The 288,358-nt window shown below is 36.8% G+C and overlaps 3 protein-coding genes and 1 non-coding gene across 16 annotated transcripts; 2 read left to right on the plus strand and 2 right to left on the minus strand.

Moving 5' to 3' along the window:
• Positions 1-32,663: 32,663 nt before the first annotated feature.
• Positions 32,664-234,063, minus strand: CHL1 (cell adhesion molecule L1 like). 12 transcript variants are annotated; one of them, XM_055343983.1, is made up of 29 exons: positions 232,797-233,065; positions 181,526-181,605; positions 145,337-145,365; positions 110,303-110,488; positions 106,080-106,185; positions 100,276-100,463; positions 87,729-87,851; positions 86,494-86,664; positions 85,494-85,541; positions 83,635-83,755; positions 78,158-78,342; positions 71,957-72,088; positions 66,882-67,022; positions 66,196-66,307; positions 64,272-64,438; positions 61,630-61,795; positions 58,865-58,989; positions 54,393-54,494; positions 54,002-54,199; positions 52,460-52,530; positions 48,566-48,788; positions 47,092-47,207; positions 46,751-46,955; positions 46,446-46,568; positions 42,552-42,731; positions 39,090-39,251; positions 38,318-38,449; positions 35,886-35,958; positions 32,664-33,069 (listed from the first exon to the last, which is right to left on the minus strand). In XM_055343983.1, the coding sequence occupies exons 4-29, from the start codon at positions 110,391-110,393 to the stop codon at positions 32,853-32,855; spliced, it is 3,678 nt and encodes a 1,225-aa protein (XP_055199958.1). In that variant the 5' UTR covers positions 110,394-110,488; positions 145,337-145,365; positions 181,526-181,605; positions 232,797-233,065; the 3' UTR covers positions 32,664-32,852. The 12 variants fall into 12 exon arrangements, with proteins under 12 accessions (XP_055199958.1, XP_055199956.1, XP_055199951.1 ...); XM_055343981.1 differs by lacking the exon at positions 145,337-145,365 and adding an exon at positions 168,245-168,334; XM_055343976.1 differs by lacking the exon at positions 145,337-145,365 and adding an exon at positions 218,807-218,894.
• On the plus strand, positions 140,464-140,570 carry LOC129522642 (U6 spliceosomal RNA). Its single transcript, XR_008666942.1, has one exon. It is a non-coding gene; the product is annotated as a U6 spliceosomal RNA (small nuclear RNA).
• On the plus strand, positions 188,257-188,937 carry LOC129521990 (V-type proton ATPase subunit E 1-like). Of its 2 annotated transcripts, XM_055343987.1 has the most exons (2): positions 188,257-188,527; positions 188,618-188,937. In XM_055343987.1, exons 1-2 carry the CDS (start codon positions 188,257-188,259, stop codon positions 188,935-188,937), a joined length of 591 nt encoding a protein of 196 aa, XP_055199962.1. The 2 variants fall into 2 exon arrangements, with proteins under 2 accessions (XP_055199962.1, XP_055199961.1); XM_055343986.1 differs by having other exon boundaries at positions 188,257-188,937.
• A 25,576-nt stretch (positions 234,064-259,639) lies between the features above and the next one.
• On the minus strand, positions 259,640-259,990 carry LOC129521991 (transmembrane protein 230-like). Its single transcript, XM_055343989.1, has one exon. The coding sequence runs from the start codon at positions 259,988-259,990 to the stop codon at positions 259,640-259,642; it is 351 nt and encodes a 116-aa protein (XP_055199964.1).
• Between the last annotated feature and the right edge of the window lie 28,368 nt (positions 259,991-288,358).

A 288,358-nucleotide genomic window follows, 5' to 3' on the forward strand; every position in this document is an offset into this window, starting at 1 on the left:
ACAGAGACATAGGCAGAGGGAGAAGCAGGATCCCTGCAGGGAACCTGATGTGGGACTCGATCCCAAGATCCCAAGATTATGACCTGAGCCAAAGGCAGATGCTCAACCACTGAGCCACCTAGGAGCCCCATTAGACGATATTTTCGTGAGTGATCAAATATCAATGCCTATTAGGTCAGATTGGGTTTCTGCTCTATACTAAGTAAATGGTAAGAACCACAACAACTACAAAAAAAAGTACTTGTTGAATTATTCTTTGTTAACAAAGAAAGAACACATTCACATTGTTGCCATTGTCCCATTTAAAATGTTCAAATCCTGATTTTCTAATTTTCCTCCCATATCCCTGAATTTCAGTTTCCTCCTTTGTAAAGCAGATGTCTGGGTACCAACCTCAGAAATGTGTTGTGAGATTAAATGAGATAATGTGATAAAACATTAACTTGTCTGGGACTTAAAAGCACAATACATTTCATAAGATCTATTGACACAGTATTTTTCAGAACTTATCAACAAGACCTAAAATTTACAGTCCCAGGTCACCACTGGGAACAGTAACATTCAGCCCAGAAATTGGATGGAATAAGGATAACAGCTGGGCCAATGGCCAGCCATCTGGTTAGAGGGCCTGGCCAGACCTCTTTTATTTTTTCTGCAAGCTGGCACAACTCCCTGTGTGAGGTGCTCAGCTGCTATCAGCACCGTGCTTGGCGCTCCTGGCCCACATCCACACAGAGCCTGATCAGGGGACATTGACAGTGTGGTCACTGTCAAGCAGACTGTCCCACCTGGGCTTGGGAAGCACTGTCTGCCTACTGCTGACAACCCAGGGTAAGGGTTAGGAGCAGGGGGGAAATGAGGCTGCTCTGCCACTGTTAAGTCCATGTGCAGTATTACAAGATGTGTAACTTTGTCGTTCATTTTTCTCTTCCATTTGGAGTCTTGATCTAACTCCTAAGCCAAGTCAAGAGTCGTTACTCACAAAATGTTGATTAGATATTAACTTTGGTTGTTAGGTGTCCTTTCTTGGTCTAAAACATTGGAACCCTATGGTGTAGAAGTGAAATCTATCCATTAAGGTAGATCTCTGGCAGCAGGAGAGATTCAAAATTATTTGCCCCTAAACAATGGAATTGGCAATGCTGCAGTATAAATAATGGGAAAATATATAAGTGATAGAAAACATTTATTGCATGCTTACTTTGTGGCAGGAAACTTTCATGCATTATTTTGCTAGTCTTCACAATAACTCTATGAGTTATATACCGTGATTTCTGTTTTATTTGGAAGTTTATGGAAAAGCAGGGGAAAACTATCCTAAAGTCTTAGAACTTGGATTCACTTTCACATCTATCTCATTTCAAAGAAACAGTTAAATCAGTACCTTCTTAAGGACAATAAGAATGGAGTAGAGGGGTCCCTGCCAGGCTGGCTCAGTTCAGCATCTTTGCCTTCAGCTCAGGTCATCATCCCAGGGTCCTGGGATCAAGCTCCACATCGGGCTCCCTGTTCAGTGGGGAGTCTTTTTCTCCTTCTTCCTCTGCCTCTTCCCCAGCTTGTGCGGTCTCTCTCTCAAATAAATAAAATCTTAAAAAAAAAAAAAATGGGGTAGAAGGTGGCCAGCTGAAAAATAAAGGAACGTAGGCCATGTGTGGCTCTTTTAAAATATGACTGCAGTGCTTTGTTGTTCGATGTTCCTCCCATGAGAAGTGGGGTCTATGGCCCCTTCCTTTGAACCTCGGCAGTGCTATGGCTGTTTAAAACAGTATTATGTACCCGGAGTGACTCTATATATCTTCCAGTGTTGTCATAAAAGGCTGTGCTGCTCCTCCTTGTTCACTGCAGCACACTCCCTGAGCTACCATGTAAGAATTCATGGTAGCAGAGACCATCAGTCTGGAAAGGTGCTCAGACAGTCCAGACATCCCCTCAAGCCACCAGTAATGTTTACAAAGCTATCTTAGACAGTCGAGACCAACCCGTCCACCTGCTGAATACCAGAACATCACATCTGTGACAGCCATGAAAATGCACTGTTGAGGGGCGCCTAGGTGGCTCAGTCAGTTAAGGGTCTGCCTTCAGCTCAGGTTATGATCCCGAGGTTCTGGGATAGAGCCCTGCATCATGCTCCCTGCTTCTCTTCTCTCTGCCTGCTGCTCCCCCTATTTGTGCTCTCTCTCTGTCAAATAAATAAACAAAATCAAAAAAAAAAAAAGAAAGAAAGAAAGAAAAGAAAAAAAGAAAAGAAAAGAAAAGAAAAGAAAAGAAAAGAAAAGAAGAAAGAAAAGAAAATGCACTTCTCAGATCTTCAACAAACTATTGTGGGGCAGGGGTATATATGACTGACAGCCACCCCTTTTGATCCCCCCACCACACTTGTTCCTAGGCCACCTGGACTCTTCCCATCCAGTGACCCCGAGTACGATGGGGCTGCTAGTAGAATTCCATTCCTGTAGGACATATAATTCTTCTAATAGGTGATTTGCTGCCTGCCTGAACCTTTCTTAAACCAATACTGCAAGTTTGAGCATGTTCCTACCCAATCCTCACTCCTTCCTCTCCTCTATAGGTGTGGGACCTGCATGACAGTGAGGCTTTTCCTGCCCACCCTCACTCCCTCTCTTTGTCCTTCACAGGCACTTCCCCAGTAATCCCATGCATGTCTAAACCCTATTTTACATCTGCTTGCATGTTTCTTCTAAGCCATTTTACATCCGTTTCTTAAAAGGCATGAGCTAAGGCAGGTTGGAAGAGAACAATCACCCAGGTAAGCCTTATCCAATTCCTGACCCACAAAAATTATGAAACAATATGAAATTACTAGTTTTCAGCCAAAGAGTTTTTGGGCTACTTTGTAATGGAGGGACAGGTAACTGGATCAGCAATGTTTTAACACAAGCAGCATGAGAGTTGAAACAGTTGTATATGAAGTTGTGATGTGTTTCTGAAGCAAATACTCTTAAAATGACATGACTTTACAAAAAATGACAAGCTCAGAAAATGAAGCCTGAACTAGAGTAACTGCTTCGACCAGGTCTTCCCAGGACTTTCTGGTTTTAGTATTTAAAGTTCAAGGTCCCAGAAAATCCCTAACTCCAAGGTAAACAGTGGCAATTAGTCACCCTACTTGGAATCGTTCAAGTGTGCAAATTAAACAGGACCTTTTCCTTTGATGAGAAGAGTGTTTTTCTTCCTCAGAGAAGTCTATTATCTTAACCAAGAGTCACACTACTTAATGTAATTGCTTAGTTAAGAGCTGAAGGTCATTCCTACAAAATTAAAATATGAAGATAAGCTACTTTTACTTCCATCTCCTCTCTCAGTGAATTCCTCTGGTGAAAATCCCCAAAATGCATTCAACTTAGCTTCTAGAAGCTTAGAGAGAAACTATATACCACATGCCAGCCACCAATTTAGTGCAGGCTAACATTTCCCAGAAAAGGTTACTGTTCTGAATTTTTTCACCTTAAGAGGCTTTAAGAAATGTTTTAAAAAAAGGGTCCCACAATTAGTTTGGGAAACATTGCATCTTGTGCATCCTTTCTGGAGAATCTCAATGCATATTACATATTAAGAATCTAAGTAGACTTGCAGAAAGGTAATCTTTTTGTAGTGAAATACAGATCACAAGGAGATCTATTTCACTCATCAGATTGGTAAAACCAAAAATGATTTGTAATATCCACTTTTGGCAAAAGAAATATAGAAACAGTTTCTAGAATAAACTGTGAACAAACCATAAAATGGTAAAAACAAAACAAACAAACAAACAAAAAAAAAACCCCACAACTTCTGGAAGGCAATTTGGCAGTTATATTTAATAAATGTATATAGTCTTTTTTCCAACAATCCTACCTCTTGGTATCCCTTTTACGGTAACTACTCATCAGTGCACGAAGATGTGTATATAAGGGTTTTTATTTCCACACCTTTGTAGTAACAAAAGCCTCAAATCAGCCTAAACGGCCATCCATATCATATATTTCACAAGTGTTTACTGAGTGTCTGTTACATAGTTCTAGTCACGGGAGACAGACCAATGACCAATGGAGATAAGATGCTGATTGTCCATCATGGAGTTTATACAGATGGAGTTTATATAACAGGGAGGATAAGCAAAATAATAAGCAGCATAAGCAAACGTAATAAGCAAAATAATAAGCTAACAAAACCTAGTAAGTATATACCACTTAGATTTAGATCTGGCTTAGTAACAGATACCCCCAAATAACAACAGAGGCTCGAACAAGGGAGTTTGTTTCTTTCTTATGTCAAAGTCTAGCTAGGAGGTAGGTGCAGGGCAGGTTTGCTGACTGTAGTCATAGAAGCTCAGTTACTTCCAGCTGTCTACTTTACTATCCCAAGGAACCTTCATCCTTAGGGTCCCGCAGAGAACTGGAGCCATCACATCCACATTCAGGAAAGTGGTAAAGGGTGGGAAGAAGCATGTATGTTGAAATTTGTACATACGATGTTTTCTTAATCACACTGGCCAGAACCTCATCGTACGGTTGAGGTTTACTGCAAGGAAAGATGGAAATCAGTGTTTTTCTTTTCTTCTGAATATTCACATGACCAGAACTTCTAGTAATGAGGAAGCAAGAGTGAAGAGATACTTGGAGATAACTAGCAATTTTGCTATAAGATAGCAATAAAATATAAAGAAAGCAAACTGAGTGATTTATTACTAAGGGTTGGACAGTAATTTTAGATTGGGCTGTCTAGGACAGCATTTTTGATGATTTATAAGTACTTTAATACCTGAGAAGAATAAACCAATTATATTAGTTATCTATTCTGAGTAATAAATTACCCCAAAACTTAGTGGCTTAAAATAGCACACATTTATTATATCACAGTTACTGTGGATCAGGAACTCGAGCATGACCTAGCCAGGTCCTCTGCTTCTCAGTCTGTGACAAGGCTAGAATCAAGGTTTTGGCCAGGGCTACAGTCTCGTCTCAAGGCTCAACTGGGGAAGGATCCATTTGCAAGCTCAAGGGGTTACTAGCAGAATTCAGTTTGTCACACATTGTTGGACCAGGAGCCTCACTTACTCACTGGCAATCAGCTGGAGACTGTGCTCAAGTATAGCTCCAACATGGCTGCTGGCTTCATCAAAATATAAAAGCCAGAAATTAATAAAGAAAGTCTGCTATCAAAATGGAAATCACAGGCTTTTGTAGCCTAATCTCAGAGTGTCTTCCCATCACTTTTTGCTATATTCTGTTTATTAGCGCTAGGTCATTAATTCCAATCTATACCCAGGGGGAGAGGATAATAGAAAGACATGCAAGTAGCAGAAGGTAGAGCCTTCTTAAAAGACTGCGTACTGCACCATCCATGAAAATATATGCGGTAAAATCATTCCAGGTGGAGGCACCAACAGGCACAAAGATCCTAATTATATCACAACCTCAGCATGCTCACAAAAAGGAAGGAATGGGTGTATATTGGTGATATACAGAGGAAATTCATTCAAATTGAAGGAATACTCTCAATTTAATATTTAATCTATTGTAAATATTGTAACAAAAGGGAATGCAGAAAGCTTTGAGAGATTGATATAGTATTTGATGAGAATATTTAAATTACAACAGCACATCATTAAATGTATATTTCAGAAATGCCAATTGATATATTTATCATCAAGTAGTTGAATCTATTACTGCAGAGATTTATGCATTGACAAAGCGATATTGTTTTATAGAAGAGATGATACAAGATGATACAATATACCGATGTACAATTGGTATATTTTGGGATAGGAAGAGAAAATTATGATGAAACTTGACCTACACAAATAGGTTATTTTCCCACATGACAAGAAGGCTACACAGCAGTATTTGCTGGGTTGGTTCAGCAGTTCCAAAGTGACAGTGGCTGGCATGTCCGTAATTATTTCTACTTCCCCTTGTTTATCACAAGATGGCTGCAGCACTGCCAAGCATCACAGTCTCCATCTCATTTGAAGGCTTGAGGAGAGAGATGGTACTGAGCATTTCTCCTTAAACTCCCCTTTGAATAAGAGAAGGATTTCCTCCCCAGATTTCATCCAATGTATATTGCCTTACATATCATTGGGTACAACTAGGCAACATTCTCAGTATCAGAAAAGGGGTTTACCTTAATTCCACCCCCACCCCACAACATCAGTATGTCCCCATACATCAACACAGAAAAGAGGCCCAGTGACTTCAGGAAAACTAATGACCAGTCTGCATCACTGACTTTAAGACTAAGTCCTAGTAGTTATAAGCACTTACACGTGACCAGGAATTTTTTGAAGCCTTTTAGAAATACTAGCTAAATTACTCCTTAAGGGACACCTGGGTGGCTCAGAGGTTAAGTGTCTGTCTTCCACTCAGGTCATGATCCTGGAATCCTGGGATCAAGTCCCATGTCAGGCTCCCTGCATGGAACCTGCTTCTCCCTCTGCCTATGTCTCTGCCTCTCCCTCTGTGTGTGTCTCTCATGAATAAATAAATAAATAATCTTTAAAAAATACAAAAATAAATTACTCCTTAAAATAGCTATACAAGATAGGTCTTGTAATTATTCCCACCTCACCGATATGGGTATTGAGGAATGGAGAAAGTAAATAAACACACAGTATGTAAGTGATCTTAGCCAGGATTTGAACCCTCCTTGAGAGTCAGAGTTCTTAATCATTTTGCTAACCCGTCTCGCAGGATGTAAGGGGAATGATGCCCACAAAATAATGCATATTGAAGGTTCTCCTACACTGTTGAACAGTCTGTGTAAACCTGGGAGGGAAATCTTGCACATATGTTCTAAACTCACTCAAAAAGGGATCACTCAGTTATAAATGAAAGCTGAAATATAATGAAATATGAACACAATGAATTAGGCAGGTTTACGTGTAGCCACAAAATTTGTTTTAAATGACACTCAAAATGCCAAAAGAGGTAAGAAAGTGGGCAGGAATCAACTTAAAAGAAAACCAAGAAACCAACAAGTAAAGAACCAGTATAATCTGGGGACACAGCGACTCCTGGTTGGAGTAACTTTATTTTCCTCCTCATAGAACCATAGACAGAAAGGCAAGCTTGAGATAGAGACTCATCAGAGTGAAGGATCAGGGAGCAAGGAGAAAATGACTCACATTCTTTCTCCTTTAGTATCTGACAAGGAAGGCATTGTGATTCTGTCCTCATGTGGAGAAATCAAACATAATATCCCAATCAAATTTCCCCGCTGAGGGCCCTGACTGAAGTTCGCTAACACAAGGGGCCATTAGACCATAAATGATGTCTTAGCAGATATCTCATCATTTTAAGGACCACCTCTAACCTTCTGACCTAGGTCACAAATAAGAATTGTTAAAAAAGCAACATTAAGCACACCTTCTAGCCTGAGTTAACGTAAGAAAACATTTACCAGATGATGTAGACTAAGAACTGGCTTTTAAAATTTCTTTACTATTAAAATAATTTTTCACTTCTAAGAATCACTTTAAAATAATGATTTTGATTTAGAACATTGTTTTAATTTATGGGCTTTGATTTCCTTCATTTATAGAAATAGACGAAAAATTGTTTACTCTGTTCTCATCAACTCACAGCCAAATATGTAAGTGCTTAAAAAGTAGCAAATTCTTCATGTACATTAAATACTACACACACAGTATTTGTGGGCAAAAATAGTTACTTTGGCTTAAAAAAAAAAAAGACCTCCTTGCTTACGTAAAATTTTCCCTATATTCATAGTTTTTAATTTCCATCAGTGTGTTCATTGTTTTAACACCGTGACCATTTTTCATTCATTTAAGACAAATTTTTATTTCCTCTTGGGGGTCATTCTAACATTTCAGAGCTACAAAAAGCTGATGGTATTTTATTGATGCTGATAATATCGAGTCAGGAGAGGATCAGCATACTTTCTGTAAAGGGCCAGAAAATAAACATTTAGGGTTTTGTGGGCCATGTTCTCTGTCATAACAACTCAACTTTGCAATTGTATCATGAAAATAGTCAAAGGCAATATGTAAATGGGTATAACTGTGTTTCAATAAAACTCTGCAAAACAGGAGGGGCCTGACTTGGCTCAGGAGCAGTGGTTTGCTGACCTGTGATAGGGAACTCTGGCTCTTAAATGACTGAAAGATTTAATTATGCATCTATGTAAATGTCATTTCATAGCAGCTTAAATAGAATAATAAATTTATAGTAATAAGTATGATGTGCAACTGATGTCCTGTAATGCGTATCTTTTTGTAATTTTACATTCAGTTTCTAATTTGCCTTTTTTTTTTTAGCACATTATTGATGACTGATGGGAAATATAGAGAAATTCATAACTGCAGGGATCCCTGGGTGGCTCAGTGGTTTAGCACCTGCCTTTCGCCCAGGGCGTGATCTTGGAGTCCTGGGATCAAGTCCCACATCAGGCTCCCTGCGTGGAGCCTGCTTCTCCCTCTGCTTGTGTCTCTGCCTCTCTCTCTCTCTCTGTGTCTCTCATGAATAAATAAATAAAATATATTTTTAAAAAAGAAATTCATAGCTGCATGTTTTAACTAGGAAATTATGTGGACAGTGGAATTTCAAATCCTGATGGTGGTGCAGTAAAAGTTATATATTTTGTACTATCTCCTCTTCATAGTCATTCCTTCAAAACTGTAACCAGCTTTCTTATGTGACTTGAACTGTCCTTGCAATTATATAGAATAGATTTGATTTCCATTATTACTGACATTTTATGTGTGAAGATACAATGCTCATAAAGGTTGAATGACTTGCCCAAGATTCACAAGCCTATGTAGTAGCAATGCTAGGACTGGAATTCAGATGCTCTGTCCAGTGCTGTTTCCACACCACATCACTCTGCTCTCTTGGTAGGAAGAATTCCCCATAGGTCCTATAGTGTAAGTGACCTTTCAGTTTTCCCATAGAATTTCCAGGAAAATACCTAGATTTGGGGAAGTGAGAGAGACAAGGCTTCAGATAGTCAGCCAATGCTGAGCCAGACATTGGGACAGCACCACGTGGTGCAAAAGGTTGAGTTAGCAGCCCCAGTCTTCAGCACAGCCTTCCATCCATGTCTTGGTGGTTAATCGCTAGAAATGGATCTCCAAGTATTTGTTAGGCAGTTACCCAGGACTTCAGCAAATATCCCAGTCTTTATGCATTAAGGTCTACTTAACGCTCAAGTCAGGGATGCTCAATATGTGGCATGAGTCATTAATTAAAATGATGTATGTACATAGAAAGCCTATCCATACCATGGTTGACATCACTTACCAATCATAGGAGGCTTAACATCAGTGCTATCTCTGCACCTTGAAGAGAATATCCCAAATAGACTCCCATTTGTCAATCTAAATTTTCACAACTGAAATCTATTTGCCTTCCTAACCCTGTATGACCATATTATTAGTTATAGCTCAGCTCTGAGGGAGGCATTAGTGCTAGTCTCCCACCATCATATAGGCACTTTTTGATAAGCATCACCTTTAGTCCAAGATATAGTTGACTCGTAATGTTTTAGGTTAGGAGCAAGATCATCAGTGCATTCGGGAATAACTTCATGTAGCAGTAGTTCTGGGTCTCAGAAAGGGGCAAAAGTTTAGGAAGGTATTTATGTCTTGAGCATCAAATTATAGAAAATGAAAGATAATAAGCAAAGTCAAATGAAAAGAAGGAGAATAGGAGATGCAACCATTATTCGTTGTTGCAAATGGAAATTTCTGGATAATGGTGGAAACAAAACAAAGGGAGATTTTCCACTATTCCTACTGAAGCTTGTTGGACTTATTCTTAAGGATAATAAGGACATTCTTCAGTGTTGCATTGGTAGGTCAGTTGTCTTTTATTCTCTGAATAATCACTAGTGTTCAGTATTCTACATCTTTCTCTTAAACCTGTTTATATATCTATGACTTGTGTGGCTTCCTACAAACCTTTTTTGTAACATAATTATATAATTAATATATGTATATTTTATATAAATTTGATTTATCTATATTCAAAATAGTGTGAGATAAACCATAAAAAAAATCTTAATTTGTGCAATACTTTTCTTTCCCCCAAAATTATGTTCAAATTTAACTTGATTTCATATCTGCCTATGTAAATTGTAAATTTAAATTGCTTTTGTTAACTGGTATTACCTTCTTTAGCTGACAAATATAAAACCCAGTTTATCAGGATCAGTCTTGATTTATGCAAGTTGTGAATTACAGTAGGCCTTTAAGAATACCCTCTGGCATAAAGCGGAGCCCCCTGAAAATCAGAGTGCATTAGATGGAGTTCCAGAATGTGAGTAACTAAAGATAGGGGAGATATCTCAAGAAGTCTGAAAAACTATTAGCTCTGTAAAAACTCCTGAGCCCAAAGGAACTCAGGTCATTATGAACACAGGCTCCATAGCAGTGAGCAATCTTGTACCTTCTTTAAGTACCTGGAAGAACTAAAATATCACGGAAGGGAAGAAACTATGCTTTCTTGTTAATTGAACCAATAACCAAGTTTGTGTCTGTAGTTCTAGGACCGTGCACTCACTTAAAATTCATTTGACAGCTGATACAGGATAATTGTGGGCAATTTCTGACAATAAAGACTCAATTATTATGGCAAAAATTAGTCTGTATTTTCCATTGCAGAGAAACCTATCAAATAATTTTGCTGGTTATTATCTTGATAATGAGAATAGAAGAGACCTGTATAGTCATGTCAAACTGTCCAGAATGTGGAAATAGAGATTATGGGTGGAGAAGAGATAGACAGAGTGAACATCAGCCAATCCTTTGTCTGATCAAGGATTTTATAGTCGCATGCAATTTACATTATGTTTATTCACGTTTGAAGCTAAATTCTGTCTCCTTCTCACACTTGCCTGTTTATTTCACAGCATTTGGATATTGCTTTTATGTTGATTTCCCTCTCTGCCCTTATGATTTGAGACTCTTTTAACCATTATTTCTTTTGCCATTTCTGTCTTTTTTAAGGCAAGTATTTCCCTTTAGCCAAACAATGTACAACAAATAATTGTCTAAGAGCTTTTTTTTTTTTTTAACTGCCTTTGTGTTTGGGAATCCTGATTATAAGCCTAGAGACCTGTGCCTCAACAGTGTCTCTTAAATCATACAAAGAAATAGAAAATTTTTAATTAGAAAGCCGAAGTATCTATTAGAGAGGTCTCTCAATTTTAATCACTCCCTACGATTTTCATCAAATATGAATAAAACTTTTTTTTTTCCCCTAAGAAGGTACATACAGTGGAAAGATTGTTATAAGGCACAGATACACGATGTTGACGCTGTGTGTTTTGGACTACTGGATTTGGGTGGGCCAATTTTGTGGGTGCTAGGATCTGAAAAGAGAGAGGTTTTCATAATGTGTTCTAGCTGGTAGTTTTAGTCAAAGACATTTTGTGGATGTAAGATTAAAATTTTGTACACTAGGGATACCTGAGTGGCTCAGTGGTTGAGTGTCTGCCTTCGGCTCAGGGCATGATCCTGGGGTTCCAGGATCGAGTCCCACAACACGCTCCCTGCAGGGAGCCTGTTTCTCCATCCGCCTGTGTCTTTACCTCTGTGTGTGTGTGTCTCTCGTGAATAAATAAATGAAATCTTAAAAAAAAAAATGTGCACTAAATTTACCATAAATAATTTAGCCTTTTCAGTGACTCTGAGAAAAGCAAAACCAGTCCTTATTGGTCTGTTGTCCTCCACAGTTTGCAACCTGTATGAACTGAATGTGTATGTCTCCTGAAAATTCCTATGTTGAAATTCTAACCTCCATGTGATTGTATGAGAGAGAGAGCCTACAAGAAGGTGGTCAAGGTTAAACAAGGTCATAAGGGTGTGTCCCTGATTCTGAAAGATTAGTGTGTCTGAAAAGAGACATCAAGGAGCTTGTTGTCTCTCTGTCCACTTTGTGTGGACATAACTAGAAGGCAGCCATCTACAAGCCAGGAAGAGTTTTCACCAGGAACTGGATCAGCTGGCACCCTGAATTTGGACTTCCCAGCCTTCAGAACCATGAGAACACAGTTCTATTGTTTAAGTCACTCAGTCCGTTGTATTTTGTTAGAGCAGCCAGGGCAAGTAAGACAAATCCATTGTCAAAAATCTTACATAGGGCTATTTCATAGGATAGAGAATCCAAGAGGCAAAGGCCTGCCACACTCTCTCTGGATTAGGGCAGGATTTTGGACTTTACATGGCTCTGGGTTACAAAATTTTGTTCTGAGACTTTGGGTCTCCTAAGTGTAATTTTCCACATTTGAAAATAGTTCTAGGGGCACCTGTGTGCCTCAGTGGTTGAGCGTCTGCCTGTGGCTCAGGTTGTGATCCTGGGATCCAGTCCCGTATGAGGCTCCTTGCAGGGAGCCTGATTCTCCCATTGCCGATGTCTCTGCCTCTCTCTCTGTGTGTGTCTTTCATGAATAAATAAATAAAATCTTAAAAAAAGAAAAATGAAAATAGTTGTGATAATAGTAACTGAAACTTGATTGAGGCTGTGAAGATTAAAGAAGATAAATAACATGTGGCATGGAGAAATCAGTAAGTGAAAACAATTATTAGTATTGTATCTATTAATATTCAGATAACATGAGCAGACCACTTAATATAGGTGAGGCCCCACATTAATACTATTGAAATGCAGCAGTCAGTAAAGCTGACAGCTTGATGATTTTTGAAACTTAGTCATAGATCTTTTCAAAAATGACATCGCTTTTGATTCTGTAATACACATTGGCACTTGTCTACATACAGACATTTAAGATGACATGTGGAATTTTACCTGAGCCCTGTGCTCCTGGAAAACAGCCAAGATTGAAAAATCCTCTCACCCTTTTGTGTTCTGGGAAATGGCTTACTGCAAAGAAACACCGCCCACCCCCACCCCACCCCACCCTACCCCACTTTACAACTTAAATAAGAGTCAAGGCACCCCCCCACCCCCACCCCGGTTTACTTAAGACAAGGCTACATGCCTACCCTCCACATTCCCATTCTTCACCTCCTTGGTTATTAGCTGAATCCTTTTGTCTCCGGGATCATGGCAAACATATTTCTTGACCAAACTAGTTAACCGTCTCTCCTTCCCTCCAGGCCTCTGATTTGACCCATCCTCACCCTGAGCCAGCACACAGCCTGCTTAATTAGGCCCCTCTAGGGAAAAAGCTATCATTAGGGCAAAACAGTCTTCTCCTTCATGCCACCTCCCCCACACCAGGTACTTCCTAGCCTCCCTCACCCATCTGTCCTTCTAAAAAAGAACCTCTTTTCCCTAAACTCCCGAACACTTGCTGACCTACAGTCGGATATTCTCTCCCTATTGCATTAGTCTAATTCACCGCTTCTAATAGTCTTTTAGAACAGTTTCTCTGTACCTAAGTCCAGATTTATTTTTAATTTGACAAAGGATATCTGAATGAAATAAAAATTTGTCAAAATCATCTGGGAGTCTTAGATTAATTGGCTCTTCAGACTATTCTCGCCTCTTTCCTAGTGATTGCCACTGTTTTGGTTTCTGCTACTATAATTGCAAATTGATGAGTAAAATAAAGTAATACATGATCAAGCGAGGGAGTTTTAGCTTCCAATTAGGAAGATCTCATCTCCATCAGAGTTTTTACTATCTAACCTAGTTCTAAGTATGTTAATAAAGTTTCCTGTTATTCAGCATCTTTTGCAGAGCTGAAAACTGAGCTATTTTACCAAATCAGTTTCAGGGCGATTTTTTAAGATACATGAGATACACGAAGCAATTTAAAGCACCTTTACTCTAAATATCAATAGATGTGATTAAATAATTCCATGATATTCTGATGAAAGATTTGCATATTAAAATGGTTGTGATTCTCTCTAAAGCAGTATGTTCTACTTAGACATAAGTTGGTCTTGGATTTGTCATGACCTGGAGAGGACTGTGGTTTAGAGCGATGCAGATTTGTGCCCCAATTTCAGTTTGCTATTCTGTAGTGGCTGACTGACTTAGGGACTTATTTGTGTCACCTGAAAATTGAAATAACAGCATTTATCTCTCATGGTTGTTGGGAGCATTGAATATGGACCAAGTGCCGAGCACAGTGCCTGGGACAGGTTTATTTTTATTTTTATTTAAATTTTATTTATTTATGATAGTCACACGCAGAGAGAGAGAGAGAGGCAGAGACACAGGCAGAGGGAGAAGCAGGCTCCATGCACCGGGAACCCGACATGGGATTCGATCCCGGCTCTCCAGGATCGCGCCCTGGGCCAAAGGCAGGCGCCAAACCGCTGCGCCACCCAGGGATCCCCTGGGACAGGTTTAATTAAGAAATATTATTATTATTATTATTATTATTATTATTATTAAGTAATTGTATTCAGTTTTCTTCTGCCCTTTTGCTTAATGGAGGAAAGTCTCTCCCTGTCTTTGGATGAAAAGTTAGGCAGTCCTAGAACTTTTCAGGTCATATAAAGAATTTCAAAATGCTTTGTCAGTTTAAGTTACAATATACATTATCAGTTTGGAAACTAGAATGTCTAGATCCAGATAATATCTATTTTATTTTATTTTATTTTATTTTATTTTATTATTTTATTTTATTTTATTTATTTATTTTCTTAATAAATTTATTTTTTATTGGTGTTCAATTTACCAACATACAGAATAACACCCAGTGCTCCTCCCGTCAAGTGCCCCCCTCAGTGCCCGTCACCCATTCACCCTCACCCCCCGCCCTCCTCCCCTTCCAACACCCCTAGTTCGTTTCCCAGAGTTAGGAGTCTTTATGTTCTGTCTCCCTTTCTGATATTTCCCACACATTTCTTCTCCCTTCCCTTATATTCCCTTTCACTATTATTTATATTCCCCAAAAGAATGATAACATACAATGTTTGTCCTTCTCAGATAATATCGATTTTAAAGTGAGCAATGCAGAGGCCAAGGGCAGGCTTCCCAAAAAATGTGCCACTTTGGCAAATTGATTATTTTGAATTAAAAATTACTTAAGAAAGCATCCAGTGCAAAAAGAACACTCTGACCCCCTCCTTTGTCTCCAGAAATCAGGAAATAAATCTTTGATGTGAAAGGTATACTCCCTGTACATCCCAATCATCAGATACAGGGGATTGAGAGCTGAGAAGCCTGTGTAAACAAATCTTGTTACTTTACTAATTTATTGCCCCAGTTCAGCCTCTGTTTAGAATTCCTTACTAATTGAAGCTCTCAAACATAAGTTTTCTTTGTCTTGTCAGCTCCTCCCAGATTTATTGTTTCTTTGTCTAAAATGTATACAAACAAGATGCCTTGGTCCTTTCTTTAAGTCTCATTTTCATTGTGGGGCCTTCAAGGCACCAATTAAATGTTGTTTTTGTTGTTTTTTTTTTTCTCCTGTTAATCTGTCTCATGTCAATTTAATTTTTATACCAGCTAAAAGAATGCTGAAGGGTTGAGTGAAATTATTCCTCCCCAACACCATGTGGGATCTGGACAGAGTGTCTGAGTGTGCGTGGAATATCTGATATTTCTGTTTCTCCATCTCTCATTCTGGCATTTCTATGATGCTGATTCTTTCTCTCCTGGAAGGTTTTGTTGGTTCTTTGAGGAACAACCTCCTTCTATTGCTGGGGAACTCTCACCTCCAGTTCTATTGACTATAGCAAATAGATTTTATTTCTGCTGGTCACTTACTTCTGTAGTAATACCTTTAGAACCCAGAAGACCACTGCCAGCTTTTATCTGTTGATGTTATTTCTCTTCCAGGAGAGTCTTCTTTGATTTGACAATAACTGACCTTCCATCCTATACTGCCTCTTACTCCCTCATGACCCTCATGAGGACCACAGAAAACATTTGCTCCTCCTATGGCCTCAACAGACTTGGAATACAACATGGCTCCAAAGCAGGTTTCTTTCGATTTATCTTCTCTAAATTTTTCATCCCTCACTTTTTAGATTTTCAAATAGAATTTAGACATTAGTCTCTTGTGTTTTTTTCCAATTCAGGTGACCTTTTCAAGATCTCTTTGTGATTCTTTTGACGTTATTTACTCTAGAAGCAAAATGGAGAAGCACTTCTGGCCCTTCCCCTGGGGAGGATAGGCAAAGTGAGACTCAGAGGATACAAGAGGTCCACAATTCTTACCCTCAAGGTTGGTGAACTGCTTCAGAGACATCTAACTGGTTCTTGACTACCTAAAGTTTGAGAGTTCTATCAGGTAGGCTTTTTGTTTACACTACTTTTAGAGCTCTGGCAGCTGATAACAGATGGATTTGAGTCTATTTTAATACTATTTTCCATTATTATTGGTTTATTAAATATATTCAGCTCAGTAAATATAAAGCCTGCTTTGTAGTTAATATATTGGTTATCTGAACAATTGACATTACCTCAGCAGGAAAAAGGGTTCGGTCAGATGATCTAGGGAACTCCCAAAAGGCCCAGAAGGGAAAGTAAGTAAATAAAAAAAGAAACATAAGGGTGAGTATTAATGCTCAGCATAAATTTCAGACCAGCATCAACAGCCTGGGCGTCACTGAAGTGGGTGGTACCAGCTTTATAGTGGACATTTTAGCTTCCTTCTCAATTTATATCCTCGCTGGTAGAATAAAAATAGTAGCAACTATTACAGTATGATTTACTAGTAGGCATTGTGCTAAACACTTTTATATTCATTATCTCACTTAATCCTTACGCCATTCAGAATGCCAGAAGAATTTAATAATCTGTCCAAGAATACATGATTAACAAACAGAGGTACTGAATTGATACTAGATCTATCTGGATCCATAACCTAAGCTCTTTTCTGGAAGATTTTATTTATTTATTCATGAGCAACACAGAGAGAGGCAGAAACATAGGCAGAGGGAGAAGCAGGCTCCCCAAAGGAGCCCAATGCAGAACTTGATCCCAGGACCCCAGGATCATAACCTGAGCTGAAGGCAGATGCTCAACCACTGAGCCACCCACATGTCCCATAACCTAAGCTCTTAAACACTGCACTGGTTGATGTTATTCTAGACGCTTTCTTATATTTTGTAGAAAACTTACCCAAGGTCTAGTGTCTCAGTTGTACCATGGACGTAATCTGTGAGGAGTCCCAAGAATTTATTCAATATTTTTTCTTTAGGTTGGCTGGAGAAGTATCAAGCCATTTACTAGTTTGGAGAACAAAATTCTCTTTTTTTCCACGTGGTCCATCAGGACACAATCAAAATCAAAATCAGTAATTTGCTAATGGGTTCAAAAGATGCATTTTTTGAATATAAACAATAGAAAATAATTTTCTACTCTTTTTCTGAGGAGAATCAGACAACTTAGCATTGGGGTGTTAGACATTATGCAATGCATGGTTTTTAAATGCCCAAACTAAATAGATCTAAATTTTTGGAGAGAAAGCAAGCAATCAAGCAGTATACTTAAGAGTTGGAGAGGAAATGACTGATTTTTACAATGCCTTGCATGATATTTCTAGAGATTCTATGAAAGAGCTCTAAGAACAAACAACTCTGTGAAACACTAGACTGAACAGACTTCCATCCTATTACTTTCTCAGTCTTTAACATTGCATTTTGACTCTCTAAGAAGGAACATAGTTTACAGTGGACTCATACTTCTTTGATCACAGAAGGCTTTTGTTCTCTCCCTCCATCCACCCTTCAGAAGGAACAAATATTACAGAGCAGGCTCCAGGGAAGCTTCTTTGAGAAATGGAGATCTAGGTGGTCATAGGTGGTCGCTGCTCTAGTAAATCAACGTGAAGTGTGATCATTGGGAAAGAAATAGAGTCAGAATTGCACAGGTCTTTTCATCTAAAAAAAAGTCAAAACAGTTTTCTGGTGAGAAGGAAAGTGTCCAAGTCAGATGTTTCACCAGTAGGAACACTGCATAATGAGCTTTCACATTCAACCTAACCATCTGATGTGTGTACCCTGAGACGAATGGCAAGACTTTGGCTTCTCTTTGAAATGTTAAGTGATAAATGCTTATTTTTGGCACCAAAAGTCACGGTCTTTTTTAGATACTGATTTCCCAGCTGAAATAACTCATCATAATGATATGCACAGACTGTACACTACAGATAAACTTCCTTCTGCCATCTGTAAATGGAACATAAACAGTAGGAGGGCACTGTGGCTACAATATGCAGCTTCTTTTAGTAAAAACCAGAGAAGAACAGATGTTAGCAAGGAGAATGTTACAGTGCTTTCTCATTTATTTATTATTTTACATCGCAAAGTGTTAAAAGAGTGATATTAATCTCATTTTACATTAGGGGAATAGGAGATAAGTTCTTCTGGTAGAAGAAAGCTATTCATTTCGCTATGGAAAATAGGGCAGGTAAGATCCCTTCCACAGAAGCTGGATTCCCAGACTGACTCTACTCTTAGACCTTCCTTTCACATGGCTAAGCCCAACAAAATTGTCACCCATCTAGGACTCATGTTGACAGCTCAGAGACTGACCAGCCTTATGCTACGACCCTTATAAGCAAGTTCTGCAGTCACTTGGCCATTCCTGATCTTTGTGCATCACTCCACAACTTCAACAAATACTGTAACCATCAACTTTCAGATTTGTTCTTAATTCTACATGGAAATAGTTGCTGAGACTTCTAACAGCATGAATTCCTTCCCACTGAATATGAGGGATTCCAACCCAGGGAATTACCTCTTTAAGAAGTTCTGTTTTAATAATTAATAAAACAACTTAAATATGAAAAGATATTAATACTAGTAATCTCAGATATTTTGTAAATCTTAAATACAAAATAATTATTAATTATTTTAATAAATATTATTAAAAAGAAATTTAATTATATTTATTTAACATTTATTAATTAAAATTTTGTAAATAGTATTCTTTGAGCTTTCTGAAATTTTTAATGGTATTAAAAGTCTTTATTTTTACATATGTATAGTACTTTTAAGGTTAGAAGTTACCTTTGCGGGCAGCCCGGGTAGCTCAGTGGTTTAGCACCACCTTCAGCTCAGGGCGTGAGCCTGGAGACCCGGGATCCAGCCCCATGTGGGGCTCCCTCCATGGGGCCTGCTTCTCCCTCTGCCTGTGTCTCTGCTTCTCTCTCTCCTCTTTCTGTGTGTCTCTCATGAATAAATAAATAAAAATTAAAAAAAAAACAAAAACCTTTGCCTGCTGTGTCATGATTAAATCGTAAGCTAGTGGGGAGGAAGTAAGTGTTTAAAACCCAGCCACATGACTGGCCCAAGAGCAATGGCTGAAATGGCAAAGACTGGGTTCCTCTTCAGGCCATATGTTTCAAAGGTCTGCACACCTTCCAGTGGAAAGAGATATCCTCTTCTAGACAGCATCTCTTGCAAAGGTTATGCTTTTGAGGTATTTAGCTTTGGACCTGCTTCAATGAGATGGCTTTGGAGATTAAGAAGATAAGAGATTACTGTGAATTCTTAATGTCTCTCCTGACTAGTTACTTCTTAAATGTGTGATGAACCTAAATAACCATCCTTGGTAGCAGTGGTAATAGTACTGCCTGACTTTACTGAATATTCGACTATATGCCAGCACCACTTTGCATGCATTTAATAATCATAAGCATAAAGGCAAGAGAAGGAGAGAGAGAATTCCCTCAAGTATAGTTGATAAAATGAGTGCTATAGGGGTGCCAGGGTGTCTCAGTCAGTTAAGTGTCTTGCCTTCTGCTCAGGTCATGATCCCAGAGTCCCAAGATAGAGCCCTGCATTGCATTGGGCTTCCTGCTCAGCTGGGAGCCTACTTCTCCCTCTTCCACCTTCTGCCACTCTCCCTGCTTGTGCGCTCTCTCTCCTTCTCTCTCTCTCTCTCTCTCTCAAATAAATAAATAAATAAATAAAATATTTAAAAAAAAGAAAAAAATAAAAGAACTGCTATAGGCTTTGAGAGATTAAAGAACTCTCTCAAGTCCACTTAGTTACCTAGTTAGCAAGTGGTGATACCAGGAATTAAATCCAGGAATCTCTGACTCTTAAAGCCTATGGTTAATTACCACAAAGCCAGGGAAGTCAAATATACTGTGTACGTGCTGCCACTCCGTATTCCTATATCCATGGCAGACATTGCTAATTGATTGTGGCACTCTCTTGGCCTACCTCAGTTTACCTCCCTTTCCAGACAGCCATGACTACGTGATTGGAGCTGGCATGTGAAATGAGTTCTATTCTTTCCTTAACTGTACTGAATTCACAATTCACACTCTAAACCACTAAGACCTACTTTGAAGGGGAAAAATAGCTAATATTTTATCATTGATTCTTATCACCCTGTCACTGTTAATACCATATAATGCTATTTATATACATATTTTAGTTGTTGACAAGTAGGAAATGAGGTAAAGGGTTATCCATTTGGTCCTGCAATGCATGCAGCATGAGGGTGATGATCACATACTTTGTGTGATATAGAGTATGCATTTTTAATTATTTAGGCAAGTGTAGTAGTTGTGAGTAGTTAACATTTTAGGTACCATGTGTCTAACCATCTGCAGTATTCCAGTATGATGTGTACCAATGTACTTAACTATACAGTAGGGAATTGTACAAGCAATTAGTTGCATCCTCTGTGTCCTCTGATTTCACCAATACTGGCAGAGAAAGAAATAATTTTATAAGGAAAGAATAAAGAAAAATATATACTTTTAATGGGTGGGATCATAAATGCTATGTATGATGCTATGCCCATAGTCCCAAAGAAAGTATAAGGGTCCTGAAATCCTTAAAGAAGATTAAGATCTCCTGTGTTTCATTAGTCTCTGAAAATCATTATTTCAACTATAAAGATGGAGAACTACCCATTCAAGGGAAGCCCAGAAGTGGGCTACAATTAGAAGTCCGTCCTCTACAACTTGTTTCAGTTACAATGACTCCCAGACATTTTTCTGAGAAAGGCTGCAAGCAATGATCATTTTTGACATAATGATTTCACTTGGAGCACAGTAGCTCCTGGCCCCTGGGCTTTTCCAGGTTTGAGTTACTGGCGGTCAACTGCGGTCCAGAAGCAGATGATCCTCCTTCTGAGGTATCATCAAAAGGTCAGTAGTAGCCTAGTGCTACATCACAAGGCCTACATTCATTCACCTCACTTCATCTCATCGGGGAGGGGTTTTATCATTGCACATCATCACAGGAAGAAGAGAGATGAGTTCAGTAGAGTAAGGTATTGAGAGAGAGACAGAGAGGATAGAGAGGACACATTTATATAACCTCTGTTACAGTATATTGCTATAACTCTACTTTATTATTAGTTATTATTGTTAACCTCTTACTGTGCTAATTTACAAATTAAACTTTATTGTAAGTATGTCTAGGAAAAGACATAGTATATACAGGGTTCGGTACTATTTGCAGTCTCAGGCAACCACTTGGCAGTGTTGGAATGTATCCCTTGTGGATAAGGGGTGGGGGGGCTGTTTTGGGGAAGTGGCAGTGGCTATGAGAGAAACTTCACTTCCAGCAGTGAAGTAGGAAGACGTGTGACTTCTGGTGGGATTAAAAACTCAATAGTTCCTACCGAAAAACTATTTTCCTGTAACTTGTGGTACAGATAGTGGTTAAGATGTTAAGATATTTTATAAATATCCATAACATAAATTATAAGGGGTTTTATATTTTGTATAACCAGTTACGGAAAGTTCTATTTTAACCATCATTCATACTCATCATCTTACATGCTTTCACACTTGAAAATCACTGTATCTTACAAGTATCTATCTTTGTTTTACAGTGTCCATCAGCCATTTGAGAAGAGTCATTGTTATCTTAATTATAATTTTCTCATTCATTCATTCCCACGAACCTGAAAGTTAGCTATTATAACAGATGAGAAAACTGCATCCCAAGAGGCTTGCTAGGTCAGACAACTAAAAGGTGAGGGAGCCAGGCTTTGGAATCTGAAATATTGGATGCACATCTATCTAAAAAATCAGAGGCTACCTATCTTTAGGCTTTCATCACTACAGATAAGAATATGACTTTAGGCATGTCCCTTGCACTGGGCTCATTCTATAAAATAATGATATTAAGCTAGATATCTTATTTCTTTCTACAAAGGGGTTTTAATTTGAACAGTGACAAATATAAAAGCACAAACATCAAAATGTGTTTTGGAGGAGATATATATATATTAATATAGAGAGATATAGAGGTATATGAAGATAAATATAAGATAGGGAACTTGGCTGTATCCATACACTTTACCATACATTATAACTAGCACAGTGCCTTTGAGAAACTTATTTTATTTTATTTATTTATTTTTAAAGATTTTATTTATTTTTCATGAGAGACACAGAAAGAGAGAGGCAGAGACACAGGCAGAGGGAGAAACAGGCTCCATGCAGGGAGCCCGACGTGGGCCCCGATCCCAGGTCCCCAGGATCCTGCCCTGGGCTAAAGGCGGCGTTAAACCACTGAGCCACCTGGGCCACCCTTTATTTTATTTTAGACATCAGTTTCCTCTTGCATTAAATGTGGGATTTACTGGATAACCAATCTAAGAATGGTGAATAAACTGGGCTTCAGAGAATTCCCCAGACCTCCTTTTAAATGCCAAATTGTGCATATGATCAACTTCGAGAATCAGATTTACGTTATTATGCATTTTTCTGAGAAAATATACATGTGCATATGAATACACCATTTATATATATGCCAGAGTATTGACTCCCTATTTATGAATTCCAGAGGTTTCTGTTCTGACATTCTATTACTATAAAATGCTATCTTCATAACAGGCTTTATTTAAAAAGTGACCGTTTTTGAAATTCGCATTATATTTGATATTTTCCCCCTTACAATTTATTTATTTATTATTATTATTTTTTAATTTTTATTTATTTATGATAGTCACAGAGAGAGAGAGGCAGAGACATAGGCAGAGGGAGAAGCAGGCTCCATGCACCGGGAGCCCGATGTGGGATTCGATCCCAGGTCTCCAGGATCGCGCCCTGAGCCAAAGGCAGGCGCCAAACCGCTGCGCCACCCAGGGATCCCTACAATTTAATATAAATTGTAGAAAATGCAGTGGTCTTAATTATATTCCTGGAGTATATTTTTAGAGCTTCTGATACATTTTGATATATATTGCCAAATAACTTTTTTTTTTAACCAATTTGTTTTACCAGCAGGAGTTATAAACAGTTTACTACTTTTCTTTCCAACCCTAAACATTATGATCATTTTTTATTTTTGCCAATTCTATGAGAACTCATGGTGTTCTGTTTTTTTTAATTTTAATTTTACTATTATTTATTGCACTGGATTTACGTGTTTCAGATTTGAACTTGCCGCAGCTACAACTTAGGTTGTTCATTTCTGACATCAGGGAAAAACCAGAAATTGATGAATATTTCCTCTCTGATAAGTTGTAGTTTCAGGAAGAAGTAGTAATATAGGTGTTTTCTCCCTGGAGAACAAAGTTCTGTATTACTTCATCCGGCATGGTAGTTTACATGTTTTGTTTATATTACCATGAACACTAGGTATCCCCATTAATACAAGAAACATCCGAAAGATTTTGTGAAACAGAAGCTCAGAGAATCCTGGGAAGCAGGATAATTAAGAAGGGGTTTACATGAATCTCTTATAAGCATGCACTTCAACAGCTGCTGGGGAGATAAAGAAAGAGCAGATGCACTGAGGTAGGAACTGATTAAGGGTACTGAAGGGTTTAAGAAAGTTCTACGTTGCTTATCCCAGTGCAGAGGGACTTTCTACTCAGATCGGGAGAGAACCCAGGAGCAAATATGAGATTGCTCTGCCACACAACCATAATGGGTGCTGAAGCAATTTTCCAACCATTTTATAACTTCTCGGAGTCTGTCAAGATGAGCTGTTTCATTTGCTTAATTGAAAAAAAAATCTAATACAACAGGGAGTTGAGCAATTTTTCTTAGACCAGCATTTCTCGGGGTTAAAAAATAAAACATCTGTCAGATATTATAAAACATTGAAACCAGATATTACTGTGTTGTGGATTTTAGTGCATAAATCATGAAGGTAATATGATATTACCTTTCATTCTGAAAGTCAGTATGCTACTTCTCTGAAAAGAATATCCAGAAAGCTAAAGGAACATGTCATTCTTTTTGAATCTTTCTCAAATTTAACTGATTGTTTTCAAATCTCTGCTTTGTTGTAGGTTGGTGGTTCTCAAAGTGCCATCTCAGAACCAGCAGGGCAAGCAACACATCTGGGAACTTTTTAAAAATGCAAAGTCTTGGGGCCTATCCCAAATCTACAGAACCTCGAATTGTAAGGACGGAATCTAGCATTCATGCTGTAACAAGCCCTTCAGGGGATGATGATGCCTGCTGAAGTTTGGGACTATTAATATGAGAGGTGCTAATTATGGAAAGGTATTTAACTTTTATGTACTGAAGTTCAAGTTGACTTAGATATTAACACTTCATTTGGTTATATGTCCACTCAGATTTCACCTAATGACCTTTCTTAACAAAATAGTTTATTTCAAATGACACCTTATCTTTATTGCAGAATTATCAACATGAATATAACTATCCCTTCTCAGTTAACAGTAGTTTTATAAAAATATTTAATTACTACATCATAATATGTAATTAGCTTTTTCTAACTTTTCACAGAGGTATTTACATATTTGAACTCATTTTTATCTTTACAGTAGTCCTATATATGGGTACTACTATTAATATTTAGCTACATGTGTATTCATCAGAAATTATTTTATCATTCACTGTACCTGGGTTATCCATACATTAAAGAAAAGAACTGTGAAATATCAATTTGTTTAGAAATAGATAATAATATAAATCACTTAGAGTTCACTTTTATCTGTTCCTACCAGAAAGAAAAAGGTTAAACTAAGAAACTACTTTTCTTATTATCCTAAGTATTGTAATTTATCACACTTGGTTAAGATTTGAAAAATACTGATCCTTTCACAATTAGGAGAGACCTGCATAACTCACAAAACTTGAATTAATGAAGGCCAATAATAATTATAATGAGATCACAATTAAGAAGTGAAGGATGAAGTGCAAAATCCCTAAGTAATACACATGTAATTCATGCTTAAATCTTGAAAACTGCAAGATAAAAAACGCCTTGGTAATAGGTCGCTTTCTGTACACACAGCTTATATTACTTTGAAACACTCCCATCTAGTGGTTGAGTCTTTTTATTACAGATTTCATTAGAGTAGTACAATTATAATATGCTTCCACTGTGTAATTTCACGGAAGAGGCATGTTATTTTATAAATTCATTTTAAAACATAGTTAACTTTCATACTCTACATAGTAATTTATTATTTCATAACATAAACATCTTCCCCATGGAATTACAAACATACAATTTAAACATTTTAATCATCATAACTACCCTAATATATACTGTACTGCAGTTAACTTCTTGATATGGAACTTATTGAAGTTTACCCAAAAGGAAATTTGTACTGATTCTTACAACTGAGATTACTAAGTTAATTACTGAGTTACATAACTGCTTTACAAAACGATTAAAAACTTCCTTTCCTCAAAGCAGAAGAAAGGAGGGCTTGGTATCAGCTTTGAAACAATTTTTTTTTCTCTATGATCAGACCTTCTGTATACAGCTTTGTGTTTTTGTTGAGGTAGTTGCATTTTTTAGGTATAACTGACATATAACATTTTATTAGCTTCAGGTGTACAACATAATGATTTGTTATTTCTATATATTTCAAAATGATCAGCCCAATAAGTCTAGTATATTCTAAATATATGAATATTTTTAAAATATGAAGCTCAGCTCACTATATTTTAATAAGCAGATTAGTTTTCCCATATTATTATTCATTGTATTGTTTCCCATTTGGTGCTTTAGTTCATTCATTTACCCGACAAATATTTATTTAGAATCTATTAAATGCTGGGGCCGATTCTGGGTGTCAGAGCAATGAAGAAGACAAACAGGGTTGCTGTTCTCAAGGGGCTTACACAGTAGTGGGAGCAGGGATGGAAAAAAAAATCACATGAGTATAAATTAATACGGTAACGATTGATACAAAGGAATAACATAAACAACACCTGACTACATTACAGCTGACAATCACAAACTCCGTTTCTGAAGAAGTGACATTTAATCAGAACAAAAACCAGTTTATATGAGATTTAGGAGAACATTCCAGGCAGAAAGAACAGCAATTGCAAATATCTTTAGGCAGGAATCAGTTTTAGTGGGCTCTAGAAACACAGAGACGGTTAGAATGGCCCAAGCATAACCTTGGTAGGAACACTGTATGGGATATAGTCAGTAAGGTGGCCGGCGCAGCTCCTACATGGTCATCTGGTTAGGAATTAGGAATTTTAGATAAATTTATTGAGAAACTATTGTTATAATCTGATTTCTATGTTGTCAAGTTCCCTGTGATTGTTTTATAGATTGGAGATGAGGAGAGAAAAGGGGGAAATATACATAAATATGTTTTTATTGTACACATAAATAAAACATATATATATATATAAATTAAATATATATCTTGAAGTTAGGACTGATAGGAGGTGATGTAGAACAATAAGAGAAAGATGTATCCAAGAATGATTCTAAGTGCTTTGGCTTGAGTAACTGAATGGATAGTGGGTCATTAAGATGGAGAACACTGGAAAAAATTTGTTTAGGGGTGCAGACGGAGACTTCTTTCAGTATCTGGACTACAAATTGTCTTAAATGCAGTCATTATGTGGACGTCTCCTCTTTGTGACTCTCATTCTTCTATTTAACAAATAGTTAATAAATGTTCATCGAATGCCAGACACTACACTAGATGGCTGGTATTTCCAGTAAAAATGAAGATGCATCTCCTTCCCCTATAGAATTTCTAGACTAATTGGGGAAATACAGACAGTAATCAAATAACCATACAATAGAGCAAAATTGCAACAGTGTTTGGCACAAAAATGAGAGGTACATAATATTATGACACGCTAAAATAGAGTGATTTGACCTAGTTATGGAAATCTTAGATTTCCCTGAAGCAACATTAAACTTGATAGCAAATCAGTGATCCTGTGAAGAAGAATCTTCAGGGGCTCCTAACAAGAAGGAATTTGCCAAATACTCGGACTTGACAAAAGATTAAGAGCTGGCCTGGAGTCCTTATCAGCCAAGCCTGCAGTACTCAGCCTACGGGCTATTAACTTATTAGGGTGTGCAATCCTAATAAGTTAGGATTAGGTATGAGGAAAAGAGAGTGATGCAGACAAACAGGAAGAACCAACAGAAGGTGCATTATTGGATTGGCCACTGTTAAATGCAAATGACTGCTTTGATCCATGGGGCCATCCAATATAAGGGAGTGGAGAGAGGCCATGGGAGAGGGCTGGAACTTATCCACAAGCTCCCTTCTCTCATTGGATAAACATCTGCTCCATTGTTGATTCCTCCATGTTTCCACGCTGAGTATGAACAGGCATCAAGCAGGGTCTCCTGGCACCTCATGCCATGGTGTTAAGCGAAAAGCCTCTCAGCAAGAGGTGCATCATGAGAACTACTGTTAATTTCTGTCTGCAGTTATTCTGTAGTAGTCTGTGTGGAGCTCCTCGTACCACCGGTGGGAACTGACAGTAGAGAGGCCTGGAGAATCTGAGGTATTTGGTACAATCATTATGACAGGATTGAAGAGAGGAAGGGGAGAATGATGAATCATGGGATTCGGAGCTTGGTAAGGGTCTGACCATGCAGAACATTGAAGACTAATTGAAGATTTTTGTCATTATCTTTAGAGCAGTGGAAAGTCATTGGTGGTGGGGGGAGGGGTAAGGGGAGTGGGTTCGTCATAGGGACATAGCATGAACCAATACGCACTTCAAATATTGCCCTGCCTGTAGGTTGGTCAGAAGTTTGGAGAGGGAGCCAATGGGACATGGAAAGACCAGTTAGCATGAAAGTGGTCCAGCCAAATGATCACAGTATAGAGCAGTGGGTAGATCCAGGAGATACATAGGCAGTAGTATCGACAGAATTTAGTCATGGATTGAGCATGGGGAAAGGGAGAAAGCTTGGTAAGGAAGATAGGTTTATGGCTTGAGTACTTGGATGAATAGTATTGCTGAAAATCACTTAACTCTCGGTCCTGTTGAGGGGCGGGGCAGGGTATTGGACAGATTTGGAAGGGGAAAGTTACTTGTTCACCTTTTAAACATTGAGTTTGAAATAGCCTTCAAACATTAGGAGAAGAGATGTCAAGTAGGAAGTAATAAATGAAAAGCATCAGATATATGGGGAATTCTGGGCTAAACATACCTTGAAGTCATGTGTTTGCATGTGACAATCAAAGTCTGCTGGGTAAGACATGTTTGAGGAGCAGCAGAGTAGGACAGAAACTGGAGATTGAGTCTGCAAAGAACTCCAGGTCCAGTAAGTTCAGATGCCTCTTGACAGAATTGTCAGGTGACACATTTCCAATTACTTCAATTACTACTTTTTAGTTTACACATATTCAGTTGTTTCATACATATAATATTGTTTTCTCCTTTTTTTAAAAAAAAGATTTTATTCATTTATTCATGAGAGACAGAGAGAGAAAGAGAGAGAGGCAGAGATTTAGGTAGAGGGAGAAGCAGGCTCCATGCAGGAGCCCAACGTGGGACTCGATCCGGGGACTCCAGGATCACGCCCTGAGCTGAAGGCAGATGCTCAGCTGCTGAGTCACCCAGGGATCCCACCCCTTTCATATGTTTGATCACATATCTCAAAACCAAGAAGTTTCTAAACATGATCACTAAGTCCACATTAAACTCAAACTTACCTTTCTTTAGCATTTCTAAGCTAATGGGGAGGAGTGAGAGAATAAAAAATATATATACTAATATAACAGTCTAATATACCAAGATAGATTCTGTGTCTGAGTTTTGGAGCCAGACAGCACCGGGTTTAATTTCCAGCTCTAGCCCATGCTGGTTACACTCACCACATTATTTAACCATGTTGTGCCTTAAGTCTATAAACAGAAGATTGTTTCAGAGGTTAAATGTGATAATGTATGTAAAGTGCTTACTACACATAAAACACTTTTCAAAGATCACAAATTTCAATAGATTGGGTGTCCCAATTACTCACTAGCCTTATTTGAAACTATAATATACTGGGCATTTTTTAAAATCGACATTTTTGCATTGTTCTAAAACCAAATGAATACATATTCATCTTAATTTTAATTTATCATAAGTGCTGAATTTATTGACATATTACATTTTGTAGATGTGACTATTAAATGGTCTATTTGTAAGTATAGTCATTCAAATCAAAATGTCTGTTTATGTGTCATTTATACTTTATTAATTTATACTTCATTTATAAGTATTCCACTGGAGGTAAGGTGTATATATAAATTCTTATTCTTCTTATCTGGATATAAAAAAATACAAACATTTTTAGAGTACATGAAGTTGAACTTTTATTTGGAAAGTTGAATTTCTTGTATAATGAAAATATTTTTAAACCATACATATCCATAAGCATAATACAAACACCACCTACAACACAAAGACATTTTAATAAAGTTCTGCTATGAGTATTAATCTAAGCCAAAAAAAAAGTAATCAGGTAAACCAGTTCTACATACCTTTTATCTCTTTTGATGATGTAGTCAAACAATTTAAGACACAAAACAAAGTAAGCTTTGGCTCAACCCTACTTATTTCACTATGGGAACACTACAATATATACTACCACAGATTACAAATCCAATCCCTTTATAATCAATTTAAAATTGTTACAAGAATCATATCTTAATGGCATGTAAACATATTTAGGGCTTCAATTGGCAATTATGTTTTAAATGCTTAGAAAAACACACCAACATTTCTCATTATTGTTCTCTCTTTATCTCATCTCTTCCATGAATATAAAATAGGAAAAAATATTATTTGAGACTTCCAGCATAATTTCATTGTGCTTTACACTTTTATAAACATGGGTACATCTAAAATATCAGATGCCTTTATACCAATAGAATAATCCACCAAATTCACATTTTCTTACAAATACACATGCAAAATCAGTGAAAAACACTTCCGTATAGCAAAGACCCTGCTTAGTTGTTTTCTGATTAATAATTGTTGATGGCATGTGCAAATCATACTGCTCACTGAACAGTAGATTTTTCTTTCCTGTAGATTTGTTTTTCTATAAAAATATATTTATGTGTTCACAGGAAAAAAGTTGAGTTGGTATGTGTGGGGTGACTTTTGATACATCATTCGATTAAAGGTTTGTTTATGAAGTTAAAAGGCATCTTAGCTTTTATTGTTTTCAAATTTTTCTTCATAAAAAAGAACACCCTGTGACAAAGATAAGGTAACTGAGATAATCATTAGCACTTTATAGTTCAGACAGTCTGAAGCAAAGGGGTCAACGTGCCTAAGGTTTATGTACAAAATCAGTGCTGGAACCAGGAAGAGAACTTAGATTTTCCCAACCCTTGGACAGTTCTCTAGGAACTCATCCCCACCAACAATCCTTGAGATTATATACAACCTATTACATTAAAATAATATTGACAGTTAACAGAGAAAATTAGTAATGAACCAATTTCTTCTGCACTGAAGATTCCCAGTAGAAGCCAGAGACTATTAAGAAAGCGTACGAAGAATAAATGCAAAAGGCAGTCATACCTCAGTGTCATTTTTTATATCTGTTAAGTTTTGGTCATTGAGAAAATATGAGCAGGAACATCTGTGTTTCTCAGTCTGCTAAAGGGAAAGAAACACCAAGGTCTAGGAAAATCAAACACTTCAGTATATGCATGAACTTCTAACTTAAAGATTATCAACTTATAATAAATCAACACCTGATGCTTTTTGGAGATTATTTCCAACCTTCATGATTCTCTTCAAACCTTGTTGGCTGATGACAAAGAAGAGGAACTAGAATAACAGCAAAACTAAACTCAAAAGTCCCAACCTTGGCCTCATCGGTAGCTGAGTGCCAGAAACTCCTCCCAGAGAAGTCAAAACTTGATTATTCTTCCTTCAGAAAAGTGCTTTAGAAATCAGATGGGATGAAGCTCAAGGTGCGCTGAGGGGTGTGTGGATCCTCACACACAGGGTGAGGACCATGATGCCATCCCCTTGGGAAGCTCTTACTTCTGGGAGTTTGGTCAGATCCTGAGCCCATGATGCATTGTTTTAAATAAGACATTCTTTTGCTGCCTATGTATTTTGGAGGACACACAAGTTTTAAAATGACAGTTAGATACTCCATGTAGATTACTGCGTTGACCATTATAAAAACATCCCTAATTTTGGTCCACAAGAAACACAGTGGGCTGCATAAATCAAAGTCCAGATTTAACAATATATGACTGATAGCTACAGTTCAAAAAATAAAGTAAAATCTGTGAGTCACTTTCACTCAGACATAATTAAGAGTTTTGTGGTAAAGTTAACAAATGCTTCCATAAAGTGAGAAGTTGAACACTGAATTTTATTGGCATGCATACACAGTCCTTCATAATATTTTTAAACCATTTTCATGTACAATTTTAGAAGGACTAGTAGCCCACACGCCAGGAAATGAATTCCCTGAATTTGTACTGACTTTGATAGAACAGAGAGATCCCACTCTGAAGATGTCTAAAATGTGAAAGGCAAACATATGTATAGAAATTTCTACTGTAAACAGTTTTTCTTTTGGGGGCTGGGGTAAGAATACACTCAACAATAAAAACTTATTTTGAAAAATATGAAAACATTTCCCTCAATATTTATATGATATTTTATTTTGAGACTGTTGGAAAAAGCAATATAAGAACAAAATGCAAATGCTTTATACAAAGTCTTCATGTTATTGGTTGCAGCTCTGGAATGATGAAAAATGTTATCTTACTATATATTCTAGCTGTACAGACATGCCTGTTAATGTTCTTTTTCTCACTTTAAAATAAAACACATCTATATTTTAAATTGTGTAAATATTAACACAATATGTACAATGCATTCATGAAATATATGCGAGCATACCATTATATAAACATAGAAAAAAGGTAGAAGCAGTGAATTTAGAAATGGGAAATATTAAATAGGTATAGCTATTAGACTCCAGCATCATGGATACCTTGGCCTATTTTTTCATAAGATAACCTTCTGACCACCACTTCCTCTGCAGCTGAATTTAGTCCAAGAAAAAAATAAAAAAACAAAGATGGTTCTAGATGTCATAACTGATGACATAAAAAAAATTCATGTTGAAACTGAAAAAGTTAGAATTCTATTTAAACATGACCATCTCTGGGCAAATAGTTAGGTGCTCAATAAATACTAGCTGACTGTTCACCTAAGACTCCTGCTACTAAAAATTTAAATAATAGATTTAAGACTGTATAGATTTAATGAACTGCTTTAATAAGACATTCATATCCTTCTTTACATTTTATTTTATTTTCTTTTTTTTTCCTTCTTTACATTTTAAATAACCAGTTTGCTTACTATCTTTTTACCTGTAGTGAAGCAAAGTCACTAAGACAGTTCTCAGAGACTGAATACAAATGTGCACACAGAGAAAAACCCACAAGGTAGCAACAACTATGCGAACACAGTGAACAGTAAAATCAGGCAAAAATGGAGTACACAGAATGGATACTTTGGATTCAGTTGAGGTGAATCTAAATACAGGATTTGTTTTGTGTTCTGAATTTTCAGCACCTGAAAAACAAAACAAAACAAAACAAAACAAACAATATAGGCCTGTAGTGCTTGGTATTTTATTTTTTCAAGGCAGTGCTATTTTTCTCAACATAATTGCAAGATGTTCGAATTCTGGATGAAATCTTTTGTCAATACATTTCTATTCCTATGTCAAAGTTCTTGCTCCCTTGAACAGATAAATATGGAAGGTTGGTGTGAACCACTGATGTTGTTTACATGTGATACATTTACGCTCGGAGTGGAAATGTTGCCGTAGAACTTCCATTGCTTTCAACAGATCCTTTCTCCTTAGATCCAGCATAAGCGCCAATAAATGATCCATCTTCATTGAACAGACCATGGTCACCTTCTCCATACTGGACTAAGCTGTCAGCGCTTTCTGTGGCCTGCATTTCCCTGGTAAGGGATCGAAGGCTACCTTTGAGAGGTTTTTCATCACTGTCACTACAAAACAAAGAATAGTTCAACAAAATCCAATATGGGATATTCACAGAAAACAAGATGCATTCATAAGTGTTAATAGGTCTTATAAATTTCAAGACATTCACATTGGCAGTGCAGACATATAAACCCTAAATGATCCCTTCACAAATAAATGTTTAAAAAGTAATAACCAATTTGTGTCATACTGAGTAACTGAGAAACTCTTTTCTATTATTCATGATACTTTAGCCTCCCTTTAAAATTGGGAGTTTTGAGACATACAGACACTCAATATGCTGACATACATAGAGGATAATTTTACTCCCTTTGATTTCATGAACTTTTAAGACTCACAGTCATCAAGTCTTGATCTTTTGTCTTTACCTTTGATCCTGTACATACTGCTAAATCCTTCCCCAAATTTCTCTTTTGATTACTTTAATCAGTCAAATTCTTTTTTCTGGTAACTGAAGAACTTTCTTTAATATAGTTTATAAACTCAAGTTTGTTGAATTTTTTAAAAGATGGCTGGCATTTTTAGAACAGAAATACTACAAGTATCCTAAATATATAGCTTGGGTTTTATTCTGCAACAAAAATAACTCTTGAGTTAGTAAAATGTCTATAAAATGATATGGTCTTCTAAATTTCTGGATCTGGATTTTTTTTAAGTACTAACTACTATCACACTATAAAGCTGTACACCAAATTAAATGTTTTTATACAATTTGAAAAAGGAAGAATTTGACCAAAAAAATGCATGACTAGAATGCGATTAGCATTGTATAATTTGGTAATCAGTGTTGTTCATCAAATAGGTCCATCTCTCAGCTCTCTGGGAGCAGAGCAGCATGGCACTTCCCTGACTTTCCTGAGTTACACATTTTTATATGACTTCCTTTGGCCCAAGAAAAGTGAACAAAGGTAGCACATGTCACCCTAGAGCCAGTGCTCAATTTGCCATGTTCTATTTCCTCTGCTGTGGTGATCTCAGATGCTCGTCTACCAGCCAGTGCTCCTAAATGATCAAGAAGAACAGAGCCATCTGTGTTGGACACATAGTTTGAGAAAGAAAAAGATTTTGGAGCTGTTTTTGACAGCAGCATAACCCAGGCTATCCTGACTCCTACAGTAATTGGTTCCAGAAGTGGGATGCTTACAGTTACAAAAACAAAAACAAAAATGTGGCATTAGTTTAGAGACCAGGCAACAAGTAGTGAAAAAAACTATTGCCAGAAGCTGGAAAGGTGACAATTTATGTCATGCGCGAGAACAGCATCCAGTAAAACTGTATCCTGGGATAGCTTGGAGACTAGATAATTTTCTGGATGAACATGTAGTTTTGGGAAAAGATGATGGAAAACATTAAGGTATTAAATTAATTTAATTAAGCTATTGATAATTATATTAATGGGATGCCAGGTGAAATAGAGCAGGGGCTTATTTTTATCTTTTTAAAGAGGCAGCAGAGTCTGAGGGAATGAGTTTTTGAACAAGGCATTATCATAGTTTTCTTGCCTAGAAAACTGAACTATTAATATCTGTCTTTCAAATATATTTTAAACAGTTGCCAAAGCCCCTAATGATTTCTGCCTCATAGAAGTTGAGCTATAATTTGTAAATTCGTGAAGTTATAAGTATCTCTCTCTCCCAGTCTCCTTTCTTTCCTTTTTCCTTATCTCCCTCCCTCTCTTCCCTTTTTTCTTCCTTCTTCTTCAGTGATCCTTATTCTGGAAAGAACTTAACATGATTAGTAAAGAAATATTAAAAGAGCTTTTAACCAGTGGAAAAAAAAGAAGAATTAATATAGAGCAAAGTAGAGCCTATAATGAGGCTCAGATGCACATCAGTTAATTCAGGACAGCTAATATAATGCTGCTCCAAGTCACTAATTATAGTAATGGATCCAGAGATGGGCCAGTCAGCATCAATCAGGTCTCTTTTCCAATATGAATTCTTGGCTTCCTGGGTGCTACAGGCTGTATAAGCCCAGGTATTGCAAACTTTCTTGGCTGCAATATGCATAGGACCTGATGGAAAACATGGACATCCCAAACAGGAGGGGCTAAGAAATGGAGAGGGTAGTGGAAGGGGGAAGATGGTGAGCAAAAACAAGGAGAATGGGATACTGAACGTAACCTCAAGAGCTACCTCACTCATACCAGATACCTCGCAATTTCTCCCAGGTCAGGTATGGCACACTTCCCTATCTTAAGTTTGGCCATGCTCCATACAGTCGTTAACAGTAACACAACCCATTTCGTTCTTCAAAGCCTATCTTAGCTCTTTGTTTGATCCTTTATCAGCATCCCTTCCCCTTTATGCTCTCTTATTCTCTTTATCTAATTGTAGTGATTTACAGAGATAAGTTTTTTCCTCTGCAGACTAAGTTCCTCTTGAGGACAGGATCTGAAACCTATTCACCTTTGTATGTCTACACAGTAGGTGCAGAGAATACATGTTTATGTATGTAAATTGAATACAACCTGGGTTCATGATGTCCATGCTGAGGACTTCAAGATGTTTTAATACTCCAAATAGATACTTTAAATAAAAATAGTGAAATTGTGTACTTTGCATAGCACACAGAGCTTTAAGAAAAGTCTCCTAGCACACACACATCTACCTAGAGTGTAGTTACACACATCCTTGCACCCAGAGGTCGGTTGCTATCTCTTAAGTAGGCCCTATTTTTATAAACTATTCCTTAAAAATGCATTATAATAGAGTACTGTAACCTTTATTTTAAGAATAAATACTTGTTTGTTTTTGTATTTTTAAGCTTATAATCTGATGAATACATTTTTTGATATGTTTTAAAATGGAACACTGTTTACCTGTATTCACCAAAGGTTTCATCTTTTACAGACTGAACTTCTGGATCTGGATGCAGATCTTCCTTTTCTTTCACTGAAAAACAAATAGCAGTGAAAGTGATATAAATAATTTTTAAAGATATATTAATGGTGTTAAAGATGGATAATCAATGAGAACAGCATTCCTCCAATTTTTTTGATACTACTAAGTGTGGGTTGTTTTTTTGTTTTTGTTTTTGTTTTTTGCTTTGGTTTGTTTTTTGTGGTTGTATCTACAACCCATTGGTTACCTTTTTAAGGAAAAAAGGGAAAGGGATCTCCTGGATTCTCCCGATTTATCATCAAAATTACAGCATATTGCAAATCTTTGTGTGGCTAGTCAGTATTGTGTGGGTAATAAATCTTACTGCAAGAGTCACACTTAGGTATGGTTTCTCAATGGAGACCAAATTACTAGGTACACATTTTACTATCCATAACTTTTTGAAGATGTCACAGGTTCACACCAGATATATGTCACTAAAGCCAAAGTGATTAAGAGTCAACTCCTTGGTTGTTCTGGTCTCTCTCTTACTCATAATTGCCTCAATAATCAGAATATTCAGGTCTGTAGTGACATTTTAAATTTTATTTATTCCAGAGTGGGTGGGACATAGGACAAGGGGGCTCTTTTGTTTCACTTTACTAGGAAAACTCAAAAATGTTTTCCTGATGTGGGAAACAAAGGCAAAAGAAATGTAGCTTACGTTAAAATCTTTTTACAGCTTGCAGCCTGCTGATAGATCCCTGAAACATGGGGAGAGTGACCCTCTACAAGGAACATGTGGCTGCCCTAGTGCCTTCATGTTTCAAAGTAAATTTATCTTAGCAGTAGCTGGCCCCTCAAGGTTCTGAGAGCCTTGCTTTCAGATTCCTTGGAGAAGCTCTTTCTGCCCACAGATCCTGTCCCATGAGTAGGGAAGGAATGAAAGTCTAGGCGGGAGAGATAGGAGGCCCCTGACTCCCCTGAGCAGGCTCCAAAACTATTCCTGGCACATGGAGACACCGAGACAGAGCCAAACAAGAGATAAGGGAACAAACCAAGATGGCACAAGAGTCTGAAGGCCATGAACTTCCCAGTCAGTTCTCAATAAAAGACTGCCAGTAAAAGCCCTAAGTGGCAACCCATTCAGACACTTCTCACTCTAGAGTGCTTTTTTCCTTCCTTTCTGCTTTCCTCTTCACTTAATAATTTTTCACTTCACCCATTTGTGACTGCAAGATTCATTCTTTGACTCTGTGAGGCAAGAACCCAGGAACCCTATAACAATCCTTTTTCATGGCATCTTTTACTACTGCTTATAGAGACATAAGAGATTCTTTTACTCGTCCTACAATGTGAAATGCTGGCATTTTTTCTTTTCCATCATTAGAATTTCAATAGGGCCACACTTCACAAGTGACTGTTTGTTGGGGATACTGAAAAGGAAATGCTACATGTTTTTAAATTTTCCAGTTAATTAACTAGGACATTCATTAATAATTGAAAATCTAATTCATAATAATTCAGTCCTTATAGGAAAAAAAATGAGATCTATGACTGCATAAATTTCCATGCATAAATTGCATAGATGTTATAAAAATTTAGAAATTACGCTTTTTTTGTTCAGAATACATGTAGGTTCCCAATAAATATTCGATGAATGAATAATAAGCCAGTAAAAGAATTTCTCACTAATCTGAACATCATCAAACTAATAGCAGTGGGATCTAAATCTTTCCCCTTATATAAAAGCATCCTGAACACTAGGCAATAACAACAATAATAATAGCAAAAACACAATATGTGTATCTAAAAGAGATAAAATAAATTAGGAAATTGAATTCAATTAAAGCCAACCGTTATATTAACTATGATGATTTTTATTTACATTTTAAGTACATTAACTCAGGAGACAGTGTATCTAATATATGTCATGGTAATAAATGCATTCCCAGCAATGGTTGACTCTAGCAAAGCTGACTAGTGGAGCCAGTACTGTTAGAATGTACTAGTGCAAATATTCTCTGGATCACAAATGCATGACAAGCCATGCTGTAAATATGTCCTTTCCTCTTAAGATGTTAAAATATGCATGTGTGGTTTAGTGATTAGTGTTCTTCACATCTCTGATATTTTACAGACAGAAAAATAGAAACTTGGAAGTATTATAAGCCTCATTAGAGACTATTTAAGTACTAGAAAGTAGAAAACAAGTAGCCACCTGGAAATAATATTACAGACCATAAATCCTTTAGTTAGCTAATATAGAATTCTTTTTCCTCTCAGTACATTCATTGCATGTCTATTGTGCTCCCATAAATTTAACTTAAATGTGTAATTTAAAAAACAAAAGATGTTTCTGAAGACTGCCTCTTAGAAAATACTATTTAATAAAGTGAAAGTATATTACTATATTAAGAAACAGCTTTACCTGAGTACTTTCCACCTCTGTTCCTCTTGACAAAGCAAACAGTTAACAATATTAGTGTGAGAAGAGCAATCGCACACATCAATCCAATAAACCAGCCTTGAGTGGAGATGTCATCATATAAACCAGCGTATTCTGTTATACAAAGAGAAGTCACACATTGAATGCTGGAAATAGTTTTGGGGATTATGCCCCTTTTAGGAAAATGAAACATAATTTTTAAACATACAGAATAGTATCAGTTTTATTTTTCGTTTCAGTGACCCTAGAGGCAATGTGATTTAAAGGACATTTCGTTGGAAGAATACTGATAGATCATTCATTCTTTATTTAGAAAGGGCTCCTCAAGTTGCATTTGACTCTGAGAATGAAAACCAAGGGATAGTGGAGGCAGATCAAGTTAAATACAGAAGCAGCACAAGCAAGCAAAAGCACAAGCTGCCTTGGTTATATGCAGATTTCCATGGAGATTCTGTGGGTTTTCTTTTGTTTTTCTTTTTAGTTTTAGTTATTAACATGTGTTAATTGGCAGGAGTTTTTTTGTTTTGTTTTGTTTTGTTTTTTTAGTCAACTACTCAACAAGGAATATGTTGGATCCTTGTGGAACATTTTTCATTTTGATAATTTTAAAATGCTAAGCCAAAACAAACTGAAACTATTATCTTTATAACGTACTATGTATTTTTCTTTAATACAAGAAGTATGTAAAATTAAATAATCTACAAAACATAGATTTATTGTCTAAGAATGCCCCCAATACAATCTCATGTCTCACCTCTCCCTCTTGTCTCAATTACATCTTCAAAAATGCTATTGTTATCAACCCAATTCTTAGTCAATAGGCGAACTATATGTTCCGCTCCCGGCTCAAATACCTCTACTGAGTGAGTCTTTTGAGTAAGATTAACTCCTTCTGATATCTTCCCGATACTTTTACCTAAGAAATGTACACAGTTAAATCATATAAATTGTAATCATTGAAAAGCAGGACATGAAAAGTAAATAAAATAAAATAAAATAAAATAAAATAAAATAAAATAAAATAAAATAAAATAATGTTATTTAAGAGGAGAGCCATTTGTAGCATATTTTTCCTCATATAGTTTTTGAATTATCAGGACATCAAGAAAAGCAACATTTCAAGATTTTCTTTCTTAATAAACTGAAATTGCGGAAATGAAACGAACTTATTTCATGTCCTTTAAAGATGATGTACTTCTTGATGAAATGATACTATAAATCTGCTCAGTCATATGAATGGTTAAAAACCAAATACAGGCTTCAAAAATTATGCAATGTCATTTTGTGCAATTTGAACTTTTACAGACCCAGCAGGAAACTGAACATGGCCATTTTAGCTTGTTTTTGAAAGCAAATATCATTATAATTTTAAATATATTTTACTTTTTTTTGCCTTGGTCTTCCCTACAAATATTGATGGAAAAGTATCATAATATGGTCATATATTAAATACTTGAAATTTGTAGAAATATAAGCAGGTTTATAGGTAAATTAAGTACAGGTTTCGAGGCACAAATTAATAAAAATGCACTGAGATTTTTAAATGTTATGAGACATTAATACTTTAAAAAAGAAACATGAATATGCCAATATATTAACTCTAGAATCTCATAGTAGCAGATAAAAATAAGTCAAGTGTAATTAAATATACATTTAATTTCTGATGTTGCAACAAAATCTGTAAAATATTTTTGTATTTGATCCATAGTTTTGCTAAGAATCAATTCAACATAATAAATGTAAGCCATAAAATGTTAATAATTTACACTGAAAATAAAATAATACATGCCATGTTGAGAATATTAAAAGTTACAAAACCCTGTTTCAAATGGGTATATGTCACACATTATCATTTGATTATAACTGTCAACCCTAGACTAGAAATTGATGATATAATTACTGATAACAAAGGGGCTTCATTAAAAAATGTTACCATGGGAGAAATATAGCCAATTATGTTAGTTGAGCAAAGCCTTTAAGATTGAGCACCACTGAAATAGAATACAATTAGTTTTGACTTTGAAAAACAGAAATATTAGTATAACATTAAGTAGTGCAAGCTTTTGAAAAACAGAGCAAATCAAGTGTTTTGTCCACACCAGCAATGACACAAATATTTTTGATTAGCTCCATCATCTCCCCCACCCTTTACTATGGAATGTGAGCCACCTGAAAATCAGAGTGACAATTAAAAACAATCAGAGAGAGAAAAAAAAAAAAAAAGCTTGTGTATCAAATCCTGTTCTCTGAATAAATGCCAGATGACCTTAAAGTGTGCCATTCAGGCAGAGCAAAGAGAAGAAAGACACACAGAAATAGATTCCGATTCGCACAAAAGTTAGAGTGTTTTGTGATATCAAGATCTATCTCCTTAGTGGAATATATATTTTTCCTTTCTCAAAGATCATTGCTGAAATCCAGTGGCAAAAGAGATTATTGTTTCTTTCCTGTAAATACAGCGAGATATGCCTACAGAAGAGAAATCAGTGTCAAGTGGGAAAGGGGCAGAAGCTGAAAATGCAGAATCCTGAAAAAGAACACAAACATACTAGTAAGGAACAGTTTCAAATTACTGAGACACAGGGCAGTGAAGAAATATGCTGTAAGACACTCAAGCACATTAGCTGCATCTTTAATTTGCAAAGAAGACGCAGCATCATTTATCAAATCACACAAACAGCATTTTTCATCTGCTAAAAACATTTTTTCATACACGAAAGTGACTAAACCCAGATGTTCTAAATACTTCCATATACGTATATGGTAGCTACTACTATTGTAAGAGAATTTTGTGAATATTTTTTTCTTATCAGCTCCAAATTAGCAATAATGGGATTAGCATTTCTCATGCATATTACGGTCTTGGTTCTAACAAAATAGAAACCCCCTCCATGTCTCAAACTCTGTTTTGAAAAAAAGGGAAGTTCTATATTTACATTGCTACTATTCTAACTTCTTTTCTTTGTATCGAACACCTGATGCCACTTTGAACTCTTGAGAAATAAGATTCTTGTAGTTACTAAAAAGTTTTCAATCATCTTCTTTAAATCTCTCTTTTGAGTAGGTAAATGAGTTCTTCATCTCTCTTGGTGTCTCATTTGTCCTTGGGAGTAATTTGTGGGTTTCTTGGGAGAAACTCTTTGAATATACATAGTTTTCCCATAAAAGGGAGTTTTGAGTATTTAGGGTATTTGAGGACTACAGAAATTCTTCATTATGTAGATACAGGAAGGACAATAAGGAAAAACAAACAATAAAGATCAGAGCATATCCATTCGTACACAAACACTGATTTTACAGTGATTCACATACACTTGAATATATTTTATAATAATAGACATATTTTATGAGTGATGACTTAGTTTTTCTCATTACTACTTTCTTTTGCCATCGATTCTATCTTTTTTCTAATCTAAAATATGGAAACACATTCAGAGCAGTGTTTGACATATAGTACAAGATAAGCAAATGATTTGATTTGCCTTCCTGCCATCTCACTTTTCCTTGTCCCCTTCCTCAAATATCCTTCTGATCAACCTGCATCCAGCACAAAGCCCTCCTTTTTTTTTTAAGTTATGAGTGTGTGCAGCGGTTCCTCTGATTCATTTACCTTTTTAGGCTCTACCTTCTTAATTTCTCTCCTTTTAAGTTGAGCAAGAACACTGCTAAAATCATAATTGTCAAAAATTTTTGGGAAGGAAAATCGGTCTAGGTTTGAAAAAAAAAAAAAACACAGAGAAATGCAGTTGAATTTGGAGAATTATACAAACTAAACCAGAGATTGATGGGCCATCTCCAAGCCAGTATGGAGTCAAGACATGGAAGTGAATGTATTAGATTATTGTTATAAAATATCTACCAGAGCAAGAAGCAAATATTTTTTCCATGTGAAAACATTTCCAAAAGAAAAATATCCCTCTAGGAACCTTACGAATAACTTCATGACCTTATGCACTCCAATTTTAATTAAGTAAAATTATAGTTCCTGACCTTCTATACACTGAGGCTATAGTTTCATTGCTGTTGTGTAGTAATCCATAAATTGAGTCAACGTGAACTTTACAAACAAGAGAAATAAATTCTGTATCTATATCAATGAAGAACAAAAGGTCAGACAGATTGAGATCACAGTCATTTCTAATTTACAACGACTAGTATGGTAAAATCCCTTCAGAGCGGTTTAAAAAAACAGCATGCGAGAGCACCCTGCACTTACTCCCTTCTCCTAACGTGGAGCTTTCTTCTGTGATTGGTTTTCCACAGCCCTTCGAAGTGCAAGCCCTCAAGTAGAATTTGTACTTGGTAGTTGCATTGAGGTTTGAGAGACGCCAGCTGGGCTTTGATGGAGTGGTTATGTTGATATCATTTAGTTCTCCAAGTTCATAGGTGTCATTTACTAAAGAAATAAACATGAACAACAGTGCTTCAGATTTCATACCCTTAGCAATTCAAGTTACGTTGCCCCTTACTTTTCATTCTGTGTATGCTTGTGGTATGCAAGGTACTGTCTTAATTATTCATTGCCATCAATTTCTTCAATTCTATGACATAAATGGAATTTTAGTACAATAGCATACATGGGAAAATTGAAGTCTAGCAAGAATAAACACTCTGCCTAGATTTAGAGCCAGTAAATGGCCAACCAAAATTTGAATCCTAACTATAGTTTTTCCACTCCAGAGCCCATGCTCTTAATCACTATGCCATCACCTATTAAAACTGATGGACTTTTCCCCGTATTATGTTTTCATTGTATCCTTCACTTAAGCACTTTTTATCTTTTTTAAAAAATTTCATTTATTCATTCATGAGAGATACAGAGAGAAAGGCAGAGACACAAGCAGAGGGAGAAGCAGGCTCCCCACTGGGAGACCAATGTAGGACTTGCTCCCAGACCCAGGACCCCAGGACCACACCCTGAGCCAAAGGCAGATGTTCAACCACTGAGCCACCCAGGTGCCCCAGCACTTTAAATATTTTAGTGTAATAAGTTTGGACAACGATTTGTGTCTTCTATGGTTTCTGATTTAATATGAGGCACCAAATAACTATTTATTATATGTAGGATCAATAAACTAATAAATGCATTACATATTTTAATATATCTACTATTTATTAAGCACTATGGCAGGTACTAATCAGAAAAAAAGATAAATTAGACAGTGCCTTTCAATGAACTTGCAACCAGCGAAATCATGGGATTTGTGCAAGAACACAACATATTGTAAGATTACCATAAGAATAGTCCAAGAAATGAAACACGTCTCAAAATTGTACGACTTTTAGTGACAAGGGAAGGGCTAGAATAAATCCTCTTGACTCTCAATCTAAGATATCATACAGCTGAAAAACTATATATATTTATATATATATATAGCGTCCACTATATATATATATAGTTTTATTGTACACACACACACACTCACATAAAAATGCCTTCCTTGGTCTATATAATGCAATTGCATCACAAATGAAAAATTAACAAACGATCCAAATGTTGGAAATTAGAAAATTAGAAAGAAATATCACTCTTGGGGCACCTGGGTGGCGCAGTCAGTTAAGCATCTGCATTCAGCTCAGGTTATGAACCTATAGTCCCAGGATCAAGCCCCGCATCAGGCTCCTTGCTCAATAGGGAGTCTGCTTCTCCCTCTGCCCCTCACTCTACTCATGCTCTCTCTCACTCTTTTTTTTTTCTCTCTCTCTCTCTCAAATAAATAAAAACTTTAAAAAAGAAAGAAGAAAGAAAGAAAGAAAGAAAGAAAGAAAGAAAGAAAGAAAGACCACTCTTTACAGATTTGAGAGCATTCCTATAAAATACCACAAAGTCAACTGAAAAACTATAATAATTTATAAATTGAGAGAAATATACATACACATACTCAACAACTATTTAGAATATACCAAGCAACAAAAGAAAGATAGATTATTGGGGTGCCTGGGTGGCTCAGTCGGTTAAGCATACCATCAGCTCAGGTCTTGATCCCAGGGCCCTGGGTTCTAGCCCCATGCTGGGCTCTCTGCCCAGCAGGGAGTCTGCTTCTCCCTCTCCCTCTGACCCTCTGGCCCTGCTCATGTTCTCTCTCTCTCATACACTTATGTGCTCACTCTCAAAAAAATTTTTTTTAATCTTAAAAAAAGAGATAAACTACCTAAAAATATTTCAATCATTTAATAGAAAGCAAAGTAAGTATATGATTATATGATTTCATTTAAAAATCCATATATTAAGCATATATTAAGCAGTACAATAATCACTGCAGTTGTTATTTCCCAGACTTTTCTCTCTATATTCTAAGAACTTGTTTTTTTTTAATTTTTATTTATTTATGATAGTCACAGAGAGACAGAGAGAAAGAGAGAGAGGCAGAGACATAGGCAGAGGGAGAAGCAGGCTCCATGCACCGGGAGCCCGATGTGGGATTTGATCCCGGGTCTCCAGGATCGCGCCCTGGGCCAAAGGCAGGCGCTAAACCGCTGTACCACCCAGGGATCCCTAAGAACTTGTTTTTAAAATAAATTTAAATCTTACATACAGATCAACACAAAGTTTGGAATTTAATTAACGCTAAGTTTCTTTACTATTAGGATAAAGATAAATCACAGCTTACCAAACAAATTAACATTTAAAGAGTCTTCAAATATTTCTTCAGTGCTTTCTACATATTTGAAAACCACTTCATGGAATATTGTAGGCTTAAGAGCTCAGCATGGAGAATAAAACTGATTTAGGTTTGAATCTTGCTTAATACTTACTTTACTGCATGGCTCTAGGTAAGTAAATTCTGTATGCCTCAATTCTCACATCCATGAAATAGTGAAAATACATCCCTCCTAGCTTTTCTATTTTAATGAAAAAATATAGGGCGAGCACTTAGTACTGATCCTGCTACATAGCAAACACTCAAAAAATGCTAAAGTGCCACCTCTATTGGGATTATGCCTGTATCTATTTGATCATATGGCCCAACTCAGAACAAGCCATCAGTAGCTAAAACTCATACATAACCTGAATTGTGACAAGCTCTGAACTACCTGGAGGCAGAGTAGCACATCAAGGTGGCTTTTGGAAGCAGCATAGCCCTAATGTTTCTGTTGTTTGGAACTCATGTCCTCAAAGTCTAAAACTTTCTATGGTTTTAGTTCCCTAATTTCCATTTTGAGATGATGCTTAGATGTGAAGACTGTTAGACATGGAAGGCACTATGATGAAAAATGACCTGATTTTCCCTAAACAAGTTGTTTTCAACCAAATGGCACAGCAGCACAAAGCAAAGTCCATTCCAAGTAATGGTCCAAAGACAACTCTTTAATACTCTCAAAACAACCTGCCTACACCAGTGGGCTAACCATAGAGGATTCTATAAGCAGAAGTACATTTAGGGTTGAGACTAGAAGCACTTTCTGGAGACAAAAGAAGCAATGTAGTGTGGAAGTTATGCACGCTTTGAATCACTGTTACATCATTTATTTACTCTTTTCTTTGGCATGTTTCTTAATTTTCAAGGCCTCTTATATATATAAGAATCAAACACATGTCTTTTGGTACCTACTGACTTTTCTTCTAAAACAGGGATTGGCAAACCATCCTTTTAAAAAGAACTAGATTATAAATATTTCAGCCTTTGTAAGCCACACAATCTCTGTCAAAGCTACTCAACTAGGCCACTGTAGTGAGAAGACAGCTATAGACAAATGTAAATAACATGTATGGCCTTTTAATGAAAACAAGCAGCAGGCTGGATTTGGTCTGCAAGCCGGTTTACAGACCCCTTTGTTGTAAGGAAGTATGCCAGCTTATAAACTGTGATCATTAGATTCTCAGCATAGCAAATCAAATACTCAAAAAAAAAAAAGAAATATTAAAAGTAGATCCAGGGGTACCTAGGTGACTCAGCTGGTTAAGCATTTGACTCTTGGTTTTGGCTCAGGTTGTGATCTCATGGGTCATAGGATCAAACTCCACATTGAGCTCCATGCTTGGTGTGGAGTCTGCTTGGGATTCTCTCTCCCTTTCCCTCTGCCTCTCCTGCTCATTCTCTCTCTCTCTCAAATAAACAAATAAACCTTTAAAAATAAATAGGTGGATCCAATTCAAATTTCTACTTACTTATCTGATATTGTAATAGATAGCCAGTTAGGTTTCCATTCAATTTCTTAGGTAGTCCCCAGGTTAAAGTGGCAGTGTCTTTATCAACTTTGATGACTTTGAGAAAAGCTGGTTGTTCAGGTACTAGAAAGCAAAAGACCAAGTAGATACACCCATAAATTGGTAAATTTCTTAAAAAAAAAAAAGCTCCATTAGATTCCAGTTTTTCATAGAAATTGAGAAGCTAACTCATGAAGTAAATATTAATTAACTGCTAATAAGAAGGAAATGTTTAATTTGGCATTATTCTTCACTGTTATTCTTACCTCCTTCTGGTGTTTGAAATATATAAGGCTCACTCTCTGGACCAGCTCCTTTGGAATTATAGGCTAAGACTGTTAAGTGAAATTCACTAAAGGCATCCAGAGAAGGAACCATTCCATAGTTTCTTTGTCCTGAAAATCTCAGAATGTTTACTTCTTTGGGATGTGTTCTTCCATCTAACAGACTTTTTGTTTTCCACCAATTTATCTGTAAAGGAAATAGAAAGAAACCCTGTAACAGATCAATCACAGTGGCAGGTTCTCTTCTAGCTTCTTCTGATATCAGTTCTTATTTGTATTTAAGATATTAATGCAGCAACAACAAGAAAATCTATGATAAAAACCTGGTAGCCTTTCAGATGTCCATGTACTCTGTCCTTTGGAATCGTTGACCAGGTAACTTTAACTAATGTGCTGTTTATAACGTCCACCCCATGGATTACTGGAGCTGTATCAGGATCTGTTAAGTACATAAAAACGATGAGCTTTCAATAACCTCCAAATGTGATTATTAGGATCATTTTCAAAGGTGATTTTTTTTTCCTATTGCTTAATCTGAGCAAAGCACTCTTTTGAAATCAATTCTAAATGTAACCAAGAGAGTTTCCATTACAGAGGAGTTCTCAGAGCCCAAAGAGGTTTCTAGAAGAGGATAGCTTGCACCACACTGAGAAATGCAGCTCTCCAGGTGGATATAGTCCGGGTAATGGAACTGTAACCAGGGGCCAGTGAAATATACTGTGAGTAACTTGCCTGTAGAAGCAAATGAACTAAAAAATGTAACTATAATTACTTGAGAGTTTGATCAATCTATTAATAACAGCAGCTAACATTAACTGAGCATATGCTGTGTGTAGGCACTGTTCTGAGGGACTGGCTCACATAATCCTTAGAACAACCCTAAAAAAAAAAAAAGAACAACCCTAAAAAGTGGTATTATTACCCCCATTCTACAGGGGATCTAACTGCAAAAGAATGTACCAAATGCAGAGCAGCCAAGATTAATAATATCTCAACTCACAGTAATATGCCCTGTGTAATTTTATTTGGGTAGAAAAATTTAGATAGTAGATGAATAAGGAGGTTGAGAATTTCAGATTCTTAACCTTTTTCCATTCTTGGATCAAAATATTCCTTTGGATACGGGAAAAACAATGAGAATAACTCCTGTGTAGTGACATGGAATACAGCATCTTTCCTTCCTTTAATAATCTATTTGTAACAGTTCTTATGGGATAAGAATCTAATAATGGGCATATCACTAATACCTCAAAACAGTGTGTGTGTGTGTGTGTGTGTGTATGAGTCTGTGTAATTCTATACACAAATCTTGGTCTGTATCTCGTCTGTATTAGGAAGGTTCCAGACCCCCCCCCCCAAAAAAAAGGAAGGTTCCAGACCTACAACTGAGGCCAGGGCATGGCAGCAGAAGGCTGTTGGGAAGTCTCTGACAAGTAAGGATAAATGTAACCAGAAACCTTATGACAGTTATGCTGCTTAACTAATTGCAGTGATGAGTACCGGCCTTTGATTTTTTAATATAGAAATAGTTTTTTTTTTTTTTTTAAGAAATAGCTTTACTGGGAAACTGAATAAAATTAAAACTAACATAATTCCTTACCACTTTATAGTGATTGGCTATCCTGCTGTCAACCTTAAGAGTAGGAACCACGTGTTATATTTCTTTTTTATTTCCCATGGCTAGTACATCCTCTTTGCATGCAGTAGTTGCTCAAAAATGATCATCAACAGAAATGCAATGTATACTTGAAAGAAATTGCTCTTGGAGTGCTTAGTAGTTTCAAGTGCATCACTTACAGTCTTCTCCAGAATAGAGAATCACTGACTGAGGCTCAGGGCCAGAGCCAAGATGATTGATGGCTTGGACTTGGACATCATAAGGAGCATAGACAGTAGGTGTCATCACTCTCAAGGTGTGGTTTGTGACTGTTTCTTCTTCCCATTCCACAGGGGCTCCCTGTGGCTTCCAGGTCACCCTGTACTCCAGTCCAGGTCCATTCTGCTCCATGGATTTCAAAGGCTAAGATAGAAGGCAAGTCTCATCTAGTGTGATCATGAATACATTGACTCAGAGATAGTGGCAAACCACTCTAAATGGCAATAAGAAACACTGCAATAGACGGATGGTGTTTGGAAGATTTTAAATCCCCCTCTTCGGTTTTGAAACACTTGTGAAATTTTTTGTCATTCTCTAAGTTCAAGTTTGAAAGTTAGTTCCTCACATCCCTAAGTCATAAGAAGCCCACAATTTAGATGCCTTGATTATTCCCTTAAGTCTCACTGTTCACACATGAAAGAATTTTACTAAGAAATTCCACAGAGGATTTTTGTTTTTGTCTACATTTTCCTCTATACTCTACTTCTTCACTCTCAAAAAACTGGAAGATATAAAAAAGGCATATTGTAGGCTGTGAAAGGATTTCATATCCATGACTTTTCAGTCAGAACTCTTTCCACCTGACTCCATCCATCTTTTCCACCTTCCTTCTAAGAGAAGAGAGAGATTGAGTAAATCTATATTTCTCAATAATATGCATGTTTATACATTTGCGCCTAAAAGATGTAGCTCTTCTCTCTAATAAAATAATTTCCCAGCTTCTTGACTACTTCTTTAAAAGAGAGTGCCCCCACCCAATCCCATCCCCAGCTTCCATTGTATTTTTCTGTATAGGAAAATTTAGTGGAGGAATTTCTACTAGAGAGAGTTGGTTACTTTCACTCTAGTTTTTTTTTTTTTTAATCAAGCAGTACTTTAATTTAAAAAAGAAAGCATTAAGGTGATTTAAACCACTTGTTTCGTTTCAAAAATAGGAATATGCATTTAAATGAATCAATTATATAGAATACATAAAAACTGTGATGTTAGCCCTAGATTATAATGTTTGCTTATATAAACAGTAATTTTGTCTGTATATATGAGATTTAATTATGCCATATATATGAGGGTGCCTGGGTGGCTTAGTCGGTAAGTGTGGTGAAGCGTGGTTAAGTGTCAAACTCTTGATTTTGGCTCAGGTCATGATCTCAGGATTGTGAGATCAAGCCCTGCATTGGACTCTGTGCGGGGGGCATGAAACCAGCTTAAGATTCTCTATCTCCCTCTGCCCCTTCTCCCACTGCTTGTATGCTTGCTCTCTCTCAAAAAAAAAAAACTGAATAAAATAATACATTAATGAATATATTAATTAATTAGTGTCATATACAGTGTTTTCTTACAGAATTTGCAATGCATCTTGAGTCAGTCTAAGTTACTAAAATACTCTTTAGATGGATTAGTTGGAATTAAGTTGAAATTAGTGCTGTATCAACAAAACGATTTCAAGTTCAAGCTAACGCCAAGGTAAATATTTAAATCAGCTACGATAAAATAAATGAAAATAAAACAAAACCTTCCTTAGATTTCACAATCATTGTTTATACTCTGCATTCTAAGTTTTGCAACCGAGATAATTTTTACTACCATAAGGATATAAATTCACCAGGGGCTTTAGCAGTGCCCAGATGACTCAGGCCACAAGCTTTTAGTTTCATACTGCAATCTGGAATTACAATTTCCTTCAGCCTCCACTAACAATAAATGAGTACAAATAAAATTATCAATTTGTTCCTTTGTTCCAAGGAAAATAACTACATTTGATAAAGTTCTTTGGCAAATTTTAAAATAAACTGCCACCATATTTAACACTTTTAAGAAAAATCTTATCTAAACTACCATGCTCTTTGGTGTCTAGACTCCTGAAGACACAGAAGGAGTATTTTGTATTTGGTTTTCAGACAACTGGCAACAAAACCAATAGCAACTTTTTAAATAGGCCCCCAACAAAGATAGCAGACCAGAGGAGCAAAGGCAGAGGTGCGGGTGGGAGTCCTCTTTTCATCACTGACATAGTGCATGACATCTGGGTAAGGTCATTAAAATGAGACTCCCAGCTTCTCTATATGAACTGTACTGTTGATACTCTAGCCACTGTTGCCCTTCAGAAGGCTGGTGAGGATTACTGGGCTGATGTTGAACATGGTGTGCTTCTGAGAACTGACCTGATAATTACATGCTATTATTTTCATCTAACCAGTTATGCCATCTATCTTATGGAAATTGCTATGGAACTTAAGAGAGAAAAAGACATATTCTACAAGTTTAAGATATTACCATAATTTAAGAATCCAAATTAAGTGATTATGAAGACAGTGTGGTAGCAAATATGTACAGCCACCGATTCAAGGAAAGAAATAATATTCTTAAACATATTTCGATCCTGTCATTACCAATTTTTTTCAAATTTTAAATTTGCAAAACTTAATTTCACTGAAATAGGAATAATGGGTTAGTTTTTTGTTTTGCTTTGGTTTGTTTTAAAGATTTTACTTATTTATTCATGAAAGACACAGAGAGAGAGGCAGAGACACAGGCAGAGGGAGAAGCAGGCTCCATGCAGGGAGCCCAATACGGGACTTGATCCTGGACCCCAAGATCATGACCTGAACCACTGAGCCATCCAGGCATCCCAATGGGTTAGTTTTGATATAGAAATATTGATTTAAGGGATCCCTGGGTGGCGCAGTGGTTTGGCGCCTGCCTTTGGCCCAGGGCGCGATCCTGGAAACCCGGGATCGAATCCCACGTCAGGCTCCCGGTGCATGGAGCCTGCTTCTCCCTCTGCCTGTGTCTCTGCCTCTCTCTCTCTCCCTGTGTGACTATCATAAATAAATAAAAAAATTTAAAAAAAAAAACTAAAAAAAAAAGAATATTGATTTAAAATTCAATATACATCTTAAAATTCTTCCCAAAATCATATTGGGAAAGAGGTTTAGAAGTAAATTAGTACATTCCATATACATTCAAAAATGTTCTATATTTACATAAAATTCAATGAATTTAATGTGAGAAGTATATTATTAATCAGAATGTCTGAATGCTAATCTGCTTTCAAGTAGGTTAAATAATTTGTTCATGAATATGTCCAAACAGAGATGGGAAAATGTTATCTACTGTTACAGAAGTAACTTAGAAATGATAATCAAAATAATGAAAGTCCTCTGAGCAGATGTAAAATTTTACACCAAATTCAAAGACAAAAGTCTATTTTATAATCTTTAATAGAAATATGTAAAGGGGTGAAAAGTACAATTTGAAGTCCAAAGATATCTATACAGGTTTGTTGATTTCTAGTGGTATTCCGATGGTATGGTGACCGGCAAAACTGCCCATCCTCCTAACCTCAGTTTCCATATCTAGAAAAAAAGTGTTAATGACAAGGGTGTTCTCAAAAAGAGTATACAAAATGCTTAATAGTGCTTAACTAGTGGCTATTATTTGGCAGACATCCTTTTGATATGCATAAAATTTATTAGACCATGTACTAACATTTAGGAAAGTTTTTTAGTATTTTTGAACAAGAGAGGATTTAGAATATTAGCTATAAAAATAATAGGAATCTGAAACTTTTGATAATGGATTGCAACTAAATTAGCCTGTATAACCCTCCTTATATTATTTACCAGTGTTTGACTCTATCTCATAACATTCGAATCCCAATGACCTATAAGATATACAACTGAAATATATTTATAAAACATATAAGTCTTATATCTTTGTTCTTAAAAAATATTTTTCTATCATTACACTTAGCATATAGACCTAAAAGAAAAAAAGAACACAGAGTAGTGTATAACACATTAAAGAATACACACCTCCCATTTTATAATCATTTCCTTGGGTTGAGAGGCTTGAACCCTTATGTTTTGTGGATTCTTGTCGGGAGCTGAAAAATCGTAAGTATTAAAATTACTTTTTCAAATTTTATGGTCCATAGGCAAATCAGCATATCATCCCTCCTCCCTTTTAAATCAGATTTTTAAAGAACTTTGATTGTATTTATTTCTCTCTGGCCTGGTTTGTAAGAGGACTTATTAACACAGTTATTTTTTCCCCAGGTTTATTGAGATATAATTGACATATACACTGTGTAAGTTTAAGGTATACAATGTAATAATTTCATATATATGCATATATGTATGTATATATATCTCCATTATACACATACATATTTTATATTTATCTGTTATATTTATATTTATGTTTATATATATTATAAAATGATTACCATCATAAGGCTAGTTAACACATCCATGACCTCACATAAGGCAGGTTTTAAATATATAATTTATTTAAAGGAGTAAAATCATTTGCTTGAAGTGATACAATTATTATTCAGTGGAAAGCAGATGATTTATTTAGGTATCTTCATTTTAAACCTGCTCTTAAAATTTTTCAAGCTGTATTTTTAAAAAACCTAAGCCTACTTTTAAAAATGTATTTTAATTTTAAATCTGCTTTCCTTTTTCTATTAGAATTATTGTTAGAAATGTGTGTTGTGAATATCTGCCTCTAAGCTAATAAAATTAAACATCATGTATTAATTTCAACAGCCAACTGTTAGGGACAACAAATAGGTAATAGCAGGTAATGTGCTCATGAAATATATTCAAATGAATCCATGTAATAAGAAAGGACTAAGCATGGTTTTAGCGCCAAGTGCAACTTACACTTCAGTCACACAAGTATCTGATTCATTTATTATCCCTTCTTGTTTTTTCCTCAATCCAAAAAGGAAATTATACCCTAGCCTATTTATTTTGCCCGAGAGGAAAAAAAAATACCATGCTATGACCACATTGTTGACCAATGACAATTAAAGTAACACAAATTTTAGTATTATAATTCTTGAGATTAAAAAAAATCCTGGAAATTTAGATAGGTATCAGATATCTATTTAGATATTGAGAGACAACAAATATACTAAATGTAAAAAATTAATGACATTAAATATTTTATAGTGTTAACAAGGTGCCTACAAGGAATAAAGTGTTTTATTTTGGGAAGTTGAAATAGAAAGAAAAATAAAAGGAGAAAGCTGACCTTCTATATATTGAACCTCAGTTTATAACCTACTCGATATCTGTTAAACATATTTAGTTATCACAAATCATGCAAAATAATGTTTGCTCATATACTTCCCTGTTATTTCCTGCTCTCTGTCAAACATTTGTATACGACTTATGAATCTGATGTACTTTGACTATTTGTGTGCTGTCAATTCACAGAACTTTTCAGGTACTGTATTAGGAGAAATCTAAAACCCTACACCATACTATCAATTTTTTTAAAGATGTTGAAAGATGAAGCAAAACTAAAATATTTTTTTCAGAAACCTTGTGTGAGAAGCCACATACCTGCTGGAGGTGTCTCATGATGGTCTGATGGCTGGCTAGGTTGGCTTCTCCCTACTTCATTTACAGCTATGACCCTGAACTGGTATCTCACATATGGAGCCAAGGATAACATGACTGTTGTTTCTTTTCCTTGGACCCTAGTCAATTCTTCCCATCTTCCAGGTTCTTCTTTGTTTCCTTCAAATTCAACAATATACTCTGGCAATAGAAGCATACAAAAACATTAGAAAGGATTTAGTATGTTTAAGTTATACTAACACACACAGTACAAAAAGTTTTAAAGAATGTTTTAAGAAGGGATAATCTAGGAATTGTATTTAAAAAAAAAAGGCTTTAATATTAATTTTGACTCAGGAGTATAAGGAACATAGTTATCTCAAGTCCTCCCTACCGCTAATATGGCTATTGTGGTCATCTCCAGCTTCCCATGTCAGCCGAACACTCCTGTTTTGTCTTTCAGACAAGTGTAGGTTTTCTGGTGGATCCGGAACATCTAAGTAATAATGAAAAAATAAAGGTAAGGAGAATGCACACCATGCCTTTGTCTACCTAATTTCCTCACTGAGGCCCAGTACCATCCCCCTTTCTCTCTGGGCCTTGGTCTCCACGCCCAATTGTCCACATTTCAGCAGCCTTTCTGGTTCTATTTCAAGTGTAGCTTTCTGAACATCTACTCTCTCCTGTAAGTATTCTCTTCCTCTACTATGATTCCAGTTCTCAAAGGACATCTTTAACCATGCTTATCAAAATTCTTTTAGGAGTAGAACATGGGTGGTGCAGTCATTTGGGCAGCTGACTTGGTTTCGGCTCAGGTTGTGATCTCAGGATAGTGAGATTGAGCTAGGGCTCCATGCTCAGCTTGGAGTCTCCCTCTCCTTTGCCTTTCCCCCTACTTTCTCACTCTCTCTCTCTCTCTCTCTCTCTCTCTCTCTCTCTTTCTCTCTCAAAAATAAATAAATAAATAAATCTTTCTTAAAAATTGAGGATTTATTTCTGGGCCCTATCCTCTCTGGCATACTAATGGAGTGGGGCCCAGGAATCTGCATTTCTAAACAATTCCCTGGGTAATAATTAAGCACAATTTTGAGAAACATGATCTATCTCAAGTGGATCAGTATCTTTCAGCTCATATGCTTATTTATATGCCTGATTCATTTCCTGTATATGACAGATCTTTAAGAATAGGGACTACATTTTATTAACATTTGCATCACACACAGTGCTTTGCATATAAATGTTTTGTGATTAAATGAATAAGTGAAAAGTATATTATCACTTTAATCATGCATGTAATTAACATATTAAGGTAATAAAATTAGGTCCTCTGACTGTAGGAAAATAAGATAAAGAACATGAACTCAGTTTCTTTTCTGCATGCTCTGGATTTTTATTATAATTTCTAACAATGAATTCTCAGTATATTATAGCAACTTTTGCACTCGGTTTAGAGTTCTGAAAAAGAGTAGGAAGGCAGTTTATATGGGAAGAGGAAAAAAAATGGTGCTGATAAATCTTATGTCAGAAACTAGAAAATTGAGTAGGTGATAACACTTTTTTTTAAGTTTTTATTTGAATTCCAGTTAGTTAACATTTTTCGCCACTCTGACAGATATGAGGTGATATCTCATTGTGGTTTTGATTTGCATTTCCCTGATAAGTGATGTTGAACATCCTTTCATTTGTCTGTTGGCCAACTGCAGGTCTTCTTTGGAAAAATGTATATTTGTGCCTTCTGCTCATTTTTAAGTGGATTATTCATTTTTGGTTGTTGAGTTTTGTAAGTTCTTTAGATATTCTGGATGCTAAGAGTAGGTGATGACTTTAAGAGTGTTAAATTCCATGGAAATTTTTATTAAAATAAAAGCAACTGTAAAACAAAATAAAGAAAGAAATAAAACTTATCCCTAGTGGTCTTTACTTCCAAAATTTGGTTTGAATTCTCTCTTGTATTCAGGACATTTATTTTTTCTCAGAGGAGACAAATAATATCTCATTGGGCCTTCCCAGGGCTCTTTATTCTCCAAGTGGGAAACAACATCCTATCATTCATGCTGGAAATTTACATTGGCAAAAAATATATATATATTTTTGATTCAAAAGAGACTTATTTTAAAGATGTGGTCACTGCCAGTGCATAAAACTTATGTGAAATATAAGAAATAGCAAAAGGGATTATAAGGGAAAGGAGGGAAACTGGTGAAAAATTAGAGAGAAAGACAAACCATGAGAGCACCTAACTCTGGGAAACAAAGGGTTGCAGAAGGGGAGGTGAGTAGGCGTATGGGATAACTGGGTGACGGGCTTTAAGAAGGGCACTTGCTAGATTGAGCACTGGGTATTATACTATATGCTGGCAAATTGAATTTAAATTAAAAATTAAAAAAAAAAACCTTTAGGGCCTTAAATAAGAAATGATTTCCTCAACTGTTTTCACATCTGTGAGCTCAGAGAATTTACATTTGTCTTCAGCACTTATTAAGAGATCACTTATTTTTAAAGTTACCTGAAGGAACCAATACAGCCTGTGGCATCTGACATTAAAATCTGCTCTCAGAATCATATGGAACTAGAACTGATGGGCTGCAGTTGCTACTTAAAAGACTGATACTCTTAAAGGGTAGTTATGTCAAGGACAGTTACTTGGAATTGAAGTCAGTCAAGCACATGTTTGCAAAAATTGTTTTCCGGGGAAAAGCCATTTTTAAAAAGAAACTACACAGGGATATATTTATTATTGTCCATTAGTGAGATAGCGGTTCTTAAGACTGGGGTTGGCCTAAAAAATTAGAAGATAAGCTGCAAGAATTGGTTAAGAAGATGAACTATGTGTCATAGAATATTTTTAAATTAATTTATTTTTATTCTTAAAAAAACTGGTAAAAAAGAACTTCACATGTGAATATTACATATAATTATAGCAACTATTTCTTTAAAATTGTCAAAATTTAATGGTTCTAGAAGATGGTAGCCTAATCACCAAGACTGAAATATTAAATTTTACAAGGAAATTTGACAGCTTGTACCAAGTGGTAAGGTGTCCAATCCCTTTGCTTGGCTCCATGGCTCAAAATACTTAGGGACAAAGTCCATGGATCCTAGACTTACCCCTATACTTGTGGTGCCTGGGATAAACTCTACGTTACCTGAAGCTCTATTACTTCATTTGATGAGTTACTAGTGAAATAATTATTAGAGGGTTGAACCTTCCTGTTTGTAGACCATTGAAGCAGCTGAATTCCTAAGGCTATACATCTCACCCAAAGGTACAATTCTACTAAACCAAGTTGATACCCTCTACTACCTGGGAATCTCCTTGTGCGCACGCGCACGCGTGTGTATATGTGTGTAAAGAACCCAGTCTGGTGACCATTTGCTTCACTTGAACATGGTGGTCATTTATTTCCCTTGAAATACAGTGGCCATTTGCTTCACTTGAAGAGCTCCAGCCTTTTTACTCATTTTTTACATCCTACCTCCAAAGAAATGGAATTATTTCCTTTCAGTCTGTACCCTCTGTTAGCAACCTACCTGTGGATCCCAGCAACCAGAGAGCTAAAGATACAAATGCCTGTTAACAATAATGATTAATCTACACATCTAATAAAGGAATTTAGGCAAAATCAAACACTTTTAAGGAATATCAGAAAACTAAAAGACTAAATGGTGTCCATGGAAACAAGATTATTATAAGAGAAAACTATTAAAAAAAATATACCAGTCCGGGTCCCAGCAGAAATTAAATAGTTCACACAATTTGGATCGTACCAAGAGTTTAAAAACAAAACAAACAAACAAACAAAAACCTCTTTCAAAAGATCATTGGCAGAATTTCTGGGGTTGAGGGTGGAAGGAGCAGTTAATAGAATCTTATCAGAGAGGATTTTGTGAAGAGAGCCTCCCTGGGAGAAATCAATGACTTTGTACACAGCCTGTCAGGAGGGAATATGGAGAATAAACACACCACACGCATCCTCCTCTACTGCCAGGGCTCCCCACTGGCTCAATCAAATGGAAGTTTGAGAGTAAGCGGTTTGTTGATGTTGTCCACATTGGCCAGGTTTCCATATCAGATAGCTTGTGGAGAGTGAATCTGGCAAGGAAACCGGAGGAGAGATGGTCTAGGAGATGGTTCAAGAGCTAATAGTGGCCTTAGAGATGCTCCAGGATGGTCTAAGCACATTAAACAAGAGTGATTGCAGGGCTAACCATGTTGATTACATTGATTACACTAGTGAAGTATGACATTATTTTCTCATTAGCATTATCATTAAAAAATAATCAAAGGCATTCCTTTGCAGAACCCTTGAGGTTCCTTCACACCCTTCCTAGAATGCTAAGAACTTCATCCGTGCCTCTGGTTTAGAACATGAGCACTGAACCACCCCCACAGGACGCCTCACCTGCTCCCCCCATGCTAACCCACCTCCATTCCTTAACTCTATTTCTCCACGTGCTAGGAAAGGGCAGCTCAGGTGCCCTGACAACTGAAGCATGCTCTAGTTTTCGTTCTGCTAATACATCGCCTACCTCCCACAGCTACTGGCAACATTACCCATGCAGAAAAAGAAATTAAGCATTAATTAATTTCTTTAAAGCCAGAAGAGACGAGAGCATTTAAAAGTGGAGTAACTATTTAAATGAAAAATTCAAACAAACAGTCTATGTGCAGTCTATTATTTGTGCAATCAAATAATTGTTGATTTAATGGCCCAAGAACAATGGAATATGTTGTGCAAACAAACAGTCTATGTGCAGTCTATTATTTGTGCAATCAAATAATTGTTGATTTAATGGCCCAAGAACAATGGAATTTAATCCATAATGGGGAAGAGATGAACAGGGATTTTTCATTAGCGCACTTACCGAGAACAGTTACTTGAGTTACATCAGTAACACTATCCAGAGCCGTTTGAGCCGAACAGGAGTAAATACCTTGGTCCTCTGAGGTGACATTAGATATAGTCAAATTAGCTCCATCAATAATGATCCTACCAGGAAAAAAAAAAAAGTATGATGAGGATGAAAACAACAGAAACACATAAACACATAATCAAAAATTATATTCCCCATAGGAAAAAATATTCAAGAAAGAGTTTTTTTAAAAAGGAAACAAAACACAGCTTTACATAATGGAAATTTTATGAGGGGGTACCATGGTTGAAACTGGAGATGAAGTGCTACTTGAGCATACACAACTGTCTATACAGCCAAGAAAGCTATCAGTTTGTTTAGCTTTGTTTTAAATACCAAGTTCAACCATCCATGATGCATGGGTCAGTGACAGAACTGTGCTGCCTGGTGTTTCTAAAGACTGTACTATACATTATAAGAGTTAAGGCACATTTGGATAATTCTTCTGGTTTAAGGGAATCCCCTACATAGGATCAGCTGGGGTGCTTCTTACAAAGAGACATTCCTGAATCACACTCCAGATAACAGAGCCAGACTGTCTGACCTGGAGTCTGATAATCTGTGTTCTTGACAAGAGTCCTTTTTCTCCACACCTTTACTTCACAAGTAGGATGCACATCCAATAGATCTGATAATAACTACACTGTGATTTATTTGAACAGTAGAGGGCAGACTAGTACCTCTATTTTTGCAAATTCTTTGCAACTAGCTTTTTATCATTTGTTCTATTTTGCCAATTTGTAATCCGGTTTAGTACATGAAAATTTCTTTACTATAAATTATACCTTTTTACCCTACCCCTATGTATTGTCAACTTAACTATTTAAGCACTTTTACGAAAATTCAGTTCCACTAAATTTGAAATATATTTACAACAGTTGGCTACTTAGTCAAAATAAATAGTGTCCTTGCAGAAAGGGAGAGAAGCTCTCATATAATTGACATCTCTGTTGTAAAACTCACTAAACCTCTTCCTATGTAAAAGCCTCTGGCCCCCACCCTACCTACCAATAAGAAGGTCTACCAGCAGGAGGTGAGAGATGGGAGCTTACTAATGGTTCCCTAGAAATTTAGCAGATTCCCGTGATCTCAGCTCTGGACCTCAGTCAACCCCAGCAGGAAGAATTATTCCCAGACTTCCCAACTCCTGAGATCTCTTCTAAGAGAGGCTAAGATTGCTGTTCCTCACCCCTACCCTAAGGAAAACTTGCACTTGCAAGTATCACTTGCTTAGTTTACTAAGATTGCCAAGGCTCATTTGAGTGTCAGCCTCAGTATCCTACAGAAACTATTCAACTGGGCCACAGAGAGGATGTTTGGAGTTTCTGGGATCAGGGCCTAAATATACAGGTCACATCACCAACTAGGCACCAGTCTGATTCCCTTTTTGGCTGTAGCCCAGAGACCATATGCAAGACCTAAGGCAACTAGGCAGTAGTGACAAAAGAGGGAGAATATGGAGAGATCTGAGCAGTTGATAAATCAATTAAGAACTAACCAAAAGGTGAAGATCTTTGTTACAATGTGTAGTCTTTTAGGGCAATAATTAATCTCTTCATGTTTCAGTGACAACTGGTTGTAATCATATGTCCCTTTCCACAAACTCTTATGTATATAAAAGGGATGAGATGGAATAAATTCAGTACCAAGCCGAAACCAATGCCTCTGTATAGAGGTGGTGCAAGCACACACATGGCATGCACACACACACACAAACATACCATAGGGTCCACACAGATAAGAGAAATGAGATAAGCCATTAAAAATTTGGAGAAATTAGTACAAATCATGAGACCTAAATTGGACTGAGGACTTAGTATTTTCTGAGCGCTTGGTATATTAACTCATAATAACCCTATGAAGGTGTCTTAGAGTGTAAAATTAAGGTACAGAGAAGCTAAGCAGCTTGTCTAACATCATAGACAAGATAAGTGATCATGTTGAGAGTTAAATCCAGGCCATCGGACTCAAGTCCATGCTCTTAATTATCACCCTGTCACAGTCTCACCAAAGCAATACATGTCCTACCTTCAGATTTACTTTTTCAGAATGATGAATAACAACATAAAACTAGAGGAGAGATTTGGCTAAGGATGGTCTAACTCCTACTAGTCACAATGCAAAAGACAGGAGAGCTAACCTCTGTACGTTTTCAAAAAATAGCGTAAGCATTCAGTAAATACTGATCCTTTTTCTTTGATGTACTTAATACTGTCTAATGCTATTCAGTTTCTTTTCACACTTCCTTCTACCTTCTCTCTTCTGTATTTTTTTTCTGTATTCTCCATACAGAGATGAGGAGGCTTAAAAGTGTAGTTGCCAAAGCTTTCTAACTAGAAGGACAGTAGGTATGATGCAGGTTCTGTCCATTCATGATACAGACTCATCTGAGTTTGGGATGTAAAAGGGTGATGGGCAGGCTCCCCTCTGGGGCCATGTGAGCAGATATGCCTCACATACCTGGAGTAGGCTCTGTTTCATGTACTAACAGGATGATACACATTCTGTAAAAAGTCAGCAGCAAAAAGAAGATAACCATGCAAGAGAAAACTGAAACAGTGCTTTGTACCACCTTTTAAATCCTGCCTTAAAGACTGAAATGTATTAATCACCTTTTGTATTTTTAATTCAGTGCAAATACTTTTACAACTATTTTTTTCAAGTGCTAGGTGTTCATCCCAAGCAAACATGATGACATAGCATAATACTTTTCCTACCTGCCATCTTCTGTGGCATTAATTTCAAAGGCTTCTCCATTTTTACTCCAGGACAACTTCAAACTATGCCTCAAATGTGGGTCACATGTGCTTTCACAATGTAATTCAAGTGTATGCAATTTGGGGACACGAGGATTCTTGGGAGAAACTTGAAGTTTTGTAGCATCTGTTTTTACCAAACATAGAGACTAGTTAGAAGCATAAATCACAGCTTATTTTGCAATCAAGGGTCTGCAATTTAATCAACCCAAATTGTCGATGGAATAGTCATATCTTCATGCAATGCGTGGTGCACTATAATTTCTTAATACCATATTTCATTACTATGTTCTTTCCATCAGGCCTGGACTTCTGAGAAATTAGGTTGGAAGTACTAATTAATATCTTAGAAATTCCCCTTACTACTTCTTAGGCAAAAGGAATAAGAAGAGTGGGAGCAAACAAATGTCTCTAGATATTGAGAAAAATATAATTTCTTTCTAGTACTTCTGGCCCTGTGATCAAACCGCTGTAAGGCGGGGGGGGGGGGAATTAATTGACTTTCTATTAATGTGTTTATTAATAATTCAGGAGCCAGAGGTTAAATTGTAAAGCCCATGTATATGTGATTTATTAATATGAAAGTGGGTATTAGAACATAAGCTTCATGAAGAAGAGGCTGTGTCTATTTTTTTTTTTACATGAAGTATCCCCACAGCCCAGAAAGGATCCTATACACCGCAAGCACTCAACATATATTTGTTGGATTTCTTGTTGAATGAGATATGGTAAGTGATATTATAAAAGTAAATTAGTAAAGTTGGAAAATTTAGCTTCAAATTAAAATATATCAAATAAATAAAATTAAATTTCCATTCAAATAAAAGAATCGTATTTGGCTGTCTTAAAAGTGTTTGCTCAGTATGACTATTTCAAAACATAGGATCCTTACTCTTAGAGGCCATATTAAGGGTAGATATACTTTATTCACCCTGCTATGCCATTTGGTGACCCTCTTAGAGACCAAATCTCATGAGCTGACCTCCAATTCCACAAGACATTTTAATATTCACTATCTACATGTCACTCCATGAATGGATTAAAAATTGAAAGTGATAAAAAAATTGATCATTCAGTATCCCAGGCATGAATCTTGAAGATTATTTAATTGAATTAATTATAAGTGAATTATTAAACATCTACTCCTATCTCTAAATTTAAAACCAGATATCTCCCTAATTAGAACAGATACCACTTAATAAAGCACTTATCCTATTGACCAGGACCTCTGCTAAGAAGCTCACAGTCACATGCTTTATAATTCTACAAATATTAGTATTTTCACCTTATAGAGAATATAAGGCTAAAATGAAATTAAGTAATACTGTTTCCTAACCAACAGGGGTTTGAGCTGGAATCTGAACCTAAATTTGGTAGAGACCAAAGCTCTTCCTTCAAACACTGTACTATATAACTTCTTACTCCATTCTACTTTCAATGTTTCTTTTTTATATGCAACAATTGTGTTCTTATCCTTCACTGATAGCATTTCTATATATCTTACATATAAAGTAGGTGTTCACAGCAGATGAAAAGTTCATGACCTTGTCCATCTCTTTGCCAAATAGCAGTTCTGAGGTCCACTCTGGGCCAAGAACTGAGTAGGGCAATAGGAATGTGAAGGTTCATTTGGATTCCAGACTTCCCCCTCTTTGACTTTGAATCTGAGTTGCTAAACTTTGATATAGGTTGATTTTATAAAGTATAAAAAGAATCATCTTCACGGACTTCACAATGGCATTTTGAAAATTGTATATGACACATAAATGTGCAGGCAGACATGAGAGTTAAGAGAATATTTATGTACTTTAAAAAATGCAGTCCATAGGTTTGGCATGTTGGATAACTTAAGGTACAGAAAGAAACAAATACTGTAAAAGAATATAAGACAGAAGAAAAACAAGGAAGGGAGAGTATGTGTGTGAAGAGGAGAGAAATATCAGTATATCCATGAAAATGGTGATTAAACAAACACACTTGTCATCTCAGTAGTAGTACTAGTAGGCTATGATAATGACAGGTCACCAGTAACATAGATCCTCTCTGCACTTACTGTAGGGTCTCTCTATTATGTTTTCCTGAAAAGGATTTTCAGAGAAATTTTAAAATCAAAATATTAGTGAAACCCAGAACTTTGTTCTGAGGAGAGAAAAAAATAACAAAGCTGTTTAAGATGTAAAAAGAAGACAAAAAAAAAAATCTCTTGTCCTATAATGCCCTAGTCTTTATGAAGCTGAACTTTAAAGGGTTTGTGAAATTTTTGGCTCACAGAGTTGACTGCTGCTGACACTATGTTGAGTTGGTTATTGAAATAAAATACAGTTACGGAAATATCCCCAAATAGAGCATTTTAAATCATTCCCAGTCATCCCCCAAAATACCCAAGTCCCTCTTAAAATTGTAAAAAGCCATGAACACATTGTCAGCACATCCTATAATTTTTGTGATGGACTTTTCAATGAAACACAATCTGGGAGGTTTGAAATACGATCTAAAATCTTTAACGGACGCTGAAACTTAGATCATATTGTGTCATTTGGGAAAATGAAGACAAACTGAACCCATGTGAGAATTCATGCAAAGTAAAAACAAAATAAAAATACTTCTAATATCCAAGTTGGCTGTGACTGCGGTTTTTCCCTTAGCGTTTTCTACCCAACAAGAGTATGAGCCAGCATCATCTTCTGTGGTTTTATTGATCTGCAGTGTGCCATTTTCATGAATATGGTACCGTCTGCCTTCAAGGGGTTTCGCTTCTTCCACCTTCTGCCTATGAACACAGAAAGCATAAAACCATTTAAGAAGTGAAAGAATTGAATCCTCTTTCTGAAGTTGGTTGCTGATGGCATTCAGGCTCCCCCTTTCTTCAGGAGCTCCACACACCTTATGAAATGTTCCATTGGGGCTTATAGTTCTCCCAGAATGGGTCCTAGCCTTGGTGTATATCTTATCTACCCAAATAGATTGTGGCTAGAGGAAATCTCAGTCCATGCTCTATGCTTCTGCTGTATTTCTCGTAGCTACAAGGGCCGTTTTTGCATCTATCCTCACAGCTTAATAAATATTATCTGGTATATTGATGGTGAACTCTTTAGCTAATGATTGCTTCAGGGTACTAAATGGGAAAGCTAGTAATTGAAAGAGATAATGAACCTTCTGAACCTCCTGCGGGAGGGAGAACATTGGTCATTCAGAAATATTATAGGCCAGGAAGTAGTTCCTGTCCTGTGGACATGGATTACATTTGCCCTGATCAACCCAGAGTCATTTTCTCACATTCATCCATTTTCTGAGCTTTTGCTGCCAAAGCTTGATTTACCCAGTACATTTCACAATAAGAGGCTCTGCTGGAGAAAAAAAAAATTCAAAGGGTAAACTCTGGCTGCTGTTCACATAGGACTTTTCAGAGCTGGGACTAGGGTAACGCCAGCAAGGCTCTTGCCTCCGAGACAAAATGTAAGGATTGCCAAAAAATCTCAGGACTCAAATACTATTTTAACAGAGTATTTTAAAAAATAAAAAACACAAAAAAATCCACAATGAGCAAAATATCCTATTTTTAAATAAAGACAGGATCTAACCCTGCACTTGCGTGACCCTGGCTCTCACTTGTCACTCTAATTTTGGCCCTGCAGAGTCACAGCAGACTTATTTAAGAATAGTTCATCTGAGTTTTTCTGGTGAAGTAACAAATATGGCAGATTCACACAAGGCATCTGGACTTATTACACCAACTGATACGTTGAAATTAAATTCAAAATACATGTTGGAAAAGTTTTAAGCATATATGTTTGGAATCAAATGCATGCTTAGATAATTATTTAGAAAAGAGCCCAAACAACAAGAAAGTATAGTTAAGTATGAACAACATGGGTTTGAACTGTGTGGGTCCAACTACATATGAATTGTTTTCAATAAATATATCCAAGAAATTTTTGGAAATATGTAACAACTTAAAAGAACTCATAACCTGTGTGGCCTAGAAATACAGAAAAACATTTAAGAAAATGTTAGCTATTGTTTTAAGAATACAGTATATGATACAGATAACATACCAAATGTGTGTTAATCAACTGTTTATGATAGGTAAGGTTTCTGGTCACCTGTAGGCTATTAGTAGTTAGTTTAGGGAGAGACAAAAGAAATATACGTTGATTTTCAATTGCATGGGGGATCAGCCCTGACCTCCACAATGTCCAAGGGTCAACTGTAATATATGACTTTCGATCCACTCATAATGAAAACCCAAATTTATCTATAAAATTGTCTTAGTAATCAACTTCAGTTCTTTGCTTTCCTTTGTAAGCAGAAATGGCTCTCCCTAATCTCCTCATGAGAGAAAATTCCACATATCTAGTCAACAGTTCTGGGAGAGAACTGCTACCTTATTTCTCAGAGGTAATCAAATTGTTACCTTATTTCTCAGAGGTCTTGGCTACATATAACAACAGCCTGTCAAATGATGGATGAAGACACAGGTGAAATCTACCACTGACATTCTTTTAAGAAAACCTGGTACTGGCTTACCAGGACACCACTGGGTCAGGTGAAGCAAAGAACTTGCAGTGTAAGAAAGCGCTATACCCAGCCACCGTAGCATAGTGCTCTTCATCTTCTGTTTGTATCAGTGGACGAACATCTGTTTGAAAATAACATAAATACAACTGTAAATGTTCATGTAAAACATAATATGCACACCCTAGATGTTTCTATATCCTAGTCATATTAACAAAAACAAGAGACAGCTGAATATTGCAGTACATATTCTTGAAGTAGAAAAATATCCAAATTCAATACATTTTTGAAAGTATAATTTTAGGGGTACCTGGGTAGCTCAGTTGGTTAAGCGTCCAACTCTTGATATTAGCTCAGGTCATGATCTCAGGGTTTTAAGATCAAGCCCACAGGGGGCTCCATGCTGAGTGTGGATCCTGCTTGAGATTCTCTCTCTCCCTCCCCCTCTCCCCCTCTGCAGTGCACCGCTCATGCACTTTTGCTCACTCTCTCTCTCTCTCTCTCTCTCAAATAAATAAGTAAATAAATAAACAAATAAAAAAGAAGGCATAGCTTTACTATGAAGGCTAATGCCCAAATGTTAGGTGAAAGGTACTTGGATGTTCCCCCCATGTTTTACCTATCTGGAATTCAATCTACTTGTGTATATGACCTTGAACATCTTCCCTTAGGAAACAGAAGATGAACAGTCTGCTTACCTACAACATCAATATTGGCATTGGCAAGGATAGTACCGTGGACATTTGAAGCTTCACATTGGTACACAGCAGTATGATTGGGTTGTAGGTTGGTAAAACTGATTTCCCCGGGGGAGACAACATCACCAGCAAATGGATTTTCTGCAAGAGATTAAAGAATGTCAGTTTGATAAAAAATAGGACATAAAATATTTATATACCATTTATTAAATGTGTCACACAGTATTTATATTTTAAGACCAGTTTAGGGTGAATAATAGTTCACTGAAGCAAATTTGTAGAATTTCTTTTCATCAACCATGGGTTTTTCTTTCCAGACCCTTTTCCAATTTCAATCTTTCTTCAAATTAATATTTATTGCTAAAATATTTGTTGATGTCTAGCTCACTGCCTTTCCCTTTTCACACCCATAAATAAAATTTCAGATTTTCTGTTCAGCATTCAAGTCACACTAGAACTAAACCTCACTTATTCTCATAAATTTAGGCCCTGATACTGCCAACACAAATGACATGATCATCATGGAGTGATCCCCCCAATCCACCAACACTGGCTCCTGTGTTCCCCATTTGACAATTTTGTTCCTCTATTTGATTTCTCTGCCCTTGTGCAATTTTCAGATCTATACCATTCATTTCAACTTTCTTGCTTTGCTATTTAACAGCTCATATATTTTGTTTTCATGGTAAGAATAAACCCTTCTTGAGACTAGATTTTCTACTTTTTGGCAATAAATCTGAGCTTACTCCTGATTCAGGTATAATTCTGGAAATATATTTGGGAAATGAGAAAATCTAACATTTCTGGTGCATTTATTAAGGGCCAGAGAACTCTGTTGGAAGTGGCACATGTGTTGTCTCATTAATGCTGCTCAGAACCTGCTAGATCAGTAGTACTATGTCTATTGTGGAAGGAGGTACTGGATTTTGGAGAAGTGAATGACACATGCCACAGAATTTGGCCATATGCCAAACCTTGTGGCCTTGCTATGACAATACAACCAAGCAGTGTAAAGAAAATATATTAGCCAGGAATGTCCAGTGAGGGGCACAAATGTTAAATATTTTAGTTTAAATGACATTACAAGGGGCACCTGGGTGGCCCAGTCAGTTGAGTGACTCTTGATTTTGGCTCAAGTCATGATCCCGGGGTCTTGAGGTAGAGCCCTACATTGGGCTCTGCACTGAGTGTGGAGCCTGCTTAAGATTCTCTTTCCTTTTCTCTCTGCCCCTCCCTGCTCACACTGTCTCTTTCTAAAGACAAGCAAACAAATGAAAAAATAAATAAAATCCTTTAAAAATGACATTACAAGATTACCAATAAAACTATTTTTTGCTGGGGATCCCTGGGTGGCGCAGCGGTTTGGCGCCTGCCTTTGGCCCAGGGCGCGATCCTGGAGACCCGGGATCGAATCCCACGTCAGGCTCCCGGTGCATGGAGCCTGCTTCTCCCTCTGCCTGTATCTCTGCCTCTCTCTCTCTCTCTGTGACTATCATAAATAATAAATAAAAATTTAAAAAAAAAACAAACTATTTTTTGCTTATTTTTTTTATTTCTTGTATCTCTATTATAGAAAACAGTGACTATACTAAGTTTTGGTTTATAGAAAACACTGAGTACCACTTATTAAAATAGAAGATTTAAAAAAATAAAATAAAATAGAAGATTTTCCCTATACTTTTTTTCTTCTCACTGTCAAAAATGAACATATTTTTTTTACACCTGACTGTGAGCTCCATATAGGCAGGACCTTGTCTGCACGTTGTACACTGGTCTCCAGTGCCTGCTTTTCAGGCACAGAGGAGGCAGTCAGTAAATATTTCCTGAAATGTCTGAAAACCGTTTATGTTGGGTGGCATTTTATTCATAGAAGATCTCTGTGGTAGGCCCCCAGTAGATACCCATGTTCTAATCTCTACCACTAGAACATATTTTGCCTTCCATGGCAAAAGGGACTTTGCTGAGGTGATTAAAGTTAAGGACCTTGAGATGGAGGGATTATCCTAGATTATCTAAGTGGGCCTAATGTAATCACAAGGCTCCTTAAAATCAGAGAACCTTCCCTGGCTATGGTTAGTGAAAGGGAGATGGGACTAGGAAAGAATGGTCAAATATGCAATGATGCTAACTTTGAAGATGGACAGTCATATGCCAAGGAATGGGGCTCTCTAGGAACTGGAAAGGACACGGAAAGGGGTCCATCCTACTCCCTCCAGAAAGGAACACAGCATGGCTGACACCCTGATTTCAGCCCAGCCCAAAGAGGCTTGGTTGCACTTTTAACACATAGAATTGTAAAATAATTAATGTATACAGTTTTAAGCCACTAAATTAGTGATAATTTGTATAGCAAACAGCAGAAAATTAATACAATCCTGTAGGGGAGTTTATCTCTTCAGAATGCTCAGGATGAGTTGCTCTTTGAAGTTCTTTAAGGCTGCAAAGGACTGAATCAGATATATAAATATTACATAGAACGGATATGGAGTTGCTAAAACTATAAGCTCAGAGAAAGACTTCAGAACCTTTAGTCAGCCTACTATCATCAAACATCCCAACCTATGAATGTCTACAATCCATCTGCAGGGGAGCAAGGAGAGCTATGGTCAAGAGCTGTGGAAGGAACACTGAGCTCAGACTCCAGGGATATGGCTTTGGTTCTACACCTGCCATGATTCAGCTGTGCTCTCTTTTGTAAGTTTATTTTCACATCTCCTTATCCATGAACAAACCTATGGCTCTACTTTGAGAATACATCCAGAACCTAATCATTACCACTACCAACGTAGACCTAGGTTCCCAGGCCTTCCAGGTGGCTTTTAGCAGTAGTAGAAGTAGAAAAAGTAATAGAAGTAGTAGAAGTAGTCATTCAGTTGATTCCCCATTCAGAGGTCAGAAAAATCCTTGTTAATAGGTTATATCATGTCATTCTTCTGCTCCAAAATCTCCAAGCACTGCCCGTCTTATTTACAATAAAATCCCAAGTCTCCAGTCTGACTTTCACCTTTATATATAATGTGGCCCTGCACCTGCTGATTGATCATGTGCCCTAGCACTGCCAACTCACTCAGCTTCAACCACACTGGACTCCTTGCTTGACATCAACACTCCAAACATAGCCCAGGGTTCTTGCACTCACTGACCTCTCTACCTTGGAAGCTCTTCCACACATATTTACATGGCTACCTCCTTCACCTCCTTCAGGTCTTCTACTTAAAAGTAAATTACTGCAAGAAGCTTACTGTTATTATCTTAAAATCAAATAGTAACTCTAGGTCCTGAACTTCATTATACTAAGCCCTTACTCAGCTATTTTTCATTTACCACACTACAGCACAGGTTTACGTGCTTATTCGCCTATTGATTGACTCTCCCTACTGGGTTCATTTTATTCACTGCTACCTCCCATGCAATAAGGCCAGTCAATGTCTGGCACAAAGAAGGCATTCAATAAATATTACTGAAAGAATCAATCTGTTAAATATGAATAATCGTACCTGCATTAAAAATGTTCATTTGGGGATTCAAAGCAATATGCGAATGTCCTTCATAAACTGCCAGGTGCCATTCAGATATACAATTTTATGATTTTATGTTTCAGAGAATCTTCATTCCTTATTTTAGCGTCCTTAACATTCTTTATAAACAACAATTGTTTTCATTTCCTTTGGATCTACCTGAAAACTCATCTTTCATTTCTTAGTCTGCTCTCTAAAGAGATGACAAAAAAACCTTCAAAATTGAGGATATTAATAATGCGGGCTAAGGTTTCCTGAATGCTTGCTATGTGACAATAATAATAAACAATAATTTAGGACTGTCTTGAGCATTCTCTGCATGGTGTTTTCTTTAACCTACATAATAACCCAAGAGTTGGTATAATTCTTCTTCCCATTTCACTGATGAGGAAGCAGGTTTTAAAAGAGTCATTAACAGGCCCAATCACACAACTAGTAAATGGGAGAGCCTAGATGCAAACATCAGCATTCTCACCCCAGAGTTTGTAAACTACTACAGTGTTCTACAGATAAGCCTCTATCCTGGGTGGTTGACCACATTTACCTCATTCAATCACAACCAACTACCATTAGCTCCCTTGTGCAGTTAAAAAAGTAAAGCTTTGGGAGATTTAGTAAACAGATCAAGATCATACACCTGAGAAGGTGGCATAGCCTAGATGGAACCTTAGGTCTATGGGCCACTAGCATGTCTATCCTTGACATGAGTGGTCTCAGGACAAAAGAAACTTATGAAACCAACATACAATAATGTAAATGCTCAAAATTAAGCCAATCTGCCAACAAATAAAATTTGTTTTATCCTACTTTCACAAAGACATTCAAAATGACCAGACCTCTACATTAAAATTGAGGATTTTTTGACTTCTCAGAGTTCTGTGCTGGAACATGGCAGAGTAGGGAAAATCAGCCTCAGCCTTTGTGCATCCTGATCCTTCCATGCTCAGCCCATTTGGGAGGACTCACAGTTGACTAGACAGAGATTTTTCTAGTTTGGGATACTTTTAGAGCTCTGTTGAGAACATGTAGGGAGCCAGGGGTAAGGGACATGGGCCCAAGCTCTACAGGTCTCATCAGCCCTACGAATTTCTCAAATAATGGGGGCAGGCATGACCAAAGGATGGCCAGAGCAGGTCCTTATAAAGAGTAGAACTCAGGGCTAGGGTCTTTGCTGCCTGGGTCTATGGTAAGTCCTACCTTCCAACCCACACTCTCAACCACTAAGTTGCTGCACCTATTTCTTCTCAGGGAGAAAGAGAGCAATTCCTCCCTGGATTCTCTTTCTCATTCAGTTGCTTTATTTTTTAACCATATTTTTATATACAATTAATGTAATGATCCAACAAATACAAATATCATTTATGGCTTTCCCATAAATCTAAGCATAAATCGAACTGCTTAGAAAGATGCAATTCTGGATTTCTTGGCTGGATCTGTCCTGATTGTCCAGCCACTTCCCAAATGCATTTTACATAAAACCAGGTGTCTGAACATCAAGTGTCCTAGCACACCACTGCCTTCAGCACTGCATCTATCACAAGTGGTGTTTTCACTCACTGTCAATTGGAGAGCCATTGACTCTCCACTTGATTGTGGGTTCAGGTTCTCCTTCTGCCTCACATAGCAAGATACCACTGCTTCCGGTGCTATACACACCACTCTGAGGCTTCTTCGTCCAGTGAGGAGGCTCTGGAAGTAAAATGAAGATTATGAGTAATTTTATCCATGTCAGAAGTTCCAAAAAATGTTAAGGCCTGTATTTCTATACTGCACCAGCAGATGGCAGACACAATAAGTGTTTCTCTTAGCTCTTTTCCTACTTGTTCTATAAGGCAAGGTGGGCACTGTTTTTGTGTTATACATAGGGTGTGTGTGTGAGTGTGTGTGTGTGTGTGTGTGTGTGTGATCTAATTTGGACTCTTAGCATGTATAATAAAATCAACATATATACTATCACTTTATTCAGCAACACACATATCTATCTCATTAACAGAAAATGAAGGAGGGATAAGCAGATGGTTATGTTTATTTAGTGCTGGCTACAGCTTATTTTCAAGCTGCAGCAATACACCTAAAAAGACTGATACTTGATAAATACATTTTGAGAATTTTTTAATGAAATTAAGAGGTTCATAATAATAAAAAAAGAAATAAATTAAGAGGTTCAGTATTTATTTAAAATATTTCTTAATTAGCAACTTTGTGGCATTTATATATCTCTATATCTACTTATTTACCTTAAAAATTTGGGAAACATTATTTTCCTAGAGATTATTTTTTATAAGGTGGGGAGAAGGAAGCCTAAAAACAACATTTAGCTTTTTGTTCTCAAAACAATGGGGGAAAAACGTATTTAAGTTACTTGCATCTTTACATGTCCTAATGCTCCAATATTATAATTCTAAATGGTGTTTGAGTACAGAATGAGACATTTGTCTTTAGTGCAAATATTACTCCCATATCTTGTCACCCTAAGTATATTACAATGTCAGGAGTGAATAAAAGATTTAGATTAAGGTGTGGATGGTTTGGATAATTTGATTCCAAGAAAATTGCACAATATCTGCAGGTAATAATTCCCATCAAGTGTTGCTTGGTTATTTCCCTCAAGACATTTTTGGATTTCCATTTTTGCCAAAAGAGAAACTCTTTTAAAGATACACATATGTGTAAAATGAAAAAAAAAAGTCATTTAAACTGCTTTTTTTTTAAAGAAAATGGGAAACAAAGGATTATGTGAAAAGAAAATGCTTAAAAATTCACCAAGAAATGGTACAAATATACAAATATACAAAAATATACAAATAACCCTGGCAAATTCAAGTGCCCTAGTAATTTTTCCATAGAATGGGAGTTTAGTTACTAAATCTTAAATTAAATATGTGTATTAATAATCTACAGTCTGTAAATATTTAGTCATTTAGGCTAAAATGCAATTGTCCAAATTATAAACTACATAGGACTCTGAGATGGGTGTATATGTGCATGTATATGCACATTTCTGATGTTATTGTTACTTTTTTTGTCTTTTCACACAACAACAATCAAATTAAGCAGTTGAGTTAGAAAGAAAAGTTCCATGAACATGAAAATGTCCATGTTTACTATAGTACACTATTGTTTTTCAGTAAACTGCTTTCAGAGCAAAAATTAAATGTAAAATCATAAATCATAGGGATATAATGTACAGCATGTTGACTATAGTCAATAATTCTGTATTGCATATTTGAAAGTTGTTAAGAGAGTAGATCATAAAAGTTCTCATAAGAAAAAAAAAACATTTGTCACTATGTGGCCATGGATATTAACTAGACTTAATCTGGTGATCATTTTGCAATACATACAAATATTGAATTATTATGTTGTATATCTGAAATTAATATGTTATCAATGATATCTTAATAAAAATAATAAAATAAAGAAGATCATGTGATAATGACATTTCTCTAAATATACATGCATAATAAAATCAGGATTTTATTTCTATTCTCATCTTACAAAATTTATTAACTGCTAGGTATCTGCATTAAGCTTAAGTTATCACCCCATTCAACTCTCTCCTTGCAGACCAAGGACTGAGCCTCGGAGATGCCATCTAACTTCCTCAGTGTCACCAAGAAAAGAAGCCCCATTCTGTGTTCTTGCCACTCCATGTAATCTGCAGACCTGTAAAGTGAAAAGAACTGAGACTCCAATGTAAATGTGATGTTATTCCTAGTTAATTACTATTTTATTAATTTGGGCCACTGATAGAAACCAGGGCCATATCAATTTACCAACTTTCACTTTGTGCTTCTAAATCCAACCTTTGCCAACTCTATCCACTGGAGGTTGATATCAAGAGATTTTGTATATTCACTAGGAATCATCATTAAACTTGCCCTTAGCCCTTATGGATAAGCTATATACACACACACACACACACACACACACAACGCCTGGACATTTGTTTTTATGCTTCTCAGACAAAGAGCCAAGGCGGAATCTTACTCTTCCTTACATCATCTCCTTATATGAGATCAGACACAGGTGGAGTAATATGAGTTGAGTTGAAATGACTGATCCAGAAGACTCCAGTGAGAAAGGCATGGGGAGGAAAGAAGGAACCATGGATAGAGGCACTCATTGACTTCTAGTAACTCACTATCTCATAATTTCATGTCTTGGTTGAACATATTTAGCTACCTGCTACTTTGTTTACAAAAGAACATACTGGGAGCCTGAGAACAGGATATGGATCAGGATATAGTTTTGGTAAGTGAACTTAGGCTAGGGACAGGCAGGAACAGAGAACAACATTTTTTTCCAAAGCTTAGAACATGTAACTCTACTCCTGAAGGGTAAGATTTCGTGGAAAGGATGAAAAAAAGCTCAAGAGAAAGGGGAAAAAAAATGGCTAAAATGCAAAATTCTGAGAGACAACATTATCACTGAATCCCATTCTTTTATCTATTAACCTAACATACGTGGTAACTGATGAAAACTACTTACCTTGAAACTTTACTCATTTTGTCATAATTGAAATAAAACAGATAATTTCTCTTTGCTGTTTAAAAGTGAGATGCAAATTACTGAACATTTAGAAAATGATAAGCAAGTTAATTAGAGACATCACTGGAAGGAAAATGAAATAAAATAGGAAATTTGGTACCTCTAAAACAACACAAAGGCTATTTTCTAATAACAGATGCATGCTAAATATCTATATTCTATTAAATCAAAATTGTTAGGTTCATCAAACTTGGATTTACTTGAAACTTTTTAGAAATAACAGATTATTTGAAAATGAAGCTTTCTTAAGTATATTAATGAATTGCATTTGAGTTCATGATATCTTTTTAAACTACAAGACAATTATAGGCATATAATTACATATAAATATTTTACTAGCATATTAAAATTCAAAAGTCTTAAATGATTCAAAAGTTTACTACATGAATGCTGTTGGTGGAAGTTAATTTTTAAATAATTAGCTGAAATGTGATTGTGGTTATATTTTGGTTTTTGGATTTAGAATATTTTAGATGCCATTTTAATATAACTCCTTATCGAATGTATATTATTTATATCATAGACACCTAGAAAGGATAGCTGTGCTTAGTCAAGACATCCTGGCTATTTTGCTTACATGTATTACAGAATTTGAAAATGCACATGGTTTTCATATTTAGGATGCTGTAACTTAAATTACAGAATTTGATTGTGTTTAGTAATAAGAAAGAAATATCACATAGAGAATATAACATGCTTTTACTTAAACACAAATGAGTGTTTTCAGAATGGACTTAATTTTCAAATTTCATAGTAGCATTGCTCTGTGATCATATGGTATTCCTTGTTATTTGAGATTCTGAACAAGAGACAGAAAAGGGGGAAAAGGTGCAGGAAAGCAGACGACAATTGAATAAAAGTAAGCTCATGCATTAATGAGGGTTATATTTACTGCTTTTACACTTAAAAAAAAGAAAAACTGGAATCAGAGAAGGAGACAAATCATAAGAGATTTTTTTTTCTTTTTTTTTTAAGAGAGTCTTAATCATAGGAAACTGAAGGTCGCTGGACGGGAGGTGGGGTGGGTGGGGCAGGGTAACTGAGTGACAGGTATTAAGGAGGGCACGTGATAGAATGAGCACTGGATGTTATATAAGACTGATGAATCATGGACCTCTACCTCTAAAACCAATAATATTTATATGTTAATTAATTGAATTTAAGTAAAATTAAAAATATTTTTAAAAATAAGGAAATATTAAGTATAACTTTATGCCAGTAAATTAGAAACTGTGTTCCCAGGAAAAAAAAAGAAAAAGAAAAACTGACTTCTTGGGCCCAGTTTGCTTTTCACTTGTATGTGTGAAGAGAAACTCCTAAAACATACAACTGAGGGCACATTTAGTAGCTTCTCATTAAGGAGAAAAGATTAAATGTTCCTAATAAAAACATAATTTACATCTCAATAGTGCTAATAGCTGTTTTATGAATAGTGAGGACAATACCTTCAGGAAACCTATATTCCTTTGGAGTCCTACAGTCAACACTTTAAACTGCATAATTAAGTTTACATCCTTGATTTTTCTTTTCTTTTTTTTTTTTTTCTTGCAACCCTTGCAATTCTTTTGAAAGCTTCAGTTTTACAATCAAGAAAACCGTGGCCAGATTGTTAAAATATTCAGCTACCGTAGCAATGTTCCAGCCATCTGGAAGGATTTCTAATAGTCAGCAACTTGGATCAGTTAACAATTAGACGTGTCTGGTTTGTGGGGATGTGTTTGCACTGGGGCAAGGGAGTAAAAGTTTACAGAAAAATATCCCTGTTGCATGGTGTAGTCGAATTATACAGCAGCATCAAATAATGACGAAAAAATACATATGTAAACCTCTCAAACTCTTCCTCTCCGAATTCCTTTGTGAATAATTTAAAGTCAGAGGAATATATCACTTTTGGCTGTTGATATTTATGCATAATATTGGTAATATGAGTAATATTTCTCTCCTAACTAGGTTTTGCTTCTTTTGAATCAGGGAAAATGATATTCTCATCTTTGGTTTTCTGTTCTTCCTAACTACTTAACTAATCATATACATGGTGGGTGAGGTCTTGGAAACACTGTTATTCCAAACAGCAGCATGGCTGAAACAATTACATCGACATTTACTTGTAAGTGGAATTTGTGTCTGAGTCTTCATTTTTCTTTTCCCATTAATTAAAAGTCAGGCTTTTACTTAGGTGTTCCTTACACAAACAGAAGGCTTAAGAGGTAAACTTTATTGGAATATAAATGGAAACCCTAGAGTATCAGTTCACCAAATGGGACCTTGGAAAAGACCATTCTTTCCCCTAGTTAAGCTCGCACATTACTAAATAAGTACAAATGCAGTAATCAATCCATTAATTTGATCAATACACCCAACCAAACCATAGATAGGAGACCTCAATGTAATCAGACCCACAGAAAACGTCTGCATCAATCAGATTCATGAGATGCCTGGATAACCTTTACTTGCAGAGCAGGTATAGCTCCAATAATGACCTTGTGTGATACCTAGATTTTTTTTTAAATGATGACATCATGGCCTACTTATTTCTGTGAATACAAGATATAATAGCTAATCTTCTATTGATGAAAAGGCTTAGGTATCCAGAGATGACTTGAATATAATGTGTATTTTGCATCTTTGGATAGAAAATTAGTATTTATAGCACCTAGTCTACTCTTTCCTCACAAGTGACATATTGAATGAAGATCATGTGAACCCAAGATATGGACCAAAAAAAAATGTATCTAGGAGAGAACTAAGATAATTTGTCCAACACCCTCATTTCTTTGAGGAAGAAACTGAGGTACAGAAAGGTAACGTAAATTGATCAAAGACACAGCAAGTTAATGTAGGCTTGGGAAACAAGCTCATGATAATACTCATGATAATTATTCCTTCTTTTGTGATGCTTACTTCTTCTATGATTTAATATTATGCAGCATCATATGTTTATTATAATAAAAATTATGTGGAAGTCATCTGTGTCTAATCTCTGACATGAGATCTTTTCTTACCACTTGTCCCTTTTATAAGGTTTTGTGGTGTAAATGACAAATCTGGTTTATTGGAGTATAATATAACCCAGTACCCACTCTAAAATTAAGTTTAAATGGCTTACCTGTTTTAATGTATATGCTTTAGAAGTGTAGGTCTACTACATATAGCAAGTCACCTTTTTTTTTTTAATAAAAGAAAAATAAATCAACATGGGGAATGTACCTTCTACTATAACGTGAAAATCATGAGTGGTTGATCCTAAGAAATTGTTGGCTGTACAGCGATAATTCCCTCTGTCCCGGTAGGAGACATTCTCTATCTTCAAAGTCTTGCCATAATTTTCTTTTGTTTCTCTTCCTTTTGGTAAGTCACCACCTATTTTGTTCCAATCAACCTGTGGAGTTGGTCTACAAAACAATAATGAATGATAAACATTTTTTTAAAGTGCAAAATTAAATTCAAAGAGACTTATAGGACATATCCCTTAACACATTGCTTTTATGTATGCACTTGGAGCTGCAGTAAATAAAATTTAGTCTTCCCAGTGCACAGACCTGCACACGACCCTCAATGGTGAATATCAGATTGGATCAGATCTCCTTTACTGAAAGCCCCTTTAATAATCTGCTTCTGTGGAAATCATGTTTTTCTACTAAGAGGACTAACTACTTATAAAAGCTGAATAGGTGTGCCTAGGTAAAAGGGTAGATAATTGGACCCACAGAAATATCACAAGATAGTTTTTAAATTTTCAATGTATACAAGACATATTTCAAGTGTTAAATCTCCTTGTGGGTTATTTGAAGTGGCAAACAATAAGTGCCCTCCTCCCTGTATGAGTTTAAAAACAAGATAAAGTAGGACACAACAGTAAGCAGAGGAATGCCTCTTAATCCTAAAAATGCTGATAGTGGCGAACAAGGCTCAGACATGACACCCGAATGTGCTGGCCAGGTCTAGGAACAGCCTGATTTAGGGCAAGGTGGGTTCTGCACAGACACAGCTACCCAGATGGCTTTCTGCCTCTGTTGGGGAGCAGAGGAAAGAGGGAATGAACCACATCTACCTCATTTAGAAAGATGAGATCATCTAATTAAAACAAAGAAAAAAGCAAAAACAAAACAAAATGAAAACAAAACTTATAACTTGTCACACATTAAAAGGATAACTTTCTCCACCTTAGAGAGGAAAATGGGAGTGGGGAATCAACCCAGCTGGGTTTAAGAAAAATCCCAGTACAGGAAAACTAGACAAATGAAGGATGGGTGCTTTCTATGACTCTTGTGATTGAAAAACTACGTGGAGGGGTGTCTGAGTGGCTCAGTTGGTTGAGTGTCCAACTCTTGGTTTCAGCTCAGGTCATGATCTCAGGTTGTGGGATCAAGCCCCCTGTTGTGCTCCACACTCAGCAGGAAGTCTACTTGAGATTCTCTCTCTCTACGTACCCCTCCCACCTGTGTCTCTCTCCCTCTCTCTCTCTAAAATAAACAAATAAAACCTTTTTAAAGATTATATGGAAAGCAGTGATGGCTGATTTTAACTGATAATTTGTTTTCTCCTCTTCAGTTGGCTATATGGATGTAATAAACTTTATTTTGCTATTTTTATTGATGCTGCTTTTTCTTCCTCACTCTATTTTTATTATTAATAGCTACAAGATACTGATATATTCCAAAGACAGACATTATTATCATCACTTTACCAATGAGGATTCTGAGGCTCCAAGAAGTTAGTTCATGTGCTTAATGTCAATAGGGTAATAAATGACATGTTAAAACTTAAGTCTGCCTAACACTAAACTTGTTCTTTTTACCACTATGTTCTATTTTATTTGTGAATTTTGTGTTTTTTTCCATCTCCTTTTCCTTCCTGTGTATTCTTGGAATATATGCTTGTAGCCAAATTAATTAGCTACTGGTTGATAACTGAACGATTACCTCATATTGTTTCTGTCAATTATCTCAGATTGTTTGTATTGATAAGGCAACAGGTAAAATAATTCCATTATTATGCAAATAAATATACTGGAGGTAAAGCTGCAGATCCTTTAATTTACACAGATTTGCTCTCTTCCCCTTGTCCACTCAAGGCTTGAGTGCTTAACTGCCTTATAGATTGGGAACCACTACCTTATATCTGACCAGCCTGCGAGCACACGGCACACTTCTGTGGGAAACAAAAATGATGCTCAGACAGGCAGCTGTGAGAGGATATTAGCTGCCGGCTCCTGAGCACACCACCTAACAGGATGCAGGGCTCAAGTCTCCTAACTGCTTGTTTTCTACACCATCTGTCAAAATGGCAGTTTGCCAAATTACAGGCTGCTCTGGACCTCGGTTCCTCCAAATCAGTTTTTCCATGAGTCCAGGCTTTAATAGTGCAAGCATCTCACTTTTCGTAGGATTTTTTTTTCCCTTTGGCCAGCCCTTGAAAACTAGTCTAATCCTCTCTACCTATCCCCTGAAGAAACAGAATAAAATGATTACCTATTAGTATCAGGTGAACATGAGACCTAATTTACTTAGGACGTACATATCCCATTCCAAGAATGTCTAGTTATATTCTTGTCAAATTTTTTCTTTCTATTAAAAAAAAATAAGATATATTTACTAACAGTATTTGAGTAATGAAATTTTGAGGGAAAATATACTGCTTAATCCCTTTTAATATACAAATATTAAATACACTACCTCATAATCTCAAATTTTTGTTCAGGTCCTTGTCCAGCCAATTTTTGTTTGTATACTTCCTTACATACTTCCTACATTTTTACAGTGTAACATCTTGCAACAGAATCATACCTAGCTTAAACTCATGACTTTACAAAACACAAAGGAAAGAGAGAGACAAAATAGTTTTAGCCCAATAATCAAAAGAGGGAAGTGACACTATCCCCCTCTAATCCTAATGAAGATTTTACAGGGTGGGGGTGAGTATGAACTGGCACATTAATGTGCACTTTCCACTCACTGCATCTTCTTCTGAATGAGATTCACAGTGTCATTTTAATGATTCAAAATTTCTGCCTTGTTCACACAATCTATAGAATAGAAACTCTGTTTAGTTTTTCCTGTTTTAATTAATAGTATCAACATACTCATTATGATTAACCATTTACTGAAATATCTACTACAGTCTACTTCTTCAGATTCAGAAACAATGCCAATCTTTGCTCCCCCCACCCCACTAACCTCCCTTAACTGAACAAAACAGTTCATTTGGTTGAGATATACTGAAATCGTTAAATTTAGAGGTAGTTTAGGTCTGGAGGAAGACAGGATTGAATTCCAGCTCCACTTTACACTGAGTTTGAAGAAGTGAATTCAAGCCTCCGGGTTTCACTTACCTAACCTGCAAATGGGAATAATGATAGCCCTGACATGTGGTGAGGGTAAAATGAGCTAATGCATGCAAAGTACAAATTACAGTGCCTAACACATAATGAAGAGTACAACATCCAGGTTATAATGACTTTTGTTACTACAGAATATTTATGGCTTAAAACTTCTTAGAAAAGAATTTCTAAAGAACTCTAAAAATTTTATATGTAAAATCTTAAAGAGGACCAGGTAAGATAGATTACCCAACACAAACCCAGTGTAAGAAGAAATCAGTTCAGGTGAAAACTCTAACAATCCATCAGGAATCATTCCATCCCAAGAACAACAGACATTTACGTCCTCTTCCTTTTTATATATTGCTTTATGACACTGCATTTTGTAAAAAAGCTCACGAGAACATTTCTGTTATTTTGAAAATCCATGCAGTTCCCAGCTAACTTAAGAGGTAATATAAGGCATGTGTGGGAAAAAGAAAAAAGAATCACTGAAATGTTCGGACTGCCCAAAGAGTCAACCAAGAATAGTGATGAATCCTGAAAGAACTGAATTGCTACTACTGTAAACACTTATAAATAAGAACGACAGAGCAGGTGGTTATCATCATGATTCAACTGAACCTGAGGCTTTCATCTTCTCACATAATACAGAGATCAAACTTTCCCAACAGAAGCCATTATCATAAAGAACATCTAACTAATTAACATCAAATACACTTTGGCAATTTCAAGCAAGCAAGGAAACTGTATCTTTTTTTAAAAAAGATTTATTTATGATTTGAGAGAGAGAAAGCAAGCAAGGGGAGGGGTGGAGGATGAGGGAGAGAGAGAAAATCCCAAGCATACTCCCTAATTAGAGGGGAGCTGTATGATGCTGGCTCAATCTCATGACCCTGAGATCATGACTTGAGCCTAAATCACAAGGTGGGTGCTTAACCAACTGAGCCACCCAAGTGCCCTGCAACGTGTATATTTTTGCTAGATGGAAAGAGACATTTGCAAAGCTTAGGGGTTGCAAAACCATTAAAATTGACTCTTTTTCTTCAAAAAACAACTTAAAATCACTCATTGAGAATATATGCTGAATTATGAATGATTACGATCTTTAACATTTCAAATTCTTCTTCACTAACCAGGCACCCAGCTATAAGAAGCCCTTAACCTCCAAGCTAATTATGTAAACTCGGGTATTGGGATGGTGGAATGTATTTTGCCATGATATTCCCAATGGTAATGGCAAAGGATATGTGGTGGTGGTAAACATATAGGGATGGTGGCAGGGAAGAGGCAACCTTTCATGACTAAGAATTAAATAAGATGGCCCAGGCAGCCTGGGTGGGGTTTAGCCGCCTTCAGCCCAGGGCCTGATCCTGGAGACCCAGGATCGAGTCCCATGTCGGGCTCCCTGCATGGAGCCTCCTTCTCCCTCTGCCTGTGTCTCTGCCTGTGTCTCTGCCTCTCTCTAATAAATAAATAAATATGGCCCTTATTTGCACAGACTTAAATACTTATTCAACAAATATAACAATTTTCAAGAGATGATCAAGCGAAATTTCCTTAGTATTTTTTTGGAGGTTTTGGTAATATGCATTGATTTTTCAGATATGAAAATGTTGAGTTAGTTATATTATTAAGTGAAGCTCTCTAAAATTACATGGTCCAGAGACACCTGGGTGGCTCAATGGTTGAGTGTCTGCCTTCAGCTCAGGGCCTGATCCCGGAGTCCTGGGATATAGTCCTGCGGGCTTCTTGCATGGAGCCTGCTTCTCCCTCTGCCTGTGTCTCTGCCTCTCTCTCTCTCTCCCTCCCTCTCTCTCTCTCTCTCTGGGTGTGTGTGTGTGTGTGTGTGTGTTCCCTCATGAATAAATAAATAAAATCTTTAAAAGAAATACATGGTCGGGGCCTCCTTGTATGGAAAGGTCAGCAGGGTGAAATAATAGATAAATAAGGCTCATTGGAAGCTGAAAAGGAATCAGAGCTCATAGCTTAACAAGAAAAAGTGGGGCAAAATGTGAGAGCAGAGAGACAAAAACCGAGCACCAACAGTAAGAGGCTGACAACTCACAACCTTGGGCTCCAAGGATGGCATCTCCCCACTGACTTAGGTAAGGAGAATGTTGTCATTGTCACCTCCATTCACACTATCACAAACTGACAGAGCAATCTAATTATAAATCAATCTCAGTCACAGCCTGAAGTCTGTAGAAGTCAAGTGCAAATTACTTTCTCCAGAAATGTAGTAACAGAATTTTTTTTAAAGAAATCATTTAAAAATGTGTACAGAGGATTAACTGCTTAACTGATGCATTCTTCTCTACAGAAATGGATGGACAAAGTCATGAATAGGGGTCAAGTTACTCACAGGCCTTCGGCAAAACACTCAAGCAGCAGGGTGTCCCCTTTGAGGATGGTGACTGAAGACTCACTGCCACTTTCAACAGGAGGCAATAGCAGTCTGGGTTTTCTTTGCTTGATTGAATTTGCTATAATACAGAAAAAAAAGTCACATATTTGTTCCAAACAAAGAGGGTTCCAAACAAAATTTTGTGGCACTCAATCTTCCTTAAAACATACTTAAACATATTGTACCTCTGTATCTATATGTAGATATATTTTTTTAATATATTACCACTTAAATAGTCTCCATTCTTACCATGAAGCATGGGTCATCCTTCAGATGCATTAACTTAAGGTAGCACCAAGTTTTAAGAAGGTTATGGCTTATACCACATCTTCAAATTTCGGAAGTTCAAGATAATTGGTTTCTTGATGAAGACCCTTAAAAGTTAACTGATAGCCCGTGATTTATAGTCTACGCTTGAATCATACCTAGCCATGTTTGATGGCTGTATATGTATTTTTATTTGATTTAATGTACCTAAGTATTTGATAAGATTCTTGTTATGATACATCTAATTTCCAAGGCCTTGCTCCCAGAAATTCTGATGCAGGAAGTGTGTAGTGGACACCATGTACTTATGAAGGTATCAAGTTCTGTGAAGTGCCTCTATTTATATTCTTAGCTCCTCAAAGAGAAACAGTTTTAGGGAATGATTAGGGAGCACTCTCACTAACTACATGTTGAAATGTTCCATTTGTTACTTTCTCAAGAATACTTTTCAAATACAACGGCAAATGAGAATTTGATTTTTCAATGTAAATTTTAACAATATTTCCAAATGTTCACTCAGATTGTTTTTTTCCATCCAATGTGGATGTGATTTGACATAATATGGAAAGTGTAAACAGCTGACATTCAGAGTAGAGAAATGAAAGGCATAGGTAGCAAGGTATACATGCTATGGTCCTTACAAGTATGTTTATTGAAAAATAAATAATAAATGATGCAATTATTTTTACTGAATGGTAAAAAATATAACATAAATGACTGGGTTATTGACCTCAATGGTAATGAAGTTGGGGATATATAATCAGTCTACCGTCAAACAGAGGGTACAAGCAAAAAAGACCCCGATCCAGCCCTTGTGATGTTGCCAGTATGTATATCAGTTATCTAGATTAAACCACTCGTCCCAGTGATATAAAGGACATGTGTTGCATTCAAGTAAAGGATTCTTCTCAGCGTGGAAAACTAGCTTACTATATAACTCAGGTTTACTCAGGCATCTTCCATTAAACACTAGTTCTAGTAGATGTTCTGGGGGTGGGGGGGAATGAAGCATTTCACAGACAAATGAAGTTTGGAAAATGCTGCAGACTGTATTCTTTCTCAAAGTCACAATGGACAGTCCCATGTTCAGTATTCTGAGAAGTCTTACTAGAAAATAACCACTTAACTTTCTTAAGTCTAGTGTTTCTCTACTTCTGTCGATACAAAACCATTTCTTTTTTCCTTCTGCACATAACAGCTATCCATCAAAATGTCACCCAACAATGACAGACATTTTGGGTGATGCAAAATAATTACTCAATTAAAAATATGCATAATGTATGTGAGTGTATGTATATTTACCTATATGAATTATATTATAGTTATAGTTATACATTTACATAGTGATGAATTTATAATATCACTCCTTCGCTTAAGTATAAGGAAGGAGGGGGTGATAGAAACCTCTATGCTAAGGAGTTTTTCATTACAGAAATATTAGTATTTTAATATGCTAATGAAAGTATTAAAGGAAAAATTTAAATTCTGAGATGACAATGAGCTACTAGAGGTAAAAATAAATGCTAACACTCGTCATGTGATCAACTTACCCTTGGAACCAATTTCTGTGGATGAACTTGAGTCATTAGCATGCCTTACTGAAATAAAAAAAAATGAAAGAAAAAACTCACAAACATAATGGTAGATGCTGATATCAATAATGAATGAAAAGTCACAGTTTTCTCTTAGAAAGATTACAAAATGAGATATAACCATGCTTCACTAGAACATCATCTTAGAGGATATATTGGGAAAAAAAAATTCTAATGAACTTAATCTTGAACTACCACAGATGAATCCAGGTCAAGTGAACACACATTACAGCTTTGTTAAAGAGAATTGAGGCTGCTAAAAGGGATGCTATAGTGAAGCCCTGGCATAGTGTATCTACACATAACAATGGAAAAAACCATGAACCAAATTAGACAATGGAATGGTAATGCCAACTTCCAACTCTACTGGAGCCAATTTTTCAGTCAGTGAACTGTTGGGGATTATCTCCACCCTTTGAATCTTATGGTTCTTTCTCCCACTAATGACTTTTTCCCATTTGGGAACCCAGACTGGCATCTGCAGAATCAAGTTGGGAAGAGAAGCAATTCAAATAACTTTGCCAATTTGAGAAGGACAACAAAGCTTGATCTGATAAAAATTGTAATAGTCATTCTTTTTATTTTTGACTCTGATTTTCTTCCACATTTGCAGCATGCTGGTTACTCAAGATCACAATGCATCAAAGCCTGAGACTCGTTTCAGAAACCCCGGAATATTGCTGTGTATTTCACCCCCTGCAAAGGACCAGATCCTGAAGACGTCAAATGAAATATATACTTGTGCTGTGAATTGAGATTTGATTTTCTGGCTCCGAGAGGCAGAGCTACTGTAGATCTGCAGCTGCAGATGTCTCTTTCATCTGGATGAAGTCTCTAGAGTTGAACTAAACAATGGTGGAAAATATCAACCCAGCTTTAACTGGCTTCAGCCAGAATGAAATTACAGGCACATTTGTATTCAGCATTCACGATGGAACGATAAATTATTTGGACTTACAACTGTTAACTGTTAGTTTCATTGGCATTTTCTGCACAATAGTCCTCAATCTTGGGAATGCGGCAAAGCAACAGTAATCATTCCGACTGTCTTTTTCTTCCACATTTGCAAAATACAGATCTCCCTTTTGACTCATGTATACTCTTTCATCTTGTTCAATGTGTTCTAATTCTGGAAAGAAACATCTTGTCATTAATAGGGGCAATGGTCCTTTATTGTGCCTCATCCTCCTTCTCCATTTTCCTTTCTTCCCTATTATTTCACTTCATTTTCTTTTTCATGCTTGCTCTTCCTATTCCTCACAAATCTGGTCTTACAATAAAAACAATGAGTGAGAAGTAAAAACAAAACAATAAAACAACAAACCCCCTGGGAGCATGCTTTCCACCATTAACCAAAGAAGTCCACTGGTGGACAACCAGTCTCTACAATCTACCTCTCCTTGCCATCGAAGCCTCTGCTTCTGTAATGGCTTATCTGAAAACTGGTTCAATTGGTCCAATCAAACAGATCTCCCCAAAAGTTGTGTTTGAGATACTAATCTGTCTTTCCTCGATGCAATCTGGAGAGTTCTAGGGTGACTGGAGTCTGGAATGTCTGGCTACAGCCAAGAATAGTTTTTTTCAGTTTCTTCCAAGTATTGCACAAATATTATCATTTTCTCCACGGGCCACGTGAGAAAACATTTACGACACACTGTGAAGGCACATGCCAGAAGGATTTTATAAGAAGCTGGAATTTCAACTCAAGAGTTAATACAATTTTTTTTTGGTGAATTAAACACAAAGGTTAATGCTAGTTTCTCTGTGGGTCACTGTATGTAGCAGGTAGAGCATTATTAAAATAGAATTATAAAGCTAGCAACACAGACCCAGGCCATCCTCAACTTTGACATAATATTCCAAAATTAAGTTATTTGGAATATAGAAAGTATTTTTTTCATAGACATACTTTACCACATCAATAGCTTCTCTCTTTCAGATATGATAAAATCAAGAGATATATTTAAGGGTTTTCTAGTGTTTTCACGTATATCCTTAACAGGATAGTTAAAACTTGGAACACACTATATAGATGGATATAATTTTTTAAAATCTATTTTATTCCATATTGATAATGTTTTTCTTTTTTTCCACTTTCATAATCTTACATTATTTTTTAAGCTTTGTTCACCTATGCTATCTGACATGATGCATGAAATTAAAATCCTATCGATGGAACAGAATGTTACTTACCAATATTCATCCAGTAAATGTGTAAAGGTGGAAGGCCTTTGGGAGGGTTGCATTGGAGGACAATTGGATCTCCCTCTTCCACTTCAAGAGGGTCAATTTTTTCTTTTGGGAATTTTGGAACATCTAGTATAAAAAATCATTTGGGACAATATTTTAAAAATTAACTTTTAATGTTACAAGTAATATATTAAAACCTTCTTTTTTAAAAATAGAGTATTTTTAATAAATTCAATGCCCCAAATCTTGATTTTCATATCTCCCCTGCAGAAGAAAATATTGTTAAGAGTCTAGGGTACAACCTTATGTAATTTTCAAAGTGCTCCAACAGTGACACCTGAGTTGTTCAGTGGTTGAGTGTCTGCCTTCAGCTTAAGTCATGATCCTAGAATCCTTGGATCAAGTCCCATATTCAGCTCCCCTCAGGGAGCCTGCTTCTCTCTCTGCATATGTCTCTACCTCTCTCTGTGTCTCTCATGAATAAATAAATGAAATCTTTTAAAAATAGATAAGTAAAAGTGCTCCTACATTTTACAAATGTAGACAACAAATATTTTTGCTGTGTTACATCAATTGGGAACAATATGCTTATTCATGTTTCTCTACATGGAGATAAAAGGTGAGTTTAAATTCTGATAGATATATCTTTTTTTCTTCAAACACTGTGATTTATTTTCTAGGCAGATATATCTTCTCTGTCTCTGGCTTTATTGTGGAGACTTGAATGTGATGGACAAATATTCCATTCAAAATATAACCAAGCTAAATTAAAAATTCAAAGCCCACAGAAGGAAAATGGTACAAATAACAATGAAAAGACAAACATGATCAGTTTAAGTTTCTAAGAGAAACTTCCACATTGGAATCACTCCCAGGAAATGAAATTTCAAATGAAATGGAATTGATGAAGGAAAGGAGACTTTGCAATATTTTAACATATTGTTTCCCATGCTGGAGACACTTTCCTAAAAAAGCAACACAATTACAATGGGAATATAAGTCACAATATGCAGAGTTTGAAATCCAGCATAAATGTGTGACTATTTTTATGAAATTATTTACAAGGTAGTTTTAAGAATATTCAAAATGGGGTACTTCTGGTGGCTCAGCGGTTTAGTGCCGCCTTCAGCCCAGGGCCTGATCCTGGACACCCAGAATGGAATCCCATGTCGGGCTCCCTGCATGGAGCCTGCTTCTCCTTCTGTCTGTGTCTCTGCCTCTCTCTCTCTCCCTGTGCCTCTCATGAGTAAATGAATAAAATCTTTAAAAAAAAAAGAATATCCAAAATGTATTCTGCTTTAACACTCTATTGATATGTTTAGATTTTATTAGGGAACTTTGAGTGATAGAATTACTGAGGCTCTTATAGAAGATGAGGACCTTAAGGTATTTATAACATTGCTGGCTTGAAGGAATTTATTATGGGGTATTCTATTTTTGTATTTCATTCCTAAATGGTGGTTCACAAAAGATTATCATTATTCTTGGAAGTTTAAAGATATATACTCATTTATTATCAAATTCTTCTTGAGGAGCTTTGTGCATTTCGGATGTATTTGTTCTCTTGACCCTCAACCCTGACCCCAATTCCTTAGTGGTTGAAGGAATTTGCAGACATTTCTCTTATTGATGCACCAGCTAGTTACAATGCATTGCTTTTTGTCTAAATTCAAGGACCCTTCAAGGCTTAGCACTGCAAGGACAGTGGGTTATACACAGTGCCTTTGCCAACTTAGAAGGCAGGCTTCGGTAGTGTCACAGTCCTCAGTGGATTCCCTCTTTGCCAATCCATTGAAGCAGATTTCTCTTGGCAAGGCTGGAAACATATTTGAAATGGCAACTATCTTGGAATCAGGCTTTTGCTCCAGGTAGCATGAAATTTCCACCAAAAGACTGGAAAAAAAGCAAGTTTAGGGCATTCACTATGGTAAGATCTTGTAGATAAAATATCAATGCCACCTATTTGGTAATGCCTTAGCTTTGACTGAGAACAAATGCTATACAAATCATTTTGTACAAAGTATACGTCATTGAAAGTATTGTGCAGAACCTTACAAAACTGTTATGTGCCCAAAGCTCTAAATTCGAATCACTTTTTTAGTGTAACTTGCTATAATTGAAGCCCCATGTTCTTTGGTATTGAAGCTAACTGGTGTTGGATAGCTACTGAATCTGTTTATACTCAGATACAAGAGGCAACAGAGGAGAGAAACATAGAACAGAGAAAGAAAAGAGCCTGTAATCCTGTTTTATAACAAGCAAACTTTACAATGTCTTATAGGAATACATAGTTCCCTGGGTGATATCTATTGTAAAGTAGCTAATTAATAAGATATATAAAGCCTTAATTGGGGAGCTGCCCCCTCAGAGTATTCAGAAAGATCTAATGATTCAAACAGATAGTACTGCCAGTGAAGCACTATCATCCATGCATTAATTAAATCTGGATTATAAAATTCTAATTCCAAAGACGTAAATATGTAATTCAACTGACTTCTGAGGCATCAATAATAAAAATAAATAAAATAAAATTTATAAGTCTATCAAACCCTTTATCACATACCATCAATCTTTGGAACAGTGTTTGACCAAAGATGAAATGAATATCAGGAAACAAGGGAAGGATATTTATATGTTTAATAATTTAAGGTCTGAAATAGATTTATAAAAGACATTAATTTGTCAGTATTTTTTATGGTCTTTGACTTTGAAACTATTTAATAAGTCTGATTCCATGCTAGAAAGTGAACAATTTAATGGCGACAGATAAATGTGGAATTTAATTACTGTAACTCAACAGCAGGCATAAAGTTTAGCTTAATTCAAATAAAGAAATGACTCCATTTAAAAATAACTCCAGCCAATGACTTTGGCTAATTATGTTTCTCTAGTGATAAACATTAGCATTGTTGAGTTTGAACAGATGCAATACTTTTAAAAGTGAATTGTAAACAATCATTTTTCTTTTGTGTAAGGTAACTACATTGCTTTAGCTTGCCAACATATTTTAAATGAATTTTCCATCAACAGTAAAAACACAATCACTTCATTATGTTTAACTAACGCTGGACTTGACCATGATATGGCCTTTCCACAAAGAAATCAGAATCCATTTGTCCATCAGTATCTACCTAAGCAAAAGTTTAAGAATGTTTGGAAATCCCATAATAACCAAGTCTACATGGAGTCAGTTTCCTTTATGTATAATCCCCCTACCTATCTATCTGCATTAGGAAATCAAGTAATTGATAATACTCATCTTTTTTTTTCCTATTCTCCAATAGGCTTTCACAGTTATTATTTAGTGTTGTAGACAAATTTGTAGTAACAACTCCAATGGCACAGGTTTCTAAAAATCCAGCCAGAATCCAGCATGAAAAAACTCAGAAACCAGTTAGATGGATAGCAGTCTTCTTATTGGAACCATCAATATAAAGTAAAACAGCAAATATAAAATTTCTAGTACCTCTACAAGTTGAGATGCTGACTGACAATGAGTTTTGAAAGTCACCATTCAATTCTTTTAACCTAAGATATTGAAAAAGTAACATTTTTGTACTTGAAATGCAAATGACTCCTAAAAAATATATTTTGTATTTATAGTATAGTATAAACTAGATATTTAACCTAAGATATTGAAAAAGTAACATTTTTGTACTTGAAATGCAAATGACTCCTAAAAAATATATTTTGTATTTATAGTACAGTATAAACTAGGTTCTGGCCCAAGCACTAAAACTAACTGGTTATGTAGCTTCAGACCAGTATTTTTCCCCTTCTGTGTCCCCATTTACTTTTTCTCTGGGATCCTAGAGTCCTCTGAAATCATCACTCTAGACTCCTCAAAAGTCTCACTAGATTAGAAGTTTCTCAAGGGCAAGGATATTATAAAACCTAAGTTGTAGAGTCTTACCATGCCAATATGCTTAATAGTAAAGAGTAGTCATGGAATAACATCAGGATAATTTAACTTAATACAAATAGTGCCAACTAAACCACTTAAATGAAAAAGGTACAGGCAACTTAACCACTAACAAGTTACATAACTCTACAGATTGTCTTTCTCTGATACTCAAGATATCACATCAAGTCTTCGTATACTCCTATCTCTCTATAAGTCTGATACTCTATTGCCAAGGTATTTCCAACAAAAAAGTACAATATATCTCAGCTCATTTAGAGGATGTATTACCTGAATTATCAAAGTACAGGCAGCACTGTATGGCATCAGGGTTATACACATAAAACCTGGAGCCAGCTGCTTGAGGATGAAATCAGGCTTCATCACTTATTATGTGATCTGAACCTGTTACTTAATATGCTTCCATTTCATCACTCAAACTGTAAGGACACCTTATTTACTGATTTGTGTCAAAGTTTAAATAAGCCATTTCATATAAATCAATTAAATAGCATGGGACACTTAAAGCTCACTCAATATATGTTGGCTACTATTCAAGTATTTTCACTTCGCATGGTATACCCAGTATACCCATGGTATCACCATATAGAGATAAGACGGGCAAAGGGCATATAACGTTCTTCTGCTGCACCTTCTGATTTTCCTTGTAGTTTACACTGTAACAACTTCTGTAATTTTATGTAAATATCTGGAATTAGCTTTTACAGAGGAGGAAAGGAGGAGGCCAGAAGGAAGAAACAATATGTTTTTTTCATATAGAAACTATGGTTTAATGATACCCTTCCCCATTATTGGGCAAATCACCCTATGCCACAGAACTTTATCTATTTTGACTTATCTCTCTATTTACAGCACTGGACTGGTGAGCTTTTTGCGTTCCTTACATTTCCACTGAATGTGTTTGGGGAACTGCTTACAGTCTGACAACATTATCATGAATGTATGCCACTGAACTCACATGCTGTATCATCACCAAATCTAGTTTCCATCTGTAAAGAAATTTAATTGATTTCCATTTCCTGTAGAGTACCCTATTAATCCATTTAGGACTACAGAAAAATAACACTGCCTTTCAGTCTATAAGCTCGTAATGAATTCATGCTAAGGAAGAACACCCAATCCAGCCCATTTCATTCTAGTCATTCACACAATCTGACAGATGAGAGGAAAATCCTCAGTCTTAATTATACCTGTAAAACTCAAACTTGTACTCCCAACACTAATATCAACACTAACAAATTGATCTTTTTTAGTTAATTTGCATATATGAGTAAACAAAATTAGCATATTGCTACCAGATTCTGCTTCTGCTATCCTACCCCTCCCAAATCTGAGCAGTAAATAGCCAGAGTATGTCTTAAGGGAATTGTCCTGAGGAATCTGAGGAAACTATACAAATGTAGAACCCAGCAGACCAGAAATTCTAATTGGTTTCCATTAAGACTGTATATAGAGGATTGCATCCCTAAGCCTGCCATTTCCTAGATTATTTTAATAGTGTGTGGAAATTGCTTTTGGTACTCTTATTCATTCTTTTATTCTTTGGTCTATGAATCAATAAATCAGTCACTGATAATATGCATTCAAAGCAGCATCTGGAAGCATGCAAGGAAGGGAGAATAGCATAGCACATCTTTACCATTCTTAAGCATCCCAATTAGTACACATGACAACCAGAAGACTCCCAAATAGTATATAACTAAATATTTCAAAAAAAACTCTAGAGAATTTACATATGGATTTCCTGATAGCACTATTTGTAACAGCCAAAAGTTGGAAACAGTCCAAATGGACATCCACTGGTCGTGAATGAATAAACAAAGAGTGGTACATCCATGATATAATACTATTTAGCTGTAAGAAGGAGCAAATTACTGATACATGCTAAAACATGAATAAATCACAAAAACTCACTAGGTGAAAGGAGATAGATGGAAAAAATCATGGTATGATTCCATTTATATGAAATGTTCAGAAAAAAAATTACTGAGTCAGAAAGTAGATCTGTGACTGTCTGAGGCTAATGGGGATGGGAAGAGAGAGTACCTACATATGGGGATAAGGAATCTTTGGAGGATGATGAAAATGTTCTAATATTAAATTTTGATGATGGTCATACTAAAAATTTATTTTAGAAACTCACTGATATTATATTCAAAACTGATAAAATTTATGATATCTATATGATGCCTCAAAAAGTTGGTTTAAAATTTCAGAAAGAAAAATCACTACAGGCTGAAACAGAGTAGGGATGCTAAGTGGAAAAGGCTGACTTGTGCTCAGAAGGACAGGCAGTACTGAATAGCCCAAACAGAATCATGTATATCATCATTTTCACTCTGCTGATGGTTGTCAAAATGAAGGCTAGAAAGACCTCCCTGCTCCCCAAACTCACTTGCCACATTCACAGGATAGAAAGTTTTTGAGGACAGTCTTTGTTTTGTTCACTGCTATTTCTCAAATTACTAGAAAAGTGGCTGGCACATGAGAGGAGCTTAATAAAGATTTGTTGAATAATTCACTAACTCTCCATGCCATATTGTGGAAAATCCATTTAGTTAAATGATTTTTTTCCATGTTTGAAAACAGTACATTTTGTTTGTTTGGTTGGTGTTTCTTTTGCTCTTTCATTTCCTAGCACACTCGACTGCAGTGTTATTGAAAGCAGAAAGCTGAACATCGGGTATAAAGGTTTCCATTAGTAGGGAGTAATAACAGGATTTTCAGTTATTGTCCTCAGGTGAAAACTTAGGTGCCTAAAGCCATTAAGGCTGGTCTAATGAAAACTTTAAGAAATCAGATGAAACTCTAAAATTCTAATCACAAATTTTCTATCGATGTAGAAGAATTGACTCTCTATAGCTTAAGAAAAGAATCGATTGATAAAGGTTGTAGGAAGCTTTAAACAGTCTCTGATTTATAAACCCCTAAGAACTAGGGTAGCAGTCTTATTCAACATAGAAATGATTGCAGGAAGCTGTTAGATGATGAAGTAATTTCAGGAGAGACTGGAAATGATGCATAAGAAACCTAATTTATTTTGCTCTTTTCTACAGCAGCAGAAAAACAGGGTAATTACCTACTACATAGCTCACATGTAACTCTCATCTCTTCACTGCAATGCTAGCAGATTCAGGCCAGAATTATCCTCACATTGTTCACCCCTTTACTTGGTCTGCTTAGATAATGAGAGAAAATATTTTTTAAAACCCTTTAATTGAAGAATCTTCTACTAACATGTGCCATTTGCTTCTCTGCAAAGCTACTGCCTTTTCCTTTGTGTCTCCATAGCAACCATCAGAGTTCAGGTTAGGGATCACGCTAATGCCTTGCCTTCTACAACAGATTTTTAATATTGCTCTCTCACATACGTATCTTATTTCAGTTCTTTTAGTTAATTAGATGGTAGATTATATGGTTATAGTTAGACTACAATATATAGTTTTATAAAATAAACTATATACATGGATAATTATATCTGTCTAGTTTTATGATCACGACCACAAATTTCATGGTAATACGTTCTGATCCTGAATTCATGAACATCTCCTAGTGAATGTCACTTCAAACCTAAATTCCTGAGTCCAGTTTCCAAGTTTATGTGTCAATACTTTATCCATTACCATACTATAATGTCTTATTTTATAACCCAGTATATCTAATTCAGACAAGTATGTTACTTGTTAATTTTGCATATATAACAAGGCCATTTGTAAAAAAATAAAAAGAAACAAAGAGACACAGCACTCTTTTATCTACCACCCATTATACAAAAAACATAGTATCACTATTACCTTTCTGTCTGCTGCAAAATCCATCCACTCATTCCATTAGTAGTAACTACTATCCTTAATTTTGTTTCCATCAATCTCTTGTTTTTTCATTATAGTTTTCATTATAATTTTACCACATACAACCTTACCCCTAAACAGTTTATCTTTACATATTTGAACCTGTATTAATAAAATCAGACTGTATGTATTCTTCCAAGATTTGTTTTTATTGTTCAACAAAGTCTTATGATTCATCAATTTCCACTGCTGAGTAACATTTTTTGTATGACTATACCACAATAGATTTACTCATTCTTACCATGGATAGACACATGTTTTTCCCAATATACTTTTAATTAAAGCAATGGTACCATAAATACGCCTGATGGACATGGATGAGTGGCACACATGCATGATGAAGGAAATAGAATAGCTAGGTTACAGGTGAGAGCATCCCCAGTTAAGGAGGCAATGACAAATATTTTCCACAGACCAGGTAGAAAAGTACACCTGCCACAGTGGTAGATACATATTACAGTAGTTGCACATTCCCACCTAACACATCATAGTATTTCCCAATTTTGTGAAAATAAGTGCTTTTAGTATTTGGGGCTATAGTTAATCTATTTCTGATTACTAATGATGTTGAGCACATTCTCACTGGCCATTCCAGTCTGAGGAACAAGTTTATATCTTTTGCCACTTCACTTTTTTCTTATAAAATTATTCTTTATTATTTTCTTATAAAATTATTTATAAATACATAAATTTTTCTTTTTAAAAATATTTTAGTATATTTTTATTGGAGTTCGATTTGCCAACATATAGTATAACACCCAGTGCTCATCCCAGCATGTGCCCCCATCAGTGCCTGTCACCCAGTCACTTCATCCCCTTGCCCACTTCCCCTTCCATTACCCCTTGTTAATTTCCCAGAGCATAACATTATTTTAGGTTACAGTCATTGGCAATGATTTTTTCCCCTCTAGGTTGTAGCTTATCTCTTCTTCCTGAGGTCTTTTGATAAAAAGGGCTCTAAAAATCAAATGTAGTGAAACAATACATTAAATACATTACATTAAATCCTTAGTGATTTCCTTAAAAAGCATCAATATGTCTTATTTAAGAAAACTTCCCTACTATAAATACACTGTTCAAATCATTTTCTAATTTTTTAAAAAAGATTTTATTTATTTTTTGACAGAGAGCACAAACAGGGAGAGTAGCAAACAGAAGGAGAAGCTGACTCCCCATTGAGCAAGGAGTCTGATATAAGGAAGCTCAACCCTGAAACTCTGGGATCATGACCTGAGCTGAAGGCAGATGCTTAAAGGACTGAGCCACCCAGCCACTCCCATTTTCTAATTTTTAAAAATATTTTTTGCCTTTCAAAGTTCAATCCACTTGAAATGGATTTTTTTATATTATGTGGTATAAGACTCCAAATAAATGTGTCTTTACATGGACAATCAGTTGTTCCGCCCCATTTTGTTTGGAAGGAAGGAAGGAAGGCAGACAGGCAGAGGGAAGGAGGGAGGGAAAGAGAAGAGAGAAAGAGGGACGAAAAGAGAGAGAGTGAAGGAGCAAGAGAGGGGAAGGAATCTACACTAGTGTTTCCATAGTGCTTTCATATGAACAAGGGTTTGTTTCTGGCTTCTCTATGCTGTTCTATCTATCTAACCCTGTGTAAGCCATAGTGGCTTAATTACTAAAGTTTTACATTGAGCCTTGTCATCTGATAAGGAAGTTTCTACCAAATTCTGCCCTTTGCTCCTCAAATATATTGTGAATCAGCTGGTTACATTCCACAAACAGATCAAAAAGAAATTAAAGATTTGGATTTCAATTATTCTATACATCAAGTCTTGGAGACTTGACATTTTAGCTTTACTGAGTCTTCAAATTCATGAAAAAGATATTTTTTTTTCTATTTATCTAGATCTTTTAAAAATATTTTTCAATAAATGTGTGTATTTTTCAACTACAAAGGTTTCACATCTGCTTGTTGGATTTATTTTCTGCTTCTGTTATTATTTTATCCCTTCAATCTCTTTTGAATTTATCATGTTACCTTAAATTAGTTCATGCATTTTCTTTTTTTTTTTTTTTTAGAGTTATTTCTTTCTTTTAGAGTTCTTTCTTTCTTTCTTTTTTTTTTTTTTTTTTTTTTTTTTTAATTCATGAGAGACATAGAAGGATAAGCAGGCTCCTCCCTGGGAGCCCGATGTGGAACTCCATTCTGGGACCGGGACCACACTCCAAGCCTAAGACAGGAGCTCAACTGCTAAACCACTCAGGCATCCCAGCTCATGCATTTTCATCTTAAAAGAATGTTACCTAAAAAGCTTAGATCATTAATTTTCATAATTTCTCATTTTCTATTGTATGTTTCTAGGATGAAAAATATCCCTCTAAATAATGCTTTACCTGCTTCAAGCATGTTCTGTTATGTAGAATTTCTACTACTGTCACTTCAAAATAATGTTCTATTTTCTTTTGCCATTTCTTATTTGACCTATGAGTTACTTAGACATCTATTTATTAATTTTCAAGGATATAAGACTTCTCTAATTTTGTTTTTATTATTAATTTCTTTTTTTTTTAATTTTTTTTTTATTTATTTATGATAGTCACAGAGAGAGAGAGAGAGAGAGAGAGAGAGAGAGGCAGAGACATAGGCAGAGGGAGAAGCAGGCTCCATGCACCAGGAGCCCAACGTGGGATTCGATCCTGGGCCTCCAGGATCACGCCCTGGGCCAAAGGCAGGCGCTAAACCACTGCGCCACCCAGGGATCCCTTGTTTTTATTATTAATTTCTAATTTAAATGCCCTTGGGTCATATTTACTTCATAGCTAACATGTCATCAAGTATTGAAAAAAAAAGCATTCTACAGGTTTAGGTACAATGTTCTCTATATGTTCATTAAATGGACCTTATGTGTAGGTTCTTTAAATCTTCCACAAACCTATAGTTGTTTTCTCTGCTTAAACTACCAAAATATGAAATACATTTGTTAATATCTCTCATTATTATGATAGATGTGTCCATTTCCACTTGTAATTTATTTTTGTTTTATATATTTTAATATTACATATGCCTAGGGAATTAATCTTCAAGAAGCCTTTTAAAAATAAATTGTTTTGACTGATAATTAATTCAGATAATCCTATTTTATTCTGAATCTCATTTATCTAGAACATCTTTTCCATTGTTTAGTCTCAACAATTCTGTAGCTTTATGAATTAGATGTGTTATGCAGTAAACAATTTATATCTTTCTCAAAAAACAAAACAAAAAAAAAACCACTTGAAGCATTTAGTCTATTTACTTTCATCTTCAGTTAATCATATATTTGTATTTGCATAGTTTTTTTCTTTTTTTTCTCACATTTCTTACTTTTTTTTTCTTTTTCTCCCTCAAACAACACAGTCTGTTAATCATTCATCTCTTATTCTATACTTTTAATGTAATTACCTTATAAATCTTAAGATGCAGACTTTACTTGTAATACTCTAAATTTGATCTATCTTCTCTCTCCTAGAATAATGTGAGAATTTTATATTGTAATTTCAATCCAGTTACCTGTCCCAATTTTTAGGATAAGACACACATGTTTTTCAGTATGTGTTTTTCTAAGATTTGTGTATATACTGACCTGCCCCAGCCACCCCCAGTATAAAGCATCCACATCCTGGAAGGTCTGTGACTTTGAGACTCTCCAGTGTCTACAAGTCTACAGGAAGAAATTGCCAAAGAAAAGCTGTTGGCAATGTTCTACATAAGAATTTACTCAGTGAAGATTTTAGTTAGTCATATAATCCTGGATATGTTAAGATTAGGGAAAATAAGAGACCAAAAGTGGAATCTGGTCATCAGAGATCCCATGCTACACAGGCAATATATGCAAATGAGGAATTCTCTTAATCTTCATCATAGTTACTGATAAAAAACACCCCTCCCAGTAAATCATTTACAGTTTTCCATGATTATTTATGGAAAACATTACTAAGATATACTAATTGCTGGTTCTCCTCTCCTAATGGGCACTCGTAGTACTGAAGTTAAGTAGGGCTACACACAATTTGCTTTGCCCCCACAAAACAAACTATGAGTAGAAATTGCCTGTACAGTTTCTTGTTGGAAGTAATTTTTCATGCTCTCTGCCTCAAACTCTGACCCATGTGGCATCAGTTGCTACATACATGCTACAGCTACAAGATGATGCCATCTTCATCAGCCTGGACCTCTAAGAGGCTGCATAGAGAACAGAACATCTGTCCTGCAAAGCTGCCAGGCCCAAAGTCAACTGCGTGATCAGGGAACAAACACAGGGGGCCTGGAAAATACTTGTTACTGAACTATAATTTAGTCACATCCAACCAATGTATTTAACTTAATTCTCATCCTATAAGGCAAAGCAGATGCTGGTTTCCCCTCTCCACCCTATGTTAGATATAAGAATACTGAAACACAGCCTAATTAGGTTGCTTTCAAAGATCATTCGCTTTTGAGGTACCTTGGTGGTTCAGTTGAGCATCTGACTCTTGGTTTCAGCTCAGGGTATGAACACAGGGTCATGAGATCAGTCTTCTAGTTGGGCTCCACACAGTGTGGAGTCTACTTGATATTCTCTTCTTCTACCTCACTTAAGCTCTCACTCTCTCTCTCTCTCTCAAACAAATAAATAAATCTTTTTAAAAAATCATCCACTTTTAAATATCAAGCTCTACAGGATAATTTCACTTATAAATGAAATATAAGGCATATATAAGCTGGTAATTAAAATAAGAACGTGTCATTATTCTGCTCAACCCTAAAACATCTGTAAAGTGAAATCTCCATTGCAACACTTACTTGGAACTATAAATTCTATTTCTTCTGACATAGCAACTCCCAGTTTATTAGAAGCAAAGCAGCGATATTTCCCTTGAAAGTGAGATATGTGCCCCTCATTTGGGATCTTAAAGGTTCCTGAGTTGTTAGACACAATTATCCGAGAGTCAGAGAGATCAAAAGGCTTGTCATCCTTAGTCCATGTAAACCTGTAAGATAAAACTCAAGTAAACAACCCTGAAAAATCAGAATGTATCTCTTAATTTTAAAGGGGTGACAACAAAATGCAGAAAAATGACAAAACCAAGACATTTGATGGTAAAAAACTATATTTTTAATTGACTATATAATAGACAAAAAAAGTCTCAGTAGAGTCTGAGAAAGCTTACAAGTTGTTACAGACTGAATGTTCATGTCTCCCTCGAATTCATATGTTGAAGCCCAATCCCTAAAGTAAGATTAGCTGGAGGTGTAGAACTGGGGAGGTGATCAGATCAGGAGGGTGGGGTTCCCACGAATGGGGTTAGCATCCTCATGAAGGAGGGCATTTTTGTCCTTTTCTGCCATGTTAAGTTACAGCCAGAAAACAGCTGTCTATGAACCAGGAAACAGGTCCTCCTCATCAGACACCAAATCAACCCAGGCCTTGATCTTGGTCAGCCCAGCCTCCAGAACGGTGTGACAAATGTACATTTGTTGTTTAAACCACCAAGTCTGTGCCATTTTTGTTATAGCACACTGAACTAAGACGAAGCCATAAAGAAACTGTAATAACTGAGAAAACAAATTGAAGATAGGTTCTGTTCTAAGTTTTTTAACTTTTTCAATTGGAAAGGTATTTTACTAATACTTTGAAGATTACTAAATCTAAAAACATGTAACATGTCATCACATCATGTATGTATGTGAAGAGCTCACTCAAAATTATAAAACAAACAAGAACTATTAAATGTGGTCATATTTCCTACCTACATTTTTAGACAATAATGGATTTGAGATCACAAAAAAATATAAAATTTTGAAAATTGAGTTTTTCCAATTGTTACAATGCTACTAAAGACAGTTTCTATGACAACATTATCTTCTGTCATATGATTATTGTTTAAGTTACTTAATGATTTGCATTTTTCCCCTTTTACAAATTGTGGTAAACAACCTTAACATATTTATTTTTTGGTACTTATCCAAATATTTCATTAGATCAAGCTATTAAAGTAAGACTGATAGACCAATAACATAAGAAAAATTTTATAGATGTTGATAAATGTTGCAGAATTGTATCACAGAAAAAAATATACGTAGTTAAATTCCCATCCCAGTATGCCACCACATCATTTCTGTGGATGAGGCTGTAAAAAGCATTTAAAAAAAATCTTATCAATCCAGTAATGACTTCCCAATTTGATTTTATTCAGCATTTCATATATGAATTATCAATGAAAATTGTGGAATGTGTTAGGACACCATATTCTTATACTAAACTGAACATTCTTTCACCAGGAATAACAAACCTTTATGGGACACATATTTTTGTTAGGAACATGCCTGCCTTCCCCTCACACTATTTCTTTTGTTTTCTCTTTCCATGTGTTTTATGTTGTATCAGCTTTACTTACAAACAACACAGGGAATCTATTCTTTCAAATTCCAGTATGTTGACTGGGATCAATTCACCTATACAGAATTAAACATTTCCACTGGCAATATGTTATGTACATTTTTTAATTCATTTATTTTTATTTTTTTTTTATTATAAATTAATTTTTATTGGTGTTCAATTTTACCAACATACAGAATAACACCAGTGCTCATCCCGAAGTGTCCCCTCAGTGCCGTCACCATTCACCCACACCCCGCCCTCTCCCCTTCCACCTAACCCTAGTCATTCCCAGGAGTTAGAAGTCTTTATTTTCTGTGTCCCTTTCTGATATCTCCCACACATTTCTTCTCCCTACCCTTATATTCCCCATCACTATTATTCATATACCCCAAATGTGTGAGAACATACACTGTTTGTCCTTCTCCGATTGGACTTACTTCACTCAGCATAATACCTCAGTTCCATCCACGTTGAAGCAAATGGTGGGTATTTGTTGTTTCTATTGGGATGAGTAATATTCCATTGATATAAATAACCACATCTTCTTTTATCATTCATACTTTCGATGGGCACCGAGGCTCCTTCCACAGTTTTGCTATTGTGACATGGCTGCTAGAAACATCGGGGTGCAGGTGCCCCGGCGTTTTCATTGCATCTGAATCTTCGGGGTAAATCCTAACAGTGCATTTGCTGGGTCGTAGGGCAGGTCCTTATTTTAATTCTTTGAGAACCTGCCACACAGTTTTCAGAGTGGCTGCACCAGTTCACATTCCCACCTACAGTGTAGAAGGGTTCCTTTTCTCCGCTACCTCTCCAACATTTGTTGTTTCCTGCCTTGTTAATTTCCCCATTCTCACTGGTGTGAGTTGGTATCTCATTGTGGTTCTTGTTGTATTTCCCTGATGGGCATGTGATGCAGAGCATTTTCTCATGTGCATGTTGGCCATGTCCTAATGGGTCTTCCTTCTGTGAGATTTCTCTTCATGTCTTTTGCCATTTCATGATTGGATTGTTTGTTTCTTTGGTGTTGAGTATTAATAAGATCTTTATAGATTTTGGAAACTAGCCCTTTATCTGATATGTGATTTGCAAATATCTTATCCATTCTGTAGGTTGTTCTTTGAGTTTTTGTTGACATATCCTTTCGCTGTGCAAAGCTTCTTATCTTGATGAAGTCCAATAGTTCATGTATTGCTTTTGTTTCTTTTGTTTTCGTGGATGTATCTTGCAAGAAGTAACTCGTGGCCAAAGTTCAAAAAGGGTGTTGCCTGTGTTCTCCTCTAGGATTTTGATGGGTCTTGTTCACATTTATATCTTTCATCCATTTTGGTTTATCTTTGTGTATGGTGCACTGAGGGTGGTTAGTTTCATTCTTCTGCATGTGGATGACCATTTTCCCCAGCACATTTATTGAAGAGACTGTCTTTCTTCAGTGGATCGTCTTTCCTCTTTTTTATCGAATATATTAGTTGACCTTACACGTTCAGGGTCCATTTTGGATTCTCTCTATTCTGTTCCATTGGTCTATGTGTCCTGTTTTTGTGCCAGTACCTCCATGTCTTGATGACACAGCTTTGTGTACAACCTGAAATCTGGGCATTGTGATGCCCAAGCTATGGTTTTTCTTTTTTAACATTCCCCTGATATTCGGGGTCTTTTCTGATTCCACACAAAATCTTAAATAATTTGTTCTATTCTCTGAAAAAAGTCCATGGTATTTTGATAGGGTTTGCAATTGAACGTGTTAAATTGCCATGGGTAGCATTGACATTTTCACATTATATTCTGCCAATCCATGAGCATGGAATATTTTTCCATCTCTTGTGTGTCTTCCTCAATTTCTTTCAGAAGTGTTCTATAGTTTTTAGGTATAGATCCTTTACCTCTTTGTTAGGTTTATCTCCTAGGTATCTTATGCTTTTGGGTGCTATTGAAAATGGGATTGTTCTTAATTTCTCCTTTCTTCAGTCTCATAGTTAGTTGTATAGGAATGCATGATTTGCTGGGCATTGATTTTGTATCCTGCCACGCTACCAAATTGCTGATATGTGTTCTAGCAATCTTGGGGTGGAGGCTTTAGGGTTTTCTATGTAGGTATCATGTCATCGGCGAAGAGGGAGGAGTTCTGACTTTCTTCTTTGCCAATTTGATTGCCTTAATGTCTTTTTGTTGTCTGGAGTGCTGAGGCTAGGAATTCCCATACTATGTTGAATAGCACAGTGGTGACAGTGGACATCCTGTCTGCGTTCCTGATCTTAGGGGAAAGATTTCATTCATTTAAAAATCTTCTTTCCTGATTCTAGGTAGAATTTTATAAACACCACCCCCAATTTAAATACTACATAGTTCTTGTTACATAGTATCTGACACTGTTTTTGTTGATGTTGCTAATACTAATTGGTAAGATTGAGGACTTTTTTCCTCTTGCTATTATGATGGGATATTTTCTCCTTCTTGATTCCCAATTATTTTCTAACTGCCTATGTGGTCATCCAATTACATTTTTAATATATTTATTTTTTAATTTTTAAATCAATTTATAATCAACAACTTCAATGTAACCCTTTGTATTTATCAAATCTTGTTTTTGCATAGTGGACAGAATAACAAATCATATAATAATAATCATCATCATAATCATAATCATATTAATCATATTTTCTCATATATATATAGATTTTATTTTCTTACATAATTATATTGGACATGGCTCTACTAAAATAAGTAAGTGATACCAGAAGGCATTCTATCCTTATTTCTGAATTTATTGTAAATGCTAGCAGTTATTTCATAATTAAATTTGTACTGGTTACAGACATAAGAGATATTTTTGATCATTAATCATCCCTGATGATTGTAGGGTATTATCTTTTGATATAATAATTCAGTTCATTACTATTAATATATATATTATTGATCCAGCCACAATAATTGACTAAATCTTCTTCATATAATTCTATCCACATTTATATTTACTAACTCAATATATTCCATTTGGTAAAATACAGATAATAATGATAATTTAATATGTCAATGATTCACTAAGGGTGATTTTTAATTTTTTTAAAGAGTGATTTTTAAAATATCAAATTATCAAGCAATAATGTCAGTCACAGTAAAATTCCAAGCAATTAATTTTCATTAAATATATATCTTCTTAATAAATATAAAAGAATTAAGTGAATCAGTACAAGTATGTAGCTTAGCTGCTCATTTTAGGATCACCTACATTAAAATCTAGACTTCTCCCTACAGTTTCTTTCTCCTCATTCCCAATGTACACACATTTCTTTCTCCCTTCCAAAGTATTGGAAGAATTTTGAAAATACTTCATCACTGATCGTGATCACCCCAGTAACAATTATTTAATTAGTAAAACACTAGATAACAAAATATCATACAGATAGCATTCAGGATGACTAAATATTTCTATGATAATTTTAAAAATATCAACTAATAACCTATTCACTGAATAAGATATGTGTCACATTAAAAATATGTGTCACATTTTCGACCTGAAATAATACATATGTATTGAATGTCATTTATCAATGTATTAAATTTTGGATTAACAAATGCTAACTTTCATTAAGTAGAACTAAGGATCTTCTGGGTTTTGGCTATGTTGTTCACTTGTAATGTAAGGAATTACTGAATATTTCCACAGTGCCAAAACCTACGCTAAGTATTTAACATAAGGCAATCTATTTTATGATAAAAATAATTTCGACCTGTAGAAGAACATATGGAAAATAACCAAACTTTATTTTCATAAGGGAGAAGAAATGTGTGGGAGATATCAGAAAGGGACACAGAACATAAAGACTTCTAACTCTGGGAAATGAACTAGGGGTGGTGGAAGGGGAGGAGGGCGGGGGGTGGGGGTGAATGGGTGACGGGCACGGAGGGGGACACTTGACGGGATGAGCACTGGGTGTTATTCTGTATGTTGGTAAATTGAACACCAATAAAAATTAATTTATAAAAAAAAAAATTAAAACCACAATGAGGGCAGCCCGGGTGGCTCTCTCTCATGAGTAAATAAATAAAATCTTTTAAAAAAATAAAAAAAAAATAAAAAAAAAACATTGCTAACATGCTATCATTCTTTTGGCAAGTCTTAACCTTCAAGATTTATAGTTCCACAAGCTTATAATAGAGTACAAAGAAATTTTTAAAAGATTACATATATTTAAACAATCATTTCATTTGAAAGAATACTCACGTTGGTTCTGGATTTCCTTTAGCTTCACATTCAATTTGAAAATATTCATCAAAGGGAAAGGCAACTTGCACTTTTGACTGTTTTACAATTGTTGGAACCTGCTGAACTAAATATCAAAATATGTATTTAAAGAATATGATCTACAAAAACTAGGTGAGTTTAATTTAGCCATAATAGAAACACTTGAAACTTGCTCTCTATGTTGATACATAAAAGAACTATAAAAAAGTGAAAATTACAGAACAAATATGACTTTGTCTTTGAAAAATGTATTTTATTAATTAATTTTTGAGGTTTGCCCTTGGGTCATGTTTTTTATGCCAGTGTAGTCAACATACAGTGCTTATTAGTTTCAGGTGTACAATATAATGATTCAACAATTCTTTGCAATATTCAGTGTTCGTGATAAGTGTACTCTTAATCTCTTCATCTATTTTACCCATCCCCCCACCCACCACTCATCTGGTAACCATTCATTTGTTCTCTATGATTAAGAGTCTATGTTTTGGTTTGTCTCTTTTTTAATTTGTTTTCTTTCTTAAATTCTACATATGTGTGATATCATATGGTATTTGTTTTTCTCTGATTGACTTCTTTCACTTAGCCTATAACCTCTAGATCCATCTATGTCATTATAAATGGCAAGATTTCACTCTTTTTGGCTGAATAATATACTATTGTGTATATGTGTGTGTGTGTATACAATATATATATAAATTCTTCATTCACCTATCAATGGACACTTTGGGGTGTTTCCATAATTTGGAAGCAATAAACACAGGGATGCATATATCTTTTCTAATTAGTGTTATTGTACTTTTTGGGCAAATACCCAACAGTGGAGTTGCTGGATCATATAGTAATTCTATTTTTAACTTTTTTGAGGAAACTCCATACTGTTTTCCACAGTGGCTGCATAAGGTTGCATTCCCAACAATTGCATGCAAGGGTTTCTTTTTCTCCGCAGCCAACATCTGTTGTTTCTTCAGTTTTGAATTTTAGCCATTCTGACAGATATGAAGTGATAACTCATTGTGGTTTTAATTTGCATTTCCCCAATAATTAGTGATGTTGAGCACTGTTTTATGTGTCTGTTGGCCATCTCTAAGTCTTTGGAGAAATGTCTGTTCATGTCTTCCACCCATTTTTTAATTGAATTATGCAAAAACTGAGAAACCTTCAAAAAAACATATGTATTAATCCATTTTAAATAGCCTTCTTTGTTAAAATATCTATTTTATCAAGAACACAAAATATGAGAACAGTGGCTATTTTTTACATTATAGCAAATTTCTAATATCTTCTTAGAAGGCAGCTGGATTCTCACATCTACACATTTAATCTGTTCCAAAAGTTGTTCTTCTTAAATATATGAAGAAAATCTAGCTTTACACAGGTATGTATTTGAAAAAGGGTGAGATATTTTATCATCCTTTCTGATGATACACCAAAACTCAACAAGTGGTAGTTTCTCAAACTATAATAGCAGTAGTTTCTTTATTACAGTTTGGAATCTGAAATCATATCAATAAATTTTTCATATTCTATTTTACTAAAATGTTTTACCCATAGTGTTATTTTTAAAGATCTTATTTTGGGGCACCTGGGGGGCTCAGTGGTTGAGCATCTGCTTTTGGCTCCGGGCGTGATCCTGAGGTCTTGGGATCCAGACCCACATCGGGTTCCCCACAGAGAGCCTGCTTCTCCCTCTGCTTATGTCTCTGCCTTTCTCTCGGTATTTCTCATGAATAAATAAAATCTTTTTTAAGACATAAAATAAATAATTTTTTAAGTAATCACTACCATGCAATACAGGGCTCAAACTCAATCCTGAAATCAAGAGTTGCTCTACCAACTAAGCCAGCTAGGTGCTCCTATCCATGGCTTTTTAACCATGTATAATTTTGTAACATATAATAATAATTTAGAAAAAAAATACTGTTTCACGGACCCTGAGAGGTCCATGGTCACATTTTAAGCATTGATGGCCAGAATGGTAACTTAAAGCTCTTTCCAATTCTAAAAAAAAAAAAAAAAAAAAAAAAAAAAAAAATTGGCTTGATGAATCATTGAGTTTTCTTAGTTTAGGTACATTAGTCCAAGTTCAGTCTTTATCCATGGGATATTCACAAACACTTTAACAACATGCATAGAACATATACATACCTTCATGCACATTTACCTTATTTCTGATATCTACGTTTCTAAGTACAGCAAGTCTTGAGCTTATTGCAAATTCATGTTATTTAAATTGTATTACAGTTATAAAAGGTGAAGGATAATGCACAATAGCAACAGTCCCTAGGATATCAGCTAATAACTTGTGAACAACTTGTTTATTAGAACATTACTCTTCCTTAAATTTGCTAAGGTTGTAAAGTCTCAGCAATAACTGATTACTCAGGGAATGGAACTAATAACCTTTGAGTGTTTATAAGAATATATATTCTACATTATAAACCTTTTCCTCCATAATTAGGCCAATTACTAACACACCAGACTCCTTGACATTCAAATTGGATACCTGCCTTAGTTGCATTTGCTAGTGAGTGCTCTAGAGTACTGAAATAAATGGATAATATTCAGTTGTTCTGAAAACATGTTATTAATATTTCATAAAAATTGTTGTCTAAGGACATTGTAGCATGAAAGTACATAAGTAATCGAGACAGCCAGAATAAAAATGTGTGCCATGGATTAATATAAACTTTCAAATTCTTTACCACTGATGACCTAAATGAGAAAAGATGGAAAGAAAACGTATATTCTAAGAGAATATGGTCAGGAATCAGATCAGGAATCCCAGTGCATCTTTGTTGCTATGGGAGGGGGAATGTAAGATTATTAGCCCCTTTTCCACTAGTATCACCAAGAACTTTGCTCTTAATTTGGTACTGCACACTCAAACCAAAAGAATCTACTGAAGATGAATTATTTCTAGCTCTTGACCTGAATGTCTACAACTAGGTTGATCTATATTGTGGGTAGGCTAGGAGATTTCAGCTTGATTTAAAGAGAACTTTAAATCTGTACATCTACAAATAAGGTAGAATTCCTTAAGAAGCAAAAATATTCAAAGAGTAACATGACTATCTGTCAAGGACAATGGAAAGGGATTCTCACTTAGGACTGAACTAAAGGGCAGGGCTGCCCAAAGTGTATGATGTGAAACTGCTATGTGAAGTAATTTAAGGTGGCCCTCAGAATAATGGCTTAAAAACACATTATGCTATATAGTCAGAGACTTAACTGCCTATTCTATTCACATTCAGATAGAGTACTTCAGAAGAAATATTTAAGTTCAGAGTTAGCACTTCTCTTAATGTTTATTTAACTTGCTAAGCTCAAGTCTAATTGTCTAGAGCTTAGATAATGTGCAAAGGTCATTTCCAGTGCTAAGATTCAAATAAACAAGCAATGCCTCTTGTATTATAAGTCTCCAAATTACATATGATAAAGACAGCAGGGATAATAGAGGAAGCATATGGAAAAAAATATATCTAAATAACCTCTCAAGGGTATTTTACATCCCCTGTCCTTATAACACAAATTCTCCAAATCTACATTACAAAGCTGGTGCAGTATTACATAAACTGCATTTGTAAATGTATCATTTTTTGTCTGTTATTTTTTAGGTATGTAAAGATATATACTTCCATCAAACCATTGAATAGCCTCTTGATATAAACTCATGCTATGGAATGCTTAGATTTTCAGAATAGATATCTTATATTTCAGTTGTATAATAATGTTTTTTTAATATTTTCTTAATTCATTGTTTTCATTCTTAAATATACAATCATTTTGAAAAAAGTTACAAAATTATTCAGTTCCTTTTTATCATAATTGGTTTAAACCATTAAATTTCTGAATCATAACAGTTCATGAAATAAACCAATGAAGTACATAAAAGTAACAGCTGTTGGTAATACTGAAGAATATTTTATATGGCAAAACACCTGATCTATAGGTCATGTTTCCTGTTATATGTTCAGTTTGCATAAGAGGCAAAAAGCCTGAGCTGCAAAATAATTATAGCAAGTAGTCAAATAGAAGACATCCACATTTTTTAAAAGGCAATCATGAATTCTGATGATAGACTGCTGGAAAATAAATAGAAATATGGTAGAAAAATCACATCCTCAATCTATAAGTATTCTACTTAAAAATGAAAACACGTATATGAAATTCCATAAAGTAGGTATTAAATGCTGTCATTTTACCTGAAAGTGGTATTTCCATGGCTGTGGAGAATTTTAACAGGAAACAAATTAGAGATAAGATTAATCCTCTTCCACCTAACAGCATCTCCATTGCTCTTCAGGATGGAGGCAACTCAGGAAGAATAAATCGTAATGTCTCCTCCTACTTTTGGTTTAAAGCTGAGAAGAACGTAGTACACCTGGAAACTAAAAAAAGAAAGAAAAACAAAATGACATATACTTTAAGATCATATACTCTGAACTTCAACTTTTATTTGGAGAGATTATGCTTTGGCATTTTTCATATATGTATAAAATACTATACATTTAAAAATAGTAACTAAGCCTGCTGTTCTGCTATTTTTTATAATATTGAGAATATAAAAAGACAAAAATTCTATTTATATTTTAGTTTGAGAAAAGTTCTGTATGGATCATAAAGAAAAATAAAAACATTCCCTGCTTCTTTCCCCACAAAATGTTGAATTAGAACAATGGCTTTACTCTGCTTTCTCTGATCTCAATTGGCTCATCTATAAAAAATGGGAATTGGGAAAAAATTATCTTTGTGTGGCTTAGAAAATTTCCCTAAATGAAAAATAACTTACATTGATAATTAAAAATATTTTCAAATGTACCATTGCATTGACACATACTTTTTTGATAAAATAAATTATTCTAATCAACAAAACAAAATGTGGAAAAATTACTTATAAAAATCAGAACATTGCTTAACTACAGTAATTGAATTTTGCATATTTATACACAGTTGGGAGATACTGAACCATACAGAGAATTCTAAGATGAAAAATCAGAAGAAAATATTAATATCTTATCCTTTGAACTTTCTTTTTCCTTCTCTCTCTTTCTCTCTTTTAAAGATTTTATTTATTTCATTTGAGAGAGAGAGAGAGAAAGAGAAAAAGACAGGAGCCAGGAGGGGTAGAGAGGGAGAAGCAGATTCTCTGCTGAACAGCGAGGCTGAGGCAAGGCTTGATCCCAGGACCCTGAGATCATCACCTGAGCCAAAGGCAGATGCTTAGCCAACTGAACCACCTAGGAGTTCCCCTTCTCTGTTCTTGAAACACTTTGATAATAGTCATTTCAATTCATTATTTATAGTTATATGTCATCCTTTACCTGTAATCTATTACTTAATATTCTGTCCCATTGATATTTAATACTGATTTCTTTAAGGGCATTTCATAAATTTGTTTAATGATCCTGTCTTCTATTTGTTAGGAGAAAGACTTGGAAAATATGATGCTTTTAGGTGACCATATTTCCAGATTCATACATCAAACTATAGTGAAATAGAAAATACAAACACTAGATAGCTCAGTAAGTGACTACAGACTCAATTAAAATTAATCTCTTGATTTAGGCTAGTGATTCAATGGTCTCTAATTGCCATAGTAAAATAGCTTGCAGACATGAATTGTTCAATAGTGATGATCTGACTTAGGAATTTTAATGGTCTTAACTACATGGTCTTGATGAGAGAAATTCTTTCCCATAAAAGGATGCCACATTGAACCCCTGGCTTAAAATAAGGTTATAAATTAAGAGTCATAACATTGATGACACCAACAGTTTCCAGAATATGGAATGGTTAATTCTATGTCTGACCTATTCTCCTGCAGGGATTAGCTTCAATTTACCTGAGACTTATATGTTAAGAGGCTGTTACATAAAAGTCACTGGAAGTTAAAATGTGACTCCTTGCAAGCAAGACTCCATTAGGTGATGTTGATAGCTCCAAAATAGCTTTCATATTAAAAAGGGAATGTCAGTCATAATTTCATTGTCAGAATGCAAAAGGGCATACTGTTTAGTAATTCTGTTTTGCAACAGTAAGGTAGCAATAAAATTATATTCCCATTTATCTTTCTTCAAAGAATATGAATATGATGCCTCACAGCAGACCTCAAAGATAAAAGCAATTATCGGAACTTAGGATCGAAATGACAGTAAGGCAAGTACAAAATAACACTAAAATATTTTGAGACCTAGTCACATAAAGCTGATGTCTGATTGCTTATGTTAATGACATTAACTCAGATTAAAAAAAGAATCAATGAATTTTCATGGATTTAATCTTCCTTCTATCCTAGCTCATCCTTGGAAAGAAGAAAACCATCTGTGACATCTAACTCAAAAGAAAACAGATAGTGTCATATACAATTGACTCTTTCCAATTGACCCAAGCCTTAGCTTGTCTAGTGTGATAGTATGGTAAGGATTAGGAACACACTGGTTCTGAGACACAACAGAAACATGGACAGGCATGTATGTTATTCTCCCAAATAATATTGTCTAATATGCATATATCACTAATACTATAAAATGACCTCAAAGATCCCTCTGATGTTTTGAAAATAGCTCTGCTGGAGTAAGACTAGAAACAACGTATTCCCTTAACTTAAATTCATCTTCTGCTTTAAGAAATAGAAAAGAGAGTTGGCTTATCCTTCATCCATTTTACCTGGACTTCCAAGTACATGCAAAGATGCTAGAGTCCACAGGTCAGCTAACAGGAGATAGTGATACATAACGCATAAGAACATGAAAAATGAAGACAGAATATCATAGGTTCAAAGCCATCACTTACTACCATGTGGCCTTGGGAAGTTTATCCAACCTCTCTTGCCATTTCTACAAATGAATAGAGTAGTTCAGTCCTATAGTGCACTTAAGAAGGTTAAGTGAGGTAATGCATGGTTAGCACAGAAGAAGAAATGAAATTTACTACTAATAGTGACAGTGATGATGATTTTGTTGTTACTGATAAATAAGTAGAGTATAGCCTCCAGTAATAATATTCTGATCAAAAGAATATGGTTAATTTGTACATATTCTAATATAGTTACAGAATCCAAGGACTTAAAAAATAAAAGCTACTTCACTATTTAGTGGTGAAATGATACTGTTTTAAAATACTCTATTTTTTTTAAAGGTGGGGGATGTGTAGATTGATGACAAAAGTCTTCACTTCTTCTCACCTCCTTGTCTCCATGTGCTTTGCATATAACTTTACAGGTTCTCCCAGTAAGAAGCAATTTCCTCACTTCTGGAATCTGGCTGGACTTTGATCAACAAAATGATGTCTGAGCTTAGGCCTCAAGAATTGCACATTTTTGCTCTCTGTCTCTCTTTCTCTTTCTAAAACCCTGCTCAGTTTTCACTCAGCTAGCCTGCTGAAAGATGAGAGACATTACTTCATCACCACCTATAATCCAGTAGGCAAGCAACCACCAAACATTAAAGGGCAGCCATTCTAGAAGAGCCAGTCCCAGAAAACCTGCCAGCTGAACACAGGCGTAAGAGCCAGCCTGACCCATATTAGTCCAGACTGCTTAGAATCAGCAGAACCATCTGACAAGTTTCAGGGTCACCACCCCCAAACACCGTGCCATGGTTTATGATATATGTTAAGCTGGGGAAATTTTAGAAATGGCAGGCACTAGAAGGACCCCGACCTTCTTCTGAAATAGGTCTAAAATCCTCCTATGATAGATGCTCTCCTTAGACCAGAGATAAGGAGCATTCTTATCTCTGAAAATGGAAGGACACTGAGATGCATCCAAAAAAGCAGGTCTTTCTAGGGTTTCCACGCTGAGTAAACTTAGCCCAGGCCCCTTTTGCTCTATTACATTTTCCACAACTTTCTGCTCTTCATAAAATCCAGCATAAAAATGCTTCTTCGGGTCTTCATTTCCTTCTGAAGACTACTGTGTCACATAAAACTTACATTAAATAGATTTGTATGGTTTTCTCATACCATCCTATCTTCTGCTACAGAGACCCAGCTAAGAACCTAGAAGGATAGAAGGAGAAAAGATATTTTTCCTACTCTACACACCTAAAAACACAGTAGACTTAGGAAAAACAGTAAATGTTTCTTGTGTTAAAGCAATCTGCTTTAGTATGATTCGAAATGTAGAAATAGCTAAATGATATAGGAAGAAAAGAATAAAAGCATTCCTACCATATTGATAATTGTGGTAGCTGTATAATAGATACATATGGAGGTTCTTTATACTATCGTCTCTATCTTCAGTTATGTTTGAACATTTTCATAAGAAAGACATTTATAATGTAGCAATTCAGTCTGCTGAAATCAGAAAAAAGCCTAAATAATCCAGTACGATAAGAAGACTCCTTTAGCAAAAGGTGGACAGCACCTCCTGTTATACCTTTAATAAAAAGCAGAAAGTCTCTCTTTTTTTTTAAATTTTCTTTTATTTTTTTTTAATTTTTATTTATTTATGATAGTCACAGAGAGAGAGAGAGAGAGAGGCAGAGACACAGGCAGAGGGAGAAGCAGGCTCCATGCACCGGGAGCCCGACGTGGGATTTGATCCCAGGTCTCCAGGATCGCGCCCTGGGCCAAAGGCAGGCGCTAAACCACTGTGCCACCCAGGGATCCCCCAGAAGGTCTCTCTTAAGGCCACCATGCTATCAGACCTCTTCTGTTTAAACTATATTCAGAAAATTTGAGGTCCCTTTGAATGTAAAGTGTATGTATTCTACATATCCAGCACAAGTCCATAATTAAATGCAATATTTGTTCCTTTATGTTTTTGGAAGAAATATAAGCCCAACTTACAGTAATTATTTAAACCTGGGTAGCCATAGTACATCCTCTGGATGGCATGCTTTGATACTTAATTCACTGATTTTATACAATGTTTTCATTAGATTCTGTTAAATTCCATTAATAGAGTACAGAAAGGCAAAAAAGCATAAAATATGGTAAGAGTACACAGTCACTTTGGACTATTATTTATATTTATGTATACATGCTGTGCCTCTAAATCGAACAGAAACACAAATTATTTTAAAGTAAGTGTAAAGGTCTCCTGCTATTGTTGATATATTCTGGATAATAATCATTCCTAATAACCACTTGTTTTTTATACTTGACAGTAATGCTGTCATGGTGACTCAAAACATTTGACACTATGGTTTTCTAATGGTTTCATTGTATTACAAATCTTTTTTTCCCCTTTAAGTAAATAGATTACCACAAATACATTATTTCTGAATTCAAAAATAAAGAGATTATTACTTTATTGTAAAAAGAATAAAATTTGATGGTGTAGTGAATGGACCAAAAGCAGTTTAAAAAGGTAGATAGTCTGCGATAGTAAATTTCATCTTAGTGATATTTTTCACACCCTTGGCATCTTCTGTCAATAATTATTCACAAACATGTTGAAGTCAAATTTCTCAAGAGAAAATATAACAAGGCAACTCTAAAGAAAAAAAAAAAAGCAACTCTTAGGATCACTATTTTTAAAACTCTCATTTCCATGGCAGCAGCTTACACAAAGTAGCCATGTCAGCGACAGGCCATCTGCCATTTCTAAAGAAGGCATGGAATGTAAACAGCCCCCCCAAAAAGTGCTGTGTTGACATTCCTGTTCAGTAAGAAACAGCATTAACTTGTTTCAGCCACTATGAATTCTAGAGATTGGAATTAACTTCATGCGTGCTAAATCATTAAACAACATTTTTCTACTCAGGAAGCTTGAAATAGATCAGCAACTTTTATTATAGTCAGCAGGAAAGGATATATTATGACACTGACATCCAAATTGTAGTTTTAAAAATAACTCAGTGGATTTGTGTAATAGTCTGGGACAGTGCTATAACTTGAAATTGTTTAAATTTTATTTTCTCTTCACACTAAAAGGACTTAAGAATCACTAAGCTGCAAAGAGCAAGTGTCTTATATAAGGCCATTTGACATTTTCATGATGGGATAGATGTCACCTTCACTTCCCTCTGACCTCGGCTGTCCCTTTATAAAACTCCTTTTCATGCGATTGTCAAGCTAGTGTAAACTATTCCCTTGATTCAAGAATTAGGTCTTATGGGGAGGAAGTCCAGCACATTTCCATAAGCCTGAAGTGTGATCTGAATCACTCAACACCTGGAAACTGAGAAAGGATAAACACAAAGAAATTCAAAGGCTTTTGTTCAATCGTCTACTTGGCTAATACCATAAATCAATTTACAAGTGTCATAAACACAGTAATCCTGAAATAACTGTTAATGGCTTTTCCCTCTGAAAACAAAGGAAATATTGTATGTTATGGCCATATCCATTAAAACTCTGTTTCATGTCACCAAGTGACAAGACAAAAGAATTGCTTAGAGTGTTAATTTATCCTCCCTGCAGAAGATCAAAGAAATGTAGATTTTTATTATAAGCAAATTGATTTTATTGGGAAAATGTCAGCTTTAATTAATAATTATGTTGGATAAGGTAATATTATTAATAACACCATTTATTTAACTAAATAGCACAATATGGTGTGGTTGAGCTCTGATAGGAATATAACTGAATATAATCAATATTTTGTTTGTTTTGCCCTTCATTTACCTATGAATCTTAAATTCTTACCAAGTAGCAAGCTGCAATGACATCTAATTCGAATTATTTTATAATGGAGAGAAAGAAAGAAAAAAAAAACACACCAAAACTCAAGATCTCTTGACTGCAGGGATGGAGAAAATGATCTCACATCCCAACATATAAGGCAAATTCTGAATCATTTCTAACACACCTTATATACCAATGATGGTCATCCAAGGAATTTTTTTTTAAATTGAGGAAAACACAGATGTACAAAACACACAAAATTTACGTGCAGTTAATTTTTACATATATATAAATCTGTTTAATCACCTTTCAAATCTTTTATGGAGTTTTTGGTCACCAAAAGCATTCCATCAGCTTCATTCTTAGAGAACTCCAGATGACCAGTTAACAAGAAAGCAAAACCTGTTTGCATTCCCCCAAACCACTGGATCCCAACGAGGTTAGTATCTCTCCCCACAGCTGATGTTTGTATTATGTGGAGGCAGTCTGGGTTGTCTTAATGTCTAGAGAGTGCTACTAGCATTTGCTATGCAGGAATGCAGGAACCAGAGCCCCTAAATGACCCTGAGTGTTCAGCACAGTCCTGCCCAATGAAGAAGTGGCCTACCTGAAAGGTCTCCACTACTCAACTGTAAGTTCAAAAAGGCTGTGTGGTCAATAAGCCAGGGATAGGCTATACACACTATTCTATGCAGCTTTGAAAATTTTTCAGTGCACACTAGCATATAAAGGCAGACAAATTTACTTTACTTAATTTAGGATTTCATAAACTTTTCTGACTATGAAATTCTCTGTGTGTTTGTGTGTGTGTAACTTTTACCAAAATTCACATGTGGAAGAAAATTCACATGTGGAAGAAACTTCTTTATGAGTCATCAACAAATAACAACTGAAATATCAACAGTAATAGTTATCAGCCTTTAACATTTATTGAGCTATTTCTATGCCCCATAATTGCTTTTCATTGTGAAAAATTTGTTTAATTCTCACATCTTCATGATGTAGGTTTAATATCATAACAATTGAGATCCATTTAAATATAGGGAAACTGAGACACAAAATGCCCAAAGTCTTACAAATAAAATGTTGAGTTGAACTTAAACGGAATGGAAGTCAATGTAGAAACAATGGAATCTGTTTCTGGAATCACTGTTCTTAATTATTATGATAACTATTTGGAAAAAAAATAATTTTCAAGATTTAAAGATGTTTATTGACCATCAGAATAAAACTATAATAAAATACATCAAATTAATCAAATAAGAAATGTATGAGGCAACTATGGAAAATTTTCTACTGATTAATTCCATCAGATCTTAATGACTATTTCCTAGGAAAATAAGTTAAAATACTCTAATGGAACATTATTTTCAGGGATAAAAAAAATCCTGAGACTAGATAATCTAAAACTTTACCATTCAAAATTGTCTCAATCAGGAAGGTCCCATCACTTCTAATTTGAAAGAAAGGATTCATGGATTACATTCTCATCTAAAATTATCAAACAACAAACTGTCTAAAACTTAAGAACTGCAATATATGGGGGAAAGAGACTATAAGAGATTTCTGAAGTATAATCAAAGATTAACTTCAGGAAATGAATTCTTACAGAAAGCATCCTCTTGGATCCTTTTTCTTTTTCTTGTTCCCAGCCCCACTTCATAATACCTATAATTACAGAAGATTGTGAACAGTTTTGACAAATAAGCTATTGATATCCAGCTGGCAATTAGATCAAAGCTCAATTTGTAGAATTTCTTTTCTCATTCTCTACTTTTCTCCTGTCATTAAATAATATTCCCTCTATTTACTTCCTCTTTATTTATTCCTTATATATTTCAACTTGGCTCAGTATAAAAAAATTCAAAAAGGAAATGGAGTACTTCCAGACAAATTAAAAGCTCTTTTCTTTATTCCTTTTTAATAGACCAGTAATACAAACACATGTGAAAATGTTTCATTGAGTTTGGAAATCAATGATAAAAACTAAAAGCAAGAAATTTGGAATTTTTTAAAAAAGCATAATAAATTACATATCATGTTTTTTTACAACTACTTTTTTTTATTTGACCTCAAATAAAATTTTTTAAGGCCATGTCATTTTTTAAATTTCAATTCAATTAACTAACATATAACTTATTATTAGTTTCAGAGGTAGAAGTGATTCATTAGTCTTAATATAATAACCCAGTGCTCATTACATCACATGCCCTCCTTAATGTCCATCACCCAGTTACCCTGTCCCCCCACTCCCCTCCCCTCCAGCACCCTCAGTTTGTTTCTTATGATTAAGAGTCTCGTATGGTTTGTCTCCCTCTCTGATTTCATCTTGTTTTATTTTTCCCTCTCTTCCCCTAAAATCCTGTTTTGTTTCCTAAATTCCACATACAAAAAAAAAAATTCCACATACAAGTGAGGTCATATGATAACTGCCTTTCTCTGACTTATTTCACTTAGCCTAATACCCCGTAGTTTCATCCATGCCATTGCAAATGGCAAGATTTAATTTTTTTGATGGCTTTGTGTATATATATATATATCCATTCATCTGTCGATGTACATCATGGCTCCTCCCACAGTTTGGCTATTGTGGACATTGCTGCTATGAACTCTGGGTTGCAGGTGTCCATTGTTTCACTACATCTGTATCTTTAGGGTAAATAACCAGTAGTGCAATTGCTGGGTCATAGGGTAGCTCTATTTTTAACTTCTTGAGGAACCTCCACACTGTTTTCCAGAGTAGCTGCACCAGCTTGCATTCTCATCAACAGTATAAGAAGGTTCCCCTTTTTCCACATCCTTGCCAGTACATGTTGTTTCCTAAGTTGTTAATTTTAGCCATTATGACCGGTGTGAGAATTCTATATACAAATCAAAATGACAATTACATTTTAAAAAAATAGAAAACTCATTTTTAAAATATACCTAAGTTTGGGGTGATTTTAATGAAGTTTTCCACTTTTCTCTATTAACCAAATGCTTTTAATGAGCACACAGTAATTATAACACTAAAATGAAGGCTCAAGAGTTGTTTTTGCATCTGCTTATACACATATATGTAAGAGATTGTCCACTTCCTGAGGCAGGATCCAGATCTTATTTACCTTTACTGTGCCTGCCTAAAATATATGAGATACTTGCTAAATTTTTCTGAATATATGAATTTCATATGTATGTTCACAAAAGAATATACTCTGCAAAAATGTAAAGAGTAAATAAAACTTTAAAAACGACTTCCCCCCCCCAAAAAAAAACCACACTTTCCCCCTTGTTCACCCAAAGATAACTCAGAAATTAAATTTTCTGCCATACTTATTAAAGAAAATGTGGGTCTGAATATGTAAAACATTGATCTGAATATTGCTAGGCTTGTTGCAATAATGAAGGATAACAGAAAAAGAACTTTCAATAAATCTCATTAATTTTATCAGTGTCTATTTGAAGCCAGCTATATTCACAGGTTTTAGTGGTTCCAACAAGTGCCAATGGAAACAAAGCATTACATTTTCTAAAATTTACTTTAGAATACTTACATCATAAACTGTGTGAGTTATGTACGTGTGACTGAATTTTATTCCACCACATAGTGTGGTTAGGTAATATTTGAAAGGTTTTAATTAGGACTTTGCTAAACTTCCCATTAAATGTAGCAGAACCGGCTACCTCAAGTGCTTCAGCTATCTTTATGTTTCAAAATATCAGGTGGCTTGTTAATGTTAGAAGAATTTTTCACAGACAAACCAGTGGTATCCAGTATACAGGTGGATTCACTAAAAATGTTTGTCCACACGCAAATACCCTTTCATGAATAGGGTATAATAATCAAGCAAGCCCTACACTGACAGACACTTCCATTGCAAATCTAGGCTTAGGATTCCACTCATTTGCACAATGAGAGTTTTTTTAATTGTTTTTTTCCTGATTCCAGTTGGAAGGATAGTGAATCCTGTAGCTAGAACACCACATCCGCCACTAGAGAAACTTTCTTACAGAGTTCTATCACAGTACCTCAACATTTTAATGTCTGGGACTCCAGTGAGCTGAAAGAACAGAGTATAAATGTATGTATAACGTCTGCATGTGTGTGCACCCACATGTGTATAAGCACATGTGTACACTTAATGGCTACTAAATTTTTGTTCATCTAGGGGAACGTCAGCCTAAGACTACCCTTGTCAGATAACACCTGTAGCTGGGTTATGAGCAAGAACTAAAATGTTCATATTCGGGGGTAGCCCGGGTGGCTCAGTGGTTGAGCATCTGCCTTTGGCCCGGGCTGTGATCCTGTAGACCCAGGATTGAGTCCCACGTCGGGCTCCCTGCATGGAGCCTGCTTCTCCCTCTGCCTGTGTCTCTGTCTCTGTCTCTCTCTCTCTGTGTCTCTCATGAATAAATAAAAAAATATTTTTTTAAAAATAAAAATAAATAAAATAAAATAAATAAAATAAAATAAATGTTCATCTTCCTCTGAGTCTTGGAAACTACCAATATTTACAAAAAGCACCTAATGATGGAAAAAAATGAACAAATGAGATTAGGTTGTGATCCAATAAACATCAAGAAATCATTACATGCTATATAAACTCCTGTTTGGAGGCCTTGTCTCATAAAAGATAACTTTTTAAATCTGAAAAAGTGACACACCATTAACCTTAAACCTAGTCATTGGAGCGCCTGGGGGGCTTAGTCATTAAGAGTCTGATTCTTGATTTTGGCTCAGTTCATGATCTCAGGGTGGTGAGATCAAGCCCCGAGATGGTCTCCATGCAAAGTATGGAGCCTGCTTGGGATTTGTTCTCTCCCTAGCCCTTTGCCCCCTCCCAATCTATACACATGCTCTGTCTCACTCTCTTGCTCTCTTGCTCTCTCTCTCAACAATTGGTACTGGATGGTCCTTGAGTGTAGTTTTATTTTTCTTTAATCATCAGGGGCACTTAAGGATCTTATCATAACTAGGAGGGCCAGCATCATTAACGATTTCTAGTGAATATTAAACACATGAACCAGAGACACTGATGTATTCCTTCAGGGAGGACAAAGCTGTATTATGAAGATAACCAGTTCAAGGTTTGGGGTATCTCATTTTTTATTTCTATCATTATAATATTTTACAACCATTTACTATTTTTTAAGTTCTTCTGTTTCATCCTCACATTTTCTTTTCCAGTCTTTGAGGCAAAATCCAAAGCAATTTATCAGTTAAAAATGCTAAAGGTTGTATACTAAATTTCAGACTTCTTTTTCCCTTTGAAATTTGGAGTTTATAAAAATATCTCTCATCAATTCAAAACTTTAAGGTGAAACATAATGAAGGAAATCAACTGTAATCAATGAAATATAGGGCATATGAAAGAAATAGCATTCATGCATAATTGCAGTCTAAGTATTGTCCAAGTGGTATGTCTTTACTCAAACTCAAAAGAAAGGCATAAGCAATTTTGTTATAAATAATCTAATTGATACATGAATACCTCAGTATGTTAGAAATTTTAAGCTTGACACTATACAAATCCTAAAAAGTAATCCTATTCTTTTAAAATCATAAAATACAAAGTGATATTTCTAGGTAGTAAAGAGAAATTTATAAACAGCTTATAATTTCCTTTAGCTCATCATCACTCTGATGACGGCAGGACCTGACAAAGTTGATTGATCATCCTTTGTACTTTTATGAGATGAATTAATGCAAAATCCTAAACCAATGACCTAGATGCTAAACTGTTCAGATCTCATACTTGTTTCCCATGAATAGGAAATAAGAATAAGAAAGCAGAATCAGCCTTATATGTCATTCTGAACTGTCTTCTTTTATTTGTATAATAACCAGTTGGATACAATTTTCTGGGGTAAAGTTATACAGCTTACCTAAATTCATGTGTTTACAGTAGAAAATAATCTTACTACTTCTGATTCCTTTTTTAAAAGATTTTATTTATTTACCTGACACACACACACACACACAGAGTGTGTGTGTGCACAAGCAGGAGGAGCAGCAGGGAGACAGAGAAGCAGACTCCTTGAGCCTGATATGGGGCTCAATCCCAAGACCCTGGGATCATGACAGGAGCCAAAAGCAGATGCTTAACCAACTGAGTCACCCAGGTGCCCCTGACTTTTGATTCTGATACACACTTATTTTTTTTAGAAATTGTACTAAATTTTTATCATATACCATTTAAATTAGTTTTTATTTTATAATAAAAATACATCCCTGTAAAAGTCCAAAAGAAAGTAATGAAACTTATTACTATATAGAACTTTAAATATAATTTAGCTTGTTAATTAATAACAATAATTAAAGATTATACATTTCCCCTCTTCCTTCCCACTCTGGATAACAGGTCCAGAAACTTTTCTGTAGAAATATATATGATATATAATACAGTGTACAATTTATCATTACTACATAAATGCTACAATATATGTATGATATTCTGTTAAGTAAAAAGGCAATTTATAGAGTGATATTCATTGAGCAGGTAAGGTTTATGGGGCTCTTCCTGGGAAAGACAGAATTTATTAGTCATTCTAATTTCAGCTGAGGAAAAAATCATTGAAAGAAACTATTGGGCAGTCCAGGTGGCTCAGTGGTTTAGCGCCACCTTCAGCCCAAGAGCGTGATCCTGGAGACCTGGGATAGAGTCCCACGTCGGGCTCCCTGCATGGAGCCTGCTTCTCCCTCTGCCTGTGTCTCTGCCTCTCTCTTTCTCTTTCTCTCTCTCTCTGTCTCTCATGAATAAATAAATAAAATCTTTAAAGAAAAAAAGAAATAAAGATAACTGTGAAAGATTTCAAACTATCTGGCTATACAATTACAATTTGGATGGAGATCACTGCCAGTGTTATGAATGTTCTTAAATTCATCAACATTTCACCATTAATTCATTTATCCTGACTTTTTTTTAAGTACCAAAATGGAGTCACTTGGACTAAGCCTCACATCAACAAAACAAGACTTAATACCTAACGAAACTGTAGTTTCAATCTCTTCCAGGATTGCAATCTTAAAGCAGTTATTTTGCAAATTCCTGGTCAGCAGTAGTGAGGCAATTGGCCTGATAGACCCATTCTAAACCACATAGATGAGATCCATCCACTTTTCCCTTGTCCCTGCACTCTTCTGCCTGAGGTTCCCATTTTGTAAGGCATTTCAGAGCTCCTTTCTACTTGGTAGATGGGATGTTGCCCCATTCACGAATCATTAAATAAAACCAATTTGATCTTTAAATTTCCTCAACTAAATTTTGTTTGCTTAAAATTTATTGTCCTGAGTACAAAGAATATTCACTCTGGAACAATTTTCTTTTACATTATATTTTATAATTCTAAAGACATTACTATGTTCATTGATATATCTGGAGTCACTAATAAGTGACAGTGACCCCCCCCCAAAAAAGGGTTATGTGTTTGGATCAAACTTCATGTGAACTACAAGTGACTTTTTAGCCCCTCGGTACTTGTTCCTTGTTCTAGAGCTCCTTCTCCTAAATGAGAGAACTCAAACTATCATTCTTTGCTACTAAAATACTATTAATAAATGACAGCTGCATATATACTGTTTTCATAAATATTGTGGTTTGTCAGGCAACCTGAATTCAATATAGCCAACAGAGTCAAAAAGGAAGTAAAGTGAATCCATGACCAGGTATAATTACAGTACAATGTATTATAGAATAATTTGATAAATAAAAACTGCCACCCAGTCACCCAAAGTGATTTCTTTTTGGAAGAAGAGCTCCAGGCAGGAAGGCAATTTCCAAAAAATAGAAGCACAACAATGCCAACTATTTTACGGCAATGAAGCACTTCTTTAGAAGAAGTGATTTTCACAGCAAGAATTTTGCATTTTGTTCCTTATACTTTTAACTAGACAAGGCTGAGTCTCAGCAAAGTGCTATGTAATTGCAGAAGAATCCCTTCTCTGAGCAAACAAAAATCACCTCCATTAAGTGTTGAATCATTCTGTGGAGGATAATGGTACTCAAAAGGTAACTGCTGGTTCTAACAAGTCACTTTTGCTTGTTTATCAGGTTTGAATTGCCAGTAGGAGGTTGGCTATGAATTCTCTTAAGCAGGAAAAAAGTGTTTGTTTGTTTGTTTGTTTGTTTGTTTTTGCATTCTCTTGATTTAAAAAAAAATTCTCCAGAGATGAGTCGTCTGCCATCTGAAGCAATAGGTGATACCAAAAAAAGTGGTCTGGAGACCAAGCAAGCCATGTGTATTTGTGCATGAAGGAAAAGCTATGCAGAGGCCTTCTTGAGGCTCAGCCCATTCCTAACACACATCCTCCAGGGAGATGATGAATCCCATCTGTTCATGATCTGGTTCCTCAGCACTCCCTATCTGGGCTGTTAATATCTAGGTGTGAAAATTAATAAAGGGAAGCCCCACTAGAATTAAGTCAAGAGGTTTGGCTGGGGGAACTCTCATGTCCTGTCATTTTTTGTCAATTGCAGACCCAATTGAGACAGACTTTGCACACTTAGGTGCACACTTGGATTTACTCTCTCAGCAGGAGGAAGAAAGGCTGGCAATAGTGTAGCCAACAAGAAACACTCATAACTTAGCTAATTAAAAACCACTATACTTTAAACTTCCAGTTTACTCCAATGGACTTTTTGATTGTAACAGCCTTCCCAGCCCCCCTTTTCTTACATAAAAAACCTTCCTTTCCTTTGTTCCTCAGACTATGGTTTTGCCATCGCTTGGTTGTCCTGGAGGGCCATTCTCTGCTACTCCTGAGTAAGTTCAACTTTTTTTTTTTAAAGATTTTATTTATTTATTCATGAGAGACACAGAAAGAAAGAGAGAGAGAGAGAGGCAGAGACACAGGCAGAGGGAGGAGCAAGCTCCTTGCAGGGAGCCCGATGCAGGACTTGATCCCTGGACCCCAGGATCACGCCCTGAGCTGAAGGCAGATGCTCAACTGCTGAGCCACCCAGGTATCCCAAGAGTTGATTTGTATTTTGAACTCTAATGCAACCCTATAATCACTAAACCACAGAGATGGCCCAGATAACATTTCCTGCATCAGAGTAAAGAATTCACAATATTAAAATCAATTTGATTCCTGTTGTTAGCCAAGGGTCTGTTTCTCCAGTCCCGCAGAGATGAGGCAAGAATGGAGCTCTCTTTGAAGCTAACAAAAGCTTAAGGTCAGATCATCTCCATGGGATATAAAGCAAACCGGGGAGAAATGACAGCCAAATGGTATTTGAAGTGTTCCATCAGAACAAGGACTTCCATAATACAGATCATTCATGCATTATTGGATGTCTTTGTTCTCTCACCACAATGTTTGAAGTATTGTATGGTTTCAAAATATATGATGCCTTCCTTCCATTGGCTGAAAATAGCACTATTCTTTGAGAATTGTTATTTTATTTGTTCATACCATATTGAAAGGCACTTACAAATCTAAAATTAATTTTACTCACAATTCTAAAATTACAATATGCCTCCTTATAAAGCCAAAATGTTCTACATGGCAAAAAAAAAAAAAAAAAGCAAATGCAAATATAACATTAATAGTATTATAATAATGATAGTAATATCACTTTAATTTTCTTACCACAAATTACACTTTTCTGATCTCTTCTCTTCCTTTCTTCTTTTTTTTTTATTTTTTTTCTTCCTCTCTTCTTGTACTCATGTCATTCTTTGATTCTTTTATCTCATTATCTCTGTCTCTCTACCTCATATTTATTTCCCCATCCTCTAACTAGGACTCGGTTATAGTCCTTTTACTTGGTACCTTTCCAATCCATGTCTTATATATCAATTTCCAGATTCCCACATATCTTTTCATTTTTCTCTAATACACATTTTCTCATCTACATGCTTCCTATCACTTCACCATATTCCCCTGAATTCACTACCAATTCTACTGTTGTAATTATACACATATATATTTCAAGAAATGTAAAAAAAGATCTCATGTAATTGGTTTAACTGCTCTGCTCTAATTTAAGTCTGTATTATCTGTATTTTGTTCTTGACAGGATAGACAACCATTATGTCTAATAATATTTTTATGTCTAATAATATTATATATTATTATTATATGTCCACTTCTTCTCATTTTTTTAATAGATTCTAACAGATTTTGTCCCAGGTGTGTGATCATGGTCTAAAGAAGCACTTAGGGCAGGATCCCTGGGTGGCGCAGCGGTTTGGCGCCTGCCTTTGGCCCAGGGCGCGATCCTGGAGACCCGGGATCGAATCCCACATCGGGCTCCTGGTGCATGGAGCCTGCTTCTCCCTCTGCCTATGTCTCTGCCTCTCCCTCTTTCTCTCTCTGTGACTATCATAAATAAATAAAAATTTAAAAAAAATTTAAAGAAGCACGTAGACCCTCTGACCTCTTCAGGTTACTGTGATAGGTGTAAGAGATGAACCTGTGACTCAAGGGTGGGCAGTGAAAACAATTCCCTAAGAATTTCTAAACCTTCTTTTGCTTTGTGGTCATGAATCTATGAAAGAATGAGTCAGAAACTACCAATGACCATGGTTCTACACTCACAGAGAAGTAAATGAGAAAAGAAGGGAGAAGATAAGAAAAGAGAAAAGGAAAAAAAGAAAGAAAAGAAATGTACACAAATGAAAGAGGACTTTAACCACTTCCATTTTGACCTGTCTGTATGTTCTAAGTTCTTCTTTCCAGCTTCTTGTTTAAATCTGGCAAAAGACCCGAGAGAAAATCATTCCATGATGGGAACCCAAACTACCCTTTGTTGAGGTACCTACATGATTGACCTCAAAACAATGATTAACCTGATCTTTACGACCCAGCTGCAGTATCCACCGACCTTTCACCCACATTTTCCTTAACAAATCTAGAAGTACTTTCAGCACCTTGGAGACAGCCTTTAACACATTAGTCCAACTGTCTTCCCAGTGTTGGTTTCACTAAAATAATCCCTTTCTTGCTTCACCACCACTTACTTGTCTCTCTGCCTTTGAATTTTGTCAGTGGTGCATGACGGAGTTTGTCTGTTTGGGACCTCTGGAGCCAGGTGCTCTTAGGCCCTCAGGCCTGAGTCACACAAAGAGAAGCAGAGATGGGTATGAGAGAGGTTAAAAGCATGTGAGTCCTAGTATTAGGTATCTCTAAGGCCAGGTCCACCCATATTTTCACGTAGTTTTCATATATGATGAAATGAATTCTGAATTAAGTACTTAAGTTTCGGTCACTTGCAATATCTATAAAATATACAAAAATCTATATTTGAGTACAGAGCGTAACTCAGTGATAGGCCAGGAATAATTTCCAATTTGGAAAAAAAACAGGTAAGTATTTATCAATTAAGTAATTGATTGCATAATGGGATATTAAAGTAGAAATTTCAGCTGAGACAACAGAAGCTCAAGAAATAAATTCCAAATAATATGCTACATAAATCTCAGCATTCACCAAGAAGAGGCGAAACTCCTTCCCAAATCAAAGACTTTAAAAAAAAAAGAGATGAAATGTTGAATGGAAATTAGAGGAGTATTTCATCGGGGAGAGTTGTACTGTGATTCTGATTCCTACCCTCCCCCAGGAAGGAGACATGATATGGCTCCATCTTCTAAACTCAAATCAAATGAGAATTAAGAGTTAGTGATGATTTTATGACCAACCTACAATCATTTCTTAAAACATAAGCCTGGGATCAATGGAACAGAACATACTTCATTCACTAGATAAGTGGCCTGATATTTGGTAAGTAGCAAATAATTAATAGTAAAGGAAGTACAAAAGAAAAGCCAAAGTCATTGCTTTGCTTTATCAGCCTTTTTCATTTGCACAGCAAATTGTGCTTCATTGACATTATAATACTTCCAATTCAAACTGCACATTTAAAGGCAGATAATTTATTTTTCATTGTTTTAGAATAGGCCTAACATTTCCCTTTACATTTTTATTTAGGGACCCTGCTAGAAGTGGGTGATTCAGAACAGGAAAAAAAAATTACTTTTGAAGAGAAGTAGAATTTGCCAGCTAATATGCCTCAGTGGCGTAAGGATTATTTTAGGCTTATTATCTTTAAGAAACAGCAGGCAAATGAGAAACTTGGAGTTATCCTTTTGTAACAGACATTTACATTTATAAGGGAAATCTCCTTTTGTAAGGGTGTCGTCTTGGCTGTACCAGGAAGAGGGGGGAGGACTCTAAATCTAGAAGCTCTTATCAATATGAAGGCAACAACTTAAATCTACATAACAACCTGACCTTTGTTTACTGTGTTTTTCCAGGTAAACTTCCAAACAGGCATCCCCTTCCCCCCAACATCTTCTTTTGCTTTAGCTGAAAGAAGGTATTTAAGGTGATGGCTTGGGCTATTTGGGAGAGTTATTCAGTTTTCCTGAGGTATCTCACATATATATAGAAGGTATACAGGTTATTAAACTTATGTTTGTTTTTTTCTCCTGTTAATCTGTCTTTTATTACAGGGCTTTTTTTTTTTAATTATTACAGGGCTTTTCAATCAAGAACCTAGGAGAGTAGAGGGGAAACTATTTTTCTACACTCACACTTTCAAGGAACAAAACAATAGAAAATTCTGAACACATAATCTCTTATTATAACTTCAAGCTACTTTTTAATATGGTTTTTGATAGTAGTCGTAGTGATGGTGGTATTACTTTTGTTTGACTTTTACCCACATAAGTCCCATTTAGTGCTTTTGCCCATTAGTCAAAGGGCAAGTGATGTTTAAGCAGCTGCTCCTTTTGCACTTTTGCAGTAGTAGAAACTCTCACAAATTAAATGCTGTTTGCTATTTGCCTTCTCTAACCTTCTTGGTATGGTAATTGTTTATGTAAGGAAAGGAATTCTGCATGGACCTTTAGCTCCTTATTATTCTAATAGACCCTCCCCAAATATGTGTTTAAGCCCAGCTTTGTCTCTCCACTCTGATAGATGCAGAATGGGGATTGGAAGGCAAATTGTGTCTTATCAACAGAAATGAATTGGTGGAATCATATTTATGGCAAACAAGAAAGAAAGAAAGAAAGAGAGAGAGAGACAGATGGGAAGAAAAGGAAAGAAAAGAGGGAGGGAGAGAAAAAAAAAAAGGGAGAGAGGACTGGAAGGAAGGAGAAAAAAAGCCGAAGTTCCATTTATCTATAAATTATCATTTTAATAAGTATAATTACAATAATATGTAATATAAAATATCTTAGAATGGCATGACAGTGGCACACAGCAAGCATTCTATAAATGTTTATTAAATCAGTAAGAATGAATAAATTAATGACTTGTAATATTATGCCAATTAGGCATATATTGTCATGCATTTTCACAGTGAGTAGTCTGAAAGCTTAATTCTGGTTAACTTCACTTCTGAAAGTAAAAATACATTCCATCCTGGGATGTGGTGAATCCAACTTAGTAATTATGATGATTATGTTAGTTTTCACTGCGGTGTACTTTTGCTAATATAATAATTTTGTTTTCAGAAAAAAGAATAATATACGTACCCCCTTGTTCACTGCAGTGTTATTTACAATAGCCAAGACACAGAAGCAACCCAACTATATATCAATGAATGAAATAAATTGTAGTACACACACACACATTCTCTCTCTCTCTCTCTCTCTCTCTCTCTCTTCCTGGAATATTATTCAGCCATATAAAAGAATGAAAATGTGCCATTTTCAACAACAAATTGTCTTTTGTACACAGTCATTATTTTTCAAATATCACTCAAAATGTAACCCTAGTTTGTTTTTCTAAGCTCCTACAATTAAATATTATGTAATACGAGTTCTGATTAATTTATATTTATAGTTAAGATAAAAAATAGCCTGCTTGATTCCAACCATTATTATTAATTCTTTTATAGCCTTTCCCCATATTAGCATCAGGAAGCATAATGTAACACACGTAAATATATTCAATGACATCTTCAAGTCATAGTGGCTCAGAATCATTTGTAACCTTTGACAGCAGCACAAGAGTGAAAGATGTAGGAAATTCACCAGCATCTCAACAAACATTAGAACACATTCTGTTTGGCCTTTGATTTCTGAATAAATATTCCACATTTATTGAGAGGGGGTGGTTGGTTTGTTTTACATTTTTTTGTTGTTGTTGTTGTTGTTTTTGTTTTGTTTTGTTTTGTTTTGTTTTTTTCAGAAAAACAGAGAAGGATCCAACTGGTTGAAAATACAATCTATTTCTTTCCCAGCCAGTCAAGTTTTCTTTTATAGTTCCTACCTCACCATTTCTAAACATTAACAACTGCATAATAGTTCATTGTTTAAAGGAAGTAAAATTATTTACTTTCTTTTTTAATTATTTACTTTCTAAACTAATCTGAAGCACTGTGCTGTATCTATATATTTATATCCAAATGGAATCAATAAACATTTATTTGGTCTTACTATAAGCCCACAAATCAGGTTGATAATAATCATTAAGAAGCATTGGTACTTCATTTAAATAAGAACATTAATTTTTCCCCCCAACAAGATTTACCTCCTGGGGCTTGGGGAATCCAACTTACTAATTATGTTGGCTATATTAATTTCCACTGTGGTGCTGTAGACAGTGTTTCTCATGTAATAATTTTATACTTAGAAAATAATTATTTTAAAAGGATATACTAAATGCTTATACAAGCTGACTCTTGATCTCCACAAGTAAAATAGCAAATTAAATAAGTCTTCAGTAAAGGCAAGCAAAGCTTTGTGATTGAATATGTGCACTTACCACAGATAGTCCCTCAGTGTCTAAAAGATTAGACCCCCATTCAAGCAACAGCTGCCTTGTTTGCATTACCACAACAACCTTTATGGTCCTGACTTAAAGCACTTTTAATAAAAATGATATGTCTGCCACTTAGATATGTTTCCAGCACTTAAAATACAGAGTCAGCATTTCTGGAATGTGAATTTGTGAGGAACGCCTTTATCATTTCCAGAGCTTATACACAGTAGCAAATGCAATAGAGAATGAGACATTGATAACAGATAGTTTTAACATAATGATAAGTGCGAGGTGAATCACTGTCAGCTCTTCTTTCTCCTGTTTAACACTGATATCAAAATAAGCACTTGGATTCAAGGCATAAGTATAAATCCTGCCTCAGAAGGAGTATTTCCAAACATGTAAAGGTTATATTCATAAGCTGAGCTGCAAAAGACAACTTTCCTGCTGTGAGGCTCCACAGGACCAGCACAGTCAGCAGGATGTTAAAAGTCCTGCTGCAGACATATGTTAGCAAAGCTATTGGATGGGTCCAAGGCTCATTATGTTTGCTGACAATCATTTTGAAAAAGCACAGACCAAACACTTCTAAGGCAGCCAGTACAAATATGGATCAGTCAAAATTTCTAAAAGGAAGAAAAAGGTGTCCTTTAAAATTTTCTTATTTGAAGAGTAATTATACGTTAGTAATTGCATTTATCAATGTTCAGAATTTTTTCTCCCATGACTGCTTATATGAACCAGATTATTTTTATTGTAAGTTTATATTGATGGTCTTAAAACTGCTGTTACAAGAAAACCAACTGTATGGCCACACGGTAGGGCTTCTTTCCACTGCTGGGTATTTAATTCCCTCTGAGGAACAAAGAATAAAAAACAAAACCAAAATCAACATGAGGAAAACTGTATAGTTTACTTATTCAATTTATTTTGCAAGTGACCACATAAAATGAAAAGATGAAGGTAAACATATCCATAAAAATAAGGAAATAGCATTAGTTATTTCCTTATACTGTTAAAAGCGTACATTTTATATTTCCAGGGGATGAAGCTATTCAAAACTCATTTGCCTTTGCTAACTTCAAAATTAACAGTTTCATTTGTTAACAAATCTTTTCTTTTGCCCTTGTCTTAAGAGAGTCACTAGTTCATTATTATATTTTAAATATTTTTTTTATTTTTTATGATAGTCATACAGAGAGAGAGAGAGAGGCAAAGACATAGGCAGGGGGAGAAGCAGGCTCCATGCACCGGGAGCCCGATGTGGGATTCGATCCCGGGTCTCCAGGATCACGCCCTGGGCCAAAGGCAGGTGCCAAACCGCTGCGCCACCCAGGGATCCCTCATTATTATATTTTAAACATGTATTAAACACGCAATTCTCCTCTTATGAAAAATCCTATATTAATGCATTAAACCATACAAATGTCATCTATAAATTAATACAAATGAGAATTACTGTTATTAAAAATAATTACAACTATCATCATAGCTAACATTTTTGTGTGTGCTTACAGCTGTACTCATCTTAGTGGCATTTGAAATTCACAGTGATTCCACAAAATTCCCCTTACAAATGAGGGAAGGGGTCCATACAATCGTTGAAAAGATTTAACTGAATGCCTACTATATTCCAGGTACAAGCCAGCGGCTGGAAGTAGAGAATCTGGAGGGCATGGCTCCTTCCCCAATTATATTAGGAATAACTAATTAGAATTTGACACTGAAATAAACCAATTAGAAATCAAGAGAAGAAAGGAAATACTTTGATAATTTGATAAGGTCTTTGATAATTTACACAATTAAGTGACTAAGAGCAACTAATTTTCTTTTCTAACTTAAAATACTTGTACAGCTGGCCCTCATTATTTGCAGACGCTATATGTATAAATTTACCTAGTTGCTAAAGTTAACTTGTTCCCCCTGAATCAGTACTCAGGCACTTTTAAGGTCATGTACAAACATGTGCAGAGCACAGGAAAATTCAAGTTACCTAGCACATCTGTTTCAGTTGAAGTTGAACAGGGCGATTCTCCATCTTCTTCCAATTCTCATATTGTACTTGAGTGCCCTTTCCATGGCCTATTTTATTTTTCTTATTTTTATGCTTTTCACTGGTGATTTTGCTATTTAAAATGGCTTGTTTGGGATGCCTGGGTGGCTCAGTGGGTTAAGCAGCTGCCTTTCTGGCTCAGGTCATGACTCCAGGGTCCCAGAATGGAGCCCCGCAGAGGGCTCCCTGCTTAGTGGGGAGCCTGTTTCTCCCTCTCCCTCTGCCCCTCCTCCCTGCTTGTGCTCTCTTTCTCTCTCAAATAAATAAATAAAATCTCTAAAAATAAATAAATAAATAAACAGCAAGCTGTTTTATTGTATTTTTTAAGAGATTTTATTTATTTATTCATAAGAGATAAAGAGAGAGAGAGAGAGAGAGAGAGAGAGACATAGGCAGAGGGAGAAGCAGGCTCCATGCAGGGAGCCTGACGTGGGACTCGATCCTGGGACCTCTGGATCACACCCTGGGCCAAAGGCAGATATGCTCAACCGCTGAGCACCGCAGGCATCCCAAAGGTTTGCTGTTTAAAAGCATATTGCTGAAGCTCTGCCTGGTGTTCCCAAGTCCAAGAAGGTTGTGATATGTCTTGTGGGGAAAACAGTTACACTGAGTCTTATTCAGAAATGAGTTATAGTGTTGTTGGCACCAAGTCCGATGTTAATGAATAAAATAGTATTTACTAAATAAGGTGTCATTAAACAAAACCATACTTAAAACAAGGTTATGAATTGATTACTTGACTAAAATGTTGTGCCCAGGAGCTAACAGAAACCTAACGTTGTATTTCCCCTAGGAGCCAGGGTTCAACATTCACTTTGTATTTGTGACAACTTTATAGAATATAACTACCACGAATAATGAGAATCAGCTGCCAGTGTTTTGGTTTTTAGTTAGATTTCATAACATCTCTCATATTCTGAATGAGTTTCAGAATAAAACCACTTATCTTAATCTGTAAAATATTAAACAAAAATTCAAATATTAAATAACATTCTTAATAAGTACATTTACAGAATTAAACAGGATACTAAGTTTTCATGTCTTTAGGAAAAAAAGAAACAAGTTTTGCAGCAAGTGCATTTTTAATCCCCAAAGTACTATATATGCATTTGTTCTAAAACTCCCTTTTAAAGGAAGAATATGGGAACCCCGGGTGGCTCAGCGGTTTAGCACCGCCTTCAGCCCAGGGCATGATCCTGGAGACCCAGAATCGGAGTCCCATGCCAGGCTTCCTGCATGGAGCCTGCTTCTCCTTCTGCCTGTGTCTCTGCCAGTCTCTCTCTCTCTCTCTCTGTTTCTCTCATGAATAAATAAATAAAATCTTAATAAAAAATAAAGGAAGAATAGTGTTTTCTTAGAGAAGACTAAAAAATTAAAGCAAAAATAAATGTCTATCTATCTATCATTTGTCTATTTGTGTTTTTTGAGGTTTTTGTTTGTTTGTTTAGCTTGAATCCTAAGCTTCTAATTCACACATTTTCCCCTAGATCACACCTCACTGTGTCATTTGATCTGTTTTCTGATGGAAGAGATAGTGATTAAAGGTTTTGAAAAGGATGGAATGTAGTAAACATAATGATTAAATACTTATCAGTCTCACAATCAAGCTTGACTCAAGCCATGTTGAATGATAAGCTGTTTTCTCTATCTAAAGATGCTGTTCTTCGTCCTGTTGATTTAAAAAAAACTTTTAATGTCCATTCCTGTGGACAAAGCCTGACATAAGGAGAATACAAAGTTAAAACAGAACACATGCATGCCATTTGTCAGGAAAATGCTGAAAGCTTTAACCAGTAGAAGTGTGGGGTTGGCAGGGAATCACTCACATTCTCCTACATGGCCCCCCAGTGACAAACAGCATTTGTGAGACAGCAGGCCAGAGGTCAGGGTAAAATCTGTAGAAATGGAACTGGGCCAAAAAATAGAGGAACCTTAAATCTGTACCCTTGACCTCATTAGCAACAAACTGTAACCAATTGCTAATTACCTTATGGCTGTATCATAAACTGTGTATATGTATATGTATGTAAATTGTGTATGTAAATCCTATATCCTTTCGGCACTTAAAATTTCCAAGACAAGATGATAGGACTTAGGGAAAGGAGATACTAGATAAACCATCACCCTTTAATGGAAAATGAAGGTTTAAACTTGAAGAAGTAACCAACTTTCTGGTGGAAAATATACTAAATTGTATTAAATGTATTGACTTGGGCACAATAACAAACCAAAAGTTTGTTTTGTCCTGTATACTGAGGAGGAGATAATTCCAATTAGAATCCAAATTTGTTTGTTTGTTTTTTAAACTTACTAAAGAACACCAATAAGGGCTCAATAAGAAATCCAGTTAATTTCACATGTTATCAATAAAATGTAAAGGGTTAATTATATCAAATCAAAGACTGGCACTTATAATCTCTGTAGGTGAAATTTTAGGATTGATTCTAAGATCACAAAGAGATGGCTCCCTCATCTCTGAAACACATTTGCATTGCAACAAATTACTACAACACATGCCTTTAGCAACTTGCACAAGTATATACAAGAGAACATGAGAAGGCAATTCAAGATGTAAGTCTGCCAGGGGAGAATTACGGTTTGAAGGAAAAGAAGATCATCAACATCTACCATAAACTGAGTGTCTATATGTGCCTGGCAGATAGCTAGCCAGAGCCAGAGTGATGAGTGAGATAGACTTTATCAATGACCTTTAAAATTTACATTTCAGTTATGGGAGAGAGAAAAGACAAAAAAAAAAAAAGTGGTTGTGGTAAGTGCCAAGCAGAAGACCAACTGGGTACTATGATCCAGCGTTGGGTGTGCATGGCTATCTCACAAGCAGGGCTCAGGAAGGCCTTCCTTTGATGGAAATATCTAATTTGGAACAAAAATTATGAAAAAGGAAGCGAATAACTCTATAAATTATCTTCACTATAAAATTTGTTGTTTATTCTAATTATTTTCAGTTATGAAAATGGAAGGAAAAACCTACCAGCGACAACGTTACTGGGGAGAACTTAATGAAAGCACCATGAGACCCAAAACTTAGCTCCCCTCTCACGGCAACTGTTTTCCTTTCCTACCTCAAGCACTAATGCAGAGTCATATATATAATTAGTAGTGACTACAGAAGCAAGGAAAGATCCTGGGATTTCTGTTGTTGTCATTGTTTTAAAGCCACTTTTGGAGGAAATAAACATTGCTAATAATAAAGCCATTGTTTATCAAGCAATGGCTATGTTCTATGTATGCTACATACACTATTGCATTTATTCCTCACAACAACCATAGAAGACAAGGGTTATTATCTACATTTTACAGCTGAGTAAACAGGCAGGATGTAAATAACTTGTCTAAGATTACATAGCTGTGGGGGAGTCAGGCTTGCAGTCCAGAGCACAGTTGGCACCTTTGAGATTTTCTACTACCATGACCATGTTAGAAAGGAAAATGAAGAAAAGAATTGAAATGATCACCTTTCTCTGGCTCCCTGTACTCATCTGATTGTACTGAATTTTGCACTCAATTACTTAATAGCAGTATAAAAATATACTTTGGTTTCTCTGGTGACACTACTTTTTAAAGGTCAATGATATTTGTAGAGAAAATGGTGGTACTTCTTCAAAGTTCACCGAAATGCCCAAGCCACTCAGCTGTAATGATGTCTTCATCAAATGAGGACTACCTTATTTTGTAATTCATCTCTTTCCTTTACAGAATTCTGCCTTTCATCAAGATGCATGGGGATCCCTGGGTGGCGCAGCGGTTTGGCGCCTGCCTTTGGCCCAGGGCGCGATCCTGGAGACCCGGGATCGAATCCCACGTCGGGCTCCCGGTGCATGGAGCCTGCTTCTCCCTCTGCCTGTGTCTCTGCCTCTCTCTCTCTCTCTGTATGACTATCGTAAATAAATAAAAAAAAAATCATCAAGATGCATGACTTGCAGCTGAGGTTTTGACTTGATCCAGCATCTAGCATAAAAGGTGAAGATCTGATAATGAAACCATTATTCTAATTAATATTTCAATCATGCTTGCAAACAGCCTTTTACTTCCAGTAGGTAAGTCGCTTTTAAAATGCAAGTATATGCCAGATGGTTTACTCAGGATTTCTATTTATACAGAAAACATCCATGAGCATAAAAATCAAACTATTATTATGACTGGTCAAAGAATGACAGTATGCATCCTGCTGTATTTTATATTTAATTTAATTATCTACTACCAATGAAATCATAAATGAATCTACATACTCAGAAGTTTATAGGGTTAGCCCCCCCCATTACCACAAAGGCATATAATTATCCATAATGCAAATCAGCTTATCTATTATTATGTCCACCTTAAAATGGGTATCTCAATTTAAATTTATAGAAAAGTTGGAAAGGTCTGAGTAATGGCTTTGGATCTACTGAAGGTAGAGAGGATCCATTCTTTTTTTTTTTTTAATTTATTTGAGAGAGAAAGAGAGGGAGAGTGAGCAAGCATACCTATATACCTATTATACCTATTAGAGTGAAGGAGAGAATCTCAGTCATACTCTGCATTGAGCACAGAGTCTGAAGTGGGGCTTGATCTCAAGATGCATGAGATCATGATCTGAGCCAAAACCAAGAGTTGGACATTAAACTGACTAAGCCACCCCAGTGCCCTGAGAGGTGCCATTGTAAAGATAAACATCATTTCACTTCTTTATTTTAAATATATCAGATCAGGACTTTCCTTTGAGTAACTTTCTCTGGTTGTTTCCAACTCCTCAGTGATATATTATGAAGGTAGAAATGATATTAGTTGCGTTCTTTTAATAATTACTCATTCTTGACACATGGGATATTTAAAGGTCTGTATACCTCACATTTCATTTTGTTTTTATGGTCCACTTTTCATGGATCCTTAAAGTAGTGAACAGTATTACCTTGGTGGGACTAAGGTTTTGCAAGTAATATGGAAAAGTTTCTAAAGATTCCCACACAAGCACTTCAGTGTTGTTCACATATACAGATAAGTAAGTACGTCAATATGCCAGAAATTCCTCATCTCTTTACACTCCTAACAAAGTTTGTGTGCCACAAAAATAAGTCAATATGAATAATCCATTCACTTCTTTGCTTTGATGCTCACATTGAATGCCACCTTAGAGTCCTTGCTAGAGTACTAATCCAGTGTAGTCTCAGTCATTCCCTCACGCCTTCGTGCTTGATTATCAACAAAACACTTGTCAGTGTTATCTTTTGTTTAGTTATTTGTTTTTTCTCCACACACCCCCCCGGACCCCACCATCTGTTTCTTCCCAAAGTTGGTAAGCCCTGTAAGGACAGGGGCTTCTATTTCCCTAATGTAGCCTCACTCCTAGTGAGGTATATAATAAATGCTTACTGAATGATATTAGATGAATCAATAGGTACATAATAGGTATATAATAAATGCTTATAATAGGTATATAATAGGCATATAATAAATGCTTACTGAATTATATTAGATGAATCAATGAGTGAGAGAGTGAATACCTGGAAAACACAGATGTACATACATTAATTCATCAAAGAAATAGGCCATCATTAGTCATTGATAAAAAGTGATTTTCATGAATATGCATATTATGACAAAAGCAGGAAAGAAAATGCCTTTCTACCAGGAATTCTCCACTGGATGAGGGAGAAAGGGATGTTCCCTCCACAGGGTATTTCACAGTATCTAGACTGTGAAACGATTTTCACAGACTATGTTTTGTGGTTGTCACAACTGGGAGGGTAATATAGATATCTACTGGGAGGTCAGGGATGCTGCACTAAAGACCCAACATTGCACAAGATAGTGTGCAAGGAAAAAAAATTACTGAGCCTAACATTTAACAATGGCAATGCTTTCTACTATTGTTTACTCCTTATATGTATTTAATACATATTACATATTACACAACTACCACATGCTAATATTGAATTCCTGTGAAGAAAAATACATGTTCTGAATGGATTACAAACAGATTGACTAATAGATGGTTGGCTGGCTAGACTGATAGATAAAAGGAGAGATGAATGGACTTAACAGACAGATATATACACATACATGAATAGAAAGTAACCCCAGCACTGTGTAAGACTAAAACCATGTGATGGCTAATTGCAAGAAACTTATACTCTTGCTATCATCTAATCATGTATCCACAGATTTTGTTCTTTTTAAATAATAAAATATTGGACTGTGTAATAAGACTAACAATTAACAATGTTAACAATTAACAATGGGGAGAAACTATATGGTAATTTTGGAATTAAATGCTAATAACTTTCTAAAATTGAAATTCAATTAATTAACATATAGTATATTATTAGTTTCAGAAGTAGAATTCAGGGATGCCTGGGTGGCTCAGCAGTTGAGCATCTGTCTTTCGCCCAAGGCGTGATCCCAGGGTCCAGGGATTGAATCCTGCATCAGGCTCCCTGCGAGGGGCCTGCTTCTCCCCCTGCCTGTGTCTCTGCCTCTCTCAGTGCATCTCTCATGAATAAATAAATAAAATCTTTAAAAAAAGTAGAATTCAGTGATTCATCAGTTGTATATAACACCCAGTTCTCATTACATCACATGCCCTCCTTAATGCTAATGACATTTGTGAATAGAAGGCTATAAGTAAGACCTAGTCACCAGTGTTTAGTTAAGTGTGACACAAAATAAATATAAAAATGCCTTCCTTCAAATGAAGGGCATGTGTCTCATTCTCATAAATGAAAATTACTGTTCAAGTGAGATCTGTATTAACTATGTGGAAGGAATGGTTCTGTAGTATGTAAGGAAGAATAAAACAGAAATTCAAAGAGAGTTTGAGTAGATGCTGTTACAAAACAATCAGAGGCCCAAAGAGTGGGGCTTATACTTAGATCACTGGACAGAAAATAAAGATCTTTTGTTTCCTTAGAGAGATGCTGCATTCTATATAGCATGTTCCATGAAGTAAGTCAGAAGTAGCAAAGGTAGAAATTATATTGAAAGAAGAGAGGTTGCTTTCTCCAAGTCTTTTTCATTTCTACTGTAGTAAGGAGGCATCCAAAGTGCTTGCTTTACCAGCACATATACTTAAATCGGAATGATTCAGGGAAGAATACCATAGCCCCTGTATAAGGATGACATGCAAATCCATAAAGTCTTCTATATTTTTCAGTGGGATAACATATTCAAAGAAGACAGTAATAGAGAAATAGAAACACAAAAATGTAGACATATAGAAAAAACAGCAAAGTAATAGATGTCAATTCCTCCATACCAATAATTACATTAAATGTAAATGGATTTAATACTCTAAATAAAAGGAGAGATTCCCAGAATAGTTTAAATAAAATGATTCAACTACATGCTGTCTAGAAGTGAAAATCTTAGGGTTCAAAGATGATGTTATAGGGTGGAAGTAAAAGGATGGAAAAAATACATATGCTTTGGAAAAAGCAACCAAAACAGATCTAGGGTGGCTATCCTACCATTAGACAAAATAGACTTTAAGAAAAAAAATGTTACTAGAGACAACAAGGGATGTTTTATAATGGTAAACAGTCAGTCAGGAGTATATAATGATTTACAAACATAAATATACCTAACAAAGCCCCCAACTACCAAGACAAAAACTGACAAAATTGAAGGGAGAGATAGGCAACTCAACAATAATAGTTGAAGACCAAGGTTTCATTTGCAATAATACATAGAACTATGCAGAAGATCAACAAGGAAATGGAAGGCATGGACAGGTCCAGAAATGTCCATGGACTTCTGTGGGAGGGCCCAGGAATTACTGAATATAAAAGCCTCAGGGTCACTGCACCAAGATGAAACAGACCTTTATTAGTAAGAATTCTCCACAGAGGGGATCCCTGGATGGCTCAGCGGTTTAGTGCCTGCCTTTGGCCCAGGGCGTGGTCCTGGAGTTTCAGGATGGAGTTCCACATTGGGCTCCCTGCATGGAGCCTGCTTCTCCCTCTGTCTGTGTCTCTGCCTCTGTGTGTGTGTGTGTGTGTGTCTCTCATGAATAAATAAATAAAATCTTTACAAAAAAATTCTCCACAAAAACAACAGCAGGGTTGACTAGCAGGCTGGAGAATCAGTGTAGAATGACAATTTTTTTAATTCTTTTTTTTTTAAGATTTTATTTATTTATTCATAGAGACAGAGAGAGAGAGAGAGAGGCAGAGACACAGGCAGAGGGAGAAGCAGGCTCCATGCAGAGAGCCCGACGTGGGACTTGATCCAGGGTCTCCAGGATCACGCCCTGGGCTGCAGGCAGCGCTAAAGCACTGCGCCACCGGGGCTGCCCTAGAATGACAATTTGATTCCAATGCTGTCTGCTCGAATATTTCTTCTTCCTCTGGGGAGGTCATACTCTGTTCTATTAGGGCCTCTACTGATAGGATGAGGCCCACCCATATCACAGAGGGAGATCTGCTTTTCTCAAAGTCCAGTAATCTAAAAGTGAATCTCATCTAAAAAAATACCGTGAACAGTATTCAAATTTTAGAACAAATAAATTTTTGTCATGAGAAGACATTCTGTGCCTTGTAGGATTTCTAGGAGGAACACTGACGTCTATCCAGGACAGGCCAGTGGCACCCCATCCCCCAAGTGTGACAACCAAAAATATCTCTATACATTGTCAGGTGTTGGAGGGGATGTGCAAAAGCAACCCAGATAAGAACAACTGGGATAGAGATTGTGATACTGTTAATTAGAAACTTACCTAGCCAATAGTGTGTGTGTGTGTCTGTGTCTGTGTGTGTGTGTGTGTGTGTGTGTGTGTGTGTGTTGATAGGGGTACTTGCTAATAGTTAACTCATAAAACCAGGGAGGAAAGGTTTCTATTCTAGTACTCGTAAGAAAAGATTATTTATTAAGTTTACTTATTAAACTAAATATCCAACCAACAAACAGAAGTTCTAATTCATCTCTTTACCCTTCACTGACTCCTCATATCAAAAAATGATTTGATTGTAGTCAAGATGATGTTTATGGTGGCAAAGCCTCCTGACTATTGACTCCAGCGCCCATTCTTAAATGCTTGCCTTTAAACAGATTCAGGTGTCTTTGTCAGATCCCGCTTACATGTAGTAAAAATACAAGAAGTAGCTATGAATCGGCTTCATCAGTAATAAAAATGTTTCAGTATTTTAAAGCTTACCTAAATTATTTTATAGGTCCTCAGTATGCTCTTAATAATAAAATTATTTGCCACAAATTGCTCTTTTTTTTTAAGAATGCTTTTCAATTTTCTTGACAAATTTTGTTGGAAAATAAGTTAGATACCAGCCATACCAACATCACAGTCTCTTGAGAATCCCCTGAAAAATCTCCCACACTTTTAGGTATAAACTGCCATCACTGTTTTTGGCTTTAAAATAAATACCCTTAGGGCAGCCCAGGTAGCTCAGCGGTTTAGCGCTGCCTTCAGGCCAGAGGGTGATCCTGAAGACCCAGAATCAAGTCCCACATCAGGCTTTCTGCATGGAGCCTGCTTCTCCCTCTGCCTTTGTCTCTGCTTCTCTCTCTCTCTCTCCCTTTCTCTCTCTCTCTCTCTGTCTCTCATGAACAAATAAAATCTTTTTAAAAAATAAAATAAATACCGTTAGTTTACCAATAACATTTTAAACATGTGTTTTATATTTTACATTTTATCTTTACCTTGACTTATCAAAGATCTGCCTTATGACCAACATAGTATCAGTATAGACCTTTTTTTTTTCTTTTTGTCTAGCAGAAACCTGATTTTATCCCAACATAACCATACTCAGCACTTAAAAAAATAACAATAGCCAATGTGGAAAAAATCTATATTTTCATGCAATGATTTTATACTCAATATGGGGGAAAAAAGAAAAAAAAAATGCTTGCCAAGTAAAGGCATTAACACATTTTCAAGGGACTTTTCAAGTGCGTTTTTTCCCCTTGGCTCAGCATTTCATTTTTACAGCATCTATTAATCAAGTCTAAGCAGGCTTTAAATCCCCAATCCCTACTTCAGATTATTTTACAATTGCTGTGCTCTTCTCTCTTTGTCTCTAGTACCATCTTCCTCTGATTCCATTGTTTTAGTTCAGCTCTTTGCTCTGCACTTTCAATCATCCTAAATCCACCATCCTTTGAGAACAGCAGCCATCAATTTCTAAGGCCATACAACAAGGACTAATGTTTATACTTTCAAAGGGAATTCACTGAATAATAAAGACCATTTAAGAAACGCCAGGAAAAATTGATTACTTCAGAATACAGAGCAACCGATCCAAACTGGAGAACGCCATTTAGTCTTGAGAATTGGTAAAGAGAGAAAAAAAAAAAGGGAGAAAATGACTAAAATTCATCTTTGTTCTTTATTGTATTTGGATATTCAAACTCTCAGAATCTAAGCAGCATTTAACTTAATCAAGAAGAAGGAAAGACACCAGCTATACCTTTTGAGAAGTTAAAGATGTAAGAAGATAAAGAATATGGTAATGCACAGAACCAGATACTTTCTCTGTAGATAAAATAATTTTATCAGAAGGGTTTTACTGTTTCAGTGAGGTGGAAAGGCACAGATAAGTGGTTGCCTATTTTCTTCTCTGTCTTATCCTTAAAAGTAACTGATAAATTGCTAAGGATCTAAAGGCTAAACATCATTAATCTAGTTTTCTCAGGTATCTGTCATAATTCTAAACGTTGTTATTCTACAGGTCCATTTTATGCATGCCTCCATAACAATAGTAAGGTCTGGGCATGAAAAATGTAGAGAGAAATCAGAGGACTCTCAAGGTGCGTGAAACCATTGAAAACCAAGGGCAAACACATATCTGAAACCCAAGTTTCCTGCATTTTTCTTCTACAACAAGATTCAAAATAATATCATTTCTTGCTTTATTCCAATCCTTGATGAAGTTCAAATACTGAAACATTAATCTTAAATTTGCAGACTGCCATTCAGAACTTCATAGAATATGACCTTGATTGAATAACTGTGTGTGTACCTCTGCAAGGAAATGGTCTGTCTATTCATTAGATTCAGTATCCCAAATCTGCCATTATGCTTCTTGAAAGTGACAATAAATTGCTTCCAAATACAATTTCTTCTCATCTTATGTATGGATATTATTTAAAAAGCAGCAAATCAATGAGTAAAACAGGTTAATTTTATGCCAATCACAAAAACTGGTGACAGGTGTCGCCATGTGTTACGACAAGATCTCTTGGCCATGGGTCATTGCTTTGAAAGGAACTAACGAATGGCTTGCAGTACTGTGACACACTGAAAAGCCCCCTGGGATCTCATGCAAAGATCGCATGACAGGTATGAAATTAACTCGTGGCATCATGGTATTTTCCAGACATGACAGCTTCCAGAATAGTTGCCACTTAGCACAGTGGGGATTGTGGGAGGAACTGCGACATCTAGTAAATGATTTCAGTGGGATCTCCTAAGGGCCATAAGACAAATCATCCCCCAAGAAAATGTGTAGAAAGTTAAAATTATAGAGGGTGGGGCTCAAATAAGTAGCAGTTAAGCAAAAAATAATTCCGTTTTGGATACTCTTGTAATTTTAATTTGCTTCCTGGACTAATTTCCACAGAGAAGATGAATAAAGTATCCATTATTATAATTTTGAAGAGCTCTTTATTTCTTCCTTGAATTAGAACAAGAGTTTCAGTCATGAGCTGAGGAAGTACTGGAGCAACCATGCCTTTTCACATCACGTGTGCACAAGCACGCACACGCACACACACACACACACACACAACAGCCATGCCATGCAAAATAAAACACAAACATCCATTCTGTAACTAAATCTTATAATTAGGTTACATGCAAAAATGTAAAATCTGGAAACAGTAAGACTCTTTGTTATAGAAAAGATGATGTTAAAAGAGCAAAGCAAAACATTTGCATCATATAATAAATAAATGTCACCAGCTTACTTTACTGACTTCTGAGTTAATTGCCTCTTCTATATCAATTCCAAATGTCACGTCAAAGATAATATGAGGAAATGAGCAAAGAGAGAAAAGGGAGAATAGGCAAATTTAGCATTCAGAAATAAAGTCATGTAAACATGGTATTTATTTTCTTTGAATTCCTAATTATAAAAACAACATGCAAGTTATGAATGCCACTTTTTTTGCATAATTTTCAAAGTATAAGGTAAGAGAAATAAAACACAAGTACAGTGATTACAGCTTGAAATGCAAGCAATTGTTAGTCCTGAAAAGGATAAAAGGAACATGTGACTATAAATGTGGTAGAGAACCAGAAATTACATGGGATTCAATGTTATGTTCTTCTGCCAACAGACAAAAAGTGTATTAATGTTATGTGTGTATACAGATATAGACCATTAACTCTGGTTTCACAATCTGGGCACTAGTTGCTAGCTCCTGATTCTTTATTTTGCTTTTTTAATATAAATTTTCCCCAGAATTCCTTTACGATCCTAGCACATGGACATTATCATTTATTTCTAGGACTGTGAATATATTAACTACCAAATAATACCCTTAAATTTCCAAGCAGATGTTCAAAACATTCTTTAAGATCAGTAAACAATTAGCATATATAGTAAGCGATTTCCTAAAATGACTATGTATGTAACCAACAGTATATAACAAATAGCATGTGCCAAGCAATATTCTAGGAACTTTATAAGTAACTCATTTAATCTTAATAATAGCAACCCTATAAGGTAGGTACTATTAATATCTTCAACTTTGAGATGAGATAATGCAGGTACAAAGATGATAAGTCATTTTAACAAGTCTACAGCTGATATGTGGGATACTCTGGAATTGGACCAGAGTCCATAATCATTAACCTCCATGCCATGATGCTTTAGAAGACCTTTCCAGATCACTGTACAACAACCTTTCTAATCATGAGGTTTCCCTTGGGACTTCCATTCTTCTTGATATTATCTTATTTAAAACTCATGGTCAAAGAAAATGTAGTCACTAGATTCCAGTAGTTGTAACGACACCATCAACCTTATAAAACTCACATGTCTTATAAGCAAGCTAAACTCTGCCGTTTTCTACACCCAACATCCTAGGAAATTTCTGAAGGAAGGCTGTAACAACATTAGTATTTTGATGACTTCAGCCTTCAAAACTCAATATATTTAATTCAATGTATTTTCTTGAGTATGAAGTATAAACATCATATATACTATATATGTTAAAAACAGTGGTGAATTAAAGACACATAATCTTTACCTTCACAACACTTTAGATTAGTGGAGGAAAATTTATAACAGTAGTCATGTCAATGGAAATGTAATTATTCATTTTAAATATTGTTTAAAAGAATGGTATAGGGCAGCCCAGGTGGTTCAGTGGTTTAGTGTTGCCTTCGGCCCAGGGCCTGATCCTGGGGACCCGGGATCAAGTCCCACGTCGGGCTCCCTGCATGGAGCCTGCTTCTCCCTCTGCCTGTGTCTCTGCCTCTCTCTCTCTGTGTCTCTCATGAATAAATAAATAAAATCTTTAAAAACAAAAGAATTACATAAAATACTTAGAAAAATGGCTGGAATACAATATATACATTCAATTAATAGTATCCTTATAATTGCTCACTGTGTTTATATTTTACATGTTTCCTTTTACATGAGTTTATCTCTATACTAGTGTTCTTTTCAGATTAGGAACTATCCTTTTAAAAAAAATGTTTGAGAGAGTGAGTGTATGAGACAAAGGGAAATGCAGAGGGAGTGGGAGAAGCTCGGCAGGGAGTCTGACGTGGGGCTCCATCCCAGGAACCTGCGACCATGCCTTGAGCTAAAGGCAGACACTTAACCAACTGAGCCTCCCAGATGCCCCCCTGCCCGACTAAACTATGCTTTTGAATAACAGTAATGGCCTTTTTTTCAATTACAGCAAATAAAGATTATTCATTACAGAATGGTAGTAAGCTTACCAAATTTCCATTCAATATTTTCATGAATACATAAAAAATTAGAGTATTTGAAAAAGGCAATACACCTGGTCTGTAAGTGCCAATGTTCCCTGCTCATGACATCAAAGAAACCATCTGCTAGTTCTCTCTGCAGCAAAGTACCAAATATTTCACTATGGTGGCAAAATTTTGTCATTCTACATAGCAACTAACACAATTCATAAGATATGTTTTTTTTAGAGATGATTTTTTTCATAAACCACTATTGCCATCAATACACATCAACAGAAATAATACAGAAGTTAAAAAGCACCTATATATAACTGGAAAACAAGTAGGACATTTGTTTCTGTCCTGCAGATTATAGATTTATTTTTCAACCTGACAATGGAAATCTGACCAGTGACAAGAAAGTTTACATAACAAATCATTTGTATAGAATCACATATCCATAATATGTTAGTATGATACTAGATAATGAGTCACACAATGATAAAGAGCTTGGCCAGCCCCACAACTTAATAGCTATGTAAACTTGGGCAGTCACTGGTCCCCACACCCTCTCCAATCTCAGGGGCAGTTTCATCATTAGTAAATTGATAGAATAATTCCAACCCACTGTTGTAAGACTTAAGCACCTACTAAGCCTAGTGCCATGCTAGGCACTGAAGATACAGTGGTGAACAGGACCAGGCTAGAGTCCATGCTAACAGAATTTCCTGTCTATATTGCTTAGTTAGAAAAGAAAGATATTGGGCAGCCCCAGTGGCACAGCGGTTTGGCGCCGCCTGCAGCCCAGGGTGTGATCCTGGAGACCTGGGATCGAGTCCCACATAGGGCTCCCTGCATGGAGCCTGCTTCTCCCTCTGCCTGTGTCTCTGCCTCTCTCTCTGTGTGTCTATGGATAAATAAATAAAATCTTAAAAAAAAAGAAAAGGAAGATATTGCTTCTTATTTCATAAAAATGTTGAGGATAAGCAATATGGTCCACCAGAATGATAATTGAAGACACTGCAAAGATCACAGTGGTTTATATATGGAAAGCATAAAAATTCAATAGAGCATTAATAATATCTCTTGTACATTTTCAATTGGGTAAATCCTCATATAAATAAAAGAAACAGAAAAAATGTGCATTGATTAAGGCGGAATATTATCTTGTCCTTCATAAACTGTGGGAAGCAATTTTCTTTTTTTTTTAATTTTTATTTATTTATGATAGTCACAGAGAGAGAGAGAGTGGGGGGCAGAGACATAGGCAGAGGGAGAAGCAGACTCCATGCACCGGGAGCCCGATATGGGATTTGATCCCGGGTCTCCAGGATCGTGCCCTGGGCCAAAGGCAGGTGCCAAACCGCTGTGCCACCCAGGGATCCCGGAAGCAATTTTCAATTGCAGATGTCTTAGCTGTTCCTGAAAATGGTCAAAATTATTCTACTTAGATTTTGAAAATCATAAAAAAAATTTTGAAAATCATGCTGGGAGAAACCAATGTGCTGCTTATGATGCAAGGGAACTACTGGTAACATAAACATCAATCCATCTCACACTGTAGTAAAAAATTGTACCAAACAATATACCAGAAAATTCTAGTGCAGTATCTGGGCTTAGAAGATTGTAGGTAGATTAACTTGAAAGACATATCTTTTCTTATTTAACCTGTCTGGGTAGTGGGCACATTTATTCTCTTTAAAGACAGTTTTAGGGATCCCTGGGTGGCGCAGCAGTTTAGCACCTGCCTTTTTTATTTATTTATTTATTTATTCATTCATTCATTCATTCATTCATTCATTCATTCGTGAGAGACACAGAGAGAGGCAGAGACATAGGCAGAGGGAGAAGCAGGCTCCACACAGGGAGCCCCATGTGGGACTCGATCCCAGGCCTCCAGGATCACACCCTGGGCTGCAGGCGGCGCTAAACCGCTGCGCCACCTGGGCTGCCCAGCACCTGCCTTTGGTCCAGGGCACGATCCTGGAGACCCAGGATCGAGTCCCACGTCGGGCTCCCTGCATGGAGCCTGCTTCTCTCTCTGCCTGTGTCTCTGCCTCTCTCTCTGTGTGTGTGTGTGACTATCATGAATAAATAAATAAAATCTTAAAAAAAATAAAATAAAGACAGTTTTAGTTGGCTTAATAGTTTTGAATGTCCTAATTTGAGGATGGTTTATCTTAGGAAACATACTTATACTGAAATAGTAATATGTTTTAATATTAACATAAATGTGTGTGTGTGAATGCGAAATGTTTTACAGGGTTTAGAAATTGTATGTGATATCATACTCTTTCTAGATTTGCTCTTTACGATATAGTAACCACTGACGACATATGGCTAATTTTTTAAAAGAGTTATTATGATAGAATACAAGCTTGACCTCAATCTTAGGGATCTGATAATTTCATAACATATGTGATTTTTTTTTTTTTATCCACAGAAGCAATGGGAGGAGGAATAGACAGGGAAGAATGTGAATATGCTGAATTTAACTACCAACCAATATTGATGACACTTAATGGCAAAACAATAAAGGTCTAGAGAACCCAGCTCCCGAATAACATTAAAAGAGATAACAGGGGCACCTGAGTGACTCAGTTAAGTATCCAACTCTTGGTTTGGATCAGGTCATGCTGTCAGAGCTCCATAGCAATTCACTCAGTAAGGAGTCTGCTTGGGATTCTTTCCCTCTTCCTCTCCCAGGAGAGGAAGAATGAGGAAATGTGCACTGCACATTCTCTCTCTCTCTCAAATAAACAAATAAAATATTTAAAAAAAAAAAACAGGAGATAACAGAGGCTAAGAGGGAAATAATTAAGTTTGGGAATGACAATTATCTCTAAGAAATTAAAGAGCTTAAACATTTGTGGAAAAAAGACAGCTAAACTACAGCACATTGATTTAGGTTCCTGGAAACTCTCCCTTGGCCAGGGTCATGCAAAGTAACCACTTTCAGAGGGTGCAGTAACATGGTCATAGGAGGGGCAAACTCCTTTATCGGCCATGAAAAACCCAGTGAGCAAATTCTAGCTATTTTATACCCAGTAAAACAAAAACAAAACTAAAGAAAAAAAAAACTAAGATAAAAAAGCACAAAACTATAAATTCCTCTCTGTTACTATAATATTTGCTAAGCTTCTGCTTTCCTTTAGCTTTGAACCTACTGCTACCTACATTTGACTGGCTCCTTCCCATTTATTCACAGAGCTACCCTTCATTCAAATCTCTGGTCCAATGTCACCACTTCAGCGAGGCTTTCCTCAACTAGCCTGTGTAACAGTGGCCCATGTCCTCACTTTTACTTAATAGGAAGTATCACCACCTGGCACTTCATTACCTCTATTATTCATTACCTTTATTGACTTGGCTGTTTGTTACCTCCCGATATTAGACTGTAACTCCTACAAAGACAGAACTTTGTCTTACTCATCTCTATCTCCCCAGCACCAAATGCCTGACAATTATGGGAATTCAACAAGTAATGGATATAAGGATGACGGAACGAATAACAGGATGGATCAAGTTGGGAGTAGGAGACCAGCAGTCAGTCATCTTTGGAACTTATGCTACAACATGTGTTGATTGCTGCTTTGAACCATTTCAATATAAACTCTTACCTGATCTTGTAATTTATTTCCACAATGTAAATAACTCCATAGTCTTTCTAGTTGTGAGACCTAAAATTCTCTTTTGCCTAGAGCTACCTGACATTGAAAGTGCCATGACTAATGCGCTCACTATATAAGCTACATGAGGGAAGAATCTATGTCCAATTTATCTTCCATATTTCCACAGAACGGAAAAAAATATTGCCTTGTAACAAAAGAAGCCTGTATTTTTAAAATGTCTCTGAGAGAAAAGAGGAAAAGGGTAATGATTAAAAAAAAAACGGAAAGGATAATAAAAGAAGGCTTGAGATTTATGAACTAGAAATGCACATATTACTAAACCCAACACTTGGAAGATCATAAAGCCCGTTCAGAAATGACAAAGAACAGTGTGTTGATAAGAATAAAAACAAACAAATTAAGAATTGGAAATAAATCTGTCAGTACCCTAAGACTTGGAAGGGTACGGAAGAGTTTGTGCAAACCTTGCAAAGAACTAGATAATGAAAGAATTATAGCAACAACTATATAAGAAATGTAGACGCACTCTGAGACTTTCAAAAGGATAAATAATTTCCCTAATATTTTTGGTATTGCTTACATATGCTTGGTTAAATGAAACATGTGTTAAATAACAGTAGTAATATTATGGTAAAGCATCAAAACAATGAAAAATTTAAAACAATTAATGGATATAAGAACTTCCTGTATTCATAGCTATTGCTAAAACTATTTACATGCATGTTACTCAGGGGTACAAAAATTTCATTTACCCAATTCTGTTAAAATCCTGCTACATTGCAGAAAACATCTACCATATGACTTCAGTCAGCGCATATCAAAACTGTTTTATCACAATGCTATTTTTAATAGCTAGAGATATGACTACCAAATAGAAATGTCACCAAAACATGATCTCAACTTAACATGAAAGATGACTTTTCATAAGAGGGCTTCAAATACAGCATGTGTATTAAAAGGAAATCAGGATGCATGCTCAAGTACAATAATCCTCCCCACATTCATCAATGTTCACTTCGATTTCCTTTTCCTCTCTCCATTGCTCTTCTGAATCTATTTGTCAGATAACCATATCGCACATTTCCTGGTTTCCACAGCTTAGCATGAATACATCAGCTTTTGCAGCTCTGCATCCCTGGCTTCCTATTGATGCCAATGTCCATTCAAAATTAAAAATTGTTGACAGTTTTTCTCCATCTTCACAAATTTCCCCTCATTTCATCTCATGAGAATTTCCCATGTGTTAAATGTATCGAGCAGGTTTGTGTAATCTCCTTGACAACCTCACTGCTTAGGACTGACAAGAAATAATTAGTGGACAGAGGGTCAACATTCGGGGAAAATAAGATGGGAGGCCTCATGGAGTTCTACAATCTAGTTGAAATTGGTTGGTCAAGGATCCTCACCTCAGGTGGAGCATTAGCCTGAAATGATTCCATTTTTCCCCTCGAACGTTGCTTTCAACACGATTTTGCCAAATTCTCTTTTCCTGTCACTCTATGATATCTTGTCATTCCATAAGCTTCATGTCACTTTTTATCACTAAAATTCAGGCTGATTCAAAATGCTCCCTCCTCATTTCTGGCCAGAACAAACGCTAGATGGGGATTATTAATTGAGGAGAGGAATGCAGTTTCCTCTTGTATTCTTCCTCTTTCTACAGCATCTTGGAATTATAACTGTCAATTCTAGCCTGATTGTCTGTTGGGTCAGCCCCTGCACCAGTCTCAGGCACTTCCACCTCCACTCCCACCCCTCCCCCTTTCCACCACTCCAGATCTGAGCCTCCTGCCTGTGGTGTCAAAGTACTCTTAGCAAACACCTAAGGTGAGGTACCCTCAAGACACCTCAAACCCAGCCACTTACTATCAGGTCTACTTGATCTATGGGACATTCATGCACCCTTGCTGGGCCCAAAGGTAAAAGTAGGCACTGCTCTACTGGCCTATCCTATGACGTCTCCTGCCCTGCCCACATAGGCACAGGTACAGACCAGGAAGTCCACCACTGATTCAGGTAACCAAACAGGGAAGACATCTCTCAGGCACATCAAGCTGTTCAAATGATTACATTGGACCCCTTGATTTGGCACGTGGCTTTGCAAAAGTTAGAGTGCTACAGAGGGAGCCCCTCTTATCACAAACAAGGCACAATTTGCACAAACAATTTCAATTTCACTCTCATCTTCCTGCCTCCAAATTTTTCTCTGTACACAGGCAGGAGAGCTGGTAATATTGGGGAACTTTGGCTTCTTTTGGCTCTTAGGAAAACTCTGAGGAAGATTCTAGCCCTAAAATTTTGTTTCTCTCTTTACTAGCACTTTATTTCTCTCTTACTAAAGATTAACTGGGCTAATCTGTTTTCAGCTGTGAATTCTAATTAGCCATTTGGCCTCAACAATAATTGAAATACGAGTCCCACTTAACATCCTTTTAACACTCATCATTAGGAAAAAAGTCTAAATTAAGCTAATACTTTGGCCACCACCTGAATCAGTTTCTTGTCTTCAGACCCTATGTCTGAGAGCATGACAAAAGGGGTAGCATGAACTGTTTCCTAAAACCAACTACCAATAACAGGCACAATATTTAAATTCAAATTTAATTCCAAAGATTGTTTTTTAATTGTTTTTGGTGTGCTAAATGACACTGTAAGATTTATGCCTGCCTCTAATTATATAATTATTAAATTTTGCAACTTATGTTTATGGCATGTCTAATAATCTGAAGGTAAAGGAAAAGGAACCTATATGAACAGTTCCATTAATTATGGAACTGAATTCAAAGTAAGTACTGACGGCACAAGGTAGTCATCATTTCTTAATGTATTTTTCATGTCACCACTAGATCTTCTATAAAATCTTATGCTTTATTATTCCAAATTATTTTCCTCACCATTTGAAATTAATATAATATGGAAGCTTGAGAAACCTGCTTTTTTCATGCAAAACATTATATCTACTGAACATATGCTAGGGCAAAACACATTCAAAGCGTGAGTAAACATACAATGTGATAAGACAACAAATAGGAATTCAATAAGCTACGAGCTGTGATAGAAAACTGAAGCAAGGTTTTTCATAGGAAAGATATCATTTCAGAATTGACCGACAACAGATTTAATCAAACTCATGCCAAAAAAATGACAGTAGCAAGGCAAATCCACTTCTATGATAACTCTTACATTTTCTCCAAAAAAATACTCAATTTGCTTTTAATTGTTTCTCAGAAGTAATTTACATTTTAAATCTATTTTCTTAACAAGATAACTCAAATCATAGGGAGGATATTTGTTACCAAAAGCTATATAACATTTAGCATTTTTCTTGAGTTTTATTTAACAGTATAACAAAGGAAATCAGCATGATCCCAACCTTGACTCTGACATACATGGAAGTGTTTAATTAGGTGTTTAATGCTAAACTGATAATGATCATGAGATACAATGGATAAGGTAATTTTAGATCCTCAAAACTTCTTGCAAAACAATAGCATAATAATAACAAAAAATTTTCATGATTTTAAGGTAATATCGGCCACTAGAAACATCTCAATAACTAAAAGTTTCTTAAGAAGTGTATGCAATATTAAGAAGTAAAAATGAACTAAAATATGAACAAAAAATAGAGGAAAATGAATAACCCCAACTCGCCCTAACGCCTAAATCACCTCACAGTGGTTAATTTAGATCTTATGCAAAGGAAGTTGCTACCAGCGCAAGGAAACAAATTCTCATTATATTTGGTGCCCAGAGATCACCAGGGAAATAATGATGGCAAGATAGTCCTTCTCAGTGTAATTTCAAAAAGAGATCTTGCTGCCAAGTAAAATGGCCGTAACAAAAATGGTATCACTTAGTTGTTCAGTTAGTCAATAGCCATTTATTTGAATCTTGCCATATACACTGAAAGAGCACAAAGTAAACAGAGCACAGGGTCCTTAGCTGTAAAATACAAGATACATAGTGGAATTAACACAGGAATGAATGCAAGGAACCAGATGTACCAATATGAAAAATAATGACAAATTATTCAGGTGAATGCTATGGGGCTGTTCACACATGCTTTGTGATCAGATAGGTCCCAGTAGACTGAGTTCCTACCATTTCAAGTAGGGGAAGGGTGAGATCCTCTCCTGGATGTCTTAGTCTGCGTAGCCTGCTATAACAAAGTACCATAGAGTAGATGTCTTATAAGCCACAGAAATTTACTTCTCACAGTTCTGGAGGCTGGGCAGCCCAAGATCAAGGCACAAGCAGATGGAAGTGTCTGGTAAGAACTGGCTTCCTGGTTCACAGATAGCTGTCTTTTTGCTGTTTCCGCACATGGCAGAAAGGGCAAGAGAGCTCTCTAATGTCTTTCTTGTAAGGACACTAATCTCATTTATGGGGGCTCCCCTACCTTAGGACTTAATCATCTCCCAGAATCCCCACTTTCAAATATTATCACACTGAGGATTAAACTTCAACATATGAATTTGGTGGGGGGTGGGGTGGGGTATAAATTTGATACCACTAAATCCTAAAATAATTAGAGAACAACTCTGATTAATAACTATTGTTTTAATAACTATTGTTTTAAATACATATTTAGTTTTAAACTAAAACTCTGGAGGTATTGACTTACTGATTTAGAGCACCTCCATGCCACCTGACAGGTAAAGAATCTACATCTGGCTCATATGGTTTCAAAGACTATCCCATTGGCTCTTACCTTACTTGTTCTTTTTTTTTTTTAAGAATTTATTTATTTATTCATGAGAGACAGAGAGAGAGAGAGAGAGACAGAGACACAGGCAGAGGGAGAAGCAGGCTCCATGCAGGGAGCCCAAAGTGGGACTCTCCAGGATCAGGCCCTGGGCTGAAGGCAGCACTAAACCACTAGGCCACCTGGGCTGCCCTCTACTTTAACTTTTTTTTTTTTTAAGATTTTATTTATTTATTCATAGAAACACACAGAGAGAGAATGAGAGACAGAGACACAGGCAGAGGGAGAAGCAGGCTCCATGCAGAGAGCCTGATGTGGGACTCGGATCCAGGGTCTCCAGGATTACGCCCTGGGCTGCAGGCGGTGCTAAACCGCTGCACCACCAGGGCTGCCCCGCTGCACCACCAGGGCTGCCCTACCTTACTTGTTCTAAATGATAATAAAACTTTATCTCATCCTAACCTCCTGATGCAGGAACATCACACAGTCTCTATCACATAGGTTGCCACTGAGGGGCAGCAGCCTGTACTATCCTAAAATGTACCATGTTGGCATGTGGATTATTTTGAGCTAAACGCCATTAAGACCCAGCAGCCTCAGGAAAAGTTTTTTGCCTCTCTCTTAACTGCTGCCTAAAAGAACTTTTTTTTTTTTAAGATAGTATTTGTTTATTTGAGAGAGAGAGAGAGAGAGCCCATGTGCACAGGCACGCCCACAAGGGGAGGGGGTAGAGGGAGAGTAGAAGCAGACTGCCTGCTGAGCAGAGAAAGCCCCCACATGGGGATCCATCCAGAACCCTGAGATCATTACCTGAGGCAAAGGCAGACACTTAACCCTTACAGCCACCCAGGGGCCCCCATGCTTAAAAGAATTTAGATAGAGGGTCTCTACCAGGAAGACAGAGCTATTATCAGAGACACTTTTAATATCAGAAAGACTTACCTGCATGGCAGGGCAAACATCTATTTACCAAACATTTGTTCTTCTCATCTTCCTGTGAATTGTCTTCCTCCCTTTTGAAGTCTGGAACCCTACTCCCTTCTCAACTCAAGGTGGTATACAAGCCTTAATTACCTGACTGCCTGTGAGTCTCATATTTTCATGAATATTTCATATTCTCATATTTTCATTTTCACACACACATATATATACATTTATATATATATATACATATATGTGTATATATAAATTTGTTTTTGTCCTCTTAATCTGTCTTAGGTCAACTTAATTATTAGACAGCCAAAGAGCCTAGAAGGAAAGAAAGGAAAAGTTTTCAGCTCCTATACCACAAAGCAACCTTCCGTCCTGATGTTGCTGGTGCCAAAGCCAGAGCATAATGTTTTTACAAATAAAGAATAAACTGTTGCAATGCCAACCTGTACCTTGGGGAAAAGGGTTAGTTCCACAATCATCATCAATCACCAAGACAACCCAAAGAAATTTACAATCTAAGTAAAAATAGCACACCTGCTGGACAGATAGACCTTCAAGGTCAGTCCGTCTCCTCATTAGATTGTTGACCTTGAACCACCCCCCAAAAATTTCACAGCTGCCCCTGCTAAAGAAAGACTTATTTCCATTTGCCATTCACTGGTGTCATTTCTATAGGGGCCTATCAGTGCCACCTATAGGTTCAAAGGAACAGAGACTTGCGCACAGCCTACTTCCCTATTGCTGAAGCTCTTGGTACTAAGTCCTGTCTAAGCTACATCATTCTTCAAAGTGTAAGAAAGAAGAATCCTTCCCTAAGCATTTATACTTAACCAGAGATATTGCACATATAAGTTGGCCAGGGTTACTAACCTTACCAGATTTTACAGACCTTTTCACAACTTCCCCTAAGAATATGACCTGCTCCTAGTAGACAAGTTGCACAGACTCAAACCTACCACTCCCACTTCAAACACCCCATGGTTTCATTTTTTTTTCTCTGCATGAAATTGTTTGTTTTTCTTAGAAGGCATACTATTTTGCCCAAGTTTCAAGAGGTTTCAAGAACCTTGACTACTGAGGAGAAATCTCTTCCATTCCAGAAAGAGTCCTAGAATGCTTATCCAAATATGCCACTTCTCGTTCCATTCCACTCCCACCTAATAGCAACCATCAAGATTTAAAAACCTTAAAATCCCACCTCATTACACCTTCTGCTTCACTGTGAATACTTACAAGATTCTGGTGTTACATTTCCCATACCTCCCACACACAGGTTTTGAATGAGTGTGAGGATAATATATTATTAATGTATGGAATTCTAGAAACATCCAGGCACAGGCCTATGCTCTTCCTATCATGTATCATCATTCTTTTGGGCTTGGATCAGATCAGTCAGATTTGCATTTCAGCTCAGAAACTCACGAATTTTTGACAAATAAGTTAGGTGAGGCCTAAGGCCTTATCTAAAGAATGAGAACAATAAAAAAGGACAGTTCCTTGATGACCAGTAAGTAATGTAAAAATATCACAGCAAATAAAAAATAAATGATGTGAAAATACTATAGCAAACCTCTACTGAATGCTTACTATGTGTTGCAAGCATTTAAAGGGTATCATCTGATTTAATTTCATAAAAAACTATCAGGTAAATATCACCACTGTCTCAATTTTACAGATGAGGTTAGTGAGACACAGAAATTTTACGCAATTTGGCCAAGTTCACACAACTAGCAAGTATGGGAACCAGAATGTAAACTTCAGCAGGCCACTCTCTTAGCAACTTTACCAAACCACTGGTCAATTAAATAATTGTTTATTATGCAAATAAGAGAAAAACACAGTTCTTGGCACAAGGTAAATGAATCCAGAAAATAGCTGTCATAGAAGCAGCAGCAGCAGCAGCAACAGTAGTAGTAGCAGTAGCAAGAGTGAACATTAGATATTATGCTTCCATTACATGGCATGATGCCATTAGTAGCAAATTACTAAATAGCAACTACCAAAAGCTGTATCTCCCTTGTAGTTCTTTCCTAAAATCCAAACTAAAGGCCTTTCAAAGTGGTTAGGATTGCTGACCAGGAAGCAATGACTGGAAAGGAATGTTTATACAGAGTTGTAGATGTGTATTTCACTTAGCATTCTGCTCTTTTTTGCAAATGGTCCTGTATGAAAAGAGACAGAAGTCTTTGTTTTCTAGAATGACACATTTTTCCTACAACCCAAGACTATTTTATTAATCAGTGTCCCTTGTTAAAAGACCAAGGATCATTCATTCTGAGAGTCAAATAATGACCACTGACTTTGAGCTTCCCAATAGCCCCCGAGTCTGAGTATCTCAGACAGGAAGTGAGAATTTACCTTGGCAATCTTGATGTACAGCACGTATTATGTCCATAGCATACATCTATATCATGCACAAATGATACAGGCCAGGAACATTTGTTAGTTTGATATGCCTGCATTATTAAAGATGTAAATTGCCAGCAAGCATTCTCATTGTTGTTCCATTCAAATACTGTTTTCAAAACTACTTCTCCCTTCCTGTATATTTGAAAAAACTATACATTCTTATTAGTACTGAGTTCTTTCTTCTACTGCAATACAAATAGGAGCTCTACAAGTTCATTTTCAGAATGATTCCCAGGGTATAGTAAAGAGCAATAAAGGCAAGGGTTATGAACGGTATCATTTACTGTGTAGGCTTGTTTTAAAAGTACATAAAGAAATAATTCTTGTCCTATTCATGTGGCAATGAATTTAGTGCCATTTGAATAGAGTACATAAAAAGACTCATTCAACACATTTAACTACTAATTGGTTATCCTTATGGTAAAGTCTGAATGACAGAACTAGAGCAAAGCACCCAAGGGAGAAAAAACTAAAATAAAAAACTGTGGGATATTTGTGCAAGTCTATCCTAAGGCATTGATAGTGCAGCCTATTGATATTATCTATCTTAGATAAGCTGGTTGCTTGGGAAGAAACACATAAGAAAAGCTCATTCTTTTCAAATCAATATTAGCATTTTGTGTTACCACCATCTAGCAGTGCATATGGATCCATTCAAAAGGTGTACCTTACATGATTGTATGTAGCTAAGAACAAAGGAAAAAATACGTGGCATCATTAAAATCACTCTTTCAACATCCACTAAGCCAACACAAATGTAGTGCATGTTCTCTATATGTTCCAAGGACGGCAAACATTTAAAAGATGCAGAAAAGCAAACACATGCATAAATCAAAAATGTAATATAATTCTCATCTTTGAGAAAATGGACTCAATAAACCAGTTATGTGAATAAATCTTGGCTAGATAGAAAAACAAATACATAGATATGTGAGTGATTTGGAGCAGTGACAAATGCAAGTTGGAGGCAAGGGACCTCTTATGATATGCTATGTCGTACATCCTATTATTGGAAGTTTCCAGTAACAAATGAACATTTCCTTTCTCTAACATTATTCTTCCTTAAAAGAAAACAAAATAACAAAAAAGAAAGATGACACAATGGTACAAAGAAGTAGCTGGCAAAATTCAGAACCATAAATTAGAAATTTCCAGTTAAGTATTCAGCAAGTCTATTACACTTTTTTTTTTTTTATTAACTACTCCAAGAGCCATAACCTCTTAATGCATCAATACCACCCTGGGGATGAGTCTGAATTAGCTCTTTCAGATGGCTAGGAGTTCATTTGATGAATTACCATTAGTCTCAGGGCACTAGAGTGGACAGAAGCAGGTTAATGGAACAGCTCATTCCTGTTCCAAGGAGCTTTGGTACTGGGGCTTCTGGATTCTGCTTGGGAGCAACTCATTTAACAGTGAAATCAACAAAAACATTTATTCTCCAAACTTCCTTCACTTTGCATGACATTTATATTATCTTCATGTTTCAGCCATTCTGAATTCCTCAGGGAAGGCCAATATTTAAATATCCAAATGAGATCATTAAAACTTTGTCATTACGGTTTGACAACTGACTGTAGTTTACCTGGTAGCTGAATGAGTAGAAGGCACCTCCAAAGACCCTAGAACCAAAGGCGACAAACTGCTCATAGGTATGTTTTATGTAGCTCTCACAGTGGCTTTTGTGGAGGTTTAAATTAGCTTTCCTCCCTACCTCCCTTTCTTCCTTTCTTCCTGTTTATTTATTTATTTAAGTAATCTGTACACCCCACATGGGGCTTGGGCTCATAACAGCGAGATCAAGAGCCCCATGTTCTTCTGAGTGAGCCAGCCAAGTGCCCTATTAGCTTCTCTTTCCCTTTCTTTTTCTCTTCCTTTTCTTTTTTTCTCTTTTTCTTTCTTTTTTTCTTTTTTTCTTTCTTTCTTTCAGAGAATGTGAGAGAGAGACAAAGAGACAGTGTGAGCATGGGATGGGGGAGAAGGAGAGAAAGAAAACCTCAAGCAGGCTCTGTGCCCAGCACAGAGCCCAACGTGGGGGCTCTATCACATGACCCTGAGATCATGACCTGAGCAGATATCAAGAGTCAGACGCTTAACCAACTGAGCCACTCAGGCACACCAGCTTCCATTTCTCAAACATAAGGAATTTTAACAATAAAATTCAGATTTCTGTCATTTTAAAAAATATATAGAAAGTCTGACAGGACAGTCCTGCTTTGGCACTTGGCAATGAGCTGAGTAGTCTCTTTAGAAGAGACTGTTCTTTCCGGTGCTCCAGTCTCCACCACTCCCTATTACCTTGTATTTCTTCTGATGCCTCACTCCTTTGCATTTAAATGTGTGATACCAGCCCCATATCTACCATAGATCATGGCTGTGAATATACTCAGTCTGTTAAAACTCTCAAACTAAATTGCTGACTTAAAGAATGTATTAACATATATTTCTTAATTTCTTATGAAAATATTAAAGATTGGATTTTAGTCCAGCAATAATTGTACTTCACAATTATCACTTTATTCAAAATTCATTTCCCCTCATAAATACTGATTTAGCTCTTTTATAGCCAACTCTTAACTTTGTGACTTATATTTTAAATATTCTATTTGTTGTGTTCCAAATTTGACAGATATATTAAAAATCAAAGAGCTATACCATTTTAAGGCTGGAATGTTTCTTCAATATCACTGACCTCCAAATCATATATTTTACAAGTAAGAAATCAATACATTTGTGAACTTTTGAGGACACACAGGTAGTGAATATGAAATTCAAGGATGGAATATGATTTTTTAACCCCAGTTCAATGCTTAATTTTAGTAGTGACTGGCCTTTTCTGTTGCATGATGTTTCATGAAGGAAAAATAATACCATTTTTTGAATATAGCATTCTTCTTCTTCTTTCTCTTTCTCTCCTTCTTTCCCTCTTTTTCTCCTTCCCTTCCTACTTACTTTCCTCTCCTTCCTCTGTCTTTCTCCCCGCTTCTCTTTCTCCTTATTTCTCTTAAGACCCAATAGTTTACTTGAAGGTAAGAATTATATAAACACCATGTAAACAGTGTTTCAGTGGACAGCTGCACTGAGTAATTTCGGAGACAATTTTTTTCATTACGCTTATCTTATGTAATATTGGACTTTCTTTTTGTACAATGATCAAAGGTAAAAACATAGAGTGTACCCATGTCCAGCTAGCTGAGGGGCAAAACTAAGTGACCAACCAATCGTGGGATTTAACAGCTTAGCTCATCATTCTGATGATCCTCCTTTACTTCTGAAAAACAAATTAAGTATAATTAATTTAATAAGTAAAATATGGGGCAGACAGAGTGGCCTCTCAAACTGTCTCAAACTAAAAAACTAGGCTGACTTCCAATAAACTGGTGGTTGCAGAGCTGCTGATGTCTCATAGAAAAGTCTGAAAAGAATAATTTAATTTAAAAACCATTTTGGCTTTCCTAATCTTATTTTTTTCCTATTGCTCTTATCCCTTATTTTATTAGTAATGAAGTTTATAGGAAAATAAGAATTTCTCCTTCCATGGAAAGGCTTTATGTAGATTGTTTTCTTCCTACTATGCATTGAATTTCTGAGATCAGCATTTTGAACAAGTTTCACAAACTGTACCCCCACTTTGTCAGTGAGGTAACTTTTTAAAATGATCTACTGGGGTCTTGTCTAGTAAGCTACAGTAAGTAGTCTGCTAGTTCCCATGTATATACAGATCTCTGTGGGAAGTGGGAGTGAATGCACAAGCTGTGGTGGCATCATAGTCAAAACAGCATTTTATAGTGATCCTTAAGTGGTCACTAATGTGCAAATGCCTTAAATTCTAAGATCTAAATACTTATGCCTTGATATACACGTCTTTTTTATTTTTTTAAGATTTTATTTATTTATTCATGAAAGCACAGAGAGAGAGAGAGAGAGAGAGAGAGAGGCAGAGACACAGGCAGAGGGAGAAGTAGGTTCCATGCAGGAAGCCTGATGCAGGACTCGATCCCGGGACCCGGGGATCACGCCCTGAGCCAAAGGCAGATGCTCAATCACTGAGCCACCCAGGCATCCCACACATGTCTTCTTTTAAGAATGTAAAGGTAGATGGGCAGTTTACAGTATTTCAAAAATGTGCTCTTCATACTTTGTTTTTGGTTTTGGTGTACTGAACATTGGTGTGCACTTATGCAAAAAGAGCCATGTTAAAATTTTAGAATAGAGATGAATCCCTACAGTCCTGGGCCCCACTGTCAGAAATACTAATTTAGCGGGTACAGCGGGGGGTCTAGGAATCTGCATATGTAATCAACATCCCAAATTATTCTTTTATTTATTCAGTTATTCATTTAACAAACTCATTATGACAAATATTATGTTGCGTGCTAAGTAGTATGCATACAGTGGTGAAAAAACAAAGTCCCTGGTTTCATAAATTGTTTTAACCCATAAATAAAAATATATAAAATATAGGTAGTGATAAGAGCTATGAATAGAAATCAAATAGGGTAGAGCAACTTGTCAAGCAATGATGGACGAGAGAGTGTGGTGGCCTCTCTGATAAGATGCTGCTAATATAAGTGACTCAGAGACCAAACCTAGAGAAATACTCTCTCTAAATGGGCTAAGGAAAAATAATAACCATGCCTTGCTTTGCAGCTTGAACTTGGTATCAGATATTTCATGTTTTCAAATTTCCCATTTCTCTTGGTACTTAGCAGTTTACTCCGTATGTGCCTGCAATTCCTATCCCCGCCCTTCCCATCCGCCTCCCAGCCACCACACAACATAAATCAAACATTTTTATTAGAAAGCTGCTGCCAAAAGTTTAAAACAAAGAAAGTTTGTCATAACTAGTATAAAGAGTTTGCTAATAAACAATGTGAAGAAATTGCCAAAAAGTTGGTGATCCTAGGTAAAAGAGGTAGGTACCTAGAATAAAGAATGCGGTTGTGACACTTTGTTTTATTCCATTCAAGAAACTCCTGATAAGTTGTGTCCAGGTCAGGCTTTGATTTAAAATTGATTCAGACGAAGTGAGCTTGTTCAGAGGCAAGCTCCCAAGATGGGAGGAGGAAGCACTATCTCATGGATAGAAAAGTTGAAAGAGCTTTGGATGTTTCTTACTAGAAAACAGATGATGCACATGAGACATAAAATCACTCTTCACACGTCTGAAGGTTGTAGGAAAAGGATGAGATTTTTGTTGTCTGTGGTCCCACAAGGCAGAAGTGAGAGAAACAGATGTAAATCTCTAATTCCAGGTTTGCAATTATACAAATATGGACTCAAAAACCTCAGGAGGAAGACCCCTTATTAGAAAAGAGGAAGTAGAAGTTGGTGACCACACATGGGGGGAGGGATGCAAAGGTCTTCAAGACCCAAAAGCACAGTGGCATCAAAGGACACTGAGGTCTACTAAGGAAACCTGTGACGCACGATTCTTGTTCCATGACTCATAATAGCATGACTGATTTCCCCTATGAAACAATACTCTCTCTCACTCCCAGAGGCCTCTCAAACCAGAAGTGACGTTGATGTTGCCTGGACAGTCAGCCATGTGGGAGGAAAGGAATGCTGTGACCAGAGGCAGGTGGCCTTTACAAGGGTTCCACATGTCTTTTCAGGGCTTTCTCCCTCCCGTGGGGCTGCCCCCTTCTAGCATCCCTTATCATCTCCCACATGGCCCCCACTGACCTGTCAACACATCCCCAGAGCAAGCTGCCTCTTTCAGAGCCACCCAGGCAAGTGTTTCCAAGGTTCCATCTTTACCAAGATATCACAATTAATGAAATAAACAACTCCAATGTATCTCAACTCATTCAAATGATATGTTCATGATGTGTTCCATAAGAATGCATTACTTGTGTGTATTTTTAATTAATTTTCCTATTTAAATTACAATGTCTTCACTGGTTCTCTCACTACTCTAAATGGAAAATCAGCATCATTTTACATGAAAATAAACACACTTGAAACCTAACCAAGTAAGTTCTAAAGAGATATTGTGGCCAGTGGACTCCTGGATTTTGAGGTCTGGATTCTTTTATGAAAAAGAGATGGTAAAAAGTGTTAAAAATATGTAAAATTATGCTAGCACAAAACTAACCTTTGACTTAATCTGAAGTACCAGAAGAAAATTTAAAAGAAAAAACTGTTTGGTTCACATTAAGTCTATTATTTAATCATATTTAATCTTAGATTACCTCTGGTCATCTTCTATCCCATCAGTGGTATCTATTCCATAATTTGGGATATACTGATCAAAGCTAGTATCCCCATGTTGCAAGTGACATGAAGCCTCAAGCCACTGAAATTACCCAGGTGGGCCAAACTTCAAGGAAAAATAAACCAAAGAATGGCAGGCACCACAGGAAATCCATGGAGACATCTTTAATCACCTACCTATGAGGCTCCCCTTGAACTGGAATTTCCACGTCAGAACAACCACAGAATTAGGCAGGACTCACTCCTAATGTAGTTCCCACTTGCCTAGATTCTAGGGAAGCAACACAAGGTTGTCCAGTTCAAATAGTTCACTCATTCAGTCATCCAAAAAAGATACTCAGCAACTACTGTGCACCATGTACTGTTCTAGATACTGGAAACACAAAGCAAAAAAAAAAAAAAAAAAGAGAGAGAGAGAGAGACAAGTTTCCTGCCCTTACTTCCAAGTGCACACAGTATTATGGAGGGCAAGATAGCTAGTACAAATAGGCCAGGGTTTCTTTTTTTTTTTTTTTTTATATATATATAAATTAATAGGCCAGGGTTTCTTAACCTCAGTTATGATGGACATTTTGAGAAGGATAATTCTCGTTTTGTAGGAAACTGTCCTGTGCACTTAAAATGGGACTGTAATCACTAGATGTCAATAGCAACAGTCCCACTTCCCCCAGCCCCATCCCAGTCGTGACAACAACCAAAAATGTTCTCTAGATATCCCCGGAAGGACAGAATCACCCTTGGTTGAAAATCACTGCTCTGATGCCTTCTTCCCTACATTTAAAGGCAGACTGCCGCACTGTACCACTCTAGGGAATACCATTCATTTGTATTCTGTGTGAAGTTACTGCTCAGAGTTGTGCAACAACTGTACACCACTCAAAAGAAGCAGTTCTCCTTTTCTGTGCTATGGGTGGATTTACATGCCCTAGTAGTGATATACGTTGATTCGGAAGTTTAATAAAAAAAATAACCCTAATTCTCTAGGGTAGAGAATACTTATCAAAGTTCTACCATATTTTTTTAAATTATTTATTTATTTATTCATGAGAGACACAGAGAGAGAGGCAGAGACACAGGCAGAGGGAGAAGCAGGCTCCATGCAGGGAGCCCAATGCGGGACTCGATCCTGAGACCCCAGGATCATGCCCTGAGCTGAAGGCAGACACTTAACCGCTGAGCCACCCAGGCGTCCCAGTTCTACTGTATTTTTAAATTGCATTCATGAATACTGCTTCTCTTTGGTGTTTGCTTTTCTCCGTCATGCATACAGAGACACATACAGAGGCCCAGAACCCTCTTTCTTTGTTTAACATGTGCTTGGTTCTAAGCAGCAGCCCAAAGAAAGCAGCAAAACAAAAGTATTATTGAATGGTTGCTGTAGAATTCTAGATAATTCACTGTTCTTTTGGAAATGAGAACATGTAGATATTAGAACAGACCAATGCTTCTCAACCCTGGCTGTCCAAAAGAATCACAGGTGTAAGCTGAAAAGAACAACCACCACACCACCACCACCAAAATAGTTTTGTGGGCTCTAGCTACAGTTTTAGATGATCTTCCCAGAGAACCTTAGATCTAAAAAGTGCCACAGATAATTATTATAAGCAGTCAAAGGTGAGAACCATTGTTCTAAGTTGTCAAGATACACTGGGGAAAAATAAGGCAGGAAAATAAGGCCTGCAATACACGTATGACCCATTTAATCTCTGTATCTTCCAGACTGCAGATAACACACTGCTTCTTCCAAGCATTGATATTTGTTTCAAATAGATGAAAACCCTTAACATTTATTTTTTAAAAGATTTTATTTATTTATTCATGAGAGACACAGAGAGAGAGAGGCAGAGACACAGGCAGAGGGAGAAGCAGGGAGCTTCAGGGAGCCCCTCAGGGAGCCCGACGTGGAACTCAATCCCGGGTCCCCAGGATCACACCCCGGGCTGTAGGCAGCACTAAACCACTGCAACACTGGGGCTGCCCAACCCTTAGCATTTAGACCTCATCCAGACAGTATATCAAGATAGTGTAGTGTGTGTGTGTGTGTGTGTGTGCTATGCCTGTATCTCTCTCTCTCTCTCTCTCACACACACACATACATACACACACACACACACACACACTCACCCTATCAGTTACCAAACACAAAGATGGTATGGTGCTCATCTGTGCTTCTCTGTGACCTAGAAGTTACTGAATTCCAAGGGTCACTTGAATGACCCCACACTGTAAATCAATGTGGTATAAACCATGATCACTGAAAATTTCTGAAAAGGTTTCTATAATCACACGAATCTCTAGGAAATCTTCCCTGTTGCCTTTGAATCAAAACAATTGGAATCAAGTCTTTTCAAGTGGCTAAAGAAAGTTTTAAACTAGAGACAACTAAGTCACAATGAGTAGCTCAAAACATCCTTTTTTCCCAGAAAACAACTGCTTTTTGAGACTGTAATTACAGTAGGAAGCCAGTGAGAAGGTTAAAAATGAAAGTCTAAAAAAAATGAGTCTATAAATAGCATTCTGAAAGAAAAATTAAATTCTAGTAAAATTTCATAGGGCAGAAATGGCCCCAAAGGGCAGATTCATTGTAGCTAGAGACAGTAGTAGGCAAATCCTGGTGAATGAGTATAAAGAAGGGCATAAACAATTAAAAATAAAAGTCTAACTTCTTTGCATGCTTTACACAGCCCTGCATGGTCAGGTGCCCACTACCTTCTCAAGCCTCTTCCCTCCCAGCTCCCTGTGTTCGCTAAAATTGTCATCTTTAAGATCCTAGAGAATGCCTAGCCTAGCCCTTCCTCCACTCAGACTTAGAGATAAACTTCTTCTAGCAAGTGCAGCTCTAAGCCCACTTTATCTCCTCAAAGAGGCCTCCTCACTAGCTGGGGCAGAGAGCTTCACAAGTCACCACAGCAGGCTGGTTTTCCTGAAAAGCAGACTCTGGTCTATTAATGAGAGATTAGAAATGAAAGCATAGTGAACAATATGAAGGAAGGTGAACTGGATGAAGTGAGAAGTGGTGCTGTAATACAGGGTGAAGATAGGCCTCAGCCTACCTTACAGGGAGTTCTGGAGTGGGCATGATCCTTAGAGCTGTCCTGAGTTGGGCCTTTGTCCTCCACATGAGGCCTTAGATATGGGCTGCCCTGGAAAGGAGACATGACCTTGAGCAAGAGAGTACTCTCTTCAGCTGAGGCAGCCTAATGGGTCGGGAGGTGACATGTAAGGGCTGGTTGCTGGCAGCACTCCAAGCAGGATGGAGAGCAACTGGTTCTCAAAGGCTGATTAGGGCAGGGCATTACAGAATCTACCACTGTGACTTTATCTCACTGTCCCTCTATTTCCTCATTTGTAAAATGGGGAGGATACTAATAATCTTAAAAGGTGTACAATATCTAACATGATGACTAGCTCAATGTAAAGTTCTCAATACATGTTAAATATCCATCTTTACCTAATCTACTTGGGAAAGGATATGGGTGCCATTTTGATCATGAAGCATCTTTTTTTTAAAGACTATTCCTTCCTTTTTCCCTTCATCCATTCACTCACCTAATATTTACTGAGTGCCTGTTAGGTGGTAGGGATTTTCTACTACCTGAGGAAAACTGTTGCAAGTTCTTGTCCAAACAGAGCTTACATTTTAGTAATGGGAAGAGAGAAAATAAGCATGTAAATAAATAAGTAATAAGACATTTTTGGGAATATTAAATGTTAACTGAAGGATGAAGAAATGTGTTCATTAAGATACTATATTACTGGATTCCATTAGTGGGTCACACAAATCCAAAACAAACTAACTTAATTAAGCGGAATTTATTGGCCTATAAACAAAAACTAGAGAAAAGCCAGTGAAAGAATTAGCCCCAGGGACCTCTGTACTCTGGAATCCAAACACCATCAATGCTGTCTTGCTTTACTATTATTTCTGTCTTGCTTATATACAGCATTATTTGTTGTGACCAGCTTGTTATTCCAGCTTGAGTTTAATAAATCCTCAGCGAAGAACTCATTACGACCAAATTTGCATTACCTTCCCACCTCTAAAACTATGGTGCTATGGGAACATGACTGTCTCATAATTTTATGTGTGTGAGTGTGTGTGTGTGTGTGTGTGTGTCTCCTTATGTCTAGGGCAATAAAATTAATGTTAGTAATAACTATGGAGCTTTTACCATGTATAAAATATAATAAGTTAAATATCTATTAAAAAACAAACTCTAAGTACTATCATCTCCTCTTTACTGATGAAAAAACTAAGGCTCAAGGAGATTAACTTGCATGAGCACACATTAATAGTACATACTGAAGGTCAAATTCAAGCTCACTTAAATCAGATATCCAAACCACATGCTCATAACCACTAGATAATTAGGCCATACTAATGGTGGTTACTATATAGTTATATCATAATAAGTATAATTATTTCATTACCTTAATTAATCCATGCTAATCAGTCTTCCATCCAACATGAAGGCATGATAATTGGACACTCACAAATGAAAAGCATATCAATACAGAGGCTGACTAAATGGGAAATATTGTAAGAAAAAATAGCAAGGGAAATCAACGTGAAATACTATTTAATGCTACAATCATTGAGGCCAACCAGATAATGATTGACCAATTTAACCAGATCTGATTCATGTCGGGGTTTGCATGTTTCCATTCAATTGAGTAGGGTCTTAGAGAACATTTGAAAATCAGTGAGGTACTGTGAAGTATGTACTACTCCAAAAGTTGGGAGGTAGAAAATCTAATTCACATTCAATAAATATGTAGTTGACCTTGAGTCAGTTAACATCTCAGTTCTCTAACTTCTAATTTAGATACAGTAGCATCTGGGCTACTTAGTTAATGCATTTAATATGTATCCCTTAAGGGTAAAGATATAAACATGAAAACAGACGGTTTATCAATCAAAACACAGCAATGAAGGTTTAAAATACTACATGGAAAAAAATACGTATCTGTGATGTTACAAAAAAATTAAATATTTAACAAAATATGGTCAAAAGTAAACTTTGTAAAGAGCTGAAAGAATTGTAATTTTAGTGCCTTCACTCAAGAAGATACCCCAATCAAGCCAAATATTTACAGATTTTAATAATTAACAAGGTATTGAATAAACCATTTTCCCCTTTCTAGATTTAAAAATGTTATGAAATTTCATTTGACCAAAATAACTTTAGAAGTACTCTTATGTATTTAATAAGATAAAAAGAACAGTTTCCTAGTGGTCTTTCTAGATGTGATGGTTGAAAACTTTGGCTTTTTATCATTTGATTTTACAGTCCTTGGGTTTCAATTTCCAACTCAGCTTGATATTTTTAGTTGGAAAACTAAATTCATTTTAAATAGGACTGTAAAAATGTGACAATTACAAAGGGAATGATTTGAGAAACCAGCCATAATGGGAAATTAAATGTCCCACCGAAACACTTTAAAGGCCTTTTAGCAGAAGAAATGTGTGCTATAACATTTAATCTAAGATAATAGAAACTTCTAAAATGTGTATTAAAGAAATGTAAGTAAAGTTGCTAAAAAGTGGGATTGTGTTTCCTTTCAAAGTCTACTTCCACAATACAAATCAAAACCACAATAAGATACCACCTCACACCATTCAGAATGGCTAAAATTAACAAGTCAGGAAATGACAGATGTTGGCAAGGATGCAGAGAAAGGGGAACCCTCGTACACTGTTGGTGGGAATGCAAGCTGGTACAGCCACTCTGGAGAACAGTATGGAGGTTCCTCAAAAAGTTGAAAATAGAGCTACCCTATGACCCAGCAATTGTCACTACTGGGTATTTACCTCAAAAGTACAAATGTAGGGATCTGAAGGGGCAATCTGCATGCCAATGTTCATAGCAGCAATGTCCACAATAGACAAACTATGGAAAGAGCCTAGATGTCCATTGACAGATGAACAGATAAAAAAGATGTGATATATATATATATTTTTATTATATATTATATATATATATAATAAAATACTACTCAGCCCTCAGAAAGAAAAGAAAAAAAAATCTTGCCATTTGAAATGATGTGGATGGAACTAGAGGGTATTATGCTAAGTGAAATAATTCAATCAAAGAAAGATGCTTATCATATGAATTCACTCATGTGGAATCTAAGAAACAAAACTGGATCATATAAAGAAGATGTGGCCTATGTATCCAATGGAATATTCCTCAGCCATTAGAAACGACAAATACCCACCATTTGCTTCAACGTGGATGGAACTTGAGGGTATTATGGTAAGTGAAATAAGTCAATCAGAAAAGGACAAACATTATATGGTCTCCTTCATTTGGGGAATATAAAAATTAGTGAAAGGGAATAAAGGGAAAGGAGAGAAAATGAGTGAAAATATCAGTGAGGGTGACAAAACATTAGAGACACCTAACTCTGGGAAATGAACAAGGGGTAATGGAAAGGGAGGTGGGTGGGGGGTTGGGGCGACTGGGTGATGGGCACTGAGGAGGGCACTTGGCAGGATGAGCACTGAGTGTTATGCTAAATGTTGGCAAATTGAACTCCAATTTTAAAAAAAAACAAGATCATAGAGGAAGGGAGGGAAAAAATAAAACAAGATGAAATCAGAGAGAGAGACCATCAGAGACTCTTAATCATATGAAACAAACTGAGAGCTGCTAGGGGTGGAGGGGTGTCAGGGGGATGGGGTAACTGGGTGATGGACATTAAGAATATGTCTAATTAATTATTTTAAATAATTAATAAATATTTGATCTAATAATAATAAATAAATAATAAAATAAAAATATTTTATTTTATAAAATAAAAATGAAAAAATAAAAAATAAATAATATTTATTATTAATAAATAATAATCACATTATTATTAATTATTAATGATTAATATTCTTAATTAATCAATTGCATGTGATGTAATGAGCAATAAGTGTATTATATAAGACTGATGAATTCCTGACCTCTACCTCTGAAACTAATATTACACTGTATGTTAATTGAATTTTTTTAAAAAGTCTGCTTTTAAACAAAGTCTTCTTTTCCTAATCAGCCAGGTTATAAGCTTCCCATATATGGACTGAAATTTCCAGCTGTAGATTTGCATGGGAAATATTGGATATTTAGACCAAGAAGGAATCTTTAAACCATTTAATCCAACATCCCCCTTTTTATGGAAGTATGAAGTTGAAACTCAAAGTAATGAAATGATATGCCTAAAATCATACCACAAATCTGTGCTAATCCTCCAGGTAAGAATGGTAGTGGTGATGATGATGATGATGACGACGATGATGGTGATGATAGCTAACATTTATTAAGACAATTCTGAGACAAGGATTATGATCAGCAGCTGAGGTTCAGAAACATTGACTAATATGTCAAAAATATTCAACTGAGATGTTGCCAAATTAGGGCTAGAACTCAAATTCTTTTGGCACTAAAATCCATTTTTTTAAGCAGTAATATTTAAGAACTATTCTCAACACTGTATGTAGCTGGACTAACTCTCCACTGCCACCACCAGCAACACCCTCCACCCCCGCAGATAAATGAAAGCACGTTAATAAAGTTCTCTAACAAAATGCATCCTTCTTACCTTCCCTTCTTTCCCAGTTTACTTTCTACCTCTGATCAGACACCAATTCTTCAAAGAATCCCTCTTTAACCATAGGCCAAATCTATCTTTGACTCCTTTCTAGGTCTCAGAGCAACAATTTTACATTTGTTTGCATAATAACCTGATTAATATCTGCTTACCTTAGTGGATTGTAAGCTTCATGAGAGTAAAAAATGTGTCTGTTTTAGTTTGCTACTGTATCCTCAACTGGCTTTCAACAGTTAAACAAAAGTAATTGTCGAATGAATGAATGCTGTAAAAAATGTCTAATTCCTACAAATGAATGAAGCATCTTTTATTAGACAATGGGAAAGCAATTGATAAGATTTATTTTACTTTCACTGTCAATTTACACATGGAACAGTAGCAGCTACTCACTATTTCAAAAGTAGAACACAAACATACCATAAAAAATGAGCCAGATTCATTTTCATTTTTCAAAATAATGCATGCTGTACTGAGAAAGGGAGATTATATTGCACAGGATTCTTAGAATGCTTTGATGTAGTTCTTCTTTCCCCTTCCTTCTCGTGCTTTCTCTTGCCCCTTTGCAGAGAATGTTGTGGCTTGTGTAGTGGCACTAATCTTTGATCTCTGTGCATGAGGCTTCCTTCCACTGTAGGATCATTTATGCCAGACTAAATTAGCCTTTGATCAGAAGCTTTGATTTACTTCTTAATTCCCTGCTTCATCACTAGGCTCTGAAATGTGTCTGCTCCTGTCGCCCTCCCTAGTTTCAGGTGGTGATAGCAGTGATGTATTTCATTGGTTTTTTTCTTCTCTAAGGCCTCAAATATTTGCACATGTGTGCAGTTCAATAAAAAAATGCTGTTTAGGGGAGATGCCTATGATTTGTGTCAATGTTATACAGGATATTTTCCCCCAACATGAAATGCCTTAGGGCAAAAATGGCATTTTGTTGAGAAAACACAATTTCCTCTCCTCAGTGGATTTCACTGTAAGTCATTTATTTGGTTGTGCTATATAATTCCATTGATATCTTATTTGTGCAGTATGTCACATTGCTACTTGAAAAGTCCTTTTAAATAACAATATAGGATTCAAAGTATCCATTTATTTAAAAAAATCACACAAGTTTCCCTGGGTTTCAGTGTCTCTTTGCCTTGAATATTTTAATTGTTATTTTACTTCAGTCTTCTCTCTGCAATGAAATAGCAACTGTTTTCCTACTGATAAAGGACTCTGCCTTCTGAAATTACCAAGAAAGAAAAAATAAATTAAAAAATTAGGAAATGGGGACACCTGGGTGGCTCAGATAGTTAAGCATCTGCTTTCAGCTCAGGTCATGATCCCCGGGTCCTAGGATCAGAGCCCCACATTGGTCTCTCTGCTCAGTGGGGACCAGAGCCTGCTTCCCTCTTTCCCTCTACCCTTGTCCCCTGGCTTGTGCTCTCTCTCCCTTTCTCTCTTTCTGTCAGATAAATATATAAAATCTTTTTTAAAAAGATACTGTTTTTTTTAAATTAGGAAATGGCTGTAAGACTGAATCTAACCCTACTATAGTCTTAAAAAACAACAGACGGGCAGTTACAACAAAAATCTGCAAAACAACACAGACCTGGACTTACAAACAGAATTTTTCACACACTGCTCATTCCTGATCATTTGATTTTGAGATGCCATTTCCTCATTCACTTAAAATCTTTCTATAGTATTTTAACAGCATGTCTATATATCCTAGCTTCCCTTTGGAGTCCTTACTGAGTTTTCATGGCTTGGAGATCACATTTATTTGTGTACATAATTTGAGTGAAAGCAAATCCAATAAGACTCCAGTTGAAACAAACGTAGTTTTGGCACCTCAATATCAAAATTATGTATGCAAATTGGAGGTGGTCCAAAGAACAGCCAAGAGAATGATGAAGGGAATGGAGTGCTTGGCTAAGGAGGAAATGTAAGGCTTTTAAATGTCCCAGAGTGGGTAAACAACAATAAAGGAACACAACAACCCATAAATATTTAAAAGGTGTAAACATCAAATATGGATAGGAATGATTAATTCTGGACAAGGGCACAGAGTTAGTTCTGATGTGCTTATATCATTGAAAAGAAAGGGATAACAGGAAAAGAAACAGGATACTGTTTAGTATCATCATTTTGAAATATGAAAATTATTTATGCAAAATATTCTAGCATCTAAAGAAATCTTATTACTTTTGAATATCTCATTTCAAAAGATGCTGAAAAAATAACAATTATGCAAAAGAAGAGAACTTTTTCTGAGGAGGTTGATTTTACTTATCTTCCACTTAGGCTTTCTTTTTTTTTTTCCTAAGATTTAATTAATTAATTAATTAAGAGAGAGTGCAAACAGGGGGGAGGGGCAGAAGGAGAGGGAGAGATAAGATCAATCATGCTGAGATGCCCAAACTGGGACTTGATCTCATGACCCTGAGATAATGACCGTCCCAAAATCAAGAGTTAGATGCTTAACCAACTGAGCCACTCAGGCGTACCACCATTTAGGCTTTCTTGAGAGAGATTTCCCTGCTTTTACTTCTACTTCCTAATTGTCCTGAAGTGAATTCGCTATATGCCAATAACAGACCAGGTAGGGATATCAGAGAGATAAGAGTTAAGGGAAAATTAAAATTCATCAGAAATCATGTTTAGGGGTGCCTAGGTGGCTTAGTCAGTTGGGTGTCTGCCTTCAGCTTGGGTTGTTATCCCAGGGTCCTGGAATGGAGCCCCGTGTTGGGCTGCGGGTGAAGGGAGGGTCCCTGCTCAGCAGGGAGTCTGCTTCTCCCTCTCCCTCTGTGCATTATCTCTCTCTCTCTCATTCTTCCTCAAATAAATAAATAAAATCTTTAAAAAAAAATGAAACCAAGTTTGAGACTAGAAACTCCTAAGAAGATTGTCTAGATTATAGAACCTAGAAAAGCAACCCTGGAATTTAGCATAGAAAGTTTCCAAGGAGTGATCTCTCAGGATAATGTTCCCCTCCCTTCATTCTTTTTTCTTTCTGCCCCCATCTTTATAAAGCATCTAGTGTGTGCTAGGTTCTACACTCAGGGTTGACAGTAAAAATATGAATTTGAACTGGGCATTGCCCTCAAAGACATATTCATAAGACAGATATGTGAACAATTAATTGTAATTGAGTTGAGGGCATATAAACACAAAACAAGAAAGAGGTAGGATCAGCCAAGTAAGCTGCGCCTGTGCAGGGTAATAGGATTTCCAGAGAAACACAATGAACAGGATATACAGATAAATATAAAGGGATTTATTGTAGGAGTTGGCTCATATGATATTATGAAAGCTGAAAAATCCCATGATCTGCTGTCTACCATCCGGAGAACCAGCAAAGCCAGTGGTGCAATTCAGTATGATTCCAAAGGCTTGGGAACCAATATTGGACAGAATATGGGTATCCCAGCTCAAATACAGAACAAATAGATCCACACTTCTGCTTTTTTGTTCTATTCAGGTCCCTCAATGAATTGGATGATGCCCACAGAACCGGAGCAGCTCGGAGGGGCTCGGGAGCGGCTCCGCGGAGGGGGCTGCGGGGCGGGAGCGCGAATCCCACAGCGCAGGCCCCGGAGCACAGGGCGCCGGGACACAGCCCAGGATCCGGCCTCGCCCGGGACAGGCAGGGCCGGGAGGGCCCAGGACAGCGAGGACGCTCCTGCCCCGAGCTGAGCAGATCAGCGGCCCCGCCCCGGAGCCTCCAGGCCCTGCGGACGGAGAGCAGAGAGCCCCGAGCCCGTAGTTCCTGCGGAGGCTGAATCCAGGCTTCCAGAGCTGCCATAGCCACTGGGGCTGTTCCTCCTGGGGCCCGACGGGGTAAACAACCCCCGCTGAGCCCAGCAGCAGGCAGGGGCAGAGCAGCTCCCCCAAGTGCTAACACCTGAAAATCAGCACAGCAGGCCCCTCCCCCAGAAGACCAGCTGGACGGACCAGTGATACTCCCCCGTGTTCCAATACAACTTGTTTTTGGCCACTCTGCACTGAGCAAAATGACTAGAAGGAAAACCTCACTTCAAAAGAAAGAATCAGAAACAGCCCTCTTTCCCACAGAGTTACAAAATCTGGATTACACTTCAATGTCAGAAAGCCAATTCAGAAGCACCATTATACAGCTACTGGTGGCTCTAGAAAAAAGCATTAAGGCCTCACGAGACTTCATGACTGCAGAATTTAGATCCAATCAGGCAGAAATTAAAAATCAATTGAATGAGATGCAATCCAAACTAGAAGTCCTAACGACGAGGGTTAACGAGGTGGAAGAACGAGTGAGTGACATAGAAGACAAGTTAATGGCAAAGAGGGAAACTGAGGAAAAAAGAGACAATCAATTAAGGGACCATGAAGACAGATTAAGGCAAATAAATGACACTCTAAGGAAGAAAAACCTACGTTTAATTGGGGTTCCCGAGGGCGCCGAAAGGGACAGAGGGCCAGAATATGTATTTGAACAAATCCTAGCTGAAAACTTTCCCAATCTGGGAAGGGAAACAGGCATTCAGATCCAGGAAATAGAGAGATCCCCCCCTAAAATCAATAAAAACCGTTCAACACCTTGACATCTAATAGTGAAGCTTGCAAATTCCAAAGATAAAGAGAAGATCCTTAAAGCAGCAAGAGACAAGAAGTCCCTGACTTTCATGGGGAGGAATATTAGGGTAACAGCAGACCTCTCCACAGAGACCTGGCAGGCCAGAAAGGGCTGGCAGGATATATTCAGGGTCCTAAATGAGAAGAACATGCAACCAAGAATACTTTATCCAGCAAGGCTCTCATTCAGAATAGAAGGAGAGATAAAGAGCTTCCAAGACAGGCAGGAACTGAAAGAATATGTGACCTCCAAACCAGCTCTGCAAGAAATTTTAAGGGGGACTCTTAAAACTCCCCTTTAAGAAGAAGTTCAAGTAACTCTGAACGTGAATGGGCTTAATGACCCCATCAAAAGGCGCAGAGTTTCAGACTGGATAAAAAAACAGGACCCATCTATTTGCTGTCTACAAGAGACTCATTTTAGACAGAAGGACACCTACAACCTGAAAATAAAAGGTTGGAGAACCATTTACCATTCAAATGGTTCTCAAAATATACCCTAAAAACTACAGAACACTTCTGAAAGAAATTGAGGAAGACACAAAGAGATGGAAAAATACTCCATGCTCATGGATTGGCAGAATTAATATTGTGAAAATGTCAATGTTACCCAGGGCAATTTACACGTTTAATGCAATCCCTATCAAAATACCATGGACTTTCTTCAGAGACTTAGAACAAATTATTTTAAGATTTGTGTGGAATCAGAAAAGACCCCAAACAGCCAGGGGAATTTTAAAAAAAGAAAACCATATCTGGGGGCATCACAATGCCAGATTTCAGGTTGTACTACAAAGCTGTGTTCATCAAGACAGTGTGGTACTGGCACAAAAACAGACATATAGATCAATGGAACAGAACAGAGAACCCAGAAGTGGACCCTGAACTTTATGCTCAACTAATATACGATAAAGGAGGAAAGACGATCCACTAGAAGAAAGACAGTCTCTTCAATAAATGGTGCTGGGAAAATTGGACATCCACATGCAGAAGAATGAAACTGGACCACTCTTGCACCATACACAAAGATAAACTCAAAATAGATGAAAGATCTAAATGTGAGACAAGATTCCATCAAAATCCCAGAGAAGAACTCAGGCAACACCCTTTTTGAACTTGGCCACAGTAACCGGAGAAGGACAAACAGTGTATGTTCTCATTCATTTGGGGAATATGAATAATAGTGAAAGGGAATATAAGGGAAGGGAGAAGAAATGTGTGAGAAATATCAGAAAGGGAGACAGAACATAAAGACTTCTAACTCTGGGAAATGAACTAGGGGTGGTGGAGGGGGAGGAAGGTGGGGGGTGGGGGTGAATGGGTGACGGGCACTGAGGGGTACACTTGACGGGATGAGCACTGGGTGTTATTCTGTATGTTGGTAAATTGAACACCAATAAAAATTAATTTATAAAAAATAAAAAAATAAAAAAAATAAAAAAAAAAAGAAATTGGTGAGGGAGATCTTCTCTATTCAATCTACCAATTCAAATGCTAATGTCTTCTGGAAACAGATTCACAGACACACCCAGAAATAATATTTTACCAGCTGTCTGGGCATCCCTTAGCCCTCGTTAAGCTGACACAAAAAATTCACCATCATATGCAGTGTATATGGCACATTGCACTGAGAACATTTCAAAAACAAAAGGTCATTATATCTTGTCCTCTACAGAGTAGAGGAGCCAAGCCCTGACATAACTGAACATGTGAGTGGTCTCTGACAGTGGATCTGGACGTCACTGGAAAATAATCAACACCTTTATGAAAACTTCACAGGCCAGCAAGAGGAGGCAGCTCTAATCTTCTCTCACATAATAGCACTTTGCTAGGACTTAAATTAAAATACTACTCTCCCTTACTTCCCAGGGCATGCAGCCTAGTCTTTGATATAATAGGACCCACCAGAGCCCATAAATCAGTAGGAGGAGCAGTGTGTAGAGATAAGTGCCATCAACCAGTCTCAGCAGGTGACCCAAGATGACACACCATATTTAACAAAGCCCATATATTTTATGTGACCTTCTACTGCAAAAATATAGTCTCTGTCATTCAACTACTTAAGCCTTCTGTTAAGATGTATGGATAATATCATCTTTAGATAAATTATACATAGATATGATAACAATTGAAATGTATAGGTGGACTTAATCTGCTATGTACAAACTCGAGCTCATAAAATTTCTAACACTTAAACACAGATTGGGCTGTGAACCAGTTCAGATAAATCTGGATGTTAGAAAACAGCAAAAAGAGCAAAATTAGAACTCACATATTATAGTCTAATCAGGGCCTTGGAAATCATTTCACTCCTTTTTTTTTTTTTAAATTTTTGAGAGGGTCTCTGGAAGGGGAGGGACTCCAAAAAATTTTTTTCAAAAGAAAATTGATACTTTTGATACTTGAATGTCTGTGCAGGGTGAGAGAAGACATGTCCAAGGACTATGATTTCATTAATACTTCCTGGAAGACACAAAAGCTAAATTTCTCAAGCACTACAATGAAAACTGATGGCAAGAGAACTGATTTTGTAGAACTAAGTAATAATGTGATCATTCATCAAGGAAAACAAGGAAATGAACATATTTCAATAAAATAGAGGGAAGGGTGAATTGTTTTTAATGAATAGTTGTTTTGCAGGCTGCCAACCATTTTCAGGATGTCAAAAGACACAATTATTAAGACATCATCATGATACAACCACAATTAAGGTTTCCCATGGTAGTGTGATAACAACTTTCTAAAAATTTAATACCCTGGACATTGTATTTCATCCTTTAATTTCTGAAAGGACTTACATAAGGTTTCTTATAAATTAGAAATTTATTTAGGATGAGATCATAGTGTTTTAACACAATAAACATACCCCTCATTACCAGTAATCATCAAAGGATTTGATTAATTAGATTTCAGGAAGGGTTTTCTCCAAGAATATGAGTGTATGTCACAGATGCTTTTTAATCATCCAGTAGACCTGTAAACAGAATTGGAAACCCTGTGCAGGATAGCCCTCTTGAAGCCAGCTCCAAAGGAAGGATCTAAATATGGTGGAGGAACAAAGTCACTCCAGTACATGAGACAAAGAGACCAAATTTATTCAAAACACACATACATACGATTTCCTCACTTATTCTCAGAGACAATAAAAAATAATATTATTGTTAGTTTCTCAAGAGCACATTTCATTACCAACAAACTATGTACTCCTGAAGAACTAAGATACTATCTGGTGTATGCAGAATCTTTCTATATGCTGGTTATAAACTAGGATCTTAGTAACTATAAAATAATGAAGAAGCAGTTGAAAAAAGTGGAAAGGGATGAAACACCTTGATTCTGAGTCCTTTCCCCCAATAATTGGGGAAAAGATACCACTTTTTTCTTAAATCACTTTGTCTTTAAAAACTAATAATGATATTAATTGTTAACATTTACGAAACAATGTTATGGACTACTCGCAGCGCTAATAAGTGTTATCAAAATAATCCAACTTAACCTGTATCTATAGGCAATTACAATTATTATTATTTCAATTTTATGAACTAGGAAATAGAGGTTTAAAAGGGCTGAAATAGCTTCTCCATAACCACATCACTGTGTGTCTGGCCCTGGAAAGTGGATTTTTTTCACTCTTCCAAGCTCTTTGAAATTAGTTACTATTCGGCCTGGTACTGCACAAAGAATTTGAAAAAACTCCAAAGGAGGATTCAGGTCAGATTTCACATTGATCCAAATCCAAGGGACAGTTACTGAAGCTGAAAGCCCTTCAGACCATAAAGGGGTGAGCTCTGTTTGACCAGTGAAAACACAGGTTTTCTCACTAAAACTCTTAAGAAGCCAACCTTCTCAGATCCCAATGTTGAAATTAATATTCTATAAAAAATGATGTTTGAATAAATACCAGGATGCAACCTTCAAATATGCCAAAAGGTCAGCTAACAGAAAAGTATTTTTTAGTTAAGAATTTTGTCCTTTCAAAAATAAGCCAGCATTTTAATGAAACTTAACCACCACCACCTTTACATGTCATATTTCTGGTCTATTCTTTGTATCACTCCCTCTGGCTACACTCTTCTACCATGCATTGCAATGATTAAATGCTTTCAAAAATGTGTAAGGCAAATAATTAAGAAAAATATTCTTACCAGTAAGTTAAGTTCCTCTTAGTTCTACTATGGTACGTCTGCAGTATTAAGATGGGATCATTGTTTGTAGTTTACAGCACCTGGAGATAGATTTGAAAGTTACAGTTATGGAGACAATTTTCATCTAACAAAACACTTTTAGGGGCACCTGGGTGGCTCAGTCAGTTAAGTGGCTGACTCTTAATCTTGGCTCAGGTCATGATCTCAGGGTTATGAGAGTGAGCCCTGCATAGGGTTCCATGCTCAGCTGGGAGTCAGCTGAGGATCCTCTCTCTCCTACTCCCTCTCCTCCCCTGTTGCCTCCCACTTGCACACATGCACGCTTTCTATCTTTCTAAAATAAATCTTAAAAAATTTAAAAACACTTTTAAATTCATGTTTATCTTTTCCCTGTTAAAAAATATGGGTTTAATTTTTCTTTCTCTCCACTCTCCCCCAAAGTCCCCAAATTCCTAAATCATAACACTGTTCTGTTACTATAGAAAACACCCTATAGATTCCTATCTATGAATAAATGAAGCAGAGAGGGCAGACTCACAGAAAACAGCCACATAATTATACTTTGCATTGAAAAAATTATTGACATGTCTTCTCTCACAAATCCAAGTATTTTGCAACAGACCACAGTTTGTAGGAATTTCTACTTGGTAGTCCTCCATGAACTCTTCTTTACAATATCCACTTGCTTTTGTCTGAGGCTGTGACCAATGTGTCAACATAAAACAGTATAGACTGAACTGATGAGAGCTCTCTCAGGAAGCACTCTCTAAGACCAGAACTCTATGAATTACACAGTTAACATAAGCCTTCAATTCAAGAGACTAGCTCTCACCTAGCTCTACTTCCAAGGCTCCCCTCTAGAAAGAAAGAAAGAAAGAAAGAAAGAAAGAAAGAAAGAAAGAAAGAAAGAAAGAAAGAAAGAAAGAAAGAAAGAAAGAATTTCAACCAATATACACAACCCTTTTACTGTTAATTCTTGGATAATTTGAGGATTGGCTCCCAATCCCTCAAAGATTGCTTATAAGCCTTTTTTTTTCAGATGCTGTCCCATAAGTTCACCTTTGAAGAGCTAAGATTTTCTGTTGAGCATAAGGATAGTCAAAAAAAGTCAAAGAACTGGTTTTGCATACCAGTTGTCATAACTTCATGAGCATAATTCAGATGAGTTAAATTCCATCCAGTAAGTCTAACTCATTCTCGTAGACATTACTAATTAAAGATAGTTATAAAACTACAATATTTTTTGGCCCTAGGAAAGAGAAGAATGGTTAAAATATTCAAGCAATTCATTTCCGTTTCTTTGCATTATTTGACAGTATCTTTGGCCTTATTCCAAAAGCTGTTGCCAAAAAGTTATAAACAGATTGCAATGCCTTCCAGAGAACTTCACACCAATACGCTGAAGAACAAATTTTACCCTGGCATATATAAAAATAGTCCCTACTGCTGTCCAATTGACCAAGTGACACACTGCACAGACTGTGCCCAATATACTTTTTGTTTAGTGGCCTCATTTCAAACCCTTTAGGCCTACTTTTGACACCATTATTTTTTCTGTATTATTATAACACACAGGATTGTTTATGGAAGACTAACAATGCATAAAACATTTAATATGGCTCCCAGTCAGTGGATCCATGGTACACATTGCTAGAGCATTTCTGTGTTTATTGAGTTCTACAGGCTAATAGAAGAGATTGACCAAACTGGAGGAGCACAGAAAATTTCCATCATTTTGTTGTGTCCAGCATCTTCAATGTGTTACAACAGTCATTCAACAGGGACAAGAAGAAATGAAATAATTGCATGTTGATTCCAAATGGGATCTGCTGATGTCCTGCCCTACTGACTGAAGCTGAACTTAAATGATGTGATATAGGATATCCTCTATTGGGATGCCTGGGTGGCTCAGCGGTTGAGCAACTGCCTTCAGCTCAGGGTGAGATTCTGGGTCAGGGGATTGATTCCCACATCGGGCTCCCTACAAGGAGCCTGCTTCTCCCTCTACGTCTCTGACTCTCTCTGTGTGTGTTTCTCATGAATAAATAAAATCTTATAAAAAAAAAGATGTCCTCTATTTATCCCAGTGATAAAGAATGTCACAAGTCAGGTACATTCTATAGTCAATGAGCCATTTTGATAGTTCCAATATTAAATCTCTCTGAGACATCTCTCCAAAACCCATCCATGTCATATACCTACCACAGGAGGCTCTTTCTAGTGGCTCCCATCTTCTTAACACTGTCAATAACATCCATGACAACAGGGACCAGTGCCCATGCTGAATTATCCACACTCTTGCTTAGCATTTTCAAGACTGTTTGGCATTAAGCATGAAGACTGTAGCTACTGATCAAACTTATTTGTATGCTCACAGCAGCAGCATATGCCTGCTGAGCTCTCATCTGCTTCATTCAACTTTGGTTGAGAAAGCATTGCCATTAATCATGGATATAAGTTCTTTACAACTAATCCAGTCTTTGCAATTGTGTGTGTGTGTGTATGTGTGTGTGTGTGTGTGCATGGCACTGGTGTATATATAAAGGATTACTTCTTATTATTAGGTCTTTCATTACTTCATGTTGTAGATATGATCTCTAAAATGGTCTACATGGACAATCCTTTAGAATGCAACAATTATACATATATTTGAAATTATAATATATACTAAAACTTTTATTTTGATATCAAAATATCTATATATACATATGTGTATACACATTATTTTAAAATAATCTTATTCTAATTCTTGTTTTCTGTCTTCTTATAGTAATATTTAGCATACTATGTATCTATACAATTGAGATATATATATATATATATATATGTATACACACACACACACACACACTGGAGATACAGGCTCAAACATTTTTAATGATAAGGGTATGCACACACACAAGAATAGAGTAGTCCAAGAAAATGTCTTTCTCATTTTACTTCTATGGTATTTATCAGGATATATAATCCTTTGAATTATTTAATCTATAAACCTTTACCCTTTTTCCCACCATCATTGATACAGATAGCAATATCTTATTTTCTATTCTTAGTGTGTAGTTGTTTCTTCTTCCAAAGTCCCCAAGTCTCCTTTACTTAAGAGATCTGAATAAATATACCTACCAAATGCAAAGGGAGGAATAATAGAAATACTAACAGGAAAATCTAAAGAATTTTGAAGTATATTAAAGCAAAATGGGCCTTTGGGTCCTTGTTGGTTGTTTGCTTTTTTGCTGGGTGAAGAAAGAATCATGAGTAAAAAAAAACATAAATACGTAGTGTAGGTATATTGAATGAAACTATACTCACTTAAGGAAACAAAACACAGAAGGAGAGAGAAAGCACACTAGAGGGAAAAACGGAACTTGCTCAAAAGCAAGAGGTATTAAAGGCATATGAGACTTGTCCACTCAACGTACAGCACACCTACAGCAGCTGTTCAGAATCAGGTAAACTCAGGTCCTCAGGCCTTCCTTTTTTTTTTTTTTTTTAATGATAGTCACAGAGAGAACGAGAGAGAGAGAGAGAGAGAGAGGCAGAGACACAGGCAGAGGGAGAAGCAGGCTCCATGCACCGGGAGCCCGATGTGGGATTCGATCCCGGGTCTCCAGGATTGCGCCCTGGGCCAAAGGCAGGCGCCAAACTGCTGCGCCACCCAGGGATCCCAGGCATTCCTAATACAGACATCTTATGCTCAGGTTATTTAGCATTTGAAAATAATATTTTTCACACAATGTGGCCCCTAAAAGCAAACCTATGACTTCAGTAGGTGCTTAGCAAAGGAAGTAGTGATCTTTTCCAATCCTGGAGGAAAAGTTGGCTGCATAAGAATTATTTAGAGATAACATGTCACAGTGTCCTTGGTAAATAAGGGATAATGGTATCTACCTTGCAGGATAGGTTTGAAGGATAAGGAGTAACATGTATAAAATGCTTAGTTCAGGATCAGGATCTAGAAGGTGTTCAGTAACTGGAGGGGCAGCACAGATCCATCAACATTACCAACCAGAAGCAGTCAACAAGGCCAGGAAGAGCACTTACTTGATCAGACCATCACTCAAACTCAGCCAACAGGACAAAACCACATCACCCCAATGGTGACATAGGAAACTTGACAACTGCTATATAAGCTGCAAGTGTGAGCAGTTATATGTCTTATTCTCACAAGACAGGAAAGGATTTCTTTAATAATGTTCTTTTGCAAGCTTGTAAGTTCCTTAAGGCCAAGAAAAAAAAATCTTAAATTTTTGCATCCCTGGGACTCAAGCACAGTGGCTGTCAAATTGTCAAATACTGGTTGCTTAATAAATGCGCACTGAGTGAAAATACCTATTTGATATGTTTGTGTTGTGTGTATGTCTGTCTATGTGAAGTATATGTATTTGGAATCGAGTGGCTATTTTTTGTTTTTGTTTTATTTTATTTTAAAAATGTACCTAATCTCAATGAATCTTCAAACAATAGAGATTTTTTTTAGTGATTTTAAAAACAGAATGAGAGCACCTCAGCTTTCTGCCAATATTTGGGTCAATACACTTAAAAAAATGGGAGAGAAAATATCTCTTTTTCTGTCATCAACTAGCATTTGCCTGGCAGGAATGAGTTCTTGATTCAAATTACTGAAGTCTTTACACTCAAAATGTGTACAAGATGCTCAATTCAATTTTTTTGAATGAATATAGTATCTTTTAAAAAGAAAATGATATATGATGCATATAATATTCCCTAGAATACAAGCTGGTACCACAATAAAAATGAGCACACAACAGAAATTCTTCAATATGCTTAACATAAAATGATGCACAATAAAATGACTATTGGGAAAACTATGATCAATAGAAAAGTTGCTTTGGGAAATTATTTATAAGCAAAACCTTATATAAGCAATATGAAAATGTTGAATTTTGCACTACATGTTAACTAGAATTTAAATAAAAAATTTGGTAAAATATTGAATTTGTTCCTTTTAATATATTTGAAAGAATACTCTGAAGAAAATAGTCTCTATTTCTGATCACTAGTTTCAGTATGTGTTTACTCAAAAACAATTGATGACCCCCTACTAAAGGTCATATATGATTTTTCTTCTAACATTAATTGAAGACATAATTTGTGTTGCATGTTGCACTAAACAATTTATCTGTTATTCACAAGTGCCCTCTAATTAAGGTACTACTGACCCTAATTTTATAACAGATGCAAAGAATTCAAATAGATTTAGGTGCCTGTACAAGATCACAATGAGAATGAGTGGCACAGCCATGATGTGAACCTGTCCATGTAACTGGAAGCCCATAGCTTGACGTACACTAGCCAGACTTCCTTATTCCATCATTCATATAATAAACCTTGAGTTAGAGAAATAACTACCATGTAGTCCTTTTCTCAATCTCCTACTATTTTTAAAAGTCATACAACCAACTGTTGAAAGGAGCCTAATAGCATCATGTGGAGAAATTTAGAAAGAATATTCCAGGGCAAGTCAGAAGACCATCTGAATTTTATTGCTAGCTCTATCATTAACTTTGCTTATTAACAGCAAGTTTCTTAACCAATTTTGGTCTCAGGAGCCTCATTCACAATATGAAAATTCTAATAATTGTTTTTTATCATTTCTTTTTGCCTTAAAAGATTATAATTACAGGAGAGGGGTGCCTGGGTGGCTCAGTTGGTTAAGCCAACTCTTGATTTTGGCTCAGGTCAGGATCTCAGGGTCCTGGGATGGAGCCCTGTGTTGGGCTCCATGCTCTGCAGGGACTCTGCTTGAGATTCTCTCTTTCACTCTCCCTCTTCCCAGCAGATGTGTGTTACATGCATATTCTTTCTCTCTCTTTTAAATAAATAAATAAATAAATAAATAAATAAATAAATAAATAAATAAATTTAAAAAGTGCATGATTACAGGAAAAAATTGCTCTAATAATGGAGCTGAAGAGAGAAAGAAAATGACAAAATATTTGAAAGGCTGGCATCACAAATTTTTATACAAGATTAAATGATTAGAAATCTATACTGTGGAAAGATAAATACACAGAACAGATAGATCAAAATGAATAAAATCTTGAAAGATACACGAGAGGTGACTATAGTTATGTTTTCTATAATCCTGGACTTTTATAACTTGAAAGAGGAGAGATTCCTCAGAAATAAATCGAGAGTAAATCATATACAATAGATTTCTATTACTAAGCCTAGCTTCCAGAAACATCGTGACCTATTTTTGGCAAGCACACTCAAAGTTTATAAACAGAAAGCAGGGTTTATATCCTACTTTCAGAGTACTTGAGACTCTACCATTTGAGAATATTGTGGAGAACTAATACACCTGTCAAGAACCCTTCCCTAGTCTATGGATGGCTGACCTACAGTGACCTGGATCTGACCAATGCTATCAATTACACTCAGGAACTTTGGGGTTTTGAGCCAGTCCAGCATGTAGCACACAGCAGGTGGTCAATAATTATTTAAATGAATGAGCTCTGCTACTTCCTGTCTGTGTCACCTTGGGTGAATTATGCAACTCCTCGTTTTCTCTGCAATCAAATGTGGCCAGGATTTATTCTGTTGCTATCTTAGAGGTAAGGATCAACATGACTGATACCTACAGGATACCCTACAAGATAAACCAAAGGAAGCCAAAACCCCCACAGGATTTTCTTTTCCTGCTTTCCCCCGCTGCCTTCCAGGCTAAGCTCGAGCCAGTGGCCTTCTGGCCTAGCACAGCTTTGGCCATGGCCTTCAGTGATGCTGACGTGCAGAAGCAGATTAAGCATACGATGGCTTTTATTGAACAAGAAGCCAACAAGAAAGCAGAGGAAATAGATGCGAAGGCAGAGGAAGGGTTCAACATTGAGAAAGGTCGTCTTGTGCAAACCCAAAGACTGAAGATTATGGAATACTATGAGAAGAAAGAAAAGCAAATTGAGCAGCAGAAGAAAATTCAGATGTCTAATTCGATGAATCAAGCAAGGCTCAAAGTTCTCAGAGCAAGAGATGACCTTATTATAGACCTACTAAATGAAGCAAAACAGAGACTCAGCAACGTGGTAAAAGATAGAGCCAGGTACCAAGTGCTGCTGGATGGACTGGTCCTCCAGGGTTTGTACCAACTGCTGGAGCCCCGAATGATTGTTTGTTGCGGGAAACAGGATTTCCCTCTGGTAAAAGCTGCAGTGCCAAAAGCGATTCCTGTGCACAAAACTGCCACCAAAAAAGATGTTGATGTCCAAATTGATCAGGAATCCTACCTGCCTGAGGAAAGAGCTGGTGGAGTGGAGATCTATAATGAGGATCATAAAATAAAGGTTTCCAATACTCTAGAAAGTCGGCTGGACCTCATAGCCCAGCAGATGATGCCAGAAGTACAGGAAGCCTTATTTGGTGCAAATGCCAACAGGAAGTTTTTAGACTAAACCTTTGGGACAAGTAGAGGTCGTCCACTGCTCTCCTGCTGTGGCATGGAAGTTTCTGATATTTGAAGAAACAAGATACCTGTGTGGCTTCCTCTTCGCCGTTCTCATAGTCTGTATTTGTCAGTGGATACTCTGTGTAGCTAATGCCCTTATCCCAATTGTTAACAATGAGAGAAAGTTTCACTTCATATAATCAGGAAAGCTCCTTCTTAGCTTTCCTGTGCTAAAAGTAGCACAACCTTCATCGGCTTCTGTAGCGTGAAGGTGAGGGTATCAGATGGTGGTCACAGGAGCTTCGCCAAGTCTCCGCTCTTCCTCCAGTCCTCTGCTTGCTTCCAGTTCTGGAGCCTAGAGGTGATGTGTACGGTGTTCTCTGACATGAAGTCTCTGCTCTTAGGCTTAAAGTGCCTGGGGGCCGTGCAGTCCTCCTGGCAGTAGTCGCTGCACCGCTAACCTGTTTGGGCCTCATTTGTAAATGTGATTTAAAACCTAAGCCATGAATATGTCTTATTTATTAAAACAAAAGGTTTGGGGATCCCTGGTGTGGCTTAGAGGTTTAGCACCTGCCTTCTGCTCAGGATGTGATCCCAGAGTCTCGGGATCAAGTTCCATGTCAGGCTCCCTGCGTGGAGCCTGCTTCTCCCTCTGCCTGTGTCTCTGCCTCTCTCTCTCTCTCTCTCTCTCTCTCTCTGTGTGTGTGTCTCTCATGAATAAATAAATAAATAAATAAAATATTTTAAAAAATAAATAAAACAAAAGGTTTATGTGGGGGAAAAAAAAAAGGATTCCTTCCCCTACAAGAATCCCTCTCAGAGAAGAAGCTTCCTCATAAAGAATTTAAGGCAGTAACAGAATACCAGGGTGGTAGAGCAGGAACTGAGGTCACATGCCACATTTACAAGGCACAGGACCCTCATGGCGCCACCTGTCGTCTTCCAACCATGAACACAAAGGTTGATGTGTTCTGGAATCCAAGATTCAACCACATTACCTAGCCAAATCACAAAGCTTGGATTAGGCCTCCATGACACCAAGGAAGAAGCTGCTATTTTTCCCAATCATACAACTTAAAAGTCCTATATATCAGAGGCCGAAGTGCCTTTTATGGACCTTACCCATTCCCTGTTTGTCATCTTGCTGTATGCTGAGGAGAGGCATTGTTTATTTTCTCAATTCTGTCAATTATACTATATCAAATGAAATCATGTTTGAAATGGTTTTGAAAGTAATAAGCAAAAATGTCAATGTTTTATGTTAAGAATAAATTGAATAATCTTTTGGATCTCAAACAGGATCTAGCTCTGATTTAATATTACTTTCTACTACAACTGTAGATTGTCTCCCTAGGAAGTACAAATGCCACTAACAAATCTGCAATTCTGAACACAATTGACGCAGGAGCACTTTGCTTTTGTATATGATCCAAAATGTATGGGATAATAATCTCATATATAAGAAAAGCAAAGCTCCTTTGACTAAAGACTGATCAAGTCAGGTGGTTGTGGTCAAGTTAATACCAAGGTCAGGCTTATTCAGTAATGATAATGGGATAATTTATGTGGGGCTTGCTGTATGTCACACACTGCTCTGTTTTGTATTATATGAATTCATTTTATCCTTACAACCCTATGAGACAGGCACTTCACTTCTTGCTTTTAAGTTCCTCATTTTAAAGATAAGGCAACTGAAGCACAAAGAATTTACATAATTACAAAACCATTTCTCCAGGATACAGCCTTATAATCATGATAGTCTCAAATACTACCAAAGGTATTGTCATAGCAGTAAGAACATTTTCAAACCAGACTGTTGTTCTTTAGGGCTGCAAGCCTAGTGAGCACATATATTTTCAGTCATGACTAAAGAATGAAATTCTAAGCCATTAAGAGTCATACTAAAGTATATATGAAAACTAGCCTGAAAGTCTTTCAGGCACATTTAAGTATAAAAACAAGTCAATATCGCTATTATTAGGACTTTCCGAAAGCATCATACAAGGGCATCTTTGTTCATTCACTCAAAGTATTCATTACTTGACTGCTCTGGAGTCCGGCACTGTGGTCAAGGCACACCCATGAATGGAGAGCCCTATGTCCCTGAATAGGAACTTGTCTAAACAAATCCAATCCCAGGATATTATTCCCAATTTCCTGCTTGAGCCATTCCACCTGTTGCTTTGGTCAGAGTATTTATTTGCTCAAACAGCTTTCAACCCCTGATTGGCCCTCACTGTTCTTGCTCCATTGGCCTATGGGCCTCAGAATCTCTGCTTCCCCCTCATCATCCCCAAAGCACACCTAGGGCTATACTCTCCCTCAAAAGAAAACTAAGTTTTAGTACTCTATCCACATTCCCAATATTTTTCAGTACTGTCTGTATTTTAGTATTGATAGTTATTTAAGGTCTCACACCACAGTGAACTTTAGGATACAGATAATTTTCAAGTGATTTTACATGCCAGCCATGAGAAACTCATTTTTTTAACCTATGATTTCATGTTGGAAAGGCTCCGAAGGACATGGGAGTTGGTTAAGGTGGATAACTTGTGGGTTATGTTTTAGTTTCCTTTCTTTCTTTTTTTTTCTTTATTTTAAGAGTAATAAATGTCCACTGTAGAGATCTAGTAAAATACAAAGTTATGTACATACATACACACATATGTATGTATATGTAAATACACACACAAACACATATGCATATATACAATAAAATAAAAATCATCTGTCAAAAACTACTAAGTGCATTCCCCCCAGTTAATATATCAATATTCAGCTACTGTTATACACGCACATATACACATATACATACAAATAGGTAAAAAAAATAAATAGGTAAACATCATATACTGTGTATCTTCATATAACATTATAAACGTTTTACCTTATTGAAAAATCTAACACCATTTTATGTTCTTCTGCTTAAGCCAATCTTCACATAAATAGAAAACTTGCTTGTGTTTAGATAACATATTGATATATGCTCAAACATTAATGTAAAATTATTTTATTTATAACAATAAAATTTTGGTAACAATCTAAATGCTCAGTAATAGAGAAATAATTAAGTACCTAGAATAGACTGTGTATTAGATGACTTTGTAGATCAAAAAACTGTATTTTTTTAAAGATTTTATTTATTTACTCATGAGAGACACAGAGAGTAGAGACAGAGAAAGAGATAGAAAGAGGCAGAGGGAGAAGTAGGCTCCATGCAGGGAGCCTGATGTGGGACTCGATCCCCAGTCTACAGGATCAGGCCCTGGGCTGAAGGTGGCGCTAAACCGTTGAGCCACCCGGGCTGCCCAGAAGACTGTATTTTTGAGGAATATCACATGCTGAGAGAAATGTCTTATGTTACAGAATTAGATGAAACAAAGCACTACAAAATTTTGGATGGAATATGAGCTCAGTTTTGCCCCCCAAAAAATATGTATCTACAACTTCATGGGAAGTTAACACTAAAGGGACAAGGAGAGATTAAAGATGATCTAATTTAATAAATATTTTTTAATGATCATGAGTTATCTTTTGCATCAAAATAAACATGCATAAATAAAGCTGCACAATTATTTGAGCTAGGTAAGTAAATAGGGCTCAGTTGATGAAGCTATAAAGAATGGCATTCATGGTGGGGGGACTCACTATGGAATACCTGGAGAGAAACTGAGAAGCCTAGGAAATCAGGACATAGTCCATAAGATATGTGAAGTTTGAGAGGCTGAACATGGGGGCTGAGAGCAGGTAAAACAGACATGAGGCTGAAAAGTTGGATTACAATGACAGTGTGAAGAGCCTTGGGTGTCATGACTAGATAATTAAATTTCATCTTGGAACAGAAGACTATTGTGGATTTTTAGTAGGAAACGACAAGTTCAAATTCATGTGTCAGGATGGTAATTCCAGTTCATATTTTTGTATTTCTCATAAAACTCAGGTTTCCAAGGATGCTGGATGTCTTGGTTCATTGGGAAGTAAAGAAAAAGGGGAGAAAAGAAGTGAGAAGAGAAAAATTCTTCCTCTAAGGTAAAGGGCTCAACTCAACATCTTAGACAAAATCACTTGAGTTGAGCCCTTTACCTTAGAGGAGGAATTTTAAGTGTTCCTTAGTTCCTTTCAGAGAAGGTCTTTGAGTGGAGAAGGGAGTAAAATAGCTCAGAAAATTCTAGATATGATGTAAAGTTAAATGATAGGGAACACAAACACCAACTGTGGTACTCACTAGCTGTATCCTTGAGTAGGTCACAACCATCATGAACTTCTGCATCTTCCTTTTTTTATTGGTGCTAACAAAATCTGCCTCATCACCTTCACAGAGTGGCAATAAGATTTTATAAATGGTAAACCACATAACACAGATAATGTCAATGAAATCAGTATGTCAAAGCAATATGTGCATTCCTATATTAATTGAGGCATTATTCACAATAAGCAAGCTCTAAACTACCTAAGTGTCACAACACACACACACACACACACACCACACACACACACTGAAATATAATTCAGCCATAAAAAAGAAAGAAATGACAGATGCATGGGTGGCTCAGCAGTTGAGGGACTGCCTCTGGCTCAGGGCATGATCCCAGAGTCCCTGGATGGAGTCTCACATCAGGCTCCCTGCATGGAGCTTGCTTCTCTCTGTCTGTGTCTCTGCCTCTCTCTCTGTGTCTCTCATGAATAAATAAATAAAATCTTAAAAATAGAGAGAGAAAGAAGGAAATGTTGCCATTTGCAACAACATGGATGAACCCAGAGGATGTTATGCTATTGAAATAAGTCAGACATTAAAGGACAAATATATAAATAAATAAATAGATAAATAGATAATAGATAAATAAATAAATAAATAAATAAATAAATAAATAAATAAATAAAAAGAAATAAAGGACAAATACTGTAATCTCATTTATATGTGGAATCTGAAAAAGTCAAATTTACAGACGCGTAGAGTAGTGCTGGCTGCCAGGGACTTGGGTGGAGGTGCTTATAAGGAGATGCTGGTCAAAGTACAAAATTTCAGTTATAAAATGATTAAGTTCTGGGAAGCTAATGTACAGCATGGTGACTACAGTTAATAATACTTTATTGTGTACTTGAAATTTGCTAGGAGAGTAGATCCTAAATATTTCTACCACACACACACACACACACACACAATGTAACTATGTGGGGTGGTGAATGTGTTAATTAGCTTGGTTGTGGTAGTCATTGGCAATGTATACGTATACAAAATCATACTGCACCCTTCAAATATACACAATTTTTATATGTCAATTATACCTCAATAAAGCTAAAAAATAAAACATTTTAATTAAAAATAGATAATGTCTCACATAACCATTATTTTATATACACTCACTAGTAAATGGAGTTTGTTGTATAAAAAAAAAAAAATCTGGGATCCCTGGGTGGCGCAGCGGTTTGGTGCCTGCCTTTGGCCCAGGGCGCGATCCTGGAGACCCAGGATCGAATCCCACATCGGGCTCCCGGTGCATGGAGCCTGCTTCTCCCTCTGCCTATGTCTCTGCCCCTCTCTCTCTGTTGACTATCATAAATAAATAAAATCACTCTGCTTTAAAAAAAAAATCTAAGTACAAAACCTAATTTGTAAAACTATGCAAATAAACAGGTAATCAGCAGAACATGACTAAGTTACTCAATAACTAAAAAAAAATCTAGAGGCATCTGGCTGCCTCAGTCAGAAGAATACCAACTCCTGATCTTGGCGTTGTAAGTTCGAGCTCCACACTGGGTAGAGAGATGACTAAAAAATAAACTTAAAAGAATCTAAAACTGCTTCAATAAGATGTAATAAGATGTCTAAAAATTGAAGGAGGCTAGTTATTGATAGACTCTAAATGTTAACTATTTAACTTCTAACTTACTACAATAAAATGCTAATTCCTGTTAAAGGTAATTCAGAACACAATATGCAAATTCAATGACAACTCTCAAAATATCTTTAATGTGGATCAAATTGATTCTGTAAGAAAAGCTCTAGGAAACTGTGTGCAAATGGAATGATATACAAACATAATGGTGTTACTCCAAAGACCAAATTAATAATTTGCAACATCCTGCCAATATGTGGGCTGAGTCCATGACTCTCCAGTGCCTCCACCAATGAGTTCAGTACAGGATAGATGCCAACTACTCTTGGTTATAGAGATGAGTATGTGAATTCTAAGCATAACTTTCTGGTCAGCCAGTAGAGGTTACCAGGTCTTTCACTCCTGCCAAAAAAGTCAATCAGAAATATAACAAGATTCAAAAATTTTTGACATAAAGAGTAGAATATTATTAGTGACACTTTGGGAGGTATTTATTAAAATACAATTCCTACTGGGTTAGGTAAGTTGAAAGAATAGTTGAGGATCACACCAACACATTTGTGATGAGATACATTTGAGGTGATAGAGAATAAAAAATTAAAGATACACTGCAAGTTGAAAATTTTAATTAACAATTTTTTTAGATACTAAAAGTCAACATTTAGAAAAATAATATATTTAATGCAGTCCTATTTCATAAAATGTAGAAGTTCACCTGTGGGGTAGGGCTATTTCAGTTTTCCATAAATGTGCATCTGCAATTATCTACACATTTCAAGCAAAAGGGGAATAGACAGTGGTGGTAGTGGTGGTGGTGATGGTGAGGAAAGAAAAAAAGTATCTGCCTTAATTATGGGAAATAACAAAAATATATTTTTTTAAAATATTGGGGAAAGTTAGTCAGATCTCCAATCTGCATTGATTTTCTTCCCCAGTAGAATTTCCATTAGACAAAAACTCTTAAATATAAACCAATAAATAAAACTCACTCTTCAGGTACCCAATTCTACAGTACCAGTGCTACCAATTAATGCAAAATGGAAATTGGTGATGATTTACCTAGGTAAGGGGTTCTTAACCCCATGAAGGTCACTGATGCATTTGAGAATCTGGAGAAAGCTAAGGACTCTATCCAGAAGCATACACACATCTTCAAGTATATACTGTATTAAACAGAATTACAATGGTTTCAAAAATTACCTCTGATTTGGATTACTGGAACTATTCAATATAAAAATGAATATTCATCCTCAAAACTGAGAACTGAAATCTGTTCTAATTGTCTAATTGAATTTTATTGCAAACTACCTATATTTTAATATAAAACCTTACTTTTTATAACACTCTAACAAACATTTGTTTCATTTAATCCTTAAAACAGGTTTGTGTTAATTTGTTAGATTCATGTAAAAAGGAGGGAAAATAAAATGTAGAGGGTTAAGTTACTTCTTTAATATCACTCACAGCAAGTGACAAAGGTCAAGTGTAGAACCCAGTATTGTGATTCCAATTCCAGTCCTTTCTCAACAATGTCATGACCTGATTTCTATGTCAAAGAAACAAGTGGTGTATATACTTTGTGAAGGTGCATAGTTTAAAATGACACAAAACAAACTCAGTCCTTCACTAAGAAAGGAAATCTTTATCCTTTTTCTTTTCTTTTTTCTTTCCTTCCTTTTTTCTTTCTTTCTTTCTCTTTCTTTCTTTCTTTCTTTCTTTCTTTCTTTCTTTTTTTTGCAAATCATCAGCTGGTGGTTTGTTATGAAGCAGTGAAGGAGCTGTGGACCAGAGCTTCCCTACTCAGGATTTTGTCAGTTTTAAGCGTTTGCTTTCATCTATTTCTGTTTAACATGATACAAAAGCCTGAGAGAACCACCACTTCCTTACTCTCCACATAATCCGGGCATCATACAGGAGCTTAAAAGACATTTTATTCTCTTCATTTTAGAGTGAATGCTCCAAATTTATTATACAAGAGATCCTTTGATCCTTCAGCAGCAAGCCCCTTTTTGAAGTTCTGGTAACAAAGTGTTTAAGAGGGTTCTTCCAGGAGGGGCCGGTTGGTCACTCAGCACACACTTTAAGTACTCACTTTGTACAGCTCCTTATTGGGTCTTTATAATGCTGCAGAAACTCCCGGTGGGGGAGAAGGGAGAGGGAGGATCCACCCAAAGCAAAGCAAAACAAAACAAAAGCAGCAAAAACTAAGAGGTGTTCAACTCCTTTTATTGGAGGAACCACAGTGATATGAAGGGAGGAAAATTTTATCTAATGGAGTCTTGGATGGGGGTAGCAGTTATGGCCTAGGCAGGTAATTGATTTGCAAGTTCAAGACAAGAAAAGTGTAAGGATCAAGGCCTAAATTGCATGCAATCAACATCACTTTCTGTTTTCTGAACAATGCATATTTTGAATCCAGCTATAATGATCCCACTGAAATCCTAATAGGCATTTCATACCCACAAAGGGTGGGTAAACTGTAGTAGTTAAGAGCTGACCTAATTACCTGGAAAATTCAAGCAAAAAACCCTTTTCTCTATTTGTTCCGTATAGACAAATATTTCAGGAAATATGAGGTTCTAGAGATCTACATTTTCTAGAAACTAGACTCTGTTCTGAGTAGCCTGCTTGTCTTTGGACATTCACATTTTTGGCTTTGAGAAATGTAATATCCTCAGGTTACTTCTCGCATGAATCATTCACAGTATAGCTGGAATAGATGCAACTGAATTGCCTGAATTGTTTCTCTATTCTAAGGAAAGATTTGGGCAACTTATGGATGGAGGCGTGGGGAAATTGGCCAGTCAGAAAATGTTTTGTGAAAGGCATTTTCTCCTGCCACTTTGTTTCACATCAGTGCTCGAAATTATGAAGTTTCTGAAGGACATAGCAATTGGAAAAAAAAAATTAGGAAAAACTTGTAATAAATTATATCAGGCATAAAACATGTCGGTAGAAATTATAATTAGTAAAAAGTAAATGTTACACTACCTTAAAATAGAAAGCAGAATCTCTCTTACCAACAACACATGGGGCTAATACAAAAATCAATGTTCACTGTGCTGGTTGGCCACAAAATTACACAATTAATCCTGTGTAAACTAACCCATCAGCCATGTGCACTGCAGGATTCCTGATAACTATTAGGCTGCACAATCTATTAAAGAAAGAGAACTTTAATGAGATCCCATGAGAATCTAAAAATTTAAATCACTTTTTTTTCCTCTCTAAAAGAACATTTTTACTCCATTTAATGGACATTACTTTCCATATCTGATACACATATGGTCAAATCCACCATTAAAACAATCATCAGGAACCAGAAAGGCAGCCTATCTTGAGTTTAAAATATGCTACTGAGGTGATTTCAAAGTAATAGAGGATTTAGAGCTCTCCATGAAAAAGATGCCACCTTATCTTCCTCTTGGCTTTGATAGCAATCTATTGCTATACTGTATCACTGGGCCTCACAAGGGCTAATGAGCCAGTCTAAAATTGTATTACCACACAATATACTATGTGAAGATATGGAGTCCCATGTGCATTTAGTTATGTAAATTATAATCTGCTTAATTCCACTACAAAAATAAATAGAAATAAGGCAACTATTTAGGTATGATCATTTTAAAAATACTGTCCCTGTTACACAGGTACATATATTTATACAACTGAGTATCTGTAAAAATGTCTTATTCATGTGTAGGTATCGCACTGAATATTAAACATCTAAATAGACAATTATGTACAATTTAAGCAGAAACATAGTTGAAATATTTTTCTGGTGGGATGCCTAGGTGGTTCAGTTGGTAAAGTGCCTGACTCTGGATTTTGGCTCAGATCATGATCTCAGGATCATGAGGTGGAGCCCCGTAATGGGCTCAGTGCTAACTGGGGAACATGCTTAAGGTTCTCTCTCCCTCTTCCTCTATGCGCTACCCCAGCTCACATATGCACTCTCTCTCTCTTTATATATATATATGATAGATAGATAGATAGATAGATAGATAGATATTATACATGAGATAAATATATGATACATAAGATATATAAAGATAAATAAATACATGTTGCATATATATTTATATATATATATTTTGTATATACACACACACAGACATACATACATATTTTTTAAGTGATTGTGGTAAGTCTTCAAGGGCCTTTTTTTTTTTCAATTCTTAGATTGTATGTAATTCCATGCAAAAGCATGCCACCTAGATGGAGACTAAATGATTCTTCAAACACTCCTCTGTGCTTTCATTACATACTTAGTTGAATTGAAATTCCTTTGAAGAAAGCATATCATTATTAAAACTACGCATTCCAAAAACATCATTAAATTTGGTCTCAACTTCTTCTGAGTCCTGATTCTTTCATCTTAATAGCAGTCTTGATTTATCAAATCCGTTCAGGCATTGTTTATCTTGATTGCAAAGCTGCATGCCAAAATAAATAGATGCACAGATTAGATCAATCTATCAATTGATAGATGGATAGATACATCAGGGCATTAGCTGCAATAAATCTAAGAGAGAAAATAAGAAGTCCCGTCAATCATCTTCCTTGACCCAGTATGATTTGCTGAAAGAACCTCAACCTGAGCCCACAACCTCCCCTGATGAGCACTGGCTGGTTTCCTTTCCTTTGCCTCACTGCTGGAAGCAAATATGACAAAATGCAGATACTGCAATAAAATCACTAATGGGAAGCCCAAAATAATGAGTGCAGGTATCAATAGGAGTAGACAAATAGTAAAAAGTAGACAGTGAGACCAAAAAAAAAAAAAAAAAAAACTCGGAGAAAACAATGTAGAAGCGCACAGGAGAACAGTGTGTCTATAAGGCTGGAAAGCCCCTAAACACTAAAAACAAGCTGACATTTCTGGTGTGATTTGTCTGTATGGTAACTGTAGTCGTGTCCACACATGCCATTGTCACCACAATTCGCTCTGCTTCTGAAAGCTTTTGATTTCAATTCATGCCTTTTGTTTCCTCTCTCCATTCATATTATCACCTACTACATTTCAAAGTGATGTGAACCTTTTGGTCTTTATTTCCATATAAAGCAATTAAGAATGTTAGAGAAAAGACAGGGGTTTTGTTTGTTTCTCTTCACTCAGCTCAGAAGCATAATATTCTCCCAGTCAGTCCTGGGAGCATGGCTCACTATTGCACACACAGTGCTATTCTGGACGCAAGCTCCAGGTCTACCTTTGAGGGACTAATACATCATTTCCTGTTTCCCCATTTCCTTCTCATATAACTTTTCTGTAAAAAGTGAGACAGAAAAAATATTTTTTAAAATGAGTTACAAGACAACTTCCTGCTTTGATTTAATAGACGGACATTCATATGTAGTGGTTATTAAAGTAAAAGTAAGGTGGGCATGGGTAGGAGGAGATAAAGAACATTTATATATTCTCAACCCTGGTAATAACTACATGTGCTACTTTCTTGTGTGACATAAACACTGATTTTTTTTAAAGATTTTATTTTTTTATTCATCAGAGACACACAGAGAGAGGCAGAGACACAGGTAATGGGGGAAGCAGGCTCCCTGCAGGGAGCCAGACATGGGACTTGATCCCGGATCCTGGAATCATGTCCTGAGCCAAAGGCAGAAGCTCAACCACTGAGCCACCCAAGCATCCCCATAAACACTGATTTTACCAATGAAGAATTCCTGGTGAAATTATTTACCTGAAATGATAGGCATGAATTAAACTGACATACATTTCAAGCTTTCACAAAAATTTTCTCTATTTTCAACAAGAAAATATTTTTTTTTAACAAGAAAATATTTTGACAAGGACTAAGACACCCTTCTTGTTATGTTTTCAAAACTCTCCTATGTGAAATCTATCAGAAAGCACCTACTTGTACTGGATTGTTTACTAAACACTGGGGAAAGGAGGAAACATTTTGGAAAATGAGGGGAAAGAAAAACTGCTAGTACTGTAAGGTAGTATTTTTTTTCTCTAACAAGTCATAGAAATATTTCCACTTTAAGAAAGGGCATAAAAGTACTATTTATCTCCCTCATTACCTATTTCACAATCACTCTCTTGATTTTAGATATCAAGAGAAGCACAATCACTGCTGAGTTTCCAGATAATGGTGGTGGCAAAAAATATGTATGTTTGTGTGAGTGTGGGACTAGCAGTGTGTGCAGGTGCATAAGGAACTGAACTGTTTTATGTTTGAGCCAGCTTTCACTTTGGCTTTATGAGCTGTCTTACAAATGGAAAAAAAAAAAAGTTATGCTTTAAGAATTAATTTAGATTCCGTCTACTGGGCAAATTTCTTACATTCGTTTTCAGATTTCAAAAATGTCAAATTTGGCTTAACTCTAAGAATCGAATAAAAGACAATTTGATACCCTGTACATCCCAATTCTTATTATTCCTCTGTTAACAATCTTCCTGAGTTAGACTGTAAGCTAAGGGTAAGTACCACTCCAGTTGCTCACCATTGTTCCTGAAGTTAATAGACAATGTGGTATCTTAAGTGCCCAATACTGCTTATTGAAAGAATAAAGGGTTTATGATCTTAATCCTCTAGTCAATTAGTACCTCACACAGTCCTTTTGAGTTATTTTAATCCATTTTTTGCACTTTTCTCTTTCATTAAATTTTATTACTTAATGTAGCCAATAGGATTTTTTTTAATATTTTATTTTATTTATTTATGATAGGCACACAGTGAGACAGAGAGAGGCAGAGACATAGGCAGAGGGAGAAGCAGGCTCCATGCACCGGGAGCCTGATGTGGGACTCGATCCCAGGTCTCCAGGATTGCGCCCTGGGCCAAAGGCAGGCGCTAAACCGCTGCGCCACCCAGGGATTTTTGATATTTCAGTGAATCTAGTAATATTAACAAATGCCACAAACATATATTTAGCAAAAGCTACATGCCAGTCACCATTGTAACAGTTTTAAAAATAACTCATTTAGTAATTACAACTATCTTCTGAGATATGTCCTATTCATTATCCATGATACAATGTAGTTACAGTACAAAAATACCGCATTCTAAATAGACTACTCCTTTAAAAACAAAAGATAGTATAGTGTCCCTACAAAAGTTATTTTAACTCTATGGGCCAATACTTACAGAAGGTTTACTGTATAATATTAACATCATAATGCAGATTTGCATTCCCATAACACTTAAGTATCACTATGCTATACAGTGATCACCAAAATGTGTTGATGGACCAAAACTTTTTGCCAAAAGTTCATTTAATTTCATGCATATTTCAACCAGAAAATAGTTTAAAGGGTGTTGTAATTGTTCGAATAATGGCTTCACAAAATACCTACATCCTTATCCCCGGAACCTGTGAGAATGTTGCCTTACATGGTAAATGGGATTTAGCAGATGTGATTACATTAAGGAACTTGAGACAAAGAGATTATCCCAGATTATGTGAATGGGTCTAATATAATCATAGATTCCTTGTAGGAAGAAGACAGAGGGTGCGAGTCAGAACAGGTGATACAAAGGCAGAGCAGAGAAAGAAAAATTGGAAGATGCTACACTGTTGCCTTTGTAGATAAAGAATAGGGCCATAAACTGAGGCATGAAGGTGGATTCTCTAAAATCCAGGCAAAGAAACAGATTCTGCCCCTAGAAACTCTAAAGGAAAATAGCTCTGCTGACACATAGATTTTGGAGTTCTAACATTCAGAACTGCAAGAAAACAAGTTTGTGTTATTTTAAGCCACTAACCTGGTGGTAATTGTTGACGGCAACAACAGGAAATTAATACAGGTTAAGTAACACAGATGTGTGTAGATAAGAACTTAGATTTTGATGTTGGGAGCCAATTTTTGGTACTTCTTAGGTTCATACATAATATATGCTGCCTTCTAATTATTTTGCAAGGAGATGAAATAATATTATATTCATATACCTAAGTTAAAATTATGCTGCTTCTTGGGGGAGGGGCAAGATGGCGGAAGAGCAGGGTCCCCAAATCACCTGTCCCCACCAAATTACCTAGATAACCTTCAAACCATCCTGAAAATCTACGAATTCGGCCTGAGATGTAAAGAGAGACCAGCTGGAACGCTACAGTGAGAAAAGTTCGCGCTTCTATCAAGGTAGGAAGACGGGGAAGAAGAAATAAAGGAACAAAAGGCCTCCGAGGGGGAGGGGCCCCGCGAGGAGCCGGGCTGAGGCCGGGGCGAGTGTCCCCAGGACAGGAGAGCCCCGTCCCGGAGGAGCAGGAGCTGCACCAACCTTCCCGGGCGGGCGGAAAGGGGCTCGCAGGGAGTTGGAGCAGGACCCAGGAGGGCGGGGATGCCCTCGGGCTCCCGGGGACACTAACAGACACCTGCGAGCGCAGGAGAGTGCGCCGAGCTCCCTAAGGGCTGCAGCGCGCACGGCGGGACCGACCGGAGCAGCTCGGAGGGGCTCGGGCGGCGGCTCCGCGGAGGGGGCTGCGGGGCGGGAGCGCGAATCCCACAGCGCAGGCCCCGGAGCACAGGGCGCCGGGACACAGCCCAGGATCCGGCCTCCCCGGGACAGGCAGAGGCCGGGAGGGCCCAGGACAGCAAGGACGCTCCTGCCCCGAGCTGAGCACATCAGCGGCCCCGCCCCGGAGCCTCCAGGCCCTGCAGACGGAGAGCCGAGAGCCCCCGAGCCCCGTAGTTCCTGCGGAGGCTGAATCCAGGCTTCCAGAGTTGCCATAGCAACTGCGGCTGTTCCTCCTGGGGCCCCACGGGGTAAACAACCCCCGCTGAGCCCTGCAGCAGGCAGGGGCAGAGCAGCTCCCCCAAGTGCTGACACCTGAAAATCAGCGCAACAGGCCCCTCCCCCAGAAGACCAGCTGGACGGACCAGTGATACTCCCCCGTGTTCCAATACAACTTGTTTTTGGCCACTCTGCACTGAGCAAAATGACTAGAAGGAAAACCTCACTTCAAAAGAAAGAATCAGAAACAGCCCTCTCTCCCACAGAGTTACAAAATCTGGATTACACTTCAATGTCAGAAAGCCAATTCAGAAGCACCATTATACAGCTACTGGTGGCTCTAGAAAAAAGCATTAAGGCCTCACGAGACTTCATGACTGCAGAATTTAGATCCAATCAGGCAGAAATTAAAAATCAATTGAATGAGATGCAATCCAAACTAGAAGTCCTAACGACGAGGGTTAACGAGGTGGAAGAACGAGTGAGTGACATAGAAGACAAGTTAATGGCAAAGAGGGAAACTGAGGAAAAAAGAGACAATCAATTAAGGGACCATGAAGACAGATTAAGGCAAATAAATGACACTCTAAGGAAGAAAAACCTACGTTTAATTGGGGTTCCCGAGGGCGCCGAAAGGGACAGAGGGCCAGAATATGTATTTGAACAAATCCTAGCTGAAAACTTTCCCAATCTGGGAAGGGAAACAGGCATTCAGATCCAGGAAATAGAGAGATCCCCCCCTAAAATCAATAAAAACCGTTCAACACCTCGACATCTAATAGTGAAACTTGCAAATTCCAAAGATAAAGAGAAGATCCTTAAAGCAGCAAGAGACAAGAAGTCCCTGACTTTCATGGGGAGGAATATTAGGGTAACAGCAGACCTCTCCACAGAGACCTGGCAGGCCAGAAAGGGCTGGCAGGATATATTCAGGGTCCTAAATGAGAAGAACATGCAACCAAGAATACTTTATCCAGCAAGGCTCTCATTCAAAATGGAAGGAGAGATAAAGAGCTTCCAAGACAGGCAGGAACTGAAAGAATATGTGACCTCCAAACCAGCTCTGCAAGAAATTTTAAGGGGGACTCTTAAAACTCCCCTTTAAGAAGAAGTTCAAGTAACTCTGAACGTGAATGGGCTTAATGACCCCATCAAAAGGCGCAGAGTTTCAGACTGGATAAAAAAACAGGACCCATCTATTTGCTGTCTACAAGAGACTCATTTTAGACAGAAGGACACCTACAACCTGAAAATAAAAGGTTGGAGAACCATTTACCATTCAAATGGTTCTCAAAATATACCCTAAAAACTACAGAACACTTCTGAAAGAAATTGAGGAAGACACAAAGAGATGGAAAAATATTCCATGCTCATGGATTGGCAGAATTAATATTGTGAAAATGTCAATGTTACCCAGGGCAATTTACACGTATAATGCAATCCCTATCAAAATACCATGGACTTTCTTCAGAGACTTAGAACAAATTATTTTAAGATTTGTGTGGAATCAGAAAAGACCCCAAACAGCCAGGGGAATTTTAAAAAAAGAAAACCATATCTGGGGGCATCACAATGCCAGATTTCAGGTTGTACTACAAAGCTGTGTTCATCAAGACAGTGTGGTACTGGCACAAAAACAGACATATAGATCAATGGAACAGAACAGAGAACCCAGAAGTGGACCCTGAACTTTATGCTCAACTAATATACGATAAAGGAGGAAAGACGATCCACTAGAAGAAAGACAGTCTCTTCAATAAATGGTGCTGGGAAAATTGGACATCCACATGCAGAAGAATGAAACTGGACCACTCTCTTGCACCATACACAAAGATAAACTCAAAATAGATGAAAGATCTAAATGTGAGACAAGATTCCATCAAAATCCCAGAGAAGAACTCAGGCAACACCCTTTTTGAACTTGGCCACAGTAACCGGAGAAGGACAAACAGTGTATGTTCTCATTCATTTGGGGAATATGAATAATAGTGAAAGGGAATATAAGGGAAGGGAGAAGAAATGTGTGAGAAATATCAGAAAGGGAGACAGAACATAAAGACTTCTAACTCTGGGAAATGAACTAGGGGTGGTGGAGGGGGAGGAGGGTGGGGGGTGGGGGTGAATGGGTGACGGGCACTGAGGGGTACACTTGACGGGATGAGCACTGGGTGTTATTCTGTATGTTGGTAAATTGAACACAAATAAAAATTAATTTATAAAAAAAAAAAAATAAAAAATAAAATTATGCTGCTTCTTATAGAAACCTAAATTTTTAAATAAGATTTGTCACATATGTAGTCATATCATTATTGAGCACATAAAACATTTTCATGAATTAAATAAATAAATAAATAAATAAATAAATAAATATTTAGGTACAATAGACTAGTATCCTGCATAAGTTTAGTATCTTCAGTCTCATTAACTTAATGTTAAACACACAATTTTTTTTTTATTTATTTACGATAGTCATACAGAGAGAGAGAGAGGCAGAGACACAGGCAGAGGGAGAAGCAGGCTCCATGCACCGGGAGCCTGACGTGGGATTCGATTCCGGGTCTCCAGGATCGCGCCCTGGGCCAAAGGCAGGCGCCAAACCTCTGCGCCACCCAGGGATCCCTAAACACACAATTTAAACTCACTCTTCAATGGTGTGCTCATTTATATTCCAATGGTAAGTAAGCACACTTACAGAATCAACATAATCATTGGGAAGATTACCTGATATACCAAGTACTACTCATACATAAATAAATCTTTGAATGGATGTTAAGTACTGAAGTGTGACTATGTGGTTTATCTCTAATCTTGTGAAGAGAAGATTGAGTTGACTTTTTGTCCAGTCTTTCACAACTACCATGAAATTAAAAATGAAAGGCATGAGATTTCTCTTAGATCTAAGCAAGTTAACCTTTGTTTTTATTTTTTTTTGTTTTTATTTTTTTTTTATAAATTAATTTTTATTGGTGTTCAATTTACCAACATACAGAATAACACCCAGTGCTCATCCCGTCAAGTGTCCCCCTCCGTGCCCATCACCCATTCACCCCCACCCCCCGCCCTCCTCCCCTTCCACCACCCCTAGTTCATTTCCCAGAGTTAGAAGTCTTTATGTTCTGTGTCCCTTTCTGATATCTCCCACACATTTCTTCTCCCTTCCCTTATATTCCCCTTCACTATTATTCATATTCCCCAAATGAGTGAGAACATACACTGTTTGTCCTTCTCCGATTGACTTACTTCACTCAGCATAATACCCTCCAGTTCCATCCACGTTGAAGCAAATGGTGGGTATTTGTCATTTCTAATGGCTGAGTAATATTCCATTGTATACATAAACCACATCTTCTTTATCCATTCATCTTTCGATGGGCACCGAGGCTCCTTCCACAGTTTGGCTATTGTGGACATGGCTGCTAGAAACATCGGGGTGCAGGTGCCCCGGCGTTTCATTGCATCTGAATCTTCGGGGTAAATCCCTAACAGTGCAATTGCTGGGTCGTAGGGCAGGTCTATTTTTAATTCTTTGAGGAACCTCCACACAGTTTTCCAGAGTGGCTGCACCAGTTCACATTCCCACCAACAGTGTAAGAGGGTTCCCTTTTCTCCACATCCTCTCCAACATTTGTTGTTTCCTGCCTTATTAATTTTATTTATTTATTCCGAGAGAGAGAGAGAGGCAGAGACACAGGCAGAGGGAGAAACAGGCTCCATGCAGGAAGCCCCATGTGGGACTCGATCCTGGGTCTCCAGGATCACACCCCGGGCTGCAGGAGGCACTAAACCGCTGGGCCAAAAAATAAATAAATAAATAAATAAATAAATAAATAAATAAATAAATAAATAAATAAAAATAAAAATAAACCTCTGGGCCACTGGGGCTGCCCTACAAGTTAAGTTAACCTTTGAATGAGGTTAGGGTCTGTTACCTTTAAACACTCTGATAGGCCTATATTGCAGTAAAGAGCTAAGACCATGTTATTTACCTATCTTCAGTGATAATGTTTCCACTTGAGGATCAAAAAACACATAATTTATGTTCATAATTTTGCAATGTAGCTTAGGAGTGGTTTTATTTTATAAAGAAATGTAGATACAGAAAATATAATTAAATTTTTTTATATAATTCCCACTTAGAATTTTTAAATATTAACATTTAATCATATTTGCCTTAGAATTCACTTTTTATTTTTACTTATTTTTTTTAAAGATTTTATTTATTTATTCATGAGAGACACACACAGAGAGAGAGGCAGAGACACAAGCAGAGGGAGAAGCAGACTCCATGCAGGGATCCCGATGAGGGACTTGATCTCAGGACTCCAGGATCTACCCTGGGCCAAAGGCAAGCGCTAAACCGCTGAGCCACCCAGGATCTCCTACTTATTTATTTTTTCAGTAGGCTCTACACCCAATAAGAGGCTCACACTCACAACCCAGAGATCACAGAGTCACATGCTTTACCAACTGAGCTAGTCAGGCCTCCCCAGAAATCACTGTTTAAATAAAGAAAATACAAGAAATTAAATTGAAAGCTCCTTAAATTTATCTTCTAAATTCCATTTCCCTTTACTCCTACAAAGAACCAATATATTTAATTTAATGTGTAAACAACACATTTTTATACTATTCTACAAAGATAATATAATGTTGCATGAGTATTTTTTTAATTCACATAATTGATATTGTTAACACTGAGACAATAGGCCCCAAATGGAGTTGAGTCTAAACACACCAAGATTTAACTTAATCTGTCCCAAAAATGGAATCTTACACCAATCAAGAATTACCTGATCAGCACTCTTGAGGTAATCTGCCAAATAGACCTCCTACTGCCTTCTAAAGAAAAATGACCTTCCCTGAAATAATTCACTTTTTGCTACTACTCCTTGTATGTGTTCCTTTCTGCCTCTAGAAGTCTTTCACTTTGTATAGCTTCTCAGAGCTCCCTTCTATTTGCTAGATGGGATACTGCCTGAGTCAAGAATCATTGAATAAAGTCCATAAGATTTTAAAGACTTACTCAGGTGAGTTCTTTTTCTTTAACAGCATCATATACAAGTTATCATTCTGACACTTGCTTTTTATTTCACATAAACTGTTTTCAAAATCTACATTCATCTTTAGTTCATTCACTTGAACTGCTCTCTAGAAGTCAACAGGCATATATTAAATATTTTATATATTTCAAGCTATTTATCCCCTCTTGATAGACATGTAGGTTGTTTCCATTTTTTAATTCCTACAAATGGTTGCACAAAGGAGCACTTGGCTGGCTCAATCAGGACAGCATGCAATTCTTGATCTTGGGGTCATGAGTTCAAGCCCCACATGGGGAGTAGAGCCTACTTAAAAAAAAACAAAGAAAACAAATGGTTGCACAGAAGATGCTTGTATTGTAGGGGATAAAGGCAGGTTGCCCTAGGATGGACCACTTTGGCATGAGGATTATTTTTGAGTTAAAAGCAGTCAAACCAGGCACTCTGGGTGGCTCCACGGTTTAGCACTGCCTTCAGCCCAGGGCATGATCCTGGAGACCTGGGATTGAGTCCCACTTCAGGCTCCCTGCATGGAGCCTGCTTCTCCCCTGCCTGTGTCTCTGCCTCTCTCTCTCTCTCTCTCTCTCTCTCATGAATAAATAAATAAAATCTTTAAAATAAAAAAAAATAAAGCAGTCAAACCCCAGCAGATTCAGGAAAAGATCTTTATTTCCCTCAACTACCTAAGAATAAATCAGATAGAGGATCTGCTCCAAGAAGAGAGCTATCATCATAGATAACTACATTATGTTTGAATTATTATAATAGACAAGGGGAAAACTAGCACGGTCTGTTTGATCAAAGTTCTCTAGGTCCACTGTTATTGAATGGCTCAGAAACATTTCTTTTCTAAGCATTTATTCTTTTTCATCTTCCTGAGGACTGCATGCATTCCCTCTGAAGTCGTGGACCCCTAACTCCTTCTCCTTAGTCAAAAGGACATATATGTCTCACTTTGCCATTTCCATGTCTGTGTGGATTTCTCATGTATATGAAATTAAATCTGATTTCCCTATTATTCTCTGTCTTATGCCAATTTGATTCTCTCTTTTTTTTTTTTGAAAGATTTTATTTATTCATGAGAAACATAGAGGAAAAAGTAGGCTCCCTGTGAGGGGCCTGAATACAGGACTTGATCCAATGACCCTGGGATCACAATCTGAGCCAAAGACAGAGGCACAACCACTGAGCCATTCAGGCACCAACTTGATTTTTGATTTTGATTTTTAGCCCGGCTTTTAGAAAGACCTTAAATAGTAGAGGACATTCTTCCTCCCTGGTAGTATAGTTCCACTTGAGCACATGTGTGAGTACTTCTCTTGGGTAATCATGCAGGTGCAGAACAGCTGAGGTATCCCAGGGTATAAATGTTTTTAATCTTCCTAGCTACTGTGAATTCCTTCTCCCAAAGGGGGTTCTGATACTTTTTACTCACACCAGCAGAGTATGAATGCTCCCATTTCCTGATATGTTTACAACATTCAGTCCTAGATATTTTTCACTGTTACAGCCCAATATGTAGCCCAATTACACAGATCCTCAATGCTTTCAACTTAGCTTCACTAAGATATAATTTATATACAATAAAGTTAACAGTGTAAAATGTACAATCCAGTATTAACAAAAGTATAGAGTTGTTTAAACATGACTACAACCGGGGCGCCTGGGTGGCTCAGTTGGTTAAGCATCTGCCTTTAGCTCAGATCATGATTCTGGGATCCTGGGATCGAGCTCCACATAAGGCTCCCTGCCCAGAAAAGCCTGCTTTTCTCCTTCAGCCTCTGCCATTTCCCCTGTTTGGGTTCTCTCTCAAACAAATAAGGCATTTAAAAAAATGACTACAATCAAGTTATAAAATATTTCCATCACTTCAGCTCCCAACCCACCCACTAGTCCCTGAAATCAGTGATTTTATTTCTGTCTCTCCAGTTTACCTTTTCCAGAATATCCTAATAAATGAAACACAGAATTTGACCTTTTGTGTCTGGCTCCTTTTACTCAGCATGATGCTTTTGAGAATCATTCATGCTATTGCATATGGTCCATTCTTTGTAATTGCTGTGTAGCATTCCATGATATGGATGAACTACAATTTATTTTCACTCAGATTTTAATTTGCACTGACCTAATTATTATGAGGTTGAGTATCTTTACATGTATTTTTGGCCACCTGAGTTTCTTTTTTCTAAAACGTGTTCTTTCTTTTTGCTTGTTTTTCCATTGTGTTGTCTTTTTTTTCTTAAAATTTAAAAATTATTCTTTGTTCTCTGTCATTAACTGCATAACTAATAGATTGTATCTCTTCCACATAAATATGAAAATAAACATTCAAAGGCTAAACTTTAATCCTCCTAAAAGAACACATTTAGAAGCATTTCATAGGGGGATCCCTGGGTGGCTCAGCGTTTGGCGCCTGCCTTTGACCCAGGGCGTGATCCTGGAGTCCCAGGATCGAGTCCCATGTCAGGCTCCCAGCATGGAGCCTGCTTCTCCCTCCTTCTGTGTCTCTGCCTCTCTCTCTCTATCATAAATAAATACATAAATAAATCTTTAAAAAAATAGAAGTATTTCATATTATTAATGTATATGACAAAAAATAGGGTGGGAATTTGGGTTAAAAACAACATAATTGGGGCACTTGGGTGAACAAGTCAGTTAATCATCTGCCTCCAGCTCTGGTCATGATCTTGGAGTCGGGAGACTGAGCCCCACAACAGCTCCCTGCTCAGTAGAGAGTCTGCTTCTCCCTCGCCCTCTGTTCCTCTCATTGCTCTCGCTCTCTCTCAAATAAATAAAATCTTTAAAAAATTAAATTAAAAAATAAAATCAACATAATTTACTTGCTATTCAATAACCCTTTTAATGATAGGTTGGTTCCTTCCTTGGAAAGGGGGAGCTGGGTACTGTGTTCTCTACTTATGTGGGGAAACAAATACGACATGTTAAAATACAGCTAGGGAAAAAAAACATAATCGAATTCTATTTGATACAATTATCTTGCCATTTTAATCAACACACATCATGCCTGTGATCAATAATTGAATGGAAAATGTCTTTCATCTTCTATACCCAACACAAAACTGCCATAAGAATTAATGAGCAGGTTCCCCCAGTGCAGTGTATCATATTCTTTCAGCAGTGCATGCCTCTTTCAGACCAGAAGCTCACTAAATGTCACTCACTCCAGCCCTGAGCCCTCCTGGGGCTCATGCAAACCCCTCTGCTAGCAGGCAGCATGGAAACACATATCTCAAACCTCCTTGTCTCACAACTCCATGTTCTGTGGTTGTTTCCTACGTGGGTTTCTGCCTTCAAGGGCTGTGTGCTATTTCTCACAACAATCCCCAAACCACCCATATCATCTTATTAAAAGTACAATAAATAGTCTCACAAATCCCCTTTATCGCACCCTAGCTCAAGTCCGAGTTGTACTCATTCCCCATGTGGAATAGCAACTGATCCTGCTCCCTGTTGCAATCCACTCTTCACACAACAGCTAAAGTGATTTTTTTACAAACATAAATCAGATCAACTTGCTTTAATTGCTTGGATTCCTTTGAAGTTCCTATATGGCAATTTAAATTCATATTCTCATCTATGACCTGTAAGGCCTCACAAGATCTGCCCTAGTCTTTCCTGTGCCAATCTCTCCCAAGCTCCCTACGCTCCAGGTTCTAGCCTTCTGTCAGCACCAGACCATGCCAAATCCCTGTCTTCCACCGTGCCTTTCCGCTTGCTGCCCCTCCGCCTGGAACCCTGCTCTTCTGGCTTTCTTCCTGTTTGCCTTCTTCCCTTTCTGGCTTGCCTTGAAAGTCACCTTCTCAGAAAACCCTTTCTAAAAGTAAATTCTTTCATTTTTCTCTATCATAGCCCTTTGTTTCTGTCCTGTAATGATTTTGTTTACTTATTTCTTGGCTGACATTCTCAGTGATGGTAAACTCCGGAAGGCAGGGAATTTGTCTTCATCTTAGTGCTTAGCACAGTGCCTGGGATTTCTAAACAGCTCGATAAATATTTGATGAATGAATGAATGATTCCTTGGAATCAGAGCTACACACACACACACACACACACACACACATACACACACACACACACTTCACATGGAGCCACTGGCTCTTCTGTTTTGTATCTGGGAGCACAGCTACAGACACGTAGGTAAATTTTTTCTGATACTGTTCTTTTCCAGCATGAATCTGGTCAACCAAATTATTCAGGAGTTTCACAGAGGGTAATTCCTTCCCCAGTGAACACAGGACTAAAGAGGAAAAAAGAAAAGAACCTACTGAAAATTCCCTTCCTCTGCAGACTTTTAAACTGCTAATCAGCACAAACAGCTTGTAGTAGATTGAGCACAAAAGCCTGCTGAAATGGCACATAACTAATTCCAGGTGATTTAATATCTTACATTGCCCTAGTGAAAATATTAACAAAAAAGAAGAATATGATTTGGAGGCTTTCTGCACTGCTGAATTTGGTGTTAGCTTTTGAGCCTCTATCAGAGCATTTTCATAAATCAACATTGCTAAAGAAAGAAAGTCTGGGTGTGGCATCCAGGAACCACTGTCAAATTAGAAAAATGCTAGCAAACGGGAAAAGGCTAGCTCTTTGGGTGTGAAAGGCCATATGTAGCAGCCCTTTCCCAAATGTATGTTCCACTTTGACAATGTTAAAGGTCACCTCCAGCAAGGCTCCTTGAAGGTCCGATGGCATCTTAAACCTAAGGAGGAAACAAGCTTCCCAAATATATTGCCAATATCTATGGTTAGGTAGCAATCATAGGGAAGTATGAAATTCAAATACTTCTGATAAATCCACATCTTACACAAGGTATCTATAAGCACAAACTAGGGCAGCCCAGGTGGCTCAGTAGTTTAGCGCCGTCTTCAGCTCAGGGCGTGATCCCAGAGTCCCAGGATCGAGTCCCGCATTGGGCTCCCTGCTTCTCCTTCTGTCTGTCTCAGCCTTTCTCTCTCTCTCTCTCTGTACTCGCTCTCATGAGCAAATAAATAAAATCTTTAATATATATATATATATATATATATATATATATACACATATATAAGCACAAACTATTTTATGGGGTTTTTTATAGACAGGTCTGGTATATATTGACTATCTTAGGGTTCCAAGGCTATTCTTTCACTCATAAGAGCATTCTCTGGTACATTATTTCAGAATTAATTCCCAATTGCTTTATGAAAGAGAGTATTCATTTTAATCCTTCTCCTGACCACATTAAAAAGAATACACAAGAAGTAAGAAGATTCTTTTCAACTCTCATATAGGAAAGTTGGCTTTGGATTCACAAGAAATCAAAAGAAAACAAAACAAAAAACAACAACAAACAACTGTAGTATCTAGAATTATTCTGCCATACATTTTCAAAGAGCCAAAACTTTAAATTCTAGTAATATTTTCCCCACAATACCTCAATTCAAATTGTACCATCAGATATTGGTATGTATGCATGCATGTATTTTAAAAAATTTTGTTTTTAAATAATCTCTGCACCCAACATGAATTCACAACCCCAAGATCAAGAGTCACATGCTCCACTGGCTGAGCCAGTCAGGTGGCTGAGTTTTTAAATATTTTCTGATTAGTATTGTTCCTCTAAACTACAGTAGTGCTTTTTTAAACATCATTTTTGTTTTTTTTTAAGATTTTATTTATTTATCCATGAGAGATAGAAAGAGAGAGGCAGAGACACAGGCAGAGGGAGAAGCAGGCTCCATGCAGGGAGCCTGATGTGGGACTCGATCCCGGGTCTCCAGGATCATGCCCTGGGCTGAAGGCAGGTACCCAATCGCTAAGCCAATCAGGCATCCCAAAACATCATTTTTTTTTTTTTTGCCAAAACATCATTTTTGTTTACATTTTCCGCCATATCTGGGCAGGTAGGTCTCAGATCCCACATTCTTGGGTTTAAAATATCTCTAAAGACTTTCATCATACCAATTTCCAAAGCTTTTAGAATGGCAGTTGACAAATTTGATGATACTGACTGATTCATGGAGCCAACAAATAAAAAAAAAAATGAGTGGAAATGCTGAAAGTCAAAAAAAATTCATAATTCATAAAATGGTCACCTCAAGTAAATTTCACTATCATATCATTCAACAGATGGCAATGGCATCCTTGTCAAAAGTCAGATTGTAAAGCTTTTGAGAGATGTGCTTCAATGCACAATACAGTTTTATAATTAGTCACCTAGTATGTGGCCAAGAAATAAATGTCACTTTTTGCACTTAACATATAGTAGTATAAGCAAATCCATGACAGTTTTCAGAGGTTTCCATTTTGCTGATAAATGCTTGATGAGAAAGCAGAGCCTGAGAGTGAATTCAGCATAATTAAGGTTATGCAGATTTACCAAAGAGCAGTTATGTATATGTATGTGTATGCCCACACATGCAATGTGTTCAAATTCTCAATTTTATGGTCTCAAAATTATACCTTGTCAGTATTATTTATTATGTGCACATGATTAATATATGCAAGGAATAACTTCAGAAGATAGAAAGCTATCTTTAACTTCAGAAAGCTAGAATATTTCACATCCCTGCAACTAATGTTTTATCAACTCTACTAACACACAAGTTCTTCCTATTGAACTTTAAGAAGCTCTATTTTCCGTATTTTCTAGGTATTAATGAAATATCTACAGTAGGGGATTCCTGGGTGGCGCAGCGTTTTAGCGCCTGCCTTTGGCCCAGGGCGCGATCCTGGAGACCCGGGATCGAATCCCATGTCAGGCTCCCGGTGCATGGAGCCTGCTTCTCCTTCTGCCTGTGTCTCTGCCTCTCTCTCTCTCTCTCTCTCTGTGACTATCATTAAAAAAAAAAAATTAAAAAAAAGAAATATCTACAGTAATCAAAGAGAGGGATGCATTATTCAAGGTGCTATCAGAAGCAAGAATATCCATTACCAATCAATACTGTGGATATTCATTTTCCTATTTTTTAAAATAAATTACTGATGTAATTAAAATGCAATGTATAAAAGATTTAACAAGTCAATTATGTGATGGCCAATAAGAAAGTGATATCCCAAAAAAAAAAGGAGTGCCTAGATAGTTCAGATGGAAGAGCATGTGACTCTTGATCTCAGGGTCATGAGTTCAAGCCCCACACTGGGTATAGAGATTACCTAAATAAATAAAGCTTGACATTTTTTTTAATAAATAAAATAAAATAAAATAAGATAAAACTAAAAAAAATAGTCACATTGATAATGTAGCACATGACTTCAATGTCTCTAAGAAAAAAAAGGCACAAAATATTTTCACTTGAAAAAATGTGTAAATATTATACAAACATACACAACAAATAAGAAAATCCTGGTATTTCATGGTTAATTCTTAGTATTTAATGATCTTATCATTATTTTACTTTTTTTTTTCTTCTTCATTTCACAAGCATATTAAGTGTAGAGAACCAAACACACAGTAGCCTTATCTGCATTATCTAAGCTTCTAGAACTGAGAACCAGGTCCTGGAAGGGACCACAGAACACAGAGTCAGCAGTACTCTGAGACATAAAGAAGAAATTAACTCACCTGAAAAACACAAAAGGTGCTGTGTTTTTCTGCTGGAGACATCTGATTTCCTGGCCATCTCAGAATTGGAAAGCAACTTCCAAGGTCATAGAACTCAAACATCCTTATGATGGCTCTGAATGTCCACACTTCCTGACTTATCAATCAAGTAGAAATTAGGTTGGCTTCCCATCTTTCACCTAGTTTTGGCTTTCTCTAAGCCCACACCATATTAGGAAGGGCTCCTATTTTACAATTTGTGGAAAAGCATTTTGGAACTTGAGAAAAGTAATCAAATCACATTTTATCACCCAAGAAGTTTAACAGCACTAGCCTACAGTGTGATAAATAGTGCTAAAAATTAATTGCTCATTAAATAGGGCTTGCATGTTTATTTTGCTACAGAGAAAATGGTAATTGCAATGGAATTTCTTCCTTGACATTCAAATTCTACCTCTTTCCTAACAATTTTATCTCATTTTTAAAAAGATTTTATTTATTTATTTATTTATTTATTTATTTATTTATTTATTTATTTATTTATTTATTTAAGAGAGAGAGAGAGAGAGAGAGAGTACAAGTGGTGAGGAGGAGCAGAGGAAGGAAGAGGGAGAAGCAGACTCCCTGATGAGCAGGGAGCCCGATGACAATAATGGGCTTGATCCCAGGACCCTGAGATCATGACCCAAGCTGAAGGCAGATGCTTAACCAACTGAGCAACCTGGTGTCCCTTGAGTACCTTAATTAAACTGGAGGTTTACAATATTTCAGGACTGTCAGGCCCAGAAAATGCATAGATAGATTTATCGATCAATCGATCGGCATGTGTTTGGTGGTAACTGTAAGCATCTTCAGGCCATTCTGTGTCTAATTCATCTTGGACTTTATCCAGCCAGTATAATGATTTTCACACAGCAAGAACTTCACAAACTTTCATTTAAGGACTAAATGCAGGAACTTAATAGGACAAAGGCAGAGAAGTGTGATGAGTTTTTCTAAGGGATGTCTTCATCCCTTGAAGTTGGGCTGCATGTCCTAGAGCACTATTCTTAGTACCGCGATCATCTTAGTAGGTACTTTGGGCATGACCTAAGTCAACAACCCCTTTGAGTTTTCTTGCAGTCCTTCTCACTGTAAACAAAAAGTGGAAGTCTCAGGTAGGTCCTAATATATCACTAACAACACTTTAACTTTACTAATCTTGCTATTTATTTTATAGAGGGAGACAGGAATCAGGACTTCAAACTGGAGCCTTCGGCAGCTAATAGTATCCAGCTAGTATTAATGATCTTAGACTGTTTTCATTGTATTATGTTTGTAGTTACCTTTCATTGTTTCTCACTGACACTAGTGTTTCATTCACAGTAATGAAATAAAACCTCCATTTTACGGCAAAACTTTTTTTTAATGTGCTATTAAAAATGTAAGTACATTATGAAAAAAAATAATGAAAATGTTGTATTTGGGGGAGTCTTAGAAAATAGAAGATGATCGAGTGACCAGTTGTTTTAAGAAGAAAGAACAGCAGGAAATGTGTCTGAGAAGACAGGAGCTCTAAGAAGGCTGGAACAGCCAGCAGTTGAGTAAAAGGAGAGGGTCTCTAAGGATACAGGAAAGTAGAAGGGAATAATGAAGGCTGAATCTGGCTGAATGTGGAAACGAAGTGTGACAGTTACTTGGCCTGCAAAGCAATGGAGAGCCAGGGGAAATTTTCGGGAAGTAAGTGACATCATGGTCAAAGTGACAAGCGAGAAAAGGGATTTTAACAGTGACATTTAGACCTTAGTGGATAAGAGTGGTTACAAAAAGCAAAAATCCAGTAAGGGGAAGGTTGCAGTGGTCTAGTGATTAAAAGACTGAACAAGGAATTATCCAGAATGGCTCATGAGAAATAAATTTCAGTGTGTCAAAGAGAACGTTAGAACAGGCTTTGTGGTCATTTAAAAGTCAAGAAAGGATGCATAAGACAGAAGATGGACAATCGCTAAAACAAAACTACCCAAGGAGTGCTCTCTGCTATAGTAAAAATGTATTTTGCTCTAACAAAAGAAACCATGGGGGAAAAAAATCTGAGGATTGCTTGTGTTTCAACAGTCTCAACAGTTTTTAATATGGGTTTATAGGTTGTATCACCTAAAAATGAAATCTATTCAGTAAGTGTAAGTTTTCTGAACAAGGGAACATTTTATCAACAGCTAAATGGTTTGTCATTAAACAACTTAAGACCAAATCAGACGATCTGATTTCCAGTTCCACTCTCACATAAATGGTGCCATGAGTTCCCTTAACCTCCCTGAATAGGATTAATACCTACCTTGTTTAAACACCCAGTTTTTATTGATTTTATTCATTTATTTAACACCTGGTTTTTATAAGCATCACATTAAATGATATGTGTGTGTGTCTCTTAAAGGTGATTTTCAGCATTACCATTATAGAATTAAATTTGCCACAACAGAGCATTTTAGGGTTACATATATGGCATTTTGCCTGCTGAATTAGTTTTGAAATATGAAACATATAGTGCAATACTCTGCACATGCTTTTTGCAAGACTACAGGAGAAAAACATCTACTCCTGTTTATCAGAAGGGTGGGAAAATGTAACAGAGGAATAAGAATGAGAGTGCGTATGGTTCCCAAGCACAAAGAGAAAAATGGCATGCCACAGAAGAATATGATGGGAAGGTGTGAGGAAATAGAGGCAATGAGAACACAGACTGAACCCCTATCAGACGTGGCAGCGGTTGTTCTTCATCCATTACCAGGGAGAATTTGAAGAGAAAACAACAGCCCAGGACAGCTCCCTTGCTGTATATTCTTGACCTGCTTCTTGTTCTGTGCTTGACAACACTGCAGGAAGACAGGAAAATAATGTTGGTACTCGATCCCCCCCAGCCCCGCCCCTTCAGTCCCCTTCCTTTATAATCCTGTTTCTGAAAATTACAGGTAAAGAAAGACTGAAGCCAACTGCACAATCATCATTTTGGTGCAAGAAGCCTGCTTCTTCATGTGCTTTTGGCTGGGACAGATCAATAGAAGGACATGAAGCAGCTCTTTCCTCCCCCCCTCAAGACTGGTGCCTGTGCAATCTGAGTAGTCAATTCCTGCTTCCTGGCATTTGAGTTTTGCCATGGTCCTTCTGACTCAGCTAGGGTACCCCTAGTTCTCCCAAGGCCAAGCCACTTCCAAGTTGCATGGTCGAGTAAGGATAAATGCAAATGGATGAGAGGTACAGAGCATCCAAAAAAACCTATCCTGCTACGGAATCTCAGCCTGAAGGGTCCTCAGCTGTCCATCCTCTCCTTCTAGCCTCCCTCGCCACACAGCTGCCTTCGGCTATCCAAAGTTCACTGTCCTGTCACACTCCCTTCTCAAAGTTGTGTGTTCTCCTGGGCCCGAGAGATCTAGGAAGTAGGAAGAGAAAGGAGTGTCCCCGTGGGGCACAGGGTTGTTCTACCTGTGTTCCATGTTTCTTCCACTTTGTAATCAGTCATATGGTGAGTAAATGGTATCATGGCAGGTTTGATAATTCTCTTTATTAGCATATCTATTTCTTCCTTCCCTGTCTACTAGAATCCTCCAGCACGAATGCTCCCTTTGTATCTGGACTGGTGTTTTATGCTTTGGACTACAGTGGAAGGGACGCTGAACTTGTTCCAGGTCTAAACTGACAATATTCTAAATTGGACTCTTGGAATCCTTAGCCATCATGTAAGAAGTTCAACGACCTACCTACTGGGTTCAGCCTTTTTTGCATGTGCACAGCACCAGACATGCAAATGAAGCTATCCTGGGGACACTAGCTCAGCCCAGCTACAATCTGCACACTCCCATGTCACCTTAGTTGTCACCAGGTGGGGCTGAAGAAATCATCCATCTTAGCCCTGCCTGAATTCCTGACACACAAAAGCATGAGATTTCATAAAATGGCTGTTTTAAAGTTATGCATTAGGAATGTGGCAACAGATAACCGAACAGTGCCCCTTTACTCACATTTTACATAAATTGCTACATAGTCACAATTCAAACTAATTTTTCATCATTTCCTCTCTTAGCTACACGTAAGTCTCCAGGTACTTATCTTCCAAACGATACACAACTTGTGTATTTCCCCCCAGAATCTGATATGCAAAACACATTCCTACTGAGGTCTTAAACAGTTTAAAGCCATATGGTGAATTCCCCATGCACAATTCAACAAAATAAATGATGAAAATAGCGCGAGCTCAATTTCAGAAGTCAATGGAATGGTGATAGTATTTACAAAGCATGGCCTCCCTAAGTGATAGTAATAAAAAAATACACTGCAATACACTTGCACCGCAAAATCTTATCTGCAAACAATAGCACCTTGGGTAGTTATGAATGTGTTGCTTCTAGAAGGACAACTTGTAAAAGGTTTGGGGATTTTAATATTGCTGTTGTGTATCTGTATGTAACATTCTTAGGTAGATCATCAGGAAAGATGATTTCACTTGATTTTCAGATTAATGAACTATATGCCTATGGGTGAAATACCAAAATCTTTTTTAGTTTAAACTATTTCATAATTTCTTAATGGACCACCCATAGGTCATCATGATTTCTGAGTTGCCTCTTTCTAGCCTTTCCATTCTCTTCCCTTGCTGAAGAGATGCTAGCTATAATTTCTTTTGTCTGTGAACAAATCTGCAAATTTTCCATCATCTGTTCTAACTTGCAGTTTATACTCAGTCATCCACTAAAATAAAACAGTTATGCTTATTAGAATGGTTCTAAATTAAGAGTGAGCAGTCACTGAATGAGGAAGATCTTTCCATACCAAAATGCTCACAGTGAATTCAATGAATTCACATTGCTATGTGGACTCCTTTGTTCAACTTTTAGATACTGGTTTAGGATTTAGAGACTGGAGGTAGCTAGTGAATTGACTTCAGATTTACTTGTTCTGATTACAGCCATTGATTTATTTTATATTTTTTACTGTTATTTGCAGTAGTAAAATAGCATAAGGGGAAATGAGCATTGTTTTGGAAACAGGTGAGAAATATCTATGCTACCTGTATCATGGATTATTTAAGGACATCTACTTAAATAAAAATAAATTAGGATTTATAACACCACATTAATTACAGATTTATTCAAGACCTTCACTTTCATATTTTAATATTTGTGGACTGGAAGTGGCTGAAATAATTCCTTCTGTTTTCTACTTCATGTTTAGCATGAGTTCTAAACAGTGCACACCTGCCCCAGTTTAAACAGGTACATAAAACACCATACAACCACCCACATAAACTTGTGTCATTGATGGAGCCAGCCTGAACCATAAAGACACTGGAATACAATCTTCAAAGGCAGTAAATGTGAAGTAAATCCAGTTGAATAAAAATCTAGAACTGGTCATTCCATTCCCTTCATAGAACACAGAAGCAAATGTGTAGTAGCCACATTAGCCTCCCATTAAGGACATAGTCTAGTTTTCAGCAGAAACAATCAAACTACTCTCCGCTATAAGCATCCAGTCTGTTAAACCCGTTATTTAAATGAACTTGGGAAATGATGACACACACCTTTCTATCCCTCCTCATCAGCTCTGAATTTCGAGGGGCAAAGGAAGTGGAATGCATGCTTAATTGAGGCAGTAAATACAAGGCTGTAGCAGATTGTTTTACTGTTAAATACAGTAATGAGTTTTTAATGGCTGCTGTCCAAAATTACACTGGAGAAAAATGGTTTATTAGTAATAATAATAGCTGGCACTTTTATCTTCAAAGCACTTTACAAATATTAGGTCATTAATCCTCCAACTGCCACTGGGAGGCAGTGGTAAATGTTTCTATCCTTAGTTTACAGCTGGTGAAACAGGAAAATAGAGGTAGTAACCAAGTTTTCAAAAGTAGGTTTTGGGGATAGAGGTCAATTTCCAATTCAAACAACTCCTATCTTTTTTTTTTTTTTGTAGTTTTATGATTTTTGTTAAAACAACTACAATATGCTCATAAGCTATCTATTCATTTTCTTTACTGTGCAGCCTGGCATTGAGATTGGAGATTCCGATGGCCAGCTCTTTCCACAACGGCTTTGTGGTTCTTGGAGGAGACATTGTGAGCAATCTCTGCACGATAAGATTTGTCGCACCGCAGGAGTCCTTCAAGCTCCCTGGCACTGTGGACTAGGAACTTCTGGAAATCACTGGGCAGCATGTGCTTTGTTTCCTTGTTCAGTGCTGGGCATCAAGATTTGGCCCTTGAATGTTCTGTGCATCTTCTTGTCAATGCCTCTGGGTTTTGGCCAGTTGTGCTTAATTTTGACATATTGGTCTGATTGGTGCTGGATAAATTTCTTGGTTCTTTTTTAATGATCCTGGGCTTCACCAAAGGTCTGAGGGCAGCCGTGATGCCAAGTGGAAGATGGCTGCCATCTCCGCAGGAAGAGAGGACTCATATCAATTTTTATACATAATTGGATGGCATTCACTGTGATGACTGCCAGTCCTTCTTTGAGGGGTTAGTGGTTAAGGTCAAATCCTGTTTATCTGAACCTGATTCACAAAGGCATACAGGGGTTGTATCCGAATTGCTCAATGGTGGTCCTTTAGTATTATTTCAAGCAAGTCAACTGTGTTAAAAAATTCAGCCCAAATCAATTACATGCAGAAGCTTCTATGCATAGAAAACGTGATCTGTTGAGACTCTTTGAAATCTATCCCCACCGAGAATTAATTGCTAGAGGTTACAAAGCAAAATGGAATCAAGGTCAAATTTAAACATCTTTATTTGGGTTTTCTATTTTTATTCGTTCATTCAGATCTCCTTTATGGAAAATAGTATACATCTCAAATTAGTGCCCAATAATAAGTAATCCAAATAGTCTATTATCCATTCTGATGTACTCTGTAGATTTTAAAATTGTTATTATTTTTGTTTGTTTGCTTACCACTGTGGGCAATGTTTTCAATTTCTGCCCATTGTATAACATCTGAAATATTTTAATCTAATAAATGAATTCTCCACTGTGTCATCAGATGCATTTTACAGAACAGGTTTAGAAAGTCTCTGGATTTATAACACCAAAACAAATGTATTTCTTGAGAAGCCAAGTACTGTACTCTAAAGAAGCAGACATGGGTCACATAAAAGTCCTATAGCAAATCCATTCCATAAGAACCACGGAAACGGGATCGGCTGTCTAGCCAAAGTAGAAAGCAAACATTTTTGCCTCTGTTCTAGAAAAAGGAGTTGGAATTCCTCAGCATCTGAGAATGCTACTTATATTTTGCGTATTAAAAGATAACAGTAATATTTGATTCTAAATACCCCAAACCAAAACATCAAAGACCATACTGGCCATGCCTAGAATTGCATTGATTTTTTTTTTTTCTTCAAAGCCTTATCTTAATTGACAGCTGTTAATAAAGATAGTACCATCATGACGATAGATGTCATTTTCAAGAACAGTCAGGCTGGCATATGACATCTGTCATTGCCAACTATTTCTATCTTAATCTGGGGTGGCAGATACTCACACCTTTGTGGAAATGCCAACCGTGTAATGCAATTGGTTATATATAACACCCAGACGTGAGGGAAACCCATGCATACTGATATGACAGCATCAGGAACATTTCTGCCAAGAAATAAGAAATGGTAATGAAGGCAAGTGAAAGCTTTGGGGAGGGTAAAGGCTGAATTTTACATACATTGGTGCCGAGGGACAGGATAGGACAGTATGCTTTCATGACAAGATTTCGGAGAGAACACAAATGTCCTCCTCTCCAATGTACTTCCCACATGGAAGTCCCTCACCATTAATCCTTTGCATTAAGGCTTTTAAACAGTCTTTTTAAATGCTGCCATTCTGGGGCACCTGGGTGGCTCAGTGGTTAAGCATCTGCCTTTGGCTCAGGGTGTGATTCCGGGGTCCTGGGATCAAGTCCTGCATCAGGCTCTCCAAAGGGAGCCTGCTTCTCCCTCTGCCTGTGTCTCTGCCTATCTCTGTGTCTCTCATGAATAAATAAGTAAATAAAATCTTTTTAAAAAAATGCTGCCATTCCTGGGATAAGTATGCATTTTCATGTAATACCTTAAAAGGAATCCTTTATATCTACTTTTCTACATGTTTAACTGAGATAATGAGACATAGAACAGGTAAATCTGGATAAACAACAGGGACAAGTACGAGCCCTTGATGAAGACTATAGTTAGAGAATCCTGCTAATCAACGGGGCACTGATGGATGCTGCACACCTGGGAAATGAAGTCCAACACAGAAGAGAAAGGATGTGCAAAGGACTAAATGTTTGAGTCTCCCCCAAAATTCGTACATTGGGACCCAAATTCCAACGTGATGATATTTGGAGTTATGGCCTTTGGTAGGTAATTAAGTCATGGGGTGAAGCCCTCATGAATGGGATTAGTTCCCTGAGAAGAGAGACCCCACACAACTCTCCTGTGCTCCTTCTGACATTCTTGTTGTGAAGATACAAAGAAAAGTCAACCCAGAAGGAGGCCTCACAAGCAGATCATGTTGGCACCCTGATCTCAGACTTCCAGTCTCCAGAACTATAGGAAATAAATCTGTTGTTTCTAAGCCACTCCACTCTGGTACTTTGTTATAGCACCCTGAATTGACACAGGGTGCTGAAGCTGTATGAGAGATTCAAAGGGTAGCATTTAGGGATTTGGGACAGGAACTCAGATTTTACTTTACTTCTCAGTGTGAATCCTGGTAAATCCTAGCTCTGCCACCTCCAAGCCAAACAAGATGACCTTGCACAAAAAGCCCCTATGTCTATGTCATCCAGCTTAAAACAGGTATTATAACAATAGCACTACACAAATCACTGATGTAGAGAGTGCAAAATATATCAAATAGTCAGTAAATAGTATAAGTATCAGCCTGGCACAGCCTTAGTCCTGTCTCTAATATAAAATAATTATTCAGTAAAAGCTCTTTCAATGACTGGTCAACATCTCATAGGACCTACAATCAATCAATCAGTCCATCGATCAATACTATACAATTACAGAAGCTATGGAAAAATCACATCAGGGACGCCTGGGTGGCTCAGTGGATGAGCGCTTCCCTTCAGCCCAAGGCATGATCCTGCAGTCCCGGGATCGAGTCCCACATCAGGCTCCATGCAGGCAGGGAGCCTGCTTTTCCATCTGCCTGTGTCTCTGCCTCTCTGTGTCTCTCTCATGAATAAATAAATAAATAAATAAATAAATAAATAAATAAATAAATAAAAATATTTAAAAGGAAAAATAAGAAAAATCACATCTCCTTAACTTTGGGCAGGGCTACATTCAGCCTTGGAAATATAACTGGTAACATTTTCAATATTTCCCCTGGACTCATTACATCCTTCAGTATACACATTAACTCTGATTTTTAAAATTTCATCAACCATGGGGATCCCTGGGTGGCTCAGCAGTTTAACACCTGCCTTCAGCCCAGGGCATGATCCTGGAGTCCTGGGTTGGATTCCTGCGTCGGGCTCCCTGCATGGAGCCTGCTTCTCCCTCTGCCTATGTCTCTGCCCCTCTCTCTCTCTCTCTCGTTCTCTGTCTCTCATGAATAAATAAATCAAACCTTTAAAAAATAATAAAATAAAATTTCAGCAACTATAATATATTTCTTTTGCTTTAAATAAGAAAATCTAGGGGCACCTGGGTGGTACAGTCAGTTAGGTGGCTGACTCTTGGTTTCAGCTCAGGTCATGCGATCAAGCCCCACTTTGGGCTCTATGCTCAGTACAGAGTCAGCTTAGGACTCTCTCTCACTCTCACCATCCCTCCCATTGCCCTCTCTTAAATAAATAAATAAATAAATAAATAAATAAATAAATAAATAAATAAATAAAATCTAAAAGCAGTAGTGTGGGCCATGAACTAGATCACAAACAGGATATCTGAGCCTTAATTTTGATTTCACTATTAGACCTTGCTTGTTTTTCATCTATAAAATGACCTAACAACTTGTCCCTTTTTGTTCATCATGTCACTGTAAAAGGCAAACAAAGCTGATATGGAAAAAAAAAATCTCCAAAATGCTGAAAGCATCCAAATAATGCAAGACATTACAATTTTTTAAATAGAAATCTTGAAAAGTAACCTGAATGGATGGAAATGTAGTGTTGAGTGTGTCAAAAAAGGTCTTCACCATGAAATCTTGCATGTATGAGGTGTGTTTTTTTCCTTTGAACACCTCAGCACACAAAACATTCTATAATAAGCCAATTCTATCACTTTACATTCTTTAGCAAAGGTCTTCGATGTAATAATAAACAATTCACAATCAACTCTAACTGCATCAAATGATCAAAAATCACCGCATTTTTCTTACCCACTTACCTTCCATTACACTGTGGATTACATCCCATAGCCCCAGGGAACACAGATGCCTCATAACACTGTGCTACCCATGCATCTCTGATTATTGCTTCATCCTTCACCCTGCTACCACTACACCAAAGAGGGAGATCCCTCCAGAGATTCAAATGTCCAGGTTACAGTGACTTTAAGCTGTTAAGACTGTTGTTATTTGAGGGCATCTCCACTTTGCAGGCATAACATCTGCAATCTCTGGTATCAGATTTACCCCTTACAGCAAAAGCTTTTGTTAGGGAAGAGCGTCTGCTAAAAATGCAAACCTGTTACCACAGTGGCTTTAATACGCCTTTTCCATCAGACTCTGCCATCGGCTCTCATCTTGGAAAGAGGAAATTATACAGAAGAACATACAAAATTTTCTGGAAGTTTGGAGACTGCAGCTGAAACCACCTCTGAATGGTAACATGCCCACCTAGGGCAATGAAAGAAGAGAATGACAGAGAATGACAAAGCAAAGTAGAAGAGGACCCTGAATACAAATTTAATGATGTTCCATTTTGTTCTACATTTGGCAGTTCAAAGGTTCTCCTTCCTCATTGCTTGTGTTCCATAAATTTTAAGGCTCAAGGTGTGCTAGGTATTCTTCATTAACCTACCAGATTCCAATCTGTTCTCCACAGTCTTCCAACCTACTGTGGGCAGAGGGAGTCAATCTCTGCATACCATCTTCTACCAGGCTCCCCTGCCATCTGACTTCTGGTTACTTTGGCCACTCTAAGGAAGGAGCAGAAGATCTGCATCTGCCACTTGACTACAGGTCCTGGCTGGCAGCCTTTCCGGGAGATGCTGCTCTCACCTCCTCAGTAACTTCTCTACCTACTGTCCTACTGGATGAGGGGCAGTAACAGCTCTTCTGCCTGCCCAAAAAGATGTGGTCCCTTCTCGAAACTCCCTTCAATTGTCTCTTTGAGTATGCTTAAAAAATAAAAGCAAGAGGAAACCAAGTGTTACTCAGAGAAGACACAAAACTCTGGGTCCTTGAAGACTGCCAAGGGGACATGTTCTTCACGTTCAGCCAATGGCACTCTGAACACTCAGGTTCAATACTGTGAGAATATCAAGTTTTTAAACATAAGTAAGAAATACGAATTTTTATGTGAAATCCTTGTTTTTTTTTAATTTATTTATTTATTTATTATTTTTTTAAAATCCTTCGTTTTTAAATATTGGCTGAAATACTTCTTAAACATTCCTAGGGCCAAATAAAACACCTATGTAGGCTAGGTTCAGTCCAAAGGACATTAGATTAGATCCTACTTAGACTATGCTGCCTCTTCTTTAGAAGAAAAAAAAAATCTGTTTTTCATTGCAGTGCCTGATTACAAGAAAGAAATTACAAGAAAGATGGAAATTCACATCTATACAACTTTTCTTACACAATTATTTAGTCCTAAAAAAAAAATTCTCTCTCATATGAAATCTCAAGGCAAAACAGAAACATCCGGACTCGAAAGTCACACGAATCTGGATCTGTTCTAAATGTATGAATCTAATCAAATTATTTAATTCCAGTATGGCTCACTCCATTCATCTGCAAAATCAGGATAATGACTTCTTGCCTACCATCTTCACAGAGACATTTGGCTGAGAAATGAAATCATACACAGTAAATGAAAAGTGCATTTGAGCTCTTCAGAGACTAAAATGCTTTTTAAACCAGAGGGATTAGTAAGAAAAACCTCAGGGGTTTGCTGAAGCTTTTTTTTTTTTTTTTCTATTCCAACCACGTTTCATGACACCGAGGTAACTGCAAGTCATTGCCTTAGGCCAACATGACCTTAAAGTCTACCCCAACCTAAGTTGGTGGTACTCAACCCTCCAGTGCATTATTCTCACCAAAGCTTCCAAAAAACCCAAAGTCTTAGTCACCATTCCCAGGGATTATGATGGAATTCATCTGAGTTGGTAGTTTTAAGAATCTCTCCAGGTGATTCTCTTGTCAGTCAATCCTGAGAACGAGTACTCTTAGGATCTTTCAAATATGTGTAACAATCACTGTGAGTATATGTGTGTATAATTGATGTAGGTATCAATAATTTTCCATTCAACTGTGCCATGATGACAGTTCACACTTATTCACATACAAAGGGATACACACACACATCTATCTATCTTTATACATTCATATACTGAATATGGAATACATAGATAATTACTGTAATTAAAAGCCAGAATTTATTGAGTGCTCAGTAAGTTCTACCAAGGTGTCTATAAAGATTGCCCCATATTATCCTCACAATAATGCATACAAGCTGGCATGGATATTAACCTCCATTCCATAGAAGAAATCAGCGTTGGATTAAAATGACTTAGCCAAGGTCACATACCAAGGAGTTAGTCGACTTTGATCTTGAACCCAGGCAGCCTGATTACTATAGCCAGTGCAGCAGTTTGTTTCCCACTGTGCCAGACAATATAAGGTTTATGAGATACATAAAATGGAACGTGTGTCCCCAAGAATGTTAAGATATGAGAAAGGAATTTTGATGAGCACTAAAATTCACAGGCTGCATAGGAAAGTGGTACTGTGTAGTCCTTAGAGTTAGGGAAAGTTGGATTAGAAGATGGGCAGCTGATGGTTTTGCTTAGCTCCTATTTTGCAACTATGGAGAAAATGAGATGTACCCAAACATCAGAAGAGAGAACAGTTAAGATCACCAGGAAAGGAAATTCTGTTTAAAGAAGAGAGTACATTTATATAGTTGCCAAATTCAACACATTTATTATTACCATCATCTGGCAGCATCATTCGGATTGGATATTTATGCCTTCTTAAATTTACCTCTATTTTCAGTTTAACCAGCAAACTACAATTTTTGAAGAATTCATCTCAGTTCAAACTCTATCTCTGATTCTTACTGAAAAATTGTGTATAAATATACACATAAACACACATACATACTCCTAATAATTTCATTTCCAAAGAGATAAACAAGCTATTATAAAAATGAAAATAACACTTTTTTCACAGAAAATTTCAAAAATTGAAAACAGAATATGCATTTTCTTTGTATTTGTATTATCTAAACACAATAGGAAGGTAAGCAGAATCATTTTTTATCCACAATACATAAAATCTCAATTAGTTATGGTCTATTTGTGCACTGACTAAAAACATTCGTTAACAAAACAGAATTTTCTAGTTTACTGGATAAATATACCAGAAGAAATTGCAGAATAATGTTAGGTTGCCAAGCAACCACAGCTCTACTCCCTCTTGTTTGTGATCAATCCAACTCATTCATCAAGCTTCCTATCCCAGTGCTAGAAAATTCCAACCAATTTGTTTCTTGGGAAAATTATAGTGACTTTCGGTAACACAATAACACTTTTATTCTCAGAAGATAAACTTAGATGTTCTTTCGATCAAAGGGATGTGTTAATTCATTATTCTCTACATGGTGCTAATGAGAAAGCTATAATTAACTAACTACACTATTGCGACACACATAAAATAAACTGCAGTAATTAGTAATGTTTAAGGTGTTAACCAGCCTCCAAAATTAGAAAATACAGAATCTTTCCTCCAATAAAGATGTAGAGAAAGGAGAAAGCACCATATCTAATTAAATTGGGAATTGTTTCCATTCTCCCTGGCATCCCAAAGAGGGGGAGAGGCATGGTGGCCAAAACATGAGAGATTTTACTTCAATAGCAGAGAAAATGGCTCAATGCCAATTCTACTTGTAGGTAGACATAAAATACTGGCGAATAATGTAATCCTTTCTTTAAAAGAATGCTTAGCACAATATTTTTCCAGGAATGAATAGAAAGAATATTATGCTTTCACTCATTAGCTGTGTTAACTTAGCATATTGTATGTAAATCACCATAATAATTGCATTCTCTTCAGACTGAATTAGTTAGTTACAATGAAGCTGTAATCAAAATGTTCATAATTGAAAATATAGTATTCTCGGTCTCGGTTTGAAAAAATAACAAGCAACACTGATTAAATCAGATAATACAGCACATCATTGAAAACAGTCTTAGTGTAGAGACAACGTCCTCCTCTAGCTTATACCGTTGCATGTCAATTAGCTCCCCAAATTCAGGACTCAATACCTCCAGATCTGTCATGGTTTTCTATGTCACCCTTTGTCTTTGGCCTAACTTAAGCTTTCCGTGTGCATTACTGCTTAGATTTTCGGGGGAAAATACAAAATGGTAAAAAGCTAAATTTTTGTTTCTCAAATGTATTAGACTCCATGGCACTGTAGGCGGTCATAAATCAAAGTGCAAAGTAATTTCCAACAAATGAAACATTTAATGCCAATGCTCCTGGGAAACAATATGTAAATGATCATATGAATTTCAGGCAAGCTGTCACACTAATTCCTCAAGGTACCTTTTAAAGATGACATATTCACTGTGAAGAAGGGGGTGTTGTCATGCAAAAGTCAAACTTAAAGCAATACTCTACTATCTGAATTGATATTCCTTGGGCTTCCTGACACTCATTCCTTCAAATACGATGCCATCCAGCCCCCTCTATCACTTAATTTTCCTTTATGAGGTTAAAACAAACAAACAACAATAAAACCCCCCAAAACCCCTAGCAGAATCACAGATCAGTCTTGATCATTATCCTTATTTAATCCTCCATTTAAAAAAAAAAAACTGAACCAGTCTAATTATTTCAACAAAGTGATTTTTGGTCAAACAACCTATCTTCAAAATCTTCAAAAGTAAGCTATATTTTATCCAGCAAATATTTTCCGAGGTCAGGTCTATTTTGTAAAAGTCTTAAGGAACTTTGTGATGGGAACACATGTCCAGTTTTAGTTGCCTCAGATCCACCAAGACATGCCTATATTTTAATAAGCAAGTGATATTTCCAAACTGTATTTAAAACCAATCCAGTAAATGAAATTAATTAACTTAAAGGTAATAAATATATTATGTGCAATATCAGATCTTGTCATTCTTACAATTAGGCCCATGGGATGTTTTGCTCATCGCCAGATAAGTTGGAGCACCTAATAAAACCATGAGGTAGCAATAAACATCGGCAGTCTTTTCTTTAAAAGACCCATAAGTATAGATACAACAGAGAACAATCTGAAAGACATGTATTAATCATCACAGTCCTACTCCTCTGCAGTGATGTGGGTAAAAACATGCCCAGAAAGAGATTTTTAATGAACTGCCATAGCCAGTACTCACACTTGCCAAGAAATAACTATTTTTCTTCATTTATTCACTGACAATATTCAGGAGCTTGCAAGGAATGATCATACTCTATACTCTCTGCCTTTACTACAGATAAATCCACCACAGCACTTAAGGCCATAAAATGGAAAGCTGGGTTATACACTAGACTCCAGAATCATGAAATCATGAAAGCCATAGAGTGGTCCATCACTAGATACTGAAATTAAGACAAACCTAACTGCAACCTCAGCCTGTGAAAGAGGACCTAGTCTTACACACAAAGCTGTAGAATAAAAAAAAAAAAAAAAAAAAAAAGCTGTAGAATAAACTCGTTTTTTTTTCCCCCTTGTTACTAAAAGTTCTCCCAAATAGCTTTCTAAGCTTCTCTCTGCATCCATTTACTGACAAGCCAACGTGACCAGCTATTGGTCATTTTATATCTTCCGATCTGCTGCAGACCAGAGCTCTGTAGTAGGAGTTGTACGGGGCAGTAATATTCAATACCCACCCATATTCTCCCAAATTAGGAAACACGGTATTTTGCCTTCTATAAAGATGCAGAGAAATGAGAATGCACCGTATCTAATTAAATTGAGGATCGATTAATAGTAACAGTAACGCCATCAGCAACCATAACTAATTTAGGGGGTTTATTTATTAAGCGTTAAACACGAAGCTCAAACTGTCTTCCTGGATTATCTCATTCCAGTCCTGCAAAAGCCCAACGAGCAAAGTGTAACTGATACTATCGTTGTTATTTAAAAGGGGAAACCGAGGCACGGAGCCGTTAAATGGCACGTCCAAAAAATCACACATCACAGAGACGCTGGAGCAGGAACCGGGACCCACCTGGGCGCCGCGGGAGACTGTGGGCCTGGCGCGGGGCCAGGTGGCTCCCCGGTGGCCCACCTCCGCGCGCACGCGCACAAGTGCCCCCCCGCCCCCCCCCCCCGCGGGCGTTCCGGAGGGCGCGCCGCCGCGCACGCGCGTGCCCAGGTGGCCACTTGCCGGCCCTGGGGGCCCCTCCGAGGTCCCCAAGGGCGGGGCTGAACCCCAGGCCCCTGGCTGAGGGCTGAGCCGCGAGCCCCCCCCCCCCGCCCCGCGCCACTAGACACCTGCCCCCCGCCGCTCGCCTCCCATCACCTCCCCGGCCCGCCTTCCCGCTGACAGCCGGGCCACCCGCCCGCGCTCGCCCCCAGGCGCGGCTCCGGGGCGTGGGTACCTGCGCCCGCGCCACGGCGGCTTCTTCTGCCCTGGGGTCCTCGCAGGGACTCCTCAGCCCTGGCCCCGACTGAGGAAGTGCGGCTCTCGCGGCGAGCCAGAGGGGTAGGGATCACGGGGCCGGCGTTCCCCAGCCTCCCAGCCTCCAGGCTCCAATCCCTGCTCTCCAAATTAATCACTTTCTCCCTCCCCACGCACACTCGCACTCAAAAAAGAGAGAGAGAGAGAGAAAGAGGGAGAGAGAGAGAGAGGCACAAAGAAGAAGGGACCATCCGTGACTGGCATCTCTAGCTCCCCCAGCTCCGCTACCGAGGAGCCATGGCAACCACGCCCCCGGCCTGGCCCCCGCCCCCACCGGGGAACTCCTAAACCTCCCCGTTTCCTTGCTGCCCCCGCCCCAACCCTGCGGTCCGCAGAGCCTCCCTTTTCAAGCGGGCGGCGGCGCGTGCAGAACCCCAACCAGCACCTGGACTCTTCCCCCCGGGAACGGGAGCGAGACGGGGGCGGGGAGGGGTGCGGAGGGAAACGGAGCCCTACGACCCAAGAGACGGTCACGGGCGGGGAGGGGCGCCATCAGGGCTGACCCCAAACCCAGGCCAACCTCGGACCCTCTCCTGGAGAGAGGGCTGCAATCCCCAGGACGGTCTGGAATGCTCCCCAGGGGGTCGGGGGGAGGCTGGAGGAAAGGCAGAGGGTTGACCTACCCGTCGGCAGGCGGAGGGAGTGGGAGCTGGGGGATTCGTGGAGCCGGTTCACTGGCGCTGGGTTCGAATCCAGCCTCAGCCACCAGAGGGCGGGGCTGGGAACGGGGGTGTCTCTACCGGGTTGGGGTTGAGAGACCTCGGACTACCCCCGCTTTAGGCAAGGATGGGGCCCTGCTGCGCACCACCGCCCCTCCAGTGAGCAGACCCCTCCCACCCGCAAAGCCCCAACCCGCCGTGCCTCTCGCCCCGCGAGTTGGCTGCCCGGCTGCACGGGGAACCCGTCGGGCTGGCAAAGCAGAAGCACGGTAACCCCCACCCACGCACACCTGAGCCGTCTGCGCCCTCCGAGCTGCGCCCACCTTCCCTCCGGGAAACTTCTCCCCTCGCTGGCTGGCGGCCGGGGACGCACGTGCGGTGTCCAGCGGCTCCCGGCGGACCCAAGGGAGTTTCTGGCCGGCGGAGACCCCCCGGGCCCCTCCCGCCCCGGGCAGTGGCCGCGAGCGCGCGGGACCTGCGCTGGCCTGAGCCCGGATCCACGCCCTCCGGGCCGAGGCTGGCCAGCGCCTCTGCGCTCGTCCTCGCTTCTGCGCCCCACCCTCACCCACGCGGCTGATTTTCCCTCCCTTTGCACACTCCCTTGGGACACAGAGAGAGAGAGAGAGAGAGAGAGAGAGAGAGAGGGAGGGAGAGGGAGAGGGAGGGAGAGCGCTACAGGCTTAAGACTTTTATTTCACGGTGAAAAAGCAAGGGACGAAGGCAAAACTTCACTCGTCATTTTCAACATCTATGGTCAAAAGAGGTAGGATGGCTGTCCCTTTAATCTGCAAAACCGAATCAAAAAAAAAAAAAAAAAAAAGGAAAGAAAAGAAAAAACACCTGCCCCTCCCTATGGTTTCACTCAGTACGTATTCCAGACACGGGTCGCCGGTCTGGTTTTCCTCCATCGCTGCCTGTTGGAAGGGTGTGGTACCATGTACCTATTAAAAATACCCTTTTTGCTTTCCTTCCTTATTTATAGGTGTGATGAGGCTTGCTCTTTACAAAAGATGCTGCTACGATAAGCTAACAGATCATTGCCTACATAAATTTGGGCACCTTCCACTGTTAACCATTTTTAAATTTTGTCTTAATACTTATGATCTGTAATTTCACCACATTGTTCCATAAAGTTTTTCCTATTCATTTTGTATTGATTCACTATTACAGGGTAGAAGAAAGAAAGCCCTGTGTGCTTATTTCCACTACAAAAGGCCATTTCTGATGCTTGATCAATTCCACCGAAACATGTAAATTTTATTTTACGATTCCAAAATTAATGAGGGAAAGTTACAGGTTTTTGCAGACTACGTTATTTATACACTCCTTTCTTTTTCCGTTTCTTTTTTTTTTCACACCGTGATATTTTCCAAATTTTTCACACAATGCCCCACTTTAAAAAATTCTGTTGAATTTAAGTTCTCTTTGATGGTAAGAGAATCATTGACTTCCAATTTTTACTCGTCTAAAGCAGTAAAATTGACTTTACAGTCTGGTTTTGTTCTCTTCTGTGCATTGAACAATGAGGACATTTAGAGCTGTGAGCTCCCCTCAGAGTTGGATACTACTATAGTAGCCGATAGAGGAAAGGCAATTCAGAATTCTGCTTCAGAAGCAACTGAATAAAATATTTTGAAAATGAATTAGTGGACTTTTAAACTTTAATAATTGCTAACCTTGGAGCCATGACTCTGTCAGTTCATGTGTGGGCTCAATTCTTACTGACTGCATTGCAAATTGCAAATGCAAGTGAGGGCAGGATTCGTCCTGAGTTTAAATTGTACTGCTAGAGTAATTTCTTTGCCCGAGGCATCATTATTCACATGGAATGTTTTCTAAAGTAGAAACAAAGATAGGATATTGAATGAAATTCCAACAGGGAAAATATAAGGAAACATTTCCAAGGTCAAGGAGACACAATGCTGAGTTGAACTCAGAAGTTGACCACCTTCTGGGTAAACATTCTCTGACCAAAAGACTCAGGACTCAATCCTGGTCAGACCAACAGAATACTCTTCTCCTCCATATACAACTCTTCTTTTCTCTGTGATTTGTTTTTTGACATTAGGATTATTGTGAGGAGATGATATAGATCATGGCGTGAAGATATATAGATACCTATAGCTATATAGAGAAAGAGAGAGGGAGAGAGATCCTAGTATTTATCAGTCATTGTTCAAGGTGCTAGGGTACAGTAGAAATTCAACAGACAAGACTAGCTGCTTCTTTTTTAAATCAAATATCCAAAAATATATCAAGGAATATCAAGGCATCATATCTGAAACAAAAAGATGAAAGGTCAGTTCTTAAATACAAACTTTCTTGAAAGGAAAATAGCATATTTCTGAGTCTCTGACACTGCAAATAAATGAGGAAATAATAGCCCAAAAATAAGTCCAAAACTTAGTAGAGGCAGCCATTAAGTCTATACATACATGATATGCTTTACTCAAGGCAAATAAATTTTAAGCGAGGGAGAAAGGAAAAGAACATAAGGAAAAAAAGGAAGAAGGGAAAGGAGGGAAGAAGGAAGGGAGGAAGGAATACAAATGATTAACCAAGATAGGAAAACAGTATTTAAAAGAAAAAAAATTAGCCAGCTAAGGAGGTCTTTTTAAAGAAATGCAAAATAGAAGCAAATGACTTAAATTTCCACATCCAAACTTCATAAATTTCCACTTCCAACACTTCATAGATGTTACCTCCTGCGATAGGTTCTTTTTTTTCTTTTTTAAATACATTTCCAAAGGCAGGCCACAAATGCAGCCTTTCTTGACCCAAAGAACTTAAAACAGCTCATTCCCTCAGATTCCTGGAAGGCTGGAACCCGAGACCAGAAGGCAGCCTTCAACCAGAGTGGAGATTCAGTGAAACTGCCTTCTGCTGCTGCTTTGAAACCCTCCTTTGGCTCCCATCCTCCTGTCTGACACTTTGTTCAGACTCAGTTCCCACTCAACAAATAATCCTAATCTATCAGGCATCACACAGTTGCACGGGAGTGCTAAAGAAAGACTAGATTTCTTACAAGTCACATGGAAATTTGGTTGCATTAGCTTTGAAAGGTGTGAATTTATCTCTCACAATTGAGGAAGGCCATGTAAAATGAAAATATGACTATTAGACCACAAATGAAGGAGAGAAAGGAGGTCTTTCATGAATAGAAGCAGAAGGTGAGAGAGATAGGCCAGTCATCTGGAAAAAAGAGAAAAGGTATTAAGAGCTGGGGTATTTTTCAGCTTTTACTGCTGATTTACTGCCTATCCCCTCCCCAGCTTGAACCATCATTTGGTATCATTCCCAGAGCCAGGACCATTGGAGGAGTATTGCCTTTTGGCAAAGCTGGGTAGCTAGTGATATGGCAATGTTCCTAGAAAAATTGTTCAGCGGAAGAGCTGTAGTTTTCGAAATGGCATTTCAGTCTAGCAGTTCTGAATAGTCACAGATCCATGGGGATTTTCTGGCCAGCTACTGTCCTAAAGTAAAGCAGCATGTTCCACTGAGAGGTAGGTCCTCAAAGGCAACCTTGGAAGTACAAAGCAGTTACCTTCAGCTTAGATACTAAGAAAGCTAAAGAAGATCATATTAATTCTGCAGAGTAAACTGAGTGTCGATACTCCTTTAACTTGTCCTTTAATACAAGAACAAAAGGACATGTATTAAAAATCAAAGGGCAATCATTTGGGGACAAATAAAAAGGTAACGTCTTGTACTTCACCCCATGGATCATTAATACATGTGATTCAGCCTTAGCAGGTCACAGAACCACATATTTTCACTGGATTTTTTAAAGGGCTAGGTAATTTACAGACATTAATAACAATATACTTATGTAGCTATGATCATACTGTTATCAAATCTCATGCTTTAAGGCATTTGTTGATCACTTCTAAAGATCAAGAAGATTTCTTGCCCTCTAAACAGAAATGCTCAAATGCTCATTATGACTACCTTACCCTCCTGTTGGTGGTTTGCTCCAAAGTCCTGTGCAGTGAAGTCTTATCTCAGTGGACCAAGAACAGTTTTAGAGTATGAATCCATTTGTTGGGAAAAGTCTTCCTAGTTTTGGAGGATGGGAATTTCATTTAAATCTCTCTATATCCAACATGATACAAAATCTTTTCAATCTGGAAAGTACCTCAGGCAGCATATTTTCCAATAGCTTCCTTTTATAGTTGAGAAGGGCAAGGTCCAGAAATTTTCTCAAGGGGCACCTGGGTGACTCAGTGGTTGAGCATCTGCTTTTGGCTCAGGTTGTGATCCCAGAGTTCTGGGATCAAGTCCTAAAGCATGCTCCCCACAGGGAGCCGACTTATCTGCCTGTGTTTCTGCCTCTCTCTCTATGTGTCTTTCATGAATAAATAAATAAAATATTAAAATTTTTTTCTCAAGATCTCCAGGTTAGTGGTCTAGAATTCATATATATATTCTTAATCTTGTTAATAATTAATATGTAGATATTCTTGTATGATTTTAGAATATGACAGGACACTGCCATCTTGAAAGATAGTTGTATTTATTCCAATTTTGCCATAGCAAACAAGATAAATGTTAAATAGTGAGATGGTGAATGATAGTAGAAGAATAAGGGCTGATCTTTACAGAGACAAATAGCCAAAATGAAGGTCTTAGTTGATTTTCTTCTATTTTGTCCAATTGATTTTGGAAATTGGTTTTCACACTCTTAGAATAAAGAAAATTTGGTAGAGAGAAAGGAGAGACTCAGTGGGTCTCCTTAACATAAGAGCTTATGGCAGGCTGCTGGTTGCTTCCCTCCTTGCCCTGACCCCCCCTCATCCCACAAATCTGTTCTTTTTTTTTTTTTTTTTTTTTTTTTTCCTGGCCACATAGCCACCTACCTAAAGACTACATTTCAGAGCAACCTCTTGTGTCCTCTCTCTCTTTGTACTATCACTCAACTTTCCTTTACTCTCACTAAAACAGAGAGAGAGAGAGAGAGAGAGAGACTACATTTCACATTCACCCTTGTGACCAAGATTGGCCCCATGGCTAGGTTCTCACCTAAGAGACATGAAGAGAAATGCTATTAACAACGACTAGGTCATCTTCTTAAAGGTAATCTAGATTCATTCTTCTATTTCCTTCTAGTGAGCCTATAATAATGAAATATTCATGTTGAAGCTGACAAAAGAACCTCCATTATCCTGAGTCCCTCATGAGTCTAGGAACTATAGCCTACATACTACCATGAAAAACCGAACTTCCCTATTCTTTGAGCCAGTGTCTTTTGAGGTCTTTTTATTGTAACTATTTAGTCTTTTCCCTAAGTAATCTGTGTCACCAGAACAATTTCAAAATAGTCAAGAAAAATAAGAATGGATGATATAGTAAGTATCCATTGTTTTTGCTGGCCCAGCATTTATAGACATTCATACAGCTCAACTAATCCTAGGAAATAATATCTCCTAGGTTTATGTGGCTGAGTTGAGGCTGCTGCCAATACTTCCTATTTACCACAGGTCCAGATATGTGACACAGGTATAAAATCCATATTCCTCATCTTTTCATCTATGGTGATTAGAGCAAAGAAAAGCAACAGACTCAAGACAAGCTAATGAAAGACCTACCTGGGATGTATGCTTGAATTATTAGGAAATAACACAGAATTGCTCAGGAAGCTTGATGTAAGATAGGAGAAGGTGGCTGCTTATCACCACTTAGAGAAAAAAAAAAACACAGGGAAAAGAAAAGAAGACTGTACTTGACAGTTAATTGAAGACTTAGGTCTTCAAATAGATGAAAGCTTATTGTTTATTAAAAGCTAAAACTGAAATACATCTTAACTATGTAGCTAAGTGAGTGAAAAACAATTAGAGCAAAATAGTTTGAGTTAGTTTCCTAACATCAAAATCATTTTTTTAAAGATTTATTTATTTATTTCAGAGAGAGAGTATGTGTGTGTGAGTAGGGGGAGGGGCAGGGGGAGAGAGACTCCTGAAGCAGACTACCCACTGAGCATGGAGCCCAATGTGGGGCTTGATCCCAGGATCCTGAGATGATGACCTGAGCCAAAAGTTGGCTGCTTAACAGATGGAGCCACCCAGGCACCTCCCAAAATCATTTTTATTCACTATAGATTCCTAGATAAGATTATTCCCTATGGATAGGTTCTTTAATAAAAGGGATGTGCATGACAAAAAATCTTTCTTTCATGAAATAACTCATCTGATTGGTAGTGACTCTTTGAAATACTGTAACTGAGGGATTCCAATCTTGTATCTGAGTTCAGCTGGAAAAGACAAAGTGATTATTAATGATGTTTGTCATTGATATGACAGAAGAAATGCTTCTCATATGCTGGGTATTTGCCATTCTTGCATTCTTTTTTTTTTAATTTTATTTATTTTTATTTATTCATGAGAGACACAGAGTGAGAGAGAGAGAGGCAGAGACACAGGCAGAGGGAGAAGCAGGCTCCTTGCAGGGAGCTCGATGTGGGACCTGATCCCGGATCCCAAGATCACGTCCTGAGCCAAAGGCAGGAGCCCAACCGCTGAGCCACCCAGGCGTTCCAATTTTTTCTTTTTTAATTACAATATAATGGTACATTCTTTGGGGACATATTTTTAGCAGTTATAAAAAGAACTATGGAACAAATAGTCCCTTCTATGCAATGATTAGGGGCCATAATTCATGTTCTCAATTGACTTTTCCCACAAAATAAATTAGCAGACATGCTCTTAAATCACAAATTGCTAATATGTCATATACTGTGTTAACACAAACTCAGGTAATCTGGGTAAGATGTAACTGGGGCCCAAGGGTGCAAAAGCACCTAGTTCCAGAGGTCCCAAACAAACCAGGATCAGTCACTCACCACTGAAAAAATTCAAAGGCAGAGAGACAAGGGGTGGTGAAACACGAAAGAAGTTATTTTAGTGAAGCCAACACCAGGATGACAGTGAAGTAATCTCTCCAAGACTGTCTTCAACGTGCTGAAAATACTTCTAGGTTTATATAAGGAAAATGTAGAACAAAGGTCAGTGCATACTTGCAGGTGAACAGTAAAGGTCGGATAGATCATTGTCTCAGGGTAAATCATGTGGGGTCTTGCTCAGGACAGTCATTATTGTGTGGGGGGTAGTTTTGTTTCCCATCATGGAATACTTTCCCCACCAGGTCTTTTACTTGAGTTAAAAGATTAGCTAGAAAAAAGAATTTAATCTGTTAGAAAGTACAGACTAAGGTCAAAACAGAGGTAAAAATCCTCTTTCACAAACTCGATTGGTTTTAGGCATTGCATTGGATTTATTGTCTTTCAGGAGTTAAATAAGACCTACCAATCTATTTTTTATTATTAGTATTTTTAGCAATATATTTATCCATGCTGTTTTTCAGAATATTTACCATATTCATATACAGATAAACCCAATAAGTCATTTAAACCTTATACCACAAAGACAAAAACAAAATACAAAATACAAAACAAAAAACCCCCACCTCCATACTATAGTACAATAATTACATTGCAAAGGTTCTGAATCTCCTGCTTGTATTGACAAGAAATATTTGCCTTCTCTTATAGGCATTAGTTCCTTTATCTTCTGCCAGTTTCTCACGCAGGTAGTTCTTTGGTATTTTTTGTTTGTTTTTTCTTTCCCATGGACCAATCTAAGTTTTTTTTTCTTTTTTTTTCTTTTCTTTTTTTTTTTTTTTTTTTCCAATCTAAGTTATTTACTTAAGCCATCTCCTGCCATGCAGGGGATGGAAGATCAGTATACTGGTCATCATTTGATACAAGTAAGGAAGGTGAGCTTAAGATCCCATATATTTTTCTACTTTGTGTGCAGTCATGGTCCAAAATAGTGCTGTGGTCCCTACTGGGTAGTTAGGCCCAGGTTCTCTTTATTCATCTTGATAGCCAGTGGGAAGTGGATTCACGTGAGAGTTATAGAATAGAGTACAATTACCATGTCCCCAGGTAAAGGGCTTGAACCTGATGTGGAGATGGGGGTAGACAGTGAACTTTGGTTTTTCCTACTCTCCCTGATGTGACTTCAGGAAGAACTTCAGCATGCACACTCCCACACCAGGGAGTATTATGAAGTGGGTGAGGGCCTTCCACATGCCAGCAGAGCCCTCCTTGCATGGAGGCCACTTGTCATGGACCACCCCAGCTGTGCCAAGACCGACCTAGTAGACCAGGAACCTGAGACCCAGCTGCCATTGCCTTTTTCAACGTAGACCTCACTCAGGTAGTTATTTGGCAGCTCATAATAAAACATTTAAGGACACATCACCAGGCATGAGTTTTACATAACACTTATATTGCCCATATATAGTGTTTATCAGCTCATATTCTGTTTCCTATAGCTCAGTATATCCATGCAAATATAAATATGAAACACTCTGCAAAATTTCTTATGCATATAGAAGCCATCTTAAAAGTTTCTTAAAATTAAGATTTTAGCGTCTGAAATATGAGTAAAAGAGAAAATTTAATGATGAAAATGTGAAATATTCCAGGGTCTAAAATATTCTGATACATTTATCTGAGAAGAATAAAGTAGTTAATGAGCATAAGGACTTGTAATTATTCCCAATGTAAAGTTGTAGACTTCTAGTAATGGTTTCTTTCAGAATTAATCCTCCTGCCGGTAAAAACTATAAAGTATAGACAAAATATAATACCTGAAAGCACTGTGTAGTGACCCCCAACAGGCAGATACTGGAGAGGGTAGATACTTGGAGAAGGAAACAGCACTGGATAAATTAACTGGTGTACAAGTTGTAGTTGAAGGGCAGGAGCCAGTCTGTCCATGCTAAGTGGGTAAAAGAGGGAAAGAAAAGTTTCAGACTTACAGTCTTAAAGAAACAGATAACAGATTTTGCACAATCAGACCAACTGAAAAATAAGAGGAGGAATTCCATAGAAGAGCGTGCCAGGGAGAGGGAGCCCCGGATTCTGTTTTAATGATGCTCAATCTTCAGCTATCCTTTGAAATATGCATTAATAGGACAGTCTCCAAACAGCTCTGCTGAGGTTCCAAAAGAACTGAATTGAGATGTAAACCATCCACTACAAGGGAGACTATAGTTTGATCTTAGCTACATTAACTGCCTGGTAAGAAAAATAAAAATTGATGTTAGTGGGAGAACATAACAGAATCCAGAATCTGTATAGTACTCAGAAAACAATCCAAGATGGTTCAACATATGATAAAATATATATGATCTTCACTCAAAGAAGAGCCAAGGAGATCAACCCTGAGATGATCCTCGCATTGGACATAATGGATAAGGAATATAAAGCACAATTGTAATTATGCTCATGGAAATAAAATATTACCACAATGAATATAAAATTAGGAAACCAAAGCAGAGAGACAGCATCTCTAAAAAAAGAACAAAATGGAAATTCTAGATTTGAAAAAAAATACAAGATCAAAAATAATCTTTAAAATTTCAATTTGCTTCATAGCAGTTTAGAGATGACAGAGAAAAGAGTCAGTAGATTTGAAACTAGATCAATATAAATTTTCCAGCATGAGCGAAAGAGAGAAGATTAGAGGCAGAAAAATGAATACAGCCTCAAAATATTTAATATGTGTGTAATTGACATCTCAATAGAAGAGGGAGATGGGACATAAAAATATATTCAAAGAAATAATGCCAGAAAATTTACCAAATGTGGTGAAAGCCAGACACTTAGAGATTCAAAGAGTCAGCAAATTTTCAGCAGGATAAATACAAAGTGAGCTACCTCGGTGCACAATAATCAAGTTGTTAAAAAGACAAAGATAAGAGGAAAACCTAGGAAGATGATGGAGAGTAAAACAGCACATTACATACAGGTGAATAGCAACTTTAAAGTGCTGATAGAAAAAAAGAAAACAACCTAGAAATCTGGATCCAGTGAAAATATCCTTTAAGTATGAAGGCAAAAGAGGCATCGGTCCAGATAAAATAAACTAAATAGGGTTATTGCCATCAGAGCTGCACTATAAGAAATGCTAAAAGTAGTTCTTAAAACTGAGGAGAAATGATACCAGATCAAACTCAGATCTTTAGAAAGAAATAAAGAGCCCTGAAAATGATAAGTAGGTGGGTAAATATAATAAAATATTTTTCTTTCAATTTACTCAAAGTATATAAGAATGTTTAAATCAAAAAAGGCCTAGCTCTTGCATCCATTAAAACTGACAATTCCTCTAATTCAGTGGAAAAGATGAACATTATGACATGCACAGAAATGTCATTTCACATATGAAGTTATGTTTTAATAATCTATATTTCCTGAGTAAAATATAGCATCTTTCATTATGTCAGTTTCATCTAGTGTTTCATTATTAGTACAACTATAGAAGCCTGCAGAGATTTTGTAGAAGGATCAGCCCAATTAGATAAAAATGAGAATCCTCTTTTCAGATCTAAATTTTGCATTATTATCTTTCTAGGAAGAGATCATTAAATTATGATTTAGTCACCAGGCTCTTTACTGATTAGAATGCAGAATACTTAACCATTTGCATCTGAAAACAAAGTGGAACAAATATAGTTAGTCCGCTTAAAAATAAAATAACTTGAAATTTATCTAAATTTGAATGAATTGCTTAAGAGAAAGTACAAAGCAACTCTCTGCCCAGCATAATATAGTTTTTCTATTACGCGTGCCCAGAGGAAAACTGTTTTTGGTGAAAACAGCTAGGACTGATTAACTGATAAATATCTTATACACCAGGTAATTAACAATAACTCTTGTACATCAAACATGTTTTCTTCACTTTATCCTATGAAAATACATTTGAGGGTAGCTCGTTTTTTATTCTCAAAATGAGACTAATGATTATATGAGTACCAGAAATAATTACTATGAACCAAGAAAAGGTTTATCTTATAGTATTTCATCCAATATCATATCATATCTGTTCTATTATGCAACAGTTGAATATCACAAACAGAAGAAAGATGATATTTTTAATTTTTCATAATGACTTAATGACCAGAAATAGGAAAAGCAGAATCCACAATGCATTTTAGTGAGTTTTCAAGGCATTGACAAGTGTCAACACTGCAGTTAAAAGAGAGAATAAGAAAAAAAAAAGAGAGAGACAATAAGGTAGAATAAATAAAAGTGAGTTTATTTTGTAGTCCTAAACATTTTTCTTTATGAAGTAAAAATTTGGAGGATAGGGATCCCTGGGTGGCGCAGCGGTTTGGCGCCTGCCTTTGGCCCAGGGCGCGATCCTGGAGACCCGGGATCGAATCCCACATCGGGCTCCCGGTGCATGGAGCCTGCTTCTCCCTCTGCCTGTGTCTCTGCCTCTCTCTCTCTCTCTCTGTGACTATCATAAATAAATAAAAATAAAATAAAATAAAAAAAAAAATTGGAGGATAGTATGATTTTTAACATAACCAAAAATACCAAAAATCTAATGTACAAAGAGAAAACAATTTTCCATTAAATGTTACTCAAATAAAATGCAAATAAAGTTTCTTATAAACTGATATTATCTGGCAACTTAGTTTTGTCTTTAATTTACATATCCACTCCCAAATTTAGAGAGAATGAAAATCTAAAATGCTCACCAAGATATTTAATGAAGCATAATAATAAGCTTTGAAAAACTTAAAATGCTATTGAAATAAATTTCATTTTGATAATAAATTAATGTATTTACTAGGAATAAAATGCAAAGGTTTACTTACTAATTCTTACTCAACTGATTGAAATATCAAAATCTGGCATCAGATTTTGAAGGTGATAGCTAACAATTAACTTCTCCAAAAGTCTGTGAATAAAGCAAGGCATATGTTCCACACTTGACGAATTACACACATTCATTATAAGATCGAGAAAAGAAAGGCATTCCCATGCCAACCTTCAAACCCTCAAGAAGAATTTATTCAAGCTATAACTCTACACTGATGACAGAGCAAACCAACATAAAATGGGGACTTTACCAAAGGGATTGTTTATAGAAGGGTCAGAATAGGTTTTCCCGTAAAATGCTGTAGAAGCCCAATGTTTTGTTCTATTTTATACTTACGGTAATAAACTCCTATCCTTTAGGTTATAGAGTTTTCTCACCGTCATGTGATCTAAGATGTAAGGTGAAACAGCCTTTTGTTAGAATTATCTCAAAGAAGGAAAATGCAGTACATTCTCTGAAATAGTGACTGGTTTTGTTCATACTCTTGGCCTGCTTGGGAATTGGTAGTTAAATGAAATTCCACTCGTGGAAAGCATCACCAATTTTGCACTTAGTACTGTCAGTAGGTGTAATCTTGTATATTTGTTGGAGATGGATGACTTTATTTTTGCTCTTGATTCCCAAGAGATTGAACTTCAGTAAAATATATAGAAAGTGTTGTTAAATGGGGCAACTATGGTGCATAATAAAGTCAGAAAAATAACAAGACTAAAACATGAGCAAGCATTGCCTCCCTAAATAAACAGATGTATTGGAGAGAGAGAAGAGGGGGAAAAATCGCATAATGCATACTAAAGAATGCTTCATCCAGAAAACAAATTTCTATACCTTTTTTTCACATTCCCTGAGAAATAAATAGTCCTGCCAATAAAAATATGTGGTACTCTGGGGTCAAAGTGGTAAACTTAAAAAGATCATTAAGAGTTTAAAAGGGAATTGGAAAACATACACACACACATGCAATTGACAACCAGATGAATTTTGTGAACCTCAGACTATAAGCATTTCTTGGGTGCTGCAAGTGAAGAATCAGACAAAATTGTAATGATACCATTGTTCACTTAAATTCTCTTAGAGAAGGGGATAGCTTTTGATGTCACCTGAATCATCCAATACATATATACATACATATGCATATACATACAGAATCTGCATATGATAAAACATGAAACATGACACCTCTCACTGAACCAGTATAATTAATTTTCCAATATTTGGAATAAATGGAACTTTAATATGTTTTAAATGTCCTCAATGATGAAAGCAGTTAAGTTGAAAATAGCAAAGACCATCCTGAATACCAAAAGGAAGCAATATTTCTTTTCTGTATCTGAAGTTGGAATGATTCAGTGCCTTCATAACAGCCTAATCCTTACCAGAGTGGTATCCAGTGGAGATTTTCAGTATGAGCCATAATAGGGATCCCTTTCATCTCAAACATAGCTCTGATAACTGTACTGCTTGCAGGGTACTGAGAAAATGAATAGAAGTAGAACGTCCTGCTCTGAGGAAAGCACAGGTGGGATCCTCAACACTCTGCCAGGCCAATGCCAAGCTTTCAAAAACTAAGTGATCTTTCCTATTACTGGCGCATACAACTCATACCAGTAAAATGCAACCCCTAAAGCTGATTTGTTGTTCCTCATGCATCGGTACAATTACAGTCCAATTCTTTCAAATACCATTTCATTAAGGCCCAGTATAAATGTGGACTTGGCTTAGTAGCTAGCCAAGTTATGAAACAAATATTTATTCTGAGAGGTAAACGATTTTAAATATCTCCTTGGCCTTTATAAATATAGTATTTCATCAAAACAATAAAATCGCCAAATTAGAGCCAAATAAGATGTTTTCACTTAAATTAAATGATTTGTTCTCACAATGGAAAACACAGTAGTGATGTTTAGATATAAGCAGACTCCAGTAGAATAATCAAGTTCTTAATCATTATGAAGACTGTATCTCAGAATCTTAATCAATTGATTTTGTACTTTAGTTTCACAGTAGTGGAGATGAATTGGCTGATATCTATAGTCTTGTTGTCTTATGACAAAGCACCACATCATTTTAAATTAGCCTTGATTTAATGGTACAGAATGTTGCCATGGAATAAAGTGACAACATGAATATATCCTCATAAAATGAAGTGATCCAGACATTCCTAAATCATTTGCTTTGATCAGAAAAGTTATATTACAATAAACAATCAAGTATTTGCTGAATACGTATTATATATTAAAAATAAGAACCCTTATTCCACTTGGGACAATGCAACATATAAATGGGAAAAATTATATAATTGGCCTTAATAGAGGGCAGGTTAGACATGGATACAGGAATAAGGGAATCATTATAACACTCCAAGTTGTTTTAAAACACTGATTCAAATAAATTAATTTAATTAAATAAAACACTGATTCCATCATATTGCATATTTCCTCATTCAAAAAGCTAAAATGCCTCCACATTGTGAACGGGAGAAAGTCCATGTGTCTTAGTTTATTATTAGAGGACATTACCTATCATTTTCAGTCTTACCAGCAACACTCAAAAACACCAGGCTTGTGTTTGCATCAGGGTATTCAATAGACTGGCTCTGGAAAAGCCCAGTTTCCCTGAATCACTGTAACTCCAGATGACTCACTCCAATTTCTCTGAATTGCTGTAACTCTAGATGATTCATCTTGGCTCTAAACATGTGAAGCCTTGTTACAGCAATTTTGCTTTCAGTTTTTATTAATAATGATAGTGACAATAATAAAGGCTAACATTTATTAAAGTTTAGTATATGTTTTGCACAATGTTAAGGCTTGCATGTACCACCACTTAATTTATACTCACAAAGCATCTATCAAGTATGTACTATTATAATCCACATTTGGCAGATGAGAAAATGAGTCATAGAAAGATTAAGTTAAATTGTCTAAAGTTATAGGAAGTGATGAATTCAAGATTTTAACAGAAGTTTGATTCCATAGTATACACCCATGATTATTGTCCTAGTGTCCCCCATGAGAGCATATATTATAAAAAGCTAGGAAGGGACTGGTATTTTGTGTATGCCTCAGAACAAAGACTAAAAACTACTTGGCACCATAGTAGTGCCTTAACAATTGTTATATAAATACATGGATAGACACACAGAAGAAGCAATGGGGAGACACTGAGGGCACAAATGAATTCAGAGATAAGATCTGAGATTTTTTTAAAGAAGTTGGGGGGAAAAAAGTGTACTTTGAGAGAAGGCCAGGATTTGAGAACTGAGTAAATATGACAGAAAAAGAAGCAGGAGAGTAGAATGTGACTTAAAATTTGAAGCCTAGGGCAGCCCAGGTAGCTCAATGGTTTAGCACAGCCTTGAGCCCAGGGCCTGATCCTGGAGACTCGGGATTGAGTCCCGTGTTGGAATCCCTGCAAGGAGCCTGCTTCTCCCTCTGCCTGTGTCTCTGCCTCTCTCTCTCTCTCTCTCTCTCTCTCTGTATGTGTGTGTGTGTGTATGTGTGTGTGTCTCTCATGAATAAATAAATAGTTAAAAAAAATTGAAACCTAGAAAGCTAAAGCAATGGTGGTAAGTAAGAAACATGAGTCAAATTCCAGACCATGTCATGGGTTTGGACATGCTGTGATATGCTCATGAAAATATCACCGGTTCACAAAGTGGCAAATGTGGGATTTTAAGGCATTGAAATGAAGAGTTTTGTTTTATGTTTTTCTGGAGGTTGTGGAGAGTTGCTGCTATGAAAGGATCCTCAAGGATATCAATGTGGGTAGACAAGGAATAGGAATTAGCCACATCTACCATCATATTTTAGGAGTCAGAAGAAGAAAACTCTCAAATTATATGAAGAGTAAAGTGTCAAAAAATAAGAGACAAACAGAAATGTACAATTCCATGAACATTTAGCAGAAAAGTATGGGAGGAAAATGATGTTTTACAATATCAAGTAAATAAAGGGGCTTTAGGAAACCCCCCTCAATAAAAAGTAATTTTAGATTTTGGTGAAATTTTGGGAGAATTAGAGTTTTAGAAATCATATTGTATTATGAGTGGGATTATTGAAGTAAATTAAGATGTTAATCAACTATTTTCAAGCTTTTACCAGGTACCAAACAGTGAATTTAGTAGTCTATATAGATTAACTCATTTAATCTATACAGGGGGAAAAAAACAACACAAAAAAAATCCTGAGTTTGATACTGTGATTATTCCAACTTTAAGTATGAAGAAACTGGGCCTCTAGGAGACAAAGTGAAATGCTGAGGCATATGGCGAGAGAGTGAAAGATAAGGGACTGGAATTTGCATCTGATTCACACATGCTTCAGTATACGATTTGGAAGATCTGAAAAATGTACTGGAAGCAACAGCCATACCCCCAGATGGCATTTACAATGTGAAGGAGATAGGCCAATAGAGATGGACAAAATGGAGATGATAGCTGAAAATAAGGGTGAACATAAGATTCTTTGGGATTGAAGGAATACTGAAATCAAGAAAAAATAGCCCTCAGGGCACCTGGATGGCTCAGTTGGTTAAGCATCTGCCTTCAGCTCAGGTCACCGTCTTAGGTCCTGCGATGAAGCCCCGCATCGGGCTCTCTGCTCAGCGGAGAGTCTGCTTCTCCCTCTGTGATTTTTCTCATTCTCACTCTTAAATAAATAAATAAATAAATAAATAAATAAATAAATAAATAAATAAAATCTTTTAAAAAATATAGGCAAGTTAGAGCACAGAAAAGCCCGTTTTTATGTTATTGCTGGGCAGTCAGCTAGGCTCACTTCCTATATACAATTAGCTAAGCATAAGACTGAAATTCTTGCAAACGACAGATTACCTAATCTGCTGTATGAATTGTTCACAAACCACGGCCTGCAGGCCAAATCTGGTCTGCTACTTGTTTTATAAACAAAGTTTTATTGGAACATAATCATGTATATTCATTTACATGTTTTCTGTGCCTGCTTTAAAGCTACAATGACAGATTTGTGTAGTTTCAACAGAAACTATATGGTTTTCAGTGCCTGAAATATTTGTTGTCTGGCTTCATACAGCAAAAGTTCCTCAACTCCTGTCCTGGAGTTTTTGAGGCTGCCAGCAAATATATACATTGTTAAGAGTAAATTCCCAAGTTCAGATGGTCTTGTGAATTACCCTGATAGAAATGTGTATCACATTAGCTGTTCTTTCCCTCTCCCCATTATACATAAGTTTGCAAACTAAAAGTTTGGTAGGCCGTCCACAAAGACTACAAGTGTTAATATTCGATTCTCCTCTTGTTTCTTGGCACACAGCTGGACCACATTTCCCAGGACCCCTTGCATCTGGGTGGAATCCTGTAACTGACTTCTGGCCAATGGAATATTGGAGTCAGAAATATATACCGCTTCCAAGGATGGACATAACACAATCTTTCAAGTTTTCTTTCTTCCTACCCATGTGACTGGAAGAAAAGGAGAAAATAGTGCCATAAGAGGGAAGGGGCTACACTCTCTGGATTTACTCTTAGAGAAGAGAAATACAACCTGGAATATTTATAGTGATTTTATGTGAACAAGGAACAGATTTTTATTCTGTGAAGCTATTGGGAGAAGAAAGTTTTGTTGTATTAACCAGCATTAATTACTCTGACAAATTCAGTCTATAAGTTTCTTTCCAAAATAAATTGATAGCATTATGTTTTAACGTTTATAACTCATATCATAAGAAAATAGTTATTAAACATTTTAATATGTAAAGCATGAGTCATATGGAGATGCCCCTGCTTATAGTAATTATCTACATTTACCTAAATATGTTCTACTTCTATTTTCTCTATTTCTGTGAGTGACATTGTATTAGTTTGCTAAGGCTACCACAACAAAACACAACAGATTGGGTGGCTTGAACAACAAAAATTTGTTGTCTCACAGTACTGGAGGCTGGAAGTCCCAAATTAATGTGTTGAGAAGTTTGGTTTCTTTCCTTTTTTTTTTTTTAAGATTTTATTTATTTATTCATGAGAGAGAGAGGCAAAGACACAGGCAGAGGGAGAAGCAGACTCCATGCAAGGAGCCTGACGTGGGACTCAATCCCAGGACTCCGGGATCATGCTCTGGGCTGAAGGCAGGCCCTAAACCGCTGAGCCACCCAGGGATCCCCCTAATGACCTCTTTAAAGGCCCTACCTCCAAATATAGTCACATTCTGTGGTAGTGGGTTTAAAGTTTCAAAATATGAATTCAGCCCATAACCGGCACCAAGAATCATCCAGTCTTTCACCCTTGATATTTTCCTTTGCATTGCCTCACCTATTTGCCATGTCTGATTAAGTTTATTCCAGACTTATCTTTCATTTCTATCTCTTCATCCCCACTTCTATCACCACCTAGCCTGTCACCTCATGCTTTTAGTCTAGGCTTTAGTAACTGTCTTTTAAATTGTCTTCCTGTATGTACTTCTCTCTATCTCCAATCCATCCCACCAACTTTTTGAAAATCAACAGTCTTTCAACTGATCTATAAAATAAAGATCGTAGCTTTAGGCCTATCATTCAAGAGCCTAGAAGATTGTGTTTTAAACTGATGTTTCTAGTCTCCTATCCTAATACTTGCTTTCATTCAAATTTGACCACATTTAGTCCCCAAAATCACATCTGGTTTTCCTAACACTCACTCAGCATTTAATTTTTCCACTCACTGCTTCTGGAACACCTGTGCTGTCATATTGATCAATCTACAGTCAGGGTACCTTTTAGCTCTCCACTAGAATGCTTCTGATCTCCCAAGGTATTCCATGGAAATTCCCACCTGAACTTCCACAGCAACTTGGATTTCATTCATGCTAGTTGTATTCTATTTTGTATTGTCATTATTGTAATGATTATTATGTTAGGTTCTATGTTAAATGTATGACACATACTACCTCATTTAATATTCAAATTCATCCTTAATATCTACAAATACCTTATTTTACAGATGAAAAAAAAATCTTACAGAATTGAATATCTTCCTCAAAAGTCAACACCTAAAAAGTAGAAAGGACACACTTGAATCTGAGCCTGTCTGCTGATTCTAGGGATTTTAAATATTCAGTATATAACCTCTGCATATTTGCATAGAAACTTGTCTCTTTGTGAACATTTCACTTATGGACTTCATGGATGTAGTCAAAGACATTTCACAAAACAGAAGCACATCAATTCTGTCAGCCGCCAGCAGACAGTATATGATGCAGTTTCACCTTGGTCTCTGCATGTTGTCAGCATCAGCTCATCTTCAATTGATAGAATCATGTTTCAGTCCCCTTTGTAGCACACATCGTGTCGACTACCTAGTGTGTGGTGCATGTGTATATACTACACAAAATGATGCACAAATCAAGTGGAGAAATGGTGACTATTAACGACTTTATCCAAGAAAACTATCATGCTCACATATTATGATGAATAGCCATTTCCTGAAAAAAAAGTCAGGAAAAATTATCCAATATTGAAGTCTGTATAAGTTTCACTCGATATATATATATATATATATATATATATATATATATATATATATATTTCACTCTTTATCATTTCTCTTCCCTTGCATAGGATATGTTGGACATATATGACTATCAAAATTTGTTCTGTGAAGAAATTAAATAAAGTACTATAGCCACCAATTATATAAATTACCCATTCATGTTTGACTATATATATCTCTATATATACATATAGATAAGTATGTATATATGTCTATATATAGATACATAAATATAAAATTAAAAACTATATATATATATGAAATTAGGAATTTGAAGTTATCTAAACTAAGTATCTGAAGCATTATACACTTATTTATTCATTTAAAAAATCCTGGCCATTCATTTTAATGCCATGATTTAGACTGTATCTACACCAAGTAAAGTAAATAACAGAGGTAGTCATCTAAATAATTCATACCAAATTTTAGCACACAATATTCAAAGAGTTTTCCTTTGTAAATGATCCTGTTAATTGTACTCTGAACTTCACTTCACTTAGAACTACCATTATTTCTAAATCAATATTACTATTAAGTCTGAATCATTAATTAGTAATATATTTTCTGAGTTCAGTAGGAAATTACACAGTGAGGTGGTGACCTGTGCTTAAGGGGATGCCTCTCGTGAAAGACTAATTTTAAGATCAATGTAGTAACAACAAAAAAATTGAAATGATTATCCAGATTGATTTAGTTGAAACAACAAAATTATATCTGTGTGAATACAGTTGAATCTCACTTTTTCCATGGTGTTCTTAGCAAGTTAACAAGAGCTAAAGACTCCATCCATAAAACTTCTTTTCCTCAGGTGTATTCTAGGCAGTCTATAGAAGGAAAATTAGTCTCTGGGCCCAAAGAGAAAATCCTTACATTTCCAGTGAACTGTCTTAGTTTGACAAAAATGCATTTGGGCAAAGATGTATGGGGCTGTTGTGGTAAGTTCTTCAGAATGAAGAAATGCTTGCAATGCATTTAGAAAACATGTTGGTGAAAGGCAAATGAGACCTAAATTTAGCTGGAATGGTGGCAAAGTGGATAAAGAGTGATTATGGCTGTTTGTTTTGATGAGGTTAGTAGCTTGGATCATGACCTCTCCAGAAAAATAAGATAGAGTGTTCTAATGGATTTTTCTTAATCTAATGTAGAAATGACATTGAATGATGGTTCTTAATTAGCATCCTCCTCTTCACCTGCATTTGATGCGACACCCCCACATTTGCCTTTATAGCCTGAGTAATGCAAAAGGCAAGCTCCTTCGCTGCATTGAGGACACGAGAATGACAAATTTAAATTGGTTCTGTGCAAATGAAGAAAGAGATGTTGCTTCCAATTTTCCACATGTAACTCAAATTTGTATTAAAAGGTCATAAGAATGCAAGACAATGGAGACAGCATAACACATCTAATTCCTTTACTAAATTAAATTATTTACTCTTGAATCTATTACTCATCAGATATATAACATTAAAAAACACAGAACAGAAAAATCATGGTGGTGAATGTTGGTCATTTTCAAAGACAGTAACAACCCCCAAGAGTCTATGCATAATAGTTCATCTTATGCTTAATGATGTAAGGAAAGGTGCAGATTTATTTTCTCCTTATTGCTTAAAGAAACAGCCTGTTGTTCAACATTCCCCTTATGAAACAAGAAAAAATAAAAGATACAAAATAGAAAGAAAATAGCATTTTGAAAATCCTTTCTCAACTAACCTAGTGTCTGTTTCTTGACTTTGGCTAACATAGTCTCTTACTCTGAAGTGTTTAAGTTACTTCCAAGATTTTTCTAGTGGAAATCTACTAAAAACCTCAGAAAGAGGTTTGGTGGTGGTAGTTGAGGTGGGGAGAATGAGATGAGGGGGCTTGCTGCTCTGACCCATGTTTTAAGATAATCTCATATCAGGAATTGAATTCGACATTCAGAATCCATTCCAATTCCTTATCTTTAAAACCACCTAGAGCTGGTAATTCGGAAAAGCTGGATGGATAAATGGAAAACCAGATTCTGATTTCCTCAGGAGAATCAGTTTATAAATCCCTGCTGGATCATGGAAATTAAGCATTTCCCCAAACCAACCTTTTCTTTTGCCCTAGGATAACCTGATCAAATTTCTTGGCTTCATTTTCTCTATTGGGCTAGAGGTAATGTGAAACTGCAGAAGCCTTGTCAGATCTAAAGCCAATTTCAAAGGAAAGCCAGTTCCTTGGGGGAAAGGTGGCCATGCAAAGGCAAGATTGTGCTAATAGTTAAATTCTGTCTTCAAATGCCACCAACTGTCTTAAGAGAAAATGATATAGTGGGAGAGAAAAAGAGAGAGAAGCAACCTGAGGGAAAAAGCAGAAATGAATAACAACAGCATAAAAAGGAGACAGAGGGGAATCAGTGGAAGAAAGCAATGAAAAACAAAAGCTCCTGCATGTTTTCAGAAATATGCTAGCCTGGCATCCACAAGCTAATTGCAGACTGGTTTTTCACAAATAATTGGAAACATTTTTCATGCTGATTTGTGAATATGTGAAAGAATTAATTCAAGGTGATATTTCATACCACCTTCCAAATGATTCTAGTCACATGCATACACACACACACACAATATGACTTACTAGGAAAAAGTAGCTCCTTATTTACTTCATATGTCAATTTGTAATACTGACTTAAATCCTTTGTAATTTTGGAGAAAAATCAGCTGGTATGTTGATAAGTATTAGCTTTTCTACAGTATCAGCTATTACAGATTACAATGTAGCAGATTATTATTGAGCAGATTACAGACTATATCAAAGTATTACATAGAGAAATGTTTGGCAAAGAAATTTTTGGCATTACATGAATATGTATGAGTAAAATATTATTGAGAAATGGTGCAGAATAGAAATATTCCTGTTTAAAGAGCTTTATCTCATAAAATTAGCTTTGAATTAAAGAACTGTAAAGTATATGAATGCTAATCAAAAATATGGGTATTGTTTACGTGGAAATTACCTAATGGTAAATCATCTGTTTTCACCTTGAGTGGCCATAAATCCAACATAAATGCAAATTAAAATATAGCAGCATTCATGTAGAAGTTATTAAGAAAATTGTTGATTTAGGAAACTTCTGAACATAGCTTACTTTGGCTTAATTAATTTTGAAATTTCCAAGTAACCAAAGGAAAAATGAAGGGTTTTTTTTTTCAATTGTTTAATGACCCAAGTTATGCAATTTGCAGAAGACACAAATCACCGTTTTATGTCCTCAGACCAGTTACTTCCTCGTACTTAGAATAGGACCAGGGATATTAAGGATTTAATTCTTTCTTTCTTTTTTTCTTTCTTTCTTTCTTTTTCTTTTTTTTTTTTTTAAGTAAGCTCCATGCCCACCATGGAGTTTAAACTCACAATCCCATAACACCAAGATCAAGAGTCCCGTGTTTTACGGACTGAGACAGCCAAGCACCCCAAGGCCTGTAATTCTTTATCTCTCTAAGTCCCATATGCTTTTTGTTTTTGTTTTGTTTTTTTAAGCTTCTGTTTTCTTTGTTTACACTGAATGTGAACATCCAGAATATCAAGTCATGATGATAGTAGCTGCAGGTCTTCATTGGTCATTCTGTCTCCTAATTAGGTGGAACAATGGTAATGATCCTAAATTTTCATCTATCTCAGCCTCATTTCCATTCTTACTTCATTATGGCTATCCAGATAGAGTCAAGTATTTAACTGAAGAGATTATCTGGATAATGCAGGCAAAAGAAATCTTGTGTGTGTGCGTTTGTGTGAAAGAGAGAAGACCCAGTCTTGAATATCAAGTTTGTCTTTCAAATTAATCAAATTTGTCAGAAAATTACTCATTTGATGCCTACAGGGTTTAGTGGAAAAATCATTTAATATCCTTTTGATGACAATGAGAAAACACAAAGCTCACATAATTTTTTTAAAGGAAATTTACTGGCTCATTTATTTTGGAATTCCAATAGAGTATCTTGGCATTCTGGCATGGTTGGATCTATGGACTCAAGTAGTCAGCTTTGGCCACTATCTCTTTCTTCATCCCCATGAAATTACTTTGCTTGCTTTTACGTTTTTGTTTAGACATTCCCTGTGTGATGAGCAAGATAGTCTCTGAAGCTACAGATGCATAACCTACCATCTTAGCAATCCTGGAAAAAGGTGATACCAATAGTAATAACAATAGTAATAATAGCTGGTATTCAGGTATATTTACTGAAAACTTAATTTATGTTGAGACATTTTTAAGTTCTTTAATATTCATTCCTCATCAAAAGAATGTTATGAAGTGGTGTATTATTCTTCATATTTTACAAATGAGGGAAGAAAAATAGTTTCTTAGAAAAATCCATTAGAAAATTTGAAAATCTCTAATTGACCTAGTTTGCCTAAATTCCTAACATAATCAAAATGTAAGGTAGCCCAGTTCAAATTTCACCCTCATGACCAAGGGAAATGTGTAATATTCTTGAAAGAGGAAAATGTGCTAAAACTACCAGTCCTTTACAGGTTAACAATTGAATCAGGTTATGATCCACATCTAAATGTCAAAGGCTAAATTTGAATTCAACAAATCATTGAGTATCATATGTAAAACCTTGCAAGAAAGGCGTAAAAATTTAGGAATGTAATTTTACTCTAGATTTAAGGAGTTATAAGCAAATAGACTAGGGACCAATAAGTAAAAAATGCAGAATTATAAGAAAATGAGTAGAAACAAAGTGCAAATGAAGAGTAACAAGGTTGAGAGATTGCATGCAATAGAAAAAACCCAATAACAATAAAACAATTACAGTAGCCAATTTTATTGAGAACCTATTATGTGCAGCACATTTAACTAGCCTGGCAGATACTTATATTTCCCACACTATCTAGAAGAAGTAACTGAAGCTGAGTTAAAATATGTAACTCATGTAAGGTAACATAAGTATAAAATTACTGAGCCTGGATTCAGTCCAGGACATCAGACTCTATGATACTCTCTCACAGATGGCTTTAATTCCTGAATAAAATATGACATCAATAGAATTTACTTAATTTACTTCAGAAAAAAAAAATAAACCATGAACTATCAGGATTCTTTATATCTTACACATTTAAATAATTCTTTAATATTGCCTTGTAAATTTGTCATTTGTAATTCCAATTTGTAATTTGTAATTCCAATTCCAGAAAATGTACAGTCATATTCCACCATAAATTCAAAATATAATCCCAACATTAGTTATAAATAATATTAATGAACACACAATAAAATCCCAGTGATATTGCTGCAGTCCAGTGTGAAATACAAGCCCAGAAAGTACCATCATATATCAAAATAAAAATACATTTTGCTAAGTTGGTAGGAATGGTATGTATATATTATTTCATAGCTACTGTTTAAAGACCAAAAGGTCTACCTGTAGATTGTGGCATGCCTCCTTCAGTGTCAGGTAAAATGTTAAGAACCATCCTTTGAATTTTCAAAAGGTATCTAATAGTTTATCACTGCAGAGTTCATTTGGTATCAGTTAGTCCCTTTTTCTTTACAAGGTTGGAGCTGGGAACAATTCAAGGTCATGTCACTTGGCAAGAAAAAACTTAGAAAGAGAGTATCCCATGCAGTGAACTTCAAGAATAAGTTGTAGTTCACATTCAAAGACAGAATGATCTGCTATTTTAGCACACTATCCCAGAGTATACTTTATAGCATGTGAGGATTTTACAAGTTTAAAAAATTATACCTTTAAATTTTATTTTCAGGTGAAGTGAAACTGTCTCTGTCTTTGCATAGGAAGAAGTCAGTCGTGAATTTATTTTTTATTATTTATTTGTATTTTTAATTTTTTTAAAGTAGGCTCTATGCCCAGTGTGAAGCCAATGTGGGGCTTGAATGCACGACCCTGAGATCAAGACCTGAGCTGAGATCAAGAGTTGGACACTTAACCAACTGAGCTACCCAGGTGCCCCAATAATAACTTTAATGTGATCAATATCTTATTTTATTTTTTAGATTTTGGAATTTTAATTTCTTTTGAATATGTCACTTTTTGCAAGCTACAAAACAAAATCAAAGGTCTTGCAATCTTCCCTAGAAGGACATCAAATACAAGGTGCTAATAGTGGGTTTATAATCTCTAAATAATAACCGCTTTTCACTTATCTACTTTTTTTTTCCTTAGGAAACAGCCCAAAGTCCAGTACTTAAAGCATGCTATATAGAACATCTCAATCTACAAAGAACAGAATGACCCAAATTATATGCTGGCCAATATTCTGGTGGAACAAATCAAAGCTGACCAATGACTGGTGAATGGAGAAAGTGTTTACCTTTTGGCAATTTGCTCTGGGGTTTACATAAAGTCCTGGCTGCTGTTAATAAGAAAGCAGGTAAGAAATGTTACAGATGCACCCTCACATACTTGATTTTGCCAAGTCCTTCTACTAGAATACAAAATTAGAGATGAGTGTAGGGGTAAAACACTTAGATGTCTTCGAAACAAATTATCAGTAACATGAAATTTGGCATACTGAATTCTTCCATTTGCCACCAGAACAAACCGATAATGAGGATTATTTAAAAGAAATGCTCAACTATGAAAAGGGTTGTAGTATTAATACTTTCTGCTACAGAATAACCTCTGGCTTTCCCATACCATTAACACAGCTACTCTTCCAAGATACATATGCACTTGGAAAAGCTTGTCAGCTTTTGCCAGGGCAAGGAGATGAAAAATAGAGCATGTCCTGATTAGTTAATTTGTGATTGTAAGTTCAGTTGACATCTTGGGGTTTGACTCATAAAATCTGGCCATTTTTTGTTTAACATCTGCAAATGGCAGAATTCTTTAGCTCTTAGCCACAGTTTCCTCTCAATATCTTAAAGCTGGGCTCAGTCCCATCTGTGACTCATCTCCTCAGGCTTGAGGGTGGGAACTAGTAATCAAAATCTGGAATGTCATTGGTAGGAGTAACCCCAGTAGCCTTTGGATGCATAGTAGGAGATATGCAGGTGGTACAATTCTGGCAGGAACACCAGGATGCCAGTGATCAGGACTGAAGGACCCTGGTCTGCCCCTGCCACCCACCACCCTTTTTTGAGATAGCCAGCTAGCAGGAGGCAGCCTATGATGAGAAAGACGTCAATCAAAAACAGCACTATAGCAAGTGCAATAGCCTCATATGTGACCCCATGAATGTTTTTCTTAAACTCAAGGTCAATGTAGTCATCATCTGTGCTGGAAAGCCTTGAAAATTTTACTTTACTACTGGGGATTCCAGTAACCAGGTTGGTAGAAGACAGAATCATAACAACACGACACAACTGCAGTCAGAGTACTGCACCAGGCTGCCCCCCACACCAACTGCTTGCTCACTGGTGGCAGTGGAGGCACCTGAGGCCTCATGGCACGTCTCACCTTGTAGCCATCCTACTTGCCAATAATATATATATATATATATATATATATATATATATATATATATAATTTATGATAGTCACACAGAGAGAGAGAGAGGCAGTGACACAGGCAGAGGGAGAAGCAGGCTCCATGCACTGGGAGCCCGACGTGGGATCGATCCCGGGTCTCCAGGATCGCACCCTGGGCCAAAGGCAGGCACCAAACCGCTGCGCCACCCAGGGATCCCTATTATCAATATTTTAAAGATCACTTTAAATTTGCCTACATGTGTTAGGTACATTGATATTGAATGCATCCTCTAGGACTCTATCTAGCACAGTGATATTTTGCACAATATCTGAAAACTATAAACACACTAGGAAGACACTAAGAAGAGCTTATGGGCCACAGACCCCAGAAAGGGAGATCTTGGGTGACCTGTTGATAGTTCAGGCTCTATATGAGTAAAACAAACAGTCCAAGGACTGTATTTTTTACTCTGTGTCCTGTTGTCTGCAGCATTTTCTGGCATCATCAACTCAAATTTGCAAAGGTGAAAACGTTAATGTTACCAGAAAGCTTCAAAGAAATTTTGCACCAAGTCATTAAAAAATCAATTTGCAAGCACAGGGAGGATATCAGGTATTAGTAACAGCCAACTCTTATTTATCAAGTTAGATAAATCCATTTTTTTAATAACAAAGAACTGATCCTGCGAGTAGGGAAATTTCAGAGATAAGAATTCCTTTTATTTTTGTTTTGTTTTGAACTTACCCTCACATGAAGTTTTTACTTACAAAATGGTTAAGGATATTACTTTTGGAATAATAGTTTAGAGAAAAAATGCTAATGTGCTTGTTACAAGTACATACATGCTTGTATCTATAAATACATAACTTCCTGGGGTTTTCTGGAACTTTCCTTCAGTTTCTCAATTCCATATTACCTTGGATTGAGGATGAATATGTAAAAAAGATAAGGAAGAAATATAATATATAATAATAATATATATAACATAGTGTGGTATACTATACTATAATAAATATAACATAATCCAGTGGCAGGAAACACTTAAGCACATGCATATAAATGGGCACAATTGTAGCTTATTTATTATACACTGAGAACAGTGAGACATCTAGCATTGAGGGATGTGTTGGAGAAGGAGGGTAACAGGAAGAGAAGTAGTCATTGATGATAAGTATTCAGAATGATGCAAAGGAGTCTGATTAATGTGAATGTCGAGTGGGCACTCATGAAGGATTGGAGCAACAGAAGTGGCATGGCTCTGTAAGTGTGACTTTCCATGGTGAGTAAGATAGATTTGCAGAGAGAGAAGAATCAAGAAATGAGCTAAGAAGATATTGCAACGATCTAATCATGATGTTGATGTGGTGGCAGGATGGGGATGGAGAGCATGATGGCATGATGCATAGGAAAAAACACTTCAAAAACAGATTTGAGAGAACCTAGTGTCTTTATCTCCTGTGTACCAAACCTAAACTAAGGATTCAAGTTGGCCCATTATGGAAAATGGGAGAGAAGTCCTCATAGAAACACCAACTGTGAGATTTTGGGCTCATTATGTTTTCCCTTGAAAACATAATCAGTTTTTACATCTGTAAATCACATTATCATTAGAGGCTTTCAGCTCTGATATTTTGTTTCTGTACTACAATACACTGGAGGAATGGCCAGAGTTAAAGGGACTGAAATGAGATAAAAAAAAAAAAAAAAAAAAAAAAAAAGGTAAGAATGGGTAGTGGTTTGAATAATGGGCATTTAATACGTACCTGGAATTGTGTTAGTTTTTAAAATACTTATCTTATTATCTTAGTTCTCATAACAAACCAATAAGAGAAGAGGTAAATAAATCAAAGAAGAAAGAAAGAAAACTGAACCAAGAGAACTACTTGTCAAGGGAGGCAGCAAAGTATCCTCTGGAGAAAGATTGGATAAACTGGAAAGGGTAGAAATCTGAGGGTTTGGGGGTTGAGTCTGGCTTAAGTGGCTTGGGGTTTAGTTTAATATGAACTCCATGATAGCTCTTGTTTATTTAACTCCCAATGGCCCATCTGTAGAGAAAGGGCAGCGACACCCATCTTAGTTTGCAGTTACCAGCAGGGCTGTGAATCTTTTTTTTTCCCCCCTGACTTGCCAACCTCAGACCACTACATTCCTGTAACTGCCTCTTTACTACACCATTTCAGTAGCAAATGCATTGTTTTGCACCTCTCTTGACCAGGAGCAAAGTAGGGAACAATTCTTTAGATGACATTAGCACTTGAGTTTAGATTAACGATGCCAAATCTGATTTATATTGTCTTTCCCCAGCCATATGATCTAGCATTCTCCTTGCCCTTTCAATGCAGCTGTACATTAAGCTGCATGCTTTAGAGGTTTTCTCCAACAACTCCCAGACCACTTTCCTAATCAGTATTCAGCAGTATCTTTCCTTTCAGCAGATGCACATTATTTTCTTCTCCCTTTGTTCCTATATTTATTCTTCTAAGGTTTATCCACATTGACTGCCTTTGCTGTTTATCATCCTAATTTTAATAATGACCCCAAGACCTATAAAAAATATACATTTAAGTTGCTTGACAGCAAAACACACCACTGTTTATAGGAAAATGAAGAGATAACATTTATAAGGAACGCCTAAAAAAAAGACATTGTTCTTCAATTGGGTGATCCAGTATTGACAAAATTTATAAAGTTTCAAGATTTATGATAGAATCTCGTTTTAGCCCCTTAAGAAAACATTTTATCTGAGTGTATATAAAATCATTTTCATCAAGATAGAGACACTGGCTTCAGTTTAATTTTGGAAGAGAAAGAACTAATACATTCTTGCTTTATGAAGTTATTACAAGACTACTTTTTAGAAAAGGTCTGCATGTTATTTTTTTAAAGACAACATTGCAAAATTGTCAGTGAGTTACCTTTAGGTATATATAAATCATTTTCAGCTTTCTTGATTTGAAAATGTGAAAAGCTTCATGAAAAGCAAATAATATGAGATGTTGGTTAAAGATAATAATCTTTTCATTCCCTGGCTCACAGACTGTGCCAGGGAGAAAACACAGGCAAACAAAAGCATTAAGTCCCCAGGCTTCCAAATGAGAAATAGTCATGATTACAATCCATCAGTTCACTCAAGTGGTGTTCGCTGTGACTCACCAGTTGAATTCTGGCTCTAATTGCCATTACTCAAACTATGCCTATTTATCACCAGACAGGACAAAATGGCTGTCTTTGTAGCCCAGCTTTACAGCAGCACATTTGCAACAATCAGCACTTGCGATTGTTCTCATTCATGCCTCCAAGAATACAAATTGCACTGAATGGTGAGAAATAGCAAGATGAGTAATGCTTAATTTCTAAGTCAATCAGATTATGCATCCATCCATCCATCCATCCATCCAATATATATGTACTAGACATTGTGCTGAAATGTTGGGGGAATAAACAGTAATTAAGCGATTTCATTTTCATTTTGGTTGTACTGAAATTGGAAGGATCCAGAGAAGATATACTTGGACTGAGCTGGTAGGTCATGTTGTGACCCAATTACTCAACAAAGAGATTTGTCTTATGTGAATGACGTAAGAAGGTTGACAACCAAGTTATCTATTAGCCTCTTCACCTCTGTGACCATAGCACTGGTGCAAACTTTGTTTGCCTGCATTACCTCAAAGTCTGAGTGACCATCCTCCTCTCTTGTTCCTATTCAGTCAAATCCAATAGAACCACTAGAAGGAGCCCATTAAAACATGTCAGAAAAAAAAATGTCAGAAAACAAAAACAAATACAAAAACAAAAAGCATGTCAGATCGTCAGATCATGTAGCTCTTCTCTTCTTCCATCTACCTTGGAGTTAAAGTTATCACAAAATGCTTATAATGTTCTAAGAGATCTTCATTCTTCTATTGCTGTTATGTGTCTAATATCACTTCCTCCATATTGCCTTCTCTTCCCCCTGCTCCCACCCCAGCTACCTTGCTATTCTTTGAATAGGTAGACTCTTGCCTCGGAATTTGAACTCAATATTCCATCTGCCGGATCACTGTTCCCCAAGATATCCACTTGCGTGGCTCTCTTATTTCTTTCAGGTTTTCACTCAAATGTTCCCCTTCTCACAGAGACTAAATCTGATTAGCCTACTTAAATCTGTACACAACTCCATTCATCAGATTCTCACTAACATACCCCTCCATCCCTTCATTTCCTTTCCCTGCAAAACACAGGATAACACTTGAAAACATGACTTGCTTTATTTTTTGCTTTTATTTATCTGTCCCTTCTCACTGAGTTTTTTTTTCTGTTGTTCTCTGAATTCCCAGTGAAAAGAAGAGTGCATGATGAATCATGGTTTTTTAACACATACATGTGAAATGCATGATTCTTGGGCTACTATCCAATGCTTCTGTCCAAGAAGTCCATTCAGGAAATTTCTTCTCCAAGTATTTTGTGGCTAAACCAAAGCCTATTTGTCCTCTAACTAGATCATGTCCTTTCCACATCAACTACATGTTTTTATTAGACTCATTTATTCATTCGAGATGCATTACTACATCAGGCATTTACAAGGTATCATCTGTGAGATGAACTACAAGTGCTATGCTGGGAATTCAATCAAACTGTGGAGACTCAGCCCTCAAATATCACAGTCCTGGTAAAGACTTACATATAGAGCACAGGTGTAGAATAGTATACCAAGTGTTATTTTGAAGGTCAGCCTGCCATTCCTGGAGTGAGGGGAAGAAGCTAGTTTGGGCATCTAGGAAAGACTCCAAAAAGGAAGTTATTTTGACATAAGCTTGCAAACTAGCAATCAGCAGGCTGCCTCCAGACTGCAGATGTATTTAACATGGAATGAAGAATGTTCTCTTTTTCCTTTGAAGTAATTAAATGAGCAAATGTGTAAATTCATACACCTTGATTTTAAAATGGGATGCCTCATATTAAACTATGGAATTCTCACTGCTCCTGAAAAAATGTAAAAAGGAAATAGAAGGTATGACAGTACTGTAGCTATATCCCGCATGGCAGTTATGAACCTGGACTGATTATTGAGTTTCTATCAAAATTCTTTTGTCTAAAAGAATAACCAAGAATAGAAGAAATATTAAAAAGAGGGATAGAACGCATCTCTTGTTGCAAGTGTTATTTCTATGTGTTTAATATGCATCCACCAGCACACTCCTCTCATTTACATTGTTTCCCTGTCCCTGTAGGTATCTGAGATTGTTTGATGTGATGTAGACCTTGAAAGATGAGTCAAGAAGGACACTACAGGCAGAGAGGGAGCAGAAAGGTCAAGAAGAAGATATTATGCTCAGAACACGTGGATTGCCAGAGAGAAGAGCATATAGAAGAAACCGTGAGGAGTAAGGCCACAGACAAAGGTTGTGACCAGACGAGAAAGGCCCTTTTTTAAAATGCTAAAATATTGAGATTATCTGTTGGGGGAAAACTGAAATGAACGTGTTTTCAAGCTGTGGAATGAGTTAATCATTAAACCTGTTAGGATTGTGAAATAAAAAGTCATAAATAAAACAAAATGAAGGTCTGAGGGATTTCCTGTAAATTCAGGGACAGGAACTTCACTAGAGCTCTTCCAGCTAATCAAAGGTGTTTGCTACTCTCTGGTTCAAGAGTATTCTATGATACATTTGAAGCTATGAGAAATAATGAACTCCAGATTTGTTTTTATATTACATTTATCTTACTAGCATTAGTTCATATTTCAATTTACAAACTTAAATTGGTCTACAGTGAAGAGTAACATACAAAGAAACATATGCACTGCTTACACACACTGTTGACGGGTACTGAAAAGCTATACACAACTCCAGGCTCCCTTGCTACTCTTACACCAAGGTTGAAGGTAAATATCCACCACGCGCTTGCACCTCTGTTTAACGGAGCCCAAGTGACACAAACAAATGTCTTGTAGGAAGATATGAGAAGATATTTGCTTCCTTAATAAAAAGGAGAGGCATAGCTGGCATAGATTCTCCTTCTTCTGTCATCTTGTTCCTATCAAATGCCAATAGATGATTGGCATTCAGCTTTCTTGGCAGCCCTGAAAATTTTTAGCTACTAAACCTCTTTCTAGTTTCTTGTTATGTGAAAAGGAAAAAGCCCTCCTTATTTAAGCCAGTTCTCATTCCTGGCTGTGGTAGGCCATCCCTAAGGTTTCCCTCAAATCTTCACTTCCTAAAAATTAAAAAAAAAAAAAAAAAAAAAAGGATCCCTGGGTGGCGCAGAAGGTTTGGCGCCTGCCTTTGGCCCAGGGCGCGATCCTGGAGACCTGGGATCGAATCCCACGTCAGGCTCCCGGTGCATGGAGCCTGCTTCTCCCTCTGCCTGTGTCTCTGCCTCTCTCTCTCTCTCTCTCTCTCTCTCTGTGTGTGTGTGTGACTATCATAAATAAATAAAAATTTAAAAAAAATCTTCACTTCCTGGTATTCAAATCTTTTTGTAATCTCCTCCCCTTGAGAGTGAGTTAGACTTAGTGGTTTGCTTCTCAAGAACAGAATATATTAAAAGTGATGGGATGTCACTTCCAAGATTAGGTTACATATAACTGTGGCTTTCATATGGGGTACTTTTTCTTGCTCTCTTGATCACCTGCTCTAAAGGAGGTCATTGTGAACTGCTCTTTGGAGGGGCTCAAGTGGCAAAAGCACTGGTGTCTGGCCACAAACTCACAGGGACTGAGGCTACCCAACAACCATGTGAGTGGGCTCAGAAGAGATCTTTCCCCAGGTAAACCTGGAGAGGACTGCAGCCCAAACTGACACCCCAATTAGAGTCTTTTTTTTTAAGGCAGAACCTAGCATTTTATTTAGATCTTCATTAAACTGTTGGAATTGAGAACAAGCCATATGTAATAAACCTCCAAAAATAGATCCTGAAAGGCACTTTCTGCTTAGGGCAAGCAGTCATGGAATAAGCATGTATACAAGCTGGCTTCTCTGTACCATACCAGCCAAGTCAGCCTTCCCCATGGCCAGCTGAACCAGCTCTGCCCTCCCTTCTGTTAACACCAGCCAGACCCCCTATAGGTCTAACCCAAGGTTTTTCTGTAGGACATCTTGGCCTACCTGGGAATGCTGGAAACATGGTGTTAAAGGAATCATGGTGTTGAGGAAAAGAAAAATCTTTTAAAAGCTGCCATCTGAGGTGATGGCTTCTCTGTACTTACACCATACCCCAGAATACAATAAATAAGCAATTAGAAAATGTTCAAGCATGAAGGAATTTCCTCCTCCCCACCAAAAGCACTGCTCTCTGAAGGAAGCTGGTTTCTCTGTAGCTACACAAGCTGTTCAGAAAGCTCATTTGGACCTGGTTTTGAAAATAAAACAAAGTTAAAACCCTGGGAGGAATTATTGTGCAGTGTGGAGTACTCAGTCTTTCTTATAAAGAAAAAAAAAAAGTTATCTGGTACCAAAGTTGCCAGAACCTGTGCCAGAGGTATCCAGTTTGGCTGTACCTGGATTCATGATCTAAGCATGCAAGATAATAATATTTGTTGTTTTAAGTTGCTAAGTTTTAGGGTAATTCATTATGCAGCAAGAGATAACTGATACGTAGGCTGATATTAGAATGCCTAAGGGAACTTTTAAGAAATACCTATATAGTAGCCCTGAAAGAGACCAATTCTCCTTTGTTCATTTACCAACTAATTCATATTGAGTGAATTTTCCTTGTATGTAGCTCAATTTCTTCATATATAAATAATAACAATAATGTATACTCAACAGAATTATGAGATTCGAACATAAAATCTCTGGGTGCTTGAATGGCACAGGTGGTTGAGCATCCAACTCTTAGTTTCAGCTCAGGTCCTGATCTCAGGGTCTGAGATTGAGCCCACATCAGGCTCCATGCTCAGCACAGAGTCCGCTTGGGATTCTCTCTCTCTCTCTCTCTCTCTCTCTCTCTCACTCTCTCTGCCCCTCTGCTCATGCTCTCTCCCTAAAACAAATAAATAAATCTTTAAAAAAACATATATAAAACTCAAATAAAGCCTAGACATTTAGTCAGTGCTCAGTAAAGGCTACTTGCAGTTGCTATCATTGATGTTTTTATTTTTAATAAAAAAGAGAATAATTTTATAAAACAATGTTGTGGATAACTCACCAAGGACAACAACAATAATAATCCTCTTATTTCTAATTTTCTAAAAAGCTCATAAAAGAGGGGGAAAAATGTTTTTAAAAATCATGTCTTTGTAGAAATCATTGCCTTGTAAAAATGTTCTATTTAACTCCAGGGCATAAACCTCAAGGAATTTTAAAGATGGTATATAACGAATATAGTATATAGTTTAAATTAAGAGTCCACAGATACCTTTAAGACTGTGAAAAAAATCTAGTAGGAATTAACAGGCACCATATATTTAAGTGAGGCAAAGGAGCTGGACTAATGAGTCCCATGAACATATTTCATTAGGATTTATGTTCATTCTGTTTGGATTCTGCCAAAGCAAATTTCCCATAATGGAGAGAGTAAGATGTTTAACAGAGATTACAGTGTAATAGCAAAACCACTGGAGCTTTTCCAGGTAACTTTCTTTCTTTTTTTTTTTTTTTTTCTTTTTTCCAGGTAACTTTCTATAAGAGTTACCTGAATTCAGTTCATATTTCTTCAAAAATTAACCACAGTCTGGACTGCCTTATATAATTAATCTAGAGATAAGGGTTATGAACATTAATAACTAATAAAAATCACAAGAAAAATAATTAGAAGAATTGAGGATACTGACATTTTATAAAAATTAAGTCATGGGGATGCATGGGTGGCTCAGCGATTGAGTGTCTGCCTTCAGCCCAGGACGTGATCCTGGAGACCCGGAATCAAGTCCCACATCGGGCTCCCTGCATGAAGCCTGCTTCTCCCTCTGCCTGTGTCTGTGCCTTTCTCTCTCTGTCTCTCATGAATAAATAAATAAAATCTTAAAAAAAAATAAGGCATGATTTAGTTCCTGGCAAATATGACCAAAGCTAGAGTTGTCCTCAGCACAAAGAAGTTCCATAAAATCAGCAAACTTGGTATCTTTGTGTAGTTTAGATTTATTCTACATAAATAGAATAAATAATGCAAATATGTTCAGTGTAACCACGAAGAGGCAGAGTGATAGCTATAGAAAAGCATAATAACCAAACCTAGCCAAGCTAGAGGTAGAGTTAACACAGGCTTTTAGAGGATATGGCTTTTAAATTCAGATCAAAGACACAAATGCTATTAACATGTATATACAGAAGTCACAGGCAATGTGACAGCCTTTTGCTATAAGAAGAATTACTAAAATTAAAGGAACTTTAATTGAAAGAAAGGTTGGAGATTATCCATAGTAGATGAGAATCATGAACACTATGCCTAGGTCCAGAAGAAATCATCTGGTAGCTCCTATCATTCAGTGAACAAAGCTTTGGAAAGTGATAAAAGTGGCAAAGCACAAGAACTTTCTTGCAAGGTACCTAGGGTAACTAGAAGAAGAATAGATAAGAAACATTGTGAGCTTGGTAACTGGGTTGTCCCTCTAGAGCCGTTTCTGTGACAATGATCTGGCTTAAAGAGGGCATCTGGCCTTCTCTGCTTATAACTCTTTGGTCTCAAGGATGCTTTTACTGGCTAAGAGCTTTTTCTTTCTACTTGGTATAATTTCATTCAGGTGGAATGAACAGCTTTGTAAACTTAGGCTTATGAAGAGAGTGTAGGTAGGCATGCACTGGAATTGGGGAATATGGTGAGTCATAGCCGGGTGCCAGCTACAAATTACTATCTAGTTCACCAAGTGACTGAGTTTCCAGGAATGAAGACTTATATAATGCTTACAAGACTTAGGTAGTGCTTCAGGAATTATTTGAAGATCTTCACTTCTATGAACTACCTTATATGTCTAGTTTGGGAAACTGAGGTTAAACAATTTGTCCATTGTCACACACTTGGTAATTGTGAGATCTACATGGTAACCTGTTCTCACTCCAGTATCTTAAGCTCTTACACATCTCAAGACTGGGTTTTATTGCTTTTTGTGGGTTTGTTTTGTTTTTTTCTTCTTCTTTTTAATAGGCAGATGAGGTGTAGTCTGGAGAAGCAAGGTAATCATTATCCATGGTGATATGAGAAGCTCTAGAGGCCTTTCATAATAAATGGGTGAGTCATTTCAGGATTGTGTTGATATTCTTGGGCTCCTTCAGATACCTGTGCAGAGATGATGTCTGCCTGCAATTCAACTCCGTCTGGCCCCAGTTAGAACCTAAATTCCATAGCTTTGCAAAGTGGAACTGCCAAAGGCAGCTGGTGATTGTGCAGATTGGGGAGTCATATGGGACCAGGTCTCTAAAGCCGGCAAGAGCTATTAAAATGGATGGGCAAAATCTGTCCTTAATATGTTCAATTATAAGTTTCAGCACTTAAGAGGCATAATTTCATAAGTCTCTTGAGAAAACAAACCCTGTGATTTATGGTATTGTTATTTTTCATTATTATTTATACTGTTATGTCAGTCATTTTTTATGTTCTTATCATCACTGTATCACAGATTTTGCCCCATCATGAGAAGGAATGCAATGCATCTGCTTTGCTCACCATTGTAGACACGGTGTCTCGCAGAGTTCAAGTTTAAAAAATATTTATAAAGTAAATGTATCTTAGTAGAGAGAAATATTTACTTAAAAATCAACTCTAATTTTGGTGGGTTATTTAAGAACACAAAATATGAATTAAAAATAATATGAATTAAAATATGTGCTTAAAATCATAGTTGGAGAGAAGATTGTTTACTGAGTATAGAGTTTCAGTTTTGTAAGATAAGATTGTTCTAGAAATTGATTATACAACAATGTTAATATACTTAACATTACTGAGCTATAGAGTTAAAATAGTTAAGATGGTAAATTTTGTATCATGTGTTTTCTATTACAATAAAAAATATATTTTTAAAAAAGAACACTCTTATAAGAAACTTTTGCAGAGCAAAACTAAAATAAAGACCCTGGTAAATTAAACCAAAACCCAAAAACATACAGATTGTTCTGGAAAAATACAGGCAAGCCTATCAGAGATATTATTCCTTGATAAGCTGATAATAATTTTTTCCCTGTGTATTTCTGCTAAATGTTTACTACTACGACTTTCCTTGCCTGCTCTCAGATTCCTCATCTATGAAATGAGATTCATAATTGCAGCAAATTCATCCCATATTTTTAGGAGACATCACAACAAGGATTGTTGCTGTTTTTAGGTGGAAAATACCTTTTTTTTTAAGGTGGAAAATGTCTACTTTGATGATAGAGACTTTACAAGTCACAGTTTCTATCTATAGCACTTTCTTACCTTGATCCTCAGCTAAGATCAGGTTTATAGTTAATTTGAGTATGTTTAAGACTATTCTCTACATATGGCGCCACATTCATTTTGCCGCTCTCTGATGACATGCCTTGGGAAAGATAATCTGCTGTGTGAATGTTTATTATTACATTTAACCAGCTCCGCTTTCATACAGAAGAGATTAAAAACGAAATAAACTACTATACATTGAATATATGTGTTTTCCTAAAATTCATATGTTGAAAACCTAATGCCCAAAGTGGTGATGTTAAGAAGTGGGGTCTTTGGGAAGCGATGAGGTCATGAGGTTGGACCCTCATGAATGGGATTAATGCCCTTATAAAAGAGACACCAGAGAGTTTGCCCCTTCGACTACATGAGGATACAACAGAAAAAGTCTGTGACCCAGAAGGAGGCCCTCAGTTAACCATACTGGCACCTGGATCTCAGGCTCCCAGCCTCTAGAACTGTGAAAAAGAAATTTCTCTTTTATAAGCTCTCCAGTCTGTGGACTTTTGTTATAGCAGCTTGGATGGGCTGAGACACAAGCAAATAACCAAGTACAAACAATGCTGAAGAAGCAAGACTAGTGACCTTGGACACAGATCATCTGCATTAACATTCAGTTGGGTTTATGATCTAGTTCACATTCTGACTAAATTTCACTTTTCTCCCCTCCAAACAGAATTGTTCTCCAAACCAGATTTTATTTTTTCTTTGACAAATGTATTCTGACCTCTGAAGCAGCTGCCAGGAGATTTTCAGGGTTTCATTTCTTATTTTGCCAGAAGAATACTTTTGTTCTTTCTTTTAGCATGCACAATTATGCACTTTACACACATTGTGTATACACAAATATATGTATATAATTGTGTGTGTGGTAACAGAGAAGTTGCCTGTGTGTTTAATTTCAGGAACTCTAGGAAGGGCCCTAGATATCACAAACGGTAATGCTTTTCTGCTCTTGATACTGACTTTCTAAAACTAAATCTTCAAGTAAATGGTATCTATTGCAGTTCCAGTACCTGTCAAGTTTTGGGGTCTAGGGCTTTGGTGAGATGGCTTCAGGTTGGAAGGCTAGAAAGGAGAAATCTAAAGGCTGCAGGGATCCCAGTAGGAAACAGAAGCCAATCAGATGATTTAAGGAAGGAACTATTTACCAATGTTCAGATGAGATTAGGGGAAAGGACACTGGATGTTCAGACCTAAAGCCTAGCAACAGCCAAGATGCTATTAGCACACATAGGTTTGAAGTAGGAAGAGGAAGAGTGACATTGTTGAAGATCAGCGTGGGATACAACCACGCAACAACACCAGACAAGACGAGCATTGTAATTATGGAGGTATACAGCCCTTGCCAAAAAATGTGGCCTAGGACAAGAAGTGAATGTAGAAAACAAAAAGCCTACCATTCTGTCTATAGATTTCCTGACAGTACTGGCCACTGGCCAAACCCTATGGTTGTGGATCCTCAAGTGTTAACATGCATCAGAATCATCTGAAAGGCTTGATAAAATAGAGATGGCTGGGCTCCACCTCCAGAGTTACTGATTTACCAGCCTTTGATGGGGGGCCTGAAACTGTCAGTGCTAACCAAAAAGTTCCCAGGTGACAGTGATGCTTCTTGGGTAGGGATTCTACTCTGAGAACACAGGTGTACAGGAAACCAGCCGAGATGATGCACTGCATAAGCAATCATCCTCCCTAGACAGGCACAGAGCAGCGAGATGAGTAGGAGTCTGGGAATAGGCAACAGAAAATAACCAGCACAGAGAGAGATAATCAGCAAGTGTGAAAGAAACCCAAACGACAAATATAATATGAAGTTTGTACAATATGAAGTTTACATGTATGAATTTTGTAGCAGAAAGCAGGAAGAACTCCATGAGTAACTAGGAAGGCTTAGTTCTTTGAATGAACTTGGGAAACAAGACAAGATCCCAATTTCCAGGCTGGAGACAGAGGTAAAGGATCAAGTGTACCAAAAATAAAAAAATCTTCAGTGCAGGATCCAAAATGGTGAAATAAAGGGGAAGCGGCTTGGGCAGTGAGTTATAAGCAACAGGCAAGAGATTATAGTAGGAATGATAGCAAGGCTTATATGACGCTCAACTTTGAGCTACTGACTTTGAACTTCTTTTTAAAATAATTTTTATGTTATTTATATTCAATTTGCCAACATATAGTAAAACATCTTATCAAGTACCTTCCTTAGTGCTTGTCATCTAGCTACCCCACCCCCCACCCATCTCCCCTTCTGCAACCCTTTGTTTCCCAGAGTCAGGAGTCTCTCATGGTTTATTTTCCTCTCTATTTTTTCCCCATTCAGTTTGCCCCCCCTTCCCTTATGGTCCCTTTCACTATTTCTTATATTCCACATATGAATGAAACCATATGATAATTGTCTTTCTCTGATGGACTTATTTCACTCAGCATAATACCCTCCAGTTCCATCCACTATATATATATATATATATATATATATATATATATATATATATATATATATCTTACATCTACTTTATCCATTCGTCTGTCAAGTTTGGACTTCTTATTCTTCCCCTTACTATTGAGCATAATTGGTCCCAAAGTATGGTGTGGGAAGTCCAACTGTTCCAACTTATAATAGAAATAAACTGGGAACATAGATCCAACCAAATAAGTAAAATCCACATTACACACACACACACATAAAATACTAATATACACATAGAGTTAATTTTCACCATTATTTAAATTAATGTTACTCCACCTGTACACACAGGACTTGTACCATCACCCTTGTGTGGAAGCTTGCTAAAACTGCAGAGTCAGTCCCCACTACAGAGGTACTGAATCAGTATCTCTGGAGATGTGGTTCACTAATTTGTAGTTTAACAAGTTTTCCAGGTGATTCTGATGCACACTGAAGTTTGAGAAGCACTAGTCAAAATCACTGATCCTCAACTTAATTACAAATTAAAGGTAACTAAAATGGTTCTTAAAATATCACTGTCCGTGTTCATACCTAGAAATTATAATTCAGTTGGAGTAGGAAGTATAGTAGATTGTTCTCAAAAAGGCTGCAATGGTCCATATCCACTGGGTTTCCCCTCCCAGGGCAGAACCATTTACTATTCTACAAATGAAGAGGTGGAGTTTACTCTTCCAACCTTAAAATCCAGACTTTATCATATGACTTGTTTTGTCCAATAGGTAGTTAGGAAACATGATTTCAGCAGTGACTTGAAAAGCCTTGCACATTGGTTCTTGCTCTTTTTGGCAACTTTCAGAAACCTGAGATCATACAAACAGATCCAAACTAGGCTATGAGAGAGGAGATTTGGAGGGAAAATGAGGTGTACTTCTCTGATGATTTGCCAACCAGGCATCTTAATGAGGCCATATACAGTCATTAAGCCAGATGACTACATGCGTGACCCCAGGTGAGAGGAGCAGAGGAACCAGACGGGTGAACTCAGCTGGAATAGCAAACAAATATGGTTTTCATTTTAAGACACTAAGTTATAGAATGGGTTGTTATGCAGCAATAAACAGATACAGGGCATGACCTGAGCATTTGGGGTTTTAAAAGCCTTCAAGGTGATTTTAATGCACAGCACAGTTGGAGTATCACTAGTCTAAATTATCTGTTCTTTCACTTGCTTGCATACTGGAATCATCTTGAAAGCTTTCAATACTGATAGGCCTTACCCCCAAAGTTTCTTATATGATTGATAAGGGATATATACTAGTCATTAGAATTTTTAAAAACTTCCCAGGTAATCTAGTATGCAGCAAAAATTGATAACCACTGCTCTTAAATGATAAGACATTTTTGTTGATATGGAAATACACAATCATTTGTGCAACCACTTAGTTGTAGTGACTCCATGAGGAGGATAGTGAAAGGATAGTGAAAACAGAGATAAAGCTCCAGTGGCCAAGAGCTAGCCTTACACACACAGCCATCATCCTCTTTTTTTTTTTTTTTTCCATTTTAAGTAGGCTCCATGCCCAGTTGTGGAGCCCAACATGGGTCTCAAACTCATGACTATGAGATCAAGAGTCAGACACTTAATTGACTGAGCCACCCAGGCACCCCTTCTAGCCCTTTTTTTTTTTTTTAGAGATGTCCATACATCCTCCCCCTCCCCTTCCTGCCACTTCCCTCACTTCTACTGCTTCTGTTTATTGTTTAGGTTACTTGACAGGGGCTCTGTGGGCAGAAGATACTTTGCATTCTCTGATACTTCTTTTCTTGACTTCCCAATTGGTTATATTTTGTTATTTAATTACTTAATTTTTTTATATGGTTATCTTCTGGATTACAAGGGCATATCTTCCCCTTCCCACTAGATTGCAAACTCCTTGAAGCCAGAAGCACTGTATAAACTTCTTTGACATCTCTGAAAGAATCCAGCAATGTCAGACAAACAGAAGAATGCTGAGTAAATATTCATGGAAGTATGGGTGAACAACTTGGAAGAAAGTGGTCATTAGTAACTTGAATCAACTATAGATCCTTTTAATTATAATTACTATTCAAAATTGTACTAATGATTCTGAAGCTTCACAAAACTACCATGTTAGAGCAGCCCAAATTTGGAAAATAAAAATCATGTCTAAAGGAGGGAAAATGATTTACTAGCAAATGCTTCCCGAGGGTTGTTTGCATGACATATGCAGTGTGTTAAACTCTGGTAAGCTATTTCCAGATACTAACTTAATTAATCTGCTTCTGCATCTTCTATCACTGTTTCCAAATCATATGTCTTAATATATCTTTTTCCTGCACTTCAGGTCAAATAATAAAGAAAATTCATTAGACAGCATCTTGGTATGCTCCTAAGTGTACCTCTGCAAGAGAATTTTAATAATCAAAGAAGTTGCTGATGTAGGGATATGATAAATTACTTTGCTACAGGGTAATATAAACCTTAACTAGTATGATGAATATTCCTGCTTCACAAGGAAAACTGAAATACTGCAAACTACTTAAATATGTGCTTCCTGATAAATGAAGACAATCATCTGCAAATATTCTAGATGAGACACAATATGACTTTCATGTTAAAGTAAAATGTCTCTATAGGAAGAAAAAAGGCTCAAAGGAAGACATTTTGAGAAAGGAGATAGAATCATGGAAGTATTTACTGTCACCAGTGTATTTCGTGGAAACATTTTTAGAACAACGATTTTTAAAAATTCATTTTCCAATTCGTAACCATCAAAGTTAAAAATAATTGGTTTTCAAAATTCTTTCTGAATGCTAATTTTCATGGCTGATAATGAAGAAAGGTCTTTAACAACTGAAATCCCTAGGGTTTAAAAGTCATTAACACAAAGCACTTGTTTTCTAAGCTTTCCTCATATACTGATATTAAAATGAGGCAAGAAGTAGTAATTGAGTGGTCACTGTGCTTGCTTTTGTGTACGAGATATAGGAGAGTAATATTCTGACATCTTACAAAAACATGACCAATAGCACCAGCAAATTCAGTAGCTAGATGGGTATTTGTCCCTGTCAATGTTCAGCTGGTGTCTCTCTCATATTCTTTTTTGGGTCATCCCATTTCATTTAGTGTAATTAATTTATGCTTTTAAATTTATTAACGCATCCTCACTCCCTTATTCGGGTTTTCTTTGCTGTTCTCCTACTTTGTTGAAATATATATATGTGTGTACATATTTATTTAATCTATAAATAAGTAAACATATTATTTAATCTTCTCTTTAAGACTTATTTCGAAGTATGTACTTGTATCTTTCAAGGCATGATATTTGGCTATTCTTTACTTCTCAACTGTTCTCTATTTTTCTTTTTTTAAGATTTTACTTATTTATTTGAGAAAGAGAAGAAGAGCCACAGAGTACCAGCCAGGGAAGATGCAGAGGGAGAAGGAGAAGCAGACTCCCTGCTAAGGAGAGAGAGCCATATGGGGCTCTGTCCCAGGACTCCAGGATCATGACCTGAACTGAAGACAGATACTTAACTGACTTGCCCACATAAGCCCCACTTTTATTACCTCTTGATTCAATCATCTAGGCTATGTAATTTCTGCTTTGGAGACTATATTGAGATTTTTACTTTATACCTAACACAAGAGCATTTTTAAGCTACTGTTTCATGTGTTTAAGATTATGTGTTATGTCTCTTTTTTAGAGTTAAAAATATCTATATGGGGGATCTTGTGTGGCTCAGTAGCTGAGCATCTGCCTTTGGCTCAGGTCATGATTCTGGGGTCCTGGGACTGAGTCCTACGTCAGACTCCTCAGGGGGAGCCTGCTTCTTCCTCTGCCTATGTCTCTGCCTCTCTCTGTGTGTCTCTCATGAAAGAATAAATAAAATCTTTTTAAAAACTAGTTACATTTATTGATGTTATGAAGCGTATCATATTTTTCATATTCACTTTCTTTACTTGCATTGTCAACTTGATATGTCAATTTTTAAAAAGGGAAATGACTCTCATTGTGTTTGGTCAAGTCCTTTTATTTCTATTAGTTTGGCAAACAGTATTTCCATTTTATATGTTCATTAAGATTCCACATTACAAATGGGATATAAAAAACAAAAACTGGAAAACAATGAGAAGACAGCAAAGGAAAGTAAAACTAATTCAAAAACACATTGTATGTAAAATGGTAAAAAATTGGTGAAGATTTAGGAATGCTTAGTTTATAGTTGATAAAGACTAGATGAGGGGATGGGAAAAATGAAAAATAAGCCATCCAAATCCAAATATATTGTATTGTCTCATGACTATGATATGACAACAGTCACCTGGCTCCTAGAACCATGTCTGCCGTAGAGAAAAATGTTAACAAACGTTAAATAACTGTTCGTTATTGTTGTTCCCTTACCAAATGAAACAGAAGAAGGGTGCCACAGTGATAAAGTCAGTGCTCCTTGACCTTGAGTGAGTTCCTTCACATTCCAGCTGTGTGATCTGGGGTCAGTTTCTGTGTCTTCTGAGCCTTGGAGTCTTAAACTATTTAAAAATAATAAAGCTTTTCTTTTAAGGCTGTTATGAAGATGAATGAGATAACTTATGTGATGAACCTAGTAAAACAAATGTGTCTGGTACATAGTAGGTAGTCAGTAAAGGGCAGTCTCTGTAGTTATTGTAGTAAAACTAATAATACTAATATACTTTTATTATTTTTCATGAAGCCTCTTAAGGAGAATTATCATTCAAACCAGGTTGTGTAGTTTATTATTTATTGCTGCATAACAATATTACTACAAATTTAGTGGCAAAAGACAACACACATTTATTATCTCACAGATTCTGTGAGTCAGGAATCAGGGCACAGCTTAATAAGATCCTCTGCTCTGGGTCTCTTACAACCTACAGTGAAGTTGCTGGCCGGGAAGGCATCTCATTTCAATCTCAAAAGGGAAGGATCTGCTTCCCTGATCTTGTATTTATTGGCAAAACTGGGTTCCTTTCAGCCTTTGGTTTATTTTGGGCTACTGGTAAAGGCCACCACGTGGCTGGTTCCATAGGGCAGCCTACAACATGCAACTTGCTTCTCAATTTCAGTAAGGAAGAGAATGTACTAGCAAGACAGATGTTACAATCCTAAATAACACAACTACAGAAGGGTCATCCCATCACCTTTGCTGGATTCTTTTGGTTAAAAGTTATAGGTTTCATCCACACCAGAGGGGTGAAATTACACAAGGATATGAATATGGGAGGAGTGTCTTGGTGGCTCAGTGGTTGAGCATCTACCTTTGACTTAGATCATGATCCCTGAGGTCCTGGGATTGAGTCTCACATTGGACTCTCCATGGGGAGCTTGCTTCTCCCTCTGCTTGTCTTTGCCTCTTTCTTTGTGTCTCTCATGAATAAATAAATAAAAAGTTTTTTTTAAAATATGAATATGGGATCATGGAGACCATCTCAGAGCTTCTCCATCACAGGTAGAAACTAACAGAAGGGGTGTTTGGTTTCATTTAAGGGGTACTTTAAAATAATTATAATTATTCAAAGAAGGAATGGCTATACTAGGGGGAAGTGCTTCCATCGACTAAATGAGTTTGTCAAAGGTATTAGAGATTAAATGTAGCATAAAAAATGCTAGACAGCTCATTTCTAAGGTTTCTCCCCAATATGATACCGTTTCTTTAGAATATTGCTGATAGTGCTTTACTATAATTTTTCTTGAATCATATTCTAATTGTTTGCTTAAAGGAGACCAATGTCGTCTTAAAAAATGGGTGTTCAGGGAAAAATAATAAATGGGCCAGCTCAATATATACTCTGTACTATCCCAAACATTGTGAAACTTAAATATTCTTATAAAATTCAATTGTTTTCCCTGTTAAGTCTCTGGAAGTCATTGAACAGGAAATAACCTAATAAAATATAGTTCTATGGCTTTAAAAAGCAAATTATTCTGTTGACCGAAGAGGTCTAAACAGAGTTCTGAATAATGAATTTAATGACTGCTATTACCCATTCCATGTTGAGAAAATAGTAATTGAGCTTATTAAATATTTGCTGAATGCAGCACATTTTGCTTGAAGTCAAGAGTGAAAGCTTAGAATCCCAAACAGCCAAAGCAATCCTAAGCAAGAAACAACAAAACTGAAGGTATTACCATTCCAGACTTCAAGATATACTATAAAGCTGTAGTAATCAAAACAGTAAGGTAGCAGCACAAAAATAGACACATAGATCAATGGAAGAGAATAGAAACCTAGAAATAAATCCACATTTATATGGTCAGTAAATCTAAGACAAAGGAGGCAAGAATATAGAGGGAGGAAAAAAGATAATATCCCTAATAAATGGTGCTGGGAAAACTGGACAATTACATGCAAAAGAATGAAACTGGACCTTTCCACACCATATACAAAATAAGTTCCAAATAGATTAAAGACCTAAATGTGAGACCTGGAACACTGAAACAATATAAATCCTAGAAGAGAACACAAGCAGTAACTCCTGTGATCTCAGTGGTAACAATATTTTTCTAGATATGTCTGCTAAGGCAAGGGAAACAAAATTTAAAATAAACTATTAGAACTAGGGATCCCTGGGTGGCGCAGCGGTTTGGCGCCTGACTTTGGCCCAGGGCGCGATCCTGGAGACCCGGGATCGAATCCCACATCGGGCTCCCGGTGCATGGAGCCTGCTTCTCCCTCTGCCTGTGTCTCTGCCTCTCTCTCTCTCTCTGTGACTATCATAAGTAAATAAAAATAAAAATAAAACTATTAGAACTACATCAAAATAAAAACCTCTTGCATGGTGAAAGAATCCATCAAGAAAATAAAAAGGCAACCTACTAAATGGAAGAAGGTATTTGCAAATGATACATCTGACATGGGGTTAAAATCCAAAAAAAGTAACAAACTAATACAATGCAACACCAAAAAAAGAAACAATCTGATTAAAGAATAAGCAGATCTTAATAGACATTTTTCTAAAGAAGATATGCAGATGGCCAAAAGACACATGAAAAGATGTTCAATATCAGTAATCATGAGGGAAATGCAAATCAAAACTGCAATGACATATCACCTTATGTCTGTCAGAATGGCTAAAATCAAAAAGACAATAAATAACAATTATAGGTGAGGCTGTAGAGAAAAAGAAATCTTCCTGCCTTGCTGGTGAGAATGTAAATTGGTGCAGCCACTGGAGAAAACAGTATGGAGTTTCCTCAAAAATTAAAATAGAAATATCATATAATCCAATAATTCCACTACTGGGCATTTACCCAAAGAAACCAAAAACACTAATCACAGCATTTACAATAATATATGCAAGCAACTTAAGTGTTCATCAAGAGTTGAATGAATAAGGAAGATGTGTTTTATACATATTATGCAGCATTTAAAAAGGATGAGATCATGCTATTTGTGACAACCTGGATGGACCTGGAGAGTATAATGCCAAGTGCAATAAGTCAGACTGAGAAAGACAAATACCATATGATTTCACTCAGATGTGGTATCTAAAACAAACAAAAAGCAAAACAAAATAAAAAAATAAATGAATAATCAAACAAAAAGCAAAATCAGACCTTTAAATACAGAGAACAACCTGATGGTTGCCAGAGGGAAGGGGATGGGCAAAATAGATGAAGGGGAGAGAGAGATAGTGACTTCCAGTTATGGAAAAAATAAGCCACAGGAATGATAGACATGGTATAGAGATTGCAGTCAATGATATTGTAATACCATTGTATGGTGACAGGTGGTAGGTACCCTGTGGTGAGCGTTGCATTGTATACCTGAAACTAGTGTATCATTGTGTGTCGACTATATTCAAATTAAAACAAACTAACTAAATTTACTTAGAAAAAAAAAAAGTGAGGTTTACAGTAAGACTGATTCTAAGCCCTTTTCTGAGAATTATTTCCAGGTGACCTAGGGCAAGTTACTTAATTACCATGTGCCTTAGTTTTATCATCTGTAAAAGTGGGGGTAATAGTAGTGCTCCTCAAATACAGTTGTCTGATGATTAAATGAATTTATTCAAGCTTTTACATGCCATGTCCTTTGTGCTTATCAATAAGTATTAGCTGTTTTCATAATACTATCTAGTCATTGGATTAAAAATAGAGACAAATGATGGCTTTTGAAAATTAGTTTTTTTAACTAATGAATTCTTGCATGTAAGTAGGTAAATAGCATCATGAATTAAACCTTCACACTTCTATTATAGTGAGTATTTGATAATTTATAAGGCACATATAGAACTAGCCAATTCCCTTTTGTTGTAGCTTGATTACAACGCTTTTGTTATTCTTAATGAGAACCTTGGAGGAGATTAAAATGCAGGAAAACAGGTGGTTTCTCACATTTTAATAATAGCAGATTAATGAAGCCTTTGTCTTCCAATTTAATTAATAAATTGTCCCCTTTTGATCCAAAAGCAGTAATAGCTTTTTGTAAATAATCAGCCTGCCAATATTTGTCAAACATTTCACACTAAATTGCTATCATTTGGATTACAGATGTATGTGGTTCACAAACCCTCCTCCTGGTTTTTCCCAGGAGCAGTGTGCAACTAAATCAGCTCAGAAAGAACATGAGGATTTGGAAGAACTCATTTGAATATATTAGAAGACATTTCACAAAAGTGATAGTTTACATTCTTGCACAGACTTGAGCAATGCTAAGAAATTACTCTAAGAAGGCTATTTCCTTCCTGTTGCCCTTTCTTTGTATGTAGAGATTTATAGAAGAAAAAATTTACATTGATGATAAGAGAATTTCAGAATTAACCCATAGACTGAAATGGTGCAGCTTGCCAATATACCTTCACCATCTTTAGTTTCCTTGTCAAACAGAAGGCTTTTATTTTTTTTTTAATTTATTTTTTTTAAGATTTTATTTATTTATTCATAGAGAGAGAGAGAGAGAGAGGCAGAGACACAGGCAGAGGGAGAAGCAGGCTCCATGCAGGGAGCCCGATGTGGGACTCGATCCCGGGTCTCCAGGATCATGCCCCAGGCCGCAGGCGGCGCCAAACCGCTGCGCCACCGGGCTGCCCCAGAAGGCTTTTATTTTTAATCTGTCAAAGTCATACCGATTGCCATGAGGCAGTAGACAGATATTGGACACCCATGGGAAGGACCTCACAAATATTTCTGTTCAGAACTAATCAGACACTAATAGTTTCTAAGAGATGCTATTCAATCCTCCATCTCTACCTTGCTATTCTTTTTATTTCTGAGATAGGGACATATTGTTGCATAATTACAGTTATATATCAGGAAAGATACAGAATGGAAAACAATTTGGAGGTTTCTTACAAAACTAAACATACTCTTGTCATATGATCCAGCAATCACACACCTTAGTATTTACTTAAAGGACTTGAAAACCTATGTCCACCCACAAAACTGCACATGGATGTTTATAGCAGCATCATTCATAATTACCAAAACTTAGAAACAACCAAGATATCCTTTAGTAGGTGAATGGAAAAATAAACTTGGGTACATCCAGACAGGGTAATATTATTCAGCACTAAAATGAAAAGAGCTAGCAAGCCACGAGCAGACATATTACCAAGTGAAAGAAAAACCAGTATGGAGGCTAGATGTTGTATGAATCCAACTACATGACTTTCTGGAAAAGAACAAAACTATGGAGAGAGTAAAAAAGATCAGCAATTGGTAGGAGTTGGGAGAGGGAAAGGAGAGGTAAATAGACAGAACCTAGATGTTTAGGACAGTGAAAATACTCTCTATGAAAGGTACTTATGGATATGTGTTATTTTAAATTTGTCCAAACCCATGGAATATAAACATCAAGAGTGAACTCTAAGGTAAACTGTGGACTTTGATTATGATGTGTCAATGTAGGTTTATCCTTGGGTTAAAAAAAAAAAAAAAAGATCATCATTCTGGTGGGGGAAGTTGATAACAGGGAGGCCATGCATGTGTGAGGATAGGAGACATATAGGGATATTTCTGTACCCTCCTATCAATTTTGATGTAAACCTTAAAAAGTTCTTAAAATTAAGTATTTGAAAAGAAAGCCACAAAGGCAATCTTTCATAAAGCAAAAAGAAGAGTAACCTATTCCACTAATCCATGTCTCCAGACAACAGAGACCGCTGCTAAGGGTGAACGTATTCAATTTATGGTGTCCTCACCTTTCTTTCCCTCTTCCCAGTGCCTGCTAACTTAATGTCCATTAAATCTGTGCCACTATTTATTTGTAATGTGAGCACCTGTGTCTCAGTTACTAAACCAAGACAACCAGCTGATTTCACATACCATTGAACAGCAAATAGACAACATTATTGTCACAAGCTATAAATTTTATACGCATACACACATGCACGTAACTCTTAAAGGAACAGTGTGTGTGTTCAGCTAGAAAAAATAAGAGAAGAAAATCATGGAGGACAACAGAAAATTTATTTTCTCAACATATCCCAACTTTAACAGTGAGAAGTAATATAGCATAACAATACTCTGGATACAGACTGTCTGATTTTGTTTCACGGGGGCCCTTTGGCAAGGTATATATACTTGGATTTGGATTCCTTAGTTTCCTCATCAGTAAAATGGGAATAATAATGGATCCTACACCAGAGTTGTTATGATAATTAAATTAATGCAAGTAAAGTAACTAACATGGTATCTAGTTCATTATAAATGACTAATGAATACTAAGTAAAATAAATTTGAAGAGTCAATAAGACTTTATCTTTTACTTTCCTGTGTCCAAAAGGATATTTTATATAAAAGTAAAAATTCTTAAAATTGCAAGACTCTGCCTTTTTCTATCCTACCATTCAAATGAACTTAAAATAAAAAAATAAAATTTTGGTTCATGTCAATGGTAGGTATTTCATTTAAAGTCCTATTTTTTGGTCATAATTTACTTTCAGGAAACAGCAATATCCTTTGGCCCATCAATTGTGAGAAACATTGCTTTCGAACAAGGTACGAGAACAGTTAAAAGATACTCTGAGGCACATTAAATTTTTCAAGAGTTTGCATGAGCATCTATCAGTTTGAACAGGGACAGTAGCAAACCAAAGGTGATTTGGAGCACTCCACCAACAGAAGCGAGGAGTGAGGCTTTTATAGAAAAGACGCTAAAGAAAAGAAAAGCAATTATTTGATTGTTGTTGGCAAATAATTTGCCTTGCTTGAATTGACATTTTCTGACTTGCTGCTCTTAAGTTTTATTTTCTTGGATTTGATTGCACCAACTCTGGTTTAGATTTTGGTTAGCATACATAGGTTAGCAAGGCATTACAGCCATCTCACTATAATGACCTCCTTATTTAAATACTTTAACAAACTTTAAAGCTCTTACTTCAGCTATTACTATGGCCATACAAACTCATTCTGGCAGAGAATCCATAGTGCTTTGCATGTGGTCCTTTTTTGATTAAAGCCACATTTACCACCTGTGAACTCAACACATGTAGAAAAACGACTTACAATTGGCCCTTTCAGAACCAATTCTGAAATTAATGTGTTTGGAAGGATTTCACGTGTATTTTTCTTCACCAATGTTGTTTTTATTGTAACGAACTTTTACATTTAAAATGTTATTTAGGGATCCCTGGGTGGCGCAGCGGTTTGGCGCCTGCCTTTGGCCCAGGGCGCGATCCTGGAGACCCGGAATCGAATCCCACATCGGGCTCCCGGTGCATGGAGCCTGCTTCTCCCTTTGCCTATGTCTCTGCCTCTCCCTCTCTCTCTGTGACTATCATAAATAAAAAAAAAAAGAATAAAAATAATAAAACCTTTAAAAAAATAAAAATAAATGTTATTTGTTTGATTTGTTTTTGCTTTAAAAAAAATAAAGAAACAAAAAAGCATGAGCTAAAAGACAGAATAATGCAGTAGATAGACATTATTATTTCTCTTTTATCTGCTCGGGGACATTGATTACTGAAGTATAGTAGAATTATTTGATTAGAAATGTTTCTACTGTTATACCTAATGTTCATTGAGCTCCTACTATGGGGCAGATGATGTCAAGTGTTTTCTTTTTTTAGAGAGGGACAGAGAGAGAGAGAGAGAGGAGAGAGAGAACATGTGAGGGAGAGAGAGGGTGGTGGGCAGAGGGAAAGGGAGAGAGACAATCATAAGCCAGCTCCATGCTATCACAGAGACTGATGCAGGACTCCATCTCACAACGCTGAGATCATGACCCGAGCCAAAATTAAGAGTCAGATGCATAACCAACTAAGCCACCCAGGTGCCCTGACGTCAAATATCTTTATATATGCTTTCTTAATCTCCCCGTAAACCTATGAAGTGGGTATTATAATAATTCTAGTTTTACAGATTAAGAAACTGAAGCACTGCAGAGGTAAATAAATTTACCAACACCTTACCTATTGTAGTGGTTGAAATGAGAATTTAAATCCAGGCAGTCTTTTTTTTTTTTTTAAGGTTTTATTTATTTATTCATGAGAGGCACAGAGAGGCAAGGCTCCCTGTGGGGATCCTGATAGGACCCATCCCAGGACCCAGGGATCTCTACATAAGCCAAAGGGAGCCGCTCAACCAGTGAGCCACCCAGGTGCTCCTCCTAGGGTTTTCTTTCTTTCTTTCTTTCTTTCTTTCTTTCTTTCTTTCTTTCTTTCTTTCTTATAGTCACAGAGAGAGAAAGAGAGAGAGGCAGAGACATAGGCAGAGGGAGAAGCAGGCTCCATGCACCGGGAGCCTGATGTGGGATTCGATCCCGGGTCTCCAGGATCGGGCCCTGGGCCAAAGGCAGGTGCCAAACCGCTGCGCCACCCAGGGATCCCCAAATCCAGGCAGTCTTATTCTAGCATCCCCTCTACCCTCTCCTTTATTTGTTAAATCATTGTTCTATCACTAAAAATAATAGTTTCTGACATTATCCTTATACAACTTATCTCATGATTCCACATCTTGTGGGTGTGAAAATTGAGGTACAAAAGGGTGGAGTTATTTGTTCAAAGCCACTCAGTTAGCAAAAGTGGAGAGCCAGGACTTGAACTCTAGAAGGGGTTGTGCCCCAGCTGAGCACATGATCATATCTACCGTTCATCAAGAAAACTTCATTTTTGAGTTTTAGCATTGCAAGGTGAAAAGAGTTTTGGAGGTGAATGGTGGTGGTTGCACAACAACATGAACGTACAGAGTATCTCTGAACTGTACACATAAAAATAGCTGAGATTATAAATTCTATGTTGTGTGTATTTTACCACAATTTTACCCCCCCCCCCCACAAATGGTTAGTTTGGGGGTAGAGAAGTATTTTCTCCTTGGACTGGCTTTCATTGCTAGCAGAGCAGTTGAGTTTATAGGAGTATCTTATTTTCTAAGTGCTGGCCTTCTAGGTCTACCTGGCCTGAAATGCCCACTATTTGAGTCCCTTCTTACATTTAAGGCAGGGTCACTTTGCACCTAACCCGGTTAATAGAGTATCATCCATTCATCCATTAACATCCATTAGCACATCCTCAGGGAATACCTGTCCATAGCTTTAGAAAACAGTGTCCAAAGATAATGGGTCATTGTACTCATGAATTTAAACAAGTGTTTGATGGAAGAGATAAGAAAGATTGCGAATAAGGCTTGATTTCTCCCTGGGTCCTGAGAGAGCACAGAAATGGGAAGAGGGGAACATTGCTAGGAAAATCAGGACCTGGGATGTCCCAGCAGAAAATGACCATAATTTACATCCACCAAGTACAGCACACCCAATCTTCCTCGTCTCAAATCCTTCCCACTGCTACAGATTAGCAAAACCCTCGTGTTTTACAAGGCATTGATAGCGTTTCATTTCTTAGACACCAATATACCAAGAATACAAATACTAAATGAAGTCTGCAGTGTGGCTAAATATTTTCCATGAGTTCAGAAGATTTGGGGAGAGTGAAGAAGAGGAACCAAAACACATTTAAGTTCTTCGTTTTAAAATGACACTTCAGGGGCACCTGGATGGCTCAGCAGTTGAGCATCTGCATTTGGCTTGGGGCGTGATCCTGGGGTCCCCAGATCGAGTCCCACAACGGGCTTCTTGCATAGGGCCTGCTTCTCCCTTTGCCTGTGTCTCTGCCTCTCTCTTTCTGTCTCTCATGAATACATCAATACAATCTTTTAAAAAATAAATAAAATAAAATGACAACACTTTGAATTGGAACAGTAGTGAGGTGGTGTATAGGAAATGTGCATTAATAGACTATTTTTCAGTGGTTTGGGAGAAATATTGACATTCATCAAATACTATTTTGCCACTTCTTTAGTTATACTCTGGCCCATTAGGGCTATAATGAGATATGGCTGATGAATCCACAAACAGCTCAGTGAGTTGTGAGGGGGACAGAACAAACCCAGAAGTGACTGAATGCTCTCAATGACTGGCGAATTCTTTAAACTTGCCAAAGTGCATTGAAAGGGAGGAAAATCTTGCCAGCATTTTAATTCTATGAACACATTTTCAATACACTCATCTTAAGTCATTATTTCTCCTT

This window comes from Nyctereutes procyonoides, unplaced genomic scaffold (assembly GCF_905146905.1).
Source record: "Nyctereutes procyonoides isolate TBG_1078 unplaced genomic scaffold, NYPRO_anot_genome, whole genome shotgun sequence".
Classification (NCBI taxonomy): domain Eukaryota; kingdom Metazoa; phylum Chordata; class Mammalia; order Carnivora; family Canidae; genus Nyctereutes; species Nyctereutes procyonoides.

Bases quoted from the DNA above. Each gene is read 5' to 3' on its own strand.
- CHL1 (XM_055343975.1), bottom strand. From the start codon at position 110,393: ATGGAGATGCTGTTAGGTGGAAGAGGATTAATCTTATCTCTAATTTGT. The intron at 39,252-42,551 runs GTAAGTGCAGGG...TACATTTCTTAG, and splicing joins CTCCACGTTAGGAGAAGGGA to GTAAAAGTATCGGGAAGATA. The intron at 38,450-39,089 runs GTGAGACATGAG...TTTGTATAACAG, and splicing joins AATTGAGACAAGAGGGAGAG to AATACGCTGGTTTATATGAT.
- LOC129521990 (XM_055343986.1), top strand. From the start codon at position 188,257: ATGGCCTTCAGTGATGCTGACGTGCAGAAGCAGATTAAGCATACGATG.
- LOC129521991 (XM_055343989.1), bottom strand. From the start codon at position 259,990: ATGATTCTGTCTTCTACCAACCTGGTTACTGGAATCCCCAGTAGTAAA.